General features: G+C 40.2%; 1 protein-coding gene across 8 annotated transcripts; it reads right to left on the bottom strand.

Moving 5' to 3' along the window:
• Positions 1 to 31551: 31551 nt before the first annotated feature.
• Positions 31552 to 233817, bottom strand: LOC133350552 (pro-neuregulin-1, membrane-bound isoform-like). 8 transcript variants are annotated; one of them, XM_061564993.1, is made up of 10 exons: positions 233227 to 233817; positions 231026 to 232872; positions 97346 to 97451; positions 67123 to 67181; positions 61321 to 61344; positions 57772 to 57874; positions 56039 to 56180; positions 49403 to 49518; positions 40777 to 41016; positions 31552 to 36860 (listed from the first exon to the last, which is right to left on the bottom strand). In XM_061564993.1, exons 2-10 carry the CDS (start codon positions 231846 to 231848, stop codon positions 36032 to 36034), a joined length of 2442 nt encoding a protein of 813 aa, XP_061420977.1. In that variant the 5' UTR covers positions 231849 to 232872; positions 233227 to 233817; the 3' UTR covers positions 31552 to 36031. The 8 variants fall into 8 exon arrangements, with proteins under 8 accessions (XP_061420977.1, XP_061420975.1, XP_061420976.1 ...); XM_061564991.1 differs by lacking the exon at positions 67123 to 67181 and adding an exon at positions 67711 to 67784 and having other exon boundaries at positions 233227 to 233816; XM_061564992.1 differs by lacking the exon at positions 67123 to 67181 and adding an exon at positions 67711 to 67784 and having other exon boundaries at positions 57772 to 57871; positions 233227 to 233816.
• Between the last annotated feature and the right edge of the window lie 26344 nt (positions 233818 to 260161).

Here is a 260161-nt window from a genome sequence, read left to right as displayed (position 1 = left end):
ATGCATATAAAAGCAAACCTTATTCAGAGTGCACTTACGTCTCATTTGTAGTGAGTGGTCAGCACTACCATCACTACCACTCTCCTTTCCATTCATGAAGCATCAGGGTTGCCATTTCATGATGGAATTGTTACAGGGTAGGAACACTGCTATTGTACCCGGCCGGGTACGGGTACCCCGTTTGCGACCCTGGTGCGGCCGGGTACGGGTAGGCCGTGAGTCACTGGTGAGTAACCGTTTGTCACTCATTTCGGGTAGGGTACGGGTACGGGTAAGATACGGCTACCTGTACCCGGCCGGGTACGGGTACCCATTTGCGACCCTGGTGCGGCCGGGTAAGGGTACGGGTAAGGAATCAAAAACCGTTTGCGACCTCTGCCCCACTGCGCGCAAAAAAGGAAATGTCCTTTCTTGAACACTTACACAAGCGTGTGCCTGTGATCACGTGCACATCAGCGTTAGCAATGCCAGGGCTCCACCGTGCGCCACAATTTCGTCTTCCTAATGAATATTTTAGCTCCCTTTTTATGAACGCAGACACCTGCCGCCATGGCTCTGCAGTTTATTGGATCGGCATAAGCCGCTTGTGAAAGCTCTTCTTGGCATAGAATGTAGATGGGTGGGTTCCACCAGTCCTACAACAGAGATAGGAGCAAGGTCAATTCCGAGTTATCGTTTGCTGTAGTCATATTACTAAAGGTAGCTCTTTAAGATTGCATAATTCACTTTCGAAATGACAAAGCAAAAAAAAAGACTACAGGTGACAAACCGGTGACAGAAAGGAAACCACGTGACTGTTGCCATAATGAAAAAAGTTAAACACAGACATTAATCATCACTCTCTAAGCTACGTATACTCAACATCTCTGTGGCTAATTTAATAACAATTATATATAACCATTGCTTGTTAACCCCGTTTGGGCCTTTGGAAATTAGAATGAATCGCTCTGCTAATAAATAAAGAAAGGGGCCAACACGAAGCGTAAGAATTGGCACGACAGTCAATACCTCCTTTACTGCGGTAAACACAGAGGCAATCCCAAAACGTGGCAGAGGGGTGACCTCCAGATCCATGGAAGAAAAAATAAACCCTACGTGTGGTCAACAAAGACGTGGTGGGAAACAATATCCATCGATACCGTATAAGGTTTGCTCTTTTGCTGAAGGCTTCAAATAACTGTTTATTCCTTTCTCATTTTCGTTAACGACCATTCTGCAGCAACGATTTTATTCTGTGCTCACACTGCAACACGAAGCTCGTGCGTGCGTGCGTGTGTTTTTTTTCTCTCTCTCTCTCTTGGCTAATGCTACTGCCTCATATTAACTGATTCACCATAGTGTGCTTTGCCACGGCCAAATTAAACTATTTAGTCCCGGGGCATATTGGGAGCGTTATTATTTCATCAAAACTGTGCAGGGTTACATTTTCCGCTTGTATTATTGACATGGAAATATACCGATACTTACTGTAGTAGCTTTATTTCTCAGCTGTTCTGTTCTCTCCCCCCCCCCCCCCCCCCAGCGCAACTCCCGTAAGATATTCACTCACGGTAAGTTATTTTGAAATTACCTTAGTGTCTTCAAGAAGAAAAAAAAAATGCATCAATCACGGCACTTGAAATTGTCCAAATCTAAAGCCCTGGATGAGTTTATTTCTGCGTGAATTATTCAGCGGCGCTTCAATATCGCTCGTGAGCGAGGATCGATGCTCCCTTGTTAAGGACCGACTTTAATCCTCACAATTTGAGATGAATTATGCATGCGGCCTAACAGTTGCACCTTTCCTTTATCTCTCGCGGAAACTTTATTCTGCCCTGCAGAGGCAAGTGTTGTGTGCTTTTTTGATTTTTGTTTTCTGTCATAAATAGTTGATGGGTTTTCACCATGGTAGACGGCGTATTAAATAACGCCAGCACGAGACGATCTTGAGCAATGCGCTACAGTGTCCCTGTAATGAACAACGATATTACAAGCGCGTGTGACGGCACGTGTGTTGTTTTAGTTGATACATTATTACCATTCAACACAACTCAATCACCCCTGTGCCAATTTTCATAAAACACACGGACAATAATTCACCGTGGCTCATATATTCATGTCTATGAAGGATTATTTATTTACTTAGCTTTTCCATTTACTCGTTCATGTAAGGTGAGCCAACAATAAGAATATGCTCGAAACATAAATTGCACCGTGTCAATTGTTTTTATATTATTGTTGTAACAAATGAGTGCGGCTATATATTTCAGAGTGGTACATGATAGCCATTAATGTAAATTTTGTTTTGGCATTTCATACTCACTAATGTATCTTCTAAGGGCAGTTATTAGATGTGCATGCTTTATAAAAGATAGAGGCTATCAATATGGTATGGAGTGTGGAACGGTGTGGTAGCAGATCGTACACGTTGCACTGAACCAGTTGACCAGAGTTTGATTCCGAGCCATGGCAAAACGTGAGTGGCAAGCGATATCTGAACACAGTCCTGGCCCACATAACCTTCACCAACCCACATTGACCAGCGTGGTGAAGTATGGTCAAACACCGCCCATGACTGAAAGGCATGGGGTAGACCTTCATACAGCAGTGAAATTGTAAAGGGCTGTGAATGAATATTCATTATTATGATGTTGTTTGCTTTATAAAAATTTGGACGATCGGTATGAATTTTTTTTTTCATGATATTGAAGGTTAAGCAAGATGAGAAGGGATGTGAATGGTGTGGGAGCGAATGGGAAGGGGGGGGGGGATAACCTTTCGAACTGACCCTGGGGGTGCCTATCGTCCTTTACGCGTGCGATCTCATGCTTGCTTCGAAGCGGCATGCAACCTTCAACTCGAGCCAGTGGTGTATCTCGCCAGCGCCATAGGGCCCTCCCATGGTCCCCGCATCATCCAAGCGTTGACAAAAACATCATTACCGTCTCGCAAAAAACAACAAAAACAACAAACATTTCTTACATTTGTTTTACATGCACACATTTTAGAAGCGATTTCTTGCAACAGCTTTCGTTTGCCCTTGGTTGTGAATTTACCGCCGATTTACAAACATATTTTCACTTGGAAAATGCTATATTTTGGGATACTTACCCGCCCTTCCTCGAAAAAAAACCCATAATATTTCAAGGCTGTTAAGCAGCCCTTTCGATGAGCCTTGAAAAGTATTAATTTTTGTTGCGCTTTCTACGAAACCTCTGCTATGACTGCAACACAACAGCTACAGAGCCCGTACTTTCTCTCATCATAACAGTGTGGTCGACCTCTTACGCAAGATCTCTCCAAACCGTTTTTCGGAACAGTTTCCTTTGGGATGTGTAGATAATTGCTTGGGGGGGATATTTTTGCTTCTTTTACGTGCAGGTGGAAGCTCGAAGCTCGGCGTGTAATGATGGGGGCTTGAATTTGTCAATAGAAATCGATTTCTGCGCACACAGCACCACTCGCGTTAGATTTATTGTGCGAGTGGGAAAAAGTCAATACTTTTCAATTCATGCGAATGGAATGCGCATGTTACGCTAATGAAGCAGAAGAAACTGTGCAAATGCGACAGCATAAAAATGAGAAATAATACGACTGGTTTGGGAAGAATTAGACAAAAATAAATAAAATTTTCCTGAATTGAGCTACAACTCTGATCATTATTGACAATCAGATCCCTGGGGAGGGGTGGAGCCAAGAGGAAATATCTTGCACGGTGGCTAGGAGATGTTAACTACCTCGCTTGGTAAACAGGAGGTTGCGGGTTCAATCCTGCAAGTTCTCCCCATGGTCAAGTGGATTTTTCTCCGGGTCCTCCAGCTTTTCCCTCGACATTTAGAAACATGCATTTAGAATATTTGGCTGCTATACATATCCACATGATAAATCGCTTCGTTGAGCTCTCATTTGTGGCCTGGTCGATTCTGAAAAAGAGCTGTATAGCTAAGTGGGCCTTACCTGCTAAAACATCTAAAAATGGTTTTGTTTAGGTTTAGAATACTAAAACTGCACTGAGGAGTTCTCTGAAGTGGATTCACTTCACTCACTGCCAGTTGATGCCCGGTTGGCCTGTCTTTGGGCGTCTCCACGTACGCATGCTGGTTTGAGTTCTTCACAATCCATAACACCCTGCTTTGATGATCCACGATCATAGGCATAAGCCATTACCCCAAGCCAAAGCAACTGGCTTGCTCTCTCTCCTGTTATGGTGTTGCGCATATAGACGGCCACGTGGCTCAGCGGTAACTGCGGAAGGTTGCGAGTTGAACTCGTGGTGTTTTTTGGTTGAATCGTTGCAGGCGGTAGATGTGCTGCTGTTACATTGAAGGATTGTGAGAGGAGATGGCGGCTTGGGGGAAATCGTTCACCTGGCAGTGGATTGACCATGATTAACCATGCCGTTACTTTTTTTTAAAAATCTATCCTTTGCAATTTTTAAAACCATCTTTTTGAATGACTAAACGTCACTATATTTCGATTTAAAGCTTTCGTGACTGCAGGGATTAATCTTCTTGGTTCTTTCGGTAAAGTCACATAATAAAATAATATAACAATATAATTTATTATGTTTTATTTTTTATTATTTCCCTTCTATTATTATATTATTTTATTATGTTTTATTTTTTATTATTTCCCTCCTACGTGACTTTACCGAAAGAACCAAGAAGATAAACGTCACTAATTTGAATAAAAACAAAACGTAAATTCTAAATCCAGAAGAAGTTGAACAGCACTGGTTTTGCACGTAGAAGTTTGCGTCTGCGCTTCTAGATGTCAAGGTGTGAGTGTGGGAGGGTACAAGTGAGAGGGCACGCTGACTGTACTTGGCGATGAGTAGAGAATGTCTCTTTGACCTTCCCATTTTCAATGCTGATCAGAGCAGTTATTTATTCTCTTTTCATGGGGACATCAAGGTGCTGCACTGACATGCAGAGGTGGTTCACTCATCGAGTTCCTCAACTTCTGTCCCCTCTCACCCGTGTCAAGGTCTGATATCCCACGTCTCTTAACACAAAACGTGTTTGTGTTAGCATGCGCACAAACAAACAAGGATGCATGTCAACAGCAAGTGGTGATGCTGGCCTGTTGGGAGCCCCGAGCATAAATCTTCTTTTGGCAGAGGACACCCCCCCCACCCCCCTTTTCAATTCATAACCTCCTAGTGGGATGACAGAAGAGACTGGCGTGTGAGACAGAGCTGCAGTGAAATGAGAGAGAGCTGTGAACAAGAGACAAAGGATTGGGAAGAGAGACCAACTCACAGTTTTAACATTCATTTGCTTTTTAAGTGTCCTTGGATTTTATATTTTTAAAATTCAAGAATCCGGAGATTTTTGAGCTGTGTGGGGGCCTATGCATTTGGCTCGTTTGCTTTATGGCTCGTGGCAGACCTATAAACGACCCTTGATAAAATGACGGGTTTCTGTCATCGTGCCTGATATATTCAAATGATTTAATTCATGCGTCAAGGGAATATATATTTGCATGTATTTCCATTAAAATGATTGTTTCATTCATCAAACAACGCTTCACGCAATATTGTCATTCGAAAAGCCTAAAACCGTTTCATATCATCGTTTGACGGACCAAAACAGTTCCTTCCATAGTACTTGTACATTTCACGGACATTAACTTTATACCTGGTGAAATAAAAATAGAGTCTATCAGTCAGTCAAGTTAAGATTACAATAAAACATCACCTTGCTCTGGCGAGATATATATATATTCTCCCCCCGCTATAAACGCCGGTTATTCCCAATCGTGATGGAGGTGCCTCGAGGTCAGGTGAGGACAGTGCTTGTGCTATCCCCACGAAAGATTTTCAATTTCACGATATATTTGTTGGTAAACTATGGAAGAGACTCAGGCTGCAGACACTTGATTTAAAAAATATATATCTACATTAAAAAAAATCAATGAATGATTTTGCTTATCCGGGGTAGATGTGTTTCCATAAAGTAAAAAATTTTGGCCAGATTGTTTTTTTTGTTTGTGGAACAATTCCTTGGCTTCTGATAAACAAAAAGAGCTATCATCAAATCATCCTTCTTTCACGCAGATCCGTCATCACCCATATTTAACTGTTGATATGCGGTGTCCACGCAACTGTTTTAAATGTTATAGCAAGCATAGTGAATGGATACATTGCAGTCGCATTTTAATCATCATTCTTGCTTTTCAAACTGCATAATAATAATAATAATAAAAATAACACGATTATTACACCATTGATTACAACATTAAACACGACGAACTCAAAATTAAAAGCAAACATGCAGGAAATAGTTGTATTCTTAATGTTCACTGATTAAGATGCATCAAGTTCAAGACTAAATAGTTCGCCGATTGATTTTGTATTCTCAAACTGTTGTTCTTGTTCAATAAGTTTAATGGCAGGAAAGAAAACCCAAGAGGACACTTCAATTAATGCAAAATGCCTGGTGAGGATTGGGTTGGTGATCCAATCTGTGCTGTTGACGGCATTGACACTAGTGTGTGTGTCTGCGTGTGTGCGAGTTTGTGTGTCTGTGTGTCTGCGTGTGTGCGAGTTTGTTTGTGTGCGAGTGTGTGTGTGTGTGTCTGCGTGTGTGCGAGTTTGTGTGTGTAGTGGTGAGCGTGCTGCACTATGAACCCAGCGACCCGAGTCCCGATTCCCGTTCATGGCTACCAACACCAATAACGATTACCTAAAGTGGTCCTGAGCTTTCCCTAGGTCGGCTCAGCCTCAAATGAGTACCTGGTGCGATGTGTAAACATTGCCACTGGGGAGACAAATGCGGCCGGGCGTGGTGCTGGCCACCCACCACTTCGTGTGCCGTTCCGGCCTTCATAGGTACTCACTAACAGCACTTGCTCCAAGTCTGTTAAGGTTACAAGGGGGATCTTTGTCTTTCTTTGTTTGTGTGCCTATACAAAGCAGTACACGATATGTAATCGTACTCTGGAATTAGACAAAAATGTTGGGTTTCTCATTTAACATTGGCTTTTGAATTGATATTGAGTTACACGGAGTTTGAGTGGTCACCGATGGAGAGCGAGATTGCATGCTCCACCAGGAGGCTGTACTATTCACAGGTGGGTGCAATTTATCCGTGCATAAAATCCAATGGAACTCAGGTGGTCAATTAAAGTGCATGCAACTCAATGAGTGGCGTAATCAATGTCCCAATCAGAGAAGTGGTATTGCCTACCCTTCCCCCAAATAGCCCAGCGATCACTACAGGCACACACAAAAACTCCCGAAACATATATATATACACTACAGTATGATTCAAGGTATCATCATGCATCAGAACATAATCAGGTGACTGTTGCTTCATGTTATGAAGGCTCTTGTTGATTTGGTGATAGCAGGAGATGACCACATTTGTATAAATAAAAAACAAGCTGAAGTCTTGCTGACGTTAGCCATCACCGGCATCAAACTCAGGTCCCCTGTGCCATCTTGCAGTGCGCCTACCACTCCACCCTTTAATGGGCCATCGTGCACTCATTCTGATTACAGGGCCTCTACATTGTTATGTTTCACCTTTGTGGTATTTGTATGAAAATTTGGCCAAGAAAATGATCGTGGTGCCAATGTCATTGCATTTTTTTCTTCTGCCTCTTGCCCTCATGTTCAACTTACGCCTAAGGACACACTTGTGCAAGGAATTTCCACATATTCTTGTTTCTTTCGGTAAAGTCACGTGTTGGTAGCCACGAGCAGGAATCGGACCTCGGGCCGCTGGGTTCATAGTGCAGCGCGCTCACGACTACACTACACACAGACACACAACTCGCACACACGCAGACACACACAGACACACACACTCGTGTCAATGCCGTCAACAGCACAGATTGCTAGTCGCTGCCCGTGGTGCTAACGTAAAAAAAAACGCCACTTAAAAAAAAAAGTTTCTTGCTGTGGTTTTCACACCTAATGATGATTGCTTGTGTTGCAATCGAAACGTCGTGAGAATTGTATTGTTTTCTTTTTATTACTTTATTATTTCCCTTCTACGTGACTTTACTGAAAGAACCAAGAAGATGAATCCCTGCAGTCACGAAAGCTTTAAATCGAAGAATGTAAACAGATTTTTACCTATATAGTGATAAAATACAATAATTTTCTTCTTTATTTATAAACAGAAATGACCATTGTAACATTTTATTGAATGTGGACATTCATGATCAATAGTGATTGTGTTGCAGACTGTACATGACATTGACCATTATCGTTTTCATGGGAATTCAGCGGCTTCAAAATAAAATTGAAATGTATACATTTTTGAATTCATGGCCATTAATCGATGAGGCACGAGGGGTAATAATCAGGATGTATGCTGCTCGCTCTTCGGCAAAAAAAGCAACGCTGCAATTGCAAAGATGACCTTAGTGGAAAGGCTGTCAGTGGGGGCTTTGGCGTGAATTTTCCTTGCGCCAACTCTTTGTGTAGCGCCAAATAGTGGATTCACGAGCAATTGATCTCTGCACAACCGAAGCAAGATAAGGTGAGGGATGACCTGTTCTGTTATCTCCTTAGCCCAGCCACTGTGAGCCTGCCTGATCTGTACAAACATTAGGTCCGAGGGTTCAATTCGCTATGCAGCTTGGCTTAGCACGAGTCTGAATTTGTACCTTAATTACAGCAATCACAACAATCGTGCTGTGAAATGACAGCCATCCACTAAAAATGATAGCAGCTGGTATGTCGTGCGTATGTCATTGATTTTTACGAAACAAATCTTAATTTGGACCCAGAATTGCTATTCATATTGGTGAGTTTTAAAGAAATGTAAAATAACACCAAGGCGGTTGTATATTTGATGTCTAATATGCAATAATTTGATTTAGAATGAATCTGAAATTAAAGTTTTATTCATATTAAAACATCGAAATGTCAGCAAGCTTTTTTTATACTTTTAAACGTAATGTTTGCTCTAATTTTCCATTATTAGTGGTTGAACCACATTTAATATGTTTGAAATTATGTGTGTATATCAAAGAAATAAGTAAAATTTGCCGGCAATGTCAGATTAGTTAGTTAAAAAAAACAGCAAAGGTAAGTCAGCTGTCAAAATAAATCGGTGTTATTTTTTAATACGTGTACGTGAACCGAGACATTTTACATTTCATAAAGGTCAACAACATAATCATTTAAATCGCATCACCCACACCACAATTGTTTAGATAGAGAGACGATTAGAGCTGTGTTGTCCTGTGGTCTAGGAACTTTCAGTAGCGTAAAAAAGATTGATAGTGGCGAGGATGAGCCGAGTTTACACAAGCGGTCGGAGGGTAATAGGAAAGAGTCACCATCCAGTGCAGCATTTATTGTGCGCCCAGCGAGTAGTTTAAAAACCATTCCAACCACGTTATACAAAGGTGCAAATCTGTATGACTGGGGTAGATTAGAGCACTGTATATAAATACCTGCACCACACTTATCGGAATGCTATGTGTGGTGGGGTACAGTGTGGGTAACTCATACATCTTCCAAGTGTGGAAGATTAGGCCAAAATACCATCTATTATAGGGTACTTTCGCCAATAAGACATCATCACTCTTTGGTTCTTTCGGTAAAGTCACGTAGGTGAAAAAATGAAATGAATTATTTTAATTTAAAAATAGGTTGAGGAGATTTAAGAAACTTGAGAGTTTTAGAGTTCAATAGTTATTATATAGAGCTGTAAATCTAGTAATGCGGCTCTCATATAATCACAAGTTAAATGTAAAGCAAACGTACACCCCCAACAACATGTCAGGAAATGTACATAAGCACAGCTTTCACAAATAAGTTTGACAAACTTACACACCCGCTTCTTCATTGAGAAGACAATGTCCCAATCCTTTTTTTTTTATAATTCTGTATATGTTCTGCACCTGTACATTGTGCATTGCCACGACACCGATGCCTAACGCTTATTCCGAGAGCGGCTTTGGGTGTCCCACGTGTCGCTTGCACACGCTCAGGAATAGAACACAAAACACGTAAAGCTCTCACCATTGGAACCTCATTTGCCAGTAAAAAATATGATAATTGGTTTTTTACCCTTCTATCTGGCAACAAAACTGACACCTTTTTTTTACAAGGAGTCATGTTTGCATAGACCACAATACCTGCAGCCATAATACAAACAAAAAACATAACTCTGATAATATATGCACTGTCCTTGAAGTTGATTGGTCCACACCCGAGACAGCTTTCCTTAGAGCCTAGTCTCTAAGGAAAGCTGGTCCAACCCATGTGAGACTAGGCTCTGAGGAAACCTGTCTCGGGTGTGGACCAATCAACTTCAAGGACAGTGCATATATTATCAGAGTTATGTTTTTGTTTGTATTATGGCTGCAGGTATTGTGGTCTTTGCGAACATGACTCATTGTAAAAAAAGGTATCAGTTTTGTTGCCAGATAGAAGGGTAAAAAAACAATTATCACGTAAAGCTCTCCTCTCACTCCAATTGCCTCCTTCTCCACCAATCACCTCGGCACTCATGGGCCCTCGAGACGAATCGTCCAAGTGAACACCCTGCCGTTATATAGACTTCTCCTGTACTCATGTGCGCCTGCCTGCATGCAGGTTACACATTAGCGGGGCTAAGTAGGGTTTCCATTTTTTCCACTGTAGACCGAGTGCCGGACATATTTTTCAGTACGCAAAAAAAACCGCTCACCGCAATGACGTTCAACGCAATAGCGGCACCACATTTCGGCACAAATCATTTCCTGCCACCCGAACACACGAGATGCCAATTCCCGGACTTTCCTGGTCAAACCAGTAGAGCTGGAAAAACCTCGGGCTAAGTCACAATAGCAGAGCCGAAAATGGTTAGGAGAAGCTACACGTGTAAAACATTGATTCATAGCTATCTGTCTTGCAGATCGCTCCAAAGTGCATCCATATATGTGTCTATCAATGTGCTCTATTCATATGTAAAATAGTTACACGTATTCACGCGCATTTTTGGAAAATGGAGTTATGAAAAAAGACTGGCTGTGGAGCTGATGGCGATGCCGGTGTGGTGGTGCTGATGGCGAAGATCAATGGCTGCCTTGCAGCAGTTCTCGACTGCTGACAGAGCAGCTCTCCATGCGCAACAATCAATGGACAGTGTAACGGTACATTTACATATCAATTGTTGTCTAGTTTGCATGTGAATGCAGAAGACCGGCTGGAATTAAATTCTGGAACATGGGGCGTTGCAAAGACCGGAGGCATTCGGAATTGCTGCTGTAAATCAGACCAGCAGCCACTCCAACCCTGCGCACATGTACAGATCTGCGAGTGGTGAGTTCATGAAATTTCGAGAGAGGGTTCGGGGCATTTGACATACAGCAATAAGCCCGAAGACAATATTCGTAGTTTCGTGCTGGGAAACTGATTTGGGCTCCCTGGTATTTTTTAAAATTAAAGTCAAAGCTGCAAATAAAGCATGCGGGTTTGTTGTTGTTGTTAATACTAATTATTTACAGAAAAAAAGTTTCTTTTTTTTAATCCACTAATTTGTTTTGGCCACGTTAGGTACCTTCTGTTGACATTACGCACAAGTCAGTTACAAATATGACATGTTTCACCAAATGTATAATTGCGGGGCAATTACAGTACATCACATTCACAAGTAATTCCATAATGTTATCAATTCTCATTTCGAAGTGAATGCAATTTGTTAAAACAAGGGCAATTTAAAGTGGGAACACAGATGCAGAGGGGGGTGGGATATATGTTATTGCACGTTAAACGGCTTGAAAATGATTGAAAAAAATGATATGCCCTTATCAGCACTTGCTTCTGCCATTGACTCACATAAATATGCCTATGCACGCTGTTGTGAGACAGGGTCCGGGCGTGGTGTAGGAATTCTCTGGATGAATACAATTGAAAAACTCTGTACCCGTGACAAAGATCTTATCGTTGTGACACATTCCACTGTCACTAAAAGGACATTGAGTGTGTCACGAAGCAAATTTTTCTCGAAAATAAATTGTCGCGCTCACTTTGGCTCCAGCTGTGCACACTAAACGAGTGTGACCCCCCCCCCCCCGACACCTGTGTCCAGTGATCCAGCATCCAGTTGTTTAGGGGGGAGGGCAAAACTCTTTACTTTAACATAACACTGCCTTTTATTTGTATTGCCACCGAAGTTAACTTTGTCCCCCGTTAAACAAAAAAGAAAGCGTCCGAATGTTTTACGAAGCCGCTACGATTGTTGCGCTCGAAACGCGGATGCAATTTGATTCAACGTGTGGCAGCCAGTCGATGGTAACGGAATTACACGATAAGTGAGGTGGGTGGTTGGGGGGGGGGATATTAGACACGCTTACGAAATGGGCTCGTTTATGTACCGCACCGACCTGCTGCGTGCGAACATTAAGAAACTATAAAAGTCCAAATAATGCTTACGTTAGATTTACCGATTATTATTGGGTGCGTGTTCCACGCTGTAATTCCATTACCGCAGAATTGACCATGTGTGAAGATGTTGGAGGTATATGAGCAGGTGACGGACATTATACTCCATCAACACTTGATGGCCGTCATCAACATCATCGGCTTGGATTTGACGCTGCTCTGTGGGAAACTGTCACTCACACTGAGAGTTTTGCTTTCAAATATTTTCTGGTTACGAATGAACCACTCATTGTTATTACTCTGAGCGCTCTTCTTTTGGGATTCATTGATATAATTTATATTCTTGGTTCTTTCGGTAAAGTCACGTAGAAGGGAAATAATAAAATAATACAAATATTAAACAATACAATTCTCACGACGTTTCGACTGCAACACAAGCAATCATCATCAGGTGTGAAATCCACAGCAAGAATGTTTTTTTTCAAATGTTCTTGCTGTGGATTTCACACCTGATGATGATTGCTTTGTGTTGCAGTCGAAACGTAGTGAGAATTTTATTGTTTGATATTTGTATAATTTTATTATTTCTCTTTTACGTGACCTTACCGAAAGAATCAAGAATATGAATCCCTGCAGTCACGAAATCTTTAAATCAAAATGATATAATTGTATTACAATAGTATGTAAGTGATCTGAAACCCGAGATTAAAATATGAATATGGGACTTTAAATATGTCCATTCCGAGTTTTTGCGCTTTGAAATGTTTTGATCTAAACGGCCTCTTGGAACAAAACAAATGGTTAAGTTACGAGTTTGTATCAACGTGTGTTCATATACCAGCTCACAGACTACTCATAGTGCTGATAATTTGCAAACATTTGGATCCATGCTAGAATTTCCAACAATTTAATCTTTTGGGTTTGTATTGATTTTTTAATAAATATTTATCTTGTTAATGGTATGTGGATGGAAACTCCAGTATAGTGGCACTAATTGAAAGCAATAAATCAGGATGATAAGATTAGAGCTGTACACACGAGGGAATTGGGCTGCTGAATGTTCTTTGCAACTTTAAACGCGTGAAACTATACATTCTATACACGCAATTTGTCAATGGTATAACTTGCTATTAGAAAAAAAGTTCAAAAATAGCTTCATAATAATACAAAAATGTAAATGGCAGTGAATTATTCATATGTATAAGCGGTCATTCGAGAAATAAAATTGGTTTTACTAATCCCCAGTTTATTAAAGCACCTACGCACTGAATGCTTAAGGATTTCATGAAATAAACTGATAACGTTTCCATCACCATTATTAGCTATGATATAAATCCACTGCTGGACCAAGCCTCTCACAATAATCCAACTCATCCACACATTAAATAACTCACACACTCAAGTCACACACCTACCTACCCACCCACCGTCTCGCTCACCCATTCAATAACCCACACGGTCACCAACTCGCCGCCGCCGACCCACCCACTCACCCACACGCACATCCGGTTAGTACGGTTGGCTACGTACGGTGCGAAAGAAGTTCAACATACATACATACATACACTCCTGCGATGAAAGAATCCAGTGAGCACCTGCCCCTGAGCTGAATTCACTGCTCCATTTCCCTGATGTGCGTCCCGTGCTGTCGTTTTTTTTGCATAAATGTACAACCATGGTCCTTGAAAACTCTGCAAATGTAAGAAGCCCTGGGTTGGTGGTCGATAGAGATTGCTATCAGGCAGGGATGATGCTTCCTCCATTGGCCCAGAGGGAAATGGGGAATAAGAGGCCCTGAACTACAGCACAATCCCATGCTTCTGATATTTTTTTTTTTGCCGGTGACCTTATACGTATGATTGACATTTGAAACATGGCTCTTCCATACAGAGAACCAACTAATATGCCGAATGAGTGGCATTCAAAGGCAAAAATCTGATTTAGCCTTAACTGCAATATTTTAAAATTGTCTAAAATATTAAGAAAGTGAATTACTTTCTTGCCCACTCGTTACAAAAGTGCATGGGTTTTGCCACAAATTGCAGTGGCATCAGTACAAAAGACGTAAGATTTACAACAGCATTGTGCCGTGAATCTAGTCATGCAGCCCGTAATAAACTAGCAGCGAGACCTCAAAATACCCCACCCTAGACATATATAGTGAATAACTAAGGTAAGTAAAGCGAAATTATATTTTCAAGATATTTATGCGATATGACATAATGCTTGTGTGTGCAATATATTATGAAGTTATGATTCTGCCGTTCACGAAGCAAGTGCGCGCCATGCTTCCGTGTGACATTTGCAATGTCACGTGCACTCTTGCACGGAAGAGCTGCTGGTTTTGTGCATTTAATGATATGAAAAATTTCAGGACAATGAGCTCACGGAGATGGGCCATTTTAACGAGCCGATGAAAGTTCTCTCAATGATCTCTCTTTCAGTAGCAACCCCTCTTGACCCCGTTCTAAAAATACTCACTGATACTGGTTGCTAAAGCTGCTTTTGGCAACAATTATTATAAAACATGTGTGCCGGCGACCTAAACTGATTCTAAGCCTACTCAAAGGATACATATGTATTATTACATTCACATTTAGTATTCTATAAATGACCATTCAGTTGAAATTTCCTGGCATGACCGGGCTGACACATTTGTTGTGAGGGTGACGTTAGCTGGGATTACCCCGGGCATCACCCGCTGAATACATTTGCACATCTACAGGGGTGACATTAGTATTCTTAGAATTTCATCATGATACATTTTAATTTGCATATTGTTGACATCTTGACAATGCTAATTAGTGCGAGGAAAAGCCATTATACGTTTGTAAATTGAGAATTTTGTACCTAAGAATGGATATAAACGAAAAACTAAACTTTTTTTTTCACCAGGTAAGACCCGATTTAAAGCTTTCGTGACTGCAGGGATTCATCTTCTTGGTTCTTTCGGTAAAGTCACGTAGAAGGGAAATAATAAAATAATGAAAATAAGATCCAGTGAGCTGAAACCTCTTTTTCAGAAGTGACCTCGTCACAAATGACAGCTCAACGAAGTAGCTTATCACGTGGAAATGTATAGCAGCCAAATACTCTAAACGCATTTTGATTCTAAATTTGGAGGAAAGAAAACGGAAGACCCAGAGAAAAATCCACGTGACCATGGGGAGAACATGCAAATTCGAAATAACCAGGCGTCCGGCTCTAACCTATGACGCCCTTTAGACCAGGCGAGGTAGTTAACATCTTGCCATCATGGTTGACTGGAATATATCCAGAGGGGGGAAAAAACACTTTCTGGGAAGTGTGTTTTAAATATTACTGGATATAATTTAATGAATACAAATATATTGTAGAATACGTCAGTTATTAGCTTCCTTTTTTGGTTTTACATTTTGGCACAGGTCCTATGAAATATCTATAATTATGATATAAATATAATAATGTTATAACATCTACTGTACATTTATATGTTTATTAATTCACAGAAAGAAGTCTATTTTTGCTCATCAGCAGAGTGGTATTTAGTTGTATAGGCCAGTTGTTTTAAGCATGCAATTGCTGTAACGTTAATTTAAAAAGTGCAATTTTTTTTATAGAAATGTCAAATGTGTTGACACCTTGTCTCCTTCTGGTGTGAAAAGCACCGTCTGATATTTGTAATTGAAATACAGTCTCCTGCGTAACACTGCATAAACCCGCGACAAAAAAAAAAACCTGGAAATGTGTTTTCACGTTTTTTAATGACTTTAACAAAAAACCTATAACTGCCTGTCGAAACATAAAACTAGTATTTTTGTGATCCTGCATTGACAGTGGTGTAATAAGCAGAAATAGCATTTAACACGTTTTTCAAAAGCACCTACGATTAGCACGGCTGACTATGTACGGTGCAAAGAAGTTCAACGTACATACACATACAACACTGTCCTAAAAGGAGTATATATATATATACACACTGTCATAGGTGATAGGTATAATAGGTGATGTTTGGGGCAATGGGAAGATGACATCTCTTTGCATTTTAAGACGGTGTCAATACATGAAAGGCCCTCCCTCCAGTCTAGTTTTAGTGGGTTATTTTGTAAGTAAAGAGTTTTGAGAAACTCGTTGGTGTTACTTTCACACTAAGACACATTTCCATGTTACAAGAGCACAATGAGAAAAAAATGGCAATAGATTGAGAAAGTAAGTTAATTATGTAAATTCTACAGCAATGAAAAGTGCATGTGAAAATGTGTACAAATTGATTGAACAACTTAAATTAAGCCCATATATCATTGTTCATTAGTGTAAACCAATAACCAATAAATAATTAGCGCGAATTAAATTAAGTAAATCGCGGGGTTGCGATTATGACACAGCTCTCTTAAGATGCAACCTTTTAGCATAATGAATACAAATTTCGATTTAAAGCATTCGTGACTGCAGGGATTCATCTTCTTGGTTCTTTTGGTAAAGTCACGTAGAAGGGAAGTAATAAAATAATAAAAATAAAACATAATAAAATAATTCTCACAACGTTTCGGCCCCTTCTACGTGACTTTCCCGAAAGAACCAAGAAGATGAATACAAATGTTGGAAGTTACGATCAATGTCGCAAATTTTCCAAGTTGTGCATATTACAGCCACGTCATTCCTGGTAATGTAGCATTTCGTTGGCTTCATTTACTTCAGCCAAAGTCTGGAATTCATGAAATGCCCAATGGGTTACTGTCTCCCTCTGTAGTATCGGTGCATCAGTGCCCTGATTGGATTGTGCATGAGAGCATGTCTTTGGCTCTGTGTTGCATCACTGATGTGGTGGACGACTGCGTGCATCGCCACTGATCCAAGATCTCACCTGGCCAATGAAAACTCCATCAGACCCCACGTGAATATTCCATTTGAGCCGATGGTTAATGCACACATTCAAAAGTAAATTTAACGCACGCCCCACCCTCCCCCTCCCCTCCCCCACTCCTCATCTGACAAAACCACATTGCGGGCGAAGGAGAAGGACGACTGAGTCACCTCTAATCACCTACTGTTGAGAAACGCAGTGTTTTTCGGAAAAAATTGCCGGCTTCTCTGAGTGAAAATCAATAACACTACTGCCTGGATTGGGGTCACTGTGAATATCCCCCATTAGTCGTTGATCAACCCAGAAACAGTTAATTCCCTCCCAGAATCATTAATGCTTATCCGACAAAAGCCATCTATGTGCAATTCTTCTCTAACTATAAACAGCAATACCATTCGAAATAGACTGAAGTACCGACTATGTGTTATTCGGCAGCGCTAACTAATGACATTGCCGAGGGCGAAACATCCGTTTGTAGGATGTAGCCTGCATGTACAACAGTAGCGAGTGGAGCGGATCCTGCCTTGGGTTAGCACACTGCACTATGAGCCCCAGTATCACAAATTCAAAGTTTGACCATGGCTAATGACAGTGGTAAGGTATAATTGAACCGGGAATGCTCCACCACTCACCCGCCCCGCTTTTACAAACCCACACTGGGCGGTGTGGTCGAGAATGCTCAAACAAACCCTATGGCTGGGACAGCGTGGGGGAGGCCTTCATCTAGCAGTGGAGTGACACAGGGATGGACATCATTGTTATTTATTTTTAAATGTATTCAAACAGTAGGCATATGTAGAATACGATTTTGACTGAGATGATATTCAGAATAGTGAAAACAGGGGCATTATGTATATTTTTTACGTACAACTATGAAATAAGACGCGTTAACTTGTGCAGCAGGATTGCTAAATACAATTTTCAGAAAGGGAATGATCAATTCACGTATTTATATTCTTTTGTATGGCATTTTTGGGGAATATTTACATTTAATTGTTCTGAATATATATACACGCACACACAACAGTGCTTGCAACAACAAAAAAACCCCAACATTCAATCTTTTTGCTCCACGCACACTGGGCAATCACTGCACCTCACTCATCGAGGGTTCATCTTCTTGGTTCTTTCGGTAAAGTCACATAGAATGGAAAAAATAAATTAATAAAAATAAAACATAATAAAATAATTCTCACGACGTTTCGGCCACAACGCAAGCAGCCGTCCTCAGGTGGAGAACAGAGTCTGTCGAGAAGACAGAGTCTGAATTCTGTCTGTTGTGGCCGAAACGTCGTGAGAATTGTATTTTATTATGTTTTATTTTTATTATTTTATTATTTCCATTCTACGTGACTTTACCGAAAGAACCAAGAAGATGAATCCCTGCAGTCACGAAAGCTTTAAATCGAAATTTCATCATGCCTACAGACGACACGTTCTAACGTCTCTCCATCGCCACAATTTTCACATGCGAGCAACGAATACAGTTGCATGGCCTAATTTACATGTGTTTTGCATTATCCGTTTTTTTTCCTACTAAATCCAGGGGGCACCCTCCCAAACCCTGGCTAATCTAGAGTTGACTGTATATCTAAAATTAATGGTGCCTCGACTGCAAAGGATATTTATGAGATCATTTCCCAACCCCCCCCCCCACCACTGTAACCCAAATACAAAACACTGGACAGTCAGTTTCCACTAAATCATCTTGACCATTGCAAGAAGGAAAATGGTAAAAACGCACGTTGGCTACAGCACGCCTGAAAAAATTGAGCATTTTTTTCTCGTATGGCTTTAAATGCTTTATTTAAAGATGCATTTAAAATGTAATATAAATATCGAGGCTACTAAAAAGGATTTTTATTTTTTATTTTACCGAAATAATGTCCCCATTACTCATTCACATGTTGGCCGGTGACGAGTGGCAGTCTGCACCGAAGTTTAATATGTGTGTGCAGTAAATAAAACGTTTATTTTAAGGAACACTTACATTTTACACACCTTTTTTAAAACATGAATTCCACTTTTATATAAAAAAAAACGTATTTCTCCGTTTTTACACTTGGAAAGACTCGAAATAAGTGGTACGATCCTAACACAGAACCTCGATGCGAAAGGGTACACGTGCTCATATGTATTGTATTCGTGTCGACGTACAAAGAATACACACCTTTATAAACCCTGTAAGATGTTCCCTAAAAAAGACTTGACTAATTTTCAGGTGGCTGGATGGCTCAAAGGCTCAAAATGCCTCCGTCTAGCTACTGCGCAAGCAACTTTCAGAACTAGGATTCAAGCCTCTGGTCAGTCTTGAGGACAACACATCTGACGAACACACACCAAGGCTATTCTAATATTAGAAATTGCTCTCATCTTTGAAAATACAGAGAAGCATCATCTGAGACAAATATAAAAACACAACAGTTGCTGCCACATCTGATGTTTGTTCTCTACACAGGGACAATAAAACCTTTAGTGAGGTTGCACAAGGTGCCCTATTACATCTGAGCTGGTAGGCATTTTGCTGCGAATTATGTTACGGAATATCTGACATCAACTGTAACATGCACTGCGTTTCTCAAACATGAGTAACATTAAAATAGAACTTTTTTTTAAAACAAAGTTTAGTACCAAAGTATTTTATTTGAATGCAATTAAAATAAATATAAAAGCAAGAAGTTATTCATAAAAGGCTAAAAGTGCATGAAAAAGTACCAATAAATAAAATCAGGAGTGTAATTCACATGTTTGGATAAAACGCAAGGGTACATGTTTAGGGATGTTATTTATATTTGTATATAACGTATCTCTAATTACAATCGATAGTTAAACAAAAACGAAATCACGTTATGTTCAATTAATATGAACACAACCAACAGCCAAAATCAACACATTCGTCAATAACACTGTGGCATTAAAAGAAAACAGGTTACATTTTCGGCAATGTCCGTTCTTTATAGCACAACCAACGATGAGAGTGCCAGTAGACGACATCAAGGCAGACATCCTGTCCATTGAGTTATTGTTGTTTTCGTGCCATGCGGTAAGGAGAGAAACAGACCGGGGGGGGGGGGGGGGAATTATCTTCAGAGATGGGGATACTCAACATTCTTAAAAGAGAAGAAAGGTCAACTGACATACTGCATCCCGCTTGATCGTATTGTCAAAAGGGAATGTGAAGAAGAGGGCACCGATTCTTCTTCAACACCTCCATCTCTGCACGATCGGTGGAACTTCTTCTCCAGGTTGACAGCACAAAACAACTTCGCACTCCAAGCCAGCAGAGTTGGCCACTTCGCGGTGTTTCAAATAATTTACAATTAGCATTTGGACTTCCTTATCAATCAATCAATCTGCAGCGATATACGTTGTTGCTTTGATCTCAAGTGACAGCGACCTGAGGTTAGAGACGACATTGATCCGGTTGCGGGAGAGAGCGAGATTTGCGCAGGCTTGGTTAAAACGCTACAGTATCTGGCAAGGCAGCTTTCACACACGTGGGCACGACCAAGATGCATGCTCATGCGTTTGCTGAGTGTTCTGAGGACTTCTGAGACAGCGAGGCTCCACCAGAGGGGAATACCCCACTCTACACGTGTTCGCATGGTAGATCCCATATCAGAATTTAAACTAAGTAAGTCTAATTGTTTTCAGACTGCCCGACCTTTATACGCCCAGCAGTGTAAGTGGATCTACCATAGTAAGTCAATCGGCAGGCCGCATCTGGTTGGGGTAAAGTATGGATGCACCTACCTCTTCCAACGCGTCTAGCCAAAGTGGAAAACTAGGCCAAATGCCCCCTCGAGGTCACTGGAGTGGAGGGACTTTCACCAGCGAATGGTGTGACCTGGTAATTTCATCCCAATTAGTTAATAGTGTCAGATATAAAGATACACAAGGAAGATTTCCACGTGGTCCACCACTCTTGCTCTGAAACACGGCGGTGTGTTGTTCAGTTCTCCACGGTTCGTGTTTGCGTATTCTATGGATCTTTCAGAAAAGCCACGTAGATAGAAAAATAACAAAAATATCACGACGTTTCGATCGCAACACAAGCAATCGTTTCACCTGAACACAATTGCTTGCGTTGCGATCGAAACGTAGTGATATTGTCGTATTTTTTCTATCTACGTGGCTTAACCGAAAGACTCATAGAATATGTATTCTTGCAGTCACAAAAGCTTTGAGTTAAGGTTTAGTGTTTGTGGTCTAGGTGATAATTTATGGTTAAGAAGGGCAAAGGACTTCATTTAAATTTTGCAATATGATCGAGGGAGTTTATAGAGCTATGTAAACAAGGACGTGTTTAAAAAAAAAAACGAGTTTGGGATCTTAACTGGGATTTTCGAGGTGTCTTCAGCTTTTTGAGATTTATTTGGCTGATGAGTGAAATTGGGAAGAAATCTCAATGATATAAGTTATTTTATAGCATTACAAATCAGCGGAGTAAAGCAATTGGGATATAATTGAAAGAGATAAAAAAAAAGGAAATTTACCCGTAAATATTTTATTTCAGTTGATTTCCAGATATGTCTGGGTGAGTTCTCTCCAGTAAGAGGGTTAAGGGGAGATTATAGGACGTACCGTGTGCACACTGCACTACAACACAACGACATATCTCGACAATAGAAAGTAGAGAAGGAATATAATTAACTTTTGTTTGTTACATGTACGGTTATTATTGCCTTTGTACAAATCATCCAGGAATGCCCCCGATCCCACTGGATCTCAGAAGCTAAGCTGTGTTGAGTATGGATAGAGCTTTGGATGGGTGACCACCAAGGATGAAACCAGTGTGCTTGTAGGATGTTGCAGGGTCGTCCTGTCAGCAGAGGGACGGTTCAGAAAAATCCATTGATGTACCGTTGCGCTATTCCCCAAAGTCTATGCTCCCCACCTTAACCAACCCGCATTGAGCAGCGTGGTGAAGTATAGTCAAACAATACCCATGATTCATACGGTGTCAGGAGGCCTTCATCAAACAGTGAATTGATAAAAGAGCCGTCTATACGTGCACTGTGGCTATCACCGTGTAATTTGGAACCAGAGCTAATTGTATGAAATATCAAATGAAGTGGAATTCCCTCGGACCCGCTCTGTGTGACGTATTGAAATGTCTCGAGGTTCAAATAAATGGAATAAATGATAGAGGTGATAAAACGCTGCCTTGCCCAGTGCCTCTTGAGAACTGAGAGAGAACTATACCTGTCAGTACAAACTGTTGGATATGGATGGGAATACACCAGCTTGCCAGGAGTAAATAAAACCATTGTCCAAACCTAAAGACTTCAAACAGCAAGGAATTTAATTACACCCGGTCCCACGCATTTTCATAATCTCAGAGCTACCAACGCATGCACATACGTTTATAATCGGAGTAATCATTATCTATTTTTAAATGTTAATTGTGGAGTACAAAAGGCGTTGGGTTTTCTTTCTTCCGAAAAATAACACCTTCTGCAATTCATATCATGTACCACCGTAACATTTGTGACAGACAAGAATGTCAACAGCTTGTTACGGTGCTTAATGACTTGCTACAAATTACAGCCATAAATGCTTAATTTACTTGCATTCATCATCATAAACCTGTCTTCAAATTCTGCATATAATGTGCCTAAAAATGTTTGAGCTAACAGCTAATCATCATCATCATCAGTAAGAGCCACCTTAACTGTAAAACATTTTGCTTTGTGACCCACGATGGCATGCATTAATAAATTTATAGCATTGAGAAATGTGTGCGGAAGAAAGCTCTCCGTACGGGATTTCACAAAAATCCCCATGCAGTGTAGGGCGTTGGGCGCGAGCAAACCAAACAACATGTTGGGGCTCCAAGGGCCCCATATTCATGGGCGGGGAATAATTGGAGGAGGCTTTTCAAGTATCAGCTCAAATTCTAAATCTAATAAACACAAGCTCGTGAAGACACAAACGGCCGATTAATCTATCTCATCTATATCCTGTCTCCGTCTCTCTCTTCTCTCATCTCATTATATCTGGATTTTTGGCCACCCTTATCTTATCTCACTATATATCTTTGTCTTGCCTATTTTCATTCTGTCACTCTCACGAGTATTTTATAAATAATTTAAATGGGGGGCCCTAAATCATAATTTTTGCTAAGGCCCCCCCCTACCCCCCCCCCCCAATGGTTTAACAGAGGCTTTCGCGACCAATATTATTCATAGCAACGTATTTTTTGGGTTATATCGTGTAAATATAAATGTGTCACTAATGGTCAAGCATGCCAGATAATCCCCCCCGCCGGCCCCCATGCAATCAGGCATTGCCTCTGGTTTGCAGGTAAAATATTTTTTGGGCAGTGTTAAGAAATTAAACTTCGAGAAGATAAGTAATAAATGACAATTACTTTTTCAACCCAGAAAAAAATATATATTTGAAACACTGACAGGCAGCATTTGAACAGGTGTCGAGAATTAATCACAGCAATTTATCACCATGCTCGCCGGCTTTCATTCTAAGTGACAGTGAGGCCACACAGCACAAGGCGACTCCAATGCATGAAGACATTTAAATGGATTTTCTAAGTTTCGCTGCGTAAACAATAACTTGTCAGCCCCTGCTGCAGGACATTAAACTGTCGCAACAAAATGCATGTATCGTAATTACGAAAGTCGACTTAGGTATGCAGTGTAATTACACGCAATGCTCTTTTCTATTTCGCCGCGCAATGCCGCCCACCGCCTTTGCAGATTACAGTTGGCCAAAGCAAGAGCTCGTGAACGATGACCGCAATAACTGCTGCAGCTGCGGAATATAAAAGCCACGGAGCTGACAGAAAATGGATAAACCCCCCCGCTGCCACCCCCACCCCCCCCCCCCAAAAAAAAACTGTCTTTGGCTCAGGAGACATTTACCATTATTTCTGGCACATAACACGCACCAGTGCGTAATCGGCAAGCATTGTAAAACACACAGCCGATGTGTTTTGTTTTATATTTCTCATTATATAATACAGATCCGTCTGTAAAGCAGGGACAGCATTTGGCAACGTGGCAGCACTTCTTCGAAACAGATACTTGTATCGCCTTCGGTGAGGTTGATACAGTATATACACCTCATTATGTTTGATTTTAAAATATCTATTTTGTTGTTAATCGAGCGTAATTGAATAAAGTGAATAAAGTGTTAAAAGTAGAGAGAGCAGTATAATGGTATCACAAATGTACTTTGTGGTTATTGCAATCGAGAGGTCCCTCCTTGGTATTAATGATTGGATGTGTATATTTACGAAGATAATGGGTGTTTTGCATATTCCAAATGTGTTTTCGCCTAATTTCAATAAGTGTGCATATGAGCTTAGCTAATCAGCAAATTGCACATGCTGTGTCCTACATGGTGTAATGGTTAACTCAAGTCAGACACGTCACGCGGGCAAATAATTTGTTCATTTGGGTTTTGTTGTTGTTGAGTTGATTGAAATGATCTCATTTCAAACTGCAGGCTTGCCACTGTTCTCCGTGCACGCAAAGCATAGGACATTGGACAGCAGTGCATTGCATAGATCTGTTGTCTACAAACGCCAAGTGATTAACTACATCGAGGCCACCCAGACAAGAGGTCAAGAACCGATGATCCAGGAAATATGAACTCAGAAATCGCTACATCTGTGCTTATAACCGCTCAATCAGTTAACAACTCCGACACCCATTAGCCAAAAAGCTTTCGCAACAGTTGCTCTGGAAAACAAATTTACCCTCCGTGCCAAAAGCAATCTGAGCCAATGCATCTCCGTAACCTCATAAATACACGTGTGAGTGCGGTCCATTGTTCAGTTACACCAGACGCCGTGAGCGTAGATTGATGAAGAGCTTTCATCCCAATATTCTAATACTCTCATGCCTTTACGTACTGACAACATATTTACAGTGCAGACATTGGAAGTTAATTTCAAATATGTTTTCGATGGAATGTGCACGTAATGATTTCAAAGGAAACGTAGTGAATCAGCAGCTGCTATGAGCAAAATGACCTGTTATTGCCAACCCTGAAAACATACACCGACGATGAACTCATAAACAACAACAATAACAAAAATTTGATACGGAAGTAATAAAATCCTGTTAATCAAGGTTTCTGATCCCACGAGTCTCAACAGATGCAACACGAGCATCAGTCGTGGCGGAAACAGGATTACATTTTTTATTTATATAAAAGCTCAACACACGGCCCTTGAGGGCAACTTAGCCTCATTAACTCTCACTTGCCTGTCAGTAGGATTCAAGCGAAAGCACGGATAGATGTGATTGTTTCTGCTGTAGCCTCTAGACAAGAAAACGGTGTCTCCTAGTTTGCTCGTGTTATTTTAGGAGGTCCTCTGAGAATACCAAGAAACACATCCTCTTAGCCACCAGCCAAGTGATGTAATGCCTCCTTTGTCTTTACCTTGAATGTGTAACGAGGCTTTTAAAGGGTAAGCACACATGAGGGAGTCGTAAGAAAGGCAGTTAACATTTGAAAATTTGTAAGTCATACTGGATAATTTTAGCTGTGATGGTGCAAAGCAGTTTGAGTCGAAAGCAGTTTTAAAATATCACTGGCAAAGAGCTTTAATTTCTTAAAGCCCATGAAAGCTACGTTGCAGCGGTGTAAAAATCCAGATTTGACACTCAGTTTCTAGAGACTCTATGAGCCAAGTACAGTTCGTGAGCGCCTATTAAGTCTGGCGCAGCACGAGAGGGGGTGGTGAGGCAACTGCTAGGGTGGGGCTGGGTCACAGGGCAACAACTTAACCTTGTAGTGGGACCCGAGGGTCCTGAATAAACGGAAGTCAAAATGGTAATTAATCCATTTATTTTTGGCAACTGCGTCCCACCGCGCACACAAACGTCGCGAACCGCCTGGCCGCGGATCGATCTGTTTGCCGTGTCGTCCAAGCGCAGCAGCGGCGAGGACGAATGCGCAGAAGAAACAAAACTTTGAAACTTCCATACTCTTTGTTTTTTTCGGTAAAGTCACGTAGGTAAAACATTTAATGAAAAAACAACTAAATTAAATCACCACTTTTCGGAGGCAACACAAGCTTCCGTCTTTGAAGACGTCTTTGAAGACGGAAGCTTGTGTTGCCTCCGAAACGTCGTGATTTAATTTGGTTGTTTTTTCATTAAATTTTTTACCTACGGGACTTTAGCGAAAAAGCCGAGGAGTATGAATCCTTGCAGTCACGAAAACTTCAAATCTAGAATTTGAAACTTTCATTAGCGCATCGTGCAGAGCTCGTCGAGAGGAATAGATTGCCGTATCGTTCGCCTTCAACAGACATAAAATTACGTCTCAACGCAGTTTATGCGAGAGCCGGGGGGCTTATGGGACCCCGGGGTCCCGCAATGAGGTTCTTAATGTCCAATTGCCTAAAGGCACAGGCCAAACCCTAAACAATTACACCGTTGATCCACTTGCTACTGAAATTGATGCATCACACACTCACACATTATTCTCACGTTATGATGAGCCACGGGACCAGGAGTTGTTAACCTTTACTGCAGCCTTGCCACCCCTTGGATTCTGTATCGTGTAAACACGTACAATGTTAACAAATACACAGGGATTCATATTCTTGGTTCTTTCGGTAAAGTCACGTAGAAGGGAAATAATAAAATAATATTAATATTTCTCTTCTACGTGACTTTACCGAAATAACCAAGAATATGAATCCTTGCAGTCACGAAAGCTTTAAATAAAAAATACACAGGGGTTTGATGAAACAAAGTAGCTGTTCTAATGTGCCCGTGCTTAATTTATGTTTCGATGATTTGTCTCGCACTCCCCAGAAAGGGCATCTCGCACCCCCAGGGGGTGCAGGGTGCACCTCAAGTTAAGAAGACGAAGAAAACGAAGAACCGCTTGCACGAAAGGAAGCTACGTTCGCTTGTGGCCAGGAACCAAACTGGGTTTAAGCAGAGCAAAGCGCAGCGCAATAACAGCTGTGCCTCAACTTGTATGTGTACCGAAATAGACACGCAGATAACCACGTCTCCGTTCATATGCCTGTCACTCCACGTCAAAGCAAAAACACCTCCCACACACACAACGCATCTTGTGCGCAACTCGTCAGCACCAGGGCCGTGTGGAGAGTGCACAACCTCAGCAGCACTGAACCACGCCGAGTGAACTCGCTGTTAGCGAGCACCTATTTAGGCCGGCACGGCACACGAGAGGGTGGGTGGCCAACACCACGCCCTGGCCGCCTTTGTCTCCCACAGTGGCCATGTTTACACATCGCACCAGGTACTCATTTGAGATTGAGCCAACCTAGGGAAGGTTCAGGACCACATCAGGTAATCGTCATTGGTGTTGGTAGCCATGAGCGGGAATCGGAGCTTGGACCGCTGGGTTCATAGTGCGGCGCGCTCACCACGACACTACACACAAACAAACTCGCACACATTCTAGATTTGAAGCTTTCGTGACTGCAATGATTCATATTCTTAGGTTTTCTCGGTAAAGTCACGTAGGTAAAAAATTAAAATTTATAAAAGTAAAATAAAAAATAAAAATAAAATTAAAATCACGAGTCTGATTTTAATTTTATTTTTTATTTTACTTTTATTAATTTACATTTTTTACCTACGTGACTTTACCGAAAAAACCTAAGAATATAAACTCGCACACATGCAGACACACACAAACTAGCACACACGCAGACACACACACTCGTGTCTATGCCGTCAACAGCACAGATTGGATCACCAACCCAATCCTCACCAGGCATTTTGCATTAATTGAAGTGTCCTCTTGTGTAAAAATATTACTAACAATGCAGTTGTCAATCCATTGCTGGATTAAGGCTTCCCCTCGCCATGCTGATCGTGTGGATTACCTGACGATATATCGAAAGAACCAAGAAGATGAATCCCTGCAGTCACGAAAGCTTTAAATCGAAATTTACCTGACTATACTTCACCACTCTGGTCAGTGTGGGTTGATAAGCTGCTGTATAGATATGATTGTATGGGTAAAAAAAATCCCCAGTATATTATCTCGTGAAAATAATTATCAGACCAACATCTTGTATTGCAACTACCATACCACAGTAATAATGTCTTCATGGGACGCAGAAATTAATACATCTAAATATTCGTGCTTATTTCGCAGACATTTTCGATTTAAAGCTTTCGTGACTGCAGGGATTCATATTCTTGGTTCTTTTGGTAAAGTCGCGTAGAAGGAAAATAATAAAGTAATAAAAATTAAACATAATAAAATAAAATTATCACGACGTTTCGGCCACAACACAAGCAGCCGTCCTCAGGTGAAGAACAGAGTTGTCTTTCGACAAGCAGCCTGAGGACAGCTGCTTGTGTTGTGGCCGAAACGTCGTGAGAATTGTATTTTATAAATTTTTTTTCTCTTCTACGTGACTTTACCGAAAGAACCAATAATATGATTTCAGACATGCCTATAAATGCCAATTCTATTGTATGCCACTGAACCCTTCATCATTAGCCATACTTTATTCACTGCTGGATAGTGAAGACGCTCTGGTGAAGGCACTCTGTTGCCACTCTGTTGCCTTCACCATGCGTTCATGTTCCCGAGATGTCAAAATCCATCTCCCTCCCAATGCGCAGGCTCATCTCATAGCTCCATCTCCGTGGTGGTTGTTCTCTCGAGCGTGTTCCCTCCTTTAGCTGCCATTCCGTCACCAGTTTTATCCATCGGCCATTGTGTGTATATAACCTGAACTTAAAAATCTACTTTTTTGTTTACCATGTAAAGCCGACCTGAGCGATATAGATCTTTTTTCAGAAGCGACCTGGTCACAAATGATAGCTCGACGAAAGTGGAAATGTTTAGCAGCCAAATACTCTAAACGCGTATTGCCTAAATGTGGAGGGAAAACCCGGAGGGAAAACCCGGAGGACCAGGAGAAAACTCCACACGACCACGGGGAGAACGTGCCAACTCCAAATATACAGCAGGCGTCAAGGTCGGGATCGAACCCACAACCTCCTGCATACCAGGAAAGGTCGTTAGCATCTCACCACATCTCCTGCATTGTCCCACATTCATTGTCAGTATTCACTTTTCCTCTGCATTTCATGGCAGATAATGGCCTGATTGAAAACATCTTCACTATGGGGACCTCATTTGCCAGTAAAAATATGATAATTGGTTCTTTACCCTTCTATCTGGCAACAAAACTGACACCTTTTTGCAAGGAGTCATGTTTGCATAGACCGCAATACCTGCAGTCATAATACAAACAAAAGAACATAACTCTGATAATGTGCACTGTCCTTGAAGTTGATTGGTCCACACCCGAGACAGCTTTCCTTCGAGCCTAGTCTCAAGGACAGTGCACATTATCAGAGTTATGTTCTTTAGTTTGTATTATGACTGCAGGTATTGCGGTCTATGCAAACATGACTCCTTGCAAAAAGGTGTCAGTTTTGTTGCCAGATAGAAGGGTAAAGAACCAATTATCATGAAAACATCTTATTGGTTTTCATGATAATTTTGTTTTAATGTGCGTACAATTAATATTATTTATATTTGCTGTCACGTGATCAATATCGCAAAATATATTTCAGCCCAGGGTACAATAAGGTCGTAATTTGAATCTGTATAAATGCTTAGAGGGACTGGGAATAAACGTAGAAGAACGCCATCACAGAGTTGAAAGGGAGTAATAAGAGACATGGAGAAGAAAAATCTTCATGGATATTGAATGAGAGAAAAACTGAGAAGACAAAGGGGAGATGGAACATTATTGCCACATAACGGGTGATAATGATGATGATATTAAAATAAGGCAGCTGCCTTTTCCTCATTTCCAATTTTGCAAATGAGATATCCTCCAGCTCGGTGGACAGCATTCAAAAAAGTCACGCAAACATTCATAACGGGCAAAAGGCACTGTGGTCATTCCTCGGGCGCATATATAAACTGATTACGTGAAATGCACTTCAATGAAATGTCACTTGCAGTCTGGTCCTGCCTCCAAGCCAAGACGATATAATCTGAACCCCCTGGTCCTGCCCTTTGTCACGACTGCCCTCGTGACCCGTGCCCTGCTCGAGGGGGGCATCACATTCTCTTTGAAACCGGCACAGCAAGATCATCGCAAGTGAGTATTTCACGTGCAGTTGCATATGCAAACTTACCCATTTGCCAAATTTTATTTTTTCCCCTGCAATTTTTACACGTTTCATTTTAATCCAGCACACTGTGAATCGTGGGCCTAAGGCTGCATTAAAGGGCTTAGGAAACAGTGGTGACTTGTGTACACATCACAAACTGGATTTTGCGTGCATGCTTGGTGCACAGCTTAAAGAACAAAATGCTCCAACTGTGCCCAATACAAAGGCAATATCTCCATGACTGATTCGCTACAACGCATTACGGATAAATGTTCCTACACATGGAGACAATGTTTTGTGCGGACTCTGCTTGCAAAAGTGGCATTCATTGCCTAGGGGCAGTGTGTAAGTTATGAAACAGTGACCTAATTTTTCTAATAAAATGAAAAAACTCTGCATTGCCAAATGAATAAGCACATTAAACGATTTAAATTATGTATAAAGCAACCAAACATGCCCTTACAATGAGAATAGTACCATCCCAATCCTACATAGCATGGTTCCTCCCCGCCAAAGTTACACCGATGGTGGATTATTTGAATCAGCCTTAAGTCACGAGACAAATAATCCATTCAAAATTCTTTCAGAGCAGTGCTTTGTATTGCCCGTGGAGGTGGATACAAGAAAACTATTTATGAGATCACTTCAAGTGACATCTGATCCACATACTGGAGGGCAACACTTTCGCACCCACCCTTCCGCAAGTCGCACGTATGTTTAAATTATCATTAAATACAGAACCGACTGTAATAAACTTTTGGTACATTCCTTGTTTGATAGGGTTAAGATAATCAACGCACTAGGCATGACTTGAAAAACTGTTTTAATCAAGCCAGCTACTTGATTCTAAACCCAGGAAGTTATCGATGACAGCTCAGCCACCCGAACCACTGTGGCTTAATATTTTCTCCGATTCTGTTGGCTCACTCAATACCTTGTCGAATCGTAGTACCCTTCGAATTTTTCCAATGGATGGTCTCTCCACGCATGTCGGTCATGGATTTTGTTTAACCATAATTCACCACTCAACTCAGCGTTGGTTGGCACAGGGCTGGTAGGGAAGGCAAGAGTGGTTTTGATATCACTCACCACTGATGTTAGCTGTGGCCGGCGAATGGAACTCAGGTCGCCAGGGTTCATTCAAGACGCAGCACACTTATCACTGTGCTATGAATTCTCTGTCTACCACCACTTATATACAACAAATGACACTCGCATGGACACATTTGTCTGTGGCACCAAACAGAAGAAAGAGACACAATAAGGTAGCACGGCACAGCAAATGTAAATTGATTTTATTGTTTTAATGTCTTGGTTTGGTCATTTGCAATGCATAATATACATCAACAGCAGGGACGCTTAAGATTTCCTTTTTGTGGACCAGGGCAAGCAACTGTGCGACCTGACAAACAAAACAACAAAAAGAAAGACCCCCATAGGTCATTTTTTAATATATATAAATACATATATAATTTTTCTTTTATTTTTGTTCTTTTTCTTTTACAATTTTTAAATGGGTTTTTTGCCATTTTTTGTTTTATGTAACTTTTTTTTTGTATTATTGAGCTTTTTTTTTAAACAAAAAAGAAGCAAAGCCCTACATACGTACAGCAAAAATGATCGTTGGAAAGTCCACAGATTTAAACGTACAATTTTGGGATAACTTTCAATGCAGGATGTTTAGATGTAAACTCGTCTTTTTTATTATAAAGTAGTAAAATCTTAAAAAGCTCAACCATTTTCTTTGAAATAAATTAAACATGTTTCCTATTCTAAACACTTATGTCCTATTTGTAGATGCAACAATATGTGGAAAAGATGGCGTATAATAAAACAAACATTAATATGGTATGCAATGCTTACGGCTGATTGATATAACAATTATGCAAGTAAATAAATAACATTAACACTCTATTCTATGTGGAGAAATGAAAAAAAGTATTTACAACACTCCGCTAATGCAGCTGTACCTAGTTATTTCCCCCGCTAAAATCCTTATTTGTGAGAGAAATAAAAATATTCCTCTTAAGTCTTTGCAAGAATAACTGGGTCCATATGGAATCGGTTGGGCACATTAGCACACGAAAATATGAAATGCTTATTCCAACAAAAAAGCAATAATTAAAGCAATACATATGTGCAGAAAAAAAAAATAAAGTGGTTAAATAGAATTGTTAAACCTTCAAACTATTAATTTACCATAGAATACATGTCAAAATTAAAACAAAAGAGAAGTGGTTATTTGCTAATGCCTACAGATAGTAACTTTGTTCCAACTACCCATAAACCACCCTATCACATTTTTGTTCATAAAAATAAAGCACATTGTATTATTGTTTGATTTTGCGTTGAGACTTTCAATTTGAGAGGGTGCATTTTAGTGAAAATAAAATAATCGAACCAAAATGAAATAGTCTCAGATGAAAAGGGCATGCAAATTACTGCAAAAAGCTCTCAGGGAGTCACACTGGATCCTGAAATATAATAATTAGTGAAATATTAATTAGAAACGTGACTTAAAATACTAAAAAAACACTCGCCAAAGTTTGGCCTATGTGTATATTTATTAATTTATTAATTTTCTAAGAGGAAAACCATCTCAATAGAAGACTATGTGGCTTTTGTCAAGTGATGTATAAAGGTTGGCTGTATTAAAAAGAGAATATCTTAACATTAGCAATGCATTCCTCACGTAAATGTAACATTAACATTTTACACATTTAACTCGCTGCTCTGGGGTGATGACTGTGAGTCATCGTTTTGGCAGTTGTCAGCTTTCTAGCATCATAATATTTGTATTTCTGTGATTCCATTTAATACGCGCAATATCACAACACTCTGTTTTCTAATGGCAGGGTAAAACCTGAAATTAAAAAAAGTTTGTGTCTACGGCAAGTACACACAAATGTCATTTTGAGCTTTGAGAACATCAACAAAGCAGAGGGTGAAATCATGCACACACGACCCCTTTGTGGAGGTCTTGTGCCTGGAAACTATTTAAATAATACATTTACATTTGTAATAATTTCATCAGTTTTTGCTTATTCATGTGGAAACAGCGTTTTTTTGGTACGGTCCAAAAGTGAATATATCTTGTTATATAATAAAAAATTATTTCCTACCAGGTACAGCTTATAGGCCTTTTAGCGTGTGGAAATAATGCCATGAAGGGTGATCAAAACATGTTTGAGGCCCGGTTTGAAATATGCACTCACAACTTAATACCGTGGTGTATTTTTCCAGTGAGTAATATCGAGTGAGAATGGACTTGCCCGAGGTAAAATTGCAGCTTTGTGTTCCATTTCGGTAGGGGTGCAATGATGCAACTGCCCATGCAATGCAATGGATCGTCGCAATTTAGGGTCACGGTTCGATTCTTGTGTCATCATTCTGGCAAATGTAGCGGCCTCGAGTGACTGCAGGGGATCACGTGAGCTCATTACATAACACGAATGAATTGCAAAATGTCGATTCTCCCACTTGCCACTCTCGGCATGCATTTCAAGCTCAGGAATTTAGATTGATTGGTCAAATTATGCAAATATTACACCCCTAATTTTTAGAATGTTCATATATTGCGATAAAAATAAGGCAGATATTTTATTCGAGTTGTTTTAGTCCATAATTCTCAAAACCTTTAGATTACCCCTCACACATATTTTATGCACATGACATCAACATAAATGCAACTTTTGTTCCCTTGAACGATGATTTCATTAACTCAAAAATGCACACACACACACGCACGTGCTAACTTGTACATTTTGTTTTTCAGACATGTAAATCTAAATGTTATATTTGTGGCTGACAAACCAATCCATGTTAGCCTCATGTAAAATATAATACGAGTTAAAGGTGAATAGAATTTGTAATAAATTATTAAAATATTCAGTAGAATACATTTTATTAATTTATTCTAGTTTTGGCCAAAATGTTGATCTGATTGTATTTTTTTTACAATAAAAGGACACACCAAGCAGACACATGTCCATGAGCCAAACATCATAATTTGCAAATGCCAAGACTTCCCATTGCAGCAACACTTCTTCCAGTAAACGTACAAATCATTTGCATACCGACATCAGATATAGAGAGAAACCACATGTGATGCAAGTAAAAAATACTTGAAATTTACAATTCCTTATGCATTTGCACACTCGGAAACTTTGACGTCGACACGATAAGTTCGTATTCAGTGGGGGCTACAAATGAAAAGAAACAAGCAAAACATGATTTGAATGGCCGAAACGCAAAAGAAATATACATTCTCTGCAGGCATTAGTCTCATCTCATGCTTAATGGAATCGCTTCTTTCAAACATTACAAACTTTGGCAAGGGAAAGAAGGATTCTAGTATGCTTAACCTACTGCTCAGTAAAGTTCTATTGAATGTACACGGTACAGCAGGGCTGGTTATAACATGAGAAATAGTTATTCCATACTGCAATTTCCACCCATGCCTCGTAAGACATGTGCAATATTAGGGATGGACTGGGGTTAACAGGAAGGTACTGTAAAAAAAATATCCGTGGACTTGTATAATGTCATATGTCAATATACAAAACAATTTCTGTAAAATGGGATGCACGCAATGTACAGCTTTGTCTACCTTACACAAGTTTGGCTCCTAATATTGCACAAGTCCTTTTTAAAATCATGACTACTAAGTGATGACAAGGTGTTAGGGTATATTTCGATGTCCCGACTGTATTTAAAATAAATATGGTTAAATGATTTTGTAATATGCCAATAAACAAATTACCACAATTTTAAAATTTCGTGAAGCGTCCACCAAGTTTATTTGTAAACGTAATTATCAGCTTTGGAAAAAGGTGTTTTGTTAAAATGCTTTATTTAAAACTGCATATCAAACTTTTAAGTATCGTATCATATATAGAAACAAAGGCCTGTTTTAAATAGATGATTTCAGACAGTTATTTTTGTGTATAATTATTTTTTTACCATGATTGTACTCTTAAGAAAATTAGAACCCAAAAACACATGTAAAATTATTTAAGGAAAAGAAATACAAAATTAGGAATTTAATATAAAAATCTACACACGTACTGTGATCCTAAATATTAACGTTAATAAAGAAATGGCTAATAAATATTACAGTTTCAAAAACATACAACTTTAAGAATTAATGATTTATAATATGTATTAAAAAATGCTATTATTGTGGTTTAAGCCACCCACCCACCAATATTCATGGGAGACGAAAGATTATCTGTCAGCACATTTTGAAAACAGCACGTTTACTAAGATGAATCTGCTCATGTGCATAGTTACATGCTTTCCTGTCTTTTTAACGACAGTAAATTTGTATGCACAATTGTCAACGTTGCCTGCAATTGACTTATTGATTTATATCATTAGCACATTGCAAAATAGTTTCGTATGAACCAAGCCATCACTCAATAATCATGATTTAGGCTTATCAATGCCCAGATTGACCTCTGCTATAGTATAAATAAAGACAAAAAGGCACAAAAAATAACATATCTTGTATACAATATACAATATGCAGTCTTTATAATGCAAATCCTACACAATGTGTAATATGGCACTATGCTGCATAATACCCAATTAGAAGAGTCACTAGGATTTGCAAAGAGCAGTTTCTGAAACAGTCTTGTTAATTTCACTAATTCAGCATGTGCGTTACTTATGTTGAATAACTTGCATCTATTAAATACTTCGTTCAGTTTAATGAAGCAACAACAGACAAGGGTTCGATCCTTTTTTTTTTGTTTTCTCGAGAAAGCAAGTTTAGACGGCTATGGGATCCTGTCTACGGAGCGCGTTTCCCAGCCTCGCCTGGAGCTCCTCTTCCGAGCTGAACTGGCTGGTGGTGAACGCCGACGACAGCGAGTTTTGCCGTCCGTTACCCACCAGCCGGGATGGAGACTGGCTGCCCAGCCGGGGGCCAGAATACTGGCCTGAGAAGGACCGTGGAGACACGACGGCCGTCCCATCGCCGTTGGCGAAAGAGGCAGCGGAGAGCGGGTTCTGGATGCTCAGAAAGGGCGTGTTCTCACCAATCTCAAACTCACTCTCTTCCTCCTCCTCCTCGTCGGACTCCGTGCCGCTGCTGCCCGTGCTAAAGTCGAAGGCGATGGGGCCCTTGGTGGCACCGGCCATCACCGTGCCATTTTTCCGCTTGCCGTTGCGTCGAGACGACTGCTTCACCCTGTTGAGACCCTTCACCGGCGCCACGGACACCGCCGCTTGCGCCGCGGCGCGCTTCGGGTAGTCGTCGGGCGGAATCTCGTACTCCTGCGTCGTCTCGTACTCCTCCTCCTCCAGGAACCACGCTGGGCTCGGCGGCACGCTGCTGCTGCAGCTGCCGCCGCGGCTCGCGTCGCCCCAGCCGCCCCGGTGCTGCTGCTGCTGGTGCTGGTTCGGGGGCCGCCAGAGCCGCGCGGAGGGGCTGTCGGCGCATTGCGCCGCCGTGCCCAGCGGCGGCAGTGGGGGCGGCCTCGGCGAGTGGGCCGAGCTCTGCGCGCCGTCCGCCGCCGCTGCCGCGTGCCCGTTGTGCCGCGGGAAGTACAGCTCGACCGGGGAGCTCCGTGCCGGCGTCGTGACGGCTGACACGTAGCTGCGGGGGGGGGGTGCGACAAGAGTGCGTACGCATGGATGTGCTGCGTGCGGTTTGTTGAATTTGGGTTGCGCCGCGCGTAGGCGACCGCGCTAATTGGAGGTGAATTCTGATGCGATGAACTTGACTTGTCAGCAAAACTGGCCCTCGGTGGCTCAGCAGTGGAGCGAACGGAAGGTCGCGAGTTCAAATCCCGGTTTGGTGGTTGACTACGCCCATCATCCCCCCCGACCCCGGGTTCGATAAAGTCGGGACCACTTTACGGGGAAGTCAACAATGGTTGTCATATGCACAGAACTTGCGCTCTCCGTAAGGAAAGTGGAATTTCCACTGCTCTTTCAGGCCTGTAAACAGCAGAGGAGCACCGCCTCAATGCTAATTTTGACAAGAAATCACGTTAACCTGACAATTGCTCTCAGCGATCTCTGTAGGTTCAGCTATGTCTCCAGATTGCAGTGTCACGAGTATTTGTTTATTATTTTTTATATGATCATCCATAAACTGGAGACAGTCTTAAGGCATTGCTGACTACAGCTGTTGGAATATAACACAATGTGAAGCTAAATGAAAAAGTAAAAAAAATATCAGGGTTGCAAGCCTGCAATATTCTTAGGTTTTTTCGGTAAACTCACGTAGGTAAAAAACATTAAAATTAATAAAAGTAAAATAAACTAAAAATCACGACGTTTCGGAGGCAACACAAGCTGCCGTCTGTTGCCTCCGAAACGTCGTGATTTTTATTTTATTTTACTTTTATTAATTTTAATGTTTTTTACCTACGTGACTTTACCGAAAAAACCTAAGAATATGAATCCTTGCAGTCACAAAAGCTTCAAATCTAGAAGCCTGCAATAGCTGACGCCACTACTGGCACAAGGGCTTCTGACGGCCTATTCTTCCATCTCACACGACCTGCTGATTGACTGTGGTGGGCAGTTTTAAGAAACCTGTGCCATTGTTTCAACTGCCACGCTCAAAGAAGGAACTGGTGACCTCTGGATTACAAATCCAGGGTGCTGACCTTGACACCAGGGCAGCATCCTGCAAAGTTACGTAACTAAAATGACGTAGTGTGTATAAAGAGCATTTTGAATTGCCGCTTATTCAGCTCTTGCACGGGGGGAAATTAACTCATTATATATAAGTAATTGCTGAGAGGGAAAAATCCATGGCATTTTAAGTGGTTGGCTTTCTTTAGGAATTTCTGGTGCAAGATATCATTTCTTGCCTAATTGTATGAGATCTATAGGATACACTGTGGATGAGAGGACATAAAATTACTGCATTGTTTTACATATGTGACTTTAAAATAGTGAAGATAATTTTAATTATCTACTACTTTTCAGAGGAGTAACATATTATGATGGGTTTTCAATATATGAACACACATGTTTGCTGAAACTTAATTCTAATGTCAACTTAGACCATGTTACCAACCGTTCATGCATTTAACATTATGTCAAAGAACCCAATAACAAATAACATTTCTGGAAAATCTAATTTTACACTGTGCTTACTTGTTGGATTTATAAAACGATTCTTTATATATGTGAACATATTTAAAATTACCAGCACTCTCCCTGTTTAAGTAGCACATAAAAACAAATAAACCTTTGCTCAATGAGTTTCATTATGCAAACATATTCAAGTACAAACATTAACCCGGCTAGGACACAACTAATATTTGAAAACACTTATTTGTGCAGCTTCGTTTGCGTTTTGCGACATTCTGTTGGCACATTTTCTCAGTGCACGATAATGACAGGAGCCCGTACGGGAGATTTTCATGGATAATTCATTGTTGGCCAAGTTTGACAATCAATCCGGCACCTGCAGGAGTAAACAGTTTGTTATTCTTTGGTGCTTTCGGTTAAGTCACGTCTAAAGATAAAATTATAAATTAAATAATAGCATATTACGACGTTTAGATTGCAACACAAGCAATCATCATCAGGCATAAAAGAAATTGCAACAAAAATCTAACTAGAAAACTATAGACAGACATACAAGCAGACAGACGATATGTGTTCTCTCTCTGTGTGTCCTTGTGATGTCTGTCTGCTTGTATGTCTGTCTATAGTTTTCCAGTTAGATTTTTGTTGCTATTTCTTTTATGCCTGATGATGATTGCTTGTGTTGCAATCTAAACGTCGTAATATGCTATTATTTAATTTATTATTTTATCTTTAGACGTGACTTAACCGAAAGCACCAAAGAATAATTCCTGCAGTCACGAAAGCTCCAAAATTAAGATTAAACAGTCTGTGTTTGTGTAAAATCTGAGACCAAATAAATACGGGAGAAATACGACACTTTGAAGGCATCTGTGTCCACAGACAATATCGTGCATAATAGGCTGCTACAATTCGCTTAGGAATGTTTTTTTTATATCCATTATTTAACAAAAGTCACGGTCACAGGTCATTAAAAAGGAGCACAAACATTTGTTCATCCCGAGTCTCACAGACAACAGGTAGGCATTACAACACGGTTGGGTTGCCATCTTTCAGTCGATGGATAACACCAAAGTGTTTCTGATAATACCAACACCAACGCGTTATCAGTAACCACATCCATCCACGTTTCCGCTTCGAGCAAAAGTGGGCAGTTATACGACCTGCATGTGAGTAGAAATATAGTTTACATATGATTTACGTATCAATGGTAGAAATTGGCTGTTGTAAAGAGAAGCACTTTGGAACTCCCGAAGGAACCTTTGAGGTTTAGAACTCAGGCTCTAAACAAGAGCATTCTGTCGAAGACAATCCTCTGATATTTTCGCGGCAGTGAATGCGGATTTTTTTAATTTAACAATATTTGATATTAATTGCATGGATTTGACATTCGGGAAATGTTTTTGTAGGTCTGAAGATGACAGCGATTTTGTTGAAATAGTTTCATTTCTATTTCAGTTTATGAAATTTTTTAATCACAGAATGTCAGCATTGCCTCCAATTAAGCTATGTTCCTGTCAAGGTGGCTGAATTAATAAACTGTGCATATGTCTGGCCATCAGGTGCAAGTATAATAATAACATTATTTCCCAATATTTTGCAAGGGGGCACTTGTGTCAAAGAATACTGACATATCTAAAAATAAGAGTTATTTGAGAAAATAACGGTATATTTCAGGAATGTATTTAAGTGATTGAATCCAATAATAAAAAGCATTCATGTCAGTATCGTCCTATGCGGTTTACCATACATCCATGTGGAGACACGAATTAACCACATGATCTGATAGAGGGTTTTCTCAATTCCATTTAGAACAAATTAACCCCTAAAGGCAACATAAAATGACAAAAAGGTAAAAGTGCAGCGCTGCAATGTCTTGCGTATGCCACTGCTTGCAGAAGGAGCTCCACTTGAGGAAGTTCTAGAGGGTATTTGGCCTACTCTTACGTTATGACCAGTCGTGTTGGAAGACGGTGGGAGCTCCCCTCACTTCACCAAACCACCGACGACCTGGCATGTGATCACACCAGTGACCTCTGCATTGCAAGTTGAGTGTGTTACCCATAATAAAATTCAATTACCCCAAATAAAATTACAGTTAATAATTCCATTGTCTTTGTACAAAAATAACTTTTTGGACAGCCCCTCATATAAAGTGTAATACAAAAAACAAACAATGCATCTGTTTATATATAGCTTCAAGCACATATCTAAATATTTGGGAACAAAAACCCTGTGTCAAAAACACTATGAGCCTGGCCCTCAACTTATAACAATTCAACTCCTAAACGCAACGAGCGAATTAATCGTCAAAAATAATTTATCATCTAAAAATAAATGAATTCGCACAAGTAAGCTAAAGCAAATTAAGAGAGCCTGTTAGCACGCGCAGCTTTCAAGCCAAAAATCACGCGCAACTGGTAAGCTCTGCGCCAAAAGGCTCAGCGGAACTGGGCCCTCACCGGTCGCTAAGCGGCGAGTCGGGGTAGTCATGGGCAGGGTGGCGGCTCGGCGTGTCGCATGGGCCTCCGGCAGCATTGAGTCGCCCTCTTGCCGCCGCCGCCGCAGCAGCAGCAGCCGCCGCAGCCACCTGATTGGCTCTCTGGCTCGTCTCCCGTGACGACGGTGCGGTGGAAGTGAGCGCTCCAGATCGCGTCTCCGTGGTAACGCTCCCTTCCGAATGGCCCGAGCCCCAGCATTGCCTAGGGGGGGGGGGGGGGGGTGGGTGGAATAGAGGCAGGTGAATATTTGGTGATTGGTGGGAGGACGGAATGGAGGGTTGATGCATGGAGGGATGGAAAGCAGGCGGAGGAGGCAGTGGTTGAAGTGGTTCTGAAATGTGTCTGCTAATGAGAGTTCATCAATAATAAAATGAACAGGCTGTGTGGGTTCATCCTAACTTTACAAAGCTGGAGAAACGAGAATAAGTTTTACAGTCTTTTCTTTTTGTCTCCCGAGAATAAGAGGGAATTAAAATACCACTACTCTCAATACTCACTTAAATTAATTTGGGAAAGGTCCCCATAGATGCAAATAAGTGTTTACATAACTCAACTAAATCAAATAAATGTTGCTAACAAGCCGAAATGTTGACTAATTATTTTTTAATGACATTTAACTAGAATGTCCTATTTACAATAAAGTACCGTAATGGTAATTCATATTACCTGTGTTTAAAGATAGTCTATTTCGCCAATCCATTGCTGTATGGAGGGCCTCCCCACACATTGTGGGCCGTAAAATAAATGATACCATACTTGACCACGCTGGTCAGCATGGGATGTTGAAGGCGATATGGAGTGCAGAACAACAATACAATTTGCTGCAACTACTGCTCACAGCGCCTATTGTGTCTGCCTTTTGGACACCGTGGCCACCCATCCGAGCATTATCTAGGCTCAAACTCTCCTCAGCTTCTGAGATCTCATGAGATTGGGCACATTCCAGTTGATTTGGTCATATTTCATTCATTATGAGTGAAGACAAGTGAAGGAAAATTACCCATTTGCCAAGGTGCTCACAATTTCACAATAAATTCCGTAAAGCTCGGAAGAGCATGTATAGTCCATTGGACAAGAGACGAGTGTGCGCTGGTCTCTAAAATAATGAAAAGAGGTTTTAGCGGCGACAAAGAATATAAAGCTTTATTTATATTTCCACAGTGTACGGTGGACACTAAAGGAACGTGGGCATGGAACATACGAAAACTGCATTCATAGATGAAAATATAATATACTAATGAAAATTACATACTGAAGTGCAAATGGTTGTAAATGATACGTGAAAATAATAATGAAGACAATTATGCATGAGTTGCTTGACAACTTATTGTAAGAGCCAATATGTCCTGGGATTATTTCACCATTTTACATTCTGCTCGGAATTAATTTTGTAACCCATCACAAACATAATATTGACATTTGAATGAAGCGTGAGACCGTGGCACTGGTTGGCAATTTTACAGAGGACAACAGCACAAAAGAGACCTAAAAACTGATTCCCATTTCCATAATGTCACTTTTTTTGGCATACTGATGGCCGTTCCCATAAAAAACATAGGAAAAAACCCAGCATTTTGTGACTCGTGTCAGCAATTCTCAACAAGAAAATATAAATTCCACCACTTCTCATGCCACAATTGCAGAATGGGCAAAAGTGGGTGGGGTAAGGGGGAGCCAAAAATGGTGGTAACTCTCTACCAAATTTGGAAAACCTTGAGTAGGGATCGCATCAATCACAGTTTGAAGGCACAACTTGTGTAGCTGAGAGGGCATGGAAGTTCATTACGCAAAAATGCACGTGCTTGTTTGGCATCTCCATTATGCAATGCACATATACCTTAGGGAATATATTCTTGTGCTCAATTTTTAAAAAATAAAATGCTGAGATGAAGACTCACACGCACAGGGATATGACAATGATTGGTTGGCTTGGTCTCTGTTAGTTGGGCAAGCAAAGTGACATCAGCACTCCGTCCCACTGATTGGCTGTCGGATGTTTTATTTGCGTGGAATAGGGCTCCACACATTTCCGTATGGAACAATTCGCTCCAAATCTGCTTCGTGAATTAAGCAGAATCGCTTTTGTTGCGTTTAAAGTTGGCTGTAAAATTTTGAGTTCATGTTTATATGAACTTGTTTAATCCAAAACAAGTGTTTTCTATCTGGAATTTATGTAAATAAGCAATTGTAGATTTTTACCTAGAGAAAAAATATACAGAATGCCACACATGCATCAAGGGTTTAACAATGATATATGACCAAGTTGCTTAGAGCCGTGCCAAAGCATGTAAATTGCACACGCTGACAAACCTGTCGTGCACGTACCATTGTGGCAATGAGTCGACTTGCACTCAATCATACGTGAGAGTATTGAATGCGTGTCTGTCCATATCACTTTACAATCCCATTTAAAAACTATGTTTAATTTGGTCATTTTTTTGTTCTCCGTGGTCAAAAATTGACCAGGCCTCTGCTACAAAGGCGGCTATTGATGCGGGTAATGAAATATGTTTTCGTACATAGTCCGCACACCGATTGCTTTACAGGTATGAGCTTGGTCTCTTAAATGCCAAACAAATTTGTACACGTAGATTAATTTCCAAATGTATATATTTCTTTCTAAGCATACGTATGTCTGTATGTATTTGAACACGTTGCTCAATTTGTTGGGTTCACAACATGAAACACAAGTAAATAAAGCATTATGACATGCATTTTAGTTACAGGAAGGTCTCAGAACGTGCACGATGGGTTAGGTTTTGTGTAGCTCCACCTTAGCGCGAATTCGCGTAAGTTGGGGTTCGCCTATACGAGTGGACTATACACTACTATGTTACTATATTCTACTCTATACTACTATGCACTACTATATACTACTATGCACTACTACGCACTACTATATTACGATAAACTACTAGACACTACTATATTACTACACGAGTGTAGATATAAAATGGAAGAGTAAATATCAAATGTATATGAACGTACGTAAATGTTTAATATTGTACAGAACTGTACAGTAAATTATTCACTAGATTATTATCAACAGTATAGATTTTTAACACTAGATTAGAACACGAGAGATGCTTTTGAAATAGTTTCTTGCGCAGGCGACACGGTTACACGTCCTTAAACCCACGTGCGCGTGATGGCGGGGTGGGAGGATTTGAATATTCGCGTGAGTGTGAATCGGGGTCGGTTGCGGATGAGCCGGTCCACGTACTCTGAGTCCGCGTACTCTGAGTCCTGACTCTAATGTGTTTGACTACATGGGAAATGATGAGACAATATCAAATATATCCATTTTGATGCTGTAATGCAATAAAATGTGGATTTATATGTCATCCATAATGCAGGGTTTTTTTGGGTTAGATCGCGTAAATATATAAATGTGTCGTTAAACCCACCACCACCCGACACAGCCAACTAGTAAGGGTTGTCACGTAAACAGAACGTGGCTAATTCGTCACTAGTACAGCACACCAGTGTGTTGGAGAGCCAGGCCACAACATTTACAATCTGAGTACGACGTTTCGCCAGTAATTACAACCAGCTTCATCAGGCCAAATCTGTAAATGTTGTGACTTGGCTCTCCAACAAACCGGTGTGCTGTACTCGTAACGAATTGGCCACATTCTGTTTACGTGACAAACCTTACTAATTGGCTGTGTCGGGTGGTGGAAGGTTTAACGACATATTTATATATTTACGCGATCTAACCCAAAAAAAACTGTATTATGGATGAGATTGGTCGTGAAAGCCTAATTCGTGTTAAACTGGATTTATAAATCATCAAAACGTAGCGGAACCTCAAGTTGCTGTAAGATTTATAAAGATCCCTTCTGTACACCTGTAGAATATCTCAATGAAAAACTCTAAATCCCCCAGAAACCACTGTCAAATAACGGTAACAGAAGCACATTTGCAGTTTTTCTCTCTTGCAATAATTTCGTTTGTAATAATACATGCTTTTCTTGTAAAAAAGCAATTATTTGTCATAATAGCTTTTTCAAAATTATAAAGTTACTCCCTTGTGGGGGTGGAGCAATGGTGAGCACTCTGCCCTAGAAACCATGAGCTCTGAGTTTGATTCCCAGCCTTAGCTTACGTCATTGGTGGGTGATATCTGAAGCAGGCGTGTGTATCCACCTCCCCATTCACCAGTCTATATGAACCACACGTTGAGGTATGGTCAAACGATGCTCATAACTGACAGCGCAGGGAAACCTTAATCCAGCAGGGGAATGACAAAGGGCTGTAAGTGATGTTAAAAAAACAATTATCAACCAATTCGTAACAATGTTATGTACACTGCAGGCAGCAGAGAATAAGTGTCAGTAAACAACTATCTATTGTGCAATTGCTATGTTTTCTTTTAATGAGCATACTCTAAGGCTCTACAAAATGGATCTTTACTCATACATGTGAGTGCAAGAGACCAGTAGGCCAGTTGTTGTTTTTTGACGAGTTATTAAGCAAACGACCCAGGTCAAGGGTCACTTGCTCTTTGTGAGAACTAGCAGCCGCTGGCCCAGCACTTGTAGTATTTGACGTACATATTTGCAGCAGCAGCAGCACCGCCAAAGAGGATACAACATATGGGGCATCGTTTCTGCAAGCAGCCATCCTAATGGGCTTGCTTGTACGACTCCAGCATTACTTATTCACTTAACACAGACTGCAGAGGCACCAGCTGTGCTCTGAGAGAGTAATGCTTAGTCGGGAAATGGTTTGAAGGTCTTACAAGGGCCTCGTGGACTTTCCCATTTGTCATACACCACTGTTGCAGACCTCAAAAGCCACCGCAGACAAAGATGGCTATTGAACGATACACTGGCGTAGATTTCCCCAGTTGTACAGCTCTCTGATAGATATTTTTCGGGTTGTGCTGCGCGTTCCTTTGGCACGATGTCCAACATTTCGCATCCAAGTGTGGCGAGCGCCGGCAGGAAATAAAGGCGGTTCTGTCTGTCGTTTTGCTCCAAATGCTGGCAGCTTCCACGGGTGATGGATTTGCTGAACTACGTGTGGTACAACCCAGAAACGCAACGGACCGCTATAATTGTTAAAAGATGACAGCTTTTTATAAGCACTGATTTTTTTTAAATCCTCTTTTGATGATGTGAGCAAAACAGCAATATTAGATAATATTAATACATTTTGAGGAGTCACTTAACATACCCATCAGGATTGCTTGCGGTGTTAACTAGATACTGTGGGAAAAGAAAAAAATCACCGCGCAAATGAATTTCTAATCCCTAGTTGGTTACATTTCTGGTGATGCGGAAAAAGAACTATTATAAATTGATTGCGGTTATAATTGAATGAAATAACGAACTCTTATTATTACAACGAATGGAATAATTGATGGCTTTCTTGCACCATTCACCGTGATTTGCATGGCAGCCTATTAATAATTCAATTACGCGTCTTGCACGCACCTCACATGGAGAACACACCCGAAAAAAAGACCCCATACATCCAATCACGGGGTGCATCACCCAGTGGACGTCCGGGGCCACCCAGTGGGGCTTGCTACTTGCCTAATTGAAATGCAAGATTGTTGCTTGAGTCAAGAGTTAACCCGCACGACAGGTAAGCAAAACAAAAAGAAGCCCCCTCTATCCCCCCCCTCCCTTCCCCCGGGAACAGCCTATCCGCTTTAAAGGCATGCTTGCATTGGTATCATTATAATTTGGTGCCCCGTTTGTCACTCCAATGCTAGATGAAGGCATCACCACACCGCGTCAGTCATGTGGGGTTTACGCGATTCGTATTTCAATCACGCCCGTTGATAACGAGTAGGCCCAGGACCGATTCAGATGTTCGTTAGCTGTGGCCGGGAATTTAATTTCAGGCCGCCGGGGTCAGAGCTCAGTGCTCTAACCACTGTGGTGCCACTCCATCCCATAAATGTGTCACCAAGTAACGTCATCTCTTCCAAGACATTTAACCAGCGTGGAAGAGTAGGCCAAATACCCTCTGGTGGGGGTGGCGGGGGCGGCGTTTATAGCTCCCTCTCGTTGAGACCATTCTGCCAAAAAGCGGGGTGGGCCAGAAATACCAGGCTGCGCACTTTACTTTTTTTACTCTGTACACATTACTACATCTCGCTTGTCTTCATAAATTGTGGGATCCTTACGCTCGAAGCATAAAATTTAACCATCACATTGGTACAGGGAGGGCTCAAGGTTTTCCCAAACGGTGCCTCTTGTGTGCTAAGAAAGCCAGTGATTGTCGCCATGCTGTCCCCCCCTTCCCCTTCCCTCCCATTGCTTAGTAAAGCCAACTGCCAATATCTCCATTTTGTGGGACATTTTTCTTCTGCAGGCAATTGTCTACGGGCGAGCGAGCCAAGACTGTGAAACACGTCGGCACACCAGATCCATTTACAGCCACTACAGCGGGAATGAGTTCCAATCAATCCTCGCCGGGACAAAGGTTAGCATGGATGTCGTTTGCACGCTGACAGATGTGCACGCGTGAACTTCTGTGTGTCTGTTATTTTCATAACTGAACTTTATTCTCGAGCCATCTGAGAGGTCGCCTCTGTGCTATTATGTGATCGCAATAAAATATCACATGCCACTGAGCTAATTGTGATTTAGACAAGCTTAAAATAAGATGATGGTAATTCAGCTGTAATTGCATCGCATTTAAATTTAGATCAAGACTTGTGGGAAAATGGTTGCGTAGCAACATAAGCACTGCCCGCATACCACGTTCTTTAAAGCATTCTACAATTGCCATGCTTTGGTGAGCACTTGAAAATCGTCTGGTGAAAATGATGAAATTATTGTTGTAGGAATGTTGATGTTATGCCGTTGTCTCCTCGCTTAATATATTCCAAGTGTCGAGATAGACTGCCAACACTGCTACATGCTAAATTGACACAACGTGAGTTTGTAAAAGAATCAAATCTTGTTATTATCGGGCTAGACTCTAGGTAAATTGCAAAATAGATTTTTTTCTGTATTTTAAAAAAGTATTGTTAAAAAATAAAATGTAATACCTGTATATGCATGCCTTTTTCTCACTGTATCCTCATCATCCTATAGGAACCATGCCCTAAGATGAATAATCCATTGGGAAGTCTCACAGAGCGGTGCAATGACCCCATGTTACTGAAATGTCCGTGGAAGAAAATATCACAGCACTCTTTTTGAGATCCCTTAAAGCAGCGGTTCTTCTTCTTAACCTGGGGTGCACACTGCACTCCCTGGGGGTGCGAGATGCTCTTTCTCGGCGTGCGAGACATGGCCAGACTTTTTTAGAAGGTAAATCATCGAAACACAAATTAAGCTCCGACACGTAAGTACAAATACTTTGTTTCATCAAACTTATGTATTAATGAACATACATTTGTTTACGATTGAGAACCAAAGGGGTGCAAGGCTGCAGTAAAGGTCAAGAACCATTGCCCTGAAGTACCTTTTTATCCGTACTAGAGGTCAGCACTTTCTCAGCCACCCTGCTCCAGAGTAATGCGCGTCACGTGACAGTCAAACCAAAGTATTTTTTTTAATTCTTAGAACTGGAAATTTGTCATATTAAGTGCAAACCCTAGTTTAATGTAATGCCAGTCTTGAAGATGCGTTGATGAAAAGGCTGCCTGGATTCGAACCGAGGATTTCCACCGTGCCAGCGCAGGACATCTTAGCCACCTTACCACTTATATAATGCTTACAAAAAAAACCTCGTAATTTTTCCCTCGTCGAGTATGACAGACAGCTACGAGAATTTTACATTTCAAACGGAACGCGCAATGAGAAAATGCTATCAAATTTAAATGATTTAATGTTGAATTAGCAATCGTTATCAAACACAGAAAGAGGAAACGTTTGACCTTTATGTAATGATTTTCAAAAGTAATGCATTTGAATGAAAATGCATTCCATAATGTTTTCGAACAAAGAATGAATATTACAAATCAGCCACATCATCTGAAATAGATATCTAACAAAGCTCTTTGCTCTAAGAAATGTCTTCTGAAATGTGGCTCACAAGTTAAATTCACGTTTAATTTCCTCCATACAAATGCATAATCATATATGTACATGCATACACATGTAACAATTTGACCATTAGTGATATAGTTGCTATTACTGAAATTCCAGCATTATCGATTTAACTGCTATCGATACATTTCAATGGAAATTGACATATAACACGAACAGCGGAATCAAATGAGCACTTTGCACATTCCTCTGGAAATTAATCTCAGTGAGGCTGGTAGCGACTGTGATATGGGTTAGTCGAAGATGGTCAAGTACAGTTTTTTCTCCATTTCAGGCCCTAATTTTTAAAGGAGAATGATTACATACATGACACAATCATGTATCTTACAACATCCACAAGCACTTAGGCCAACATTCCCTGGACTTTTAACACACAGACACGACGACATATTACAGCAAGAAGAAAGGTTAGTAAACACAATAAAATACCCGAGGGATGACATACAATCTGAGCAGCAACAGCAGCAGCAGCAGTCACGTGCTAAGCAAGGCAGTGCAGTGAGATTGGCAGGCGGCTCCAGCTATCACGGACAAAACAAGGAGTCAGGCAGCAGGGCAGCAGAACTCACCGGCAGTTGTGTCTGGGTGACATGGTGGGAGTGGTGGAGTGGTGGCTGGTGGAGAAAGAGCAATCTGTCTCCTGCTCCGTCCTGTTCTCAGGCGGACCCGGGTTCTTCTGAATGTACTGCGCCAAACATAAACACGTGGCACTTGAGACAATCGGACGTGGGGACATTGCACGCGAATGTCTGTCTGTCGTGAGAGCTTGTTAGAAATAACCGTACGAATAAACGTGCAGCCCTTGCAATGACTTGCTTACGACGGTGCTGGAGGAACGGCGAGTTGAAGAGAGGGCCTATTCTTTCTCGCTGGCCAGACATCTTGCACGAGGTGGTAGTATCCACACTTTACTCCACCGCACGCAAAAAAATGTCGATCGGCTAAATGTGACAAAGCTATTCAGTGGGAATTAATATTCATTGCTCGTGTTGGAATCATCACACTTTTGTAGTGTCGCTACACTTTTAAGCAGCGCGGTGTACATCCCAGCACGGGGTGGCCATGGGTTACATTAATCATGCATGTTATCCCAGCTCAAAGGTACTTTGTCATCATATTACTTCATCTGTGCATTCAGCGGGTCATTAAAACTAAAAGTTGGTCGAACTTTTGACAGCACTGTGGAATGCAAAATCGTCAAGCGAGCATTCACGGTTCAGATGCAAAATGCACCACGAAGTTTGAGAGAATTATGACGCTTATTCATCTTGGCGCTTACGTGTGCAATTGTTTACTATTTACATACCACGATCTGCTGAGAGAGATTAGGTGCCACCAATGCTTCATCAAATGTCACGAGTGATTCACACATTGCGTGTGATTGTTTCATGTGTCGGACCGCTGATAAAATTGTGCCGAATAAACGTGACATTTGTGTTTACGCATTGACATACAAATAACAGTAGACTGCTTGGAAACCACAGCTCTCGTGTGTAAATATACCACATTTAATTAAAATGATGTACTCCAGTAATCCCGCCATGTTTTCTTAACGATTGCACCACAATCACCCATTCACTTTGGGAACTCCACATCATTTGTTCCGAGGCTGCGGGGCAAGCGGCGGTTAGTGTATGCGTGAGACCATGCGAATGTTCATCAAATGTTTAAAAAAAGGGGCCTTCAGGACAAGTGTCCACGGGGAACGTTGCGAGGTGAGCTCAATTATTGACTCGACATCAATGGTCCCAAATTCATTTGGCAAACGAACATTGCCCCCCACCCCATCCCTCTCTCTGCGACAACAAATGACAAGCAGGGATTGGTTAATGACATGTTTCAGCAGTTTGGCTCTTTCAAATGAATCACTGCGGAGGTGGAGGGGATTGCAGCTGGGATTTGCAAGCCTTTTGCAAGAGAGTGGGTGGAAGCGAATGAATGTTGTACAAGGCAACATCTACGTATGCAATGCTTGAAATAGATGCGCGTATGCGTGTATGTACGTTGAACTTCTTTCACACTGCACGTAGGCAACCGTTCTAATCGGAGGTGTGGGGGAAGGACAACAAACTAAACACAAAAATCCGTTCTAAGGAAATTCGTTTTCAATCTAGATTTGAAAGTGCATAGCTCCAGTGTTTTTTTTTAAATGACCACGCTAAGTAAATTACTAAATAATCACCAATAATTTCGATTTAAAGCTTTCGTGACTACAGGGATTCATCTTCTTGGTTCTTTCGGTAAAGTCACGTAGAAGGGAAATAATAAAATAATAAAAATAAAACAAAATTATTCTCACGACGTTTGAATGACGCTGTCTTTCCGACAGACCTGTTCTTCACCTGAGGACGGCTGCTTGCGTTGTGGCCGAAACGTCGTGAGAATTATTTTACTGTATTGTGTTTTATTTTTATTATTTTATTATTTCCCTTCTACGTGACTTTACCGAAAGAACCAAGAAGAATCACCAATAAGTTTTACAGACCTATGTTAGTCCACCGCTTGATGAAATCTCCCCATGCTGAACCAGTCGTGACCATTGTTTGACGATATTTCACCGCGCTGGTCAGTGTGGATCGGTGAATGGGCCCACGACTGGTTCAGCTATCACTCGCCACTGACATCAAACACGGTCAAAATAACATTCAGATGATCAGGCAGATAACACAGTGTGCTAATTACTCTGCCACCGCACTACCTCAAGTTAACTACTTAACTTAATACCGTACATCAGTTTCACTCAATACTCGTTCATTTATTCCTACAATGTATTCAAGCGGAGGGCCAATGGGTGGTGCCGTAGTTCGGGCGATGGTGCGGTGACATCGGTTACCTGGAGCCATCGCTAACATCAGCGATGAGCGACATCTAAAGTGGTCCCTGCACCCTGTCCCCCATGCCAGATATCGACCCGTAATCGCCCCGAAACATTGAAGTGTGGGTCAAACAACCCCCCGTGAAGAGCGCGGCGTGGGGAGGGCTTCATACTGGCAGTGGACTGACAAAGCGGCTGCATTTTGCTGTAAGAGTTATTGTTTGTAATGCGATGTCGAAAGAACATGCAGAGGCAGACTCTGCACTTTACGTTTTATGATCGTGACTTACAACGATGGACTTATTCCACTGTGAGGAATAGTAAAATATGATCAGTATGAGGTTGTTGCCACTTTGCTCGGTCCCATATTAAAACTTCAATAACCTCCATGAGATTCACCCGATAGGATACAGTGAATGCAAACAAAACCTGCCGCATGATGGAACAACAATGGAGTGGCCGTTTACGCATTCCGCAATAACGAGGTGTTTTTTTAGTCCCAAAGGGGAATTTAAATCAGCACGGATCATCCGATGAGTTACATCGTTCAGCTCGTTGCTTTATGCTCATCCACAGATGACTTTGCCCGACAAGTATCCAACCCACTCACTTAAAGTTAACCTGTGAGGCTTGCAAGGCTTGCCCCCTATTTTAAATGGGGTTGGCTGCAACGCTGAGGATCAAAATGACGAAGTGTCACCACTACAAATTCACGTTATATGTGCCAGCACATATACACACACAGAGTAATGCATTCTTTGAAACTGTAATCTTGGGCAATGGCTTAGCCAGCAAGATAATCCATCTTAGGTGTAATGTGTCACTTTTAAGATTAAAGCGGCAATTGCTACACACAGGCACTAAAAACATTTCGGATTGAGAGAGAAAAAAAACCACCCACCATTCTCATTGCAGCTCAACAGTGTAAGTAGGAAATGCAGAAACTCTCAATTATAATGGAGCTTATATACGGGAAGGAATGCTGCGTTTTTGATGAAGGGCAATGCAGCAAAATCCGCTGTTGCACTATACTATGATCCTACATCTATGTTTCCTGCCTTCACGAACCCAGGCTGAGCAGCATGGTGAAGAATGGTCAAATAACCCCCATGACCAAACTAGCGTGGAGAGGGCCTCATCCAGCAGTGGATTGATAAAAAAGGGCTTTACACTACACCTGTATATACAACAAAAACTATTGTCTGGGTATGCCAAAAACGATTCTAATTGAGACTTAGAAAAATTGTAGCATTTCATAACTGGATCAATGATAAGGCATACAAGGTATGCATGGGTTGCATTTAATGCCTCCTACGGGGCGAGGGGGCTACAAATCTTTCCTCTGTCCTTTAGAACTGCTTTTTAAAATGCAGTTTGTTGTCCTTCCGTCGCACCTCCGGTTAGCACCTCTGATTAGCACGGTTGGCTACGTTCAGTGCAAAACAAGTGCAACAAATATACATACGCAGTGACTCAAATACAAATGCTAGTGTTAAGCCAGGATGATAAAAACGACAATTTTTTCCTGTCCCCAGCTGTGTAGGTGTAAACCCATTGGTAGTGGCAGTAGGGGGGGGGGGGTGTCAGCTTAATTGGGCATCACTAGGTTTGCTTTGTGCCAAGAGCATCATATTTGGCCTTTTTTTGCGACACAAAAGTGTTCTGCGTGGAACTTTCTGGTGGGATTTATGACACATATAAGACCAACCTTATTCTCCTCGCCGGTCTTATTCTAACGAAAACAACCTTTTCCTTCTTTCTCTACCACCCTGATCCTGTTGAGGCATCTGTAAAGGTCACTGAGACTTGTTTAAGTTGCTATTCATTCAGCCATACGCAGGAGCAAGAGAAAGACTGCATTAATGCAAGATGATCTCATTAGAAATTTGACTTAGTAATGCGAAGTCAATTATAGAACTGTTGTAAAGACCAGACCTCAGACAACGAACATTGGGGGAGCTTCGCCATATCACATTTTGTTCCAGTACATTTTAAAATGTGTATAATATATCTGTGCTAATGAATATGCATAAATAATCACGTTGCAGAGTTCATCTGAGCCAGAATGGGAAATTACCCCAACTGTGAATCCATCCGACGACGCTTTCTTTTTTACACATTAATGAATACAATAATTCATTTTGTGCGCCTGAATTGGTTCGACATCGGTCATTGCAAAACTGTATTATGTGCACCGAATTTATGTTGAATCGGTCGCGCAGAGAGAACGATGCTCTCGCAATGGGATTAATTCAAATGTATGAGATTCACTGTCCCCAGCATTAAACGTGATTGCTCAAATGCACGAGGCATGCTGCTTACTTACACAGTATAACGGCTCAATATTAATTAAAACATGGTTTGAAATGTCTGCTCTGCATTGACTCCAAATTATTTTAATCTCTTCCAAACTATTATAATCAATTTAAATTGCTCCAATTTATACCATGCTAATCACGTTGATTGTAACTGATGAGGTACTTTAAAACTGCAAAGGAAATGTGATCCACAGCCATATAATATGATTGATTAGCATCCCTTGAAACTGATTCGAATCATTTATAGTCAATAAAGAAATCAAACTTGAATTATATACTTTTTAAAATGCCCGACTCTAAATATTCACAAAAGGGAGGTGCATTGACAAACAGTGCTACCTGCTAACGATGCCTTTTCTCAAGTGGCCAAGATTCGTGATGAACACTAGGGGACATGGTCATTGTATACGATTATAAATGAGAACAATTATTTTCAGTAAAAAAAATAACTAAAATAAAGGTGGAGCCGTGCAACTGCTTGCTCACGCAGCTGTTACCGGAAGGGTCTCCACCATAGGGAGCTGCAGAAAAGCCATCGAGAGCGACCAATTGTTTCTTGCTGTGGTTGTCCCACCTGATGACGGACGCTTGTGTTGCGCCCGAAACGTCGTGATTCAATTTATTCTATTTTATACCTACGTGACTTTACCAACCCCTGGGGTTGAGCCCACCATGAGCTCTTGTTGTTAGCAGATCTTTCTCCTAAATCAGCAGTTGTCCTGCTGTATCGGTTCTAACTGATGACGGTCGCTTGTGTTGCGATCGAAACGTCGTGATTTAATTTATTTTAATTCTACCTACGTGACTTTACTGAAAGAACCAACGAGTATAGCGAGCATATTTTGGCTTGTTCTTCCACACTGACCGGGCACACTGAAGGGAGAGGTTTCAGTTTCATTTATTTGGTATATCTCTGTGAGCCATTCGGCTCTTGAATAGGGTGCAATCGCAACAAACAAAAAACTAAAACATGAACAAGAAAACATCTTAAAGTGACTATGTGACTATGTGCAAACAGAAAATCCAGGAAAAGACAGCAAAATATTCCAGAAAAAGCACCGTACACCAACGCTGTGTGCAAAAATCACAGTGGGATGCAAGTCAAACAACAACAACAACAACAACCACAAGACAACTTCGATTAAGGCCATCAGTCTAACTTCGTACTTCAACAAACAAATAAACATGGCCAAAGTTGGGGTGGGAGTACCCACACTTTAACCCACCATGCAAGACGTGCCAATCAATGAACTTTGGTGGAGAGGTTATCTGAGCAACTCGTCCCATTGTTTCAACTGCCGGGCATCGTTGGGAGATTGAATCGAACCGGCGACCTCTGGATGGCAACTCCAGCGTGCTGGCCCATTACACAGCAGCAGCAGGAGCAGCAGCAACAGCTTCCACTACAGCCGTTATATTGAGGTTAAAAAATAAATCGGAATATATTTTGACAAAAGTTTGTTCTTTATATATATAACAAATAAAAAAATATCCCGAAGGGTAATCATAATCATGGCAATCTAACATTGAGGTGCCCTTGGTTCACATTTGATAATTAAATAAAGAGGCACAACATTCATCACATGAGCAATGCATTGACACAACCGGCAGTGTATGAGCATTTGCTATCACTGCTTATTTTGTTAAAAAGGCAGAACCGATTTGGTATTTATAGATGCGACAGACACGTTTTTGCCGAGGGTAAAAAAACCAAAATTGAGTAATGAATGTTAATGCCGTGGTCAGACATGGCTATGAATTCAAACGTAGATGGCTGATTTAGTGTTACTGCACTTATCACAAGGGGAGTGTTTACTGACAGCTGCAGTGTACTAGGTCAGTTAAAATTCTACGTGTATGGCCATGTAACATGCAACGCTTGTTGGTATTCAGGGCTGGTGGTAGGCAATTACTACATCTGGCAAACGTGCGTATGCAAGCACACTATTGCAACATGCACTGCATAGCAAAGCAGCATTATCTGATGTCGGAATAAAATATTGTCTTGGCTAACGTGCGCGTGCGTGCGCGTGCGTGCGTTTGGGACATGTGCATGCATTTGGAATACTTACATTCCGGAGTTGAATACTGTTGTCGGGAGCTGGTGCTGGACTTGGTGGTGGGTGTGGCTGATTGTGGGGCCCGTTTGGTGGATTGGCATTCATTCCATGCATTCCATGTCTCAGCCGGTTCTGCAGCCTTTGTCTCTGCTTTCTACAATGAAGTTAATAACATTGACTTATTTACAATATAATCGAATGTTGAGTGTAAAGTTGTTGGTTGTGCTTATGCTAGGGGTGGATTCGTTATTTTTAGATAACAAAAAGTCACAGTGTAATCTTGAATAATGCGTTTCAAGTATATTACCATCCTGAAAATGTTTAATATCAGCCTCAATGTTACTAGCATTTTTATTTCTGAAAAATTATTTTCATCCCTTTCATAAAATGGCTTAATTATATTTAAAAAAAATATCCTTTTAATCCTTATATAGCTCTTAGAAATAAAGATTCTGATATGCCATACCATACTACGTTTTGACAATAATCTATCCTTTAAACAACTATTTAAACATTTTCAGGGACAGGAATATTTTCCCACTTATTAAACATTAAAGTAACGATTGTGCTCTTTTTGAAAGTACTCAAACAGTTCAGCTTTTAATGGCAATTCTAAAATCCTCACCCACGAACTCTTCAGAAGATATGCATGCCTGCTTTGCACTTTCATCATTTATGATGAAAGTTTTTTAAAGTTATACTTTTTACATGACATATTGGACAAGGGCCCTCTCATGAACACAATATTATACACGGATTAACGTGATGTTCCTCTAGCCTATTGGTCCCTAGTTTTCACCATTGGCCAGCCTCAATAACATTAATAATATAACTGTAAACGTTCCATGTAAATGTTTGGCATTAATTAAATTACTTGGCTGGAAAGACTGAGATTGAAATGCTTCCGCGATTTCGCACATTTTTAAGTGACTCATCCTTTAAAGGAGAATAAGCAAATGCAGGTGAGAGGGGTGGCTCGGTTATCAGAGCGATGCACTGCCACCACTAAGATCCTGGGTTCAAATATGACCATCCAACTACAATTAAGTGCAATAAGTTAATTGTCTCATCCCAGCCTCCAACGATTGCATATTACGTTGAACTTTGTACTTGAATTAAAAAAATATTCTGAAACATTTGATTGCCAAGTAACAATCTAACAGCAACGTTTATGGGAACGTGTGCTTCCTACTGTAACAAGTATGAAAAGGCCACTTGAATGCTTTTGAAAAACCCTGTGAAAAGTCACACCTGCACACACACCATTTTCAGACATGTTGAATGCTGAGATTTCCAAACGGATTCTTCGTTTAAAAACGCAACGGTGGCGAATGCGCAGTTGGATTAAATTAGGTAAATAATTTGCACATTAATCTCAAACGTTTAACATTAATGATTACATTTTTATTTAAAGCTTTTGTTATTGCAGGGATTCATATTCTTGTTTTTTTTCGGTAAAGTCACGTAGAAGGGAAATAATAAAATAATATAGATATATAAATAAATATTTAGGAATTTTTTTTAATAATGCAAATACATAAATTAATATTTATATTATCTTTTTATTTCCCTTCTACGTGACTTTACCGAAAAAACCAAAAATATTAATGATTATTTTAAGCAACACGTGGCCGCAATAGGTATGTATGCATGTGTGCCAAACTTCTTTCGCACAGTACGTAGCCAACCGTGCTAATCGGAGGTGCAGATACGAAATACAAGACGACTTTGAAATCAACACCTACTTGGTTTTGCAGTAGGCAACAACACACATGATGCCAACTACGAGCAGAGCAATGCAGATCCCTGTGATGGTCAACACCCGCTTCTGATACAGCTCCTCCGCTTCTGTGCCCACGCCCCAACACAGACCGCACACCAACACAAGCCATTAATTAGCAAAACCAGCACACGCGCAATGAGCTCACGTTTGCGAATCAGGATTTCCTCGAGTTGTGTTGCCTCCGAAACGTCGTGATTTTTATTTTATTTTTATTAATTTTGATGTTTTACCTACGTGACTTTACCGAAAAAACCTAAGAATATGAATCCTTGCAGTCACGAAAGCTTCAAATCTAGAATTGTCTGCCTGCGTTTTTTTTATCCGGGGAGACAAAGGCGGCTAGGCATAGCGCTGGCCACGCCACTCACTTTACTGTGCCGTGCCGGCCTTCATAAGCGCTCGCTAATCGCACTTGCCACAACAGTCTGACTTTGCAGGGGATATTTTTGTTTGCGTGTGCCAATTGTCATTGGGACTCTCATATGAAACTCAGTTAATTGTTATTTTTTTTAACGGGGCGAAAGCCCATGATTCTCATCGTCTCTTTCGCAAGAGACACCTGATAACTGGTATTAAATTATGTTTATTAAAGAGGGTTATTAATTAAAAAGGCGAAGGTGTAGGCCCTTCTGCCATTGCTGGCGGAAGGGCCTACGCTATAGGAAGCTCAAGAGAGTCCCTCTTGAGGGCATTTTGGCCTCTCTTCCACACTGGCCCGGGCCTTATTTGGCAAATGTATTGAAGGATGATTTGATTACATTAGACTTAGTTAAGGGCACTGGCACAAGCTTGCCCTGCTCGTGCGAATGATGTCAAAGAATAATTCACATTTGCTCTTTTTGGTACACAACTCACTTACGTCATTCTGATAGTTACCTTCAGACATTACCGGACGCCTGCGGCAATTAAACAGGTGATCTCATGCAAAGTAAGTAAGGGTGCGCCGACCAGTAGGCTAAACGCAGCCGCAAAAAACGTGATGCTGAGTAGCCTTGTGGTCAAGTTTCAAGATGTGACTGGAAAATGGTTTTCTTCACAATGTGGAGGAAGATTAGAAATATTTATTCTTGTCAGCAGCCTTGCTTCGATATCTATATTTACGTTAATTGCATTTATTTACAGGATGTAACGAAACAATAATTAATAGTGTATTCTCATTGCTAGATCACCGTGAGATGAAAGCCTCCCCCACCCCGTGTCATTTCAGTGGTTAGGGGTTGTTTGATTTTACTTCCCCACGCTGGTCACCGTGGGCGGGTGAAACGGGGCAAGGGGCCAAGACTGGATCAGATTTTAACTCGCCCCTGATGTTAGCCATGGCTGGGAATAGAAATGAGGTCACCGGGTTCACAGCGCAGCATGCTGACCACTGCACTATAGCTCTAAACATTTATTTGAAAAACAACTATGTTATATTTTCAAGTTATATTGTGAACCTTTATCATAACACATATTTTAAAAAAATCATATGCCACCTTTTTTTATGAAGAATCTATTTAGTTGTTTTTGTCTCACGCTAAATGCAGAGAAAAATCTCGGGCCGATAATCATTTGGGGTGTATTTTTTTTTACTGAAGGTGGCAACTACAGTAAATTATGTGAGAGCAATTATGTATCTAGTGATGATGCCACAATGGCACAATGGTTTGCATACTGCCCTAGGAACCCAGCATCTTCGGTTTGATTCCAGGACACGAACATTCCCTTGACTGACCAGTAGAAGTATGGCCAAACAACCCCCACAACTGAGATGGCGTAGGAAGACCTTCATCAGGTAATGGATCGACCAAGGAGCTGTACGTTATTTATAATATTAATCACAGCAATCATCTGGAGTTGTAATCGCCAAGGCAAGGCTTCTCCAATCAACACCACTGCTCTTGGAAAGTTTGAATTTAGCAATAACAAACATTTATGTAATTACAGTTTTTCTTTTAAACTCAAAATATCCGAGTCAACCTTTATGTTTATGTTTGTATTTGTAACAAAAAAAACTGCATTTGGCTGCTTAGTATTTATGGCTAGATATATGATGACGTACTAGGCATTTATACACATAATTCCAATCACAGCTTGATCTTAAAACACAACTTTGAAAAGATGGAAAAACCTTATTTTTCAAAATAAGTTACACATTGAATTTTCTTTAGGATGAGAGCCTCCGTGAAATGCATAAACATCAATTCAAGCAATTTATGATCAAAGCAATGGCAGGCAATCTGCATACTGTCACATCAAATTATTGCCAAGATTTTAATGGGTTTGTTAGCATGATGGGGGATGGCAACCATGCGATAAAGGATTACAGAGCTCTGCTGAAATTATGAACATGAGCAAATGGAAAACTCAATTCTACATGCATAACATTCATGCATAAACTCCATTCACTTCATGTCTTTGTGTGCATGTGGGTTGTGTTTGTGGATTTTTTTTCTGAGCAGCACTGCATAATTGATGCTCATTAGCAATAGCTGTGCCCAAAATTAAAATGTCTAAAATGTAATGGCAATTTGAAATGTAACGGGTAGAAATGTGCAGAAAAATATCGGAAAACAAATTGTAAATGGCATTTTAAAAGGGAAATTGCATTAAATGTTACTGTTTCTCTGCATAAAGTACATTTATTTCTATGTAGATTTGTGTTGCACCCGAAACGTCGTCATTAAATTTATTTAATGTTTTATACCTACGTGACTGTACCGAAAGAACCAAAGAGTACATGTATTTATGTATACATTTCATCTATTGACGTTTGCATTTATTTGGAAAAGAAATCATTTTCGAAAAAGGAACTTGAGCAATATTACACTCTCACAAGCAGTGTTCCTCTAAAATGATCTTCATTTCATCACACACAATTTAAAATCATGATTCCCAATGCTGCATTAATTTTAGTACTTGAGTTTGATTGTTAAGTGTTTATGCTATCATATATCACATTTGTCTCCAGAAATTTGAATTTAGATTTAATGTTTGTAAGTTAACTGCTGCAATATGTTTTCGTTAATTATTTATTATCTTGAGATTTGAAAACAAATACTGCTTTGGTTCTCAGGAATTAACGATGAATATATATGAATATTTATTCGTACAAGATTTTTACTTGTGTTTAACACCATATTATATTGTGTTTTTGTATCTCTGAAAACTGTTTGTGTAATGTAATACAGAAAAGTGTTTATTTAAATAATTTGTGCATGAAGATGACACATATTTGACAAATTATTACATTTATATTTTAGCATAATGAATCTGTCTGAATTTATGAGATTAAATTAATATTTAATATAATCTGAATGTACACCAAAGGCATGCTTCGTGTGACAGTGGTGTGAAAATGCATTGACTGAAAATGTGCACAAACTCAGTTTGCATTAAGTTTTTACAAAAAAAACATGGCTGTTATTTCACATCTGTCATGCCGTGCAGGATTAATGACAATCAACATAGTTAGGGCGACAATACACGTGAGCATTTGTTAGAAAACTGTATAAAAACACAAGTACCATACCCATAAATTCAATCCCCAGGTGCCCTGTTGAGACAGCAAGTAGGCGACAAAGCAAAGGGAGACAGAAGAAAGATGTTTCAGATAACAGTGTGATAAAAATGCAGAAGTAATTGAAGGGAAACACACTCTCGGCACTTATGAACACTTGGTTAGTTAAGGATCTGTAGGAAAAAAAGTAGGGAGATAAGGATGTGAATTTTGCTTCGTAAAGATTGAAAATTTGAAAACTAAATAAAACACTGGAACACCCGCTGTCCTGCAATTAACCAGCTACAGCCCTTCAACTGCAGTAATGCAGTCTATTTTAAATGCCAATGCAAGTCAAGGCCATGATTAGTTTGAACCCGCGGTGCGACTCAGCATGTAAAGCTCATACGTTCTAATTTACCTTTGACCAACCTACAGTGGGCGAATAATTTGGATCAACTGAGGTGCCCAAGATAGATGGGAAAATCCTATTTTTATGCAGCAGCCTAAAAAAAAAAGTGTTTGGCTGGAAATTTACGCTGACCCTTGTTGGCATCTTAAATTATTCCCTTAAACAAATGAGCAGCCCCTGAGCTGAAGCTTACGGGGAAGAGATTCAAATTACCATTGTGCACATTTGTGACGAAAATGCAAATAGGACCTTTAAGCAATGAGGCATCAAAAAAAGCAATGGGTGCACATTCCATCCTGTACATTGCTGTTATGGATAGATAATACATGTTTAATTATAGTCGCCTTTAATTGACGCATATTTAGTAATTTTTGTGAAGATTTAACTAACATTAAGATGATTGATCATTTGTTTGCAATTCCAACAACACGTTGTACGCTTACACGTGATTTTTGAATGGTTAGCATTTTGTGCCATTATAACGGTGAGATATTGTTTAATCGAGCTTTTAAATAGATGCTGTCTGGTTCCATTTCGTTGCTAGTTGTACATTTTTATACAAATTCCAACTTGTTTGCTATAGAGTTCAGCCATTGGTTAATATGTTCTAAAATGTTTTACTTTTCTGCTGATGAATCTGGCTTAAACCTAAAACAATCATCTAAACGCTAATTCATGTTTATCCTTTTCAACCTTCATGATCATCATGTCAGGTCACGTAATCAAAATCTATTGCCGACCTTTACGACAATGGCACCAAATAGAATCACACATGCAATCGAATGTTTTATTCATGGAATGGGATGCCTCAACCGTTGCCACCATGTGACATTGTAATGTAGTGTCAAAATAGAAACTAAAACTAACTCGTGTATGAAATCAGAAATTTCTGCTTAAAGTTAAATTGACACTGAAATTAAACGTGGAGGTTGGTGGCTATTGTGTAAATACATCTGAAACGTTGCTACATGGAATTTCACAGAGCCCAAATTGTATGAAAATAATCTTAAAATATCTGCAGGGTCATAAAGGAACTAACAGAGTGTCTTGTGTTCTATTATCTTATTCACTGTCTACAAAAGACCTGACAGTAAAAGTATTTTATTTGTTCATTGAAACTCTGGTCAATAACTGGTTATTGCATTATCAATATTTTAGTTCACCTTGAGTAACATGTAAATAATGGGAATTGCTTAAGATTTCATCTCGCCTAAAATCAGTGCTAACTTTGAATTGGCTAGCACATATATATATATTTCGCCTCCATTGACATTTAATGACACATGGGTGTCATGCTCTAGTAGGACTAGTACTTTATTTGGCGAAGGTGTTCATTATTAAGTGATCTCATGAAATATATAAAAAAAAATCCAACTATGGTTATTTCTAATTAGAATTTTATTAAAACGTATATATACATAACATATTAGAAGTAGGTTTAACATTTTAATGCAGTTAAACTATTTAATGAAGCTAACCGCGAAATTGGTTTAATTATGTTACTTAATATTTTCCAAAGATTTAATTGAATGCTCCCTTTACCTGACGAGCTAGCCTGTCGAATATTCATAAATTAGACTGCACTTTGTAAGCTTATCGATTTTTTACATTTGCCTTCATCAAGATAACCATTGTAATTATAACTGGTTTAATTATATGCCCAGAAATAGTCTGCCAATTGTACTTACATTTGATGCATCACACATAAATCCTGCAATATGGCTGAGGATTGGTGGCAATATCTTTGAGGCAACATTTAATTGGATGGTGGCTTCACATTCCAATGCAAATGTTGAAATAATTCCAATTGTTTGACATTGCTCATTCAACTTCAGGGACATGTTCACAACTAGTGAAGCCATGGTGCGTACCATCTTTGCAAACAAATAATGTGAGTACCATTGTTGTAAACTTGGCTCGAAATTTAATTCAACTTCATCATGGGGCCTCCTTTGCCAGTACCAAAATATGAGAATAGGTTTTACTCTTTTTTTCTGGCAACAAAACAGGTGTTGAGATGTTAAAACACCAAACTGAAACCTTTGTTTTTTTGCATTCTGACCACAAGTATTGTGGTTAATGCAGACACGATTCCTTGTAAAAGGTTTCAGTTTTGTGTTTTAACATCTTAACATCTGTTTTGTTGCTAGAAAAAATGTGGAAACTTATTCTCATATTTAATTTAACTGTCCGTTTATTTAAGCATTGCCTGAAAATTAAATAAAGCATTGTTAAAATGTCCATAATTAAGACAAATTTCACTCTATAATTGTGTTCAATCACCAATGCAATTCAGGTTTAAACCACGGTGGATGAACAATTTTAATTCATTGCTGTCTGCAGTTTATATACCAAGTTTTTAAATTTTTCTAAAGTTAACAAATATATAAATAATGCTTATTTATGTTTTTACACGAATAATGGAATGTACAACACATGCAAAAGCACATTAAATATTCCATAAATAAAAAAATCAGTTCGGCAGTGCACATAACAAACATACTCCAACAAACGTATGCTCGATTTTCTGAATTTCGTTTTGCTTTTCTCAATTAAAAAACAATTATATTTTTGGTATGGGGGCAATCAACGTGAGAAATAGGAAGGGTTCAAAGTGTATACTTTGGTGCCATTAAGCAAGGGGCAGCAAAGCATGTCCCTACCAAGCCAACAGATCGGTGGCCAGTGTGCAGAGGAATTACTCCACTCCTCGCTGGCTGATTGCAAGCGTCAGGGCCGATTACCCTGAATATACACTTCAGGCGGTCTTGTAATGCAGGCTATGTATGCAAGTTGCCATTAGAATGTTTAAGTGACGGCTACATTTTTACGCGGTATTATTTAAACTGCGCAACATTGTGCGTTTGTTAATACTGAAGGATAAATAAATTAACGCAGTGTAAATAACACGGGTTTTTTTTTTGCGTCCAATTTTCCAAGGCAATGGGGTAATTGCAAAATAAATATACCTGCGGTCAGCTATTTGCAAATTAATAGAACAAATCATGTTGTAAAATTATATTTTTAATTAGCTAAATGTGACTTTAGGGTTGTAACATATGCTACTTTGGATGTTTTTCAAAATCTCATTTTGCCAAGCGCTGTAAATAATATTATAAATTTTTAAATGCCCCTTAGTTAAAGCAACCTATCTTTTAATATATATTTAGTAGTGGCAATAACCATCCCTCACCATTTTTAGTGCACCAATCTATCATGAACGCTGTTCAGGTGTAGGATGCTTAATAAAATAAATGTTGCTCTCTCAGTGTGATTCCCGGCATGGCTTCATCAGTTTATTAATAGGTAACTTTTCTGATCTGTAATCAATTTCAATTACTGCTCTAAGCATAGCCAAACTTTCAACCAAATTAATCCTTGTTAATATAGGATGTTAAATGGGGTACACCTTTATATATTTTTCTCCCTCTATCGCAATTATGTACAGTTGAAGGACCTCCATTTCCCTATTTCTGTAGTGCTTATAGCAGACTACTGCGTACATTATGTACATTTGCATATTCATAATTTAAAAATAAGTTTTTATAGAAATTTCCATGGCAGTTAAAGATTTCATATGAGAATGAGCTCGTCTCTAAAAAGTATGATAGCAACACTATCTCAACTTACATGTGTCACTTTAAAGAACTCTGTAACAATGTCCTGCAATACTGCATACAAATTACAAAACATAACGCTCAAGTTATGTCTGTGTAGCTCTTCAATAAACCTACCTCTTCCAACTATAAAAGGCAAGCAAAGGTTGTTGAAAAAATGTGTTTAGCATGTGTTTGAATAGATATTATTTTGTTATGAAGAAGTTGGAGGAGGAGAAATACACGGATGTTGGGAAGAATTTGATTGAAGTTAAGAAAAACAGATTTTAAAGCAACACGCACCACCAAAACAAAACAGTGACTTAGTACACATAAAACCAGCATCCACAGCATTTACACACAAGCAGCACCTTAAATAAAGGGAAAGCCAATGTACTGCTTCGATCATTTTGATGAGCATTTTATAAAATATAGATTTTTTTTTCAAATTATATTAACGGTTAGGATATTGCTTATTTTAAAATATTTGTAAAAAAAAAACTACAGATTTTTTTTAAAAGATAGAAGGTATGGGCTTCTTAAAAACAAATGAAAGATAATGTTTCTATGAAAGATGACATCATTTGAAAGATGCAATTTATACAGTATATATAACATGGCAATACACATTTATGGTCCAGGATTGATTTTACCTACTGGTACATATATGCACTGTACATACAATCTATAATGAATTTATCACAAAACTCTATATGTGGTATGCTTGTGCACATGTCGGTAGAAACCTCACAAAGATAGTGAAATGATCTGAAAGTGACGAATGGGGGGAGATGTACCATACACATGCGATGTCGTAGTTGTCAAAAGATTTAGTCAAATTTGGCCGTACAACTTTAAAGTACAACACAGTATGAAGTCTTGGCACATGCCCAACACATTATTTCTGCGATAAACAAATTGTTGGGCTTCGCTTTGATATCTTGCATTGCCAAGTTACACATCTCAACATGAGCTCATCTTTTTTAAGTCGTCACTATGCGCCAATGCACAATAGACTTTGCCTTAAAACAATATTTTGCTAGTAATTATATAGCAATGTATGTATAGTGCATATTTGAATAGAGTGGAACTCATTATTATGGTGTCAGTCTCTAACATAGACTCATTTTTTGGTGGTAAAATTAATTATCGTAACTATAATGAGGAAAATGGACATACTATAATATCAAGGCTAGATGTTTGGAACTCTAATATTTCCCATATGAATCAAGATTGGTTGCCAATTGTGATAATTCAATTCCCCTTATCCTAGCGATTGGAATATTTCTAATGCTCAAGCAGTTCGAATTTACATCAGTGGATCTGTACCGGCAGGTGAAATATATGATTTAAATTTTCAGAAAACAAAATAGTATTTTTTTTTTGCAAGGGCAATAAGGCCGTTACTTGGGATAAAAATGGACACTTCAGATAAGGTATTTTAAAAACACATTCCATCTGGTATTTTATGTTTTTGTGCTCTGAAAATGTCACGCTGAAATAAAAGGAAACTGTATTGCCCTTGCAGAAAAAAATTACTGAAGCGTAAAACTTACATTTAATTTTCAAATTAAAGTTACAAGATGTCAGAAGCTTTGCCATACGAAATATCTTTTCTGGCCACCATAACACTTATACATACTACAGCAACGGAACGATTTAGCTTGAACAAGAATGGCTGAAGGGAGAAAATTAGTAGCACTGAACATGTTCAAAACGTATGATGGGGATAAAAAAAAACATCTACGGTGGGTGACTACCCAGAGGAAGAACGCTGTCTGGCTCAGAGGAGTGGGAGGGTAAGACAGTAAAAGAAACCAGACGTACTGTAGAAACTGGCCATTATCGAGGTTTGACAGCGGTCGCCTGTAAAGTCGGTGGGACACCTGACGGAAAAACAGATCACAGAGAAAAAAAAAAGGAAAAAACAAAAAAAACGAGATTGAACTCAAAAACACTGCCATGAAGCCCCATAACCATGCATCCCGAACAAGGCCCCAAGGGAAAGCTTCCAACTGCTGCCAGAGACAGCAATCAGGAAACTGGCTGTCATTAGCGGAGGGTTACAGGACATGTCTTAAATTAGCATAGATAGTTTGCGAAAAAAATCTAAATCAAATCAAAATTCATCATCTGTACCAATATGGAATTTGAAATACAATTACGGAGTAATTATATATATATATATATACTGTGCCGTATATTATTAGGTAATTGCTGATAGAGAAATTGCACCTACCACAATAACAATCCAAATAATACACCAATTAACAATGATAATTATGGAAATGTGGGATTTATGTCACCCAAATTGAAAAGTCCAGTTTCCCAAAAGACAGGTGGCATCGCAACAGCCTTGGTGACCTTCCCCAAAGGCCTTGGTCGGTTAAGAATATAAAAACATCGTCGACATACTTTTGCCATTAATAACTGTATCAGTTCGGGGCTCGGTTTCCATACACCTCACTCCAAAGTAGCCTTCTTTGCACCTACGAAAGGGTGGAGGGCAGAAAGGGGGGGGGGGGGAAGGGAGGGAGAAGGGGACAAACCACAGAACAAACGCATGCGGTAGTCACATGAGGAGCAAAAGGATGATGGGTCAAGTTAGTTGTACTTTATTCATCACAGTGTTATTCATACAGATGCGAGTGTTAATTTCACAAAGGAATACACAGTTAGTCACCATACAATTTTGGAGGAGGGTTTAGATGCTTAAGGTTAATGTAATACCAAGTGTGTATTTCATTTTGTAGATAACTGTTTTTTTTGCGTGTAATTTTGTAATTGCTAAAATGGCACGGCTTCTTTGTTCTCCATAAATCTGTATATTGTCATATTGTGCTTGTGTAGTTCTCTCTGTCTGAATTTGAATTGTACATGGTAAACACAGCGAAAATCATATGGTGCCCTATTTTTACGAGCCAACTTAAAATGGAATGCTGTTAAATAAACACACAAAATATATTTGAGATTCCTTCGAGTTAATCACATCCCTGATATATAAAATGTGCACAGAAAAAAAGAATACATGAGGAAATAAAATAAATAAAACAAACGGTGAAATATCATAACGTGGTCTACGAATATTTTTGAGAATGCTCAAATCAGCATTACTTTTTAAATCCTTTATATTAAGTTCGCTTGCGTGCTTGCTTGCTTGCTTGCTTGCTTCGGACCGTGCAAATCTTTCGGTCGTTTTTTAACCCACTTCCCGTGATCCAATCGAGCTGACATTTTGCACACAGACTCGTTGTGCTTGACAATTAATTTTCACGAAAAAAAATTCCAAAATTTGACACTGTTTAGGGAATTTTTAAAAAATATTTAATTACCAATTGCTTAATTGTGGCAGACAATCATCTGACCCATAGGTGGCAAGCCATCTCAAGCCAGAGGATGAGAGGACTCTAGCCACCACGCATATAAAGTATTTATAGTGAAAAACTTTGTTTTTACGGGTTAATTTTTCAATTCTCTCTGGATGTTTAAGGGGCTGAATGGCCAGGAAAATTGAGCAGGTGGCTGGGATTGTGGCATCAGCTTGTCTGAAGAAGCATGAAATTAAACTGGTGCACATTGAAGTAATTAATTGAACCAAAACGAGAATATTCTTAAGGTCGATGGGCAACGGATTATCAGATTTGAGGCGAAAAAAATATTTTTACAAAAACATTGTCTGTGGGAATAAAATGTTATGCATAGGTGCAGGATGGCAAATTTATATTTTTAGAAAAGTTGTAGGCGTGTTTATTATTATTTAATCCCATCCACCCAGAACAATCGGCCTCTCCCAAGGCTGAGCAGTTTAATCTATCTCCACGCTCCTCACAGACCATGCACACAAAGCAGCAGCAGCAGCAGCAGCAGCAAAACCCGAAAAAAAATCTCAACATTAGTGACCGCCAGGCATGGAAAGCCATCGCAAGGCAAGTGGGATTTGCAGGCTAGTCTGAATGGATCGCAGCACTTCACATGGCTTAGGGTGTGCTCTTGCTCTGTTAATCGAGCCAAGCCTTCTTCCTTGACAGACCTTCCCCCCCCCCCTTGCCATGACAAGATAAACACCTTCACGCGTTTGACCATGCAAACAGTTCCTGCAGCACCCTCCTCTGCCCCGCCCCCCTCCGCCTCGCATAGCAAATACAGGGACTGGCACTCGTTCCCGTGTATGCGGCAGCACAAAGCGGCACAGAAAAGTGTACGTGTCGGATAAAGGTGCTTATTCAACAAGTTGGCATTAGTTTGGATATGAAACCTTTTAAAAATAGATTTTATTACTTTGTAGTGTTTATTTTTTTTATGTAATGGTCTTGTTTTGCTATGCTCTTGTGGGCTATGTCTTTATTAAATATGAAATTGTATCTTGGACAATACGTATGCACTGTTTAGTTATTGAGGAATGCATTATGGTATGGCAGTATAACGTATTCATACTTCGGACAATACCCATTAAATATAAAATTGAGACATTTTCAAAGGACATCTGCAGATTTTTTTTTTATCATAACAATTAATGTTGTTACTAACAATAACTCAAACCATGGCGATTCATTCACATGCAATGCCCCATGCATGGTCACACTCACAATAATATAGCCAAATCACAATAATAAGAAAAGTTCTTGGTTCTTTCGGTAAAGTCACGTAGAAGGGAAGTAATAAAATAATACAAATAAAACACAATAAAATAATTCTCACGACGTTTCGGCCACAACGCAAGCAGCCGTCCTCAGGTGAAACCAGGTCTGTCGATGCGACAGAGTATGAATTAATTCATTGAATGAATGAATTCATTCAGAGTATGAATTAATTCATTGAATGAATGAATTCATTCAGACGCTGTCGCCTCGACAGACCTGGTTTCACCTGAGGACGGCTGCTTGCGTTGTGGCCGAAACGTCGTGAGAATAATTTTATTATGTTTTATTTGTATTATTTTATTACTTCCCGTCTACGTGACTTTACCGAGAGAACCAAGAAGATGAATCCCTGCAGTCACGAAAGCTTTAAATCGAAAAATAAGAAAAGTTGATTATCTGTGGTGGCTGGTTGGCTCAGAGGTCAGAGCACTGAGCTGGAAATTCATCTGATATCCTGAGTTCAAATCTAGGCATCTGCCTGCGCTTAAACTGAATTCTTAAGTGGAGTGAGTTGATATATATTTTTTTGCCTCGTCACCAATTGACTGCACACATTAAGTTTTGGTCTGCTCTTAGTTTGGACAGAATTTAGCTCTGATATTTCGTATGGAGTGGGAAGGGAGGGTGCTACCCTCTAATGTGTGCACCAGAGGTCATTTGAAGGAAACTTAGAGGTAGCTCTGTGTTATCCATTTCCGTGGGCAATTCTTCACACAACGAGTCTCACTGGGGCTTCTGTGAGAGATCTGAAAGAATACTTCATCTCATTCCAGGATGCCGATAGCACAATTGGGATCAAATTAGACAAAAACATGATATTTTCAGAACGATCGTCATTATCATCGTCGCTGCCAGTGAATCCGATGCACAGTGGTATTCATCCAAACTTTATTTTCTCAAATGAATTAGTAAAGCATCCTTTCCATCTTCACCACTGGTTGGCACACATTCTATTGTCGGTGCCTCCGAGCTAAATGTTCACTCCCCTCATAATTTTTTGCCCGTTAAATATTCAACTGCAGTGGCACGGTATTGCACATAACCTATTACCAATGAATACACGTTAACTATTTATGGATGGTCCTTTAATTGGAACAACAACCAAAACAAATCGTACTAACGACTTAGATTGGTGGACGGCCACACGAGTCTGGTGGACGGCTCTCCCTGTGCGCTCTTCCATCAGCTCCGCCAAGACAACAACGCTGGTCCAAGCTTTACCGACAAGTCCCTACGCCAATATGCGACTCATATTGACACACTGGAGTTGCCTCCAAATGCGAGCAAATCATTTTGCTGCCGTATCAGCATTGGGTCATCTGATTACAATCAGATGGCCCAATGAAGTGACCAGTCTGTTCGAGGCAATCGGAATCGCCTGTAACCAGAATGAGTGGCGCCTCTTCATTGACAGCTCATCCAGGAGCCTCAAAGCCGTGCTGCTCCAAACAGGTAGCAACCCGTCTCTTCCCCTGGCTTACTCGGTACACCTCAAAGAGGATTACAACAGCATCAAGACCTTGCTGGACGCCTTGAAGTACGATGAGTACGGCTGGGAGGTCATCGGACACTTCAAAATGGTGGCATTCGTAATGGCTCTCCAAGGCGGTTTTACCAAGTTTCCCTGCTATCTTTGCCTTTGGGATAGCAGGGACACCAAGACGCACTACCACAGGCGGGACTGGCCACAGCGGACCGAGTTCTCTGTGGTGAGGAACAACGTCAAGTGGGAGCCACTGGTGGACCCCCAAGAAGGTGCTGATGCCACCACTGCACATCAAATTGGGCCTCTTGAAACAATTTGTCAGAGCTGTCGATAAGGAGTCGGCAGCCTTCAAGTACCTTCAAGACTTCTTCCCTAAGCTGTCTGAGGTAAAGGTCACAGATGGTGTCTTCATCGGACCACAGATAAATAAGATCCTGGAGTGCAATGAATCCTCCAAGAAGCTCACGAGTAAGGAGAAAACGGCTTGGAACAGCTTTGTCGCAGTGGTTCATGGCTTCCTGGGCAATCACAAGGACGAACACTATGCGGAGCTGTTTGAGACTCTGGTGAAGAACTACGGCACAATGGGCTGTAGGATGTCATTCAAAGTCCATATCCTTGATGCTCATCTTGATAAATTCAAGGAGAACATGGGAGCGTACTCGGAGGAGCAAGGCGAGCGCTTCCACCAGGATATACTGGACTTTGAACGCCGCTACCAAGGACAGTATAACGAGAACATGATGGGAGACTACATTTGGCGGCTGATTCGTGAAAGTGATTTACAGTAAAATCGTAAATCTCGAAAAACTACTCACTTCTAAATCTTTTGCAGTCATTTTTGTATTACTTTAATATAAATACATGTTAATTTTTATTAATATGTTGTTTTTTTCTGACTTTATGTGAACGAAAAGACACACATGCGTCCGTTTTCTCATTAAAATATCACTGTCCTGATCACAAAAGCTAAGTTTGTGGGGAATAATAGCCATTTTATATACTTTTTACGCATAAGCAATCACGAATAACACTTACTTCCCAGGAACAAAAATTGTGTTACATATTGTTATTGAAGGCATTGATTGCGCTACAGAGTTGGTGACGTCATTGACATCATCATCATCATCAGCCACGGTCAAGCTGGGCGTGGCTTTTATGGGGTTTCCTGCCTTCAGGAGGTTGGATGTTGGTGTAGCTATCGTTTTTAAAGGAGTCGAGTCCAATATTTAGGTAATTAATAGCCTCAAAATCAGCTAATTGCTTTATTGCATACTGCATTTTGCGAGTGAAACAAACACAATTATCAACATATTTATGATAATAGTTTACAGACATTTGCCAATCAATGACTGGATGAAGGCCTACTCGTGCTTGTGTTTGGTCAAGGGGGTACTGCTGACGTTAGCCGTGGTTGGGAATCAAACTCAGGTGCCACCACTTGTTTATAGCAGGCAAAATACCTATACTTTTGCAAAAATTGTTATGCGATTAATGTATATTCAGGATCACTGATACACTGGAGTAGTCATATGGCTCGTGTATCCACAGCCATCGCGAGTGGTGTCTTCTATATGGTGTTCTGGGTGAGAAAAACGCATTTCAGGGTCGGCTGAAATGAAGCCCTGCTTGTACTGTATGTATAAACATCTCCTGACTGTCCCTCCCACTTTGTTTCAATAAGCCTTCGTAAGTGCCATTCATGCTTAAAATTCTGCAATGTTTTTCAATAATTAGTTTCAATTATATAAATATGCCAGCGACATCCAAAATAAAGCCCTAACCTTGGAATGCATAGAGTTTTGGAGGTTAATATATTCACAACAATGGGGCTAACGTATTTTCGTTCAACTGAGGTCTAAAATAATAATAATGTGAAAACACACAGATGTGGATAAGTGCAAAATAAATTTGCAAACCACAACTAAATTAGTTTTTTACTATCAGTTGAAAATATTACAAACGACAACACTCAATTTAACCAACACTACAGAGATATATTTTGACAACGCAATTACTAAAAAATTCTGGATATGTTAACAATTTGTCACGAGGTGAAACATGTTAATTTGATATTGTTATTAGACAATTTGAAACATGTTTGTTGGAGATTGTTATTTGCACAATTTTCCTCGTTATTTCCCCCCGCAAATTTTGTTGTATTGAAATGTAGCGTGCTATTTCAGCCACATAGTGTGCTGTTAGTGAAAATAAAGGTTGCTACGAAACACCTGTTATTATTTAGGTGTGCAAAATATACTATTTTGCCACGATTGATGAAACTGGCATGTAGCTTTTTTTTTGTATATCCCCTCTGTTGCTTAATCTTTGTCTAATACAAAATATCAGTTTAACACATAGGAGGCTTTCACGACAAATATTATCCATAAAATGTTTTTGGGTTCGATCGCGTAAATATAAATGCGTCTTTAAACCCGCCACCGCCCGATAGAGCCAATTAGTAATATTTGTCATGTCAAAAAAACATTGTAAATATTGTGGGTTTACTCTCCAAAACACCGGTTTGCTGTACTAGCAACGAATTGATGTTTTGTTTATGTGACAAACCTTATTAATTGGCTGTGTCGTGTGGTGGCGGGTTAAATGGCACATTAATATTTACGCGCTCTAACTCAATAAAACATTTCGATTTAAAGCTTTCGTGACTGCAGGGATTCATCTTCTTGGTTCTTTCGGTAAAGTCCATTCTACGTGACTTTACCGAAAGAACCAAGAAGATCAAAAAAACGTCTTTTCAAGCAACATATCACTTAAGTTTAAAATAAAATAAAACATGCTAATTATTTAATGAGTGTCATACAACATTTAGTACATTTGATAAAACTAAACATAAAAGGTAATTATCAATGTAAAACTGTTATTTTACTCACGATATATATATTTGGAGCTACTTCGCTTCCATATGTATCTCATTGCAAGCCAAATTAATGTCGACAGTTTACATTCACGGAATAAAACTAAGGGTTAATATATAAAAGTAAAATGCATCTCAAATAGCCCGGGGTACATTGTTGCGTGTGAATATCACAAATTTGCCATGGGCATGGAGTGCAAATCTACAGACTTGTGCAATAAATAAAAAAACGTATTCATGATGAACACCCTTGACTAACCAATCGCAAACTGTTGTCTTGTTATAATGCAGGATTTGTAATGCATGCAAAGTAAATACAATAATCTTCTGTATTATTGCGGTAATTTTCCAGCCACATAGGCTGTGTGTCTTCATGGCTCAATGCACACGTTGATGGAAAGGTGCCGGACCATGGAAACATGAAATTTAATACAAGCGTTCACGTTTTTTTTGCTTGTTTCAACAATCCGGCCATTAACATATATACGTATATTTATATTAATATTATTTTTGTTCAAGATAAGCAAGGTAACCCAGATATGATTTATATGACTGAATGTGTATAAAAGAGCCAAAAATATATACGGATTAACATCTGGTAGCGTCAGTTTAATTTAACATGAATAAATGGGTCTGCACATTTAGACTCTAACCAGAGTTGGTCTAAAGAACAAACACGAATCGTACTTTTGCCACAAAAGAGGGTTGACATGAGCTGCTTTTCTGGATTTTAAGAATAATATTACTTGGAATGCACTTTACACATCATGTTATAAGCAAAAAGCTTAATTCGGCTATTATCTGAAATGCCACCACCAATTGGATTCAGCTATGTTAATTTGACCCTTGAGCACTGGAATCCGAAAGCCAATCACATTTGCACATTGGCTTAAGACCCACATGACACACTAATACTGAAATGACACACTAATACTGAAATGCAATATACGAGTACCAGAAGAGCTTTTGTTCTCAGCGGATTTAACTCTAAACTGTGGTTGATTTCAAAGGGTATTTGGAGTTGACACATTCACAAGTGTGGGTGGTTTTTTAGAAGATAAGCATCGCTTTTTTCTCAACCAGGCATGCCACAATTAGATTACACATGCCCAGTACAAAAGCACCGGGACAATTGGATGCATGCTGATAATTTATTCCCACCTCCTGGATTTCTATGTCCGGCCACAAACATCACACTAATTTACAAGTGCCCTCTGCAAGAGGTGGTTACGTGGTAATCGCCGATTTGAAAGCTAATCTAAGTACTGAGCTCCACTGGCTGATATGCAATGAAGAAGCAGAGATAGTAATATAAATTATTTCTGTTACCCTGATAGGTGTTCATATCTCCAATGCTAATGTGGCTTATTCAGATGAGATAAAGCCATAGCAAACACATGTCAAATATTACCAATGTATCTCCTGCTATACAAAGCCATCATTGTGATGTTTATATATATGTGCAAATATGTTTCTGTTAATTTTTTTCAATAGATTGTTTCTAATGTCCTCATTCGTTGTTTTTCATATTAATTGTTTCAAAAGTAAAAAGGGTTTTAAATATTATAGCATGAAAATGCATTGATTAATCACATTGTTATTAGATGGTAAATAACGTTTGTAATAAAAAAATCGGTTCAACATTTGAAGCTTTAACTCGGAACAAAAAAACACTAAAATCGTTCCGGACGATCCAATTCATCGGAGTTTTATATTGGGGCAAATGCAATTTCACTGAGATCACATGTAATAAAGCGTACAGTTATATAGTTAATGTAGCATGAAAAATAAACAAAAGGACATCCCGTAAGGGGAGGGAGCATGACAAGATTATCTTTGTAAGATGGGGCAGCAGAAAAAAAAAGACTGCAGCTGACAACACAAGAAATATTATTTTTCCCCCAGCAAAGGGCACCTATGAAGGAGGGGTATTGAAAGGATGACTTGAGTAAATGCAGCAATACAGCAAAACCTGGAGGGTGGACAAAGGACTGTAGGATTTGGGAAAGAGCAAGACGCCAAACACATAGAGATGAAAAACGTGATGATTGCGTGAGATTTCGGTGACCAAACGCACTGAAAAATATAAATTCCTACGAATGGACCACAAAACAACGTACACAAAGAGGACACGCACACAGCAAAGAAATCCCCACATGTTCACTCTACACCTGGGGTTTCTGCTGCAATTGTGCTTACATTCTTGATTAAACAAAAACACCAGTTGCAACACATATTTGCGGTATGAGGGCATGTCTTCTTCATCCAAAATGGTACCCACTAAAGGGAGCTCTAGAGAGTCACTTTAGAGGGTATTTGGCCTACTCTTCCACACCGACTAGACATTTGGGAAGAGGTGGAAATACCCACGCTTTACCCCACCACGTGACCTGCTGACCTGCTGACCTGTTGACGGTGGTGTCCCCATTACTACTGTTGGGTGGATAGAGATTGGGGGGGGGGGGGGGGGGGAATAAAACACATTCCTGCGGAGGGAGCTGGTAGGAACGTTGGGTTGCTCGGTCAATGGCCAGGGTCAATGGCCGCGTGGTATATTCCGCAAATATGGCCGACTGTGAGGGCGGGCACAAGCCGGCGTGAGTAGGTTAAACGTTGAGTTTTATAAGGGCACCACGGGGTGACCAGCCCCTCCCCACCTAGCCCCACCCCTCCCACCCCCTACCCAGCCCCACCCTCCCCACCCAGCCCCTCCCCACCCTCACCTCTCCACCCAGCCCGACCCCTCTCATTTTTGGATGCACGACAGACGGACGGACGGACACAATAATCCCCTGTGGGCTGGTGGAACCAGGTGGTTCCTAGCAGTATAAACGTTCCCCATTCTTCTAATGGTCACACTCAGGATTGCAAGTCCAGTGTGTGCTAACCATGACACATTCGGGTCTTGCGTCTTGAAAGTCTACATTCTACAAATATAGAACCTTACCCATCTGCCACTGCGTGAACAATGAGTGACGTCACAGCAATCATACGAGTATTGAATTTTAAGCCGATAATTGAGGCACACTCTGCTGAGACGGAAACTTTTTTTTAATGGGTGAGAGCCATCGGCACTTATTTTCCATTCAAGCACAAAGAGAATAGTCCAACTATGAATTTTGTTTCTGAGCAATGGTGGATTTTTCAGCTCCTACAACCGAGAAGTGGCACTTTTTATACAATTTAAAACAGTTGCACAGCAATTCCTGGCAAAATGACAATGGCTGGCTGGAGCTTTTCGGTTATTTCGATCGGGACCAGCACGTTTAATTTAATATGGTATGAAAGACAATTTCGCATGAATTTTACCGACTGTTAGTCAACAAAAGCTGGAAGACGATTCAATTTAAACTGTTTGTGTACCACAGACAACAGGAATATATATGTTAGAGTAATCTGCGCTATTTAAAAGTGTTCATTTGTGAGTCTCTTTCATGACAATATTGACATAATGTACAAAATATAAATACAATTGAAGGAATATATTAATACTCTTTGGTTCTTTCGGTAAAGTCAAGTAGGTAGAAAAATAATCGATCACGACGTTTCGATCGCAACACAAGCAATCGTCATCAGGTGGGACAACCACAGCAAGAAACAACTGCTGAAGTAGGCGAGAGATCTGCCGTGACACGAGGTTGTATAGTGTAGTGTGTAGTGTATGGTGTAGTGTAGTGTATCGTGTAGTGTGTAGTAGTGTAGTGTATAGTGTAGTGTATAGTGTAGTGTATAGTGTAGTGTATAGTGTAGTGTAGTGTATAGTGTAGTGTGTAGTGTAGTGTGTAGTGTAGGGGGGGGGGGGAGAGAGAAGGGGGGAGGGAAGGAGGCAGAGCAGGAGGCGGGGCAGAAAGTGTCGTCCCACCTGATGACGGTTGCTTGTGTTGCGATCGAAACGTCGTGATCGATTATTTTTTTACCCACGTGACTTTACCGAAAGAACCAAAGAGTATGGATTCCTGCAGTCACGAAAGCTTCAAATCAAGAAGGACTAAATAAAAATAACAGTTTACTGTGTGCATTTATTTATTTAAAGTACATCTAATTTTCATACCCTGCAATTCTTAACAGATGATGAGTCCTATTTTAGTTATATCATGTGTGAAATGTACATCATCACCATTAGCTCAAACATGACATTACTTAATGCATTAGGCTGCATGTGTATGTTCCAACATGACATTTATCGATGTTTGCAATGTCTGCTGGCTTTTTGCTAAGTATGATTAATTGCACAGTTAAAAGGTAATGGTAAAAGCTTATGTATGAAAACTGTTAATTATTTTAAATTATATGTGTGTGCATATTACCATCACAGTAACATTAACTAACTGAAAATCTATATTGAGTAAAGTGAACAAATTGCAAAACTACCTTCAATTGGCAACAAATATAAGATGCTCGCAAAAACACATTAAAAACGTGCGGTCATATTGCATGGCTCTCTGAGGTTCTCAAAGAAATCTCCCAGCGCAAGGTTGCGCAACCAACGTCAGTGTAGGCTATTGTGTATTAGTGTCACGTTTTGAAATTTGTCAAATAAAAAAATGACTAACTACGAAATAATTTCCGAGATGAAAGTCTTTAGAAGCTGGAGCATAAATGAGGGCTTGCGATTTATTTCACTGCTAAGACGAATACATACATCTGCGCAAGTAAAACTAAATATATACTCTTAGTTCTTTCGGTAAAGTCACGTAGGTAAAAAATAAAATAAAAATTAATAAAAATAAAACAATAAAAATCACGACGTTTTATTTTTATTAATTTTTATTTCATTTTTTACCTACGTGACTTTACCGAAAGAACTAAGAGTATGCATCCTTGCAGTCACGAAAGCTTCAAATCTAGAATTAAAACAAAATACACAATCACACTGCATGTTTGGAGAGGGACCACCCCACTCATATTAACGATCATTTATGTAGCGCTGTGGCATGGCAAGCCAAGAGCGCTGTGGATCACGGTGATGGGGGTGAGGTGAAGGTGGGGAGCACAGAAGTACAGTACAATAATGCATTTTCTGCTACACTGTCCTCATCGGCCTACCAACAAATTCCCACAAAAGCCTTTCATCATCATCGTCATCATCGTCATCGTCATCACAATCCATGGGTAGGTAGCCTGGAGGTGTCCATTGCACATTTCGTCATTTATACTCTTTGGTTCTTTCGGTAAAGTCACGTAGGTATAAAATAAAATAAATTAAATCACGACGTTTCGGGCGCAACACACAACACAAGCGTCCGTCATCAGGTGGGGAAGCATAGTCTGCTGTTTTAAACAGTCTGCCTCAGCAGCAGACCATGCTTTCCCACCTGATGATAGATGCTTGTGTTGCGCCCGAAACGTCGTCATTTATTTTATTTTTTACCCACGTGACTTTACCGAAAGAACCAAAGAGTATGGATTCCTGCAGTCACGAATGCCTCAAATCAAGATTTCGTCATTTGTCGTTTCCACTTTCCTATCTGTCTTGTGCCAATATGCTCAGGTAGTGGCCACATCTTTCTGACATCAATCTCTTATTCATCAAGCCCATTCTCTGTTAGGTCTTCCTCTAGATTAGGTCTTCCAAGAGCCTCTAATACCTGCTCTATGCTTGGTGGTCACCCATGCAAACGCTACTCAGGCTCACACCTGCTTAGCTTGGATGAGATTGGGTGCATTCCCAGCTGATTTGGTCATTGGTTGGTAAAATACAACCAACATGACTTGTGTATATACGTACATAGCATTTGTATATGAACTGATACATATTTAATGGTTGGTTATTTTAAAAAATGGTATTTAGCTAAATTCTTGAATTGCATGTTCATGTCGGGAGATGAAAAGGTCAAGGGTTTGTTTTTTCATTCCTGTTTCACCGCATCTGAACAACGTGTTTCAGTGAAAAATGCAGCGTTCAAAAAAAGAAAACCTCTGTTATATTTATTTTAACGTTGATTTGGTTATGCATTCAAGGGTTTATATTTTCAGATAATGAATGCATGACATAATACATCTGCTCACAAAAGCCACCGAGGCATTTCCCGTGTTTTATTTTGACAGAACCTGCCAAAGGTATACTTAAGCGCACGGGGTAGATGAGAAGGCCTTATGAATATGGAAAAGACAATATTTTTATATTAGGTGACCGTTCCAGCTCTTTGCACTTACCTGTAGGAGATGCATCACTGAATGCAAAGTAAAATTAATGCAATACTAGCAATGAGAACCGGAAAAAAAGTCCAATCATTTTTGTCATTTGTGGTGAAAAAGGGAGATATGAAATCACAGATAGAAAAAAAAAGTGAAATAGATCACACCAAATATATATATATATATCTCACTCTCCTCTCTTAAATACAGATTTGCAATTGGATTCACGTACATAAGGTTTTATAAATAGCTGGAACAAAATAGGTACATTGCAAAATATTTAGAAAAATCTACATCTAGTTGCATAACATTCATCATGAAACGTCAAATCTTTACACTTTCTGTCTATACAATTGATAACGATCAGTTATATATATAAACATTATAGGTGTTGTTCCACCAGCCTTATTTGTTTTTTCGTGGACCGTAAACAGATTAAGATGTTCTTCAATTCCAAACACATCCTCGATGCTTACCCAACAAACAATATGCCAAAAATCACTGTGCGCTTTTTTACGCTTGTTAGTGAAATCCTCTGCATGAGGCCACGTTGGGACAGCCCTGACCCTTGTAAGCCTGTAGCAAGGACAGTGACAGCCTCGTAGACAGGAGGTCATGGGTTTGATCCCCGACCCTGACACCTGCTGCTGTATATTTTGGGTTTGTGTGTCTCTCCCGCCCACGTGGTTGCGTGGATTTTTCTCCGGGTCCTCCGGATTTTTTCCTCCACATTCAGCAGCGTGCGTATTCGCGTATTTTGCTGCTCTACATTTCCACATGATAGGCCACTTGGCTGAGCTATTACTTGTGGCCAGGTGGCTTCTGAAAAAGAGCCCAGTGGGCCATGCCTGGTAAAATAAAACACATTTTTTAGTTTAGCGTGAATTGGAGGAACCGTGAACACTGAGTACTGTATTGTTTGACGTTCTCTGGTCTGACACTGATGGTGAGACTAGGACCTAAAGAAGGCTGTCTCTGGTGTAGACCAATCAGTTTCAAAGACAATACATATATTCATCTTCTTGGTTCTTTCGGTAAAGTCACGTGACTTTACCGAAAGAACCAAGAAGATGAATCCCTGCAGTCACGAAAGCTTTAAATCGAAATTTAATACATATATTATCAGAGCATGTTTGTTTGCATGTTCACCGCAAGTACGTGCGGTTAATGCAGACTTGATTCCTTGCAAAAGGTTTCTATTTGGTGTTTGAACGTCTTAACTCCTGTTGTATTTCGATTTCAAGCTTTCGTGACTGCAGGGATTCATATTATTGGTTATTTCAGTAAAGTCACGTAGAAGGGAAATCATAAAATAATAAAAATAAAACCTGATGATGATTGCTTGTGTTGCAATCGAAACGTCGTGATAATTTTATTGTTTTATTTTATTTATTTTATTATTTCCCTTCTACGTGACTTTACCGAAAGAACCAATAACCTGTTGTATTGCCAGAAAGGGTCAAACCGATTCTTACTCTTTCATACTGCGTTGTCGTTTATCGCAAATGCCACGGGTAACTGTTGAGGACAGGTGAAAGCTAATTTATACAGCCTTTGATTGTACCTCCATTATTACGTGCAATATCAATTATCGTGTCTACCTATTCTGCCAGGTGGTTCAGCGGCTGAGCGAGTGGCTTTCAATCGTAAAGGCTGTGAGTTCACATCCTGGTTGGGCGGTGATTCAGCCAATCGTGCCCTCCAGGATCGATGGGATAATTAGCACTGTGAGGAAGTCAACGGCGGTTGACCTATGGATAGACTTGTCCACACCATAGAAATGTGGAATTTCCACCACTGGCTCATGGCCATAAGCAATAGATAAGAACCACCTCAAAGCTCATTTGCGCAGGAAAAGAAACCGCAATGGCATCGATCAACGCTGGCATGATGTATTGAAAGCATTTCAAATGTCATAATCACGCTCCCTTTGTGCGGTTTTAAAGCTAATAAAGTTGTTGCATGGGAATATTTGGTACCGAAAGGTGAAAGGCTCCTAATGTCAATACTTAAATAAAATGATTAATTTATTTCATTGCATGATGTTTTTCACATGCATTATAATCTGAAAGAGGGCTGCTGACACATTGACATATACTTGCCCATGTTGTATGTTTCAGAATTACTTTGTAGGAGTACAATACACATATATAATGTATATAAAAAAACAACAATCTAACTAGTGTTGGCCAAACATTCCAATGCTGAAGTTATTCAAATGGAATTACAGAGAGTAGCATTGCTTCCTACTGCAAAAACTTGCAAGATCCATTCTGAAAAAGAGTTCAGACTTCGTGAGAAGCATTATAATAATAAAATTACGGTATTTTTGCTGTGTTGAAAGAAAAAAAATGTTTTAAGTTTGGCTAATATTACAAAAGTACAATTAGCTAAATAAATTAGGAAAAATATAATCCTAAATAATTAAATGTTACCATTTACACTTTATGTTAGAACACCAATTTTTTTTAAAACAACATAAACCACATCTGGAAAACAATTCTACAACGTAACAATTTGCATGTAATAAAAAAAAATTATGAACACAATTAGGAATTATTATTTAGGAAATGTGATTGTGTAAGTGTCAGTGATTTACTTATTTATCTGGAAATTGCATTTCTTCGACAGCAAAACCATCACCTCCAGCTCCCAAATTGTCACCTTGCCAATACTTTTAACTAACAGGTTTGGAAACCAGAATTAATTTATTTAAGCTAATTATAACAATAGACGCAAAATTAAACATACTTTACAAAATACACACTACTCAAACGAAACCATGTGCTCATAATGAACATTGGTTTGAAGTGTACTAATCAGAAAATATTGTAGTCTGTATTATATACGGAACATTTTTAGCATTGAAAGAGTACATTCACACATAACAAAAATAACCCAAATCCCCTTTGGACAGCTGTTAAACCTCAATAGACTCCAAAACATCCTGACAGATCCAACATTTCATGACCTATCAATTGACGATTCCATAATAGCAGCAATCCACCATACGACTATAAAGTGCCCTGTTGCACATCAATATACTCCAAACTGTGATGACCTATACATAAGTTACAAAGTAAAAACTACAGCAAAAAATATTATAGCTGAAATTTTAACTTCAGCTAAAAAACTACTGCAAGAAAATTTTAGCTGAAATTTTAGTTTCAGCTAACATTTTCTTTCTGTAGTTTTCACACTTGATGATGATTGTTTGTGTTGCAATCAAAACGTCGTGAGAATTTTTATCATGTTTTATTTTTATTATTTCCCTTCTACGTGACTTTACCGAAAGAACCAAGAATATACATATCAACTGTTGAGAGAAAATTACATCTTGACTTAAAGCTTTCGTGACTGCAGGAATTCATATTCTTTGGGTCTTTCGGTAACGTCATGTAGATAGAAAAAATAATAACAATAAAATAATAAAAATAAAGTGAATAAAAAATAATAAAAATATCACGACGTTTAGATCGCGACGCAAGTAATCGTCATCAGGATAGAAAAAAAAATATTACATCGTGCTGTGAATGTTCCTTTTAGAAAACGCGAGGGAAGCGTGTTTCGTATGTATCCATGTTGAACTTCTTTGCACCGTACTTAGCCAACCGTGCTAATGGTCACGTGACTACTGCAGTCATCATCATTATCAGCAATAACAATGCACTGCTGGATAAAGGCCTTTCCAAACCATTTCCATGTCTCAGGGTCTTGCAATGCAACACTTCCCATGCATGAGCTGATTTCATTGCTCCATCTCTACGGTGCGCTACCTCGTGGGCGTGTTTCCTCCTTTTGCCTCGAGGAAATTCTAGCAACGATCACAATGCCATCTGTTGTGAATGCCTCATTATTCCGTAGAAAAAAGGTAGCAAATCATGAAAATTGTGTCCCTGAGTTGCACTGTTAAAGGCAAGAAGAAATGTGAGGACATTGTCTTGCAGCTTCTTTGACAATTACACGCAATCTCAGTCAGAATAGCTATGCACGTTGTCTTCTTGGTTCTTTCGGTAAAGTCACGTAGAATGGAAATAATAAAATAATAAGAATAAAACACAATAAATTCTACGTGACTTTACCGAAAGAACCAAGAAGATGATTCCCTGCCGTCACGAAAGCTTTAAATCAAAATATGCACGTTGTGTTTGCAAATCCTGTTTGAAGTGCGCTGATTGGGAGTTTCAGGCATGACAGCTGGAATTATTTAAAAGCTAATTGGCAAACAGATAGACGTGTTAATAAATGATCCATCTTGCAATGCAGCTGTATGTGGTACCACTAAGATTTAACTCAATTTACCGAATATTTGTAATTGAACAGTTGATTATCTATCGCAGGATCGTGAAAGATGGCGATAGTTTGGAGAGGCTTTCATCCAGCAGAGTATTGAGCAAGGCTAGTAATAATAATATAACCATTTCTTGTAATTGAATACTTGCTTATGCATTAGCGCATCAGCGTACACTTTTAATTCTCTTCACTTTTGCTGGCACCATTACCGTCATGATTTGTTGCACAATGCATTAGCATGCGATATAGTAGCAAGGCCTGAAAATAAAAACAGACGCCACATTCTAATAATCGGTTTATGGACATAAATCGTAGGCTGTTTGCAAATGGCCACTTTAGAAATTGCTGCAAGTCAGTTTCACAGATAATTAATTCCTTAGTAGGCTCAGGCGGTGAGGTACAGGCCTCGAGGAAACTTCTCATTAGTGGCCCTGGTGCACATCGCCATTGAATCGCTCCTCTTTCTGGGTCTTGTGCCATTTATCAATGGCACTCTACACATACATTTTTCTCCCCATTTTTTTTTCATGTGTATAATTTGTCCCATTATATATTTAAGAACTACTTTTTATATACACGACTAGCTTTACTACCGGGCTTTGCCCGGGACTTGGATTCACCCGGGACTTGGATTCACCACGCCCGGCCGCCTTCGTCTCCCCAGTGGCGATGTTCACACACCACACCAGTTACTATTTGTCCCCCCATATGTTCCTATGACTGGTGTGTTCAACTCTAAGAAGAATGGGAGTTATTTAAACCATCAATCAGTAAACGGTAAACAGAGATTGTTGATGCAGCGCATGCTGTGTTGGTGTAAGGAGAGTATCATTTGTGATCAATTCATCATGTACATAATCTATCACGTTCACATAGGTTCAATGGCTATGTATTCATGTATTAGGAAATGTACATTTTACAATTTAAATAAATATCCACTATTTATCAAACCACTGCTGGATGAAGGCTTCCCCATGCTGTATACGTCAATTAAGTTTCTGGACCATATTTTATCGCGATTGTCAATGAGGAGGGGCCCAGGACTGGTTCAGACAGCACCCAATATTTTTTGGGCGTTATTAAAAGCACACATTTTATGGCGTTAGGTTTATCTGCATTCTTGTGTACCCACGAATTTTCTATGGATCCAATATTTGCGTCTGCATTTTTTACGTCTCGTGCGAAGATGGAAAATCTACTTCTAAAATAATAGTTGTTAAATTCTAGAACAATTATACACAAAATCGACGTGATCTTTTAAGTCTATTCAGATACCTGCAAACGTTCCGTGAATATATTTAAATATTAGTGTAAAGGCGAATTGTTTCTTTATTTTCATAACATGAAACAGCAATACATGAGGTTTCATTTCAAAAGCAATGAATTGGTGACACCTAATATTTTTTTCATTGTTTTTATGTAAATTTATTGTGATGAAATGATTAAACTACTTTATTTATACATGACCACATTTTCTTGAATAGAATATAATTTGCATATCAATTACGGTAAATATTGTAACTTTGCATTTTTAATGCCATTGACCTATATCTACAAATATATCCACCCACAGTCAAGATAAGATAGCTGTGTTGATTAAAAAAACATTCATTACGTGTTAATAGGAGGAGAATGTGGAACCCAACGAATAGCAATAATCATAAATGTAAGCTTTATTGTTTAAGAAATTGCATAAACATATGTATTGATGTATGTAATGTTGTAATATGTTTTCAAAACGGTGTATTCGTTATGCTGTCATTACATCTTTAACATACAGCATGACTTAACACTTAATCGTATAAAAGTGAAGATGTATTTTGTCGCCCTTTGTAAAAATGTCAAATTGTTTCCCGGGTTGGTAATAAGTGGAAGGAATGATTTTACTCCACCACAATGCAAGCGATCTGCCAACGGGCTTAGGATTTCTGTGTTTATTTTACCCCCAAGTTGAAATGACAGGATGATTAAAACTTGGCCGAAATGTTAACTATCCAAACCTTGGCATTGAAAACAAATAGTGACATTATATCCAAATGTGGTGGATAATTTAAATGTACACAACAACATTTGTTTGTCCAAGAAGCCAATATCTTTGTACTTAACGCATATGACTCAAAGGAAAATATCTGCACATGACAAATACTTATTGATTTTACATCTTTTTAGTCACAATACCAGTAAATGTCAGTTAAAAATCAATGCCAATGCATCTTTTATAGCACTGTCCCCACCTACACATAAATTAAGAACATATATTGACACCACATGGCCTATTTAGCCTTTTAATGCAATGCTTTACAGCAGCAATCTTAATTAAGCCATCATCACTTTGCTCTAATAGCTGACATATTGTCAGCTTTGTAAATGAACATAAAGCATGTGATTGTTATTTCATATATTGTAATGTGTTTTTCTTCATATAATACCTACTCATAAAGGTATTTAACAAGAGGCTTGGCAAAGCAATCCATTTAGGAAAATCTCCTCTCTGAACACACACACACACAAATCTCAACAAAGAAACATGAAAAATTAACTCAACTTCATAGATTCGCAATGCATCTGTGCCTCTAAAGGAAAGCAATTATGCAGGCTTCTACACGTGGAAGGGGCACGCGTGTGCCCTTACACGATCCCTTACACGAGCAAGGACACTCGTACATGACACCTTACGCAGTGCATAGCCTCGTGCTATCATTTATTCCAAGCAACCACGGACGCAACACGCGTGTGCACGCCGTACTAAACGTTTCCCGCAGCGTACGTGCAATATTGGCGGAGCGGTGAGTGCAGCGATTGGCGCATCGCACAATCCGAGTCCAATTCCAAGCCAGACAGGTGTCAAGTGATATGCACACGAGCTCCAGGTGTGCATCCACCACCACCACTTCACCAACCTCCTCTGCTCGTCGTGGTGAAATATGGTTGAATAACCCCCACAGCTTGCACGACATTGGGGACGTGGTCATCCAGCAGTGGATACGAGCGTGCGGCTCACAAGGTGGCTATGGATCAGCACGCAGCCTTCACAGCGGCTGAAACGCTGCCTGATTCTGACTTTGAAGCTGTACAACAGTGGCAGTGCACCCGGGTGTCGCATGGCCTTTAGGATTGAGGGAATATTCCTACATTCCCCGTGCAAGGAGGAGGTCATATGTCTACCACTGTGACACAGACACAAGATGACGGATGCCATGAAAGAAGATAGGGAATCGCAAAACAGAGGCTGGCAAGTCACCCGCGATCTTTTTCCCGGTGAACAGAGACAACCCCCAACAGAATAATGCTGCCACACATTGACAGCGGTGTTGCCAATGCCTGGAATTTAGAAATGTGCAGCGGCAGTGTTGTTGTGAGGCTAATGCAATGTGTTCGGTGTGACATCGGATGGCACTCCAAGCAATGTGCCCCCCCCCCCCGCCACCACATTGCAGAATTCAATAAGCAAACTCATTACAACATACAAAGAGCTTTAACAATGGAACTTCTACAACACAAGATACAACAACAACAAAAGTTCCAGTATGGGTGTTCACATTTCATTACTAGAACACTCAAACTGTCGCTTTTTATGCTGGAAAACTCCCCCCCCGCTTTGTCAATGATACAATCTTAAATGAACAAAAGAAAGTTTTTGTTTCGTGACCAATTGTTTTTCGAACATCGGCTGGAAACGAATGCTCTTCAACTCAAGATGAGCCTCTGCCGTGCTCACGACGATTGTGCTCTTACAAGAACGCCGTTTAAATGTACGTCAAACGGATCTCAGCACAGCTTTAGGAAGGTTGGATGCGTTCATATCGCCAACATGTAGGCCGCATGAACATTTTGTTTCGAGTCACACACGAATAAAGAAAAGGTTTCCATGAATAAACGTGTTGTATGGACACCGCATGTAACGTGGGCATTTAAAAAAAATTGCTGTGGTGTCAGTTTTGTTGCCAGATAAAAGGATAAAGAACCAATTTACAATTTTTAAGTTGTTGCGTGGCGACTAACAAGACGTGTCATCACACCCCGAAATATTCATCGCAACTGTCAATGAGCCGTGACATTGAATGAAGACTCTGGGTGTGAATTTTATTCGTAACTTCAAAATGTCATATTCTTGGTTCTTTCGGTAAAGTCACGTAGAAGGGAAATAATAAAATAATAAAAAATAAAACAATACAATTATCACGACGTTTCGATTGCAACACAAGCAAGAAACTTTGCTGTGGTTTTCACACCTGATGATGATTGCTTGTGTTGCAATCGAAACGTCGTGAGAATTTTTTTGTTTAATTTGTATTATTTTATTATTTCCCTTCTACGTGACTTTACCGAAAGAACCAAGAATATGAATCCCTGCTGTCACGAAAGCTTTGAATTGAAATTTCTCTTTGTCAGTCGAGTTCACTGATCGATGTGCTGTGTTCTGGCTGATAATTATCGCAACGATGCATTCGATTTGGTAGTTTGAAGAGGTTCGATGCTTTGTACAAATGTCATGGAATAAAATGTTTCTAACAGAGCAAAATAAAGTTTGAAGCTATGATATCACATTTTCATAAAAACATGTACGATTGTCAAAATAAAAAAAATCACATTACATTTAAAAGCGTCCATTTACATGTTAACTCAGTTATTAAGTCATATGTTAATGGCCACAAAAAGCTTACACTGCAAGGGGTTTTATACAATCTAAAGTGGACACGCTAATTTACGGATTACTTCGGTCTTCCCTCTTTCCACTTCAACGTTCAAAGTTTTCCAAAATGCATTATAATAAATTACAAGTATTATCCAAGGTTGCTAAGATTAAACTATGGCTTAACCTACAAAAATTCTGCAAGAAAGAGTGGAAACAAGATATTTTTTAAAAATGTCTTGCCCTCATTATAACATATCATCACACCGTATTGACCTACTCCTAAAGCTCAACAAGTAAAACTCCAAACGACATTGTAATATTGTTCCTGCTTGGGTAATGGTTATGAATTAGATGTTGGACCATGTACTCCCTCTAGCTTTTGGACAGGTAGTCTACGTGAGTAGTCACATACAATTGCTGACCATTCAATATCAACATCAACGATAAATAACGAATAAATCCACTGGTGGATGAAGGCCTCCAAAAGCTGTCTCCATCTCTATAGTGTAGTAGAGTATTTACATTATATATAAATGCATAACTATAATCATATATTTCGATTTAAAGCTTTCGTGACTGCAGGGATTCATCTTCTTGGTTCTTTCGGTAAAGTCACGTAAAAGGGAAGAAACAGAATGGTGGTGTTTCATTCTTCGCCTGAGGACGGCTGCTTGCGTTGTGGCCGAAACGTCATGAGAATTGTTTTATTATGTTTTATTTTTATTATTTTATAATCATATAATACAGCCCTTTATAAATCCACTGCTGAATGAAACGTCTCCCAGTGCTTTTTTGGAGGTCGTTAGACAAGGAATCACATGAGTCCACATAGCCGCAATGCCATCTGTAGAGTACACTACTCCACATAGCCACTACTCAGCAAAGCTAACCAAGCAGCCATCAGCATCGCGGTCCGAATGGCGGTGCATGAATTTCAACGAATGACGCCGTGTTTCCCTGTACAGGCCACTTCGCTTTTAGGGACGATGACCAATGGTCAAGAATAATGACAGATTGGTAACTGACTGAATGGACGTTCAAGAGGAGATGGAGCAATAACATCGGTGCATGCGTGCACATGTGTGTGTGCAGGGGCTCAGTGTCGCGGGTAGCGCGCTGCTCTATGTTCCTGGCGACCCGGGTTCGATTCCCGCTCACGGCTAATACCAGTGACGATTTTCTGAACCGGTTCTGGGCCTCCACTAGGTCGACTCAGCCTCAAATGAGTACCTGGTGCAGTGCGTAAAAACATTGCTACGAGGGAGACAAAGGCGGCCGGGTGTGGTACTGGCCACCCACCCCCTTGTGTGCCGTTCTGGCCTTCATAGGAGCTCGTTAACAGCACTTGCCCCGACAGTCTGTTAAGGCTATACGAGGGATATTTGTCTTTGTCTTTGCAGGGGCTCAATGGATCAATACATCACAGAATCATGGGAGATGGCAGATTAGGGGAGACCCTCATCCAGCAGTGGGTTAATCATGGCTGCTGATGATGATAAATTCCCTGCCGAATGGGAAAATATCTGTTTTTGAAAAATGACGTTCAATCATCTACAAAACCAACCAATTAAAAATGATCAATGAGGAGTAGAATTAGCCCGGTGATCAATGGTGCCTTAACAAAATGTCAGTAATAAATGTGTGTTTAACATTATTAATTTAAATGTCAGCAAGCAGATATAGCTTGCACAATGGGTAGCAGCGTACATGCCACATTACCTGCACCGCCAAAACTCCTACACAAGTGCAATGATTTTAAAACGTGCACCTGGATACTTGATCCGGGTGATTTATTTACTTGCATATTCATTTCAACACCAATCCAAAACCCCTTGCAAAAACTAACCATTACTTAATGTCTTCATAGCATTCATAGATTGTTATTAGATTTGCATCACTGAATCAGGATAAAAAAACAAACTCAAATGGCTAAAAACACCACAAGGGCAGCAATTATGCTAAAAACGAATAGGACAACATGATGTCCCAATTCTGTCATTGTGCTAGAAGCTAAACCCTGACATCGCTCAAGCCAATTACTATTAAAATTAATAGGCTTCACAAAAAAAACTGGCCATTTCAATTATCAATTCGCGCAACTGAACAAAGTGGTTTCCAAAGTAAGTACAATGTGACCCTGTATTTCACAACGGCCGTGGAAATGATGACCACACATGTCGTTTCACAGCTGATTACCCAGACAAGCTTTGGGGCTGCGTTTTTAGTGTCAGAATGCACTCACTCGAGTAACAATGCCTTTATCCAAAGGATGATAAATAAGACTGGTGAGATGGCATTACCGTTCAAGGGATGCATTTAACTCACAGGTGATTGACAAAATGAGCCATTCCACATTTTTCAGGCAGCCCACATCAGAGAGAGCTTAGGTAACTAATCGAATGATGGATAGTTGTTCGGTGCAGCGCACACACATTTGAATAAATGATTAATAGCTCTCCATGAAAGTCACATTACATTCATTGACCACTCACCACTCCATGATTTGGCTCTGTGGAAAACCCGGGCTGGCTATTTTACTCTGATGAAGGGAAAAAAAACGTAACATTACTTGCTGTATAATGTGACGCTAACCGTAGTAAAATTGTACAATCATAATTACAATTAATTGTAATTGCAATTAAAATGGCCTACACTTTTGAAAGAAATGGGTAATAAAACAACACAATGTGCATTAACATAGCTTTGATGTCTTAGAACCTTCTTTCATTGAGTTTATAAACGAATAAACCTCATGAAACCGGGCACTGCTTGTGCTGCAATGTGGGTAGCAATTGGGGTCAAGAATATCGTGATAGAAAGATAACAGCAGGGATAGTCATGAACCAAAATGGCTATTAAAAAGCAGATAGCATTATAAAAAAATTAAAATAACAAATGTTCAGACTTTTGTCAATACACTGCTGGATGAAGGCCTCCCGATGACATGTCAGCAATGGGGGTTGTTTGATCATACTTCACCACGCTGGTCAGTGCGGGTTTGGTGAAGGTGGGGGTGTAGGGGTGGCCATGTTTGGGAATAAAACTCAGGTCGTTTGATTTCGATTTAAAGCTTTCGTGACTGCAGGGATTCATCTTCTTGGTTCTTTCGGTAAAGTCACATAGAAGGGAAATAATAAAATAATAAAAATAAAACGTAATAAAAATTTTTTATAAAATATTTTTATTATGTTATATTTTTATTCTTTTATTATGTCTTAGAAATAATTATGTCTTATTTTATAAAATTATTTTATTATCTTTTATTTTCATTATTTTATTATTTCCGTTCTACGTGCCTTTACCGAAAAAACATAATAAAATTATTTATAAAATTATTTTTTATGTTTTATTTTTATTATTTTATTATTTCCCTTCTACGTGACTTTACCGAAAGAACCAAGAAGATCAGCTCATTTGGTTCATAACCCAGTGCGCTCACCACTCTATCCCATGCTCCCCCCCAATAGAAGTATAGCTGTGTACAGTACAGTACTTCAACCGCACACAAATCGTCGGCTGAAGTTTTCTGCCTCCTCACTGAAGGCTGGCAACCCCACGTGACCCGGTGACCCGCGATGGGCCGCTTGGGAGACAAGGTGGGGTGGAGGGGTCAAGATGGCACCGAGCGTTGTTCTTCCGCGGCAGCAGCATCATCAACATCTTCGCAAGGAATCTCGCGGTCGATCGGGAATGGCCGATACATGTCGATTTAAAGCTTTCGTGACTACAGGGATTCATCTTCTATCCCATGCTCCCTTATTGGAGAGTATATTTAGTATACTGATGATACTATGTAGTTTATACTTTAGTTTTTTACGTGGTTGTTTAGTTACTGCAGCTACATACTATTAACATTCCTTCCCTTTATTAATGCTACCCCTATCCCCTCCCTTTGATGCTGCTAATCCTGCATAATGCACGGGCATAATATGACTTTGAAACCCCCCACCCACCTCCTATGCATTTCACAAGTAGTACTAATCACATACCTGCATTTCCCATAAACATGCTAAATTAAATCTTAACTTTGGAGCTTTCGTGACTGCAGGAATCATTCTTTGGTTTTTTCGGTAAAGTCACGTATAAAAATAAAATAATAAATTAAATAAGAGCATACGACGTTGCTCTCTCTATGTATCTTGGTGCTATCTGTCTGCTTATATGTCTGTCTATAGTTTTCTGGTTATATTCTATGTCGCTATTTCATTATACCTGATGATGGTTGCTTGTGTTGCAATCGAAACGTCGTATGCTCTTATTTAATTTATTATTTTATTTTTATACGTGACTTTACCGAAAAAACCAAATAAGCATGCTAAATTCCTCTTGATATGCAAATTATTTTGTTAAGGCGCACTTCCCCCCTTCCAACCCAGCTTAAATATACGCTCCAAGCGTGGTGGTGTTTCATTCAGACGCTGTCTCCCCGACAGACCTGGTCTTCACCTGAGGACGGCTGCTTGTGGTGGCCGAAACGTCGTGAGAATTATTTTATTATGTTTTATTTTTATTATTTTATTATTTCCATTCTACGTGACTTTACCGAAAGAACCAAAAAGATGGCAGATACATTTGGAGCGCGGCCGCAGAAGCGCGACAAGCACAAATAAAACGACCCGTGTGTGGGAAAAAAGTTTGCCGTGCTCAATAAAAAAAACCCGGTGTAAAACATTGTAAAATCGTGATGATAATAATATTCGTGGACTCTTCGAGCACGATTATTTGTTTGATGTAGCTGTTGGCTCCACTACACCGATTTTCTTATTCAGCTTTCTACAAAGCAGAATCATTTTCCAACGACGTGGCCATGTGGCTCGGAGTTTAGAGCAACCAAGCTGGCGTCGCTGAGATCCTGGATTCTTATCAAGGCAGCCACATGTATTTAAACGCGGGTATCTTAAGTATAGATGGTTGATGGTCTTATTCTGGTCAAAAATTACTGTACAAGAAACACCCCCCCCCCCCCCCGCCGATCCGTCACATTAAATATTGTTCCGCACTTGGTTTGGCTAAATTCCAGCTATGGGAATTACCATTTCCAGTTTGACTGTCATGCGACAGACATTTCTCTCAATGGCATGGAAAAATGGGGAGGAAAAAAATATTCCCCCCAAACATTGCGGATGAAAGGTCACTTGAAGGGGTGTCAGAGGTCGCTGCGTGATATCCGCTTCCATCCGCCGTTCTTTACCACTAAGGCGTGCGCGTTGCTCTGGGAGAGGTCCGAATGGATTCTTGGTCATGTGATACGATATCAATAGCATAGCACAATCGGAATAATAATGGGGGTGGGATGGGGGCGGTGAGGAAGGAGGTTAATGCAACATCCTCTGCCCTATTGATGTACCTACATTCATAAAGTTGTATTTTGTTAGTCATACATAATGCGATGTGTTTAACATTTTACATCACCTCCCCACCAGTGTAATGTGAGGATGCGCTACTTAAAAATAAAAACGGATGTGCTTAAAACCAGCTACTGTATTATGCATGAATAAAGATAACTGGTTTTTTTTATGTTTCACATACATCTATTTAATTTCAATCAAGCCAGATGAGCTTCCGTGACCTATGAATAGCTCACCTGCTCACAGTGCTTTTGCATCTCGCTGTACCTTGCAGTTGCTTTAGGCCCATGTGCTTTTTAAAAAGCAAAATCCATCACGCTGATGGAACACGGCTACATGCTCTATCGAGGCCTGATAGTCAATTCTAGTTTTTTTCCTCAGCAAACATTGTGCTAATGAAAAATAAATACATGATCCGAAGAGCCACCTGATTTTTATGTGCAAACATCATGTCCAATTGATTTGAGAATGTAGGATGGATAAAGGATGACCTCAACAACACAAAATGTGCTTTCTAGTCAATAAAATGTACACACATTGCCAAACTATATAAAGGTATTCAATGAAAGATATTCATAATAAATAAGTCAATTGTATATGCACTGATAATACTATTAGACATTGCCTAGTTACCTATGACCACAGCCTGATCTGGGATAACAGACAAAACTGACAGTATTGCATTTAATTCAATAAAGTATTTGTAAACATTAAAATGTGTATTTAAGTGGCAAACTACATTCCTCGCATACATTGCCTGCCACCAAATTTGTCTTCCATATTGATATTGGTAAGACAAGTAGATTCATATAATACCCAAATATCACAAGTAACATTGGGAATTGCAGTGCTAATTGGATGAAAAAAATTGTCTAATTTTATCATTCTGGTGTTAAATAAGTGTGACCCAAAGCCATTAATATGCAGGCCATCTTCTGTCATGATAAAGCGTAAAAATATATATTTAGGATATTTGACCACGTCGTCTTTTTAGACCTGTTTGAGGAACATTATGTTTTGGCCCATTTTTGTGTTGCATCTTTATTATGTCTGAGTGGGTGCAATGTTGTATTTCTTGACTGCGTCGTGTCGTTCCGTAGTATTTAGTTTAATTTGGATCGCTGTATCAATATAACTGAATTGATCAGGAGTCTGTGCTCTGGCAATTGAATGAGCCAAATAACCTATAACCCTGTTAATTAGGGTCATATCGTCTCCATTACAGTTAAATTGTCATATGCGTAATTTATTGTTTAAACATCTGGAGCATTACAAATATGCGTGACCAGAAATTGCATCAGCATATTAATTAAAATAGATTTAGGGAGAAGGACCAAATATGTAGAGGTGGTAATTGTGGATTACGTGATTCAATTTACGAGAATGATATTTACAGCACAAGCAGAGGTTAATATTGTTATTATGGAAAGTGTTACCAGGTGGATTGTTAGTGTAAGAGCAATAGGAGGCATACACAAAAGCTGGGAAGTATAGTGAACTGAGTAAAGGGAATATCTCAATAGGATCACAACATAAGCTTGACAAATTTGATTAATTCTTTTCACTTCATAGTTTCAATTCATTGCGACAACAAAAAAATACAAAAAACACATTTCGCACCAACAACAACTTTTTAAACATCGTCCATTGTAACAATAACACACGCACTTTTGACTTACCTTTTTTCGCAATGGAATCAGGTTTTGAGGGAAGATGTTGAACATTCTAAAGCACACAGCTTTTTTGAAATTGTCAAGAAGATGAAAGAAGTAAGGGCACAAAAAGATATGGGCCAAGCTCACCCAAGAAGAACATTTAGTGGTGATGAAAAAAAAGATGATAAGGAATACTTGCGGAGGTTAAAAAACGAATGACGATGAGCCGCTGTAAAATTGTCGAAAGCAAAGTGGTCGTGTAAGTGAACTGCGATGCATTTAAGAGTCGCTGGTAGGGAAACAAAAAGTACGGAAGATCAAATAATTCTGGGAACCTTGTACCGAGCATGCAGTGGGTGAGAGAGAGCGAGCGAGCGTGTGTGTGTGTGTGTTTCCATGGGGTGGCACGGCGTGGCGTTTCCAACATCACAGCTGTCGTAGCAGGGACGCATTACCAGTGTGAAGCTATTTTGGCGAAGCTGCATAAGAAGCGGTTAGTAAACACTGTGGGAAGCAGAATAAAATATTCATTTCATCCGTTACATATGCCGCACGCTGTGAAATAGCAAAGAACGGAACAGTGCAATGCGCAGAATGTAAAACGCATTTCCTGTACCTACTCTCAAAAATTGAGCACTGCAATAACTCATCTCTGAAGAGTACACATTAAAGGAAGATTTTCATTTTCAATGCGTTATATAACAAGTAGTCTATCTCTTAAGCCAGAGATGAAAGGCAGCTGAGTGAAAATACAGAGTGCAAGGAAAGCGAAGGTAAGAGAAAAAAAGGCATTTTTTTTTATATTACACCGCCAAAGTTTTACAACACTCCAAATAAAAATTTACTTTTCACTGAAAGGATACAAATATGTACCGGGTACACATGCGCACGGGCGCGTTTCTCCCACTAATATTTTTCCAGCGTTCATTTTCGCGAGGCGCGACGGCGGTTCCGGGCGTCTGCCGTGCGTTCGACTCACACGCAAGAGAAGGTGTAGATGTCAGTGCCCTCGACGACGAAACAGCGGCCTCCGTTGACGCAATAGCCCCGCTCCGTCTCGTTGCAGGCGCGCTTGTGCCCAGACCCTGGAGTGGAAGGGGTAGTAGTAGCTACGTGTAAAAGAGGCAGAGTACAACAACAGAAGAAGAGGCAAACAGGTCATTATCCATCTCACTGGCTCTCTCCGTGTGTTGAGCGCTTTCGGGTTGACGTTTCACAAAACGGCGTTAAGAAAATGTTGAACCTGTGCCGTTGATTACAATTGGCATGCGACTTTAGTCGAAGCGAAAGGGAGAGACAGTGAGTGGAAGCAGACCAGCAAGTAGGCGACGGTGTTTATAGAATTTTATTTTTTACCAATGCAATGTTAGTCTGAGTTGAAGGGTAGTGTTAGTTGTTCTCCTTGGCAAACTATTTAAGCAAAGGGAGTCCAAAGATAGTTTAATGAGAATAAGCCAAATAAGGCGTTACACAGCAAGATATTTTCATGAAGGTCACTGACAAATAAGCTTTTCAAAAGGAGTTAAGCAAAATTCACAATTCGTTAGTAGAATGAATCAAATATCAAATTATTAAGTTGATCACGAAAATACAAATTGGATTAAATTCCACAGATTGTTTTAAACATCCATTATGCAATACCATTTAGACCGACTTTAAACCAAAAATTGTACGTGACTTGTGTGAAATTAAAAGTAAACCGCAAAAAACATCCATCAGTATGAGAACAACAACAACAAAAACGTCAGCAACTGGGAACAAAAACAATAAGAGTTCGATCAATACGTGTGTAAACAACAACTAACAAAACACCCCGGCAAATTGCTCTTGCACCGTGTCAAAAGTGAACTCCCTTGGACTTATCGTATGTCATTGGCTGAAGTCAAGTGGAATGCATTCTAAGCTGCTGGGACAGAAGGCGAATTTTATTGCACATCTCATGCCTGGCACAGAAGTAGGGAGGAGGGGGTGGGAGCTTTCTTTATGGCTGAACAGTGCCAACCACAATTCCGGTTGAGTGAAATGCTATTTGAACCAGGCAACATCAGTTTCAGGTTCTACTGCCAGCAGCAAACTGACGAAAACATTTCATGAAATTGAAGACAGCCAAAAGCCCCCCCCGCCCCACCACCCCCACGTCTGATGCTCAAATAAGGGGGGAGGGGGTGGGGCAAGAGTGCGTAACCCTTGTGAGCATCGCGAAGCCTAAAGGCACTCGTAAAGTACGCTGCAATGTAAACAGGTTACATAACTGGCGTTGAGCGGGGTGGTTTTATTGAGGCCGCAAAATCACAGAATAGCCTAAGGGGCCGTCCATAAATGACGTCATGCGATTTTGCACGATTTTTGACCCCCCCCCCCTTCCTCACACGGCGTCACAAAAAGTCAGACCTCACCCCCTCAATAATGACGTCACAAAGCTCTGCCCCCCCCAAATAAAACATGCTTCAAATCGTTTTAAACTATTGTCATTGTAGTGCGTATTTAATGTGGCGCTGCACTCTGATGTTGTAGGAGAAAACATTTATTAAAAAGTCGATTGAATTAAGTAGAACGTGTTGTGTATATTTATTTAAAGTTGCGCATTTTGATGTGAGGTCACCTTTCTCACCCCCCCTCCTCCTCGTCACACATCGTCACAAATGTCTGACCCCCCGCCCCCCACCAGGTGCGTGACGTCATTTATGGACGGCCCCTAAGCAATGGATAGCGTGCTACCCGCGTGCTCGTGCCAAGTATTTGCTGTTGTGCTGTGAAGGCTCGCCGAAACATCGGACATCACGTAAACCAGCATGCGGCAACAGACCCAGCAATACGAAGGAGAGATAAACGCTGAGCATTCTTGACCAACGTCTACCCCAGTCACGGGCGAAACTTGTTGTACTCAAAAAATGTATTGCGTTCTCGTGCACCATTATGAGAAGTGCCCCCTACTTTGTCAAAGGACATCATCTTTGTGTGCGTATTTATAGGGCAATGAAATGCCTCAGCAACTCAAAGTGTCTGATATGACATCTCACCGCAAACTATTCAGAAGGGGGACCTCAAAATGACAGCTGTCTCTGTGCCGTTACAAGGTGACTGGGCCTACTCGTGGACATCATCAGCCTGCCAGCAGTAGAAGGGCTTTGATTGCTGCTACGTGTAATCCCAACAGTCTTAACAACCCTGAGCACCGATGCGACCCAGAAGGCCGATACTGGTCCCGAGTGCGCTTTCTTAAACAAATTCTGCTGAATTTCGATTTAAAGCTTTCGTGACTGCAGGGATTCATCTTCTTGGTTCTTTCGGTAAAGTCACGTAGAATGTAAATAATAAAATAATAAAAATAAAACGTAATAAAATAATTCTCACGACGTTTCGACCACAACGCAAGCAGCCGTCCTCAGGTGAAGACCAGGTCTTGCGTTGTGGCCGAAACGTCGTGAGAATTATTTTATTATGTTTTATTTTTATTATTATTTTCATTCTACGTGACTTTACCGAACGAACCAAGAAGACAAATTCTGCTGGTTTATATTGCTGCGGAAAGCCAATAGGCCGAGGGAATGAACAATATTGTGTGTGTGTTGTATGCGGAGACACAGAATGGAAGGTGGTCTGCGCTTACATCTGTTATTAACCTTGCTGTAAGAATACAGCTCGTGCTGACCTTTGATTGATGACTTTTCTTTTTAGGTTCACAAATTTTGCTGACATTGTTTCGGAAGCGCGGGTTATATTATGCGCTCACGGAAGGGTCAAAGAGGACACGTGTTCCTGTGGACGTGCGATTGTGTGGACGTGCGTGTTTGGGTGACGGTGCGTGCAAAGGGTGTGCTGTTGCTCAGCAGTGCCGATGCCTTGAGCTTAAGTGAATTGAGTGGTGCGTGTGTGCCGAGGCTTATGTGCCAATACGCGCAGAGGTGAGGAGGTTCGGCAGCAGACTTCCAACTACTATATTACCAGATTAAGAGGCTTTATCAACCTTTTTGTGTCTGGCATGCTTGGGGGTTTCTTTTTCTCCGTTGTTCCGAATCTACGCATTGGGTCCACTCAAAGTGACGGCGTGGAAATGGCACGGGCTGCATTGAGAACACATGCTGAATTTTGTTGATTTCTTTCGCATGATTTTACTCGAGTGTTCTGATATAGTGCTACAAACTAATGGGAAAAATGCCTCCCCACAACCTTGGTGAGTGGACAAATCCTCCTTCAATTTCCGTGTATTCTTCCCCATGCCTGCTTTGATTGTCTTCTTTGATTATGTGGGGCATTCTGGGTGATGAATTAAATAAATAAAAACATTCCGTGTCTTCATATGAATACCTTCCAGGCCTAGAATGTTTCATGTCCTTTGACAATCTACTGCTGGATGAAGGCCTCTCTATGCCATTTGTACATTAAGCAGTCCCCCTCCGTAACCTCCTTCCATTCCTCTCTTAAATCTTGACGTCTTCTCCATTGCCCATTCCCTTCCTCTACCCCTCCTCTAGTCCCACCACTCCTCCCCGTCCCTCCCTTACCCTTCCGTGAATCTTAAACACCGCTCCGTCGCGGTAACTCATTCCTCAACCAAGGCACGCCCATGCCATCTAAATAATTTCTATCGTTAAATCTTGACTTAAAGCTTTCGTGACTGCAGAAATTCATATTCTTTGGGTCTATCGGTAAAGCCACGTAGATAGAACAAATCATAAAAATATCACGACGTTTCGATCGCAACGCAAGCAATCGTCATCAGGTGAGCAATCGTTATCAGGCGGATGACGATTGCTTGCGTTGCGATCGAAACATCGTGATATTTTTATTTCTATCTACGTGACTTTACCCAAAGACCCAAAGAAAACGTGTCACCGTTGTTTAAACTATGTTAAGCGTGTTGAGTAAAGCCGTCCTATAAATATACAATAATATGGTGATCGTGGGAGTTGTTTGACCATACTATAGTGCAGTGCTCAAACCAATGCTCTTGCAGACTGGCTTCAAGACCCATGATGTTATTTCTTATCATGCTGTGCAATGGGGCATAATGAGTTGTTAAACAATATTGTTTATTTATGCTGATGACTCCAAGGTTTGCCAACAGCATATGTTACACGAGTGGTATTTAACATGCCTGAAATATGTGGATGAGATCCAGAAAGTTGAAACTGGTCCGGAGTTTGCATGCTTCAACAATTGTTGCTGGATCACAGTTTAGAGAACCAACAGATAAGCCTGGCTGTTGGCAGCCTATCTGCCTGTTGGCATCCTATCTGGAGATACAAATAGGATGTAAATTTATTAATTTATCTATCTTTTTAGACACTATTTTTTTCGACCACTTTATGGTTATACACACAGAATGCGGTATTTTTTGTTTTGAATGCTCAATAGATCTGGCTGAATAATTTGTGTTTGATGATTAAGGAGCCACAAAATCGTTCATTTCAAAACATGTATACAAATGTCTGGGACATTTTTAACAACGGGCTGTATAGTCATAATTTGAGATCTGTCTTATTAACCCCGACTGCTTTGAACTAACGCAATGGATAGAATAATAACACTGTCGGGCGTTCTCTTTATCTGCCTTTTATTCTAAATAGGTAAATACACGTGCGGCGGTGCTCGATAATAGTGGCTGCATTTGCATTTGTGTAATTATGGCCAAATGAAATCCCAGATGAGAACCCATTGAGATGCAATTTCTCCCTTGTAAGCGGCACCTGGGCCGGGTACACAGAAAACACATGTCACGTGACTAAACAGGGCTGGGGCAGCCGTGCAATGGTTAGCGGCACTGCATTAGAAACCTGGTTGACCTAAGGTTTCATTCACAGCTCATGGTTAGCGTCAGCGACGTGGTGAGTATAATAGAAACTGGTCCCTTAACCCTCCCCCCCACCACCCCTCCTTAACCAATCCACATTGACCAACAAGGTGAAGTATGGTCAAACCCCCCCCCCCCCCAATACAAACATAGCATTGGGTGGTGGCCAGCAGTGGATTGAAACAGAACTGCATACTTATTTATTTGTTTTTTTATTTCACCGATTTCCAACTCGGAGATCCGGACAATGGGAATTGCAGACAACAATAGCCTACTCAAAAAATGACATGGCTCACAGTTTATAATGGTATGCTGTCGTAATTATACTCCAAGCCTGTACAGAGCAGACATACAATGGTGAGGCCACTAACTATGCGGCTATTCAGCCAGACGGCATTGTGCTATGAACGCTATTCCTTTGACACGTAGACGGCTTTCGCGACCAATATCATCCATAGTACAGGGTTTTTTGGGTTAGATCGCGAAAAATATATAAATGAAGCTAGTTGTAATTATTGGCGAAACGTCGTACTGAGGTTGTAAATGTTGTGGCTTGGCTCTCCAACACACCCTGTACTAGTAACGAATTGCCATGTTCTGTTTACGTGACAACCCTCACTAATTGGCTGTGTCGGGTGGTGGCGAGTTTAACGACACATTTATATATTTACGTGATCTAACCCAAAAAAACCTGTATTATAGAAGTATTCCTTTGAGCAAACTCACATTGGCTCACGTGGCTGCCACCCTAATTTCGAGGTACACATTAGTACATGACTGTTAAAAGAAAAGGGGGACATTTACAAAACTATCCATAGTCTATACTCTTTGGTTCTTTCGGTAAAGTGACGTAGGTGAAAATAAAATAAAAATAACTAAATCACGACGTTTCGTAGGCAACACAAGCTTCCCCCATCAGGTGGGACAACCACAGCAATTTTTTTTTTCTGTAGAACTATCCATGGCTTGCGTTGCAAATACCTTATCAGCCATTTATATACGTACACATTTCTTGTCGATGGAGCGGTTTTGACATTTTTCTTCACCCAAGCACGCAAATGGTAATTGAATTGACAACACGACCACAGAGCTCACACGTGTCACAATAAGGGCCGAGCTCTGCCTTCATTGCGACACAACTGACAACGTCTGGAGGGTGGTAATCCCATGGCAAAGATATATGTGTGCATGTCGAGTTTCTTTCGCACCGTACGCAGTCAACCGTGCTAATCGGAGGTGCGGGCGACTGTATACAACAAGTGCGCAACGTTAGAGTTAAAAGATTCAGCTACGAGGTGAAAATAACACTCTACCGAGACCCAACGCATAGAATGGTCTCGCATGGACTTTTATGCCTCCCACCGCTCACAGCTGCTGCCTCCTCCCATATCCCCAATACCTTCTCTCTCTCTCTACCTCCTCACATCTCAGCCCTCCCTCCTCCTCCTCCTGCTTCCCCAGCGCTGCTCCAACAACACCTGTGCACACATCGGCACGGCGGGGATAGAGAGAGTCTTGCGCAATGGCCAAGACAGCTTGCGTCTGCGAAATTGTGCAATCGGCCAATTTGAAAGCGCACGAGAGAGGGAAAAAAAACGTATGCAACGCAAAAACTCAACCGCGGGTCACCATGAGTCACGATGTAAACCTACCCGGCATGGCAATGGACATCAGGTGACGTGTGAAATTAAAATGTTTACAAGGTTGTAGAAACGAAATGGCACAATGCCGAGGTGATGCTGCTTTTAAGGCGATTGGTGTGACGTCGGCTATTTGAAAAGCGCCCATAAGGACTCACAATGAGGACGTGCCCTTCCGTTGTGTCAGAGGGTGATCTTCTCAGAGGCGATGTATCTCCGTCGCAATAAGCGATGTTTATAAGCCTCTATTGTGCTCTACTTCGGGAGGAATTGTCTAATCATATCATGGGTTGTGGAAGAAGCTTAAATTGGGCAAACGTATTTTCACCTTTTTTGCGAACATATTCTGTCGTGCCCTTGCAAAACTTTTAAATTTTAATTCCCATTAAGGTACTTATTAGATGGGAAATTAAAGTTGCATAGGAATTGGAAAACTCTAGTAACGTTAAAGCGACTCAATTTTATAGTGCTGATTTAAATACAAACTAAGTAATACGACCATGAGTCGAAATAAAATGACCCAGGAGATAATTATGAGTCCACAAATAATAACCACTCAATTTTCTCTTCATTGACCCCCTGCTTCTGGTAAATTTTCTTTTCAACCCTCAAGATTTAAACTACACCACCCTTGACATAACCAACACCTGTTTTTTTTTCCTGCATTACAATTAATGGGATCAATAAGTGATCAATTTCACATGTTTTCACATGTCAACAGCAGTGAAAGTTTAGGAATAATAATTAATTAGACACAAGTTCCACATTAATGCGCGTTTGGTTTTTGTTTTGACAGGGCTAGGGTAAGGTGAGGCTATTGAGGGCCAGACACTTTGACCATGAGTAAAAAAACAACTGCATTAGCAAGCAATGATGATGATGCAAATTGCTAAAATATTACTCATAATCAGTTTGTGATAAGAACAAACAGAAAAAAGGCACTAAGATATGTAATTACTATGCTAATGAAGTTTCTCAAGTGCCACAACGGAGCCTAGGCATTTGCTATGTCCGGTACTATTAAATATCATCAACAAATATACAGAGTTCTACACAGAGCAGATGTAATGTAGATAAAAAAATGGAACCAATAAATGTATAAAGACTTGTTTTTAAGTTTCACATTTAAATAATTGGGGAAAAAATAAATATAGTTTAAAAATGTTATTATAAAGCTTAGTGTCAAGAGATAACCTTTATTCCAAGCAAAGTCAAACTTTAAGAAGGCGCAAATTTAACTGCAATGTTGGTAACATACATTATCCCGACGCTGTGTGTGATTTCCCTAATGAGCCACCTTTGCAGTGTATAATAGATGGCATTTGCGATAATAATGAGGATTAACTCAAAAGTGAGACGTTTTGAGAAGTTCGCTTTACACGAGATATGGCAGTACTCATTGTTTAAGTAAAAGCAGAGGCAAAGTTTCTCCTGCAGCACCGTTGAGCAGAGAGGCCTCAAATGACAATGCCAAGAAAGCATCTAAAGCATTGCGGTTCTGCAGAAACCAGAAAGTATTGATTTAGAATATGTAATCCTAAGCAATTACAGCGTATGTTAACACATATGGGTTTACCATCGATTTGCAATCAGATTCAATTTTACTTGTACAACAACAAATGGAATCTGATTGGATCATCAGATTGACCAATTATCGATCGTAATGTGACATGAACAAAGATTGGGTCACAATACTAATCAGTTGATCAAAGGAAGCTGACTATTCAGTCAATCAAATTGGAAGCATCATTGTAAATTGTTGCAATCATTTGTTTAAATACTTCCAAATTAATATATTCTAATGTGAACATTTAAATACAATTTACTCAAAAAAATGTATATTTGACATGCCACGAGTTGAATATTAAACTATTAAACTAGGACCTTTGTTTTTTAAAAAAGGGCCTCTATTCTGGTGGCTCAGAGAGACTATTTTGACTTCTATCATGTACATAATGAGTATTCTTTTTCTTATTGTGCTCACATTTCTCGTAACGTGTTGCATTAAAGCCTTTTTAAAGCGTCATTATGCAACAATTAAAACAATAAGCACTTAACAATTTGCTCCCCTCCTCGTTCGATGAATTGCAATGATTCTGAGATTTGAGAATATGTAATTTTAATAATTCTGGTCAATATACATCTTCCAGTGGCAGCAGGGCTTCTGTGAATTTATCACAAGCGATAGCATGAATAGTTAAAACAAAATGTATTACAAGCACAATTCAATGCACGCATCATGAGTGTAACAATGGATGTGTCATCACGTGCCGAGTAAATCATCCCAAATGATCTGATCCAGATCTGATTTTGCTTCCGAGTGACCGATCCGAGGATCAGATCGGATTGCATCAGAATCATGTTCAGGTTTGGGTCAGAAGAGATGTCACTGGGTTCTATTTAGCTGAACCATGCACTCCTATGATCAATCCTTAAGACTAAATCAAACTGCGTGTTACAACGCCCGACTCTATGCAATGTGATAGCAAGTGAGCAGCTTACGAGGAACATGACATTTAATTTTGGGTTAGGCTATTGCGTTAAGGTTAATAATACATTAAAACAAGTTAAGTGGTTTGCTACTCAAACAATCATAGGGCACTGCTCATATTGTGCTTAGAGCCTTGAGCGAGCAGTGGAAATTCCTCATTCCTAAGGCAATGGTGAGTCTTCCAGAGGATAACCACAGCTGACTTCCCACAAAGTTGGACTCAAATTTCTTATCGAACTCCGTGAGATGAAGGGTTGAACCAAACCTCTAACCAGGATTTGAGCTTGCAGTCCGTAACTAAAACATAATGTGTGATCATGGAGGTAGTTTGGCCATACATCGCTGGTCGGTGAAGATGAGATGCCCAGGATCGGTTCAGATCTGACTCGCCACTGATGTTAGCCTTGGGCAGGAATCGAACAAAGACCATCGCGTTGAGAGCCTAGGTCCCGTTACCCATTGCACCACTGCTGCACCCACTAGATGCATTTATATGAAGCTGGATTTTTTTTTATCTTGCTTACAAATAGCTACAATCTCAGTTGCTTGGGGAGGTAACATGTGGATGTATTTTAAAAGACAGTTTTCTTAACACAATAAATTTCAAATCATGGAGTTAGCCCAGTAAACACAAAATTGTATCTTTTAGGGATAGGCTTACAAACATGCAAACTAATTCTATTCGGTCACTTGATTTTTACAGCATAAGTTTCGTGCATGACTGAGACAAGCCATCTTGTAGAATAACGGAGACCCATCGGCATCATTGCAATCTCAAGGAAATGGACAGTTGGTCATTTTGCATTAATACAATTATTCCCAAATGTGGTTCTTATAATCTTGTCCCAGAACATGCCCATTTTCAAGTCGTTATGGTACAACTTACTCCCAAAAGTACTGTGCGCATGCAGTAGTTCAGCTTGTAGCTCAAGACAGAGTTTTTTTTCCTATTTTACAACATTTGCTGGCAATGCAAGCAATTTCTGTAGAAAAGATATGCAAGAATATACTGTGAAATGTGTGAGCGTACTGGATGGTTTCATTTTATTTTGTTATTTTGAACTTTAACAATAATGCAACGCAGACAGAGCCACAACTGGAGTAGGGAAAATATTTAAAATACTTTTTTAAAGTATGAAAATTAAAAGCGTTGCTTTGCTTTAGAACAGAATTAAACGCAGGAATTTTCTGTGGAATAAAAAAAGAATCCTTAAACATTGTGACTCACTTCATATGCCTTCATTGGCTTCGTCAAAGCATTAAAGGTATTGATTATTGAGTTCAGAATACCAACATTATATAACATAAACAATTTCATCACTGCTATTCTTATTTAGGAATCTTGCAGTATATGTCTCACTTTCAGCAGCTAGTTAAGTAGCATAATGTCATGAAAAATTATCATTGATGGCTTCAATTTGTAAACTCTTGGAAAAGTAATAAAAATGCATTATGCAGAATTAAGGTTTTCGTTTATATACATATAGCTATAGTTTTAGCTTGTCTCTACAAATGAATCTTATAATGGAAACCATTTAGAAGTAACTGGAAACCATTACAAACCGTTACCATACGAGTGCAATCTACAGCCTCTCACATCAGTCTGAGCTACATTTTCAATTTTGGAAAGGTTCTTCTTGCTCATTCCAAGGGCCTGCAATGGGGAATCAGTAATCAAATGCACCGGGACAGCGAGTCTGAGCCAATATTTCCCTCGTGAAAATGAAATTAACCAATTTAGCAAAGGTGAGGTTTATGCAATGCTGTTATTTTGTCTGGACAACCCATCCCGCATACACGAGATACCTCGGAGAAATTCGTTAATTTGGATATTTTAGAATTTGAAAGTATACGTTTAACCAAGCTGTGCACGGTATTGCAGAACAAAAAAGGTGAAAGCGCAGCCCTGCAATTGCCTGCTCATGCCACTGCTGGTGGAAGGGCCTCCGCTAGAGGACGCACGAGAAAGCAGCTCTCGAGGGCATCCAAACTAAACTATACATTTATTTTATTTTACTAGATAAGTCTCACTGAGCTATGTAGCTCTTATTCAGAAGCGACCCGTCTATCAGACACGATAGCTCAACGAAGTGGCTTAATTATCTAGCTGACTCTCCCACCACGATAGCCAGACCATCTTGGCAGAGGTGTCAGTACCCACACTCTACCCCATCACACGTGACCTGCCAGTCAAGCAACAGTGGTGCTCACATTGATATTTCTGGGCCGACAGAGGCGGGGGGATTTAACAAACTTGGACCCCCCCCCCTCCCCCGCTTAGCCTCCCACGAGAGTTGAGTTTATGACTTAACTCACGTTCCTCTCTTGTCGCACTTGGCATCACCCCCCAACTCTCTGCCACCGACAACATCCCTCCTACTTGCCCCACCAGACGACAAAGACAAAGACCCCCCCCCCCCCATATAGCCTTAACAGACTGTTGGGGCAAGTGCTGTTAGCAAGCACTTAACGAAGGCCGGCAAGGTACACGAGGGGGTGGTTGGCCAGGACCACGCGCGACCGCCTTTGTCTCCCCAGTGGCGATGTTTACACACCACCCCATATATTCATTTGAGGCCGAGTCGACCTAGGGGAGGCCCAGGACACATTCAGATAATCGTCACCAGAGGTGTGGACTCGAGTCATGTGACTTGGACTCGAGTCAGACTCGAGTCATGAATTTGATGACTTCAGACTCGACTTGGACTTGCATAACAATGACTTTGTCCCACCTCTGAGATGTGGACTCGAGTCATGTGACTTGGACTCGAGTCAGACTCGAGTCATGAATTTGATGACTTCAGACTCGACTTGGACTTGCATAACAATGACTTTGTCCCACCTCTGAGATGTGGACTCGAGTCATGTGACTTGGACTCGAGTCAGACTCGAGTCATGAATTTGATGACTTCAGACTCGACTTGGACTTGCATAACAATGACTTTGTCCCACCTCTGATCGTCACCACCCACCCTCACTCGCCTCCCTCCAGGCACTTCTCCAAGCATCTCCCTTCCACTCTGTCGCTTCCACTTATACCCCCCCCCACCCCGCGCCTGCCTGTGTGGGATCCTAACTGGCTTGCAGGTATTCTTGGTTCTTTCGGTAAAGTCACGTAGAAGGGAAATAATTAAATAATACAAACATTAAACAATACAAATTCTCACGACGTTTCGACTGCAACACAAGCAATCATCATCAGGTGTGAAATCCACAGGTGAGAAACGTCGTGAGAATTTTTTTAGTTTTATATTTGTATTATTTTATTATTTCCCTTCTACGTGACTTTACCGAAAGAACCAAGAATATGAATCCATCTGCAGTCTCGGAAGCTTTAAATCAAAATTTGGCTTGCAGGTGTTACTCCAAGATACCTTGCCAACGTGTTTCAATCTGTCGAACCTGGGGACGCTGAATCAAAGACCTCTGAATTGCAATTCTAGTGCGGTAAACATGCGATACACACTCTCAGTTTAGCATTCTTCTGCCCCGAAAAGAAGAGCTTAAAATAAAAAATAATAATAATACGTTCCGTACTTATGTAACAGTATTTATTGAATCTCAATTCAATTGTTGCAATAGTTCTCATTCTATGTAGAAACATCTACATTGTGTACACCAATGCAGGAGGCCTGAAGAAAATAATAATTACATAATTTTCCAAACCAATTTATTATATTTTAAGATTGCATTACCGAAGAAGAAAATGTTTTTGGTAATGCGTTCAGGAAGGGCTTTTATATTTAAGGGGAATTTTTAAATTATTAGAAGTTGGTGCATTCGTGTATGATAGTTTTGCAGAGTATATGACCTTGGGATATTAAATTAATTATGCCTTATAAATCTCTGTATGCTCAGTAACTCTGTACAACGATGCTTTTTTCACTTTGTGTTTTAAAATACTCATTCTGGCTGTCTGAGCATTGAACAGCATTTGGAGAAAACATACCCACTATAATCACCCAGGAATGTCTGTCCTTAACGCTCGTGACGTCACTCCACATCGACCAGCCTCCCTCATTAATATTCATTTGCAGGTGACGTCCTCCAAATGTACACCCCATCACCGCCCTTCATTAATAATCATGAGTGGGTGACGTCACTCAATATGGAATACTCCCCTCCCCTCTCACTAATAATCATGCGCAAGTGACGTCACTCCACGTCGACCAGCCCCCCTCATTAATAATAATGAGCAGGTGACGTCCTCCACTTGGACCTCCCACCCTCATTAATAATCATGAGCAGGTGACGTCACTCCATATCTAACAGCCCCCCTAATTCATAATCATGAAGAGATGACGTCTTCCAAATGGACCCCCCCCATCATTAATAATAATTAGCGGCTGACGTCACTCCACATGGGGGGCCGAGGCGCCTCCTCCCCCCTCCTCGGCGTCAACTCACAACCCTCACTACAAAGGCAGAACCCTCACGTCACGTGATCTCCGTGACGCTGTTGAGACATCGAAGTAAAACGGACGTCATGATGAACAAGGGATTATAATCTTAAAATGAAATAGGTCTGCGTCACCGCGCCCTTACAAATTGCACACGAATTGATGCAACGAATACCACGTCGTGGTTTGCTTTTCGCTTGCACGCTTCAGATTTGCTGCAATACACCCGTCCTTGGACGGGCAAAAGGCCAGTACAGTATATATATGATCCTACACAATCGTGAGCACATTTAAATTCAAATGAGGTAAAACATGCCTAGTTGCTATTTTGATTGTACTATATTTTGTAGTATATTCTTGACCAATGCAACAATGTGAACGTACCAAATATGTACCATTTCGTTTTTTAAGTTTCGAGTAAAATGTATTAAAATAATATTGGCATTTTACAAAAAAATCAAACGCGCATTTAATGTTTTTTTTGTACATAATAAAATCGACTTTTTTGCATCGCCATGAACGAGTATAGAACCAATTTCAACACATTTCACATTGGTCATAGGATTAGCTGATACATCCAGGTCATTGCATTATGCCATGTACTCTTAGCAGCAACCTCTTCCCACGACTGGGCAATGCAGATCGACACAAAGAGCCAGCAGCTGCATCATCGCGCACGTGCGGGATGCTAAAAAACTGTTACTAATTGCGAGCGTGTCCCAATCTATTCATATGAACAAGCACAGACACAATAAGTGAAGATGGATGCATTCACAGATGGCTGACAAAAAAAAATCAAGCACTTACACGCAAACACAGCAAACCCCAAAACATGATTTGGTTGCTTATGTAGAAACGTATTGACAGAGGAAATTAACACGACTAAATACCTTGCTTGGTTAAGTCACAGGAGTTGCTGTTTTGCAGCCTTGATTACATGAGCAAAGCAATGAGTAGCTAAGTGTGACAGCAAGCTACACGGGTGCTTCTTGCAAACTGCTCATTCACTGTGCTGGAAAATCAAATGCCAACAATTTGCATCTCCTGCCAGGCTGAACCGGGAGGTCCCATGGCCTCTAAGAGAATCACTGGAGGTTGCCTATAGCTCATCAGTGTGGTCTACTTCCAGAAAACAGAAGCATTGACTGCATGACTTTTTTTATAATTACACAAAACTATTATTTGTGGTGGTGGTGGTGGAACATGGGGGCAATAGTTAATGCACCACGCTATGGATCACACAACATGAGTTCAATTCCCGGCCATGTCTAACATCAGTGCAGAGGGATATGTGAATCTGCTCTGGGCCCTGGCATCCCACACTGACCAGCACTGTTTAGTTTGGTCAAAACACCTCCCATGACCGACATAACATGATAATGCATCCAGCAATGGATTGCTTTTTTTGTGTATATATAGTAATGTACTTATTTTCTTTGCAAGGCTTTATTACTTTCAATTTTGTTTCATACCTTGTATTGAAAATCAAAGCGAAGATTGATATTTGAATTTCACAATAACAGCGTTCAGCTACGGAGGGAGTGACCTGCTTAGAATTGCATCGAAAAATCCGTGACTGCAGTGACATTTGTGACGTCAATGCTGGAAGACATCTCGTGTGCACCCTTGCGTAACAAGGCTTAGAGTATTTGAGCATATCAGCGACTTAGATAAATATACACACTCATTTACCCATCCCCTGGTGTGTATACTGCAGGGCTAAAATGTGGTGGACTGGGTCACTGATGTTACTTACACATTTTTTTACTCAGACTACACATTTTGTTTCTCAGATGTGTAAAGTCAAAAAAAGTCCAGTACAATGTCACATATCTGGCCATCAAAAAAACAAAAAAAAACATTACCTGCTTGGCCTGGCAAATACAGATGAAACATATATATTTTTTTTTACAAATATATGGGATTTAGATTAACTGAATCATGTTTTTAATCACATAGTCTTTACGTTTTAATGGAGGATAATAATGCATGCACAGAGTCTTTGGTATATGAAATGCGCCTTAAAAGAAATAGCGTTTGATTGATTGATCTGCCCTGACCAATTAACTACCAAAACTGAGCACATTATGTGCATGATGTGACCGTCACTTTCTAGAGATGTCCACACATTGGACCTTTTCACGTTCAGTATTATATTTCTCATCTCAAAAGCGTTTCCCCACGATGAACGTGATTTGTGCTTAAATGTTTGTCCAGCAATCTCCTGTGCACGGATTTACTGTCCCCGTCTCTAGATGCTTACATATCCGCCTGCACCTCCTTCCCCAGTGAGTAAGATACGTGACACTACACTCTAAATAAACACGAAGAGTTACGTTTTCAACTAAAAACACATTTTCTTGCCGTGGTTGTCACACCTGATGATGATTGCTTGTGTTGCAATCGAAACGTCGTGATTTTTATTTTATTTTATGTTTTAATTCTATTTTTCCACCTACGTGACTTTACCGAAAGAACCAAAGAGTATGGATCCTTGCAGTCACGTGCGGGGAACGAATCAAACAACAACAACAATACGCATTTCCACAACATATTCACAGCGCTTATATTTCAGCACGTTTTTGGCCATCCGCTGCTGGAGGCAACTGGTGCGGAGTGAGCGTCGTGTGAAGCCAAAGCGACGAAGCAAATCACAGCCATGGAGATAACTTCAAAAGTGGGGAAAGCGAATGACCTTTAACCGAGCGTGATAAGTGGAAAGGTCGTGCACGGTGACACACACCATGCACCGCTGCGGTGGAGCGGTTATAGCAGCAGCTGCTTCTGGGCAGCTGTAACCCCCCGCTCCACCACTGGCGTAAACTCTCACGCCATCGCCTCTTCATCCCGTAAGGTCACGGCCCACCCCCCCACCTCGTTTGCCTAGAGACACACACTCAGCGACGACATAGCTGACAAGTGCTAATTAAGATTCCATCAGTGTTATTGACGGCGGTGACACGACGCGGGGTTGTTTTTTTTATGCGCCACCAATTATCGTTCCTGTTGCCCTTAATTTATTCCGTTAACAAACGCGAGGTTCTGCTTAACAGCGGTGCCGCCGCGTGTACATGCACCCGTTTCTAAAGCTCGGCATTGTGTCCACAGGCAAATTCGACCGTCTGAAAGAGGTGTGCATTGCCTACGAACAATAGAGACTCAAATTTGCTTCAGTTAATGAGTGAAGTTGTTGAAGAAAAGATAATATGATAACGTTTGCAATACACTAAACGCACAAAATGTCCACTATCCGCCGTTAATCCCAAAGTATCTCATTGCCTGTGGCACGTGCATCGTTATCTTCAGATTGTTCGGTCAAGTATCTACGACCTCCCATTAATTGTTGAACTTTAAATGTGGATCCAATCTTCCAAAACGTATTTGTCTTCACACCTTTGTCGCGTCTTTTTGGACACAGGCATCATCAGCACACCGATAAATGTCAGCCACTTTGCGGCTGGACTGAAAACATATATGTTGTGCCTTTTGAATCGGGCAGCATCTGGTCACTCGCACGCACAGAGCAAGTGTGGAATGTCATGAGACTCACTCATTGACTCTCCAGATGTTTATATATATATAAAAATTTTATTTTAATTGTGATTTAATATGATCAAGAGTGTGTTAATGTCAGCTTGAGCAGTGACGTTGATTATTTATCCAGCTGCCTGCAAAGTCAAACATTATTTTTGGTGATGCTGCATTATCAGCAGTGTACAAGCAGTGCCGTAAAAGGAAAACAAAAATCACGGTTTGTACAACAGCACTTCCTTACATGCTATGAAGAAGGGTTATTAAAAAGGGCCATTGCCTGAAACGTCACCTTTTATATATGTATCCCTTGAAGGCAACGTTTCGACGAATGCGTTCTCATTTTTCAATGGCCTACAAGATCTCAGTTTTATTATAGTTTAACATTTTATCCAGCATGATACGTGCAGCTAGATTTTATAGAGAGCCCTACAAGATCGTTCTCGTAAATTGAATTGCTGTAGACATTTTCGCTGCTCAGTTTCTGTGCATTCAAAGTGTGCTCACATGGCCTGGAGGTTAAGAAGCCTCTTTGGGAACCATGGTACATGGTCCATGAGTCGAGGTTCATGACAGTTTCATTAAAATATTTTCAGGCTTCTGTCCTTCATTAATGTAAAATATATCAAAAGGTCCATGTAAGCTTCTCCGCTGTCATGAACTAGAACATTATAGTGGCATGGCTTGCTGTTAATTAAAATATTCCTTTACCTTTGTGATACGATTGATGTTAATAGGTTGATAAATAAATACATATTTTGCCATGATGTCCAACAATATATACGAACGAGTAGCAATTTATGGACACATGCAAAGCGTGTTACATAAGCCGCATGAAAATTTAAACCTGGCCTTTATGTTAATCGGAATGACTGGATGCCATTTTTGTATATTGCTAAATCAGCTAATTGGAACTCTCATGAAAAAGCAGTTCTCTTTACACAGTCGGTAATGAGCCCTAGATCACACGAATGTAATCTTTTTGTGTTGCACATTTCGAAAGGTGTTTTTGTTGTTGCTAAACCAATGGGACACCTTGCAGACACGCCATAGAGTAAAAATTATGGCGTGTGTTCTACCCGGTCCACATCCCGAAATCAATGACTCATTTTCCACGAAATAACCGCGGAGATAACCACACGAGCAATGCCTCGCGAGACATAAACCATTACTAACTGACATTATTTAAATTGCATGAGAAAGTAGTGTTGCATGTGTTTGACTATTTCACATAGGGACACAATGGAGATTGAGCTGCATAGCGGACTGTTATATTATTCTGAATCTGTGTTTACATTATGGGGTACGATACGTTACAATCTTTAGATAACTTTCAACCCCCCAAAAAATAAATACACTGTTATAGTATATATGTTTCGATTTAAAGCTTTCGTGACTGCAAGGATTCATCTTCTTGGTTCTTTCGGTAAAGTCACGTAGAAGTGAAATAATAAAATAATAAAAATAAAACATAATAAAATAATTCTCACGACGTTTCGGCCACAACACAAGCAGCCGTCCTCAGGTGAAGAACAGGTCTGTCGGAAAGACATTATTTTATTACGTAGTATTTTTATTATTATATTATTTCCCTTCTACGTGACTTTACCGAAAGAACCAAGAAAGAGTATATATGTTACTTTTGGTTATTAATGATAGAGCAAGTTTCCACATTGTTTGTACGTATAATGTACATAATCCAATAACATGATATGAAATTGCACGATGCTAATCAATGCTCAATCACAGCCTTCCTCGTTGTTTACCCATGAACAGACACGTGCAGTGCATGATAGACATTTGTCAATCCACTGCTGTATGAAGGCCTCTCCATACCACGCCAGCTATGAGGATTGTTTGACCATATTTCGCCACTGGTCAGTGTGGGTCGGTGAAGGGGTGAACCCAAACCAGTTCAGATATCACTTGATACCCGTGTTAGCCATGGCCATGGAATCGAACTCGGTTTGTAGAGTCACGTAGGTAAAACATTAAAATTAAAAAAAGTAAAATAAAATAAATCTCCAACTATTATATAACGGAGTGGTAGCTCCTGCAATCTCTCATTTACTTGATACAGCTGTCGTGGCTGTGACGGTTCCACCTGAAGACGGAAGCTTGTGTTGCCTCCGAAACGTCGTGATTGTTATTTTATTTTACTTTTATTAATTTTAATGTTTTACCTAAGTGACTTTACCGAAAAAACCTAAGAATATGAATCCTTGCAGTCACGAAAGCTTCAAATCTAGAATCGGTTTGTAGAGTTCAGACCACGGTGCGCTCACCACCGTGTCACTGCTCCGTCTGCAAATATGCGTGACTTAATCTGCATATCAGTTGATGCCTGGTCTTTCTATTGATTAAAAAAAACGACTGGATGACATTTAAAGGAAGGCTTGCAAGAGCTAGGGCTAAGACCTGCCGATGAGCATTTACAAATTATGATTCAAAGCACAGAGGGCATGTGATTAACATCAATAAATTAAGCAACCCCCTTCCCCATCAACCGCGTGAGTCATTCTCGATTCTACAATTGCCAATACTATATATTGAGTTATGCGCTTTATTCAATTTGCATTAAATAAAGTGACGCTCAAACTTAGGTATTGAAAAACAAACTAAGATGACTTATGTGACTCATTTCGGGTATAATTTGACTAATCCGTTGCATTTGCAGGATAATACGAAGCAAACTTGATTTTTCTTACAAAAAATGCGGATAGGCTCGCAATAAACACAGCAAACCCCCAATAACAAGCGCAACAAAATCCATATCTCAACATCAAAATTACACCAAAGTGAAAATTAAAGTACGATGAGGTATCAGGAATAGAAAAAAAAGCCAAATTATGTTCAACACAGGGCACTCATGCACTCGATCATAACACGCGCAGAACCCATTAAGGGATGCAAAAAGACCAGGAACTAATTCCATCACGATCAATCTGTGGTACAGCGTGACATAGTGGTATTGGTTCCGTGAGCATGAGGGGGCCTTCAGGTGTAATGCGATTTGTAACGGGAATTCAGGCGCCACGATATGTTAACGACATCACAGATCTATCTGTGTGCTGACATTATACAAGACTGGGAGGGATTCATCTTGTGACATGCGGGGGCCCAATCAATAATCCACAAACCCTTCTCACAACACCCCTTTCCTCCACGTGCTCTTTTGTCAAAGCATTTATTTACCCCCCCCCCCCCCAAAAAAAAAGGCAGGAGAGAGATGTAGAAAGGTGGCGGGAGGGGGGGGGAAATCTGCAACCTCCATTGGGGTCAGGGGGGTAATGATTCTGGCCAGTGGTTTAAGATTGACGGCGTGTCATTCATGTCAGAACACTGACTAATAGCAGCGGTCCAATGAAGTACATTATAATTAGAAGGTAGATTTCCATGCAAAAAAATGGTGGCTCACCGAGACTGGACCATGCGAGACAAATGATAGTTCGTATTTTGAATTTAAAATCAAATGCTCAGAGGCTTCATATTTCGTTAAATCATGGTTGCAGAGCACAGGCTCAAAGGCCCAACAATGCAATCATCCAGGAACAAACAGAATTATTAAAGGCGCCTGAGTTAAGAGTTAATACATTTCTTTGAATATGGTGTAGTGACTGAAGCATGCAACATCATATCCGTACACTTGCCGTAAAGTTTCAAGGTTTACTGTATTTACAGTATCTTGATATTTTGTTGAAAGCAGGAAAGCGAGGATTGCTGCACCATCTGGTTTAATGCATTTTGCAACGATCCCACGAGGAAGGAAGCACGCTATAAGGGATGTTACACGCTATTTAATATGTCACAACTGAGCAAGCTGCAACAGCGCTCGCGACGCCGCACGTGCATGCACTGCACAAACCGCCCGGAATGTGCCGTCTCTCACATGGCCGCTGACTTCAAAGTGCCCCAATTATAGAACCAGCCACAAGAGGAAATATTCTCATCATCATACGAACCCCCCACACACATACACCCCAAAAATATACTTACATGTGACTAATCTGAGTAAAGTTAGATAAGATTCTAACTGTGTAAGTAAAAAAATGATAACTTATTGGATTCGTTTTTATGTAAAAAAGACTTTCAATATCCCAAACTATAATACACTATGTTGCACATTCCAAATGCCATCTTTTAGCATTCGATTATCAAGTGGTTCAATAGGAAGCTGATGCATTTCATTACACTTTACATAACATAAATGGGATTTTGTTTTCCTTATTTCTCTGGGATTTGTAGTTTTATAATCACAAGCACTGTCATCTACAATCATGTTAAATTCAAAATATCATTATTTAGTTGAGAGGAATAAGATGACAATTTGGGATTCTTAAATTTGTATTCATGACGACCATAATGAAGAACAATAACTAAATATGATTTCCAATGACAAGCAGCACAAATATAACTTGTAAAACTCTTATTCGTTGGGTCTTTCGGTAAAGTCACGTAGATAGGTTTTGGTTATTTTCTTTGAACCCACAAAAGCTTTAAGTCAAGATTTGTAGAACTCAGTCACATATCAATTGTAATACGATAATGCGTTCTCAATATACATGTTTCCTTTATGTTGTAGAATTAAGTAACACTAATAATTGCTTAAACAAACAATATCACAAGTCAATATCAATAAAAACACTTCCAAATATAAATTGTTAGTCGATTTCACCAAGAACAAATATGAAATGTAATATTAATATAAGCAAACGCACCTATTGCATTACTCCGAGTAAAACAATCATTCTTATCTTGTCATCGCAAATATCATAAACTCACAGTGATATTGAGTCCATAAAACAAGTTTCCCAACACTCAGGCAATAAATATTGCATGCATCACTAACACATACTCTCGCTGTTGACTTTTATATGCTCATCCACCTGGCCTTTCAGAAGCAAGGTCATCATTGGGACGTTTATTTGTTTGTGTGGTAGTCCGTCTTCGTTGTTTTTTGTGGCTTTTTTTGTTACACATTATGAAAGGCTTCTTCTCTGAGAACAGATTAACACCACTGGCATTCTGCTGACAGCAAAAGTAATGACAGCACAATCTAAAGCTCATACGGAAACAAAATACCCCTCTCCTTGATTCCCTTTGATGAAATTGTGTTGCTATTTCTGATAAGTGAATTTTGGAATACAAACTAAGTTCAATGATATGTAATAAATATGGACTGCAGTATATAATGCATGGCACGAAAATAACGTACGTCAAGATTATATTCGATGGCAAAGCTAAGAATGGGAATTTGCATATCCATGAAAAGTATTTGTACTACAGTATAGGGTTACAGCACATTGGCAAGTTTGTTATTACTTGAAAATTTCTTGACAAAAAGTGCAAATCATTTGAACAACAACAATAGAATATATAAAAAAAATATCCGCACGCAATAAAGCAAGTGACCACCAATAGTAATACCATCATAGCTATGTCTAACAATATCGACGAGCCAGAAATGATACCATCGTGGCGATTGATCAAAAGCCACTTAGTAAGAGTGGATAGGATGACGGTGCTGGTGCAAGATGGTGGACAAGCTATACATTTCCTGTTTCCTGGAACTCGCAGAAGTGAGTGCAGCACTCTGCCCGATGAATTATCTCTGACTGCTCATCTCTCAGACATAATAGTGGACAGAGGAAGTGCTCTTAAGCAGAACGCATCAGTGTTCATTCTGCCAAACGAACCTTAATAAACCATTTTTCTCGAGATGTCGATGTCGAGTTTTAAGGCTGAATAAGCAAAACATCCAGCAGATGGCGATGTGCCAGTGACTTATGGCAACATTAATAGCAGTCCCTCCAGAAAAACGCGGAGTTTTTTGGTGATTGTTGCGGGCAAAAATCGTTGATTATGCGGCACGTTTTCTTAAAAAATGCGATGGAATATGCGGGATATTTATGCAATTTTATGCGATTAAATTGCGGGAACTTGCAAAAACTGCGGTTTGATGAAAAAGAGAAAAAAAAGTGATTCCCCCAACACCCTATTCACTAGGCTACTACTTTAATGTAAAGAGTCATTTCTTACTACTTCCTATGATAAGCAAGCATACTACATCACAGAAAGTGCTGGGAATATTTAAGTTCTCATCTTGTTTTATTTCAGACCTTAACAAACAGATGGCTCAAACTTACAAAACATTGAGTCGAACAAGTTCTGTAGCTTTACAAAATGAATATGCTACAACTTCTGTAAAAATGAATAAATAAAATATTAAAAAATAAAATGTGTGCTTCCTGTTTTACAGAGGTAGCTATACAAAACAGACATCTTCTGTTAAAATAAGTGTTTTCAGTGCACAGTAACGTAAGCAATACAGTAACAGTACAGTCTTACAGTAATGTAAATTTACATACTACTAACAAAAAAGTGCAATCTTACAACTGTAAAGTTGCATAAACTCCTGAATAAAACTAACTACGTAGCCTCTAACACTTCATAACGTTCCCATGGCAACAGGGGAAATGGCTGCGCTTGTGTGAAGTAAACGCAACATTTTTCAACTTTCTGCTAAGATATATGTGACTTTTTGCAACGAAAATGCGGGGATTATGAAATCATGCAAGCCCGCATATTTTGCGCGCGGAAATCTGCAATTTATGCGGCGAAAGTGCGGCGTATTTGAAAAAACGCGCCCCCCGCATAAATATGCGGACTTTGGCTGATTTTGCGTGGAATCTTGCGATCGCATAATCGCGTTTTTCTGGAGGGACTGTTAATAGGATAAAGGTATCTTCTGTAGAATCATAAGTAAATTTAGTCAATCTTGTCTACATAAGACATGGTCTATGTACGTATCTGCGGGATACAAACCAAATGCTTTTTAATTAAAAGGAACATAAAACAGCTCTTGACTAGTATGTTAGGACGAGCTATATTTTGTTAATTGGTGTATTTGTTTCCGCATGATGTATTGAACAACGCTTTAAATACAATTTTTTTAATCGAAAAGGTGAATATGAATTTAATTGATGTAGCCTATATTAATTATCACTATATGGGTAAATTGTTATGAAAGTCACCGGAAAAAAAAATCTACTTTTGTTTAGTTACAAAACAACCTTTAATTACAGCTATAAGAATCAGAAAATGGCTTTGGTAATTTTTCACTCCAATGTACAGTTCTAACTTAATGGTCTTTTGTACATGTCAATATAGCACCACCGCAAGGAATGTCATGCTTTCGCTTGACGGCAACAGATGTACAGAGCAAGGTCAGCTTACTCTGTAAACAATACACCATTGTCGTGATTCCTCCCAGAAAGATTCAGCACCAAGGACAGCACTTATGTCGGCAGCATTCTTGCAGCTTTCCATATGGCAAACAATTGCTTGCTCTCACAACATTGCTGCACGGAAATACGAAAGACTGCCTGTCGTGATTTCAAAACATAAATTACCCCTTGTTCATGATGAAGTAAGAATATTTTATAGTTTGTTGGGCAATGATATGTCACATGGCGAGCATAACACGTGTTTTATTTATTTGAAGAGCACTCTGACAGGATGATGCCATGAAACAATTAACATGATGAATAGTGTATAACAGGAAATAGAAATTTCGAAATGTTTACTTAATACTCAGTTATGTCACACTATTGAAAGTGATGTTACCTGTAATTACATTAACGGCCTGTCAATTAGAATATTGAAGGTATAAATTTGCTGTTTAAGTGTGATTTAGTTGAATGAAGCAACTTTAAGAGCCAAATCTTCCGTCAATGACGGCTCATAAAGTTACTTTTTTCCGGAAATTACGTAAAGATGGCTTGCTGTCTGCACAAGTTATGTCATTATTATCTACACAGATTTACATGAAAAAAGTATCTCGTACCATGCAGAGGGCGGAGTGTTTGCACAGTTATGAGTTATATATGAACCAGTTCAAGAACCTTCCTTCACAAACCGGCACTTGCCAGTGTGGTGAACCATGGGCAAAGAACCCCATGGCAGATATAGAGGGAGGAGGTGTTCATCCAGCAGTGTATTAACACAAGAACTGTAAATTACAACAAAATAAAAACATATGTGAACTGTGCAGAAGTTTACAAAATCATCCAATGTTGCCTTTTTATTGGAATCGATTAATTTAACTTAAAAAATAGAGATCATTCCTCATTGCAGGACTTTATAATTATACATCCTCTATGCTAGCTGAAATATGGCTTTGTTCAGGAGACAATCATTCAGCGACTGTACCTCAGGGCTCTGCATTACAGGAAGCTATTTATATGGTGAGCACAAAAGTGCCCAATTTAGAAGACAGGTGGTATCCTGGGGCTTTTAGAAATCGAAAAAATGCATGCATGTGACCGACTCGTACAGGTTTCCTGAGGTCAGAGGTAGATCAGTGATATTTAGGAGGATTACTTCCAAGGTATAAAAGACCCATGAGGATATCACTGTTGTGATTAAATATATATATGACTACTAAATCAATGTGATTGTGGAAGCTAGAGTGACATCGACATATCATCCAAAATTGACAAACAAATTTCTAAAGGGTTCGCTTTAGCATTGAGGCGTAGGCTCGTCTTCTGTTTACAGGCCAAAGGCAGTGGTGAAAATTATCCATTCATATGGTGGGGGCGAGTATATCCACAATGTTAAGCACTGCCGACTCCCCCACAAAGTAATACTTGGATTCTCAACCCTAGAGAAATGACGAGCTGATTCAAGCCCCAGGCAGGAGTTGAACTCGCAACCAGACCCATCATCCAGCCAGCAAGGTTGCTCTCATACGTAAACAAGATTGGGATACTTTCTTTCAATGCAATGTAAATACGCACTATTTTATTTGCATGGTCGTATTTTTAATATTCGTTACAATATATACTTCTCCAAGAGGTAAAATACACTTAGCATGAATGTGAATCTGAAAGCATCATATGTTGCTGCAGATTTACACATTATATTGGTATAAAATGGCTTAGTATATGGGTATGTATGCCACCCACGGAATTACATATGCAATCATACGTCGAGCTATAATAATGAGAAAATAAATACGCCAGGTTGTCAAGGATTTTATTTTTATTTGAAATGCTCATATCCATGCTCTGTTTTTTTTTTTCTTTCAACAAAAATAATGAGTATTTTGATATCAAAGTATACACTTTATGTCAATCTCAACATACACTATTTTCACATATGGTAAGTGCCTGTCACATAGCTGGCAATAGACATCTGTTAATATCTTACAAATATCTTCGTAGTCCAAATCTTGCATTGTCCCTTTAAGGGGAATTGCAGAGACCAGTAGGTTAATTGTGAATAGTTAATTTGTAAAGAAATAAAAATAGATGAAATAAGAACGTGCTGGTCTCTTCCAAACTGGATATATTTGTACAGCATTTGGCCATCCATTGCTAACAGCTTGCAAGTTAGAGCCATTTTAATTGCTATTGCAATGAACGGTGACAGCGCAATATATTGACATGTGAAATGGCTGGTAACATAACCGTTAATTACCTAGTCATGTATCCAGTCAGAATGATGCTGCTTGCAGTTAATATTCTAATTAGTGCATTCACTTCTTGTAAGATGTTTGTCTCATTACAGTGTGCATTTTCAGGACTGCTTATGTTTGAAATACATTCACAGTCATCACAGACCCTCCCACAAAGATCAACCGTGAGCCGGAGCTGTTTGTTTCACATGGCTGCTCCACAAACACCATCACCGCATATCCCTCCCTTTAACGCGGGGGTGCACAACATCGTCTGCGGTTGGTTATCCGATCTACGCCATACGGACGCACGCAGTGATTTTAACCACTACTGGTAGGACATCCTCGAAACCCCGCTGCAGCTCAAACGGCATAATTGCAGTCACATGGGTTCGCCCCCTCCTCCTTTTAAGAAATACCCCCGTGTCCTGGAGTGGCCCATCAATCTTGTCTATAACGAGCTGTGCCTGGCTCGGGGAAATGCAGGCATGAGGTCTGTTGGCAGAATCACCTGGGCATCTGCTGGGAAATATCCTGGACAGCCAAAGAGAGAGAGAGAGAGAGATAAGCAGGGCATACTTTGGGGTCTGACAGGACCTTCAATTGAGTGTCCTTGCTGCACACGGACACTGCAACTTGAATGATATTTGTTTGAGCCGAGAGAACGGGGGCAGTTTAGTTCATGATCAAGTTGTGAAGGCAGCAGATTGTGTAGCGTGTGATCAGATATTTTGTCGGAAAACATCGTGTGCCGTATTTCATGTGGGTGTTCTGGACTGCCTCTTTGCACCAAAAACCCGTGTTGGAAGTCTATACGATGCTATTGTGATCTTAAAAAAAATTTATACAAAGTGCACCCTTAAAATAAAGTAAGAATGGAATCTGGAAATTAAAAAGATACAAAACACATTTCCACCTGGTAGGTCAGCAAATTATGAAAGTAACAGCATTCACAATGCATACCAACTGCTTGCTGTCTCATTATGTGTCGAATGGCTACAATTGATTGTATGTGTCCATGACAATTGCCTTCGAAATGTTTCCCCCCCTGAAAGGTTGTTTTCAAAAGGAAGCGTGTGTGTAATTGCACTGCTGTGCTTGCATATGGCAAAATACCTTAAGCAAAACACCCAAGACCACAGATCGTCTTAGGGCATAGAGTTTATATCAATCACACGAACAATATACACAAGGAGAGAAATTAGGTATGACAGTTTGAGTGTTGGCACTATTAGCCAAGTCACCTGTTACTGATATGACTCATAAAGCTAACACCAAATAGAGCGTTTCTTTGGATAGATGCAGAAAAAATATAGTTCTGCACCAAAACAAACGGGTGTTTGTTATTATTTGCTGTTCAATTTTTCTAGATATAATTCTAAGATGAATTTTCCAACCGGCATGAATCACCTCGTCCATATCATTGTTATTGATCTCAATGAATGCAGTAATAACTCACTGAATGAATGCCCTCTTCACAAGGCAGACCGAGGTGATGCTATGACGTTGAGACAGTTAATATTTAATTTAATGAAATATACTTGTGGTCACAGTGATTTACTTTTTGGAAATTGTGTCACTGGGGCTTTGAAATCCACTTGCAATGAAGGGACTTTCCCTCCCCCCCGCCCTTTTTAAAATTCACTACTGAAAATACCCGACAGGACCTGAAGATAAAACAGTGATTCCAACGAGAATTAGCTCGGCGATTGTTATCCAGGTTATGCACCGCATGGGAAAAGCCTAAAGCTAGAGTAAAAAATATATATAAGTAAAAAATATACATCGTCATCGTCACAATAACTGTACAGATTTATAAAAATATATAATAAAAAAATATAAAACAAGATCTTGGTAGAATATGTATTTCGTAAAATACTTGCGAAAAGCCAAAAATGCATATCCCCTTGCGAAATGTATACCTTGCTATAATGTATTCTTGGCTCATTCATTAGATTGCATTAGCAACCAGCACACGGGGAGATGTCACTTTGCCGGGGCATGCCCGTGTGGAGCATAGATTATGGGGCTGGCCTTGTTCTGGTTTAATAAAATAGCCTAATTGAGTCATTGAACTCGGCGAGGAGGAAGACGAGGAAGACGAGGAAAACGGTGCGAGGCTGATGAGAGCCTTCGCTTTACGAGATAACGCTACAAAGCCTCAGGTTCTCCTGCGGTCTCTACAAACCGCTGGGCTCACAAACCGGTGGGTTCTACAAACCACTGGACGTGGCTATCCTCGTCCTAGCTTAAAATAAATGGTCTAGTTGATTGTGGTTACATATAAAATGCATAAAAATACCTGATTTTTTATTTTATTTAAAACCGTGCAGTTAAGAGAAATGATTGCAGAATTTTTTTTTAATGTTTGATTGGCAGTCTTGATGCAGCCAAATTACAGACTACAATGTTAACTGAACATGGTCAAAATTGTTTGTGAGTCACAGGACCCTCACAATGGGAATAGGTTGTTGAAAATTGTTGATGGTTTTCTACCATCAGTGTCATTCTGATATGCACGCGCATATTGTGATAAAAAATAAGACATGGACGGTAGTAATTTCATCTTACGTGTACACGTTTTGTATTCAAATTAATTCAACTGTGAATACATTGTCATCGCAAATATATACATTTAAATATGTCATTTCAATTCACACCTTATTTATAGTGTTAAAAAATACACAAACAACAGAGGCGCTTATACATGCAGGAAGCACGTAGGCACATCGTGGAATGCATTAATTTGTGTGGTTTACATTCGGGACGGAACGATTTGCCCACTGAACATCTATTGTGAGTGGTAGCACCTCTAGTGGTCGCAGTGGGCCCCGTAAACCAATTTCATACAACGCATGCAAATTGAATAAAGGGTCGATTTTTATACGGACACGTGCACAACACAAATCGTGAAACTTAAGAATGTATTTTAACCGATTCAGGAACGCATCACTCTGCCTCAATTTCAGGTGTCACGTCGGAGAAATATCCTCATTATAATGATGAACGCGATGTAGAAAAATTATAAACTGAATACTCTTTGGTGCTTTCGGTAAAGTCATGTAGGTAGAAATAAAATAAAATAAAACAAATCACGACATTGTGACTTTACCGAAAGAACCAAAGAGTATGGATTCCTGCAGGCACGAAAGCTTCAAATCAAGATAAACTGAATAATAAAATTCAAGCTTTCGTTCTTAATAGAATTTCGCAAAACTAACACTGTGTATGTTTAAACAAACATTGATGTTATACATTGTAGTTATGCTGTTGCTCAACAGAATAGAGTGCGCGATTCCAGATGCGCTTTTGTGGCCGTCTGAAATGCTCTTCCTTCTGATATTTGGAACCCACTGGAGCTATATGCACTTTTAAATCTAGATAGAAAACAAATTTCTTTCGAACTGCTTTTTGAGTTTAGTTTGTTGTCCTTCCCCCGCACCTCCGATAAGCACGGTTGGCTATGGACGGCTCAAAATAAGTTCAACATACACACATACATATACCGCCATTCATTCACAGGCTCCGACCAGAGTTCACCGAGCCAAAGTCAAAATTAACCCGTAAAAACAAAGTTTTTCACTATAAATCCTTTATATGCGTGGCATCGGGGCGGCTAGAGTCCTCTGGCTTGGGATGGCTGCCACCTATGGGTCAGATGATTGTCTGGCAGCATTAAACAATTGGTAATTAAATATTTTTAAAAAATTCCCTGAACAGTGTAAAATTTTGGAATTTTTTTCTCACGAAAATGCATTGTCACGCACAACGAGTCTGTGTGCAAAATGTCAGCTCGATTGGATCACGGGAAGTGGGTTAAAAAACGACCGAAAGATTTGCACGGTCCTAAGCAAGCAAGCAAGCGAACTTAATATAAAGGATTTAAATAAAATATTTTTTTTTGCCTAAAAAGTGTAAAATTTTGGGAATTTTTTTTTCACGAACATTAATTGTCTGGCACAACGGGTCTGTGTGGAAAATGTCAGCTCGATTGGATCAGGGGAAGTGGGTTAAAAAACGACCGAAAGATTTGCACGGTCGTAAGCAAGCAAGCACGCAAGCAAGCAAGCAAGCGAACTTAATATAAAGGATTTAAAAAGAGGCGCTTGCTCGCACTGGCGGCAGGGAAGATGTGAGCGGAGCGATGGTGTTGGGCATGGTGGACGTGCAGGGGGGGGGGGGGGGGGGGGATAATGATCTACGCACATGGGGGACCCATGCACATGCTTTGGCTTTGCGTGGCCAAACCATTACTGAAACAAATGTGACAAGTGTCTCTCCCAAAGGCCAGTTTTGGCCAAAGGAGGCCAACATTTTCGAATGTTATTCGAGGGGACAGTTGTGTTAGAAAACAAGGTCGAGGTTTGTGAACTGAAATCTGGGGCTTTGCAGTAGAGGGTGGCAGCTTCCACGAGAACTCACCACCTCCCATAGACATGGATCTTTTAAAAAAATAAAATAAAACAAACACCCCTCTCTCCTACCTGCTGACTAGTCTAGCAACCGCTGAATTTATAGATGTGTGGTATCGATCCGTTAAGCTTTAACAAAAAAAAACTACTTCCTCCCACGGAGAGAGCATTAAAGCAATTGTGTTGCATTACAGAGTTCTCTAACTAAATGCGTGCACAAGTGGCTAATGTGTTTTTTAAAGCTGTTTATTGCAATCTTGGCAATGGTCATTCTAATGCAGACTTAATTTGTAAATTAAAATTGCCACAAAGAATGCCTATCAATGGGGTTGCTGGGGGAATCATGCTAGGTTTTAAATCCATTACTCAATAGGAGAGGACACCTCTGTGGAAAAGGGATTTGGCTCCACAGGGAGGAAAATACACGAGTGACAATTATCCATACCTGAAATTGCATATTTAAAGCCAGCATGTGGATATGCCGTGCCTGTGATACACGTGCTTGTGAGCATATCTGTAAGCGTGCGATTCTCTGACACTCAGAGGACAAGGTTTCACGAGTGATGTGCAATAAAGTTGTGAATTTTAGCGATCCCAAAAGCAATAAGGTATCCCTGCTATAACCCTTCGTCTGGGAAAACATGTGGGGAAAACCCCCCCAAAAATGTTGAAATGTAGCGGCCAACTGGTCGATAGTTCTCCTGAGGTTAAAATGACCCAGTCTCTTTGCCGTTTCCACTTGGAAACTACTCACGCTCGGTGCGAATGATGGCTTATAGTTGCACTGAGCTTTATAGCAACAAGACTGAGATTGTGTTTGTGAAGCGTGTATAAACACTGCTTGCCTAATGCCATCTGCGGTTTAAATGAAAAGCTAATGAAGTAGATGACACACTCGAGATGCAACATTTCAACAATTCCTGAAGCTATTTCCCCCGAGGTGATTTTAGAGACACTGCAGCTATCCTGATGCTTCTACTGGGACCCCCCCACCTCTCAATGCAATTGTAAAGCTGTTACTGATGTTGTGAATGGTACATACAGTACTTATACATGAAATAAAATGTTAGAATTGCGTGGAAACATATTTTTGCTCCCTGAACTACCAACGCACATCAGAAATCCCATTCAGCATCCAAATCAGGGATTTAAATATGTAGTATAGTTATTGTTCGTGTGGAACAATGCACCGCCCTTGCAATTTGATCAAATGTCAGAATTCAATAGTCAATTTGTTTATTTTTTACTTTGTGGAGAATAGTAATTTCTCTCATGGCTGCAGAACTGATGTGAACCCATTGCATTCAATGTACACAAATACAAACATTGATTTTTGGCAGGAGCCCAAGAATCAATATTAATTTATGAATCGATGCATCTTCCCACTGCTAGTTACAGTAAAGCTCACACGCACAGCCACTGGTCTGAGAGGTGAGTAGATATAGGAAGAGAGACAGCATCGAGATGGCAAACAAATAGCGTCCCATTTAAAGACAATCTTCTGTTAATAAAATAAAAAACCTGTTGTATGCAGTTAGAAATAATAGTGGCGAAAAAACCAGGTTCATCTGACTTGTGATAGCTGGCCCCATCTTTTCTCAGTGGCACTGTCAGGTGTGGTTAATGAAGGTATATCTGAACAGTGCATGGAAATTACAATCTGCATGCATCTTGGATTAATTCAATTATCCACACCCAGCCCAGCGACTCTGAAAGACCTGCTGTGTGGGTGGCTAGGAAGGTGAGCCCAGGAGTTATTTAAAACCTTTGGGTTTTACATTAATACGAGTGTGTGTGTGCGTGCCTGGATGTGTGGTGGAGTGATAGTGTAATTGTTAGCACACTGCACTATGAACCCAGTTACCTGAGTTTGATACCCGCTCAAGGCCAACATCAGTGAAGACTATATGAACGAGTCATGGGCCTCCCCTAGGCCAACTCAGTCTTAAATGAGTACCTGATGAGGTATGTAAACTTTACTGGGGAGACAAGGGTGGTTGGGTGTGATGATATCCACATCACACCCAAATGTGGTGATATCCATATCATCCCCGAATGTGGTGTGATGGCCTTAATAGGCACTCACTGACATCACTTGCCCCAACACTATGTTAAGGCTATATGGGGGATCTATTTTTTGTTATTTGAATATGATTTAGATTTAATTATTTTGTAAATACAGCAAAACTAACAGAGGTAATTCTTAAATGCTTCAGGTCTATTGCTGCACAAACCTTATCTATGGGTACCCTAAAGTCTAAGGTTATATAAGTGCACTTATGCACATTAAGGTTGTATTTATGAACATGCCCTGAATGCCTATTGATTAAATGCACAGCTGATTTGATGGTAAATACGATAACACTGTATGGTCGGTAACCCATGTATCCCAGGCATTAACTAAACTCTGCTTGCAGTAAAACTCCACGTCAACTTGATGAGTGGGAAACCATAACAAACTGCAAAGAGTAACCCACTGCAATTAAAAAGGTAATGGCACTTGACTGAAGAGCAAATACAAAATGCGGACGCAGGGAAGCATTGGGAATGGATACACGTTGGAGATACTGAATGGGATTGGGAGGATCTTGCCTTAAAAAAAAACCGAAAACACAAACCATGTCTTGTGTAAAACGCCTTTAGAAGGTCACAGCAAGTTTGAACTCAGGCAAACAAACTACATCGATCCCCAGCTGTAACGAGTCTCCGGAGACAGACACATTCTGAACATTTATAATGAAGGATGATATTTTTGTTAACAGGACACTTCACATTGATTTTCTTTACACTATTCTACATCGGATGTCGTGGCAGAATAGTGGAAATGAGGCAAGTTAGGGAAACACGGTAAGCCTATGAAGGCAATATTCCGATAAGAAAGGCAATATTTCTACTGCATTTTTATTTTTGATCACGTGAAACCCGTGCTTATATCTGTATGTCGCTGTTGTCGTCGTTTTCCAATTATTATTCCACCAGTGCTATCAGGATCACATCAGGAGGTGAAGTATCCTTGAGCAGCTCCGTATGTTAGAGAGAGCAGCCCACAAAACAAGATCTCACAAAACTGCTTCTGATTATTCTCTTCGGTGATGTTTTTTTCATCCATTAACTAGGGGGGTGGTCACATTTTCCCACTCTTAAGTAGAAATTCTCAGTGCTGGGATGTAACCAGATTAAGAGCAACCCACAAATTAATGCGATGGGTTTGTTTTGTGTACTCAACGATGATCAGGCTTAGGCGACAGACTCACTGACCCTTGAATGACCCTACCACCTCTCAAACACAATCTCTTAAACACCTCCATACATTTACGGAATAGGGATACACAAAACAGGCTGCATATGAATGCATGTTTGTCAATATATATCTGTTTAGAATGGTTGCAATCAGGGATTACATTCAGATGGGATGTGGTAAAAAAAAATGTATATGGATTGTATGCATATTAAAAGGTTTGTAGCCCAAGCATATGAACCCATATGGGTTCAAGCCTATAAACCCATAGGCTTGAACTCATAGGCTTGGTCTGATACCTTGAGTGACGTCATTTTTGACACTTCGAATGAAACAACACATTGATCTGTGAATTGAATAGTAACCCCTGCAGCCACAATAAAATGTTGTATATGTTTCACAAGGTAAGATGTATATCAATTTGTTGTTAAAAAACGGTCCATGCAACCGATACATATTGCAAATGCACCGCAAATATATTCTTGAAACCTATTGATTCGGTAATCGAATTCTGACCCGAGCAGCCACTATTATCGAAGAGTTTTTTTACAGGCACCAAAATGGTGAAAAAAACACACATATTTAAATGTAATTATACTGTCAATTCTAAAGACGCCACAATAATAAGAGTAGTAAGAAAACGACTTTGATGAGGTGGTGATTTCAACGCTCATTGTGTCACCTTCTAATCCATCCACCCCCGTAAACACAAGTGGCCATTTTGATTGAAAGCTTTCGTGACTGCAGGGATTCATATTCTTGGTTCTTTCGGTAAAATAAAAAAAAATATTTCTTGCAGTGGATTTCACACCTGATGATGATTGATTGTGTTGCAGTCGAAACGTCGTGAGAATTTTCATTGTTTTATATTTATATTATTTTATTATTTCCCTTCTACGTGACTTTACCGAAAGAACCAAGAATATAAGTGGCCATTTGTTTAAAGTTTCACTATGATAAGCACATATTGCCAGCTAATAATATCTTACTGGCTTTTGGCATTTGATGATATGTAGAAAGGACAATGAGATCAGTAAACATTGTGAATAGGCAGCAAAACTATTACAGTTTGTGCTTTGAAATAGATACTTTTAATCTTAATTTTTAAAATATATTTCCAAAATATGTTTCATGTTTGCTGTGACAATTTTTTTGGTAATGAGATTGCATCTCTTTTCCCAAAAACTTTTTTGATTGCTGTAACAACATTGTGAATGCAGGCATTGTTTATCGGTGTACCGAGTCACCAGTAAACAGTGACAACTGGGCTCCTTAAGCCACCCAAATAAATCAGCACAAACAACAAAAAACAGCTCACGCGTATGCGTAGCTATAACAAATATATCATTTTAAACAGACAATTGCATCAATTTGAACCACGGAAAGCGTTTTTGATGGAAATACTCGGCTACCGATGTGCTTTTTTATTTTTTTAGTCGACATTTTAAAGGCAATGAAAGAGACGTAATAATTTCCATGATTTTAAGACTGCAATTCCACTTGAAATTCTCTGTCGTACTTAATGATGAATGGGCTGAAGTTTGTAAAAAAGAGTGTCAGTACTATTTTGGAATGTGATGGACAACTGAAAAGATTCCACAAATAACTATAATGAGTTAAGACGAAGAAATTCATTTAGTTCATTGAAATATTATTGCTTAATGTACATGGCAAATGTGTTTCCAACAAATGATATGTTAAAGTTAAACAAATTTGGTTTGTATTATTGTATTGGCAGTGGTGCACATGCACAGACAACACAGACGTAACTCAAAACACGTGTTCATAACACTACAGTTCCTTAATCGAAAAGTGCCCATAGTTTCTCCAATTTCATTCCCGTGACATTTCGTCAAGCGAACGTTCGTAAAGCATGTTCGTGTTTAGAATTAACTCGACGGGTTTGCTTGTTTTTTGTAAGCCTTGGAATGGCGCAGTGCTGCTGTTTGGCGTTGCATGAGAAATCATTTCAAACTGGAGGCTTCCATCGCAAACTATCTTATCTGCAACGCGTAGTGCAGAGCTGCCCCGCAGTGTGACCTTGTTTAAAGGGGGAGGGGTGTTTGTTGCGACGTGCCCAACCTCAGGGGAGCCACTACACAGTCGATGTTAAACAAATTTTCGACAAATGTTAAACGCCAAACACAATGAGTCAAGATACAATCTGCTTTTGTCTGTCGTGCATTCTTCTCCAGCTCTCTCGCCCCACATACTCAAAGCCTGAGGTGCACGTAGCTTAATTGTACTTATATTTGCAGTTTGTCAACAGCTACCCTTCATTGTTATATGGTTGCTTGCAGAGCTATAGCAGTGAACGCTCAAGTAAAAACTGCCAACGTTGTGCACGAAAGTCGCTCTCATGTTTTCACTTGAACAGAATAATGTCACGGACCTAACAGAGAATGGCTTAACGACGTAAGAGATCGGTGCCAGAGAGATGTGGCCACTACCTTTGATACTCCGACTGATGCTCCTGCTGTTGTGGAGTGACTCATGCAGCCAGCTATGGCTGCATGAGTTTGGTAGTACATGTTGTTCACGTCGTTTATTGTGAAAATTTGGTCACAGTTCCTATGACCTGCACTGTTTCATTGCTTTCATGGCTTTATTTTGGTGATTTTCGATACGTTTTTTGGTTTGGCCATGTTTGTTGTAGTACAGAGTTAGACTGATGGCCTTAATCTAAGTTGCCTAGTGGTTGTTGTTGTTTGACTTGCATCCCACTGGGATTTTTGCACATTTTTGTGTACGGTGCTTTTTCTGCAATATCTTTTCTTGAATTTTCTGTTTGCACTCAGTCACATAGTCACTTTAAGATGTTTTTTGTTCATGTTTTTGTTGTTTGTTTGTTGCGGTTGCAACAAACAAACAACAAAAGGGCTATACCTAATACATGAACTTGAACTTGAACCTGAGCATAGTGTGCACAAGACAGAGCGGAAAGTGGAAACAAATGACGAAATGTGTAGTGGACACCTACGGTCTATCTGCTCATGGACCATGATAATGATGATGTTTAGAATGGGGGTGGTGGTGGGGTTGGAGGGTTCACAACCCCTCACACCTCACTCACGCCCTCACAACCCTCTCACCAATCCCCTCACCCATCCCCACGCTATGAAGATGGCAATGATGACGTTGCCCCTGCCACGTAAAATGTCTGTTGGTGAAGCAGCAGTGTGGGTATTGTACACACCATCGGGACACAAGTCATTTCCCTTGATCGAAACTGGGCCCTCCCTGGTAACTATTGCACGGTAGTAGTGGCACAGACACGCAAACTATTTACGACGCTGCGAGTGTTTGTGTTATATTGTTTTACAATTGACATGTAGATATTTATAAGCCACCATTTTAAGATTTCATGCCAGTCAAAAGTAGCTGTCTTCCTATAATAACAAAGGTGGATTTGTAGTTTGTTTTCATAATAGTGTTTTTGTGTATTACCAATAAAGAGGTTTACTACTTTATGATGGGATTAAATAATGGGAATAGTATTGGATGGGGGAAATGACTCATTGTAATTTAAGTTTGAACAGCTTTGGTATCAGCTCATTATATTCTTTGGTAAAGTCACTTGCGGCTAAACCAATTCTATATAAACTTTAGCAACTTGTGCATATTCAAGCTTGTGCCTCAAGGTCACAAGAAAACAAGATTTTTTTTTTAAAAAACAGAGATATACAAGTGCTATCGATGCCATATTTTATTTTTTACCGTTCAGTATTCTGCCTCATGTGGTATTGGACGTTTATCTCGTCTCTCATGTCGTCGACATGAACAGCCAAGTAATGAAATTATTTTTTAATAACTGCGGTAGATAATAATGAGGGAACGTTACGTCATGTTATAACAGCAGAATGGACTGCCTTTGGAAACATGAACATGATCATGAAACAGAGCATACCAATGGGAATGCAGAAAAACGTATTCAATTCATACATATTGCCAGCTATGCATAGGGATCAAAAACATGGGCACTGGGAGGTCCCATGACGAACATGGACACTGACAAATAAAGTAGAACGAAAGCTGGAAAATGTTCAAAGAAGCGTGGAGAGATGCACGCTTGGAATTACACTGAGATTTAGGAAAATAAATGCACGGATCAGGGAACAAATACAAATCAGAGATGCCACATTGACAATTAAGGAAAGTATAATGGCTTTGGCAGTACACATCACTGGAAGGGATAATAACATTTGGATAAGCAGAATGATGGTCCAGCAGCCAAAGGAAAGAATGCATCCAAAATGGAGAACGGTCGTGGAGATAGAGCAATTAGATCAGATCAGAACTAGAATATCCATTTATACTGCAGGAATCCGATGAGCTATGAAGCTCGTTTTCACAGATGTCCAGTCAATCATGTGCAGGAGTGATATGGATGGAATTTTGAGGGATAGCAATGGCATGGGAATTCCTGCATCCAGCAGTGGACAATGGCTGATGGTGACAATTATTGCAATCGTCAGCAGGCACATATGATCCTGACATGAACACTGATTGAAACATACTGGACTATGAATGCATATACTTTTAGCTTCATTCGAGTTTTGTTCTAATGTACACTTTTTGAATAACAAAAGGTATCGTTTTAAAAGCGTATTTACACAGCAAAGTATCTTGAATGAAAGTATCTATTTTTTTTACGTATTTCCAAAACATGTCTGTCTCCAAAGCTGCAAATGAATGTATTTGACCTACACAAAAATCTATTCTCATTTTCACCTTAAGCTCAGCATGTGCGCGATGCACAACACTCAGCTGTACGTAAACCCAATCATGAGATGCAGTCCATGATGTTACTCATGGGAAGAGTGCTAATTAGGTTTCCATGAAGGTGGGGTCTTGCAATAAACTGCTAAGGACAGAAAGACTGCAGGACCCTATCTTCCAATTAACGGCGAGCAGTATTCCTGAAGCATTTAGCCGGTTGCCAGGCGACGGCAGATACCACCATTGGAAGTTATAAGGCGAGAGCCGTTGTCAAGCATCTGCCATGACTACCATTGCTTCCCGACGTGGAAAGTTGTAACAAATGCCATCTGTGGGATTCAAATGGGCTATTTAGTATTTCCAGGGCTTTACACACGACGTTACGATGTCGAGGCACACGTAAGCCGTTGCATTGCGGCTGAGGCATCGGTTATACGAGAACGACTTGGAATGTCGTTATGAGCATGATTTATTTAGCAAGCAAAAGGGTCCAATGAATTGCACTGTTTAACCGGTTCATTAGTCCGCATTGATACTAATCTAGCACATTAACAGTCAAGTGAGGCAAATAATATGGGCTCAGGTTGAAGTAATTATTCTTGGGGTTTGCTTTGGTCGACTTTGCAATACTGGTTCAATGAAATCGATCATCACCAAAGTCAAGTAAAATGAGATTACGCAAAGAGCTGCCACTAATATAATTTGGTTATTAATGACATTTTTTTCTTGCCAAATTAACTCTCATTAAACTGTTTAAACACTTCTTTTTAAAAGCATATATACGGTATTACGTTTTAATGACCACTTCTTCAAATCAGTCTCTTGTCCAATTACCCCTTGTGCAGTCATGTAAATGCCATGAAGCATTTTACACACCCAAAATATACAGCATTTAGTATATATATTTAACATATATATATACATGTAATAAAAGATAATCATGGACACAATTGTATGTATGCATGTTGAACTTCTTTCGCACCGTACGTAGCCGACCGTGCTAATCGGAGGTGCGCAGGGAAGGACAACCCAACGAATAAAACAAATTAACCCGTAAAAACAAAGTTTTTCACTATAAATCCTTTATATGCGTGGCATCGGTTTTATTTTATTATTCATTTCTGTTTTTCTTGTGTAAGAGTTTCATTTTTATCACATTGGTATGAATTTTTTTTTTCCCTAAAAAGTGTAAAATTTAGGAAAAAATTTTTCACGAAAATAAATTGTCACGCACAACGAGTCTGTGTGCAAAATGTCAGCTCGATTGGATCACGGGAAGTGGGTTAAAAAACGACCGAAAGATTTGCACGGTCGTAAGCGCGCAAGCAAGCAAGCAAGTGAACTTAATATAAAGGATTTAAGAAGGTAACAATATAACTAGATTCCATTGAAACAGACGCTTTCAACGACAGAATCATGCGCGTTAAATAGGCGGAGACGCGATTCGAACTGTCAAAAAAAAGACGAGGGCCACGTGGCAGGCGACACTTTTGCTGGAAGGGATCGTGAAGATGAACAGACGGCAGAGGCAGCCGTGGAACGGCATCCATTCGAGGAGCACGTCCAACGGCGGAGACGGAGCGATTGAGACTCGTGCTCCTGTGTGTGTCGGTGCTCAGGTGGATGATTACAACTTAAGATCGCAATAGATGGTGCCGGCTCGCGGGAGGGAGGGCAGTGGCTGGTGACGGCGGCGATGATAAAAAAATTAACCCGTAAAAACAAAGTTTTTCACTCTAAATCCTTTATATGCGTGGCGGCTAGAGTCCTCTCGTCCTCTGGCTTGAGATGGCTGCCACCTATGGGTCAGATGATTGCCTGCCACCATTAAGCAATTGGTAATTAAATATAATTAATTTTTTCCTAAAAAGTGTAAAATTTAGGAAAAAATTTTTCACGAAAATAAATTGTCACGCACAACGAGTCTGTGTGCAAAATGTCAGCTCGATTGGATCACGGGAAGTGGGTTAAAAAACGACCGAAAGATTTGCACGGTCGTAAGCGCGCAAGCAAGCAAGCAAGTGAACTTAATATAAAGGATTTAAAAAGTGTATTTGCACATGTATGCATATTCACAATTACGACGTGATAGAATTTGGATTGATAGAGCATCCGCACCGCAAGAGACGCAGTCAAAAAACTTCGAGGGGCAAATGCTGAAGAGAAAAAAAACAAAACCCTTACCCGTGTCGTGATGATGTACGTGTCACCACAAGACGGTGACATGTCGTCCCAGTCAATCGTCAATAATTGATTATGACATCAGCGCAACAACTTATGCATCGCGCATGAACACACAATGAACAGTGAGCCAAGTTGATGGTCACATATTTATTCATTTTAAATGTCAGCGCTAAGTCATGCAGCGTGACACTTAAATAGATCCATAATAGAGGTTTTTGGGTTAGATCGTATTAGAACTCAAAAACCTCTTATTATGGATGATATTGGTCGCGAAAGCCTACGTGTTCAACTTAAAAAGATTCCCCAAAACGCCATTAATTTTTAATGCCTCTATTGTTTGTAAAATGTGGTCATGCTTTCCAACTATTCACTTCATTTTAATTATTCATATGTTGTGCCATTGTGCTTCTGAACAGGGTATAGGTACACGTGCTGCCAATGCATTGTTTAACAATCGCTTTTTTTGTCTGCAGCAACAATTATTTTATTTTGTTTGTATTTTATCAATAGACAATTGATTTCTGTGTGGGTGAGATTACATTACTCCTTCCTCTCATCTATTGCTAGCATCTGTGCAGCGACTATACGGTATTATATTTACCACTGAGTTGGAGACACCCTGACTCCACAGCGTGTGTTCTAGAAAATCCCTCGTTAGTGGCAAGCCTCATTAAATTGCATTTCTACAACAACAACAACAAAAACTTGTCTTTGTTAAGGAAATTAAACGAAGAGCAAAACAGATGCTCTCTTGATGCTTCTGAGTGTGCATTCAGGACGTACTGCCACAACATTAGTGAAACACGGGGAATTCGGGTTGATTTATACAGATTCAGTGGCCTTACACTCAAGTGACACATTAGCTCCTCGGCTTCCGAGCTGACAGACCACGGACGCGTATCAATGCACCGTGATCAGTGCCCTATTTAAAGTCAACTATAACACGTGATTATACAGCAAGTTGACGGTGGAGTCACGCCTCAATGGTCACACACTGCGCGAGGAACCTGCAGACCTGAGTTTAATTCGTGGCCATGGGCAACATTGATGGCGAACGCTATCTGAAGCTGCCCCGGGGCGCTGGCTCTTCACCGACTGAATCAGGACTGGAATCTTTATTTAGAATGGAGGAATCCGACGAGCTACGAATCTCTTTTTCAGAGATGTTCAGTTGTGCCGATACCAATGAGTGTGGTGAAGTATGAACTTGAATGATCATACAATAATCACAGTCTGAATAGATGGGGAGAAAAAAGGGGGATTTTCCATCGCATTTATTTTCAGCAAATTTTCAATCTACGCAATTTATTTCTGGTCCACTACAGTTGTGTCAAGGCATATGGAATTCATGAAGAATTATCAAGTGCATAATTACATTTCAGATTCCCCTTTGATTTAAGGCATTCATTTATTTTTTTGTAAGAACTAAAAACATCAGATTTAAAGGCTGCATTTTTACGACGTTTTTGTTTCATATATTTAGACTATTTCTATGACTTCAACATGTATTCATTAAATGCAATTTTGGTTGGAGAGTTTAAGCCTTTAAGGCTATCAACAAACAAAACGTATGTGCATTTATTTACTTTGACGAATGCCACATCGTCTAAAAGCCCTGTTTCAAAATGTACTTAGCTCAGATTTATATATAATAACACAGGATGCACGTTTTTATTTGTGGGCAATTGGTGGAATTGAACTACTATCAAATGGAATGCAAAACGAGGTATGCGATTAGCTCATGACTGACCAGCACTGATCCAGTATAAGGTCTACCTTAGCAGATACATTTACAACACAAATCCATTTTAAATCAATTTCATAATACTTTGAACTCTTCACATTGTGGATATCCATTTACTTTAATATTTCCTGTGAGCTAATGGAGTTTACGCTCTACCTTGGTGGCTCATATTGATTGTAGAAATTCTAAAAGTGCAGAAAAAGGGAGGATTTCCATGCGCCAATTCTCCGAAATGTCTCCTTTATTTGAATGCACAGATATCCCAAATAACACAAACAGATTGAAAACATTGTTGGGGATATATTCAAAAAGGTGAGGGATGTAGGAATCAGTGATGTGGGCGGTAACGGTGTTGATGGGGAGCGGTGGTGTAGCGGTTAGTGCGCTGCGTTATCAACCGGGCAACTCGAGTTCGATTCTCGCTCACGGCCAACATCAGTGACGATTATCTGGCCCACCCCTAGGTCGACTCTGCCTCAAATGAAACGAGTAGCTGGTGCGGTGTGTGAACATCGCCACTGGGAATACAAAGGCGGCCGGGTGTGGTGGTGGATCTTTGTCTTTGATCAGGAGCAAGAGTCAATGATCTCACGTGTGCCCTTTTTCAACGTTGTTTTCATCGTGTACCAGCCACAATAAAGTTCACACAGGAAGGGTCCCTATACGCCTGTCAATTTCATGTGTTTGCCACATCGCGATTTACGTTTGCTCAATGTGAGTACAGTATGTCTAACATCAACAGCATTTCTTCGTAAGCTGCATGGCTCCAAACGTGTTGACAAATGCACTCCGTAATGTGTTTATTTGTTTCTATGTGAAGTGAAACGTCCAACATTGTACCGAATAACAAGTGGCACAACCCAACAATACATCAGAGAGCTGTACAGCACAGCCATGAACACCTATATATATATCTTGTAACATTAACAATTATTTCATAAAAGCAGAGATGAAATTAAAAAAATAATCTCATAGTATAGGTTTAACGATTCTCCCCCTGGCGATTTAGCTTGCATTAGCATTGCAATTTGGGTTCGCTATTCAATTCAGGAATCAATAATACGTTTTATATTTTGCTGCATTTAGCAGCCTCTAGTGGCTGAAGGGGGGTGAGAGACCCATTGCAAACATCCTTCCTGAATCAAAAAGCCTGGATTTGTTTTCACATGTGACTTGAAGTGGGTCTCATGAGCTTAATAATTTCTACTAAGCAATTAATAGAGGCATGGTTCTGCCCTAAGTACATACAGTTCAGATCAATGGTAAGAGAGAGAGATATATGCAGGGGCTTAGGATGACACAGCAAGAAAATCTGAGGTCAATTGCAATTGGTAAAGTTCAATATATCACAATGCACGAGGGCCATCACACTTGATGAGGAAATACATTTTTGTCATCCTGCTCACAAAACATTTCCTGTTCACTCACCTTTAAAAATGTTAACATGAGTTTAATTATTATTGTTAAGCTTGTTTAGCCAGGAAAATGTCACTGAGTCGAATGACTCTTTTTTCAGGAGAGTCCTGCCATGTTTTCACAGTAGGGACAATGAGTGCTACGACACAGCATCGGCATTTAAATTGAGTCAAACTGATTGGCAATGTGGCAACTTTAATCTCTCGAAAGCTGTAATTTCCACTCCCCAACCTTTATGTTTCAGAAATGCCAACGCTTAAAAGCTGCCATGTTACGTGAGCATGTGTTTCTCTATCATAATAATTAAAATCACCATATGAATAACTTATGTTTATGTACTTTGTAAATATACAGTTGTCATGGCAATGAAACATGCACGTGTAAAGGAGATAAACGTGGTTTGACAACAATATAAGTTTACGATCATTTCTACAGTATTACACTGAATTACATGGTGGGGGAAAAAAAGAGCATGATAATCGCGGCATTTAATGTGAGTGTACATTGGCGCAGTGACGCAGTGCTTCATGAAACCAGCTGCCTTGGCAGAGTGATGTCTCAACTGACACTGAGCCCACAACCCTTTCGCCAACCCGCATTGACCAACGTGATGAGCTGCGGACAGGCAACCCTCAAAAACAAAGAGATGTCGGGGAGCTCTTCAGCCAGGGGTGAATTGACAAAGTGATAAAAAATTATTATATTGAGCTATTATATTTTGCGCATTTTCCATGCACAGCAGGATGGTGCAATATATTAAAGCGCCCTTTCATCGCTATATCTTGCGTATCTGCATTGTCCCCGTAGTTTCCTTCCCGTGGAATCGCCCAAACTCACGCATTTCATCACAGAATTGATCTTTGACGTTTACGCCGCATCTGTGATAAACCAGATAAATCGTTGGAATAATTTGCATAATTTATGCACGTTTGACATTTAGTTTTTTTACGAAATTGCATTATATTTAATCCGTTTGCAAAAACGATCATGAATAAACGATGATAAAATTCATTCTCGGAAATAAAAAAAATGTATCAGAATTTGTATAAAATTACAGTAAATATTTGTTTGGAATAAAAACAAGGAGCAATTAATAAAAATATGAGCCTTGTCATGAATTCCCGTGGAGTTTAACATTTCACTGCAGTTAAATCAAACCGATACATTTTTTAATCAATACAATAGTTGAACAAAAGTGAGAAAAAAAACCCACTAAAATGTATTCATGCATATATTATATTCTAGAATAACACAGCACAGCATATAGTGCATTAATCATGAGAAGGATGTAAATATAAGTTTAATAGATCAGTAAAATATAGCATGTTATCTAGCAGGTTAGGCAGTTCAATTAGATGGGTTAATGAACCTATATCCATTCTCTTTGCTTAAATCTGGTTTAGATGTGTTTTTCATTACATGACATGCTATGAAAGTAGAAAAAAAATAATGATATAGCGACCATTTACTGGCCTATTTCAAGAAAATAGTACTCTTTATGATTAGAACACATTCTCTGTGATACTGTTTTCCACTGCAAAGAAACCCCCAAACGGAACGTGTGTTATTTATATATATTTACATTTTACATTTCGCGGCTTTAATTTGGTCACTACCTGACGGGCACCTGATCTTGTCAGATCTCAGAAGCTAAGCAGGTTGTTTTTTTTGGAACCTGGATAGTCATTGTGTCGACTAATGCACAACAGACGAGTGCAATAGACGTTGCCGGCAGTGGAGGGCATTGAAGCACAATCCAATGTTGCCCTGCACCCACCGACTTGCACGAACAAGTGTGCTGAAGCATAGAGATAATATCCCTCATGGCGCATGAGGCAGATCTGCTGTAAAATGTATTCCCTCGCTGCTAAACGCATTCTGATATGGCCCGCGAGGCATGTGCAGGCCACCAACCAGTACATGTGCACGGACACTTTGCTCTATGTACGCTCGTTATTTTCAGACAGAGACATATTTATGTATTCCTTAAATGTCCTTCGACACCTGGGATAGTCACAGAGAGTGTGCTGGGGTGGGCAGAGAAAAGAGTGGACGTTCATCGTCATTATCTGTGAAGGAAACCCGTACGTGATGTGACAGTTAAAGCAAGGCAGTCGGTGTGGAGGTGCGTGGATGGTGTGCACAATTTCACCTCCTGAGGCCTTATTACCAGGCTTGCTTTACAGGCAAACGTACGTGCGCTGTGCCACCCACACTGACTGCCACCACTAACACACCGCAGATCTTAAAATCTCGATTGGGCCGATGCTTGATTCTGCTGGGTTTTTTGTTGTTGTTGACAATGCCAATCCATGTTTTTTTCCACATTAGGACAATATATATTAATCTCAATAGTCAGCCCTTCATCAATCCGCTGTTGGAGGAAGCCCACAAAATGCTGGGTCGGTAATAGGCCCAGGACCGGTTCAAATATCACTTTCCAATCATGTTGGCTATGGCCGGGAATCAAACTCAGGTGGTGACTGGGTTCACGGTGGAGTGCACTCATAACGAAGTTAACTCATATAATCCATCTCGCTTCTGCACACAAACCGATCTCATCGTTGAAGTTATGCCGTGATCATGTCACAAACTAAGACAGCATATATATCACAGTGAGCACCAAAAATATGAGCAACATTTAATGACGGAGCTAAAACACTCGCACAACCCATAAACGCCAAAAGATAAACATTGTAGATGATTGGCACTTTACTAAACAGGTGCAATCGCGTGGCATCCAAATGCATTGACAGGACATATTCGCGTTGAAGGCATTTAAAAAATATATGTTATCTTCACCATCACTAGCTGAAGAAATATACATTGAGAAGGATGAAATCAGTCCCTCGTAGCTATATTAAAGAATGAAAACATGGAGAGGTAATGTCAGTGGCAACATCAATGGAAATCCAAAAATGTTTGGTGTTATTTATGACAAAGTCTAGGATTACCTTTGAAAGGTAAAGCAAGGATGCGTGGGATAGATAAAAGAAATACATGAGCACATGCCTTGCTAGATGCCAATTAAGATGCCATTGAAGTCAAGATATGAATAATGATGTGCATCTTTTATGTACTTTCGGTGACTTGTGGTTTAGCATTCAATGTGAACCCAAAAAGGCAAAGGTTTGCTCATCCCAAGATCCATTTAATAACCACATCCCATTCCTTACAAAGATCCTCAAATTTTTTTACAGTTAGCAGTGTTGAGTGCTCATAAGGCATGGGTAATTGAATGGTCTGCTTAAATTCAAGAGTAGTTTTGCAAAACAGATGCGAACAAGTTTGTTCAGGGCCCATAATGTCAAGCTGGGATTAAACAAACCCACCGGCGGTAACTTTCAACAAAAGATATATCCATATAAAAATATATCCATATATTATTTAATATTTAATATACGATTAATAGAAAACAAAGTATACGTATGTTTTGAGATGATTGAGAATATTATCACACATTCAGCCCAGTATCCCAATTTTATATTCTTTGGAACAATTAAGTAAAGTAGAGAAGGAAATTATAATTGTCATGTTAAATTACTTTTCTTAATCTGCAATATTTTGATGATGAACTGTTCTAATAGTTAGCAGTGAAAGAACTTGCATAATTTATTTATAGCTTCAAAAAGATCACTGAACATAAAATATACCCTAAAAACACCGAAGGAATGGTCTGTAATAAAGTGCCGGCAAGGGGAACAGATAAGCTCTTAACTTTTTTTTAATGAATACATGCATTAATATATTAGTACACTTAACTTTGAGAAAGATGTTATTGATGGCGGTGAAGTAGTTTTCGAATTCCCTAGAGTTGCTATATCCTTTCATAGAAACAACGTTATTCAGAGGCATTTTCCATTTGCTATGTCTACAAAAAAACATTAGTTTTTCTCGTAAAAAAAAAAAGTAGCCTGTTAAATAATGTGCACTGGAAGCTCAGCACCTCCCTCGTCTGAATGGAGTTTTAAAAATGTGTTTGAAGAGATCTGGTCATCCAGGTTCTCCTCCAGTACCAGCGGATCTGTTAATATACTAAATGCAGTGTCTTTAGTTATCTGAAGGGTACGGAGAGATAATGTCGGATGAAGAATTGCGCACAGAGCATAAGCGGTCTCAGGTGTGCGAATTATACTGGACACCTCTGGCTTGTAAGTCAAGCGCTTTCATGCGAGCCGCTGTACCACACTGGCACCCACTGATATCCTCGTTTTGTCCCGATTAATATGTTGCACTACTATGCATTCTACCAGTTTTGGAATACAGAGTGTTGGCACGGGGTACAACACAAACAACTATTTTTCGATTTGACAGACCTGTTCTTCACCTGAGGACGGCTGCTTGCGTTGTGGCCGAAACGTCGTGAGAATTATTTTATTATGTTTTATTTTTAGTATTTTATTATTTCCATTCTACGTGACTTTACCGAAAGAACCAAGAAGACAAACAACTATGTTCATGAAATCTAAGCAAGATGCATGCTATATTCGAAATCAAACCGGCAAGTTAAACGAAGCTCAGAATAATATCGAAGTAAATTTAGGCCTTCTATATTTGAAACTTTCGTGACTGCAAGGATTAATATTCTTATGTTTTTTCGGTAAAGTCACGTAGGTAAAAAATGTAAAATTAATAAAAGTAAAATAAAAATAAAATAAAAATCACGACGTTTCGGAGGCAACACAAGCTTCCGTCTTCAGGTGGAACCGTCACGGCACGATAGCTGTATCAAGTGATACAGCTATCAAGTGATACAGCTATCGTGCTGTGACGGTTCCACCTGAAGACTGAAGCTTGTGTTGCCTCCGAAACGTCCTGATTTTAATTTTAATATTTTTATTTTACTTTTATTAATTTTTAATTTAGGCCTGTGTTCGTGCAAAAAAGGAATGCATATAAGACGATTTTATTTAATGTGAAAAGTGGGGTTATGGCACGGTGGTTAACACAGCCTGAGTCAAATTTCGATTTAAAGCTTTCGTGACTGCAGGGATTCATCTTCTTGGTTCTTTCGGTAAAGTCACGTAGAAGGGAAGTAATAAAATAATAAAAATAAAACATAAGCCTGAGTCAAATTACCAGTCCTGGCTTCTGCTCATCTTATCTGATAAGAAAAACGTCTAAGGCTACATACGATGTACGCATTACTGCTAGTTGCTTATTTTAATTCAAACTTCACATCGTGGCTGATGATGAATATCCCTGATTCATCCACTGCTGGATGATGGCGCTCTCTGAGTTGTCACCATCTAATCGTGTTAAGATGCAGCAATCCATCTCGCTCCTGCATACTGTACAAGCTGATTTCATCACTCGATCTATGCCAACGATGTCCTTTTGGATACGTTTCCCCACCCCCCTTTGGCTGCCTATTATCATTATCCTCGACCACCAGGCATTATTCCTTTTACTAATTCGTCCTTATAGATCTGAAGTTTCCGTGAATGCAATGATCCATACTCTTTGGTTCTTTCGGTAAAGTCACATAGGTATCAAATAAAAAAAATGCATTTTAAATTAAAATGTTATATATTTTTTTATTTTAAAAAATTACATTATGTTTTTTATAACAAAATAAAATAAAAAATCAATTTATTTTTTATTTTAATAAAACATCTTTTTTATTTTAATATTTATTTCATTTTTATTTGATTTTATACCTACGTGACTTTACCGAAAGAACCAAAGGGCATAATTCGTCCCTGCTAAGCCTATTTACTTATCTTAACAAGCAATATGATGTCTCTAAATTGCATATGTTCTCTATACCACGTGTTACTATTCCCGTCTCTCTAATTCCAAGAATGCACCTCGCGGCGCTTCTTTGTTCACTTTAAAGCTTTTTTTGTTTGTTTCTTCGTCAATGTCAAGCTGAGGTTGACTCTGGAAATAGAACGTCACGACGACAAATTATGTTCTGACAAAAAAAAAACCCGTTCGGGAACAAAAATACAAACAAACGAAACTAACCATGACATTAATGAAAGGTCAATGTTGCGTATTTCAAAGTGGCAGCACTGTGTACGCACAGGGGAAGTAACAAAAACCCATCGCTAAATTAGCCTGCTTTGGAAAGCGCGCCCTTTTTGCGAAGGTCAGTGTAGCGAATTAAATAGAGTCTCAGGAAGAGGAAGGGTTTTATAAATAGTTGCATTGTAACTTGCGCGTCCACCACTCGCCATGGATTTGCTTCCACTTCGCCACGTAACAGTGATGCTGCAGGTGTTCGCCCTTCACTATTCGACGAACACACAAGCCTCGTATTGTGGCCGCAGAAATGTTAAGCAGTGAACGGTGAAGACGTTCATCATTGCATCATTGTCTTTAGTCCATCGAAGGTATTAGGATGCTGCCACGTTGTGATTGCTAGCGTGCTGGGAATTGCAATTCAGGCGTCGTTGCTGGAAACAATGGAGCAAGTTTCTCGAATCGCTCTTCGTCTGTCCAACCCAGCATCTCAAAATGGGTACGATTGACAGGTCACGTGTGGTGGGGTAGAGTGTGGGTAACCCCCCCCCCCCCCCCCATTTCCCAAGACATCCAGTCAGTGAGGAAAATGGGCAAAGACATCTTCTCCTGCAGGAGCTCTGGAGCTCCTTCTAGAGGAGGCCCTTCCGCTTGCAGTGCTGCAGTGGCGTGGAGCAGGAAATTGCAGGGGCTGCACCTTTCGCCTGCTCATGGCCCGTCGAATCAAGATGCGAACGACCAAGAGCAGGCCGCTTTTTTGTTGCTTCCACATTTGTTGCTGTACCAGTGGTGATGTTGGAGCCGCTATATCCTTGGCATGTAACTCGTGCCACTTTGTCCTTGTGGATTTACCAAAACTAATTGCGAAACCGCCTTGCTGCTTTCACCTTTAACGCTGCATTCAGCTTGTATGTTCACTCAAGGACAAGGTTATGTGAGAATAGCAGCCTGCCCTCAATATTACGAACACCAAAGGCACGTGTGCAGCCCATCGAACACGAGTGGCTCCAATCATGCATGCGTATATATGTACACAGCAGAGGTGTGGACTCGAGTCATGTGACTTGGACTCGAGTCAGACTCGAGTCATGAATTTGATGACTTCAGACTCGACTTGGACTTGCATAACAATGACTTTGTCCCACCTCTGAGGTGTGGACTCGAGTCATGTGACTTGGACTCGAGTCAGACTCGAGTCATGAATTTGATGACTTCAGACTCGACTTGGACTTGCATAACAATGACTTTGTCCCACCTCTGAGGTGTGGACTCGAGTCATGTGACTTGGACTCGAGTCAGACTCGAGTCATGAATTTGATGACTTCAGACTTGACTTGGACTTGCATAACAATGACTTTGTCCCACCTCTGGTACACAGATTCTAATATTTTCTTAAAGCATTGCTAGAGATGATTGCTTGTTACCGTTAATGAATAATACCACCGTATTTGATTATTCAACAAAGTGGATGTATTCTGGTGTATTTTATGAATCCAAATAGAGGCAGGAAAGAATATACTTTCCAAGGATTAAGATATTATCAACCGAATGTAAAAAATAGACATCAAATGACCTCAGGTTAAACCAAACATCGTTGGCAGATGTAAAAGGTCATTAGTCAAGGAACTCGTTACCTCTGTGACAATCACAGCTCCAACAAATTAAATATATCTCTGTGAATATATTACGAGCCTCTATTATTAAGAAATAAGAAGGCCGATAAGGCACTACTCTTGCTGTTTACGAACTGATTACAACAATTGTACATTTTCCATTTCTAAATATTAAATCGAAAAGGACAAATTTGTAGCACAAAAAGTTGAGCTTCATCGTTGGGAATTAAAACCGGTAACATATTTCCCTTCTTCCCACCTCCACGAGCAAACCTGTCTTTCGTCAAATATCACAGAGAATTTATCGAATGTCTCGTCACACTTGGAAACAAAATATGTTGGGAATAATATGTCTATTGTGGAATACTGATAGTTTATTTGGTTTATAATGCATTAAAAATGACTTGAGAGCAAAACTTCACAGATCTTAATGTTTCTAAACACGAAGAAAATATTAGTAAAGTGAGGAATACTGAGGCTAATATGGAAACAGGCCATGGAAATCCATGGTTAGTCAAATCCTGCAAAATCTAATCGGCTTTTTAGCTGCAGCAATAAAACTTGTATCGAGAATTTCCAACTGTCGAAACCACTGAGTCTCAATTTACTACAGTACAGAGTACTTTTAACACGTGCTTTTTAAAATTATTATTAGAGCTGTTTCGTACAGTGATTTCAGGAGAGCTTCAATACTTCCTTAACTTGACACTTGCTTAACGGCAATTGAACCATGAAATGCACCAATTTTGCGTAATAACCTCACGTCGCTCTACTCTCTGATGTGCTCATTTGTATTCTTTGCTCGAGTGAGTTGCTCTGCTGTTTCTGTATCAAACTCAGTGGGGAAGCAAATTGTCCCAAGGATTCATACATTGTGTTTTAAAAAAATAATTTATCACCCACTCATTCCGAAGACTTGCGGACGCTGCCGCTGTGCAATGGTTTGGCCCGAGACTGGACTTGCAAACCTCGCGTCGTCTTCTAGATTTGAAGCTTTCGTGACTGCAAGGATTCATATTCTTAGGTTTTTTCGGTAAAGTCACGTAGGTAAAACATTAAAATTAATAAAAGTAAAATAAAATAAAAATCACGACGTTTCGGAGGCAACACAAGCTTCCGTCTTCAGGTGGAACCGTCACAGCCACGACAGCTGTATCAAGTAAATGAGAGATTGCAATAGCTACCACTCAGTATATATAATGGTTGGAGAGGGGGGGAAGGGCCAAGTACAGCACCCTTTTTATTAATATGGTAAGGTGAGGCTTAAGAGGCTGAGCCTTTGTTATGGAGAGGTACGGTTTGTGACTAAGCCTGGCCTACATAACAATACCTACGTGACTTTACCAAAAAACCTAAGAGCATGTCGTCTTGTTTGTTCTACGGTGCACGGCAGACGAAGCAAGCGGCGAGTTTATTGTTAAACACACTTCGCCACTGTCCAGCCAGCAATATGACCGCGAGCCACCACCGCCTGTTCGTCGATCGGGTCGCTTGTGGCAGGAGGGTAAAAGTGTGGGTATTGCCGCGACCTCACAGTAAGTATGGTCGTCGTCGAAAATAAATGGCCAAAACACCCATCAGACGGTCTTTCTGTAACTAGCGTAGAGACCCTTGTGAGTAGTGGAGCGATCATGCAATTGCAAGGGTTGCATCGATACCGATAGAAGACCACAAAAGAGGGCAAAAATCTGACAGTGGAATATTACCTTTGAACACCCTCAATGCACAACAGTTAATAATGGTGAACGTGAACACTATGTATCGCTCTAATTCAACTCATATGAATAACACAATTGTCATTTTTCCTATCGGGTTTTCAAGTTTTCGCTCAGGTGCCATCATCATGAGATAGGTGCGGTGTTTAAAAGTGTATCTCCCTCCCCTCTGCCACGACGCTATTCGCCTGTGCCCATTTCCCTTTCATCCCATTCCTTTTATCGCCCCCTCCCCTGTGGCCATTCGCGTTGGCCGTTATCGCTGGGAGAGTTTTTCTGAGGAATATTTAATGTCTCGGAGGCGGCAAGGGACCACCGTTGCAGTCTCGGCGACGTTTCTTCCGCGAAAACACCATCGGCATTCACGTAGCAACCTCGACTGAACACCCACAACGCCACTGACACGTCCATTACAATGGCGTAAACAAGTACAATGTTGCATGCTACCGCCCTACACACATTAAATGCGAATTATGTAAATTGGCGCATTTGAAAATGATGCGCGTGGAATATGCATATAAAGCGAATGATCAATACATACGCAATGGCCTGGCTATTGAACGTTTTAAAATAAGGACCACGTGCATTAAATACAGATGCGCTTTGCATGTAGCATGCTGTATTTGCAGCTATACTGTAATTCCATTAGCAGGACAATATCACCACCATATCAGGAATAAAGGGCTAAAGAGAATGGCATGCATTTGCTCCTCTGGGCTTGACTTCCCATGCGATCAGATTAATGGTAGCCCTGCCACTCGACACAATATATATAAAAAAAATGGTCAACACAGGATTGCAAATGTAGTAGAGCAGCCTTTGTGTAATAGTTTGCAAAAAACTGCAGACTGCTGGCACACTGGCCAGACCTTGCACAATGCAACTGTGCAGTAGTCATTTTCTGCAGAGCCTATTATTCTGCATTCCGGTAACCGCTTACTGTTCACAATTATTGTTTGTTCTGTAGCTTCCCAAGGTCGCGGAGTTTCTGCTTTGCTAACGCTGTACGTAATAAAGTGCATGCATTCCAAATCGATATTTGATCCAGAATTTGGCGATGTTTAATACACTGCCGTCGTTTTCATTTCGATGGGAAATTTATTCAGATGAAATGCGGTCCAACAAAAATGCAAATATTGCGTGTTGCCTTTTAACTGCTTGCTCCGTGCCACAACAAAGTGACATCTGTTAAAGTGTTTTAAAATCAAAATATCAATAGTGGGCATACAGTCGGATACATATCCGCATTTCATCCTGTACCATACAAGACTAGTAATTGAATTTTGCATAGATGCTGAAGGTATTATGGTGGTTGGATTATGGAACACATTTCCTGTCTAATCATTGCACTTGTGGCATATAAAATGCATCAGCCGCCAAAGCCTGTAAGGTGAGTCATCAATAACAGCCACACTAATGACATTTCCATCTAGAATAGCGCGGGCAAGCTGCCAGCCCTGAGATGCTGTGCTTTAATACAAAAAAACTCATATTCCCACTTTTATAGTGGGGTGCCGCTTAACAAAACAACTGATAAAAAAAATCGAAAAAATGCATTCGTTCATTAACGACCGAATAGGTTTTTCGTTCAGTCTTGCATGTTTTGGAAAATTGAGCAATGTGCAATCATTACAAAACCTACTTTTACCATCGTCAGCTTATTAAAAATATATCAATGTTGGAGTGGTGGTACAGCAATTAGTGTTCTAAGCTGTGAGGCTGGCAAACCCGAGTTCGATTCCCTGCCATGGCTAATATCAGTGGTGAGTGATATCAGATCTGGGCATGCCATTCCCTTTCACCAAACCTGCACCGACCAGAATGGTGAAGTAAGGTGTGAAAAAAATCCCCATGACCAACGTCTTGGGAAGGTATTCATCCATTGGTGGATTGAGAATTGATGGAATGTATTCGAGGACGAATACGTCTTGAATTGACAAATAAAGGTAAAATGTTTGCGTTTCAACGTCTGTGAAGTCTCTATGTTAATGCTGTGTTTTTCTTCAAATTGTGACTCATTCACTAATAAGCAGTTTATGATTATTTTCACTTAATGTGCATTTATTACACACTTTTTACCGTTGCTATTTTTCGACCACAATTGTTGGTTGTTATTTTCGTACTCACATTTTGTACATCATTGTGCCATATGACTGTCAATAATGTCATATAGCATAAACTAAGACTTGATGTACTTTATATATCGGTTCATGAAGGGAGTGCTGCATTTGAAATTATAATTACACACACGACTGACTATGGATTATTGCTACTCACTTGGGATTACCAAAACTAATTTCTGCAAACTATTGCTGGCGCTGATACGAGCATCCGAGGTCAACATGTCAAATTAATAATAGGAATTTTCCAAAATGCTCTGTGTGTAGTTTTATCAGCAGAATTAAACACACACACAAGAAAGACAAAGATCCCTATAGAGAGCCTTAGCAGACTCATGCGGCGAGAGCTGTTAGCGAGTACCTATGGAGGCCGGAGCGCTGCTCGAAGGTGGTGGTGTCGGGAGAACCACGAAGGCCGTCTTTGTTTCCCCAGTACTGATTTTTACAAATCGCACCAGGTACTATTTTGAGGCTGAGTCAACTTAGAGGAGGCCCAAAACTGGTTCAGATGTACACCGTCAAGGTCAGTCGTGACCAGGGAAATGAAATTATTCGGTGCGTTACGTTTCCGTTCCCCACAAATAGAGAAAAAGATCCCCCATATAGTCTGAACAGACTGTTGGGGCAAGTGCTGTTAGCGAGCACCTATGAAGGCTGGCACCGCACACGAGGGGGTGGGTGGCCAACACCACGCCCGGCCGCCTTTGTATCCCCAGTGGGGACGTTTTTTTTAACAGATTGCACCGGGTACTAATTTGAGGCTGAGTCGACCTAGGGGAGGGGAGGCCCAAGACCGGTTCAGATAATCGCTATCGGTGGTGTTGGCCGTGAGCAGGAATCGAGCTTGAATCGCCGGTTTCGTAGCACAGCGCGCCAATCGCTACACCACTGGTCCCCACACACACAATTGCACATACACATGCACACACACACACTAAGAGTGGACAATTAATGCATATCTGAAATTTACAGCCCATATTTGAAAACCTTTTAGGTCAACGCTACTGCTAACATTTGGAGCCGGGTTATGTTTTAGTGATGACAATGAGGGTCAATGGAGCGTTCTTAATTGCACCATAAGCTAAAGAGCACCGAAAGAGTTAAGGTGTCCACCTGCTATAACCACAGTGTAACATTTAAATGCAAAAGGCAACCCCGGCCTATTGCTCTCCAGACTCACAATGTCCCTGCAGCGCCCTGCACACTCACATCTTATCCCACCTAATCCTGAGATAAACTGCACCATTGCCTCACCTTTTTTTGAAAATCTAGGGTAAAAAAAATCAATTTCCATATAATGGAAGAAAATTGTCTTTCACAAGTGAAGTGACTTAAGATTATGCTATAATATATTTGTATGCTTTAATAAATGATTGCAACGTGTATTACTTCTTCCAAGCAAATCCACAAGTGTGCCATGTTTTTTAATAAGTCCAATTATCTTAATTAAATCTATTTTGGTGAGATACTGAGAAAAACAAGTGAAATATCAAGTCGTTGCTTCATAGTGATCTCTTATTTAAATGTTACTTATTAAAAGCTATGATTCAACAGATTCACGGAGAACAATCCTGATTATGGCAGAGAGCCACTAAGGCATATGTAGCAAGTATTAGCATTCCATTTTTTATTAATATATATCTAAATTTGTAATGCACGAATAAAATATAGTTATTTTTAGAATAACACCTTGGCATTTGCGCATGCATTCGTTCAATTTGTTTAATCTCGAAGTCCATTTTTTTTAAAGCACCATATCAGTGGAGAGTGCTATCTGGACCAGTCCTTGGCTCCCAACTTCACCAACCACTGATCACCAAGACGATGAAGTCCGGTCAAAAGAAACGTTTGCACGATTGCCACGGCGTGAGAAACCCTCCTTCCACCAGTGTACTAACAATTGGCTTTAAAGTATTGATATTGTTAATGTCATTAAACATTAACACAGCCTCATGCCTACGACAGTATTTATCTTTTGATTAAACTCTAACGTCAATGCACTCTCATTCCATTGGTCTATATGTTCAGAATATGAATATTGGGCTTAAAAATATCTCTTACTGAGGTTGCATTCCACACTCCCCCATCTCAATCCAAGAAAAAATCATCAACCCTTCTAAATATGGACATTATATACCGTACAAAGTGTATATAAACACTTTAAAACAGATTAACACCGTTTTGAAAAACGAAGTCGATGATTTACAAATTATTCAGCAATCCACGGAAGAAAGAAAAACTTCATACGATTCATCTCACTCAGTTTATTGCAAAGCGAGTTACCGATACCGCCACAGTGTGACTCATATCAGCATACATAGCTGCAGGTCATTTGACTCTTACTTGAAGAAAAAAAATAGGAGCGATTACCTCATATCGGCCGATTGACCACTGTGGGTATTTTATGTCGCCAGCTCAATTTTCATAAACATGGCTTGTTGTGAGGGTTTGCATAGCATTGACGCTCTTGTCCTTAACATACACACGGTGAAACTAGTCAGAATGCAACTCTAAAATGTCCGTTGCCTGCCAATGTCACACACACACACACACACGCATCTCTGCCTGATAAATTAATTTGTCGAAGTTTTTGTCAAGAAATACAACCAAACGTATCGAGTTGGACAGTAAAATAATGCTACGTCTTGCATGAGAAATTAAAATAAAGTAATTTCCTCACTATTTGAGTACAAATTGAAGTTCCATTCAAAGGGCAATCAAATAAATAAATACACGTTTCTCTTAATCCTCAGAAGTCTTGGAGTAAATAAGTTACTTAACTTCTGGTGGCATTACAAGATACACTTCGCAATTGTATCTATTTTCTCTGTACCAGTGTATTAATTAGCAGTGAATTAGAAAATGACTAAGCATAGAAGGTTATGAAGATATTTGCTTGAATAAAGTCACCAACTTATAAGAAGGAAGCTTTTGAGGCATTACAAAATACGATAAAAATGACAAAACATAATTCTCACGTCCAATTCAGACTCTTCTTTTACCACCTGCTGTACACAACACTGCGACACAGATACCGCAGAACACATTTTAATTGTGACCTCGTCTGAAAATTAAAGCAATATAAGCCAGCACAGATAAGCAGTCACATTAGCCTTGTGTCACTGCAGGGCTGGCAAGCAGGGTTAAATATGGAGCTGTGAAGGTCACGAAGCGAGGAATTTTAATTTGAAATACGCAGCAAATCAATGGAACCAGTCGATGGCTGGACACGTCCCCGTGATAAAGGCGTGCCGTAAATTGTAGGAGAAAAAAGGGGCTGCTGGTCCTGGAGGATTGGGGGGTAGGGGGAGTGTGGACATAGTGCGGAATCTGTGCCCTATGAGTGCCGCCGTGAATCAGATCGGCAAATGTGACAGCCAGCACAGAAAATGGTGGCATACATGCCGTTTGAAGAACAAGAAAACAAAAACAACGCGATGAAGCTACGAGTCTTGTGCGCTACACTGCCTTCGAGGCAAACAACAGCAACAACATAAAAAAAATACTGTAAATTGTCCAAAGTATATAAAAGGGCAAAGGTGTAGCACTGCAATAATAATAATAATGATGTGTTCATGCCACTGCTTGCCGAAGGGCCTGTACTGGAGGGGTGCTCTCAAGAGCCACCTCGAAAGCAGATGTTGGCCTCATCTTTCATGCTCGCCATGAACCTTGGAAGAGGTGAAAGCACCCACGCTTAACCCCACCAAACGCGGCCAGATGATCGGTGTACCATTCTTCGTCTGGATTGCAGGTTTCAGGGCGCTTATTAATGTGCTGACCATTACACCATGGCAGAACCTCTCCTGTAAATTTCATTGGAAATAAATGTGATGGGTTGTTGTTGTTGTAAAAGCATTGGGTCACTTTGTACAGTACTGCTATGTATAGTTATTTGAAGCATACATTATCATTTGAAAATTCGATTATATCGGACGTTTTGGATGTATTGTCTTCGAGGTTTTGTGTTTTTGTACAAATTACAGACACCATTTAAAGAAGGGCAACACATTTTCACTCATTAAAATATAACGGTGGAATTTTTTTATTATTATGTAGGATTATTATGCGAATAAAAAAAACTATTGTTATTGGTTCCCCTTAATGAAGATCGTTGTGATAGCAGCAGGATACTGCTGCCTTGCTAAATAATGCACATTCATATACTTAAAATGACAAATACTACAAGTTATATGCAGGCATTAAGACAAGTTAAAGAAAAAACCCATTGGGAGAAAGATTAATTAAATGGTGTGTTAAGAACATTTCAAAATGATCTTATATTAAGCCCTGAACCCTGGTGAATCCTTATCTGATGTATTACTGTACTTTAATAGAGGAACTCTGACCTTTTCTAAGGCTTACAGAATGGTTAAAAGGGCTTTAGTGTGACTCATTAGCAGTGGCGTCACTTGGGGGGTGCGGGGGGTGCGGACCTCACCAGGTGACACCATCAGAGGGGGTGACACCAAAATTACTCTCTATAACAATGTTGTGCAGTGTTTCAGCAGAAATGTATATATATAAAGATTCCTGTAGTTAGTTATAATGTAATAAACCTTCTTGAGTCGGCTTCGGAATCAGTCCTTTTTATTTCCACTTCCACAATTACACTTTACTCACACACTCTCCGTTGCTGGCAGACAACGGAGAGCGGGCAGACTTCACACCAAGTCCCCACCGCGCACGTGGCACCCAGAGCCCCCGTACGCGCGTGACTCCTGCTCTTGTCGTTCCCCAGTCTGCTCTCGATCGTTCTCTCTCTCTTAATCCCTTCGTCACGTGGTACCCCCCAGCCAATCCTCTATAGACAGCATTGACCGTTCTCGATGGTTCCCTGTCAATCCCGGGACCACGCCTCTGATCCGGCTCCCCATTAGCTGGGGCCCCGAATGGCCAGGCCAATCACCCCTGTTAACATGCCGTGATCACGCCGAGGCCATGCTCCCTGGCTCATCCCTTATTGGCTACAAAGCAGGACCGGCAAGCCAATCCCCACGTGAACCCTCTATGGCTGTTATTACAATAACAACACAAACATTTTTCGTAAGCCCAGCTTACATGTACTCTATCAATATACCTACAAGGCTAAAACTCGATGCTAATTTACTTTTTGAACCTTCTAATGCGTTGCGGTCAGAGCTGCCATTGTTACAATGACGCTTCGAGTCACGTGGTTTCGTCTGCACGCGCTACAAGCACGTGCTGTTGTTTTCGTTGCTTGCTCGTGTTTTTATAGTCGCCGATTTTGTCAAATTTTCTGGTGTTTTAGCTACAATATTGTGGTAATTAGTATTTGTGAACCTATATCAATAACTTGTTTGAGAATGAAGTAGTAATTAAAGGAAATATTGTAATTTAAAGGTGTAATTTTAATTTTGCTAGTTGTTTATATCACTACTATTGCCATTACATTCAGTGATATACGGGAATTCCGATTTACGAGTAACATTAGCAAAAAATACTAAGGATTCTGTATGGTATGGTACCGTGAGATACCAACCCTCGTGACGCCACTGCTCATTAACACTTTGACACTGGAAATTTGCCACTTGCTCACCAGGCCAGGAACCCATAGACCCACCGGTTTATTAGCGAGCCGTACACAGGTTTCTGATGAAGCAGGGTCAAGAGAAAACTATTCCAAGTTGGAGCAATTACAAACGAGATAGTTATTGTAAGGCTATCGTGGCGGGTTAATACGGTCAACCATACTTAAAACAATACGTTCTTCCTCACAGCACATGCATTCCATTTACTGAAAACAATAAAGGTACGTACCATTGGAATCATTGCTGCTGACCTTTTTGCTCAGGAATTCTAGTTATAATTGGCAAGACCGCAGAGATTTGAGCACCACTGTGGCAATGTATTCTACCTTGCCTGGTATACATGAGGTCGTGGGTTCGATCCCAACCGTGCCACCCGTATATTTGTAGTTTGCGTATTCTCTCTCTCCACGTGAATTTTTCTCCGGGTCCTCTGTGTTTTTTTTTACCTCCGCATTTAGAAACACACGTTTAGAGTATTTGGCGGCTATACATTTGCACATGATAAGCCACTTCATTGGGTGATCATTTGTGGCCGGGTCGCTTCTGAAAAAAAAGAGCTATATAGCTCAGTGGGCCTTACCTGGTAAAATAAAAAAAAAACATTTTAATTCGTTGCTGCCAATTAACAACGCCACAACTTGAATGACCGCAATATTCGTGTGCGCGCGTGCGCGCTTGTGTACACAGAGACTGCGTGTCAGAATATTGAGTCTCCCCCCCCGCCCCCCACCCCACCGCTAAGAAACTGCGCAGTTGAAATCATAGGCGCGGGGTTTTCACGCAAATGTTCACGGGCTCGGGCTGCAATTTTGCGGCTTAAAATAGACTTCGACTGCAGCCTGCAACGAGGAGGAGGAGCGAGGGCGGGTGACGAGCGCACAGGACTACCAATGCATCGTGATTGCCCCCCCCCCCCCATTCCATACCCATACGCAGCGTAAATATTAATGTGCATAAATCATCGTCGGAATTAAGATGGCGTGCATAGACGCAAACATCGAGGCCTCGTCTATTGAAGGCAGACACTAATGGGACGGGTGGGGGGGGGGACATGCTGCTCACACGCGCGCTAGCCATTAATGTTGGCTACGACCTGGGCGACGGTGCGTTTTTCATGGGCTTGTAAGCAGCCCCGATTCCAGCTCAGCACCCACCTACCCAACGCACCCCCCCCCTCCACTTTCTGAACTGATTCCACCAGGCCAGCGTCCTCCCCCCACCCCTCGTCCCATCCCCTAACGCCATTACTCAACACATCCTCCACCCTTGCTGCACACCCCTAGAGGATTGCTTTGCGTTGAGGAAGCTGTTAATAGTTGCTTGATGTAATGGGGTCAGGGATATGATGCGCACAATCAGCCACGATCGGTCACACTTGGCACATTCGTTTGTGCAGGTGAAGCCAGAAACGAGAAAACGTTTAAAGTGTGCAATTGATGACTAATTGTAATGCTTGGTAAAAATGTACAATACATTGCAAATAGCGTACATGCATATATAGGTATGAATGCAAGGTGCTCATAAGACAGATGTATTCAATAGTACACGTACATGAATTGGTGAAGTGTCGACTCGGGGAACACAATCATCCATCGGATAGCGTGACAGAACAAACAATGTATGCTTATATTTATTCTTGACAGGTGTCATGATATCAACAGGGGCTTTACAGTGGTATCAAAGCTCTTGATCTAATGATGAATTTAGGAAAGAAAAAAATGATTTTTACTGCATTAATCATGTGCATTTAAAGGTTGTGTCAAGGCATTATAGCTCCTTATCCCTTTTGTGCTGTATCTGAATAAAGATACCGCAGTACTTACGCCGGGGATGGGGAACTTGAGACTTTTTATTAAGTCAGAAGATATTTTACAATCATCTTGTAAGTCAGAAACAATAATTGAAACAGTTCTAAACGCAAATGTTGAAAATATACTTACAATTTCATAACATGCATATATAGTGGAGTTAGATGTGTGACAATATGAAAAAAATGTGTACTATTTGATGAAAATCAGTTGTGCTAGATAAACATACACATTTTCAGATAGGGAGCCAACTTGAAATAATTACTACGATGGTTATCTTGGGCACAATCGGTAACCAATTTATCTAATATCTGCAATCCTAAGCCAAAAATAACTTTATTTTGATGACCATTCCCACGTATTTGGGGCAAAGAGAGCTTGATCAGAACACTTTTAATGGACATGTTACCCTGAACCCCAATATTGCTGCCATTTACCCAAGATGGCCCTCAATTGTGACTAAAATTGAATGCATCCAATTTCACCCTCGATATTCTTTAGTCGGGCTAAGCGTAGTCACGTTTGTTTTCTTGTAGAATGTGAGGGAGATTCTTGATCTGCAAATTGGACAAAGTTCAATGCATAATGTGGCAATAGTGGCGGTTGTTCTTAAGCTTACAGTGTAGCGATTTGTATTGGCTCAAACCTAGCGGCTAAAACTGTTGATAATCTGAAGAACGTCAAGTGTATGTTAGTACAATGACATCAGCCCATCCGAACACAATAGCCTCACCATGTCATACAGATAGGAGAACGTGTGTGATTTACCAAAGGCATAAGCCAGGCAATCCACTGCAGTGATCTGCAGGGCATGCACATGATGATGGGGGTATGTTATGAAACGTTGGCCGTGAACCTTATGAATTTTAGTCGCTTAGGTTGTTTGACTTTCAATATAGCCGGGTTATATTAAGGAGATGGTGTTGAGGAAACTCTACTACAGAGCAGAAATATAATACAAAAACGATGTGGAGGTTGAATGGCAGTAAATACAGATTGTTGAGAATACAGACGAGGAAACATACAGAGGAGGATTCTGCCAGCTTGAAGGAGTGTAAGAAATGTACCCAAAGGAGTGACCCATCCTCATTGTCTGGAAGATTAAAGAGTCATAATCAAACTCGTTGTCCATATCAATGTGGTATAACCATTACATCAAGCTTCTAAGTACTTGGAAAGTGCACGTTTTAGGTATATAGTGTTGGTTGGTGATGGCAGACATTTTAAAATCCAAGATGATGCCCGCAACAGATTTTCTTTTTATAATAGCTTGGCTTTGTCTGTGCAAATGATTAGTTTCTATAGCACCCTTCCAACTGTAAACAATATACTGTATTCCTGCAAAAGAAGCAATGGCATTTATGATTTTTTAAAAAATCAAAGCTCTGTTTTTATTCGGTTCCAAAATGTATACTTTTCAACTGTTAATAGATACCAAATAATATAATTCAATTCCAAATGACTAAAATTTCACACAACTACGTGAAAAATAGCTAATTTTAAAATATCCAGTTTTTTTTTGTTAAGTGACACAGCATACCATTACATCACTGGGATGTTGTCAAGCATTGCCGTAGTCGTCAAGCGGAATTCTATTTTAATGAACCAATGCCATTCCAGTTACTATTGGCAGGCAGCTGGAGTATATCAAATCTCAGTACTTCCTCTCCCTAGGAGATGGCACTTGTGCGAGAGGTGTTGGTAACAAACTTATCACACCCATCACGGGGTGTTGATGTGATCTTTTCAATCCAGCGACCAAATTTCATTCTGAACTCATTTGAATGACCACTGGCATGGGTTGTTCATTTATATGCATTCCTACGATGGGAAAAAAATGGGAGTGATACGATAGGGAAGCACCTGCAGCCATATATTAGTGTACTTTAGCAACACAAATGTATTCTGACCCCCTATACACGTGTATATTATGGATTTATGTTTACAGGGTCACACTGTATATGCCTGCGATTTGAGTGCATGCACCACTGAAAATGAAAGTGCATAACGTGCCATCAAAGGCATGGCCATATTTACCAAAATGTTCAAATCATTTGTAGGCAATGCGCGCACGCACGCAATGCAGACTCCGGTCTCCGCACCTTTAAATGTGCCTCTGCTCTAGAGATAACCGTATATTTCATCACAAAGCAATGAAACTCACGCAAAACAAGCAGACAGACGCGGAGCATTTGTCGGTGCCATTTGTGCCCCTGGTATATTTCTGCACGGGACTGCATGCAGACTCAGCAACTAAAGGAGGCAGCAACGACTGTGGTAGGTCAAGGACGTTCAGACAAATTGCTCTGCAGTAAGCTAGGCTAATGGAAATTGTGGTTGTGTCGACGGATTGGTTCGGCCTATCACTTTGGAGGCTGAAGTCAGCAAACCTCCATACGTCGACTCAATTGCAGCCTCGGAGATGCTGTCATTAGACATCCCAGCAGCACCGTCGTCAAGATGACACATTGCTTGCGTTTTCCTGCCTTTCCTGCACTCAAGATTACAGATTTCAGTTTACAATTTTCCACAACTGTATCTTTTCACGAGTGTGTTTTTTCGTAGGAAAAAAATATAATGACAAGGCTAGGATGACAAGGTGATCTACAACCTTACATTTTTCTTTGAGCCTTTCAGATCGCCTGGGTTTCTGCATGGTTAGTTTAGAAAGCAGAGCCATATTCAAAATATTACATACCTAGGATTTTATTGGTGTTTAACAATACTCTGCTGTGGACTTATTAAATGTTTTGTCTTATTAATAATGATAAATATGTAACATCCTCAAGGTAAGATACGAATTTAACAAGCATGGGTGTATATTTTCGTGTAAAAACATTTAGCCAATAATCAGCACTGTCAGAATGTCCTTGGATTTGCCATATGCATTATGAGTTCAATTTGTCTGGGAGTTTAGTATACGTTTTGCTGGAAATCAAGTGATTATATAATTTGGTTACTGAAAATAAATATTATATTCCTTTAAGCAGTTGCAAATCTCCTCAAGGAGTGATTTTGGAGGTTAAATTAGTCTTGATGTTTCAAATCAGTGACCTGTGCATATATTCTACCGTGCTAAGCTTCCACGCTGAAAATTGCTTGATATGACGCAATTGGTGGTGATAATTAATCTTGATAATAGTGGCAAAACTGTTATAACAGTGATTGGTAATGACGATAATGATGCTTTTAATATTGCTTTAATATAAAAAAAATTACGAAAAATAGGGGAAATGTGAAAGTGGTTCCCCTGTTTCAAAGTGATCTGCAAATATTAATCCATTAAGTTTGAAATAAAGTGGTACCAAACCGTATAATGGATGGTCAACGTTTAAAATTGGAATTAATCTTCAGGCCACCTGATATGAGGAATCGCAGATGAGGGTACACACACTGTTGACATTCTCAGTGGACATTCAATATTGTCCATCTCATTTCTATTTGAAATATAATTCAAGAATATGTTGATGGGTGATCATAGTATTACATAGTTAGAAAAAAACATTTAAATGTAAGGATTTTACTCTTTATGTGTGCTGCTACTCTATCTCGTCGTGAACATAATCCAGCAGGATCAATCCACTGCTGAATGAAGACCTTCCCCCATGGATGACTTGAACCATACTTTATCACTCTGGAACGGGGTTAGGGGGGTGGACTGGTTTAGATATCACTTGCCGCTCGTGTTAGCCGCGATCGGCAATCAAGGGTCCCTGGGTTCGCGGTGCAGTGGACAAACCACTGCGCCACTGCTCTCCTCAATGCAGTAATGGAAGGGGGGTAGCAATTTCTGCAAGCAGGTTTTGACATTTGCTTTTGAAGTTTCCTATGATTAATTGCACGTGTGCTTTCTTTAATCCAAGCAAAGCTTACTGCATGCATTTCACATCACGCAATCAATCACACCCACATCACACAATAGAACGCACTGTCGGTCCATTTGAAAGTGTCAACATACTTAAAATGGGTATTGACTTTATTTACTGCTATGTTTCTGAAATCAACAAATTAACAAGGAATGAATGCCTATGCCGTATACCATACACATTTGACAGTAATAGAGAAAGCATCCGCATGTATATCGATGTTGATAAATCCTCTCGCTCTACCAATTAATTACAGTACGGTACCTAGCGTTTCCCTATGCGAGGGTTAATGTCCAAAATTAGCAGTTTTCCCAGAACAATAGCGAAGGAATTTAACACCATTTGCCCAATTATCACCTACAGCAAGTTATTTTGTTTGACTCTCTTACATGACAGAAAAAACAAGACCATGTTCAATGTCAAATGGTTTTAGTACGGATGTTTTTACTTGAATATAACCACATTGTGCAAGATGTGAAGAACGCTTGGAATATGCATTGCTTAAGGAAATTATCATAATGACGTTAGTGTCAAGTAAGATAGCACAAATGAGCAAGATACCTGATATCACTCATTTGGGAATAACAAACCTAAGCTGAAGTAGTTAAGCAATTCATACATTAATTATTCTTGCTGTGGTTGTCCCACCTGATAACGGACGCTTGTGTTGCGCCCGAAACGTCGTGATTTAATTTATTTTCTACCTACGTGACTTTACCGAAAGAACCAAAGAGTATGGATCCCTGCATTCACGAAAACTTCAAATCTAGATCAAATCTAGATTAATTATTTCATCTTTTTAAGTTGACCGAATCTGAATCGTTTAGTGTACATGATGACCAATGTAATTGTAATTGTCTTCCCAGGAAAGCCTCACTGAGTTTCACTAAATTTCGATTTAAAGCTTTCGTGACTGCAGGGATTCATCTTCTTGGTTCTTTTGGTAAAGTCATGTAGCAGGGAAATAATAAAATAATAAAAAATAAAACATTATAAAATAATTCTCACGACGTTTCGGCTACAACGCAAGCAGCCGTCCTCAGGTGAAGAACAGGTCTGTCGGGAAGACAGCGTCTGAATGCCTTCCCGACAGACCTGTTCTTCACCTGAGGACGGCTGCTTGCGTTGTGGCCGAAACGTCGTGAGAATTATTTTATTATGTTTTATGTTTATTATTTTATTATTTCCCTTCTACGTGACTTTACCGAAAGAACCAAGAAGATGAGTCTCACTACTCTATTTTTTAAAAGGTTCCTGCCATTTTCTTTTGCAGAAGGGGATGCTGTTGCTATGTCTAATCCTAAATGAGGCATTTTCAGGTAGTTATCAGCTTTGGGATGTTTGGCAACTACTAGGTACCATGTAGGTGTTTTTAGCTGAGGGAGGAAACTGAAGAATCATGGAGATAACCCGTGAAGAGCAGAAAGACACCTGGGTTGGAAATCAAACCCATGGGCCTATTGTTTTGAGGCACAATTGTTGACATTGCTTTTCTATTCGGTGTATGATGATACAATCATTGTCAAGAGAATATCCTAGCAAGCCTCGCAACCACAACAAAGCAATCACGTTTGTATTATACGTTTCTGTAAGTGCCATTGTGCACAAGAGTGAACCGGGGAGTGGCAATCAGCAGTATAGTCGGCATGTGCGCTGGCACATATAAAGGTGGGGGATTTTTCGTGATTTATCCGTAAGTCATTATGAATTCGGACCGTGACACCTGAATGCAGTGGCTTAATTCTTGCCGCAGCTATGTCAGGGGGTTACCGTTCACCACTTTACAGGAGATATCGCACATTAGAATCCATGAAGACTGGCCACTCGGTGGACAGAAAGCTAACCACAAGGCCGTCAGTCGCACAGATAAATGTTCCTGGTAAACCACACACTTTGTACAATGAACATAACACGTGAAACTGCTTCTACAACAAAAAGAGACATTAAAATCGCAAGTAAATAATCCGTCTTCAAGGATGAAACTACATCTGACCAACACAGATATTGGTTCTGCCCGTATTACCTCCTCCTTCTAGAATGATTTGAAATACTGTTCATCATAAAAGGTCCGCGACTACTTGCAACAAAATAGATGTCGTTGAGTTCTATATGCTTTGCAATTCTCTGGCCAGGGAAGTTAGATCAATAGCGAGGGGCTGTATAACTTTAAGAGAATGATAAAACATCACTTTGCAAGAACTCAATGATACAAAGGCAATACAATGCTTGTTTGCCTGAGGAAATACATTCACTATGTTTAGCTTTAAGTAAAAAATATGAGCGTTTTCACTTTGCAAGTATATTTATGAGAGCGTGATTTCTGCCAAATGTTGAGAAAGGAATAATAGCCAATTCCTGTAAAAATACAGAATGTATTGAATGTATGACCTCATTTAAAGAAAGAGACGTAACATCATTTGAATATTCTAACTATTTTGCTCCAAATGGTTAATGGCAGTGGTTGAAACATACATTTGATGTCTAAAATCTGGATGAATAAGTAATGTTAATATTGTGTACAGAGAATACACGTAGATGACATTCTATCAGGCCTTGCATTGACAGACATTTAGTGAATGTCAACTCAAAAATGAAGGTGAGAGTAAAGGTGCAGCCCTGAAGTTGCTTTCTCACGCCACTGCTGGCAGAAGGGCCTCCACTCGAGGCAGTTCCAGAGAGCCCTTCTAGAGTTGAACTTCTTTCGTACCGTATACAGCCAAATGTGCTAATCGGAAGTGCACTAACTACTGATGAGCAGGTTGTGGAGAATGTTAGACCACACTGGTCATGTATGTATTCGGCCTACTCTACTAGTGGTGTTTGGCCTCTCTTCCACGCTGGCCAGACATCTCTTGTAAGTGGGCGGGAGGACCGACCCACAACTTTAGCCCACCACACGTGACCATTAATTGCCAAGCCTCGGTGAACCCATTTAGGCTTTTGGGTGGACAGAGGTGGGTGGTGGTGGTGGGGAGGAGGGTGAGGCGGGGAATTTAGGAACAATGTCACGATGTTTTTGTAACTGCCATGGCGGGGAATTAAGGAGAACCGGCAATCTCTGTATTGGAAGCCCGGCGTGCTGACCATCGTTGACACCATGGGAACGACGCAAGTAGTACACTCCAAAAGCTACGGAGCCCTACATTTTCGCTGCCCATTATGCCGCGGCTTAAAGGGATTGTGCGGCATGTGCCATTTATTCAATACTCATAGTGAGTTTTTACCTTGTAGGAGGAAAAAAAAAGAAAGAAAATACGAACATACTTTGCCTAATTACTGAGATTAAAATTTTCAAGCTTGAATGCCTTAAAAGCCATTAGGAACATAATTTGCTTGTTCCAAGAGGATTACCATTTTTAGCAGGAATGGCTAACAATTAAGGTTTAAATGACCACATTTTTAAAGCACTGGCTACAATACCATTTATCCTTAATATGGCTAAAATAATTATATGAGCAATATGCTTTGATAGCTGCTATAATACAACGCTATGTATATTTCAGAACATATATTCTTTGACACTTGCCAAAATTGTTGTTAGGCATTCTGTAGAGCACTGCAGAGCATCTGGATAATTTACTACCGACAATGGATATGCCACAATTCAAAATGGGATCCTTCATCGGCATTTAAACATATTTACTCAGAAAGGCTTTTCGAATCATCAATGTAAGTGGAGACAACCTAATATATTCGTCACATTAATGTAAAACTGACACACAAATGTCTACATGAAGCAAGAATCTTCTCCTGAATAACCACAATTTTTTGCATAGTAAGCAATTCATGCAACACACCACCGTAAGTTGCTTATAGCACACTCCTGTCAATGGTGGCCAACTTATGAATAAAGAATGGCCTGCTGCTTTGACAACTTCTTCCTGGACAAAGCACATTTTTATGTGTATACAATAGATTTTTTATTTTAATAGAGAACAATTGAACGATATATGCTCTTTTCCAAGAATGTATAATCTTTGGCCTTAAACTAATCTGTCCGTGATATTGATGTTTCAATGTCAGTTCTATTATTTGATCATTTTCAACATCCTTTACAAAATATTTGCATTATTTAATAATATGTATGATATCAGCATTCAATATATGCTGTCATTATAGGCTCATGCAATCAATTAATATTTTGTTAATCATACTTCCTGTCAATCATTTTCAATTACAAATAGGATCCATCATTAATATTCATCATTATTAAGCATGTCCTGAGATTTACAGTTTGATTGGTATATTTGAATTTTAATATGATGTATTCGTTTAGATAGCTCTTGAATTTGAAGGAATATAATTTTCTTAAATTATATTTATATAATCATGAATCCATCATCATCAGTCATCATTACATCCTTAGCATCATCATTAATTGTCAGCTTTCAGCAACTATTATCTGCACCAAAATGCAAATTAACAACCTTCAGCAAGTCACCAATGGCGAGTGTTTAAATACTGTGCCTACTTGTTCCTGGGTATCGATCGAAACTGGGGAGGCGCTACGGCATGTTCATTTATGTTACATTTGCACAGTACACTGAAATAAAATGTTCATAACATTAACATTTTAAATTGTGTGGAGTGGTGGCGCAGTAATTGGCGCACTGCAATGTAAACCTGGCCATCTGACCATCATTCCTGGTCATGGTTAACATCAGCGACGAGTGACACCTGAACCAGTCCTGGTACTCCCCCCCCCTTCACCAACCCACACTGACCAGCATGGTGAAGTATGGTCAAACACCCCCCCCCCCCCATCAACCACAACCCACACGGTGTGGGAAGATCCTTATGATGGACAAAGAGCTGTCAACTATTATCCACATGTCTTCATGGATGCGAAAAATGACTTGGAATTGTTGGCAAATATATACGCTGAGTGCCATATTCATCCCCTTATCCATGCAGCCCCATGGTTCTCTCACCAAGAAGTAGCCTAGCAGAGGCGCTGCGTTAATTCGACTACCCATGTTTATGCACGGATCAAACACACGATTGGGAAGTGGCAGAAAATTCACAATATCCGTGGAAATACCCAATCTTTCATTTCGTATACTTCATTGAATAGAGCCTTGGTTCTTCAGATTTAGATCCTGATCACGGAGAACCTGATAAACAGAGGACAGATTGTGCATGCATGTACACGTTTAATGTGTTGCTGCAGGCTTAAAAACAACAGGGCTTTATATTGCGGTTTTACGAAAATTGTGCAATTTCCGTTGAAACCGTGAATGAGGTTGAACGGCGGAGCAATAAAATGCTTACTGCATATGACACCATCGCAATGCGAGACAGTGGTTGGCAGACAATATGGCTCATGGATTCGTGGTGGGGGCGCAAGGGTCGGAGTGTGCATGGCCTTTGTGTGCAAGATTCATCAAGTTCTATCATGTATCAGAATACAGTGCTATGTGTTCCATCAATATTCGCCTCACGGTCAACGCTGCTCTGCTTTTAAGTACTCGGATGTGGCGACTCGCATTGATCATCGAGAGGCAACAGGTTTGGGTTCAGCGTATACCACATCAGCGTTGAGGCTACAGAAACGTTAAAGGCTTTCGCGTATGGCCTTGGTGCTGGTCTATAACCACAATGCGCTGTTGTTTGGTCAGGGGCGGTCTTCCAAATGGTCGTGGATATTGCAGCTTCCACTCTATCCTTCCTTCCCAAGGGCTTGTATCAGCATGAGGGCCAAATTACCATCCGCGTTAATATATTTCTCACCAATAAGCAGATGCTTATTGTCCTGTGCATTTACGACCTGCTAAAGTTGCCTAGAGCTTCCTACGTGCGCTGTGCATGGATGTTTTGCTATGCGGTAATATCTTTAAATATTTTAAATGCTCCATCATACAAAGATTAAAGTGCAAAACGTACCAACACAATATGCAATGTACACCCCATGTTGGCGTAAAATCTATATGGATGCACAATTTTTATCCACCTACATGAAGTGTTTTCCAACTACCACATTCTTTGCATACTTTTAGTTTAAACGATAATCATAATGCTGATTAAAAAAAAAGGATAAAGTAGCGATTTTGCAACTTTTCCGAAGCATCCTAAGGTAAAAAAAAAGATAATTAAGAATTCCATATTGATATGAAATTCTTAATGATATTAAACAATGACTTACAAAAACAGGGAGCTGTGCGATTTTTCAGTTCCTAAGTTATTTATTTCAAGCATTTTAATTGAATTCTGACCCACGACCAATCGCATGGAATTCAAAAAAAGTTGATAGTATTGTGAGTTATGCAATACCAACCACGCTAAAGAAGCTGTATCATTAATGCATGTGTTGTGTGAGTGTTGTTGAACTACGATTACGTACAGAAATGCAACAACCTCATCTGTAATGTGACACAAGATGATGTCCTGATACAATAAAATCACAAAGTTGTATTGTTTGTCTGAATCGTATAGATGCAACCGTATGCACCGATGACGTTTTGTATTCTGCTTCAATAAGAAATAAATTATTACTTAGCTGGATTTGGAAGTTCAAGAGTTCGTAATTGTTTTCCTGCTGCATTGCAAGCAATCGTAAAATAAACCTTATGGTCATAAGGCACGTAAACACGTCAAAAATGATATCTGTAACCGTTTGTGAAAAAAAGGTGATCGCTTTTAGTAAATAATAATATGTACATAGATGCAGAGTCAAGATACACTTTGATTGAATGAGACAGTGCCATTAATTGCATTGCCTGCCCTGGGCACTTGCCAGCTATCTTTATGAGCAATTTCTTTATCTATGGGAAAATTCCACGAACAAAATAAATTGCGTCTCCTATAAATATTGCTAATGCCAACAATTTTCAGTCAATTATATCATTTGCATGCGTGACCTATGTGTGCATGTTGTTAAGTGTGAATTATCGTGTCAGTAGCTTTGTTTCAAGCTGTCAAATATCTATCCTTAAGCAATTGCATGTAAGTGTGATTGGCTGTTTCCATGAGCAGATGGTACATTTGGCAGTGACCTCCTGTGCAGCAGCAAACACGCTATTCAGGGGAAGCCTGGTCACATAGGTACCAATGAGGGATTAAAAGGCATTTTTATATTTTACAATACAGATGCATCATTAAAGACGCAAATCAGGTTGAATACTTTTATGCTACACACAACATAGTGCCATTGAATCAAGTTTATTGGTTACTATGTGGTGGTGTGAACGAATACAATATACTAAGACGTCGTGTAGTGTATTTCTTTTCAACAAGTATACAACATTCATTGAAAATATATATTTTACGAGCAATAATCGGACAAAACAAGGTCATAATTTACAATTTAGAACGACTGTATTTACAAAGGCTTCGGGTTTTGTTTACTCTTGACGTTTAACAATGAGCTAAAAAAAATAATTTATCAGATATTATGTTTTTTGCTAAACATGTTCATGATGCAATGGACTGTATTATTATTATTTTGCCTAAATTAAATATATTATCAAAACAGTTTTTGATGATTGCCAGGGTACAATAAAAAAGTATTTATCTTAAATGCAAGGGCGCTCTGAAAAGTCAACAACAACTGGCCATTTTGTAGCTGATAAGCATAGATCTGTGTTGCCAATACGCGGTCTGCTGTTAATCAGTCGTGCATTTTTCAAGTGGGTTTGAAAAATGTCCCAACATCCCTTTGTGTTGTTTTTGACTGATCTTTCAGAGCCATCCATTTCATTGTAATGTTTGAAAGATGGGGGTAAAAAACAACAGAGCACAGTACAATGAATGGTAGAAAACCCACTTTGGGTCAGGGTGACAAAAACAGATACCCTTGCTGTTGAAAAAAAAGGAAAATTTCAGCCCTAAAGCTAAACGGCACATCTCTCTGTTAAATAGATACAGATGGCACAGCTCCACTGCTCAGACCTTACATGGAATGAATCATCCCTTAGCTCAGCTGAGACTCGCCTTGGGCTCATACATTATTTATTAGAGTAACCTTCTTTGCGCAATGCACCACGGAAAAAAGGCAACACAATGTGAGCAAAAGGATGGGAAAGAGAGGCTGGGTGGGTGGTGGTGGTGGTGGGGGGAGGGTGGATATGAGAAAATCAATACGAGAAAACAAGCCCTAAAATGAACACCATTTTCACAAACCTATCTATTATGGTAAAATGGCCCATCAGGGTCATTAAGAGTGGGCTAGATTAAGGGACTGTGTTTTTCTATTAACGCCGCCCGCAGTTAAAATGACAAATGGGCTTTTCGACGGTACAGTGTGTCTCACCGGGAGCACGGAGGAGGGCGGTGTGGCCTACCGAGGAAAGCCTGCCGTAATCAACTGGACTGAGAACACCAAATGAACTGCCAACACCGCCATTGACTTACGGCCATGTAAAGTGGCCCATGCCGACTGCATCCACTCCGTTAACCCGATCGTTCCTCCTCCTCCCTTCGCGAGATGAACCCTCGCATTGCAATTTAATTATCGCATTTTACACTTGTGACAATTTATTTGCACCAGCAAATCATTGAGCACAACGTACCTAAACCGTTGCGCATTATGGCCCTTTTGCTTTGCATAGAAATGGCTAAGTGGACATCATTTACATTTATTTTCTCTCATTACCAGAAGGAAGAAAATTAGTCACTCAAAGACTATAGCAATCTGAGCAGTACAAACACCTGGAAGAGGTTGGGGAGTAATGATGCAGGGGTTGATTTTTGTTGTTGCAGGCTACATTTGCCTTCTCGTCAAGAAGCATGAACCATCACGCAAATTCCAGTCATCCTCATAGCGGTTTTTGGCTGACCATCAAACAAAGATAGTCACTGCATCACTCGGCCGTCTGGACTGCTCTTACTTCCGATATTAGGAAGCCACTGGAGCTGAGCACTTTTAAATCAAGATTGAAAACCAATTTCTGTAAAACTGCTTTTTGTCTTTAGTTTGTTGTCCTTCCCTCGCACCTCCTATCATAACGGTTGGGTACGTACGGTGCGAAAGTTCAATATTCGTAGATGTGTTCCCTAATACGAAAAAAAAGACCAAGGTGGTGGTATGGTGGCTGAGGGGTCTGAGACACGGAGCACGCACTGCTAAGATGCCTGGGTTCTAACCCAGGCAGACACCTGAGATTAAACCGGGTTCTCAAGTGCAGCGAGTTAATAGACCCAGCTTGGTCAACGATTAATTACAGCACCGCAAATAAAGATAGCATTCAATTAGGCATGTATTTATTTAACAGTCCACTGGTTTACTTATTTAATTGGGATAACTTAATTTTTGAGTCTTAAAACATTTCAGTTTGATGTGATAAAAAACACCATCTCTGCAGGACGTGAACGGTGTGTCCCTAATGTGAATCAGGAGGTCTTTAGAAGTGACTTCTAAAGGTAGTTCTGTGACATCTTCCGTGGCCATCATATTACGCAGGGTGATACGCTGCTTGCTACATAGTTCTGAATGAAAATGTCTTCAATTCAATTCATGCCCAAAGCTCAATTGGCAGCCCGCCGATTCGTTTTTGGGTTATTACCACATTGCTAGTTGCATTGTCCGACGTTTCGCTCCCACGTGCCGAGGGCTTCTTCGGTTCCCAGTTGCTGAAAAGGCTCCCAAGAACACGCGTCGAAACGTGCGACATGCCGATCGAAAACGCGGTAGAAACCGAAAACGCGTGGGAGAACCGTGTAGCACATCCACGATAGTATACGTGGAACTATTCATTGGGGGATAAAACATTTTTCAACATACGTGAACAGATTGGTATGTGATGACATAGAGGTGTAACATTTGTTTGCAAGGCTATATTTCGCACTGAATCTTCTTCTCTCTGACACTCCCCCCAAACTGTTGAGAAAGGACAAAGTGCTTGTGGGGGATATCCTTCTTGGCATCAGATTGCCGTTACAGCAGAGAAAGTATACCCGGGAAGTCCAGTGCAGCCAGCAGTGACAACACCCACATGATAACTTTCAAGTGTCAAGAAGGGCAAATAACTGATACCTGGCCACGTTCATGCAATGTGAGGCACGCTTAGAACTGTGCCAATGGCTTCATGTCATGTAAGTATCACTGACTGTACTGCATTAATCACATTTCAAGGGCAATGTTGCAACCAGAGATGGTAATAACATGAGGCATGATTATGTCGAGGCTTGTAATATCCTCACAGTAATAACCTTCAAATTGGTTTAATTAATTATTACCGTTATTGTCAACAGTGCGCGTACACACATTAATAGGAGAGACACTTTCAGAAATAATTCATATTTTATATTTTAATTTCTCAAGGGATTTAAGAAGTAGGGGAATGTCTACTATTTTTATTACGTGACATTTAAAATTAATAACAAACCATATATATATATCGATATCGATCCACACAGCACAAGAATGAGTCAGTCATCAGAATCTTAAAACTTAGTCTCATTAGGTTTTAACTTCAGCATATAAGCCTGGCTTGTACCAACACAATAAAGTAGAATATTTTTAAATAAAGCCTAGCTTTATTTCAATTAAATTAATTGTATTCGTTTGTTGCATTTTGTTTGCAATTTCTAATATACACATCACCAACTGATATATGGACAAATCCTATTCGTGTTCAGATGGTTTCTCCCTCTTATCCGGAAGCGTGGAATTAATCCTGTTGTCTGTGCCCTCGTGAAAATGTAATCCCATTATCAACGGTCATTTGCAGAAAATAGCAGGTCATCTACAAGTATCAGCGTTTGTGTGTGTAAACAAGGGAGTAATTCAGGAGCGGTGGTATATTCATTCTATTATGTGCAATTTGTCTGTTTCTAAAACGAAAATCTTCACAAGTGGTCTCCCAAAAATGGTACATTCATTAGGCTAACTAAATGTGTCCACAAACAACGATACCGATAAAAGGAGTGGCTGCAAACGCACCCCGGCCCAGAACGATATGGATAAGAGGAGTTTCACCCACCCCACATCACGTGAAAATAAACGGAGCCTTTTCAAATAGTTTAGAGAGTAAAATCGTCGTTGACACTGTGCACAATGTGGAGAGTAATGTAAAAATATGGCAAGATGCTCCATCGCCCGAAGTGCCTGTAATTGCAGCCTATGTAATAAAACTAATGGAAAGGACTCGAACAACATTGCATTCGTGAGTTTGTGTGCTTCGCCATGATACGATGCATCCTTTCCATGACATGAAATCATCCAAGGGCTTTTCTTACAACAATAGCTACTCTCAGCTGAAGGGGATTAATTAAGTACAAACTCATATACAGGTTCATAATACAGATTTTTGGATTAGATCGCGTTATTTATGTGTCGCAAACCTCCACCACCCGACACGGCCAATCAATAAAAAAAGGTGTCACGTTGACACATTTATTATGAATAATACTGGTCGTGAAAGCCGACGTGTTAAACTCATCTCCATGTGTTGTTTTAAAAGGATACTTGAAAAAAGAATTAAATGATAAACAGGCGAATCGTAAAAAAAAAAATCCCCCCTCTTTAAGGAATTAAATCTGAATGGTTAACATTTAATTTGTACTTTAATAACATAAAATGTTGTCACAAAATAGACTTTTGTCAAGCAATTGTGTTTTTTTTAATCCTTTATATTAAGTTCACTTGCTTGCTTGCTTGCGCGCGTACGACCGTGCAAATCTTTCGGTCGTTTTTTAACCCACTTCCCGTGATCCAATCGAGCTGGCATTTTGCACACAGACTCGTTGTGCGTGACAATTAATTTTCGTGAATTTTTTTCCCCAAATTTTTACACTTTTTAGGAAAAAAAATATTATATTTAATTACCAATTGCTTAATGGTGGCAGGCAATCATCTGACCCATAGGTGGCAGCCATCTCAAGCCAGAGGACGAGAGGACTCTAGCCGCCACGCATATAAAGGATTTATAGTGAAAAACTTTGTTTTTACGGGTTAATTTTTTTCTAATCATTGTCGGCCGAAGGCCTTCCCCCACGCCATCACCATCCCCCCTCCTGCTTATTCGATGCCACAATTTATCTCCCTCCGGCACGTGAGTAGATAGTATCGCTCCTTCTCCACCGTGGTCATTACCACTTACGCACTTGTGCAACTGTGCGTGTATGCATATTAGTAATTCACCCGCGGTTACAAATACAATCTCAATGTTCCACTCACTTGGATCCCAGAATGCATCGAGTTGGTAAAACTTATTTCAGCTCTACATGGTTCTGATGTAATCAACTTCAATTATTGAACCACCAATAGCGGCGGTAATAAAAAAAATAACGGAATGCATTCACAACATTACTGAAATGTCGATGTTGTGTGTAATCGCAAACGGGAAATGCATTTATATGGAGGCTGCATTTATTGGTCTATTGGTCGAAATTGCTCCAAGCCAAAACTAATATTGCACACAAATGACAAATTAATATATAAATGCCTGCATCAATCTGTGCATGCGTGTGTATCATACGCCATTGTCCGTCATGCCTTTTCGACTGCAAGAGCGTTGGGTTTGGCTGATTCAGAACAAGTTATGATCCACTGCCATTCCATTTTCAAACATTACATTCACAAAATGGCTGTAGCAAAGCTAAAGGCCATCGCATTAAAATATGACGGGCAAGAAACATTTCTGTTAGAATTCTGAATTATAAATAGCAGTCATATGCTTCGTGAACTGTCGTGATTCATTGCCAGCTGTTAATTATGCCAAAGTGCTGAACTGCGCTAAAATTACATGTACTTTCTTATATAATCTACATCATGGATATAAATTCTCTCTTAGGAGACGTTGTGATGTTTCATTGCATGCCCTTCCATATTGAAGGAGCTGAAAATAATTCTGCGAGGTTTATAAGAGTAATTAACATCATTTTGCAGACAAAGATAAAACTGGGTAAAAGAAAAGCCTTTGGAATGTCTCTAAAGCTCTCAGACTCGGTAGTTACAGGAGCAAATAAAAAAACCTTAACATTCGTGCTTCGAATGCGATTGTTATTTCTCACAAAGGTGACCTGATTGCGAAGGTGGTTACAAGACACAAAAATGCAATGCTAGTCAACCTTTGTACACCCTTGTGAAATCATGCATAGATATTCAGTCTCAGCAATATTGGTTTTCACTAATTTAACTAAATGGAATGGATAAATCCTTAAAGCCATCCTCACATAAGTTACAAGGGAAGCCACCAGTCTACAGTTATTGTCGACATTTGAGAATCCAAAGTAAATACCTCTTTGGAGGCTACGCCATCGCATAAATATCTCCTAAAAGGCTTCCCATGAATGACCGCTATTGATTTAGTTAATGTAAAGAAAGAAAACATCCCAAAGTTTACGAGTCTGTGAAAAAGGCTAATAAATTGGAATGCTGCCCAGTGTAACGGTTATCACATACTGGACTTGCAATCCAAACGTCTGACGCTACGATCTCCGCAAGCGGCAGCTGGAACGATGGGGCAATATTTTGAAATCCCCCCCCCCCCAGCCTTTGTCCGCCCAACAGTATAAATGGATACACAGCATGGGTAAACGTCTGGTCGGTCTGGAGGAGTAGACCAACGAACAATCTAGAGGGGCTCTCTGGGGCTTCCTCGCATGGACGCTTTTCTGCCGACAGTGGGTTTGAGCAAGCAGTTGCAGGGGATGCATCTGCACCTTTACCCAAAAACTGGATACGTTGATAAACGTTCCTGACAATCAAAATTAACTGAACGCAATGATTACATTTTCCATGCAGTGCACAGCAATGTTGATGCAGTGAGACAGTGGCTGCCAGAAACTGTCAGGCTGTTTCAAATTGTAGTTCTGTTCTTGTGATGTCCCCACATTATGGCAGTTATTTTCGTGATGAAGGACATCGGGCACACTCTAGTTATTTCATTTTATTCATACGATGAGGCAGTGCACACTTTTTGGATATATTTAAAGGTCATATTCTCTGCAGAATTTTTTTTTTTAGATGGCAAAAAAAAATCTCTAGAGAGAATATACAACAGCTTAAACCACAGTGACAGCGGGAGTTCTGAGTGATGTGTTACACACTAGTGGGGGCCACACAGCAATTTTCAACAATTTATGTACATGCTTCGACACGATGTCGCTGAATATAAAGTGTTTTGGTGTAGCGGTGATGTACATCTCTGTACTCTGTGCAATGAGCCCGGCGATCAGAGTTCAATTCCAGGCCAGAGCTAACATCAGTGGCGAGTGCTATCTCAACAATTGTTTTTTATTTGACCAGGTAAGGCCCACTGAGCTATGCAGCTATTTTTCAAAAGCGACCTGGCCACAAATGATAGCTCAACGAAGTGGCTTATCACGTGCAAATGTATAGCAGCCAAATACTCCAAACGCATGTTTATTCTAAATGTGGAGAGAAAAACCGGAAGATCCGGAGAAAAATCCACACAACTATACGGAGAACAAGCAAACGCCAAATATACAGCAGGCGTCAGGGTCAGGATCGAACCCACGAACTCCTGTATACCAGGCGAGGGAGTTAACATCTCGCCACCTGACCTCCACACCTTGGGTCAACCCGCAATGACCAGCGTGGCGAAGTATGGTCAAACAAACCCCACGATTGAGAATATGTGGGACGGCCTTCATTCAACAGCAGATTGACAAAGGGCTGTAGATGATTGCACGTGTGATTACGTGTGTATACAATTATACGCAAATTCCGCTCTTGTTTCACTTTCATCGATACCTAAGAGGTGTCTCCACTGACGTGCAGCTGTAGAAACCCTGTGTTTTTTTTTATTAAATGTTAGCGCCTTGGTTAACCAGTTGAGCACTCAAGAGGATAAGTCTCAGTTGCCTGCAAAACAACAATCTTCATTTTGGGCTCTAAATCAGCAATATTCATTATGAGAATTCAACTACCTACCACACTTTCCTTTTCATACGTTAGAGGGAGAAATGGTAGTTCTGAAAAAACATGTCGATAACAACTGAGCCTAATGAGAATGTGCCCCCCCCCCACGTCCCGCGGCACTGCAGCTGTACGTTTAAAGCCTCCTCCTGAAGGTGGCGGTGCCACCAAAAATGGCACGCTGCTTTCCATTTACACTTTTTCTGGCATCAGGTATTCCAACGGTTTTAAGGTAATTTTGGGGTGCTGATTCCAAATCTGGCATCAGTTTTTGTCTATCACATCAGGTTTTTGAGATATCAAATATTGCATTTTCAATAAAAACTGCAGAAGAAAAATATTAAATAAATGTGTGTATCTACATAAAATTATATTATAAACACACTATCCTAAAAATACAGCACCATATTCTAACACTAAAGCAGTCACTGACTCGCAACAACTTGCAATCATAAGTGACAGAGTTAATTTCGGGTAAAATCAATGAAAATGGGGTATGCCGATAGCATAAAAATGAGATGTGATAGAGCAAATCTGAGATCAGATTTGGAATCAGCACCCTGAAATTAGTCTAAAACAGCTGCAAAAGTCCAGGCCAGAAAAAACATGTTTTTTGTTGTTGTTGACCAGTGTTATCTTTTTCGAGTCGGCAAGCACATTGCTTCTTAGTTTCCCCAAGCAGTCGCCGCGCGCCCGCTCGTCAAAGCATGTGTGTGCAGGTTGGCTGGCGGGGAGAGGGAATTTGCTCAATTGCTAGCAAGACAAACCCCCTCCCGCGCGCACCTGTGAGGCAGACGTGGAGCGAGTGCGCTTTTACTTTGTAATCATATCAGGGGATAATTCTAATGCCAAACCACAAACTGGATTTAACATAATACAGCGTTAGCCCCTTTTCAACGACGCGTATACTCGCCGACACCCAGGAGTTTCTTTGCACGGGTGGGAAAAGTTGTTTTCACTGGCAACAAGTTAAGAGGTACAACAACTCGCTGGAGAGCCTTTGGAAACAAATTTTGTGGCGCAAAAGTTCGTCATGCTCAGCGCACACGACGCTGTGATAATGATGTTGCGAGGGCGTCGTGTTCGCGAGGCGTGCGTGCGCGCGCGTGTGTGGCGGGCACATTTGCGGAGCGAGGTCTTTGTACTCAAGGTACAAAAAAAACCCATTGGCATCAACACGTGTTCGTTCTCTGCATAGACGGCATCTCTTTACTTAAAGCTTTCGTGACTGTAGGAATTCATATTCTTTGGGTCTTTCGGTAAAGTCACGTATTTGTTATTTTTTGTTATTTTCTTTGAACCTATTTATATGACTTTACCGAAAGACCCAAAGAATATAGATGGTATCTGTTTTGTCCTTTTTTTAGATGTTATGGTGCATTGGTATTTATTTAATTGACATCTATATGCCGCATTTTTCTTCATGTTTTGTTCAGTTTTTCAATCAAAGGGCATATTGGCGCGATCAACTTTTGTGCGTGGTTTTCTCTGCGATCTTTGATCTGACACATGAGATGACTGTGTACCTTCAGATGTCAAAGCATCAGTTGCTATGGGTGAGCCTTTTATATGAAAAATTATCAAAACCCAGAAATAGTACAATTTTCACACATCGTTAATGCTGATGGTGTAGTCCTGGCCAACCTTGCCCAAAGACATAACTTGTTGCGGCGTTTGATAGTTCTATGTTGGTTGTAAGCACGTATTATAAACAGTTACATAGCCACCATGTACAAGCACAAAACATTATTTATTTGCACCGGACGTTTTAGATATATGCTTATTGATCAGACACGACAACACTCAAAGTATAGTTTACTCAAACAACTGCTGTTATCGTAGCAGACATGGGATTGCACTCTGAAGTTAATTTAACATCATCTCAATGAGATGGAAAGAACAGAAGGTGGTTTTAATTGTGTTCAAGCTTAGTTTTTGCCAAGCTAAAGTAAAAAAAGCATCTGGCAGAAAGGAAAGAGATTGGCATTTTCCTTAATTTCCCCACATCTGCTCCTTCTGTTTCTTGTTGTGTACCTACGTAAAGAAATCAGTAGCATGTTTGCAATTAGTGACATGATTAATTTTGGCCGACATGTGTTTGCCGATATCAGATTCCATGAGGAAGTTATCCATTACTGTATTTTAAGGACCTGCCCATTCCTTGACGGGAAATACATCCTGTATGCCATCAATGCAAACGTTGCGTAAGCTATATATATAATGAAGTAACAAAAAAGTACTTTTTAATAGAAAAAAAATATATTCTGCCACGTAATGCATTAACGTAGTGCTTACAATTATATAGTTGATTAACTTTAGTGTGTTTGTAGACGCATTTTTTTTTTACCAGTCGTGATACAAAACGAACGTTAAGGACAAATTAAGTAAATGCATAAATAAATGTGACGTAGGTGTCTGGCTTCTTATCACAGATCCACAATTTGACAGTGTCACTTACTTTGATGTAAAGATTGCTTCTTTACTTTAGCTGTTAGTGGGTGGCATCAATAATCCCTGGCAGTGTGGGCCATGCAGAAATCATTCTGAAGTGGCATTATAATTATGATAACAACAACAGTAAAAATGTGTTCCATCAAAAATGTATCCTAAAATTTTTATTGAGAGTTTCTTGAAATGCATTTTCAGCTGTCACTCTTTATTTCATAACGTTAATTTTAAATAACTTCAGTAAAATTTGAAACCGATGGGTCATATTTCTTTACTACAAATCTAGACATTTTATATATTTTTAAATTATGCTGTGAGAAGTAGTGTTTGAAGATGTTTAAAGACAGATAACCCATGCATAATGAATCTGTGTACAGGTTGTTCTCATCAAGTCAGAAGCATAATGGTTTCAGTCGTAAATATTTATTCATGCACAGTAAAACTTGACTATTATTACAGCAGTCTTCCGTCATTTTCTCAGTATTGTATCTTAAATTCAGTCCTCAGGAGAAGACGCTCATTAAATAGCAGTTGGAAACGGCCAGTGTAGTTCATTTCACTTCTAAAGCCTTGAATCACTTTGCATCCTAACTCGGGCCCTCCCGAAACCACACGTATAAAAATGGAAGGAAAAAAAATATATCTCAGATGCACATTTATTACTGCAGAGACCTATGCACTATAATTTACAAAAACAAGCTCATTTGTTTTAATATGGCTACAGAATATTATGCAACGTTCCTAGCCCAGCTATGACATATGAAAGGCATGGGCAGTGGAATAACCGCTGGAACTTATTACAACGTTGTTACCAATTTTCATCCTGACTGATGGGGTACTCCGAGTGGGATGTAATAGTTTAATTCTGTGTGGCATTCCATAAGTGTACTTTAGCCACACACGCATGAGTACCTCTGCTTGCAGTCTAATGTGCCCACCTGTTTAGAATATGTTCTTCAATTATTATATAAATTACTACATTTGTATTTGAATAAATTGTTCCAGAAAAAAAAGCCCTTCCAGGCAAAAACCTTCCTGCTCGGCTTAATTGATGCGATTCTTACAGTGGCGGTGGTGACCCATGAGGGAGGACGGGGGGGGGGGGGGCTAAGCAGAACATTATTTTTGAGGAGAGCCCCCTTTGAATCTATACAAAAAGAGACCCCTAGTGAGATGACAAAAGAGATATATACAAGTGAAACAGATGCAGTGAGATAAGTGAGGAGGTGCAGAGAAGATAAGAGTCATACATTAATTAGATGTTAAGTTACTGGCACATTATGTTTATTATATGAGCCTAATATTTAATGCATCCCTATTATGTTCATTAATTCAACTCGCCTTGAGCTTCTACAGGCTCTCGGCATTGACTTCACTTGTTTATGCCCTAAGTGTCATCGCTGGCTATTAAGGTCCAACTGTGGGGAAAGTGAAATAGACTGCTCAGCTAAGAACTGCCCCAAATCAGCTCCCTGTCACCTTTCATTCTTTTTGTGGGTTATATCTTGGTGCATTTGCCCATGACATTTTTTTTTTGCGTGGATAATGTCTTAATTTTGAGAATGGTGCTGTGGAATATTTAAGTGGCAGATGAGATGTCACTGTACAGGGATAGGTCACGCTGCAAAACATTCAGCATATTGCCAAGTTGCAAGTCTTGCACCCTTTTGCCAGACATTCTCACGATAGTTTTTAAGTCGTGAAATATAAACAGCTGCATTGTCAAGGGTGACTCATTTTACAGTGTACATATCACTTCCACCTCTTGATTTGTAAAATCGCTCTTGATCTCGTCTTGTATGAAGCCTTAAAACATGCGTCATGCCCTTCAAGTAATTTGTTCAATTTCACTTTTTTGTACAGTATATCAAATAGACTATACATATGGAAATACCTGAGATATTTAACAGCTACAGAATGTATTTTACTTAGATATTCATTTTAAAATAAAGCTTCGCAGAATTTTAGTTTTTAATGGCAAATTTGGAAGAAATAAAAAAAACAATGCTGTTTTAAGACAAACTACATGGGTCTCCGTCGTCATCTGTAGAGTTCCAGGTATGATATAAACTATCTAGCTGAGCGAGAAGATCCCATTACCATGGCTATATTTGTGATCAAGCAGGATTCCTTGTTGTCAAGCATACTATGACAAAATAATTATGTTCTGTCCGTGTTATTTTATTATTATTATTTTAGATTCCAAATACCGATTGCTTTTCTAATACTCTACTTTTATAGTGGTAGGCATGGCCATCTCTACGGAGAGTGATACCATTACATATAAATATACAACTTCACAGCATAATTAAAAAATAAATCACTCCATACTATTTTGTCGTCTTGTACAAGCTGATTAATACTGTTTTTAAAATTGCACTCCGCTAAAAGTGGTACACCTGCAAGCATTATAATTAGTTATTTCTGTGTAAATTATTCATATTAATGTAGGTGAAGAATGGCAGAAAACGCAAGCATCATAAATGTACAATGTGAAGTCGAGATAAATAAGCATTGAGCTGTCAAGCAAAACAATTTCTGCCACAAACACATCAGCAAAAGTGTGCGATATAGCTATGTAACTACTTAAAAAATACACCAATTTTAATGTTTCTCAAACAAATCTAGACGTGCAAGTATCACACGGTTTAGAAAAACACATCTAGTCCAAATTACCAGGCTTTGACTATCTCACGATGAAGCAAAACTGGGTCAACAAAAAGTGCCTTTCGCATGACAAGAGATGCGAAAGCCATAATTACTCCTCTACCTGAAATGAAAACATTTGACTGTCGTGTGCACGAATGTATGCAACGCATTTTTGCAGGAATATTCAATCGAGTTTAACGGCGTTAAGACCGTGGTAAACATGTGAATTGTGAGTGGGTAAGGGTCGGTATGGGTGGGGGTGGATGGGTGTGGGTGAGTGAGTGGGTGGTTGGGGGTGGTTGTGGTGTGGGGGGGTGAGTGTGGTGTGAGTGGGTATTGGTGGGTTTATGTGGGTGTGGGTGGGTGTTGGTGGGTGTGGGTGGGTGGGTGAGGGTTGGCGGGTGTGTGTGTATGTGGATGTGGGTGTCGTTGGGTGGATGTGGGTGGGTGTCTGTGGGTGGGTGTGGGTGGGTGTGGATGGATGTGAGTAGGTGTGGATGGGTGGGTGTGGGTGGGGGTGTGGATGGGTGTGGATGGGTGTGGGTGTGGGTGGGTGTGGATGGATGTGAGTAGGTGTGGATGGGTGGGTGTGGGTGTGGATGGGTGTGGGTGGGGGTGGGTGTATGTGGGGGTGGGTGTATATTTCACTCACATTATTATGTTCGCCCTGGCCGTGAATCAAAATCAGGTCACCCAGTTCATAAAGCAATGCACCCAACACTACGGCACTGCTACCCCCATAGATACATACATACAATCAAACCTGCAGATATTAGCAAGCCATCATTTTACTCTGGAGCGTCTCTCCAAGAATAATGATAGAGTGAGAGAGAATTCAAGGAATTGAGTTCATCCAAGAAGACGTCCGCCGGGGAGACGGAGTGATGAAACCGGTCCGTGCACAGGTGCCTGGTGGATTGTTGCGCCACGTGATCACGAGAGTTGGGCAGAAGCTTGGGGAGGCATTCACACGGCAGTGGATTGACCATGGCTGCTGATGAGAATTAATTTGAATGATGAATTTCGCTGTCATGCTGGATGGAGGCATCTTTATTATTTTGGCTGTGGCATTGTGAAACTGCACGCTATCTAAATTCCCTAATTTTCCTTGAGTTAATTATTACTCTTTCCCTTTGGTCATACCTTTACGTGACATGTACTGACTCTGCTTTTCTCAACAGGCAATTTGATATCTCTGCTCTGCAATCTGTGTTTTCCAATTTTCTTTTCCATTCTCTTCAATGTATTTCAAACATGTACTGCATCCATTCATATATTATGCACGAACACTGTACTGCACATACACGCTGGCATACCAACACTGCAATGGCCTTGGATATTTATATGAAGATTATTAATTTATATCCATGCATATATTTAGCCAATTGTGAATAATGTAAGGAAATGCTATCAAGGAAAGTTTGCAGTTAACATGTTTACCATTAATTGTCCCCTGGATGTGAAAATCTCCTTTAAATCGTACATGTTCTTCATCATCAGCTATGATCGATCCACTGCTGAATGAAGGCCTCCACAAGCCACTGTCATCTCTCATGATCCTGTGAAGAAAATAATCCACCTGCACACAAGCTGATTTCATCACTCCATCTCCATAGTAGTCGGGCTCTGGGACATGTATCATCACTTGATTGCTACTCCATCATCACTCTTGACTATCAGCCATCATCCATTCTCGCGACGTGTACTTGGCAAGCACAATGTCATTCCCAGCATGCATTAGACGCTGCGCGAATCCAAATTGCTCTGCAATGTTTTTCACAACAAAACATACCGTATGACGCAATTTCCTTACCGCGCAAAGAGGTTGATTTGGCACAGCCAACCGGAAAAGAATGTTCCTTGTAAAAATCAATTAAACCTAATACCACCTCTCGATTCTTTATCAGAAACACAGCTCTCACCTAAATAATCTGAGAATACAATCTTCAAGCACTGTGCATCATGAAATGCTCACGAAGGACTAACCAACATTTACTTTGCAATAGACCAGGAGTAGTGCTTTTGTGCATCATAATCCCATTTCAAAAATGCAATTTAGTAGCCTTGAACTTCCTAGCAGGCCAGCGTGGATCAATATTTAATATTAAGGTGAAGCCCCTTGCATATATTATACATATGTCATAATTGCTCATTTTGATTCTCCAGGATGTGATGAATATTGCAAAAGTAATACTTGCAGGGCCTCTTCAATGACACAAGAGGCCACATTAGGCCAACCACTTAATCAATTTTCAAATTTGCTCTACAAGCATCAAAATACACGTTTTTTGTTCCAAATACAAATATGTAGTTACACATATTCTTGGTTCTTTCGGTAAAGTCACGTAGAAGGGAAATAATAAAATAATAAAAATAAAACATAATATAATAAAATTCTCACGACGTTTCGGCCACAACGCACGCAGCCGTCCTTAGGTCTTAAGACGCTGTCTTTCCAACAGCTCTGTTTCTTCACCTGAGGACGGCTGCTTGTGTTGTGGCCGGAACGTCGTGAGAATTGTATTATGTTTTACTTGTATTATTTTATTATTTTCCTTCTACGTGACTTTACCAAAAGAACCAAGAATATGAATCCATGCAGTCACAAAAGCTTTAAATCGAAAATTTGTGTTACCCATGAACTTATAACTATGCAATAATATATATATGACTTTGAACATTAGTAACTAATGCAAAGTAATCAAAATAATGTACTTTCTACATAATTAGTGCCTTCACCAGAGATCGACAAAGCCCCTCTATGGGGTATTTTGCCTACTCTTCCATGCCGGCCAGACGTCTTGCAAGAGATGGAAGCACCCACGCTTTTACGCAACCTGGCGATGTGTTAGATATTACCAAATAAATATATTGTTTGTAAATTCTGAAGAATAATTGGTCAAAGCTGGCTATTTAACAAGTGCTAAAATATTTTCTATATTTGTGTACATATATATAAAAAATTAAGTTGTTATTATTCACGTACTGAATACATTTTTGTAATCTTAGTTTAGATGCTGAAATATATTAGATGTCACTGATAAAAGGGTCTGTGGGATGGAAGCTTTTATTAATTTCTCTAAATCATATATGAGGGCTAGGGTCCTGCTACGACTTCAAATATCAATGATATTGCCGAAACTTACGAAGCATACTAAAGTCAAACACAAAAGGGTAGCTTGATCACACACAGGAGATGAATTTAAATTTAGACTTAAAACTTTCGTGACTGCAGGAATTCATATTCTTGGTTCTTTCGGTAATAGATAGAAGACCGCTTGTGTTGCGATCGAAACGTCGTGGGTTTTTTGCTTTTAATTGTGATTTTTGTTTTCCATCTACGTGACTTTACCGAAAGAACCAAGGAGATGAATTTACTTTCATCTCTGAGGTCAGATAAATGTGATATGTGTTTAGTTTGTTTTTGTTCATCGCTAAGAAGGAAAAACAATATTTGTATTATTTTCAATACCACTATCATCTTCAACAATAGCTCTATTGATCCTATTGCAAGAAAGCTCAAAAGATGTGAGTTTCCATTCAAGGATTTAATTGAGCATGGAAATATCCCTTATCTTATGAACTGAAGATAAATAAAAACCATTGGGAGGGTGGCGGCGGGGGGGGGAGGAATTACAATTATATGAAATGTCACATCGTGAAACTTTAAATGAACCTATATCAGAATCTGTATTTATACTAAAGGAATCCGATTAACTATGAAGCTCTTTTTCACAAATGTCCAGTAGGGGCGGGTCAGTAAATTACAGCAACAAACAATACAAAGACACGATAGGAGAAAAATGTAAAAAAAAAAATTACAATAAAAGATCACGTTATATCTTTTGATAATAAAAAAAAGCATGGACGAATATCAACGAGCAATCCGGTATCATTGTCCTCCAATTAGGTTTCTTGCAAAACACTAAGTAAAGACAAGAACACAATGGGTACGTACAGCATCGCTACTTAGTGTAATCCCACAATTAGCTGCCCGCTGAGGTCCTCGTCCTGTCTGGACCTTTTACTCCCAGTTTCAATTTGAAACCAACAATTGGCTTTTTGTTGTTGTTGCAGGAACACACACACACATCGTCAATTAGTCACGAGGGCTATTCTTCCTTCCTGTCTCACCTTCACCAAATACAATTATTTAAGAGCTAAGTTTGCATCTGCCCATTAACGACGCTGCCATAAACAACGATATGGTACGTACAGCAGTGTCAAGCTATGCTTCTCTGCTTTTGTAAAATTCATGCACCGCGTGTTTTTTTTATTATTGGCTTAAAAGCTTTTTGATACGTTATTTATTAATTTAGGGGTTTCTTTCGCCAGCAGATTTTAACGAATCATTTTATAGCTGCCCTCATCATAAAGTTGCACGTACAATAGCTGTAATCTACTGACTTGTGTGTCGTTTCATTTATTACGCTCGAAGTAAATGGCTTGACATCCTGATCTGGATAATTCAGTGCAGAAAGTTCATGGGAGCAATGCCTATTTATGTAGGTTAGGGTAATTGAGTCTCAATAGCTGCACCATACACCGGCAAAACATTTAGTTATTAATGCTCGCATGTGGAAAACACAGTGCACTGATAACAGCTGGGGTTATATACGACTTAAGATGTGAGCATATACAACCGAAATTAAGCCTCACCTCAAATATATCAAACACCGTATGTAACCTAATTTTCCTTAATCCAGAAAATAACTTGCAAATCCTATGAAAACTCATTCTTTTTAACAGCTTAATTACACATTTTCAAACCGAAAGTAAAACGGCTGAAATGCACACTCACTAGTCACAATATGCAGTGATTTACTTCATATGGCTGCATGATCGTATTTCTTATTTTGATTTCACAACAAATAGTATGTTTAAATCTCATCACAATCAGTAATCAGGTATAAATAATTGTTAGCAGAGTATGTCCCTCAGGGCACTACCAAGGGATGCTTTAATAACAAGGTAAAATCAAGTGTCTTTATCCTTGAAATTATAATGGGACATTCTCATTTTCACTGGCGCTCCTGAGCCCATGGTGAAAATGTTTGCAAATGCAAATTAGCGAAAGATATAATTGTGGGCAAAAACGTATATGTCCAGAATAAACACCTCATTCGACACTCAAACAAGGCACCTCTGGCTTTGACAATCCTCAAAGTCATTCGTGGAAACCATCAACCTCATCGGAACATCAACAGGAACATCAACGCACATTTACTTCATGAATAGAACATTAAAGACAAGCCACATAGAGACTCTAGCTATGTAACCCGGACTATGTACCATTGAGGAAACCCACAGAGACACATTGAGATTCATAGACTCGAAGAGATCAATCGAGACCCATAGAGATACATTAAAAGAAAGCCACAGTCGTACATTTGTGACCTTGCAAACCAACCCACGGTTCGTTATACTAAATCACTGTAGTAGCAAAACTACATCAACTCTCTCCTGAAGCCCACTCGTAGCTAATAGACCTGAATCTTCGCATTTTCCTCCTCAACGTATGGAAGCATGCAAGAATTACAAATGTATACAATACATACCATATACATGTACTCTTTTAACATACAGAAACTTTTTCCGTATTTTTTTCATAAACAATGGGCTTCCATTCCATATCTCTGGATACAATTTTTTTTACGTTTTACAATGGAACACATTATACGTACGTAAGAAAAATGCTCCCGAAAACAGCTCTATAATCTGAAGTTATTACTTTCAAATAGATTTTCAGCAATTGTCTTTAAAAATTGCTTTTGAAGGACTGGTAGTTTTGTGCTACATCATGATGTGTGCTCTAAATATGTCCTCTTCGTTGAAAACTAATTTCAAAATGAAATATCAGAATGTGATGTTTGCAATTTTGAAAATGCAAAACGCGATCCCAGAAGTATGCAACAATGCATATAATATCTTACTTTCACAATACATACTTGAATAGATCAAAAAGTAGTAACCCTCTATCTCTGCATATATACAACATAATAAATGCTGAAATCGTCAGATCCATAATAGCGCATGATCATGAAAACAACTATTACTTCTCGGAATGGGATATACGATGATTTAAGAAATCAATGACTCTATCGATTATCGGCTCAATTACTCAACGAACTAGATAACAGGATAATCCACTAATTCTAGATTTGAAAAAAAAAACCTAAGAATAGGATAATCCACCTTTGTTGCCACGCGTGCCGCTGGACAAGTAGGTGATGGGCAGGACATGGTGACATCATCAGTACGAGAAGCTGCTTCACATTAAATGTGGGCTTGTCGGGGTTTCCTGCCTTCGAGAAGGAGGATGTGGGGGAGTGGTCCCCATTTTTCGAAGGGATCAGAGTAATTGACCGCAAAAAACAGTGGTTGATAATAATTAGTAGCCTATTAATCAACTTGTTCCACGAATTGACCCAGGTCTAATAGTTTCATGAACTGAGCAGGACACCATTGCAGCTTGCTTGGTTAAAATATGGCCGTGTTAATTGAAGCTTTATAGAGCTTTACATTGAACATGAGAGAAGATAAATAATTAAGGGATTGCAAAAATATATCATTATGGTTGAAGGAGGCACAGGAGTGAATAGTGTACCAATGAGATTGAATGAGACTGGCCATACAAGTTGAAATAAAAAATGGGAAATGTTAGCTTAATAAGAGTATTAAGCAAAACATGTTAAGGGAAATGGCTTATTCAAAAGTCAGACAAAGACAAGGCCTCTAACAGTTTATTCTTTCCCTTGGTAGACGAATGTCTAGCAAACCAACCATCAATCTGCTGGTAATGTTTCAGCACAAACTGCTTGCTTATTATTCTTGACTATACCATTAGGTTAAAGAGAAATTCTGATGGGAGTATGGAAATAAATTGAGCACATTTTGTCTTTTTTTTGTTACCGACAGCACTGTAGCAGTTCCAAAATGACACATAATAGATGTGCTTGCTCGTTAACTGCCAACCTACCAATTCACGATGTCAGCCTGCAGAGCATATTGCTCTTTTCTCCCTCCAAACTGCTACAGAGCTTGCCAAATTATTTGCATTCGTTTTGCAAACGAAACGCTATGATCCATACAAATATGCCCACAATGTTTTTTTTTAATATGGTGGCTTCGAATGAAAATGTATTACTTGAATAAATCCATTTACGAATTAATTATGCTTTTTGTTGTTGTAAAAAAGCAATATATTTAATTCTGAATTACAGCTGTAGTTAATAAGCCATTCAACAAAACCAAGTTTTTGCTCTTGTCTTACAGAAGAATATTTAACGCTGTCTTTATTTAACAAGAACAATTATACGTCTACAAATGAAGCCGATATTAAGTTTCATTGTGTTTTATTTTGAAATGTGAACAAACGCATGCTTGAGATCGAACTATTGCCTGGAGTTGATGGTTCATAATGTCCCAACACAGTGATGCATGTGCTCATCGAGGGCATATGCCCCAAAGCAAAGTCGGTGGAAATTTTGGCAAACATCAGAAATCAGGTGTTCCACAAAGATTATTTCATTTACAACACAAGGTCCTTCCTGTGTGGCTACTGCGGCATTGCAATTAATTTCACGAGAATGTGGCTTTATCCCCAGACATGACACTGTAAAACATACAAAAAACTCCACAGGAAAGCATGTCCTTTGAGTTATAGCTAGAGGAAACTTTAACATTGATTTCGGCCATCATTGCTCTCTCTTTGCCCGTGCTTATTATAGTAAACAGAAATTCATGAGCTTTGGTGTGTTGTCTGCAGACATAATAACATCATCTTCTTCAGCTATGGATGAGCGTTTACCCGAAAAGTCGGGCTTCAAATATTGTGAGATTCATCTCTACATGTAACCTTTGGGACAATACAGATGCAATATAACCACAGCAGAAGACACGGCATACTAAAGTGCAGCGATATGTAAACAATGCAATATTAACATTCGTGAAAAGTTAACAAATACCCATATACTAACAAATATATATTGCTACGAAAAAATCAATCTTGATTTGAAGCTTTCGTGACTGCAGGAATCCAGACTGTTTTAATCTTTTAGAACAGTCTGCATCAGCAGCAGACCACGGCTTTCCCACCTGATGACGGACGCTTGTGTTGCGCCCGAAACGTCGTAATTTATTTTATTTTATTTTAGACCTACGTGACTATACGGAAAGAACCAAAAAGTAAAGAAAGAATCAATTCATTTCCCAAACAAGCTCCCAGCATGTGCAGTGAAACGTCAGACATCGTGCCAGAGATGGCACAAGCCACAAACACGCCAGAGAGCGGTGCAGCCCAACTGCGAAAGCCCTACGCAGTAATAAGGAAACATAACAACTGTAACACGTGACTTACACAAATAAAGAGCTTTGATGCGTAATTAATTGCGGCCCTTTGCTTATTCAAATATTTGAAAGCAATGAAGTACAGACGCTCATTTAGAATGTCACCTCCGACTAGTGCGGCCGGCTAAGTACGGTGCGAAAGACGTTCCACATATTTCGACTTAAAGCTCTCGTGACTGCAGGGATTCATCTTCTTGGTTCTTTCGGTAAAGTCACGTAGAATGGAAATAATAAAATAATAAAATAAAACATTATTTTATTATGTTTGATTTTTATTATTGTATTATTTCCATTATTTAATTGTTTTTTTTCCATTATGTTATTATGTTATATTTTTATTTTATTATTTCCATTATTTTATTATGCTTAATTTTTATTATTTCCATAATTTTATAATGTTTTATTATTATTTTATTATTTCCATTCTACGTGACTTTGCCGAAAGAACCAAGAAGATGTTCCACATAGTCACGTGCGTTGATGTAGAGGGCAGCAATGCTCTGAAACCTTTCAATGTGAAGCTTTGCTCCCCCCCCCCCCCCCTGCAAAATCACGCATGGCACACAGCAGGTGCCAACCCAGCCCTCCAGATTCGCCGCAGTAAGTCAGAGGCAGTGATCTCTGGTCTCCGTGCCATCCCAGAAAAGTCGAAAGCAGTGGTGGTGGTGGGGGGGGGGATACCCACGTTTTTGCAAAAAGTGGAATAGATCCATTGATACCCATTCTCGTTGTTGAGTAGGCCTGTCTGATACAATAGCTCGTCACGTGGTTGCAAATGCCGATGGGAGTTAACCGACGTTCATCTTCACTGCAGGATGTTACAAAGCGTTAACCTCAATGCTACAAAGAAGTGTGTATATATACTCTACTTAAATGTATGGCCCCTTTTAAAACTACACTATTACATTTTTTTTATTTTACCAGATAAGGCCCACTGAGCTATGTAGCTTTTTTTCAGAAGCGACCTGGCCACAATTGATAGCTCAACGAAGTGGCTTATCACGTGGAAATTTATATCGGACAAATGTTCGTGCTTCTAAACGTTGAGGGGAAACCCCGGAGGACCCAGAGAAAAAGCCACGTGACCCTACAGGGAGAACATGCAAACTCCAAATATACAGCAGCGGGCGTCAGGGTCGGGATCGAACCCACAGCCTCCTGTATATCAGGCGAGGGAGTTAACATCTCCTTGCCACCGTGGTGCCCCCCCATGCCACGATGTCATGCCACGATGCCATGCCACGATGCCATGCCACGATGCCATGCCACGATGCCATGCCACGATGCCATGCCACGATGTCATGCCACGATGTCATGCCAGTTCAGCGTGGACTGGTTGAAGCAATGGGCGGCTTCATTACATGTCTATCCACCGCCCAACAGTACAAATGGGCACATCACAGTTCGTCTTTCGGCAGGTCGCGCGCGGCGGGGTAAAGCGTGGGTGCTCCCACCTCTCCGAGTACGCATTGCCAGCGTGGAAGAAAATGCAGGAAGCGTATAAGCAGACGCATAGAAGTACAGTGCAACAATGGATGTTGCTGCCCTGCCCTCGGCTGCCCATCACGTAGCTCCGCCGTAGCCGAAAACAACTTGTTGTGTAAACAATAAAACATATACACAGACACTGTCGCCTTGAAAGGAGACAATTGACATTGCTTCGCTTATTATTATTTTGAGTCATGAATTTTATGATTTTGTGTCCAACTAGGACCCCATAGCATAATGTGGGTAAAGGGGTTCTTGCCTGTAAAATCGGCAGTTCATCAGCGTTGATTCAAGCAAGCCTGACTCTACTGATGAGACAGCATGTGTCAAAACCATTCCAGAATTTGCTTGTCTGCTGAATGTATTCACTGCCAAAAGACTCTGTAGCTAATGGGTTGTGTAAGAAATATGTTAAGAATTTATTTTCTATTTATTTTGCTGTGCATCATGGTTACCCATTAATATCCTATCCAGGTTCAAACCGTGCTTAGGTTCCCTGATCTAGAGAAAATGAATGCATTCAGAGTGATACGATTGTAGGCTTATATTCTGTATATGTGCACAGAATAGTAATCCACATTTCATCGAGGACTGGAATGTTTGCTATTTTCCATTTGTCTGTTTAATTTCCATAGATAATTTCACTGTTCAGCCATTTGTTTATTGAAAACTCTATAATCGTGTGATCATTTTGTGTTTTAAGGTGGTAAAAACAAGTTAATTGTTTATACTATGCATTCACGAACAAACCACGCATTCATAAATACGACTTTGTATGGTTACCGAGCTCATCAATAGATTATCACGCTCGTAGCAAAGCAGCAAATCAAACGTAACATTATCTGAATTCTGCTGATGTAAAAAAAAACTAAATTCTAAATTTGTGAGTTGCTCCAGCATTCCCCAAAGGAGGCCATGCAATCGCGCATTCAAGAAAAGAAATATCATCCATTTTCTAGATCAACGGGAAGAAATCGACAAGGTTTTCCCTCTGCCTCATCGACCTAGAAAACAGACATTAATTTACAATCTGCTGATTTCGCCTTTTTTCCCCTCCACTGGCCAACTCTCTTATTCTATCACGCAATCACTAAGGAGCTAGTGAGGCGTGGAATTTCAGGTTGCCTACAGAAGTGGCACTATCACGGAATAAAATGGGGATTTAATTAGTCTTCTGAAGAAATACGAGAGTGATGTAAAAATACCAATTGCTGACGTTTTAAAGTGCTATCTTAAACTCATCCTTTACTTTGTGATCTTACATGAAACATCTCTTTTTATTATTTAAATGTACCGTGAGGGCATGGTTTTCGCATGAAAAAAAATTCGCGTTATCAAATAATATTTAATAATATTCTTACCCATACAACCACAGTATCTGTTTATTTTCCAAATTAAAATAGTGAAAATAGTTGGACTTAAAATCGTATTCAATTCAACTTTAATCTAATGAAATGTAAGACCATTATATTTATTGCAGCTAATGTTACAGATTGAATTGTAAATGTAATAAGCCTATGGGATTTTAATTCTGCTATTAAAATACTCTAAGAAAAGGACCTTGGCAAAATTTAAATTGGATTACCCTAAAGGAACATGTCCACTTCAAGTCCCATTCATATTTCCCTCAATCCCTATTTTAATTTTAAGCGTGCAATGTTAACTTGAGGTTTGCATGAGGGACTCCCCCATTGATCAATCTTTCCACGAATGTTTGCTGGGAATTCTTACTCCCATATATGCTCAGAATATTATGTAAATCATATCTGCTTGTACATGTATCCCATTAAGCATCACAATTTGCATGCCAATAACGCATTGTTATTAAAACACATTTTCATAATCTTGGTAGTTATATTTAGACTCAAAGTCAAGATAAAATATTTAAAAAAGATTCATTACGTTGCAATTTACAAATAAATGCACAGATTGAGAGGTACTTTATGAAACACATTATTTCATCCACATGTTATGGCAGAGACAAAATATTTTCTTACTTTATGGACAACAATCTTGTCAGCCATTATAACTAACGACCATGCTAAAGAATGAACATTAAAGTTGTCACAAGAAAGTTTCTCTCTTATTATTTCTCAACAGACATAAAATGGGGGAAAAAGAACATTGATAATCTCTAAATATTCCAGACTTTGATTACATTTTAAATCTATTTTTTTAATAGGCTTGTTATAAACAAAGTTAATTTATTTGCACATAACTGCAAAATAACCTGCAAATTAATTACAGCTTGTCATTAAACATATCTGCCCAGTTTTTTTTTATAGTTTTAGTCATTAAGAATTTTACAGGAATTGCAAAACGCGTATACGCTGAAAACGGAATCATTTAGAAACGTAACACACGATTGCTGCAGTTTATGGATTGAGATGGCAATATGGGAAATTCTGCACCTTAATGAATTATTTTTTCATTCTCAATTGTTATTAAACACCCTTGTTTCGATTCTCGTGGAACTAATACCGTTAACATATAATTATGTTTCTACTCCAATCTATCAAGGTCGCACAAGTTGCTCTTAAGATCACTGTCACTCAAACGTTTGCACTGGTTTGTTGTCTGACATAACATGCACCCCGCAATTTTGTACCAGCATTACATTGTTCCAGCAGAGTAAATTACGTCTGGGGACATGGTGTTCCTGATGCAAATAATAAATTAAGGTACAAGCATACCCTGGAAGAGTTCCTGTGTATCATATACAGGGACTATCCAACCCAACGGAGAGGAATCGTTGCTCTGTACGTCTCCAAAACGATTAACTCGTACAACCTGAAACAGAGAAACGTCAGCTTAGCCGCCTTTATAAAAAGCACTGCTTCCATTGAAAGATGGACTTATATGTTACCCTATCCAGTATCCAGTCCTTTGCCCACCCGCTCTGACCAGGATGCCGAAGTATGGTCAAAAAACAACCTCCATAGCTAACACGACGTGCATTGACAAACGAACGTCAACTATTATCGTTGTTACAATTAATATCCGGTCCAGTGATGGCACACGCTACGAGAGGTCTCCGCACACAACGCTTTATAGAGGACAGATCTTTGCTTCAGTGATGTGCAACTGCTTCAACAGCTATGAAGAGCACCTGTGCCAGGTGGGGGTCTGATGATGACTCAGTCAAGATAGGCATCCTTGAGGAGCCGCAGAAGGCAGTCCAATCATTTGGTGCTCACAGTATCCGCTCAAGGGAGCTCAGGAGAGCTCCAAGAGAGGCCCCCCTCTAGTTTGTACCTTGGCCTACTCTTCCACGCTCGCCAGTCGAATCGGAAGAGGTGGGAGTATTCGTTTATTTGTACTCCCGAGTGGATAGAGGCCGGGTGACTTAAGAAGGTTGCCTATCATTTCAACTGTCATTCCAAAAGTAGGCCAAGCAGGGTAATATAATGAAAATGAAACGTGAACTTTCATTTGTAAATCTCTCACAAATATATTTTGTCATGTTTACGTTTATTTAATTCAATGTGCTTGATGTAATCAAGGCAGCCACCCCGCTTGAAATTTGTATAACATTACGTCTTTTTCATGGGATGTAATATAGACTATTTCCACGCAATTTTCATCGTATCGCTTTCATCTTTGAAGTCTAACTTACATTTGTGCGACTGTGCTTTCATCAACTATCAACTCTTGGGTATTTGTAGAGTAAGGCAGCCCTCATTATTGCGACGCTTGCTTACCCAGGAAAGCCTCACCGAGTCTCATGACTCTTATTCAGGAGGGTGCTGCTATGTAGCCACAAGTAAGTGGGCAATGATTGCCATGCATTTTACAACGGAGTAATTTGTCGATTAATCTGCAAATATGCCAAAAACACAATTGCCTCTACTCGAGAATGACGTCAGCGATCTTTAACGCCCCACCTTGAAGCGTACGGCACGTATTTTAATGCCCCCCCTGCTTCCGCAGTATTAACCAGGCCGGCCGCTGGGCTTGAACCGCAAACCTCTGCAACAAGCTGCGAACGAGCCTACCGCAAGACCTTGCCACGCCGCCTGATTTACATCAAACATAGTTTTTCTAACGGTTGTTAAAAATAGCAATGTTTAAATCGGGTCGGGCAACAGCATATGTTTTATGTGTAATTCTGCGGTCTCAGACCCTTGATGTTCGCGCGCGTTCTGGCGCGCTGCATACAAAACAGGTGAGGAGGCCACTATTGGGCAGATGAATGGCTGCCTGGGACCCGAGTGTGCAAAATTAGGCAACCTGTCCACGCATTACTCTGAACAGCTCTTTACCAATCTAATTGCAACTGTCTGCCATCTGGTCGCATGGCCTGTGCAAGCTTTTAATAACCCATCTCACCAGAACGATAATCAATCTCTGTGACTCCCGTATTAACTTGCAATTTATTACTTACACCTCAGTCCCAGAGACAATCAGACACCACATTCACTCTAATGGAATGCTGGGGAGCTACTGGACTGATAACACATGGTGAAAATGACGGCAATGACTGCCGTTAGTTTTGTACCCAAAGATTGTTATTAAAAATAAAATATTAAATATTCCAATGACAACACCTCCAGCGCTCGAGCAATAGCGGCTACAGTGATCTTCGCTACTGAACAGTCTCACAAGGAATGTCCAGAGGGGAAGTTTGAGTTGATAAAGCCAATGCAGTATCACACGGACAGGCTCTGTAAGCCCTAGACAAATTCTATTATTCCAGATTACTAAAGGATACACTTTAAAACAACTATACCACACTGCATTAGTACACCAGTCCATAAACCCAAGTGGTCATCGCCGTAAGCAAGCCATAACATTGGTAGAAGATATAAATATTGTGAACCAATGAGCCAATAGCCTAGTATTGGTACTGACGTTAATAATAATAATAATGACTTCCTCTTAAGAGTCTGCTGTTGCCGCTCTTACAGTTTGCAAATGTAGTTTGACGTTTTATTGCAATTGCTGAGCAGCGCAAGCATAAAGGAAGTTCTACAATGCAAAGCGACCAGCAACTGAGAGCACAAATGGAAGTAGGACAGAAAATAGCAAGCGTGTTTAGTTGAATTGAGCAAGGTAGTAGAAACTTGGGAAAAGAGAGGATGGGAAGCAATCCCAAAATTCCAAAGGGGCGCCACGGTGGCGAGATGAAAACTACCTCGCCTGGTATACAGGAAGTCGTGGGTTCAATCCCAAGCCGGACGCCTGTACATTTGGAGTTTGTGTGTTCTCCCTGTGGTCGTGTGGATTTTCCTCCGGGTCCTGCGGTATTTCCCTCCACATTTAGAAACATACATTTAGAGAATTTGGCTGCTAGAAATGTACACGTGACAAAGCCACTTCATTGGGCTATCATTTGTGGCCAGGTCTCTTCTGAAAAGAGCTACATAGCTCAGTGGGCCTTACCTGGATAAATAAAAAATAGTTTAGTTTAAAATCGAACAACGCGAGAAATGAAAAAGTAAGAGATGTGTCCTGCCCTGCGACAGAGTAGATGAGCACACTGTGAACGAGGAGAGAGCCACTCAAGTAAAACGAGTCCTTGACATTGGCGGAGCCATCAAGGCGTGAAGTTAATGAGAACAATGACCATGGTAGCGGCAATGAAATTGCGACAAGGAAGTGACCGAATGGCGAGAGAGCGATTGGAGTGAATCAGTGAGCACTTGGGCATTGATCAGCCACACTGCTTCACGTTGGATGCTACCGAGCAGAGTCAGGGTGGCTGCACCCTGACTTTGTGCTTTGGACTGCTGTAGTAACTGCAGAGGGGATTTTTTCAAGGAAAAGGAAATGAAACGTCTTCGATATCTCTTTCACCCGATTAGTAATGTAGCCGTTCCATGACGCGTCCGAGAAAATGATCATGCCAAGCGGATTGACGGATTCGTGGTGGATAAGATCAACGTTGTTGAACGTGATAGGGAGGAACCATGCTGTTGGCAATCTTGTGTAATGCAAGCATCGACTGAATGCCGTTTTAGTTGAAAGTGACCAGGTGCTTGTCACTCCTGCTTAAGGATCCCATTTAAGTCAGACGCTGGCAAGGCAGTCGTTTTACGAAAGCCTCCATTTTGTTAGGGGATTTCACTGCACAAATGTGACACCGCAACACGATATGCACAGGCAAAGAGACGCAGTTGTTACACGTGCGAGCTTACACCCACGAGCACCAATGCGACACTCGCTAATTGCGCTCGGATTCAGCCTAACGTCATTTACTTTTTTTTACATGAAATTCTCCCGAGCGAAGGTGTTTCATGGGTGATCTTCCCCCCCCCCCCCCCAAAAAAAAAAACTTTAATGCATTGGCAAGCTCAGTGGCAGGTTTAGTGGCGATTAGTTTCAGGGTTTGCCAAATTTCGTAAAAATGTTGAAGTGTTCTCGGAAATTCGAATGTACGGACTTAATATTTCCCAAGGCATAACAATAAGTAGCCTTTCAGCTGCCCCCATAATGACGTGAGCGATAGCAATACCGCGCCATAAGCATGGATATTAGCCTTAACAAGCCATCGTCTAGGAGGAGGCAATAATGAACTAATACATATTGTGCCGCACGTATAGCTTGTTAAAACTAGTACTGCAGTAAAGTCCTAATGGGGGGTCACGTAACCAGAATGCACGATTGAAATAAGACAAAGAAAAAAACGCACATGAAACCTGCAGGAACTCGACGTGCAAAAGGCGAACAGACTTGTATTGGATGGGCGAGGGTGAACGGTGGTGGGGGGGGGCAAGCATCATAGTACGCAGATTACATCTATTGATGGTTGCACAGCGGGCGATGCTGATGAACCACTGAATTACATGCTTGTATGAACACATGTGCGCACGTAACGCATGACACATGGGCATGAGCACACACGCCCCCTGCACATGCGCATCCATGCCTAGCGAGACCCCACTCACAACACACATCGGTGTGCACCGATACACACGAGTCACACACACGCACAGGTGCACTGGCATATCATGGTTCAATAATTTTACAATTACGCCCGGGCACGTGTGCATGCAAACGTCTCCGCGTGCCACACAAACAACCGCGTACCACATACAGCGCACCTGCTCTGCAAGTATACTGCGCGGACACATGGACGCTATGCACACATGGCAAGCATGGGCAGGCGAGTAGCACATCTGTTGTGGCTGGCTTTGAAAGAACACTAGGGTTGTGTATTGTATTCTCGAGCAAAGCACGGATTGCATATTCGTGCATAACTGTGAAAACGGTTATGCGTGTTAAACAGAGGATTCTTTGATGGATACATTTTTTTCTGCGTTCACGCATGCAAGTCCATTTGTGAAGTTCAAGTGGCCAGCACAGAATTAAAAAAATAAGTTAACGCTGTTTTTGCACACGTACAACCAAGGTACACACGCACGCACACATACTATGTACATGTCTTTTCATAACAAAATGCCACCGATGTGCTCTTACGTAAACAGAATGTGCACGGTGAGCAAAGCTGGAATTTTCATCTCATTTTTTTTGTACGCACTGCGCAATTTATATTCCACGTTGTTAATCGCAATAATATTTTCCTTGCCGAGGCAATATTAACTTAGCGTCAACTCTCACGGAGGATATGCATCACAATAAAATTGGCTGGATAATAAGACCTACTGTGGAAGCACACTCAGCAGGAAAAAAGGCTTTCCTTCCCCTGGCCACTCGTTATTTCACTCCTCGTAAATTTTGTCAATAATGGCTCACCAAAGATGGAGTTGGAGTAAGAAGGAATGAGAGAGGAGGAAGTAGAGAGGATTGATTTTCCGCAGAGGCAGGCACACATGACCATGGGCCAGTATTGATGAAACCAAGGGGAATTTGACAGGCTGAGATATCAGAAATTTAAAGGCAATAGTCGGTGGCCTAAAGCCATTTAATCTGGCCTTACAGCAGTTCTTGCCAGTAGCAGACCTCATCTGCTTTGTCCCAACCCACGGTGATCCTGCAAGTCGGAGCCAGTCCCCTTCAAAAGCCTCCAAAAGCCACAGCCAAAACTTGGCAGCACCAAGGTTATGCCATCAAATGTAAACTGTGAGAATTACCTGCAGCGAGGTGAGTAAATGTTGAAATAAACAAATCTTTAAATGTTATTGTTGCGTGCAAAGGTGATAATGCATCTCAATGGGGCCTTAAAGTCAGCAGCGGTATATATGATACAAGTTGCACTTTGTTACGGAAAAAAACGTAGTTTCTACGTAGTATAATCGTGTTAACGATAAGGATTTTCATTTATTTATCACTTACATTATTTAGAATTTCAAAGTGCTCTAGAAAGCGCAGGATAACACGACATGAAAAGGGCACAAAATCAGGGAAAGAGACACCACAATCATAACTTCCCAAAAAGCGGTGCTTATTTAATGAATTATAATGGATAAGAATTGAGTTCACCTTCAACAACCATGATTTCAACCGGTGACTTGTTATTTTATTTAAAGTGAGACTAACTGCAACATTGACATTGAGTCAAATGAAGGCCAAAAAAAAACAGCACGGACATGTTGTCAGAAACAATAGCATCACATTGGTGATGGAATAGTAACATATACAATATGTTATCATATTTGATATTTCATTTGCATCATTTTCAAACCTCTACATATGTATTGTAAAATGTGTAGTTATTATGTCTTAATAAAAAAAAATTATTACAGAAAGTGGTCTCTGGTGTGGACCAATCAGTTTCAAAGACAATGCATATAATATCAGAGTATGTTTTTTGTTTGCATGTTCACCACAAGTACGTGTGGTTAATGCAGACAGGATTCCTTGCAAAAGGTTTATGTTTGGTGTTTTAACATCTTAACACCTGTTTTATTGCCAGAAATTCTAAAACATATTCTCATAGAAATTGACACTTTGACATCTTCTGCACCCACCTTAAGCACAACGTTCAACAAACTACAGATGGTTTCTGGCTTACTTTGAAATTTGCCATTGATGGTCAAGAATAATAACGAAGTTGCAGCCAAGTAATTCAAGTCGTTAAAGAGGACATCTACCAAGGAGGTGGAGTCCAGAAAACTGTTCATGTAGCGGTGCCAGGTGGATTACAACCTCACAAAATCTTGAGAGGTTGTGGCTTTGTGAAAAATGTATCCAACAGCGGATTTGCCATGGCTGATAATGATACATTAATTATCAATTGTTTTCTTGCATAAGCGGCTGCCCCTATGAAATAGTAACACGGGAGTTGTTTACGTTTAAAAAACTACTCCCCTAGCGATGTCAGCAAGCATTTACAGTGGTGAACTTTCCGGTGAACGTGAGGATACATCTTATAAATTTTAGTTTCACAAAATTGACATCCTACACTATGAATGAGGTAATGTAGTGTAAAAGGTCACTTTCCTTGCTTATTAATGGTTAATGGCAATCTTAAGATTTTGGACCTGGCAATTTAATGCTATAATTTAATTAACAAGCAATCACATTCTCAGAAAACATGGCATTGGCTAAGTCGAGACCAAGGCCTTGTTCTATATTTAGCTTTGTTGAAGGCTACTTGTGATTTTCAAAACATGAAGCAGGCTATATGCAAGGTATCCAAAAAGTCACAAAGTTTTGCCATTTTAAATTGCAAACAGACAAATGTTTCCCTGAACGAAAATTAGACGACATTTCTCAATGAGCCGAGATGAAGCAAGGCAACTCTGAACTGCTCTCAGCTTTTTAAGTTTCATCAGCAGAGTATGGGTCATTAAACACGTGTTTTTGGATTACCTGATTTTATAGTCCAGAACCTGCACGGTCAATGTGAGGCCATTCAGCACAGGTATTTATGGAGGGTTAATGTTGACAACATCTTTGCATAGTGATGTGATGCTTAATACCGACAAGCTGAACCTAATTGCAAGTATCACCATTCAAATGTGTGGCTGATGTATTATGCATGGGACTGACCTAATTCTATCCCGATTCGAGTTTCAAACTGCAGAGGAGGGCCTCTGCAGTTTGGATAGGGTTGTCACATTTTCCTAACACAGATTCTATACAAATGTATTGGTCAGCCTAGGTCTATCAAAACTGTGCACTATGAGATTATAATGTTCAAAGCAATACCACCAGGTCTTTGTGAAGCCCAATTCCTGCCACCTGAACACATGCCAATTCTCGGACTGTCCATGTTAAACCTGGACAGGTGGTAACCCTATCCGGATGGCCTAATGAAGGCCTAATGAAGGCATAGGCTATCCAGAGAGCAACACAGGGCTATAGCCTAGCTCTAGCACATACATTGCTAGATGAGTACTATAGTTAAGTCGTCCTTGTGTTCACAACTTAGCCAGTTTTGACATATTCTTAGTTTTTTTCGGTAAAGTCACGTAGGTAAAAAAAATTCAAATTAATTAAAAAAAAATTACCTACGTGACTTTACCGAAAAAAACTAAGAATATTAATCCTTGCAGTCACGAAAGCTTCAAATCTAGAACCAGTTTTGACAGTTGAGAGTTTAGTTTTTCCATCTCGCTGCTGTCCAGTGCTACCCATTAATGTGCAGCGTTCGAAACAAAACAAGCAAACCGTGCCATTCACTGGAAGGTTGAAACGAAAGTGTGTGCATATTTTAAAATTTAGACCACGATTTGAAAGTGAGATAGCCCAAATCCCACGTTTAAAAATCACTCACTTTTATATTCCACCCCCACCCCGGATGACGATGATACATCTAAAGTGGAAATCGCTGGAAAAAAGTACACTGAATGCTCAAGCATATATTCACTGATTTAGAAAATATTTATTTTAAGCTAAAGAATATTTGTTTGATCATTGAAAGGAAGAAAAAAATGTCAATCTTTTGCCTTACGAACCTTGCTAATTAATTATTCCCACTGGCATTTGTTCAACACGGCAGCTGTGTTGCTACAAGGCCGCCCTGTTGAATCAAATGCCATTGGGAAACATTGATCTGGAAGGCTCACAGGCCAAGAGATTGACTGATTTTCCATTCAGGGATTAAAACAAATACAATATGTTTTTTGTATTTATATATTTAATTGTGATTTCTCACGTATATACAGAAGCTGAATATACTCACACCTGGCAATGGGGAGGAAGTATGGGGAAATCTCTGACAAAAGCACCCATGGACTTGCTTCAAAGGGGTTTGCTTACATGGAGATTCCACTGCAATTAAAATGCGACCACAAGGACTCTTTCATAACCATTGGAGACAAAACCACTTGGGTATGGACCTGGACAGACAGAAACACCCCGACAAACATGAATGACCTTAGATTTTTTTGTTTAATGTAAACCATATTTCATGTATAACGTGTAGGCAGAAAAGATAAATGCGGTCTCCCTTTTATTCAATAAATAGTGTGTACTAACAAAGACAATGGGGACAAATGTGAGAGGTCAAATATAAATAACCCCCCCCCCCCCCCAACAAAATGCAAATGTATTCCTGATAATAGCAGCTCATTTGGCTTTGGTAATGCATAATGAGTCAACGAGTTGATAATACATATCCAGTGAGCGTTACGTATGCCCTTTCAAATGGGTTTGTAATATGGGTTTGACCTCTGGGTGTCTCTTTTTTTTTTCTCCCCCTTCTGCCTTTTAAACAACGCAAAGGCGGTCCGAGATGTCTGTGCCAGTGCTTGATTTGTGCGTGGCAAGGCTGGCTGCTGCGATAGCACTGATGTCGTCACCTTGGTATCTGTAACCACAGGCAGGGAAACACATATCCCCTGAATAATTTATAGCGTCATCAGCAATCATCAGAGCAACCGCATGACATATTACACCAATTGGGATGCCACTGACATTTTAATTAAGGGAAATTACACGTAATTTTCTCCCGTTCGCAGGTTTACCTTTTTCTCTTCTTGTAACCTTATACATGCAAATAAACATTCATTAAAAGCTGGAAAGAATTAATCCCCGCCACTTTGGGCATGCGTCCAATAGGGGCGATGATCTGCTGGTTTATTGAACCGCATCCCAGTTTAACAAATAATGATTGTAAACTGGAGCCATTTTAATCACGACCCAGGGAAATGCCCCTTTTTCATGCCCGTCTTTGTTTGTGTTATCTCATGCCCCTCGCTAGTTGCCCATGCATAATGACACGTAAAATGGCTCCAGCCGTCAATAACGAAGAGTAAAATCACACGTTTCCCTAGCACAGCTCAAATGTACCAGCGAGTATTGCAGCCCCAGCATTTCCCCCCAGGGTCAAACTGACACCAGCGTAACCATGTAATGAAGAATGTAGTTAGAAACAAAACATATTCCAGGGGCGGCAGGGAGTGGGGGAAGAAGATAGAGAAAGAAAACACAACTTCACGTCGACTGTCACCTGGGAGGCAACATATTGGGCACCTTTTTCTCTGCTCCCCACCAGGTTTTTTCTGGCCTTGTGCCATCCACACGAAGAATCAATTCAGACATCTCAGAGAGCAGAGGCTGTCCCAAGGGGGAGAAGAATGGGTACGGAAGAGATTCATATTCTTAGGTTTTTTCGGTAAAGTCACGTAGGTAAAATTTTTTAATTAATAAAAGTAAAATAAAAAATAAAATAAAAATCATGATGTTTCGGAGGCAACACAAGCTTCCGTCTTCAGGTGGAACCGTCACAACACGATAGCTGTATCAAGTAAGAGAAATTCCAAGAAAACAGTCCTTGTATATATACTGGTTGAGGGTGGGAGGAGCCAAGGTAGGCACCTGGATATTAAGGAAGAGATCTTTGAAAACACATCTCGCGGAGAAACCCCTCAAGTCGCCATGCGCAATATTATTATTATTATCATCATTATTTTATACATTACGAGTGACCGTCTGACATACAATTTGCCACGAGATTGTTTGGTGCATGAGAGTCAAGCCGATGTTTTTTTATTTTTAGAGCTGGAATGTAGGCAAAAATGACGTGATGAACTCAATTTATTTATCACCTTCCTTACGTGTGCAGTCAATGGTCACCAGGCTAAAACGTCAACTCGTACACTTGAGAAGCTACATTAATAATCATAGGTGTGCTGCCTGAGATTTAAACCCGTGATCTCAGCAGTACTCTGCCTCAGCACTCTCTGAGCCATCCTGCTTCCCATGAGAGACACAAACTGTTACATATAAACAAATGCTAATATGGTTATATAAAATATCCCTTTAAACAAAAACTATTATGTCAAGGGTACAACTGCCCATGCTGTGATTTGTTTTACATATTATGAAATCAAGCCAAGCGTCAAGGCATTATTTGGAGAGTGAAACAAAGACACTTTGTGAGCCAGTCATTCATCTGTACAGCCGAGGCTGAGAAGAACGCAGTGGTATTGTTGTGTAATAAGTAAGTCTTGATACAAAAGAAGAAAAGAGGTATTTACAATCACCGTAAGGTTTTTTTAGAAAAAAAAATAGTTATTATAACGTTCGAAAGCACCAAAGGCTTTAAAGACTCTTGAACAAAGAGATGATATGACAAATGTGATGAGTAAAATTTCAGAAAGAAATAAGCAAGCTAATAAATAAATTAAAATGCAATTAAAAAAATATGAGGATAACCTGTTTAATTAGTAGACTGTTTTTGCAGGTCTTGTAAATATTTTGTTCTCCATTACTCAAAGCAAATATCGAGTGGCCAGGCAATACAATTGGGTAGGGTATGTTTTGATGACCCAGGTACGTGAAAAGATGTTTCACAATCAAAAAATATAATTTACAATTCCACATAGCCTCATTTAGCACAATGCAGGATGCAGTTAATGAGCAGGCATTTTGTCTTCGGAACGCTTATTCGTTCAGTAGTGTATTCACAGAACCATTAATTACCACACGTTTAATCACAAATAATATTGGGCCAACAGCAATACTGTTTGAATGGAATATCCACGCAATAATTAATCTCATTACACTTCAGTCACAAATCTGAATATGAACTACATCAAACGATGTTGCAAATGCTGATCACTCATTGTACAACAGTGAGTTCATTGCCTAACAAAACTCAGTACCTACACCAATAGTATTTAAGACCGTCTGCTAACGGCAATATTTTCTGAAGAATGCTGGTTGGACAAAATGTTCAGATATTCCTTTCATCCGAGAGACAAGTGAAATATATTTTAAAAAAAACACCTGTGACTCTTTGACATCACATATGCAGCAATGTGGTCAAATCTACAGTAGCAGCTTGTTGCTATGGACTACCAGGACGATATTCAATCTTTCCAGTTTATGAACAACGCGATTATCAGAAAGTGTCACGCATACAAATTCAAAACAATGCTACAATCTTTAATATTGTATTCAAGGGAATTTGAATACGAGTAGAAAAACCCCACTAAGATTTGCATGTGTTTTTTTTGCCATCTCGAAGCAAACATGTTTCAGAACATATTTTTTCGCAAATAGAATCTAAATTTAAATGGAACACTTAGTTAAGTTGTGCTGTTTGTGACCTAACCCATTGGCACTTTTAAGCAATTTAACCCAAAGTCAGATTGCAAAATGCTGTGACAATGTATCTTGACCACAACAAAATCCATCGTATAAACCGCCATAAAGGATGCAAGTAGCGACTGTAATTTCCCTCTCTTTCTACCTTTTCCTATCCTCACCATTCCCCTTACTCTTTCTTGCTTCCTCTCATTTCCTAGAGCACAGCTGACGAATACTGCGATTGTACACGTGTGTGCACATTGGTCATTCGGTAAGTGTGTATTCTGGTTCTGTTTGCTTCTGTGTTGTTGTTGTAGTAAATTGTAAATGAAAACAGGCCACATGAAACAGGTGGTGTGGCCGGGTTAGTTGTTTCTTCATCTGTTCGACAAACCGCACTGTGTGAGCAAAAGATTAACGATGAGTAGACCTTAAAGAGGGCCTAAATGAGAAATGGTTATAGAGGCCAATTATATTTGCTGGAAATTCACGTCCCAAAGGATAGAATCAAGCACTGAAAGCAAAGTAAATGCTATGAGGAAGTATTTTTCTATATTTTTCGCAATAATAAAGCTAATCTTTTTTTTCTGTAAAATAATTGGCTAGCAATTTTTGATTAACGTAAAGAGCCACTGCTGCTTATTAATTGCTCTTCAAATAACTTTCGCATTCATCTATTTGCGATGGTCGTAACAGTTGCCATGATACAGCTAAAGGTTGTTCTCTGTGATTCATGTTCATCAATGTTTCATTCATAAAGAACAAGCGTTTGTCTGCCTTAAACAAAGTGCTAAAATTAATGCAACCCATTTCTGTCACTTTTTTCAGCTCGGCTGGAATGAATTATAATGTACCAATTATGCCTCAGGCATCTTCAGTTTGTGCTTATAAAATGTTCGTGTTAACATTTGTCAAAATGTACTGCATTTACTTCAAAGATGCACGTGCAGTTTATTTATATGTACATCAAAGCGATAGGGAATTGGTTACCATACTGATGTTTGGCTAAGACTAACATCAGTGGTGATTGATAACTGAAAACCCGCACTGCCCAGTGTGGTGAAGTATAGAACAAAATAATACTTAACAAAAATATCAGCTCATGTATTGCTGAAGCAAGCGAGATAGGATAATACAACGGTTCACTTCACAGGATTGCAATCCTAGAATTAAGATGCCATCCTAGAAAAGCAAGGCTTTTTAAAAATGAACAAACTTAATTGTATCTAATATCTGTGAAAATTGTTCTTTTATTCATGCATTGATTGTCTTTAAACTAAATATTACAATGTCTACAAAACTCTATACACTGTGAATTAGACTATGCAGCAATGGTGTTGTTTTGATAAGAGATGAGTTAATTTTGTTCATATCTAATTGGTAACATATATTCAAGATTACTAATGCAACCCACACTTGTTTCGTTTTCTCATTAATGTATATCAATTGTACATTTCCAAAACCGCGAAATAAGCACGAGTGTTGGATTTGCTTGTTATTTGGTATGCTGGCTCCGTGTACAGTATTGCAAACTACATATTCAGATTTCCTTTATTGCTGCCAAACTGCAGTATGACCTCAGCAATATGGATTCCGTGATCCCGAGTTTGAAAAAAAATAACATGAGCTTTCATAATGATAAAATAATGTTGTTTTTTAAAATACATAATATATCAAACGAAACTTTCCATAACATTTCAGATTGTAAACAATATTTCGTATTTTACCGATAATTCATGCTGCCCTTTCCAAATATTAGTATGCTGTACAAAAAGGTAATTTCAACAAAGACGTTAAATCAAAAGTTTACAATCCAAATGGATTACGCAATTTTTTTTTAAACAACCATACATTATTAATTTATGGAGAAGCAGTGTTGAAAAAATCCCAAGTAAATAAAAAACAAGGTACAGTTGGACGGAAAAAGAGGCACCAGATGAAAATCACTGAGCCCACTTATTTATAATATCCATTGAACTCGGATCAGAATCGAGGTGTGGCAAACTTGGGACCCTATAAGTGTCTCTGCCCCTTAATCCCATACACCTTTGATATCCCCATTTATTACCTCGGAAAGATGGAAGTTCATAGCCTTGGGGCAGTCACTGTGATTGTTCCTCCCCTGCCAGTAAGCTTGCATGGACGGGTATAGGGTACATGAGTGATGCTTTAAAACGTACGGTGGATTCCACTGCTCTGTAAGTAATGAGGGAATGTTTTGCGCATTATTCTGGCTGCCACGGATCCTGCATTATTTGTTTGGGGAGAACATAATCAGATTTTACCAATATTTAACTTTATAATCCGTGGAAAAATCACGTTTCATATCTTAAGTACTTGCCAAAATTCTTAATCAATATTCAGCGATAAAAAAAAACGCGTCGATAATTGCCAATGGTCTCTTCATACGTGTTGAGTTTTCCCAAATGAGGGCCCACGTATGTATCAAGGCTCCGACACTAGCAAATTACTTATTATGTTCAAACACTTGACATCAATGTGTTGTGAAAACCTTAATTTAAACAATGCTTATTTAGAGATAAAAATATCTGAGTCGTGAGGCCCTTTCAATTCACAGCAGGCATCCACCACAACCTCGGCAAGCCCATCACACTGCGACATTGACTCGCTCCAACCCGCTGTAAAGACAATCCCACTCCTCTTTGTGCCGTGATCATAAAATAAGGATGCTTGCTAACAGCCCCAACCTTGACTTTTAGTCTAATTCATACAATAATGGTGCTCTAGCTGTGGATTAACTGCACGAGAAATAAAATCATAATTGTGTTAATTAAACGGAAACACAGAGGGATTAAAAAATATCAGCCATGTGTATCCGTGCACCCGATCGTGTGACGTCGCGTTTTGTTGGATCGGTGTAACCAGCATTATGATGCAGGATTGATTGAAAAATACCCACGTGTCTATTATTTAATTAAATCAATTGTTGCTGTTGTTTTGTAAATCCATAGTTTGAGTGCCTTAATAATACAATTAAATTTATACTTTAAAATTTTTTAGTAAATACATTGGTGATGTCTGAAAGGCGATATAATATAATATGTTCAGCGTAATGGCATACAATATTGCGTGATATGAAATTGTGATGCATGTCCCTTGATAACTCATTTTTTCAAAATGATGTATCTCATAATTTGCGTCTCATCACAAGTCCTGACCTACAACAAATAGGACAGGCCTTTGTCAATCCAATCCACTGTTGCATAAAGGCTGCCTCATGCCATGCCAACCATGGAGTTGTTTGATCATATTTCACCAGTGCGCTTTGGTGAAGAGAGAAAACCCACAACCAGTTCAGATATCACTCGCTACTGATGTAAGCTGTGGTTGGGAATTGAATAAGTTCAATGGGCTCATAGCACAGTGCGCTGCTTTTATCTTTTAGTTTGTTGTCCTTTCCCCACATCTACGATTAGCGCGGTTTGCTATGTCTGGTGCGAAAGAAGTTCAACATACGTAGCTACACGGCACCGTCCCACTGCCACCACCCCATTCCCAAGATTATGTTTGGGATAACTGTTCGGAAAAAATGGGGAAATTATCCCACCAAGTGTTTTCAGAAAATGTGATTACCAATATCACAAAAGAAATGTATATTGCTAAATTATCCATTTCACTTTTAAAAAAGAGTAGGTGATCCATACTACTTCCTTTTAGCAAATGAGGCACAGGCAGTGCTTGGCTTTCCAAGTGCTAAATCAATGATTGATGACACCGACAGTTTACTCAGCAAATTGCACTGGCAAGCATAAATGCTTCTGGCATATTAAATGCGCGTTTGTAATTTGACAATTCAAACGGAACCAAAGTTAGCCATTTTGTTGAATTAAAATTGGCCTGGAGAGATTCTTTTTTTTGGAGTAAATTATTGCATAAAATACAAGTGGCACACTTTAGATATCGGACAGGACTTTGAACGATGGAATGAATAATTGACGTTGACTATAATAGGTGCAGAAAACTTGCACGCAATACGAAAACTGGCAGTGAACTGCGATGCAATTTCACTGTAAACACTCCGGTACTAGTTGATCACCCATCACCAGCAAGCGTCACTGGAAATTGGCTTAGTGAACATAATGGAACCGTGACCAAAGTAGATTGCCCCATGGTTTCTGATTAAGTCTTCAGGACGAACAACAGCTTTCATGTAGCTGCAGTGGAGGTATCTGCGCATAATAGGATGTTCCATTTCACGAGAAGGTTGCTTAGCATTATCCCAGCCATTGAATAACACTCTGGCCAATCACAGCAGTTGTTTACGGATGTAGCCTTTTGGAACATTGGTCCGCCTCATTCATGGCTCAAGGGGAATGGATTGTCATGGGGCATTTAATACAACTGGAATAATTGCAATCATTGGTAGTCTCTAACAATCGCGTATACACCAATGAAGGCGAGTAAAGGCATTATGAATGTTTCACGCAATGATCCTTTACTTTCACGAAGGGACTTTTGCTTCAATTAACCCGAGGGCAATCGGTAAAAAAAAAAAATCTCTCTCGACATTAAATGCTGCTGAAGTGTTTGTTCACAACTTGCTACAGCCTTGGGGTTTACACATTTAATAAATAGATACATAAATTAACAAAAAACATATGCAATGTTGCCATTGTTTAATATTGGTAGACTTGCCCCATATCATAAAACAAATATGTAAATATTCTTATAAAAATGTACAGCGGTCTCCATATAGGTAGAATAATTGCGTAATTCCATGTATGATAAGCATACAACGACAGTGTAAAACCAAGTATTGCAATATATATAGTAAACTGCTCAACATGCTCGGTACAAATCATTTGGGGAAGAAAAAAAATATTCCCAAAAGATTTACCTCGATATATATTGTGCACATATGAAAGTATTTACCAAAACTAAATATAAACCAGAAGTCCGACGGGAGACGTGGTGAATACGTTTTGAAATGTAACAATGTGTATTATGTGCTCCATTAGGGGTGCGTCTTGAGGCTAGCACCCTGGACAGCTCTCTGGTAACGATGAAATGTTCTTGAAATTGAACACAAAGTTAAGGGTCGTACAGGGGGAGGGGATAGTTGCGATACTAACAGCCTTCAACCTGCTTGTAATATCAACAACATAAATTCAGCAACCCCAAGGTGTTTTGCCATTTTACAGAGTAAACAAGGTCAGGCTTAATTAGTTTTCAAACCGTATTAAATAAGGCCAATATTAATGTTATCACTACGTTTAAAATTTAGAATCACTCATTACATTTTAAAACCATGGTAATTAACACAGACCCACAGAAGGGTTTGTTGCAGTTAATTAAGAAGGGGCTCCTTAGAAACGTTACTTTTTTATAATTTAAATCTCCCCAAGGTAACGGCTTACTGAGCAAAATTAGACGTTGCTTTACATTTCCGTAATAAGCTTATCCAGTGTTTAGTACAGCGCACTGGTGAAGTGGGATCGCGTGGGCTCTAGGAGCTTGAGCATTATCAGCTGACCTTACTCCTTCAACCGTTTACATGTCTGTGGCCTATGACCAGATCTCCTGGAAAGCATCGGACCTCGTCAGATCACGGCCGCTAAACAGGGTTGAGCCTAGATGGTGAGCGAGTGGATGGGCGCTGCGGGGACAAAGTTGTCAGCAGATGATGGTGCAGCAACATCCAGTGTTGTGCTGTACCACGCTCCCACGTCGATAATCCTCCACTGTGACCGACCCCGCACTGACCAGTGTGGTGCAGTACGGTCAAAGAATCCCCACGACCGCGTGGGATATGCCCTCATCCAGCAGTGTAATGGCAGAAGGGTCATAAATAATGATCAGTACATACACATGAATTCGATATGGCTATATTGGGTTTATTATTGACACACCAATAAAAGTTTCTTGACCACCACTTACTCATTGTGCATTGTTTTGTTGGCTTGCTTGAGAAATCGCGTGCATGCTGCGCCATTTAACGATTTCTTGGATGCATCTGCCTAAATTGAGTGGATAAGGGATCTTCGTAGAGCTATCTGCAATGCCGGGATGCCACTCCCCAGGATTATAAGCTGAGCAGTGGGGGGACATTTGCCAACACAACGCGCAAAGGGAATATTTTAATAAGTTGTAAGCCTCAATGTCTCGAGTGATAGTAACTGCGAGTGCATTATACACAGCGATGTGATGGATGCCTTCAATCACATAACACTATCATCATGGAGGTGTGTGTGACCATACATCACGATATTGGTCAGAGCAGGCGGATTGAAGGGGAGACCCCTGAACCTATCTGGATATCACTCTGGATAAGTCCAGGTCTGATTCACTTCTGATGTTTGCCAGGGTCAGGAATTTAACCCAGTAAGTAAGAACATTTGTTATTGCGCACTCTTATCAGTTCAGTCCATCACGAGTGCGCACTGATCACACGTTGAAAGTGGGCTTTCCGAAAAAACAACACCGTTTTGAGTCTGTTGCAGAACTGGCTCAAACTCAAGGCTGGATCCTGAACATGAGCTGGTCGCTTGTTCCAGGTCTTTGGGCCAGAGACCTCGAAACTGCGCTGGCCAAATCACGCGCAAGGTTTACACGCAGTCAGTACAGGAGCAGGTCGCTGCGAGCAGCAGATCGTAGCCGGAGTCGATTGGGGTCTGTTGAAGCCGGTACGCACTGATTGGCGAGATAGGATGGAGCAGATCGATGCGGACTCTTGAAGACGAGTAGACATAGTTTATATCCAATCCTGTATTTAATAATTGAGGTCGCTAGGCTACTGGGTGCAGAGAGCAATAATAACCACTGGACCATATCTGTCACCCTACCATTTAAAAGACCCCTATTTAATATAATGTTCATGTATCAATTCATCCGTGTTGTGATTTCAGTAATATCTGTATTTGCTTAGTACCTTCTCAAGCATGCATTTCAATGTTGCAATGTTGCATTGAAATGAATTGTTTAATCTATCAACAGAAATATTAAAAAATGCTTATATTCCATAAGAACAATTATTAGTTTTCCAACACTAAAATAAGCATAACTGCAATGTGTATATATATGTCAATATTATATAAATATATACGTTTCATTTGAATGCAGTTCCAAGTGCCTTTTTGCATTATTTGATACATCGAAAACACACCCTCATACGTGATAGCTGAGTGTTTATAACATAACATAAAGCATAGCATAGGCAGGTAACAAGCTTTATAACACATTTCCCAGTGCCATTCTGCTCTTCTGCAATGAATCATGAAAATTAATATTGCATTATATTCAGTGCTGTATAATCACTCTGCTCACAGTTTATTTTAATGGGAACTTGATGTTAGTGGTGGGTGGTATGGTTCTCTCTCTTTGCCTGCTTCAGCTCAGTTGACTTAATCAACTTACAAGCCAAATCTATTTGCCACAGACACCAATATACATTCTCTAGGTAAATGCTATAGATCAAGGCAGAGAAAAAAGTTACCCCTTCCAATAACAAACCTGACAGCAGAAATAATGTATAAAAAAGTAATTTTACCAAAACCTAATATTTGCAACATTTAATGGGGCACAAAAGATATGTGACTCATCCTCGCCTACAGTATTGATTGCTCACCATGAGCCAAAAACGAATTCAAATTTGCATGCATTTTCAATTTGTAATGCTAAAAATAGGTGTATCTTTGTTCCTTCTGCAGAAAGAACATCTAGGCAGAGAGTTGGCCCTATTAGGCTAATACTAATGAGCCTCTGTCAAGCATCTTGTGCAGAACAGCTTCATTTGCACGCGAGGCGTACATATTATTCTGCATTGCTGCGGGCAGAATATTTGTTTGTTTGTTTTAAACCCAGGGTGAACTGTTGAAAGGGGGTTACCCAACAGCGCAACTGAAGGCTCAGCGAGAGTATGAAGATTACGAAATTAGAGGTCGTCCCACAGGAAGCTTTCCTCGTGTTGCCGATCACATCGCACAAAGTCCTGCGTGCGCACAGCACCAATTGCCACCAGACGTGTACAAGCTGCAGCAAAAGAAAAAGTCGAAGGTGCAACTCTGCAACTGCTGGCTCTCTCGCTCACGCCCCTGCTGGCAGAAGAGCCTCCGCTAGAGGGAGCTCCAGAGGACATTTTTTTGTGTCTACACTTCCACGCTGACCAGACGTCTCGGAAGCGATGGACAAAGCAACACTTATATTCATATTCTTAGGTTTTTTCGGTAAAGTCACGTAGGTAAAACATTAAAATTAATGAAAGTAAAATAAAATAAAAAATCACGACGTTTCGGAGGCAACACAAGTCTCCGTCATCAGGTGGGACCGTCACAGCCAGATTTGCTGCATCAAGTGAGGCAATGATTCAAGATGTAATCCCTTAAAAGCAAGTTGAGAGGGGAGGAGAGGGGGGCGGAGCTCATCAGCAACACTTCTACTTTTCGATTTAAAGCTTTCGTGACTGCAGGGATTCATCTTCTTGGTTCTTTCGGTAAAGCACGTAGAAGGGAAGAAATAAAAAAAAACATAATAAAATAATATAATAATATAATAATATTACTTCCCTTCTACGTGACTTTACCGAAAGAACCAAGAAGACAACACTTGTACCCCACCAAATTGAGACCTGCCGATCCACTAACTGGTGTGTCCCCGTTCATAATGCGATGGGCAGACAGATGGAATAGAACGGGCAAAGTGTGAACATCCAGTGTGCTACACATTATACCCAGGGCAACTCCCTCGAAGCTACAGTAAGTTTGAATATATATTTATGAATGATAAGGACTACTAAGCCATTGGCGCATTATCAGGTTTGCCATTTTGTTCCAAGAATCACCCTGCACCGCCCTGCCCCCAGCGATTCAATGATTGTTAGGATTTTGGGTTGCAATTCAGTTGAAAAATGCATTATTTGTAACAGCCACTAAAAGGCTGCAGGTGTCACCCAATGAGCCCAATACATATCAAGCATATGAAGTGAAACACATTGATTTAACACACATGTGGATCGATCCACATAGTGTGATCTTAATCATTCATATGAATCAATACATCGACGCACCGGTACACCTGCACACAAAACTTGAATTAAACGAACAACAGTTTTCCATCACTCAAAGAAAAAAACCATCAAAGCCAATCCAAAGTGATGTTTTGAAACAAAATATACCTTTCCTGACCAATTATCAAGCCAATTAGTGCAATTAATCAATAAAGCTGTCGGTGGAAGCTAGTGAACCCTTCACCGAATCACTTAGAATCTTTGCTTTGATTTGAGAGAAAGAGGGGGGGAAGAAAGAAGAGAGACAGAAAAAAATCAAATTGTCCAGAGAATTTGAAATGCAACATTGGGTGTGACGAAATCGATGGCATATTGGACCCCAACAGAAACCCGGAGGAGAGCAGACATTTTATTTTTTCCCCCCGCTCGGACATTTGGCTCAATGAAGCTGTATTGCACAGCGACCACATTATATGAAAACGAGGTCGGGGTGGCAGTTTACGGTCCAATCTCATGTTTGACCTTATCCCAACTCATAACATTCAATATATATATAAACAGTCCAGAGAGAGAGAGAAAAAAATGTGACTGTGGCATTTGCTAGAGGTCTTACTATTCTATATCATTTTAACTGAGTCACGCAAGCAGTATTTATTTATATATATATCTCTTCACACTTACTTGTTCAGTTAGTACGGTTTTCATTGTTTTATCATTGTTTTATTTTTAAATCGAAATGTTTTATTTTTATTATGATTTGAAAAGGTTTAGATAAAAGCGCAGTCTTGCAATTTCTTGTTCACGCCACTGCTGGGAGAAGGGCCTAAAAACTGGAGCGAGCAAGTCCCCTTCAAGATATGGCATTCATGACTAACTCTTCCATCCTGGCTGCACGTCTTGGAAGTGGTGGGATTACCCTCAATTTACCCCACAAACCCACCGACTATCTAACCGCGGCGCACCCATAGACAGACGCGGGGGGGGGGGGAGATGGATTTAAGAAACCTGCACCGTTGTTTCAACTGACACTGAACGCGGGGGGTTGATTTAAGAAACCTGCACCGTTGTTTCAACTGACACTGAACGCGGGGGGTGGGGGAGGATTTAAGAAACCTGCACCGTTGTTTCAACTGACACTGAACGCGGGGGGTGGGGGTGGATTTAATAAACCTGCACCGTTGTTTCAACTGACACTGAACGCGGGGGGGGGGGGTGATTTAAGAAACCTGCACCGTTGTTTCAACTGACACTGAACGCGGGGGGGGGGGGTGGATTTAAGAAACCTGCACGTTGTTTCAATGAACGAAACCTGCACCGTTGTTTCAACTGACACTGAACGCGGGGGAGGGTGGATTTAAGAAACCTGCACCGTTGTTTCATCTGACACTGAACGCGGGGGAGGGTGGATTTAAGAAACCTGCACCGTTGTTTCAACTGACACTGAACGCGGGGGGTGGGGGTGGATTTAAGAAACCTGCACCGTTGTTTCATCTGACACTGAACGCGGGGGGTGGGGATGGATTTAAGAAACCTGCACCGTTGTTTTAACTGACACTGAACGCGGGGGGGGGGGGGGGTGGATTTAAGAAACTTGCACCGTTGTTTCAACTGACACTGAACGCGGGGGGTGGGGATGGATTTAAGAAACCTGCACCGTTGTTTCAACTGACACTGAACGCGGGGGGGGGGGTGGATTTAAGAAACCTGCACCGTCGTTTCAACTGACACTGAAGCAGCGACCTCTGAATTGCAGGTCCAGTGTGCTCAACCATTACGCTGCAGCAAAAACTCATTATTATTAAGCGGCATCTTATTGTTATGGGCAAATTAACGTTGAGTTAATTAAGCATCCTAGCCCAATTTGGCAACAATTTGTGTTAAAATAAAAAATAATGTATGACATTCTGGTTTGGATTGTATCCACGTACAATTATTACGCTACAATTTTACTTGAAAACCGATGAAACATCGAAATTCACCATAAGGTTTGGGTTTAGAGGTAAATATTACGTGATAAAAGAAAATAAACCCAAGTTAATATAGTGGTATTGTGATGTACATGAATAAGGTTAAATGAAGTGAGTTACGTTTAACGGAAATAAATGCCTGTTTTTGACTTAAACAATGACTAAAGATATGGAATTGTGAACGGAAGAAGACATATGTTTCAGACATTGGGAGCAGCATAGAAAAAAGCGACATATAACGTCGTGCACATATTTCGTGGAACATTTCAGATAAGACATCGAGAGAAGGCAAGAGAGGTGATGGTGGCCAATTGGGAGCCCGAAGCAGGAAGTATGTTTAGGGGGGGAGGGCAGGGGGCGGACACCCCGCTTTCAATTTATAAAACTCCCAAGTGAGGTGATGGAAGATATGTAAACGAGAGATAAATATGTGGCAAATATGAGAGAAATATGCACGAAAAATGATGGAGGTGCAAGAAGATGGGAACGATACGGAGATATATTGCAATGCGATAGCCAACAGAGATATGGTGTGGAGAGAAAAGAGAGCTCCTGACAAGATAGTGATGAGAATGGTTAGTTGGAATTTTATTGTAATTGGTTTTGTGCTCATTAGGATCTGAACATTAGTATTAGGCTGCTATAAATTTCCACACGATAAGCCACTTTGTTGGATTATCATTTGTGGCCAGGTCATTTCTGACAAAAAAGAGCTACATAGCTCAATAGGCCTTACCTGGTGAAATAAAAATAGTTCAGCTTTATATTCTTGGTTGTTTCGGTAAAGTCACGTAGAAGGGAAATAATAAAATAAAAAATATAAAACAATACAAATTCTCACGACGTTTCGACTGCAACACAAGCAATCATTGGAAGGATTTGATAAACCATTTCGGGTCTTAATTGATTGTGTTCACGCTTACGGTGACTTTCAGACCGCATTCCATTTTCTTCCCCCTCCTCTTTTCCCCGAACAAAGATGGACTCGTCCATCTGGCCAACTGCCAAATCGCTGTCTGTGGTGCTGATGTTAGGAAAAACCGCCACTTTTTTCAAATTTTCTTGCTGTGGATTTCACACCTAATTGATGATTGCTTGTGTTGCAGTCGAAACATCGTGAGAATTTTTATTGTTTTCTATTTGTATTATGTTATTATTTCCCTTCTACGTAACTTTACCGAAAGAACCAAGAATATGAATCCCTGCAGTCACGAAAGCTTTAAATCAAAGTTCAGCTTTAGTTTAGTTTTAATATAATTTGGGTTGAAATGTGGTGTATCCCAATTTAATAATGCATCTGGGGGCCCTTGATCTGCCTGGGGCCGTAGATTCTTGCATAGTTTGCTTATGCCTTGAGCCACGACAGGAGAAGACAAGGTGCTTTACTGGAACAGTGGGAGTGGGAAGATTTCAGAGTGCGGTAAGAAATAATAAGAAGGTAAGAGCAAAGCCTGTGAATATTCTTTGGGTCTGTCGGTAAAGCCACGTAGATAGAAAAAAATATAAAAATAGTAATTTCACGACGTTTCGATCGCAACACAAGCAATCGTCATCAGGTGAAAAAATATAGCGGGAGAGCTGCTGAGGCAGGATGTTATAAAGGTGTGAGATGGGTGTAGCCCAAGGGTAAATGGGCGGGGCTAGAGATGAAATTAACATTTTTGACTCTCTGAGTTACATTCACTCACACAGCTACCGTTGCTTGTTTTCCTCGATGTGGCGGTGGCTCTTGCCGAGCTCTCTCCCATTTTTCACCTGATGATGATTGCTTGTGTTGCGATCGAAACGACGTGATATTGTTATAATTTGTATTATTATTTTTATAATTTTCTTCTTCTACGTGGCTTTACCGAAAGACCCAAAGTATATGAATTCCTGCAGTCACGAAAGCTTTAAGTCAAGATTTAAAGCCTGTGAATGTTTTAACCAAATCTTCATAGATGAAGCCACACCATAGTTGCAACAATTAAGTTTCCATGCAATTTCCTTTGAACTGCACACACACACACAGTGTATGGTTAAGGCATTAGAAAAGTGCCTATTAGGAACATTTTGAGTTATTTCAGGAATGATATGTCGGTAGTGATTAAGTTCTAACTCAATTGAGTGTGGAGGCAAATCGTTGTGAAAAAAAGCACACAACAGCGTATGCAAATATGTTGTCTATATATGCTTACCAGTCCGTGAAAGCCGTAAGACCTTTTCAGAAATATAATTACTTTCAATTACCATTGATCAACACAGTATTGACAGTTTTTAAATCACTGAAAAGATAACTTATGTTATGTAAGAAGGTGAATAAAAAAAGACAGGTCAGCGGATTGCTCCTGGCTATAATTAGAAGGGAAAAATGGTTTCCTTCCCTGTTTCATTACCATACAATGCACGGTCCATATATCACCATCAAATATATGGCTGGCAATTTAATTTTTCATAACAAAAGAAATCGAACAGTTGAATGCACAAACACACTGACGACGATTACAATGAATTGCTGTAGGTATATGCCACGGCCAATGACTCTACAAGCCTTGCCGCTGTGTGGTCGCGAACATGTGAACAGTTGCTAATTGTATTGCCCAGGGTGATTCATTTCTACGCAGTGCTACTTTAAATTGGCCTAAAATTGACTTTTGTGTAAGACCGTGTGCATATTTAGACAGTTTATGTTGGTGTCTTAAAATAGCAGCTCAGGAGATAATTTGACAATCTTGAAGGGTAGCATTAAATATGTAAATTGTACATTTGACTATTATTTAATAAAAAAAAACGTTTACTGGGTAAGGCCTACTGAGCTATATATTTATTTTTCAGAAGCGACTTTGCCACAAATGATAGCTCAAAAAAGTTGCTTATTCTGTGGAAATTTATAGTGTCTGCCAAAATCTATTAATGCATATTATTTCTAAACGTGGAGGGAAAAAATGGAGGATCCGGAGAAAAATCCACGTGACCACATTGAGAACATGCAAACTCCAAATACACAGCAGGCATCAGGGTTGAGATCGAACCCACGACCTCCTGTATACGAGGCGAGGTAGTTAACATCTCGCTACCGTGGCACTTACCACTGTGCCACCATTACCCCTCTATGCTATAATGTAAACATGTGTTAGGGAAAACTGTATGTGAATGTTGGTGTGGGAAGGGTTCAAAAGTTGGCTGTTGAATAAAGCCAAAAAAAACAGTAACATCCCATATCTGGCACAGATGGCTAGCATCACAAACTAAAAGTGAAGATATTTACTTGTTAACTAGGACAATTTTCACTGCTCTTCACTATTCCGATGATTGAAGACATTGGTGGCAGGACATTCTGCAAAAGTAGAGAAGCCATCTGTGCCACGCATGGAACATTGTGGTCTGCAGGGAAACTTGTCGCGAATTGAATTTAGTTAATAATGCCTAAAAACAATATCTGATGCACATGCCCACATTCTGCTCTATATATTTTTAACAGCAATGTGAAGGGTATCGTTTATCCATTAGACTTTGACATAAGTGTCATGTACTACAGTATAAGAGAGTGGGCACATGGCAGTCACTTTAGAATTTAGTCCAGATTGCTTCTTAGACATTAATGTCACAGCACTAAAATGATAATCTCACATTACATTACATCAATTAAATATTAATCAGACCATAAATAACTTTCACAGGACACAGCTGCAATGCACTGTGAATTATAAAGGGCAAAAAACCATGTCCACATCAAACTAAGTCATAAAAACATTTTTTTATTTCAATGTAGACCTCTCTTTGGCTTATTCGGAATTAAAACAGTGATTTACAGCCCCTGTTAAAACACAGTACCTCATTACCCACGATTCCTCTCCCTTTTAATTACAATTAGCACACAGATACTTCACATTTAGGTAGAGAAATGCATTCATTGTGCTTGCTTCACCATAATTAACTCTGAATCCTCTAATGAGCTGTATTCAAAGCAAACATAGCGTTCTTAAACAAAATGCCAAGGGCAACAATAAGCAAGGTAAACGAACAATATTCATTTTAATGCTGCCAACCAATTAGCATGTAAAACCATAAACAAACACATTATGTGAAAAGCTTATCTCGATAAGCAGCAAAGATCAGAGATGCCGCTTGATATGTTAGACCAGACCTAACTTAGCTCCCTCCTGCCCCTTGAGCAAAGTCCCCACCTATTGAAGCCTGTGTATGAATACTGAAGTGACGCAGATTTTAACTACAAGGCCAGTAAATATCATGAAGCCTCAATATTTCATGCATGCAGCACTCGCTGAAATGCGAGCGAGGCTTAATAGCGTCCGCGTATTCAAATGACCTTTGAAAAATGCTCATTTGGAGCGGTATGCTACCTCGTACTGAGAAGCCCATCGCGTTGTCTTACTTAACATGAATGGAAGGTGCAGCCCTGCAATGGCCTGCTCATGCCACTGCCGCTGAACGCAACCCGTCCCTCGAGGAACTCTTGAACTGAGAGCCTCTCTATGGGGCATTTGGCCTACTCTTCCACGCACACTTTACTCCATCACACGTGCCCTGCCGATCGAGTGACTGTGGTGCACACATCCATACTGATGGGCAGACATTCAGCGAGGGAGTTTAATCAACTTGCCCAATGTGACGAGATGGAATTGAACCGGCGTCGTCTGGATTGCAAGTCCAGTGTGCCAACTATTGCACCACGGAAGCGTCATTTATTGCCGCAACATACACGCATACAAGTCTTCAATGAGGCTTGCTTATGAAATGCCTTCTCAAATAAGCAAACACGTCCCCACGTACAATGTATCCACAGCGAAGTGAAATGTCTGCTAACTGTAATGTGTGTGAAATGTCATCTTGCCAAGTTGTGTCACATTAATGTACTCCTCTGGCAACATGTATACACGTTGTGGCACCACGACCACACTGGAACAGTGTTATTGCCCCACGAGTAGGCTGCATCACAAACAAAAACAAATATTTACAAATGTACGATATTAATTGATGCGTGTATTTAGCCTGTAGACCTAACTTTAGATCAAAGGAGATCATTTAAAAGACGGTTATATTAAAACAAAATGTTTACAGAAAAAAAGGAGCTGATTGATGTGTTGACAGAAGCCATTAATGTGAATTATTGTGGAAACATGGACAAATATCTATAAAGCGTGGAAATTATATTTTTAAATTTCGATTTAAAGCTTTCGTGACTGTAGGGATTCATCTTCTTGGTTCTTTCGGTAAAGTCACGTAGAATGGCCCATTCAGACGCTGTCTTTCCGACAGACCTGTTCTTCACCTGAGGACGGCTGCTTGTGTTGTGGCCGAAACGTCGTGTGAATTATTCAATTGTTTTATTTTTATTATTTTATTATTTCCATTCTACCTGACTTTACCGAAAGAACCAAGAAGATTATATTTTTAGTCTGCTTAATATCGTCAGAAGACTACCTTTTCACCACTCCATAGACCAAGTCCAAAGATGCTACCAGGCCAGCATTATTTATAATCATATGCTAATACATATATACTGCTGTATATATTTATACGATAACATTTAACTTAAACAATGTTCCCTTGAGTATAAAACACGAGCATTAGTAAATATGTGAGTTTCATTCATACACCGTGGTTTACCATAACGTGGTTGCGTACCATCGTTTAACTAATTGAAGGTCATTGGAACCATTATCATTGCGTGCCAAATGTAGGGACACGTTGGTCAGTCTGTGACCCCTTTCCTGTGGGTGCCCCAGAAGCTTCACCTGCAATGATCGTAGCTGCTCTACGTGTGGTCACTTAGAGACGTTAACACAACACTCTCAGATTATTGTGGATGCGAATCAAACGAAATAACTATTTAAGGGAGGAATTGAATAAAGAAATACGATTTTGGGGTGAAAAAAGTACGAATACGCGTGGATTACATTGCACTTTTCCAACAAATGTTTGCCTCTTCTTGGTTCTTTCTGTAAAGTCACGTAGAAGGGAAATAATAAAATAATAAAATGTAAACATAATTATTATGTTTTATTTTATTTATTTTATTTTATTATTTCCCTTCTACGTGACTTTACCGAAAGAACCAAGAAGATGAATCCCTGCAGTCACGAAAGCTTTAAATCGAAATGTTTGCCTTTTGTAAGTGTTTAGTTATCTGTACGGAAGCTGTCAGGGCAAATATTATTTGGATATTTTACAATAAACTTTTTCACTATGGTTTGTATCACCAAGTTTTGAGAATCCTTCGATCAATTTGGCAGTTTTTTATTACAATAGGGCAAGTTTCTGAGAGCAGCACATAGTTTATACTTGTTTTGTTCGCGATAGGTGAAAGTTTTGTCTTGCAATAGTCTTAAAGCAAAGTTCTGCTCGCAAAAGATAGTCTCTATGAAAGTTATCACGCACCCCAGGTAGAGACAAACAGACAGAGCTAATGCGTCATTGCTTTCAACCTCAGTTGGAATGCGTTTAAAAGGATACGCCTGTGACAGACAAATGACTGCTTTCTCATGCTCTAAAGATATATATAAAATAATCAAAGGCAATAATGTGCGCACTTTTAAAAATGACTATTCATCAGCAAGCTCCACTTTTAATAGGCGAGAGCCAAACACGAGACAAGGAAATATATTGATTGAGTTTGCAGTGAATTGGCTGTCAGTTCTCAATTCCAAAAAAGATCCATCGGAGCTCCCCCCAAACCTCACCAGAAACTCAAGACACCCATCACTCCGAGAAGCCAGCTCTCCGTGCCATACAATGTTCTTCTGGTGCCCATTTCTAACCGTTCCATGTCGCTCAGAAAACACGTGCTTGCACAAGTGTGAGACATAAATAATAACACAATAATGCCCTTAATCCACCTGGGGAATTCCTCACTGATACTCTGAATAAATTATGTCAGGAGGGTTTTGCATTGGAATATTTTTTACCAGTTCCTCAAATTAATATTTTACTTCGTGTGGGAGGAAAGCAGACTTCCCGGAGAAAATTCAGAGTGAAAGGGATGACACAGAGCTTAAAAAAAGATGGATTCAGGACTCCACTGCTAAACTAAAATTCGATGTAACATCACAGCCTGATCTGACCTTACAACACTTGGTATTCTCAGGCAGTCTCCCATCCGAGTACTAACAAGGCTCCACCCTCATTACCTTCCAAGGGCTGACAAGATTGGAGACATTCAGGGCGATTTAGTCACTGGGTGAGAAATGGGGAGAGATATTGATGTCAATGAAAGAGCATTCAAATATACATTTAATGTAATTTTGTGCAGTTTTCATATATAAGATATCAATCAACAGGAACATAAACAGGTAAATGTGTCAATAAAAGCGTTACATGTCAGAAAGATGATCACGTGGACTAAAGATCATACGTAAGCAGAGATGTGAAATTGACGTAAACAAGCGAGCGGGCTTGGATAGGGGGGCACACGTTCCTGGAAGGGGTCATGGCCGCTGGTCAAGACTAACGCTTGAGCGGCAGGCAAAAGAAGCGACATTTGCACCGAAGAGACTAAAAAATGTTCCATGGTAGCGAGATGTTAACCACCTCGACGAGTATACAGGAGGTTCATAATCAACGTTTTTGGGTTTAGATCGCGTTATTTATAAATGTGTCGTAACCCTCCACCACCCGACACGGCCAATCAGTAAAAAAGTGTCACGTTGACAAAAGACAAATAGTTCACTGCTTTAGCCCACCGGTGTGTTGTGTAAATGTTGTGGCTTCAACACACCGGTGGGCTAAAGCAGTGAACTATTTGTCTTTTGTCAACGTGACACTTTTTTACTGATTGGCCGTGTCGGGTGGTGGAGGGTTACGACACATTTATAAATAACGCGATCTAAACTCAAAAACGTTGATTATGAATAACATTGGTCGCGAAAGCCTACGTGTTAAACTGATACAGGAGGTTGTTGGGTTCGATCACGACCCTGACGCCGGTATATTTGGAGCTTGCCTGTTCTCACCGTGGTCGCGTGCTCTCGTTTTCCACTCCACATTTATGATCAATGTGCCTTTAGAGTATTTGGCTACTTTAAATTTCCAAGCGATAAGCCACTCCGTTGAGCCAGGTCGCTTCTGAAAAAAAGAGCTACATCGCTGAGTGGGACTTACCTGGTAAATGTTAAATAGTTTCAAAAATTAAGTGGCCAATGACGAGACAAACTCTTGCTTCATAAATGCAGACAAGGAGATGGCTTGAAAAGGCATTCATGCACCACTGGATAGATAATGGTTGCTACTTTTTTTTTATAGAAAATTTTTCGTTCATGTATTCAAGTCTACACAGTTTAAATGTCTCCCTGTTGAAGACAAAAAGCTCATCTCCGTCGGCGGCCTTGAGAGCCATAGGCGTAGATTTGGCAGTCTCCCTCCAGAACGACCAACTATTCGATTCCAGACAAAGTAATTCTCATGTCTTTGCGCTCGGAGGGATTGCCAGCGTGAGTCTAAAACTTGACCGGGTATTGAACTTGCAAATTGTGTATTTTTGTCGTCGCTTTCTACTTTCCAGACTTTGTATTTTTCATGCTGTGAACAACAGACACTTTTATCCTCCTGACCATAGGGGGAAGTGGTGTTTGCGAGCGCCTGCTAAAGTGTTTACGCACTCCAAATCCCTCTGCATAATTGCCGCACGAGAACGAACAAACAAGCTGCTAAAAAATCTTGCCAAAATAAATGACAATTTTCACACACAAATTCTATTTTATTGCATTACATTTCCATGACGTGCTTATACCTTTAGCTCACTAATTGTTATGGGGGGGGGGGGTGGAAATGATCATAAAATCTTGTTTGTTTTAAATTAGAATAAATTATTCAACATGCATATTTAAATCGAAGCATAGAAAATAATAGACCGTCACTCTGTAAGGAGAATGCTTAGCTATAAAAATTTGTTGCTGTTCGTAATACAAACGAAATGGATGCACTATATTTTTTTCTCGCCGATCCAGTTGACCTGGACACAGAGGGCGATCGGGCATAATTGGAGATTCTTATCCTCTAAGAGCAATTCAAAGTGTAAAAGACGAGACTGTCCACACCTGGGAAGTAGATTACTCTATCGTTAGATTACTATAAATGGCGAGATAACTATGAATGTTATTTCAGCTGCCGCTGCTGCTGAATTGTGCTGTTTTGTCGAAGGAAACGAGTGTGATAATCATGCACTCGATGGATAAACGTGAAGCCGGTTTTTTTTATGTTTCGATTTTTGGGATCTGCATGAATCCCGCACCTGCGCTTCTCTGCAGACAAGCAACTGTGGTTTTAGACATTCGTATCAAGATGCAATTATCTGCAGCATTAATTTTGCCATTTTTGTAGAGAGCTTAAACATGAAAAGCAGTGCATTACTGTGCAATTGAAGGGTAAGATTATGCTTGAAATGTTATGTTTAACGGTTACAATTATTCAAGCTGTATGCATTGGGTTAAACAGAAAAGCAACGTTGATGATGGGAAATTATTGCACTTAAATTTCCTTTTGAAATATAAGTTTCAAGAGCATGCATGTGTGTGATCGAGAAATATTCACCACAACAAACATGTTAAACTCGTGTAATTGTCCGTCACACGACGGGTTCATTAAAACAAATGAATGAAAAAGACAAAAATGTAACGATTGTATTGAATTTACTTAATCAGAAATGGTGTGCAAAACGAAAAAGAAAAAAATACAAAAACAGAGCTACATTGCCATCTATCAAAAGCGGCGCTGGTATTTTTTTGGAGAGAATTGATGATTCTTGTAACAAACTAATAATTAGTTACAATTTTAATATAAGCCTACGATGAAACACTATTTTTTATTGCGCGAAGATCGACGTAGAACTACCCAGCAGCGTTATGCACAGCGTACAGAGTGCCAGGCGTTAGACAAAGGTCACCAAAACTAGATGTATAATGTATGAGTCTAGAATAAAAACATAGTTATCATACTTAAATGATGTTATAATGCTTTGCTCAAACACACACACGCGCGCGCGCAGTATGTGTACATAACATGGTCTCATATTTTCCAGCCGAGTCCATCTTTCACCTTGCCACTGAGATCTCAAAACGCGTCACGATAAGTGGAGTTGACATTAAACTGAATGTAGCCAATAAGATTACACGCCAAGACGTCACTTCTTGGTCACAACAAGCACAGATAACATCAGATGCTAACACGTGTGTTGGATGTTGCTTACAGTTCTTCCTTTACGCTTATTAGTACGGCAATTATTTGCAAATGCGTCTTGTACATCTGCAGAAAATATAAAAGATGTGGGTTTTCAAGAGTGTTTAATTGTAGGCATAGCGTGGATGATAAAAAAAGAAAAGGCGTGTTAAAGAGTCAATTTGACCTTCGAATAAATCGTTTGGCATTCCCTGAATCTCTGCAAAAATCACTTAATATTGCATTGCATTGGTTTTACAGGCAACTTTCTGTAAATAATGAAAAGCAACGAAGCATGCACTAACCCTGTATGTAATTGTGTCATCCTGTTCCCATAGCATATATCATACTCCTGTATTGCACGTACACAATACATGTGCTTCTTAAAAAGTATTCAATAGCGCAGAATGAACCATACCACCTGCATTTCGTACACGACTGAACAATATCATACGTTGTCATTTTAACACATCACGTTTGTTCCATTAAACAAATCCAATTTCCACCTATTTTAGCTTGAAAAATATATATATTGCAACGGTAGCAAATTACACGTAGAAGCTTAACTCTGATAAATGACCGACTGTATTGTATCCATCACTGCAGCAGAAGCAAACGCAGGGAGATGCTGTGGATCACCGTCTAATTTTTCGTTCACGTGGTCAGCGGCAGTTTCCCGACAGTATTTTCCTTTATAAATGCAGTCGTGTGTTGCAATGCCCATAGCTGATGATAACATTTGCCACTGGCTACAGCTCTAAACATTGCCTCTCTCTCTCTCACCCTTTCTTTCAAGACTCCATTTTCCCAAACGCCGTTATTTAATTTATTCATCGAATCCTTCGTACGCCGATATTTCCGACACCTTTGTTGTTTTAGTAAATTAACAAACCCCCTCTAGGATTTTCTTTTTTTATAAAGTGAGATCTTAAAGAGAGATCACCCCTCGGGCCTCTTACAACATTCGCAGCGCAGCGATGCATCTCGAAGCTGTGCACTTCAAACGAGCGACTCAAAATGAACAGGCAAATTTCGCTTTTTCTCTCTGCAGGTACGACAATTTTCTGCAGCGCAAAAAATCTAAGCCAGGCATAGCCAAACGAATGGGACATGATTAGACCAGATAATTGCATTATGTAACAACAAAAGGTAAAGTGCCACTTTAACGAAACATTAACACAGAATTGAGTGGCGATTAAAGATGTCCCGTTTTTTTAATGCAAAAAAAAACATACTCGAGCATTCCCCCCCCTCATCACACACCACAGCAAAATGGTTGTGACTTTCCAGGTCAACTGCTGTAACTAGGGTCATCTGTCAAGGTTAAAGGTATGGCCAGGATGGACACGTGTGCCGTCGTGAGCCAAATGCAATCAAGTTCTCCTCCTTCGCCACCTCCAGGTCACGAAAACAGCAAAAGCTCACAGCGACACTTCTCAAACAGCCTATTTCAGAGCATATTTCAAGATACACACGCGATCCCTACTCCGTGTACAGCTGCTGACTTCGTTTTTAATGGCACGGACTTTTCTATGGGAAGGTATTGTATGTGTTTCATTGCATATACAGTGACGGCTTACTTAATGGCTGCTCACACTTGCAATAATCTATAATATCTAACCTAAATGTGTGCATTCAGCTGTATCCCAATGTGCATTGCTTTTTAACTACGATGCATCAACGAAAGCTCGTGACGTAAAAACGGCTGCTTTTTTTGTTACGATGATTATTTTTGTTTTTCCACTATCGTGAAAAAGCCCAAAGTACTCACAGTCGTCGCCTGTATCGACCACCGCTGTGTTTTCTTCCTCCTCCGAGTCCTCTCCGGACTCCGGCGCTGCGGAGCTCACATATCCATCCTCAAACTCGGAAATGGATGAGGAGGAAGATGGGGGAGCGATGGGGGACAGATTGGATGTAGGAACAGGTGGAAATATTGGTGGTGGCACAAGCGTGGAGTGGTTGATAGACACACGGGGGGTATGGAATTTTGACGGAGTTCTCGTGACGGAAGACGGCTTTTGGGATGGTTTTCGGTTGAGGTTAACCGTTGGAGTTCTGTTTGAGTCAAATGTCGGTCGGTTGATGTTGACCTTGGTTCGATCTGGGTGATGAGGATGGTGGTGGGTAGTCCGGTTCCGGGTCGAATGCACAGTCATGTCCATGTTGGAGTTTTGATTTTGATTCCAGTTGAAGGTCGGGGTCGTTGAACTGGGAAACTTTGTATCTGGGTTGATGGAGCGATTGTTGTGCAGTGTAGGAGGCGGTGGGATAACTGGTTGATCTTGGCCAACCCGATTTGGATCTGGATAAAAGTCTGTGTAGGGAGGAGATGGCTCCGAACTTCTGTCGGCAAACACCCACTTGAGGCCCGTGATGCAGAGCCCAAGGGCCACGAAGCAAATGGCCATCGGGATGATGCAGAGCATCTCGAGCCGTCGGCAAACCCGGAGCGGCGACGCATTTGGCCTCGCCGGTTTTTCCACCGTTGACTCCGCAGGCGCTCCTTCCTCCGGCATAACTTCGGCCTCCTCCTGAGCCGGTGGTCCAATGGTAATTTCACAGGCCCCATAGCTTGCTGCCGGCTCAGGCATCCTGGCTGCCGGAGATCACCACAATCCCCTTCCTGCTGCCACACACCGCTGCCACCTCCTGGAGGCCTTCCCCAGAGGGCTCCGTGCTCTTAACGGTCAGTAAGAAATCAGGCGTGAGCGCTGATCAATTACTTCCTCATGGCCGCAAAGTGATCTCAGCCTCCGGCTACAATCTGATCCTCTGTGCCTCGCATTGAGATCCGTCGATACAGCGAAATTTGTGGCTCAGCTCAATCATATCAGGCTCAGCAGCTGTGTAGGATAATTACTGCAGCTAAAATGTCTTCAGCCCTGCTGATTCAACACACCTTTAGGCAATTGCTGGCTGGAAAAATCCTAATTGTGTATTCGATTTCAAACAGACCTAAATTGATCCTGAAAGCTAGCAATGCTGAATACTGAAATTGATACACTGTTACAAGCAGGGCATCTCCTTATTGTGTTCGTCACAAAACAATAGTATCCAAAGCTAAATACCAAGCCAAGCTTAATTATCTTCTCAATGCAGATTGTTTTGTTCTGAGCGTCACTGCTTATTTGCATTGCTAATATTAAAGAAATTCCATTTCATTTTTAAATATATTAAAAAATAAATAACTTATTTAAATAATTACACGCATTTTTATATATATTTTCTTTCACAATATATTGTCGGGCATTTTCTTTTCAAGTGTCACTGAAATTTAGCTGCCAGTTTAATTGCCAAAAGCATCGTCGATAACTGACCAGCCTCCAGATGACGACGGGATGAATCTTTGTCCTCATACGGAGGGCTTGCAGGTTGTGACATGCCATCAACAGCAAATCCAATAATGAGGCAATCCAGGCTGCATAAGCAGAACAATTTGGTATTGCCTGATTGACGTTCACAGCCAGGACACCCCAATTCTTTTTCTGAGGGGGGAAAAATCACTCTAGAGCCCTCCTGCGTCAGTCATTCAAGGGCGTCATCATGCAAGCATATGTTTGCTTATTCCTTTTAGGTCACTGCAAGCATCTTCAGCCTCCAAAAGCAAGCATTCATCTGGAGATAGATGTGCACAAGACTCCAGAAGATGGGGTTATAGGACTTAAATGTTACTTGACATTTTACCCTTGCAAGGACATTATACAATGCCTCGAAAATGAGAAAATAATACTCAAATATATATTTCAAAAATTTCAGTAAGTCAACCTTATACTGATGGATTCACTGCCAAAACATCAACTGATTTTAACATTAAAAAAAAAATGTCTATGACAGTATATTTCTTAAAACATATCACATGATATTTAACCTCATTACATTTTACATTACCAAAGACATAAAATTTGCACGTAACAATAAAGCATACGCTAAATAAATAAAATATGTTTCAGTAATGTTTATAACACTTACTGTGAATTGTGAAAGGTATCCGCCTCCAGATTCCCTGTACACAACGCTACTTTCATCTCTGGCGCTCTGGATTTTTTTTGTTGCACGTATTCTTTGCTCGTTTTTTTCCTCCGTAGAAACAATCTTTACATTTGCACAATGCGCACAAAAATTGCAATTTTCCAAATATTACAGGCCGCCGGAATTCAAAGTTCTCCCATGAAAATGCCTCGTCCGCCGTAATTACATGCACAATTGTAATGAATTGAAGGATGGTCCATCATCGAATTCTGACTTCCATTCCACCAGTCTCCTCGGAGCGGCGGCGAACATTTCTGCGATCGCGCAGGACCCACTGCGACAGAGGCAAATATGCAGGAGGCTCGCTTCAAGCGTTGGAAAAAGGGATGAAGGTCCGTCCAAAGGTGATGTGCACGCGTCACGCAGCTACATCGCTCTCTCCTGCCTCACTTTGTCACGGGAAGCACGCGAAAGCCGATCCCAGGAGGAGCTCCGAATGGTCTGCAGCCTCATTCCTCCACTTGGAAGAGAGCTTGCGAGCACCACCCTCTCACTGCCTGTCTGCCCTGCTCTCTCCGGTCTTCCTCGCGCACAATTGCTCCCTGACAGCGGACCGTACCACGTGGGTTCCAGAAAAGGGGTGGAGGCTCGTGGCTGTCAGGTTGTTTGGAGTGTACCAACGTGCCGTTCTCCGTGGGGGTAGGATGCATGAAGGTTGCAGGCATTTTGTCGGTCCTAATCATTCGATGAACCAGCCTAACGGCCAGGATTTTTTTTTGTTTAGGAACGATTGCTCATTATTTTTTTTTCTTCAACACAGGCTCTGCAATTAATGTTACGAAACAAATTTTACCTTTTGGGATGCAGGTAGAAGTTGGTAATGAATCTGGTAAGATTGTAGCAATTATGTAATTACCAATGCATTTCCAGTTGAGATGGAATAATGCATGGGTTAATGGTCAACATCTGGAAAATCATGAAAAAACACCCCCGCCCCTCCCCTAAAAATCACCCCCCTCACACACCACGACCTACATCAAATCAATGATGTACACAGGTTTCATGACGGCCGCTTTGATCAGCAAACGTAAAAAAAGAAAAATTGAGATGCATAAAATTTGGCATACAACATCGAGAGAAGCGGCAAATGCGGTCTCATACTTCTGCAGGTAAAGTGGGCCCCACAATGGATAACAACCATGTCGAGTGATTAATAATTAAATTGCAACGGGGCTGGGAGTACGGAGCGGGGAAATGGACTGCTTTATCACTGCGAGGAAAACGGGTGGCGGGGGAGAGAGAGAGAGAGTGTGTGTGGTTCCTTCGGGAACTCATGCAGCCAAGGCTGAAATTAGTGACAAAGCGCTACCCAACGTTGACGTGTGAAATGTACAACGGGAAGTCATGCACCGATGCTCCAGAGGGCCTTTTTTCGGTTGGGCCTTTAGTTCAAAGAGGATCATGTATGTGTATTCCTATAAGGGAAAGGTACGCTTAATTGAGGAGTAATACGCTCTAAGCACAGATTGGATCAAAGGTGACATTGTACGTCACCAGAAATTGGTAACAAAAATTGTTAGTAACTTTGCACTCATTGCATTTTTGCATCTATGTTAATTGCTTGAGGTGAGGGCTTATTTTTCAGATGGAGGTGTCCAGGTTAAGCTCCAGAAAATAGCCCCTCCCCATACTGCTGTCGGGGGGAAGGGGGGTCTGAGGATTTGAGGTTTGGGTAGTTGGGGGTTGGCAGAACCCAGAAAACATTTGGTGAGAAATGAAGCCCTATTTGAGACACATGCTCCCTTAGGTTGACAGATATATCAGCAAAGGATTTGCAGCGTCTCTGGCTTACGTGATACTTCGAATACGCTTATGACAAGATTCACATGCAAACATAACTCTTTCCAAAAAACAGTCTCATACGCGCTGTATTATTATTTTGCCAAATGAGCAGGTGCATGCAATGCATCATTACCTCATTTAAATATGGATGAAATATAATGGAACACGTGAAAAGATTGGCCATGTCGCTGAATACGTATACAGACCATATAGCGATGAATTGCACCAATAGCGTATTACGAAGTAAACCATTACACTCGCTTAACATTGAATGATATAAATGTATTGGCAGAGTGTCATGTATGAGATCAAGCTGAGGTACAAATTAGGAGGCTGTGGGGAGCAGCATATTGGGAAGCTTACAAGAGAAAGATCAATTTACTGTATGCGTGTGTCCTTTGTGTGCACGTGTGTGATCGTGTGCCGGTGTGCATGTATACGAGAGTGTACGTGGTCGGATATTGATCAGAGAAATGCAATATAATCCCAGCCACCCAAGTTCAAATCCTAGGCATGCGAGTATTGCATTTGAAACCTAGCCAAATCAGTTGCTATGTCAACTGTGTTTAACATTAGTAAGGGTCCAATATGGTGTTTTAACGTTGGAACATTTCACGTGATGGTATTTTTCGGTGTTATCCGAAAGTAGTAACATTTACTATGGATCTCCATGCGATAATATCATAGTATTTTCTTTTTGTGTTTCCGTAAACATGCAATTGGAATGCTACACATTTGTTTTCCTCAAAGATGCTCCCGTGGTGTAATGATCAGCACTCTGGCCTTGCAATCCAGAGGTCACTGGTTCAATCTCCTGGCGTGGCATTTGAAACAATGAGCACGTTTCTTAAATCCTGCCACTTCTGTCCTCTGCACAGTATAAATTTGGTAAATCAGCAGGTTGTATGTGGTGGGGTAAAGTATGGGTGCTCCCAACTAGTCCAACACGTCCGTCCAACATGGAAGAGTAGGCCAAATACCCTCTAGAGTAGTGTTCTTCACTAAGTTTCAGGGTGGTGGTGGGGGGGCACTTTCGCCGACAAGACATCAGTGTGAAGGCATGCCACACATTTGAAACCACTGCGGTTTGACACCATGATGTGTGGTGTTTTCACATCTGTTGCTGTATTGTCAGGGGGTGCACGTCAGGGGCCGCACTGAAGGCCACCAGGGGCCGCCATTGGGCCGCGCAGTGAAGAACGCCGCTGTAGAGGGCCTTTGTAGAGCTCACTCTGGTGGAGGGCGTTCCACCGGCAGTGGCTTGAACAAGCAGTTGCAGGGCTGCACCTTTACTAACACACAATAAAATACGTCCCCCAAAAAATCCAAGAATTCCAAAATGTCGCGGCCGTCCCCGTGGGGCTGAAAATCCTAGAACCGTCGAGTTTTCGTGGATATTTTCCGCTTATTTGGAGGCCAGATACAAAAAAACCTCCTCTAATCCGTGACAATCCCTGATATTTTTTCCCGACGTGGATCTCTGGAGCAATGTCCAAGGTGTCTTGCGCACCCCGTGATCTACAGCACCACCCCGAGCCCACGTGACCAGGGGATTCATGGAGTTCCACCGCCTTTGAAGAGACTACAGAGGGCATGAACAGGCTAATGAGCAGCCCAATGTGATGTTTTGTCTTCTTAACGTGCAACAAAGAAATCCTGCAACTATTTTCTAGACTTACTGGCAATGGTACACAAATCAACAATTCACGCACAACGCATGCACATCTGTGTGTTGAACTTCTTTCGCACCGTACGCAGCCATCCGTGCTAATCGGAGGTGCGTGAGAGTTGTTGCAGATTGAGCGTTGTAAGGAATCGTTGGTGAATAAGTAGAGACGAGTACAACTCAAGGAGCATATCGACAAAGAGGAGAGAACACCTCCTGCGCTGAACTGGACCAATCAAGTCACAAGCCGCAGTCAACGCGAGCTGAAGAGTGACTTTTTCTTGGTTCTTTCGGTAAAGTCACGTAGAAGGGAAATAATAAAGTAATAAAATAATAAAAATAAAACATAATAAAATAATTCTCACGATTTTTCGGCCACAACGCAAGCAGCCGTCCTCAGGTGAAGACCAGGTCTGTCGGGGAGACAGCGTCTGAATGAGCCATTCAGAGACAGCGTTTGAATGAGCCATTCAGACGCTGTCTCCCCGTCAGACCTGGTCTTCACCTGAGGACGGCTGCTTGCGATGTGGCCGAAACGTCGTGAGAATTATTTTATTATGTTTTATATTTTGTATTTTATTACTTCCCTTCTACGTGACTTTACCGAAAGAACCAAGAAGATGAATCCCTGCAGTCACGAAAGCTTTAAATCGAAATTTAAAGAGTGACTTTATAACTGCTTGGACTATCGCCACGGTGAAGATATCTGTCCGTCTGTCACCTGCACGGAGAGAGAGAGAGAGCGATGTATCTGCCTACACCCACGGGGAGATCGCGTCCACACTTCGTCAAAGTCCCCCAGCCGCCACTGCCGGCGTGGGGCCAAGTCACAGCTACGTCCAGCGGGATAAAGTCGCTCCGGAGGAGGAGGATGACGAGGAGGAGGAGACATCGCAGCGCAACGACTCCTACAGGCGAGGGGAGGACGCCCGCTCATCGACTGCGACAAAGGATGCCCGCGACTGCCCTTGAAGTCCGTTCATCAATAAGTATCGAGGCTCTTTCGGGTGTCTGTATCGCGTCCTTTTAATATTTTGACTCATTTTGATATTTGGTTATTTCATATCGATTGATTTTGCATACAGAGCATTTGCAGACGCAAGTACCTTCGTGACAGTATTCTAACGTTGTACCGAACACCGGTTGCATATTAATGACCGGTATTCTGGATTTTAATCAAGAAAAGACTCGCGTGCAATAAAGTCGCGTGTGTAGTTTACCAGGATGTTCAACCATTCCATTGGATGCGGATATAAACACATCTGGAATCAATGGGCTACCGTCATTATTCAATTATACCCTAGACAACAGAAACACCAAAACAATTTAAAGACACCAATTGGAATAACACTTATTTATTGTATTTAGTGGTATAGAATTTAAACAATAGATGAAACGAGACGGTGACATACGACCTCCTGGCTTTTATACATGATAAGAGAGTAGCTGTACAGCCAGCCCCATAGTTCAACCGCAATGAGTAGAATAATCCATATCTGATTTACAGCAAATACGCCTGCAAACAGGTGACCGTTTTACATACCAAGTCGTACCTTTGATTTATTTCCACAAGGCGCATCAACTCTTGATGCTCATGATGCCTAATTATAAGCAAACACATCGGCTTGCAGAGAAGCTAGACATGATGATCAGATTGCATGGTTAAAACAACTTATATGAAGATTATTTTGAATGCTGTTAAATATGTCAATAGTGCAGACGGTTAATCACGTGGCAAATGAATGCACCAATATATTTCGTATAAATAAATTTGAATTACCAACGAAAAGGCACATTTAAGGAATATAATAACACTCATCAATCAGCCAGCCCCGGTCACACAGAAGGGTTCCACCTGGCAAATGCTACCTGCCAAACGTAACAATAAACATCAACCACTGAATGAGCTTCGCTGGGTTGGCTGAGCTCCTAACACCGGGGGAGAAAAGTCGATGCAACACTAGACACATCATTCTTTTAAACAGTAAAATAATGAGTACTTGACTTCACAAACGCACGGAACATTAATATAACTGATCCAGGCCACTCCGTGGGCATTGACACGTACAGGCAAGAAATGAAATGTTCTGAGATTTTATTTTATTTTTCACATTCTAAGTGCCCCTAAATTAACGGACATTCCATGACAATTGAAAGTGGTGAAAATGTATTGTCGAACCACCGGACCTTAAAATTAGCCATCCAAAACGGTATGCCATAAGTGTTTCACTTATGTGTGGACCTCGTATTTTAATGTCAACAACACGTGAAGTACGCGTCAGAGAATGGTGGAATCCAACCGTACCCCGTGGCCTGCAAGAGTTGTGTTCTGCACACGCGAGTTCATTCATTCCAGTTAATTGCAACGTGTTCCCAACTGCGTACGTAATGGGCTCCCGACAAACAAAGACAAAGATCCCCCGTATAGCCTAAACAGACTGTGGGGCAAGTGCTGTTAGCGAGCACCTATGCAGGCCGGAACGGTACACGACAGCACCACGCCCGGCCGCCTTTGTCTCCTTAGTGGCGATGCTTACACACCAGGTACTCATTTGAGGCTGAGTCGACCTAAGAGAGGCCCAGAGCCGGTTTAAATATTCGCCACTGGTGTTGGCCGTGAGCGGGAATTGAACTCGGGCCGCCGGGTTCGTAGCGCAGCGCCGCGCTACCCACTACAGTACCGCTCTGTCACACGCACACAACCAAACTAAATGAATGAAGGCAATGCTACTGCTTTTCCCTTTTTCACTTTTGCCATTCTGCTAAAGCAGACACGAATTAAATAGGCATTCAAACAATACAGAGTCTAAAAGTTGCATGTGCAATAATACGACGTGGATCTAATTATGCGTAATTATTGTAATGCAGGTATCCAGAGCACAATTTGTAAAAAAAAATTAAGTTGATTGCAACTTTTGTGCTGTTCGTTGATGAAGTGATACATTTTAGGATTATTGCCTGTTTAACGTGTTATAAACTCTACATATAATAAGCAACAGACTTACATGCACACACATGCATGTGTACATGCAAATGAATATGCAAATGTACATGCAAATGTGATTTTCATTGCACTGCGGCTGTAATGATGAATCAATTTAATCAACGAAATGTTCTGTAAAAATGATCAAGTGCCATTCTACGAATTGATTAAGCCCGTAAAACAGACATACGGTGCGAAAAGAAATGTTAACTTGTATATCGATGAGCCCATCACTTGATAGGCCAGTTATCCACAAGCATTCAGGCATTCTCCAAGCATATTATTAATACTGCAAACAGATATAATTTTGCATGCACATCTCCTTTGTGATTCTGGCTTTGTCATTGCACATTTTGCTTCAATTATTCTGTTTGATTGAATTATCTGTCCTCTGCCAAAATCACCCGTGGAATGTACCCAATTTGATTAACTATCAGAAGCTAAGAAGAACGGAGCCAGGAATGTGCTTAGATGGGTGATCACTCCGAAAAATAAGTGTCATAGGCTGCGGTGCTCCATTGTGGGCAGTAAATGGCCATGCAGCAACATTTTACTTATGGTTGTACTCTAATTCTATGCTCTCACATCTACTCTACCCACCGTCGCCAACCTGCGCTGTCCCGTGTGGCGAAGCATAGCAAAATCACCCCATAACTCGCACTGCATCGAGCAGTAGATGGCCAAAGGGGCTTTACATCACATTTCTGCAGAACGTCATGTAACAACTTCTTCTCAAACTTACAAATAATGTGTGTGTAGGTTATTTAATTTGGCCGTAATGTTCAGCTCAGCAAATGAAAACAAAAACCCTTTGTTTATAACGCTTCACGCACGCGTGTCTCGCCTCACAAGAGCATCTGTGCGGCACGATGCAGGGCCGCACCTTGACCGGCTCGTACGAGGAGACGACCCACACAACGACGAAGAAGCGTTGCTACGTTTCGTGGCTTTTACAGACGAGAGCAAGGGGATTCACCCGGTAACGCGTCAGCATCACAATGCCCGTAGCCGTACCCATCGGTGTAGGGGTTGACGGCAAGTCCGATTCAACATAAGGTTTTTTTGAGCCAGCCGTGTCGGGAACGGCCAATACAACTAATTGAATGGTGGATTGTTAACCGAGCCGTTCACAGTCGAGTGGCTTGGTTTGGACAGACAGGGCGTGATAATTTTTTGCTTTAACCTGCGGGGAATTCCTGGATCAGCGACCTCTGTGGAACATGGCATCTCCATATTGCGTCCATCCCTGCTAATTACATAATGTATCACTGCATAATATGTATATTAAACACGTATTAATGTTATGTCATACACTACAAAATGACATTCACAGATAAACTGAAGATATGGTTATGGCACACAGTCTATATACATATATTTTGCTATTATTTTTATTTTACCAGGTATGGCCCACTGATCGAGACAGCTCTTTTTCAGAAGCGACCTGGCCACAAACAATAGCCACTTCCTTGAACTGCAGCTGAACTATAGTTAAAGGAAGTGGCTTATCATGTGGGAATTTACATCGGCCAAAAACTTTAAACACTTGTTTCTAAATGTGGAGAGGAAAACTTGAGGACCCGGAGAAAAATCCACACGACCACGGGGAGAACATGCAAACTCGAATGTGCAGCAGGCATCAGGGTCGGGATCGAACCCACAACCTCCTGTATACCAGGCAAGGGAGGTGACATCTCGAGATCTCGCCACCTCGACACCCGATCATGTAAGCCATCATGTTTACTATTCATACTCAATTACACATACATCGGAATTGGATAGAGAAGACGCAAAAACACGTGTCATAAACTGTTAAGGTTGTAAAACATATCGCTGGTTAAATAAATAAGCGTATATAGAAACAATGAATAAGGAATCAACAATGAATTCTAACATCAAAGCCCAGAGTCAATCACATCTAATTAAGGCTGAGAAAACAGAAAGAATAAAATGTGATCTTACATCTGAATTAATGATACATTGTCAGGATTGCTTTGTTTATTATTTTTTCCCCAACACAATTCATCCCCTATCATTTTGATTTATTATAAAGCATTCTTTTTGCAGCCAGGCATGTGATAGAAAAATTATAATGGCAGTCACATAAAACAATGGAATATATGTACCTTTGTTGATTCGTTTGGTTTTCTCTCCATGATTTTGCAGGAAAAAACAGGCGGTTAGCACGGTTGGCTGTCACCCCCGCAAAAAGGTCTCTGGCTGCATTAGTCACTCAATTTTGCCTTCCAAATTACAGTCCAAATTCTCCCTTCAGGTTTCCCAGCTTCAGCTGGCCACACTGATAGATCCTGGCCTGATTGCTTGAAGGCGGTTAACGCGCGACTCTGACCCACATCTGATTTGCCACTGAGTTCCTCGGCGGTCTATTTTTGGGCCGATACTTGGCCCCATCCAAATAAACAATCTTCTCAATGCCTTAGTGAGCTGTTGAGTCATGATGCATGGCAAGGGCAGCACCTTTTCCCCGACTAAACCACAAGCTTCGTGGCTGGCGGCTCTGCTGGAACCTGACTTTCTCATCTTCCAAACTGGTCCACATTCATCGCGCCGTGCGCGAAAGCCAATAATACACAAGCTGCACAAGTGCCTACAAAGAGTGATTTTACGCACCTGGAAACCTCCCAATAGTCCAATAGCAAAGTCGAGTGTGTAATACCAGACAATTAAGCGTTTTTTAGACGATATAAATAACGTTCAAACATTTACCAACATTTCAGTGCACTAAGTCAGTGGATTTTCCTGAACAAAAAATCCACGTTTATGACAACAAGATACCGTTAATGTTGTGTTTTAGAAGGATGTGATGTGCGTAATTTGAATCTCATCCGATGGTCAAGACTAATGGTGGTCGCCAATAAACGGAATGCTTTTGAAAGATTGTCCACCAAGGAGATGGGGTAACGACCGTGACGGCGATGGCAACGGCTTGGGGAAGCTTTCATCCAGCAGTGGATTGATCATGGCTGATGATGATGATGATGCTGATAAGTAGCACAGCAGGATGTGCGTCGCCTTATGCACCTGGTGCATTGAATTCAATTCATGGTCACAGCCAACATCTGTCCGTGACGTCTAAACCATTCCTGGGATGATCTCTTCACCAACACGCTGCATGGTGGTGAAGTATGGTCAAACAGCCCCCACGATGGGCACGGTGTGGGGGAAGCTTTCCTCCAACATTGCCAAAGGGGTTGTTTGATATTTTTGTCTTCTTGGTTCTTTCGGTAAAGTCACGTAGAAAGGAAGTTATAAAATAATAAAAATAATAAAATAATATAATATTTTTCTGATTGTATTACTTCCCTTCTACATGACTTTACCGAAAGAACCAAGAAGATGAATCCCTGCAGTCACGAAAGCTTTAAATCGAAATTTGATATTTTTGTATTAATAATAAATATTACACGTGTTGCTATGTGCAAAAATACCTCCAATATGAATTGCATATTCATCAGTAACATCATGTTCCTTTACAGATGAATGTCTCTAATGCGAGCGGATAAAAAAAACACACATTCCCTTAGCGCTACCTATGCACACCATTGAGTTACGCGTCGTGAGCACAGTAAACACCTATAAATGTCATTGTCTGACTCGGTCATCATTTAGCAAGGAGGAACAACCCTGCATATGCATGGATTGTGTAAAGTTTCCCAATATATGTTTCTCCTCAGTAGTACTTAATGATAACGATTAACGAAACATTCCAAGCAGCACAATGAGGTGATGTCGTACGTTAGGGGCCGTCCATAAATGACGTCACGCGATTTTGGACAATTGTTGACCCCCCCCCCCCCCCATTGTCACACGGCGTCACAAAAAGTCAGACCCCGCCTCAAATATGACGTCACAAAGCTCTGCCCCCCCCCCCCTCCAATTTTTTTTAAAAACATGCTTCAAATCGCTTTAAACTAGTGTTATTGTAGTGCGTATTTAATGTCGCGCTGCACTGATGTTGTAGGAGAAAATATTTACTAAAAAGTCTATTTAATTAAGTAGAACGTGTTGTCTATATTTATTTAGAGTTGCGCATTTTTATGTGACGTCACATTTCTCAAACACCCCCCCCCCCTAGGTGCGTGACGTCATTTATGTACGGCCCCTTATGACGTTATCGCCTTGGCCGCAAAGAACAATATTTTAGCACTGTTGTTTTTTTATCGCCAAGTGTTGGGCAACTCTTCAATTAATTTGGCCGGTTTTCCCAAGAGTAAAGTGGCTAATAGCAACACAACTTAATCCTGACAATGTATCCCTACTTTATTGCCTTTACAAGAGTTATTGTGCTCCCCCTACAGACAGACGGGAACTAATGCACAAATGAGTTGAAGAAAAAAACCCATGAAAAACGGTCGGCGTTCCCGAAAATTAAACGCTACAATGCATTGCCATGCTGTCAAAAATACATGAGAGACAATCACGAGCGAGATGTCTTCCGTGCCTCTGTTAAACCTCCCGACATCATAGCCGTGCTCATTAACTTGCTCCGACTGAAACATGCAAAACACGCCTGTGATTGCACGCGCGTGTGTGTGTGTGAGCGAGCGTGCATGCCTGCGTTCAAATATTCGTGTAAATATAGACCGCGTACGCACAACAACAAATGATCAAAGATGCCCAGCGTTGTCTGCACTGGCTGTTGGGGGAAATTGCTGTTAGCGAGCGCATGTGAAGGCCGGGGCAATGCACACGGAGGTTCTGTGGCTCACACCACGCCTGTCCACATTTGTCTCCCCCACAATGATGATGTTTACACGCTTCATTCAAGGCTGAGTCAAGCAGTTCAGATCGTCGCCACTCATGTTAGCGGGATTCTAACTTGGGTCGCCGGGTACGTAGGGCTCCGTTTGAATATTGTAGTATCCGCATGCACACAAAAATACAAAGATCCCCCGTGTAGCCTTAACAGACTGTTGGGGCAAGTGCTGTTAGCGAGGGCCTATGAAGGCTGACACGGCACACGAGGGAGTGGGTGGCCAACACCACGCCCGACCGCCTTTGTCTCCCTAGTGGCGATGTTTACACACCGCACTAGGTATAAACACACATACTGATGCATGTATGCATAAAAAAAATATCTGTATGAATGAATTTATAAACTAAATTGTATATGACAGTATGAACGTCTTTTAACTTATATTTCTCAGACTAATGTTACGGGTATTTATTACGTTCTAGATCTAAGAAAGTAGGCTTCCAATAATTAATTTGACAATTATATTCAAGCCCTCTTCCCAAACTATTGTATGAAATATCACATTTCAGGCTCACATGTAAATTCAATAATCATTTATCTGTCTTTTTTCTGTTTCCCTTGTACAATTTGTCTACTCCTTGATCTCAAATTATGCATTGGCATATCATTTGAATATAATTACCATGAATTAACAGATAACTGATTCTCACATGCAGGATTTGATGCACAATGGTGAGTATAAGAGTATTTTTTTTTCTAAAAGCATCGTAACCTTCCTCCTTTATCCAGTGCCATAACACATGTCTGTAAAATAGAAATGATGGAATTTGTTTATTCCTACTTAACAGCTACAAGAAGCGTGTTATGCTGAGATTATAACCCTATTCATCATCATTCATGATCCACTCCCGGATAAAGGCCTCCACCACAAGCCACGATTCACTCTCACGACGCAACGATGCAACACACCACCCCAGAGTCTGCGTGCGTGCCGATTTCATCACTCCATCTCTTGGGAAAAATGTCCTCTCATATGCGTTCCATTTCTTGGCTGCCACCGCCGTTATCCGAGACCATCGGTCATCTGCCCTTTCAGCGACGTGCCCTGCCCAAGTCCGCTTCAATCTCAAAGCAGTTTGAACGGTGTCATTAACCTGCTCCTCTTTCAGCCCCTCAATGTAATTCCGAGCAAAGCATATCTCTCCACGAGCTTTTGTACACTTTTCAGTTTTTTTTTTCCATTATTTTTTTGTGTTTTGGTGATGACCACCTTTGTGACCCCCCCCCCCTATTGCAAGTAAAAGCAAAGATTTGCCAGGGTAGTGTGATAAAATCACGTGCACTTGAGTTACTTGCGTCCAAAGAGCATGTTGTCTGTGCCCATTATCACCGATTTGCAGTGATTTTAAAATAACATTTATGGGATTTAGTATACACATGTTTCTTCTATCTCTGCGGTAGCATGTGGCTTTATGTTAGGCCTCGCCATTAATGCGTCACGGTGATGAAGGTTTTAATGTTGATGTATTGCGGGACAAAGCAAAGCCTACTCCAGTCCCACAGCTAGGGTTATATATTTACTCTGCAGATTGCTGGGTAAACAATATTTACATTCGCAAAAATTTGAGCATGAGCCATAAAAGTGCAGAATTTTTTGAAATTGTTCGAGTGGCCTTTGTGATCCGAGGAGTAAATAAAGTAAAAATGTTTCCTATTTGCCGATTCATCTTTGAGTGTGTGTGTGTGTGAATGAGATGGAGTGCTGAAATCAGCTCATGTGCACATGCCAGAGGGGTTATTACTAAACTCAACTGTAAACGAAACAATTTCTTTTTTTTATTTCACCAGGTAAAGCCCACTGAGCTGTATCGCTCTTTTTCAGAAGCGACCTGGCCACAAATGATAGCCCAATTAAGTTGCTTATCATGTGGAAAATTAAAGCAGCCAAATACTCAAAACGCGTGTTTCTAAATGCGGAGGGGAAAAAAACAAAGGACCTAGCGATCAGTCAACGCCACCACGGGGGGAACACGTAAACTCCAAATATACAGGCATCAGGGGCGGGATAAAACCCACGACCTCCCGTATACCAGGCGAGGTAGCTAACATTTTACCACCGCGGTGTCCCTTACAGGAACGTAGGAGACGGTGACGACTCGAGTAGGCCTTGATCCAGCAGTGGGCTTGATCATGGCTGGTTTTGATGAGACTATATAAAACAATATTGTTTGCATATTTGGATTTGTACCCTGGATAGGTTTTATTTTTTATTCGTGGCTAAAGAAATCACCGCAAAAAAGACAAGCAACTGCTTCTAAAGAGTTGCGGTAACATTGCAACGCAATAAAGCACGTTTTAACAAAATGGCTGGTTGATAACGCTTACCCACTTTACCAAGATAATATTCTCCAGCTTATTGCAATTACAATTAATTATGTGACGTCATTTTACAATAAATATATATACATATGTATATACATATATTCCTTTTTCTTGGTTCTTTCGGTAAAGTCACGTAGAAGGGAAGTAATAAAATAATACCGAAAGTCACGAAAGCTTTAAATCGAAACATATATTCCTTATAAATGTTTTTTTTCTAAAAGTATTTAACATAAAATTAAACACATGGAACCCAAAATGTGTTCAACAGCTACCCTGCTCTAATGTAAAACACCTCATTCCAGATGCAAACATCTGACCTCCTGGCTTCGACACTGATTTAACCCTCAGCGGCATTAGAATATTAAAAGACCAATGCGCACATCTCGTTCATAAATAAAAAATTAAAGACAATTCATGGTGCGACCGTAGCCATGCAAGCCAAACTCTGGACCATTGAAGTCTGCCCTCCTTCAGTGGAGGAGTCGAAAGAGCAACGCAAACTCTGAGCTGAAACCCTCTCGTCATCGTGGACATTAGCATTTGACTCCAGAACTTATTGGCATCATATGCAAGAATATAATTTAAAATGTTAAGATCTGTGTTTGTCAGACGCATCACATGGTGCAGCGCAAACAACAATTCAATGTTATAGCTGGGAGTCAATATTATGTCCCTACAGTGAAATCAATAAACAAATAAAGCATCACGTTGGGCACAACTATTTTTATTTGTATTGCTGTGATGTTTTTTTTATTTAATATTTATCCTGCAAAATCAAGAATAGCCCATTTCCTGGGAATTCTCATCCACTCCAAAGGCTACTCTCATAACGATTGAAAGTTCACCCATCCCTCTTCCAGTGTCTTACACAATTGCGTGCTGCTATTACAATTATTGACGTGTGTGCAACATTCTCATCGCGAACGATTTGTTAGCCATGGAAATAGTGCAGAGATGCTTCGACGGGCGCATGGCCATCAAACTGCAGCATTTATATTGAGGTGCATATTGTCAAACCCAAACATCTCATCAAAGACGTGATGCTGAACTCTCGTTTGGGTTAATACATCACTGGGTTTTGCCTGGTAGGATGGGGATGGTTTAGTTTCACTTGTATGTGTTTCGGTGATGTTTTTTTACCTTTTTTGTACTCTGTACTCCCATCATGCATTTTTTGTACCGTTTGTTGTTGTAACGTTCTAATACATCTGTGAAAAAGAGCTTTATAGCTTACCCTATTCCTCCGGTATAAATACATCTTCTGATTCTAGATTCCTCTAGAGACATCGCACCTGTCTCGTGAGCTGGCAACTCCTTAAACGCTTCACCGAGATTTGAACAAGAGGGTGTCGCATGAGTTTCTGCCCTTCAGCGCAAGAACAGCTCTTTAGTCGCTGAGTGAAAGCGCGTAGCTCTCCGATGTGTTTCTTGGGTTGTTGCCGCACGTCATTCCACGGAAGCCTCTCAGCGAATGAAGCGAAACGTCAGATGCGAAGCCGACGAACACACCTTCAAACTGGAACATGCATTGGAGAGCTGTTCAGCACAACCACAAAAAAAACTAAAAGCAGCAGTGCCAAGTAAGGCGTTTCTGCTTAAAGGAGGCCAATTTGTTGCAATAAAACTGACCACATGTTTGCATATGACCTCTACAAATAAGCGGAACATGTTTTTGCCAGAGTCTCATGATCCCCAAATAAATAACAGCAGTTATTTACAAAAGAGAATGAAAATCTACGTGTCTGCTTTATCCTGGTTTTAGCCGGCCATCATATGCATGCAGCCCAGTCACCACGTCCATGAATCTGTATGCTATTAAAAAAACAAGTAGTGCTTTAAAGGAATAAACAACAACAACAACAATTTAAATTTATGCAGCATCTAAATAGGTTCGTAATTTATTTATTTGCTGCATTAAATCCACCTGAATGACAAAGGTGTTGAACTTAGTGACTATATAATATAACATCATCGTTGATGTCTGAACGACACCAACTGAACGACATCAATGTCATCAGAGGAAATGCTTTCGTGACATGCGTAGAAAAGTAAGCTCTCGGTTAAAAACAGAAAAATATCCTTTCAGCGAAAAAAATATGTGTTGCTATGTTGATTACACTGGTCAACAAAAAAAAAAAGAAATCCTGGCCTGGACTTTTGCAGCTGTTTTAAACTAATTTCAGGGTGCTGATTCCAAATCTGATCTCAGATTTGCTCTATCACATCTCATTTTTATATATCGGCATACCCAATTTTCATTGATTTTACCCAAAATTAATGCTGTCACTTATGATTGCAAGTTGTTGCGAGTCAGTGACTGCTTTATTGTTAAAATATGGTGCTGTATTTTTAGGATAGTGTGTTTATAATATCATTTTATGTAGATATCCACATTTATTTAATATTTTTCTTCTGCAGTTTTTATTGAAAACTGATGCCAGATTTGGAATCAGCACCCCAAAATTACCTTAAAACCGTTGGAATACCTCATGCCATAAAAAGTGTGTTGACCAGTGTTATTCACATGCGTCTAATCAAATAAATGAATTAAACCATTCGTATAATTGGTATTCATGCCATCCTTAGAGCACAAGGCAACCATGAATGTGCTATGTTTCACAGACATAGTCTGCAGGAAGAAGCATTACCCATGCCATTGGATGGGTTATCCATGGTTTTTCTATGAAAAACTACACGTCGTAAATATACAATTTGATGTACTGGCAATGGGTATTTAAAATAAATAACTATTTTTCACAACCAGTTACAATAGTTCAAAATTCATAATTGGGTTACAATGTGTGCTATAAAGCTGTCAAACAAGAGCAAACACATGTAATAAAAATGAGGCCATTTGTTCTCATGCTTAATATGTATAATGTCTAAAATATGCTGTTAGCTCTGCAATTGCAAGACAACTATACATATTTTAATGAGCCTGCAATTTGCCCTACCTTATTTAGACAAAGAATACCATTAAGATGGAGCACCATGTTCCAAAAACTAAAAAAAAATTAACCCGTAAAAACAAAGTTTTTCACTATAAATCTTTTATATGCGTAGCGGCTAGAGTCCTCTCGTCCTCGGACTTGAGATGGCTGCCACCTATGGGTCAGATGATTGTCTGCCACCATTAAGCAATTGGTAATTAAATATTTAAAAAAAATTCCCTAAACAGTGTAAAATTTTGGAATTTTTTTTTTCTCACAAAAATGCATTGTCACGCACAAAGAGTCTGTGTGCAAAATGTCAGCTCGATTGGATCACGGGAAGTGGGTTAAAAAACGACCAAAAGATTTGCACGGTCATAAGCAAGCAAGCAAGCAAAAGAGAATGAAAATCTACGTGTCTGCTTTATCCTGGTTTTAGCCGGCCATCATATGCATGCAGCCCAGTCACCACGTCCATGAATCTGTATGCTATTAAAAAAACAAGTAGTGCTTTAAAGGAATAAACAACAACAACAACAATTTAAATTTATGCAGCATCTAAATAGGTTCGTAATTTATTTATTTGCTGCATTAAATCCACCTGAATGACAAAGGTGTTGAACTTAGTGACTATATAATATAACATCATCGTTGATGTCTGAACGACACCAACTGAACGACATCAATGTCATCAGAGGAAATGCTTTCGTGACATGCGTAGAAAAGTAAGCTCTCGGTTAAAAACAGAAAAATATCCTTTCAGCGAAAAAAATATGTGTTGCTATGTTGATTACACTGGTCAACAAAAAAAAAAAGAAATCCTGGCCTGGACTTTTGCAGCTGTTTTAAACTAATTTCAGGGTGCTGATTCCAAATCTGATCTCAGATTTGCTCTATCACATCTCATTTTTATATATCGGCATACCCAATTTTCATTGATTTTACCCAAAATTAATGCTGTCACTTATGATTGCAAGTTGTTGCGAGTCAGTGACTGCTTTATTGTTAAAATATGGTGCTGTATTTTTAGGATAGTGTGTTTATAATATCATTTTATGTAGATATCCACATTTATTTAATATTTTTCTTCTGCAGTTTTTATTGAAAACTGATGCCAGATTTGGAATCAGCACCCCAAAATTACCTTAAAACCGTTGGAATACCTCATGCCATAAAAAGTGTGTTGACCAGTGTTATTCACATGCGTCTAATCAAATAAATGAATTAAACCATTCGTATAATTGGTATTCATGCCATCCTTAGAGCACAAGGCAACCATGAATGTGCTATGTTTCACAGACATAGTCTGCAGGAAGAAGCATTACCCATGCCATTGGATGGGTTATCCATGGTTTTTCTATGAAAAACTACACGTCGTAAATATACAATTTGATGTACTGGCAATGGGTATTTAAAATAAATAACTATTTTTCACAACCAGTTACAATAGTTCAAAATTCATAATTGGGTTACAATGTGTGCTATAAAGCTGTCAAACAAGAGCAAACACATGTAATAAAAATGAGGCCATTTGTTCTCATGCTTAATATGTATAATGTCTAAAATATGCTGTTAGCTCTGCAATTGCAAGACAACTATACATATTTTAATGAGCCTGCAATTTGCCCTACCTTATTTAGACAAAGAATACCATTAAGATGGAGCACCATGTTCCAAAAACTAAAAAAAAATTAACCCGTAAAAACAAAGTTTTTCACTATAAATCTTTTATATGCGTAGCGGCTAGAGTCCTCTCGTCCTCGGACTTGAGATGGCTGCCACCTATGGGTCAGATGATTGTCTGCCACCATTAAGCAATTGGTAATTAAATATTTAAAAAAAATTCCCTAAACAGTGTAAAATTTTGGAATTTTTTTTTTCTCACAAAAATGCATTGTCACGCACAAAGAGTCTGTGTGCAAAATGTCAGCTCGATTGGATCACGGGAAGTGGGTTAAAAAACGACCAAAAGATTTGCACGGTCATAAGCAAGCAAGCAAGCACGCAAGCAAGTGAACTTAATATAAATGATTTAATGATGTAATTTACTAAATCGAAAAAGTATCTATGTGAAATGTTCATGCCATAAATGCAATCCTATATTATTCAGCATTGCATTGATCACCATCAGCCACTGTCTACCCACTGCTGGATGGAGGTCTCTCTATACCGTCAACATCATTTATGGTCCACTTCTGCTAGAATCCATCTCACCCCTCCACGTGAACTAATCTCATCGCTCAAACTTTGTATATGACAGTATGTGCTCCCTCTCTTGTCTGGCCATTCCTTCCCGACTCTCATCCATGGGACATATCCCGGCGTGTCTCTCGCTCGTGTTCGTTCCCTGACCCGTGCGTCTCTCAAGCTTTCATGTGCAGGCACATCTGTGCACTCCTTTTCATTGTCAGGTTCAACCCCTCATACATGCGGCCTACTTCTTGTTATTTTGTATGGGAGTGGGTGGTGGGGGGTGGAGCATCAGTTTGTATCGATTATGTCATCGTCGATTGTTAAGGTCCTTCAACCAATCCAAGGCAGCAGTTGATGCTGTGTGGATTGCAGCGATGTCGTCATCATGGTGGTTTGTTTTATGGTTTGGGCTTTTCCACAGTCACAGTTTGGCGATTCTTTAATTTTCAATTTATGGAACGTGTATGCATCTCCCGTGCTGGATTGCGGTTGGGGCACATTTATTAATTTATTTAAACTTCTAGTGATTTTAGAGTCCTCATGTGAGTTGGGCAACAAAATCTGGTATTTTTATTCTAAAACAATGTTTGATTCCTGCAAAACTAGGAAACCCACTCTTCTGTAATTGCTGTAATTGTTCCCTCTATGGCAGAAATATTTGCCACGATTTAATCATAGTCTCCATTTGTCGTTACCTCAGTGCATACACATATATGATTTGAAATCCATTTTAGACGTCTAAAATAGGACTTAAAATATGCACCCATATTTTATTATTCACTGAAACATATAGCGCAAAGAAAATGCTGCACATGCTTAAAATTTCACCTTGTTTTCCAGATAATTGTTTTTAAAAACAAGTGAAAAGTATATCAAAGGTAAAATTACAACCGATTAAAGGCACATTACGGTATTCAAATCCTAATTGACAAAATGTATTTTGTACCGAAATGTTAATACCTTATACAGTTTGATAACTTATTTTGACGCTATTTTCCAGAAGATTTACATTTCCATAATCATTAGACGGAACTTAATCTATATTCAAATGTTACCCATTAAATAAAAAATACCATACCCAAGGATTTAAACTAATAAAATTGATACTGCGTATAATGCATGCTCTACTAATATTAATCCCACTACCAACAACACTTATAGAGCATTCGATTCAGAAATGGCATAATAGTGCTAAAAGACCCATTAAACAAATTGAATTCTGGTTCAAATGAGCCTCATTATGTTCCTTTCCAGTACAGCACCATGCATTTGAGGTAATGCAATTTTATACTAAATGTTACACTGTCTTCAATTACGTTAATTCCTTTGCTTATAGATTATTTAGAAAGGGCTTTATGACCAAATGGTATGGTGCATTTTTTTTTGCTTCAACTCGAAATTGCAACTGGTAAGTCGCGATTAAGAAAAAAAATCTAAAATTGCGTGCAATCTCAAAGGATAGTTGTTCTGACAATCACGAGCAACGTTAGCGCCTACCTCTTGTCGAAGTGAATTTTAGAAACGTCGCATTCGGCACGAATTTGCAACAACAAAAGCTGAATCACGCCACCAAGATATGGCGCAAGCGTCGTGGTCACCTTATAATGTTAACGTTGCATAGAAATTTCAGCAATCAAATTGCAGATGTAGTATGGCATCGCTCACCTTTAATTCCAACGGATCATTTCAACATGTGTGCTGGGTAGGGCCAGCGGTGCGGCAACTACTCAAGGGATCCAATTTGGAGTAGAACAAAGTCCGAGAAAGATGGATGGAAGGGGAACTCGCCACCCCCCCTCTGTCGGACACATTTTAAACTTAACTGAACTGAAATGAACTCCCCAAATCGCCCATTGAAACACAGCGGAGATCGTGATGTTGGCGCAGAAGTGTTTAAGTCTTAACAATAATAATTGGCGTGAACGAATCATTTTTTTCCACGGTATTAATTAGATAATTGCTCATAATGAATCATTGCTGTGAATGATTTTCATGAAGTGTAAAGTTTTATTTAGAAAAGAAAAATCCCCAACCATGTGTACACGAGGGGTGTGGGAAGGAAACAACGTTCTGTACGTGCGTGTTGCCTCGTAGATATTTACTTTATTTTCAATCTGTGACCTCTAATATCCGTGCGCTTTGATTCACTTAAATTGTGAGCACCTAAAGATTATACTTGAGAGTGTATTGCCATTTTATGTTGTCTTTGTTCTCATTTACCGTTGGCAATAATTCTATGTATGCAACTTGCTTGTACAACTCCTTTTTTAAATTACAAACTACAGTGGTTTCCATATTTTACACCAGAAAAAAAAAGCTTCCATCACAATGTTTAATTTCAATATTAGTTACAGATGACTTTTTTTTCAGTCACACAGAGCCTTCATTTAGAAATGTCGGTGAAGCGCATGCTGGAATTAAAATGAGAATTGTCATCGATCACAGTTAACATACCTGGTTTGCTGCAATATACATTATCTTCCTTTGAAAATGTAATTATTACGAAGCACTGCGCAAGAATATGCCTAGATTAGCAGTGAAGAAGCTCAAATAATGTACAATGGCATTGTGTTGTAATATAATGATCAAGTAGATTCACATTATCTTGCAATAATGGCATTTGATTTGTGATCGCATGACGAGTCGATAAAAAAACAATTAATCAACCAACAAATGTAATCGACTGCTTTTTTTAAATCCTTTATATTAAGTTCACTTGCTTGCTTGCTTACAACCGTGCAAATCTTTCGGTCGTTTTTTAACCCACTTCCCGTGATCCAATCGAGCTGACATTTTGCACACAGACTTTTTAGGAAAAAATTCATTATATTTAATTACCAATTGCTTAATGGTGGCAGGCAATCATCTGACCCATAGGTGGCAGCCATCTCAAGCCAGAGGACGAGAGGACGCTAGCCGCCCATTTCAAAGACCAATGTGGGCTGGGTTGTGGTCCATTGAACACGCATATAAAGGATTTATAGTGAAAAACTTTGTTTTTACGGGTTAATTTTTTCTTACTCCTGGGACCTTAAAAAGAGCGACAGCCCCTCCCGCATGCGGCCTTTCGAAGGCAAGAAACCCCCTAAAAACCACGGCCAAAGTGACGTGGCCTGATGCTGATGACATCACCAACGCCCCGCCCATAGCCTCTTGTCCAGCGACACGCACGTGGGAAGAAAGGTGATTAAAAATAATTCCAGCCATATTCGTGTTATCTGATTAAGTCGAGTAATTAAACAGCTAATCAGTAGAGTAATTGATTACTTAAATAATTGGATAGCCCAGCTCTACACTCAACACATAAATGTTTAAATTGCTTAACGTACCTGCCAGGGCAAGAGTTTTGTTTTCCTTAAGCATGGGGCAAATGGGATAATGATGCAGATTTAATGCGTTAATCTGCAGAAACATATTACACAATAATATAAATATACCTATACATTTTGAAGCACCCCGAAAAAACAATGTAACAACGCGTAAGTGATTTATATATATACAAACTGCATACAAAATTATCTCACGGAACATTTGAATGCGTATTCCCCGCCACAGCCGCGTAATGTATTTAGTTTGCTCCACATTACTCAAATGAGTCAAACGTGCACATTTGTTGGTAATTAATCATGTGTTGTGCAAAGCAATTGGTTGGGATGGGTACTGTGTTATTCTGCATACACAATTATCATCCGTAGACTATTTCTGCAATGTACGATGGTCGACATTTGATGTTGATAATATTCAAGTGATTATATTTATGGCCACTGATAGCAGGGCGAGAAAGGAGGTATCAACGAAACACGTGTTTTTTTGACACTAATAATTATGTTTTTCAACATGAAACAATGCGAGAAGGGAAGAGGGGAGGGAAGTGCGTGTAAGGTGGAGGGGGGGCGTGGGTTGTGGGGGTTGTAGAATGTTCATCTTATCAGCCCTACAAGCAAACCGCCCTCTCTCGTGTTTTATATTCCCCCAGATGGGCTCAAGGTGAGGCTGAGGTGAAACGCTGCTCAGGATGAAACACCTGACCAGGATCAGCCCACCACCGAAATGCCACGGTATTTCATGAGCTCTAAGAGGCAGACAAGAAGGCTTGAAATTCCCCTTGCATCAGGTAAGATAGAGGAAAGGAGACCACGGGGCAATGTACAGCTCAAACAGAAAAAACAAAAAAATCGGGGATAAAATTTAATGACCCTTGAATGTGAAAATTAAATATATATTAAACACCTGGAGCAGAAGAGGTTATGACCAGATTCACCTGATTTATGCAGCGTTCGGTAAGTCAGTCAATACATCAATAAAGTGTATAAATAACTCCAAACTACGGTAGATGTACGTGTAATAGCCAAAACTGAAAACGTGACGGATAACCAGCATTGCTTGACTTTTAAAGGTATAAAATGGAAAGACCAGACATGTGTCATGTTTTGACATGCAGCACATGTCTGTGCCAATACATGTGTTGTCCAGTGGGTCCGCGTCAATGTCGGTGTCAATGTGTCAGATCTTGTTTTAGCTGGAACAAACTAGAGAACGGGGAAAGTACAATCATCCACTTATGTCACTACCATTTGCAATGTCTATGTTATACCCCATGTGTTCATATCGACATTGAAATGTGGGCAAACACCGTGCATAACAGGTGTTATAGAGTGTGGGGCTGTGTGGTAGGAAGCAGAGGGCATGATGACTTTAAACCCCCCGCCAAACCTCCTACGCATTTCACAAGTAGTACTAATCGCATATCTGCATTTCCCATAAATATGCTAAATTCCTCTTGATATGCAAATGCTTTTGTCAAGGCGCCCTTCCCCCCTCCATCCCAGCTTAAATAGTCGCTCCAAGCCTGGAGTGTGTCATTCAGACCTGTTCTCCACCTGAGGACGGCTGCTTGCGTTGTGGCCGAAACGTCGTGAGAATTATTTTATTATGTTTTAGTTTTATTATTTTATTATTTCCATTCTACGTGACTTTACCGAAAGAACCAAGAAGAAGCAGAGGGCAATTTAGAAACGATGTTTCCGGACTGCCCCAATCTGCACTCACCAGCGAGTTAAAGTATGATCATACAGTGTGGAGAGGTTCTCCATCCAGTAGTGGATTAGCAAAGGGCTGTACACATAATAGCATGGTGCATTGTGCAACGTACGTATGTACTGCGCGTACGTATGCTGTACAATGATATGATTGAGCCATCTGCGCGCCTCCGAATAGCACGGTTGGCTACGTATGGTGCGAAAGAAATTCAACATACATACCAAGTGCACCTAGCCTGGCACAAGCGCTCTGGTGACGAGACCGGCTGTCGTCGTTACTGCGTGTTTTTTTTTTGCAACGCAGGCGCGTGTGTGATCGCGCACAAACAATTACACGTAGGAATTTAATTATTCGTGCAAAGGTTGCCTTCGCTGCTACGAGGCCGCGAAGAAATTGTAGAACAAGCCCCCTGACGGAACGCAAAGGGAATGTCAATGTACATCCAGGGGAGAACGCGAGGTGCGCCCAGTCCTGATTTACAAACAAAAAAATATCTCCCTCCCTGGCGACGCGTCGTAAATAACCATTTACGCAGAAATCTTGCATATCAATGTGCAAACATGCTTAATAATCAATGAGCGAAGGTTCCTTGGGTGGGTAATTTTGGTCTTTTGCGAGAACATTTTGGCACGTGAATGTAAACAGTTGTGAAATTTCTTTGGGACTCTTTACGAGTGATTGCAACGGACTGCCGCTGCGATAATATTGGTGGAATTCCAGCTGGTTTTAGCAAAATGTGCTCCCACTGGAACTACAGAAGGCTGCAGTGTTTGCTCGAATCTACTCACTGCGGAGACATCACAACGATTAACCATAAGAAACACTCATTTCTCAAGCACTTCTAAGCCCTCGGTCAACTAATCACGTCAACATATTTCATTTCAAATTCCTGTATAACTAAATTAAGTAAACCTCAACCATTACAGTTCTGTGTGATTATGCCTATGAAAAACAATACGTGCTAAGACATTGCATCATCAGCATTAAATCATTACTTATAATCAAAAATGACACCGCGAAATAACATCTGCTTTTGCAATAGCCACTTGAGTTCATCTAGATTAATGTTAAAACAAATCCATTGGCCTGCTGAATTTTTGTGATACAGTTACTCTTGATTAGGTAGAAAAAATATATGCAATAATAATTTATCTTTGATCCAATAATATTCCATTTCCTTTATTCCAATGTTCCTATCGGCATCAAGTTGTTAAATGAAGAATCCATTCAGAAGCCTCGCAGAGCCGTGAGACCTGTCAGTGAGTGGCTGGAGGAGAGTTATTTGTTCCACGGGACTTCATCCAAAAATCCTGCATGTGCTGCATCGAGGCTGTCGCATGACAGTCAAATTGATTCTTATTCTTTGGTTCTTTCGGTTAAGTCACGTCTAAAGATAAAATAATAAATTAATTAATAGCATATTACGACGTTTCGATTGCAACACAAGCAATCATCATCAGGCATAAAAGAAATAGCAACAAAAATCTAACTAGAAAACTATAGACAGATTTTTGTTGCTATTTCTTTTATGCCTGATGATGATTGCTTGTGTTGCAATCGAAACATGCTATTATTTAATTTATTATTTTATCTTTAGACGTGACTTAACCGAACGAACCAAAGAATAATTCCTGCAGTCACGAAAGCTCCAAAATTAAGAGTCAAATTGATATTTTCTATAATCAGAATGAGCGCTGGAATTGAGAAAAATTCACTGAAAATGCAAGTTTGATAAGATGGAATTTTTTTGTTGTTTTCACTGGGCTGAGACCATCAACTCACGCCGCTGGCGAGCTTAGCTTAATCGTGGACGGTTGTCCAGATTTGAACCCAAGAACTCAGCAGTGGTAGCTTTAGCCCTCTGACCTCTGAGTCACCCTGTTACCTCTATTGATTTATTTCTCTGAGACTCACGAATAGCCGAAAAAGAAGCAAATTAAGCAATTCAAATGCCATACGTTGGTGTGTGCCACAATGCAAGTGGCCCCTGTGTTGGCGTGTTAACCTAATCACTACCACACGGAGGTCTCTGTGATTGACAATTCACCACGAACAAAATGTTTGACACACAATCCATCCAACACTTTCAGATACACTTCATAGAGTATCAAGAGTGGATTTTATTTAAAGCATGACAATTGAAGGCTACCACAACATTGGTTTATGAAGATCACTCATTGCAATAGATGTCATCTATGGTCTACCATATTTATGAACACCAATGGTTGACAGAGCCGCTGGTTAACTTGTCCCTTTTCTCTCTCTCTCTCAGAATAATTTTCATCATCCGGCATTTATGGTAACAAAGAGAGATGGGCATGGATGAAATTTGCAATGCCACAGCCAAAGTATGCTGCCAGGCTGCCCAGCAAAACTGAGCAAGGCCGATGAAGAGACCTGGCAAGATGACATACAACCCTTTGATCCATGTCAATGGGACCATCTGGGCTTTACTGCTACCCTTGGGTAGCCGTGGTTATTTCACCCTTGAGCCGCTTCACGGATGAGTTATAGCACCCTATTGATCTAATCTTTCTTTTTTTGTAATCCATTGCAAAACTACACACTACACAATAAAAACCTCAGGTGTATCAAAGTTCCCATTTTATGATCGCGCTTTCTCAAAACGAAAGCCAATTAAATAAAATTTGCCTCTCCGACGTGCGGCGTGCTTGGGAATATCAGCGGCGCGAGCTGGCAGGCTCACATACCATTATCACCTCTGAAATTAAGCCTCTCAGGGTGCAAAACAACATCTGGATTCACCCAAGTGCTGCCATGTGCCTCGCCCTTCAGAGAAAACGAGTGGTGTGTGCTCCTGTCACCCTGCGTTAGGTCAAGACACGTATGCCGAGTAACTGCAGCATCTACAGGCCTAATCGTTCACTTGTTATAAATGTGATAGACATTTTTAAAAATTTCATCAATTAATAACATTTTTGCTGCCCTTTTTTTTGAGCCAGAGATCTAGAGAGATAGATAGATATTATTAAAGAAAGGTAATTTCTCTAAATGGGATTTTTAATTAACATAATTAATACTGGCTCTGAGTGCTGTGAGCGTTACCAATGCAATATAAAATCCCTTTAGGTACAAAGCGTATGCAAATGAAAAACAATCCCAGAGTTAATGGAATGTTTTTACTATTCGTAATAAATTGTCTGCTTTGCAAGATAATTTTA

The sequence above is a fragment of the Lethenteron reissneri genome, chromosome 34 (genome assembly GCF_015708825.2).
Source record: "Lethenteron reissneri isolate LAM-NWPU_2019-01 chromosome 34, ASM1570882v1, whole genome shotgun sequence".
Lineage (NCBI taxonomy): Eukaryota > Metazoa > Chordata > Hyperoartia > Petromyzontiformes > Petromyzontidae > Lethenteron > Lethenteron reissneri.
Note: the sequence above shows the minus strand (reverse complement) of the source record. Positions and strands in the feature narration are given on the sequence as shown.

Bases quoted from the DNA above. Each gene is read 5' to 3' on its own strand.
- LOC133350552 (XM_061564991.1), bottom strand. From the start codon at position 231,848: ATGCCTGAGCCGGCAGCAAGCTATGGGGCCTGTGAAATTACCATTGGA. The intron at 57,875-61,320 runs GTATGGTACTTG...GCGTGGGCACAG, and splicing joins CCTGGGGATTGAATTTATGG to AAGCGGAGGAGCTGTATCAG. The intron at 56,181-57,771 runs GTAGGTGTTGAT...ACTTCATTGTAG, and splicing joins GTTGCCTACTGCAAAACCAA to AAAGCAGAGACAAAGGCTGC.